The following is a 288,358-nucleotide window of genomic DNA, read 5'->3' as shown; positions in this document are numbered from 1 at the left end:
ACATTTAGGTGCGAAGTCAGTCATAGAACCAGCGTTCTATGAGTTCACCCAGGTCCACGTGGTGTCGCAGAATCTCGGGGTTGACTGTGAAACTGAAGGACGTGTCAATGACGGAGTATCTTCTTGATCTATATGGGCAGGTGAGGAGACAGGCACTTTCAATTCGGAAGATACTCTGTCAAGACAGGCGACCTGAGCACAGGAGAGCACCAGGCCTCCGGAGCGGATCTAGGATAGAAGGGTCATCGTTCTCAGCGCCCACTCCTCAGGGCACTTCAACTCCGGTGGTTCTTCAAAAACAGACTTGCTTTTGTCAGTTGAGCTGTGAGTGGAAGCAGGGCCCCCAAACTTGCAGTGTACTTTGATCTGACAAAAACAAATTTTTGAAGCCAGAGTTCGCACTGACTGGAACCGGAAGAGAACTTGTCCAGTGAGAAACTGTAATTTTGGGCAGAGAGGAAACAGACCCGATACCAAAGTAATCCATCTTATATTTTATTCAACTTAGACTTTGGTTTAGATGCATACTTTTAGATACAAAGTTTTCTTCGTACACTTTTGGAGGGAGCAGAGGTGAGAGCAGCCGACTGGTCTCTCCAAGAGGAGCAGCGATGATCTGTGCGGCTATGATCCAGACAGCTGGGCTCTCCGCGCCCCTTCAACCAGCGATGGTGTTCGACCCGGGCGGCGGCTGTCTGTGGAGGAGGCGCCGCGAGCAGAGCACCACACCGACGGACTGTTGAATCTCCAAAATCTCTGGTGGAGTGACAGAGGTTCTGGAATGGATGAGCCTGTCCACGGAGCTCATAAAGACCACAATGATTTCTGCAAGCGCTATGAGCTGGTTGCCGATAGTGTAGACACCATTCCACTGCGTGATGGTGGGATGGTCACTCCTCAGGGGAGAAGTCGAGCTCCAGGGGCGAGGGCATCGCGCATCGCAAATCGGGCATGACTTCTGAGTGAGAGGGAACACAGCGCTGCAAATCCAAACCCTCCACCTGGCAGTAAGCTCTGTACCTGATCACGTGCGGTGCGAGTGCCAGTGGAGTGTCAGAACTGCGACGGGAATAGTCCAGATTTCTTCCAGATGTGGGCAGACAACATGCGGTAGCGCCACGTGTGTAGTCTCGCCAACCACCGCCAGTGGGCCGTCAGTGAAGTGGGATGATTCTTGAGCAGGAGGTGGAGAGAGAGCTCAACTTCGATACGACGGCCGGCGGATGCCATGAGGCACAGGTGAAGATCAAGCGGGAACTTGCCTGACTCCACCACACGGAACTCAGCCAAGTCTGGGAACACAGTCTACAGATCCACCTCATAGCAGTGCCTGGCTCTCGTCAAACTCATCCCATGGCTTGGAAGCAAGCGCCCTATTCGTAGAGGTTTAGTGTTGATCACACTAGAAAGAGTGTTATTCCTATTGCTGTAAGTGAAAATTTCATGTTCTCAGTCACCCCTCTAACTGCGGTCCTCCTCCATCAGACATGACCGCTGGAACTCTGAGTTCACTCAGGTCCACATGGTGTGGCAGAACCTGGGGGTTGACTGTGAAACTGAAGGGCGTGTCAAAGACCGTGTATTTTTTCGATCCATATGGGCTGGTGAGGAGACAGGCGCTTTCAATTCGGAAGATACTCTGTCAAGACAGGCGCCCTGAGCACAGGAGCGGACCCGGCCTCCCGGGAGGGCCTAGAATGAAAGGCTCGTCGGTGCTCAGCGCCCACTCCTCTGGGCACTTCAAGTCCCGCTGGTTCTTCAAAAACAGACTCGCTTTTGTCAGTTGAGCCGTCAGAGGAATTCGGTTCCCCAATCTTGCAGTGTACCTTGATCTGACGCTGCAATTCTCCTAAGATGAAGACCCGAGGGACCGGCCCAATCATCCTCAGAAAGAGATGACTCTGTAGATGACGATGTCGTGCTTGCCTCTGAGAGGTTTGGAGGGCTGCAAAGAACAGAATTGCAGACAGACATCGCAGACAGACATCGCAGACAGACATCGCAGACAGACATCGCATCAGACATCGCGTGAAGGAGCTGAGAACAGAGCAGGTCTGGCACGCAGCGCCTACTGTGAGATCCTCTGAAGAGGTGGCTTTCGTGGTCCTGTGGCGACCCCTGCTGGAAACTGGCGAGTCTGAGGAATAAGAAAAGTTAATGGCAGAATTGAAACTCTCCTGACTTTTGGCTGCAACCGGGATCTGTAGAGAGACGGGAAAGTGATATTTGATGCCTATGCTTCCTATTGTGGCTAATCTGAGGAAAACCACCAAGCTCCAGAAACTTCCCCAGGTACAGTTCTGACGTCAGGGATAACGTGGCAGATAGACCATTACTTTACTGCTCTGTCTCATGAGACGATGTCAAACAAAAACACATTTTTTAAGCCGGAGTTCGGACTGACTGGAACCGGAAGAGATCTTGGCGGGTGATGATCCTTAATTTTAGGCAGAGAAGAAGCGGACCCGATACCAAAGTAATGAATCTTATTTTTTTACAAGTTAGACTTTGGTTTAGATGTATGCTTTTAGATACAAAGCATACAGCAGAGGTGAGAGCAGCCGACTGGTCTCTCCAAGAGAAGCAGCGATGATCAGCGCGGCTATTATACGGTGTTCCCCCCGGGCGGCTGTGTGTGGAGGAGGCGCCGCGAGCAGAGCACCATGCCGACGGACTGTTGAATCTCTGGTGGACTGAGAGAGGTTCTGCGATGGATGAGCCTGTCCACGGAGCTCATAAGGAGTGCGATGATGTTCTCAAGCGCTATGAGCCGGTTGCCGACGGCTGAGACACCATTCTACTGCGCGATGGTGGCTCTGTCACGCTGGGTGTGATGGTCACTCCTCATGTGGGATGTCAAGCTCCAGGGGCGAGGGAATCGCACATTACGGCTGAGTGAGAGCGAGCGTCGTGCCGCAAAATCCAAACCCTCAGTGGAGTGTCAGAACTGCGCCGGGAATAGTCCGGAATGAATTGGACGAGCAGTTGATGTTTACCCAACAGACGGCAGTCCACACTCATTTGGGATTATATACTTTGAGTGTTGCGGGTACTTTAGCATTTCGAATAGTGAACTGCACTTCGGGGGGCAAAAGACTGCCTGCCAGCCTTGAAGTAGCCATGCTTTGAGGGGACGCCCCAGGATCAGAGGTCCGCTCATAATTTCTGCCCCGTGTTAAAGGAATGTTTGGGAGGGAGGCAGGCTCCAGGGACAGCTGGACACAAACATATTCCAGGAATATTACACCAGCCTTTCTACTTCACTGGAAGTGCCAGGGCACTCCACAAAATCTGATTGTGAAATTAAAGAGGCGTGAGTGAGTGACTCTGTAATTGTGAAATTACAGCCGGCGCATCTGGCACATCAAGAGAAGAAGAGGTGCGGAGCGGCTCATCTGAACCACGGAAACTTCATGCAGGACTGAAGTCTCATCGCAGTCAGGGGAGAACGATTGCCGCGCTTCCTGGCAAACCGATCCACTCAAATATTTGTGAAAGTGCTGCACCCCAAAAATGACTGCTAAGCCCTCTTTATCCAACTGTGAATAGTTTTTTTCTGCTGCTGTGGGTGTGCGCGAGGCATAACCCACAGGCTTTTCTGCTCCCCCTTCCAGCCTGTGTGCCAAGACTGCCCCCACCCCATAAGGTGAGGTATCATATGACAGCAGTAAGTTTTTGTTCATCATAATGAACCAACACTTGACTGCTTTGTAGTAACTTCTTTGCCTGCTTAAAAGCCTCTTCTTGCTCAACCTCCCACCTCCGTTTGTCATCTTTCCTCAGTAACTTGTGTAATGGAGCCGGCACAGTAGACAAGTTCGGCAAGTTATAAAAGTTTAGCAGACCTAGAAAAGCTTTAACCCTCGTATTATGCTTAGGGTCAATTTGACCGATATCCGTTTTTGTGTTCATAAAAGTAGTGGTTATCCTGACTTTTTCTTCATAAAATTTTGTGACTTTTCCTCATCAAGGGTAATGAACAGGTGTGTAAAATCTGGACACTTTGATGTCAAGTGGCATGTCTGTACAGAGCTTGTATACAAAGATGATGTTGCGGGTCATTTTGACCCGGATTCTTTAATGTGGGTAAGTGGCTGTTCAGATCCAAAATAAACATGTCTCTTTGATATACCTATTTAGACTGCCCAGCTATGTGTATTTTGATTGATTTGATTGTCTGAATAGCCATTCAGACCCAGCTGTGTGTAGAGGGATAACTTTCTCTCCCTTGTTCTTGTCAGTGTTCTCATGTAGTCTCTTTGACAAACCAAAAATGAGCTACAGAAGGTTTACAGTACATGCCCAACAAGCCCGCCAAGTATGGTATCAAAATATGGGTGGCCTGTGATGCAAAATCTAGCTATGCCTGTAATATGAAAGTATACGCTGGAAAGCTACCTGGAAGAGCACCCGAGAACAATCAGGGGATGCGTGTAGTGATGGACATGAGTGAAGGGCTTACATTCTATCTCCTTGGAGATGAACTTCAGAAGAGAAAGCTGGACAGCGGGAACAGTCAGAAGAAAGAAGCCAGACCTTCCCAAGGAAATTCTGAAGGTGCAGGGCAGACCTCTGCATTGCTCAATATTTGCTTTCAGTGACAAGGCAACAGTTGTTTCATACTGCCCAAAGAGAAACAAGAATGTTCTTGTAATGAGCACAATGCACAGAGATGCATCTCTAAGCACAAGAGAAGACATGCAGCCACACATGATCCTGGACTGAAACTGCACCAAAAAAGGAGTTGACAAAGTCACAGCAACATACAGCTGCCAGCGCAAGACTGCCCATTGGCCCTTGGTGATTTTCTGCAACATCGTTGTTGTGTCTGCTTACAATGCCTATGTCCCGTCACTCCCAAGCTGCAGAGTCAAGCCAGGCCACCTCGATGCCCAGCAACTGCTGCTGTCATTGACAAAGGTCAAGCTCACATCACCCTACCAATCTGCCAAGGATGCATTGGATACAGGTGTGAAGAAACGGAAAAGATGCGAGATCTGACAGTAAAACAAGTACCTGTTTTGTGAAATGCAAGAATTGCATCTACAAAACACACAGTTACAGTCTGTCCATCATGTGGAGAGCATTGAACATATTGAACATTGAAAAATGGGTCAAGTTAAATGAAAATAAAAGTGTTTGTGAGGAGGGAAAAACTGAAATTGCTCTTAAATATAGGGTTGAAATTGAAAATGTGTTCTATGTCTGTTTTACAAATTTTTATATAATCTAAAATGAAGATGTTTTGAAGATTGAAGATTGGTTCAATCTGTTTTTTTGACTGTTTTGAGTGGATTTACACAGTGTGTGTCAAAATGACCCCCAACATAATCAATGTAATTTTTTTTCATCATAATACGAGGGTTAAGTTCACTTACAGACCGTGGCACCAGAGCCTCCTGGACTGCTTTGACCTTCGCTGGCATTGGATGCAGGCCTGTCCTGTCCACCTGATGACCCAAGAATGTTACTTTGTTTTCCATGGACTGACGCTTTCTCCGTTACAACTTCAGGCCTTTATCCTCCAACCTCTGCAGCACTTCGTTGAGTGTTTGCAGATGAGAGCTGTCATCTCTTCCTCTCAATAAAATTTCATGTAAATACACTGCCACATTTAACATACCTTGAAGTACATTCTCCATGGTGCGTTGGAAAATAGCAGGACTGGAGTTTACTCCAAAAGGCAGACGTGTATATGTTAAAAGACCTTTGTGAGTGTTGACACTCACAAAATTCCTTGATTCCTTTTCAAGGACTATTTGCTGATATGCTTGGCTCATATCGAGTTTTGTGAACTTCTGTCCCCCTGCAGGCTTGCCATCATATCCTCCATTCTTGGAATCGGATACTGTTCGGTCGTGGAGACTTTGTTCACTGTTAATTTATAATCTCCACAAATCCTCACACCACCATCAGGTTTGAACACATTGCACAATAGGTGCTGCCCATTCAGAGAACATCACAGGTTCCAATATTCTTTCCTCTGCTAGTCTCTGAAGTTCGATTTCCACTTTTCTTTTAATGGCAAATGGAACCGACCTGGGTTTGTAAAATAAGGGCGTGGCATCCTGAGCCACATGAATCTTGGCTGTGGCCCTTAATGACCCTAACTCTTCTTTGAATACCTTCTCATGTCGGGAGAGAACCTCTTGCAGGGAACTGTCCACCTCATCTGTTTTGTGGACAAACTGCCCCTCTATCTGGAATGCTTTCATCCTGCCTCTGCCCAGAAGACTTGCTCCTGAACCTTTCACCAACCTTTCAACAATGACAGGCAGCCATTTGATCTGATCATTGTGTTCAACCTTGACCTTAATTGCCCCCACCACTGGAACCTGATGACCTCCATATGTTTTTAACTTTATCTTGCAGTCCACAAGTTTAGTGTTAGTTCTGTTTTGTCAACCATCTGTTGAGCCATAATAGTGTAACTGCAGCCGGTGTCTACCTCAAAAACCACCTTCTTTCCATTTACCCTCAACGGCTCTACTCTAGGAATGTCCAGTTCCTCACTGCTGCATCTTCTTTTATCTGTCACTGTAAACATCTCTTCATTTTCACTGTCATCCTTCTCCTGCATGAAATTTGTTCGACGGCGTTGTACCTTTCCCCCTTTTTCTTGTTTGTTTTGTCTCCCTCACCTCTGTCATACTTTTACGTACTGTCTTTAAGTGATCCACTTTTCCACAGTTATGACATTTGACCTCAGCAAACCGGCAATCACTGGCCAAGTGAGTCTCTCCACCACATCTATAGCACCTTCTCGACTCCATGGACACTACTGCCCTCGTCTCTTCCACTTTGTTGACCGGTGATGATCCACTTCCTTGGAGTGAGTCCTTCACACCTCGTGGGTTCATCAAGTCTCTATCTGCAGCTTCCATCGCTAAGGCCACTTTGAACGCTCTGTCAAATGTCAGTCCATCCTGCGACAGCAGCTTCCTCTGTATCCTGTCGTCGTTGAACCCACACACCAAGCGGTCTCTCAGCATCACAGTCAGTGTCTCACCATAGTTACAATCATGAGCCAGTTCCTCAACTCCGCCACGTAGTCACAAACGGTCTCTTCAGTCCTTCTATTCTTCTTCCATCGTTGCATAATCTCACTCGGTTTCAGATGGAAATGATTCCTCAAAAGGATGACCAGTTCAGCATACGAACGATCCCCTGGTTTTTCCGGTCTCAACAGGTTCCTCAAATGCTCCGCATATGCCTGGGCCCCGACACTGCTGAGCAACACTGCGCGCTGTATATCCTCATCTTCAATGACGTTTGCAATAAAAAAATGTTCCAAAATTTCACAATAGTCCTCCCATGAATGCGAACTAGCTTCGAAAGGCGTCACTGTACCCACAGTAGCCGCCATGATTATCGCTATGATGAACAAACTACACAAAAACGTTGCCGTCAGTTACCACAGTGACCGGTTTGCAAAAAGTCTCGTTCTTTATCCTCGTCGCTAACAGTGATGGCCGAAACTGAAAGGACTCACAGGAGGTATCAACACAGCAGGTTTTATTCACGATTCCAACTTCCAACAAACCGGATGGTGACACGGCAACATAACAAGAGCGCCCCCAAGTTGTGACCCCAAATAATCCCATGACACATCACAACACGTCCATTGAAGAACTTCTTCTCCGGTTTGCTGTGCAGTCTGAATATGAGGCCTGAGGCATTCTGAGGACTCATGCGCTGACTCCTCCGAGAGGCGCACTGGACCCTGGAGCAGAGGATGGTCCGATGTTGGCAGTCAGCTGCACCTGGGTCACCTCATCCCCCGGACAGAGTTGTCTTGAGAGCACAAAAAGGCCAAACTGTTGGCCATCGCTCTGATCTGTGCAGCTCCCTTCCCCCCATGCAGGTCCGGTAGTAGAGGGGAGCCGTCGTACGATCTCCGGACACTGAGAGGGTTCCGTCCCAGCCAGGTTTTGGCCGAACCCCGGCATCAGCGTGGCTCTCATTACGTCGGTGATGGACGTTGCACTTTCTTCTTACCCCTCAAATGCGCCGCCGGAGCCGATGCACCTGGCACATCAAGCGAGGGAGCTTGAGAAATGAAGATGAGCGGAGTGCCTCATCTGGACCACGGAAACTTCAGCAGAGACTGACGTCTCATCGCAGTCATGGGAGAACGATTGCCGCACGCCGTGACGCACCGGTATTTCATAGCTCGTGATGCCGACATCCTCCTATTTAAGGGAGCAACGCCGTTTAGCTTCAGCCAAGCACAGAGGCATGTCGGACTTGATCGGGTAAACTGGATGGTCGCCATCTGCCTGTAAATTGTTACCGGTCACATGCGCCGCCGGAATATAGGCACGATTCACACTCTCATCCCACCCCGTTGAAGTAAGATGGAGAGAGAAGTGTTGTGATGGCTTTACAAATCACTCCCAATGTTTCAAAAGAAACTAGCCTCATAACTGTGCTGGATTTGAGATCGTAGAACAACCTATATGCTTATTAACGTTGTCTTTGTTTGGATGAACCGAAGGAGACAAGTGATCAAAACACTAAAGCACAGCATGGCACAAAAAGTGCAAGAAGCAACGCAGTCCTTGGCAACTCCGGGGCCAGGAGGCGATGAGTTAATCTCGTCCATCCTGCAGTGACTGGAATCCGAGTGTAGCCAGGATGAAGGGGGAGCTCAGGTGAGCAATCCGGAACCCATCCGGAACTCTGAATCACCCAAGAGGTCATCTTGACCACAAAGCTTAACCGCCAGCCTTGCAACATGGCCTGACCTGAGAACCATGGGCCGTCCAGACCGGAAGTCTGACTGGCACAGCTGGCTCTTTTGCCAGACTGCTGTCAATGAGATGCACGTTTTGCTGCACTGAACCGTCTGCAATGTCACCGGCGATGTTGCTTCGGTATGACGGACGGAGGTGAGGCCAGAGTCCTGTCGATATCTCGGATGGGCCATCTTATGATAGTCCCTACGCCACCAGCCTGTCTGTCCAGCCTGATTGAATGAATGGGTTGTGAAGATGTAGCATTAACAACCCCTCATACGTAGAGTGTAATTTTACACTCAAGGTGGCAGGAGCTGCCGCCTCGCCTTTACCACCGTAAGCTGAAATAGAGGGTGGCGTTAACAACCCCTCATATATAGAGTGAAACTTACACTCTGAATCAGCAGGAACTGCGTTGCCCTCTTTTAGCCACGATACGGCTGAAATAGAATGTGGCATTAACAATCCTCCATACCTGGAGAGAAATCATTTACTGAGCAGCTGCAGTGAGGGTTTTAGTCTCAGCTGAGCAAGAAAGAGGGAGTTTATTCACAAATGAATAGACAGTTATGCAGGAATCCGGTGGATCTTGGTACGCTGCACACCCCACAGCAATGTAATGAAGCAGATACTGGTGTCCCAGAGCCAGTGCTGTCAATGAGGGACTATTCGTCGAAGGGTTCGGCTGCTCCTGAAGACAGAACGACATGAGGGAAGGAGGATGGAGACACATTAGACAAATAGTGGTGAGCAAAAGTCGAGATTGATGACCAAGAAGCTGCCTGGCAGATTTCTGCCAGAGATACTCTCTTGAAAGCAGCCACAGATGTTGCCAGGTCATTTTTCATGATGGCAATTCTAAGCCAATGCGACAACCTGTGAGGGGACAGCGCCTGCCCCATCTTACCATCTGCGACAGCCACCCACAGACTGTCCGTCTTTTATGTAGGGTGGGACTCGACCCAATTAAGATTTTAGCTCTCTCACCGGACACATTTTGTGTAAATGCTCATGCTCCTCGTCTGAATGGGGAGGAGGGCATAAAACCTTTCTTGAAAAGGAGCTGACCTGTGAAGAAGAAGAGAGTCATTTAGGTGCGATGGCAGGGTTGGGTCTAAGTGACACCGCCGAGTCATTGTCACCAAAAGAGATGCAATCAGGGCAGATGGAAAAAGAACTCAGCTCTCCCACTCTCTTTGGTGAAGCTAAGGCTATAAGATGAGCTGCCTTGTAAGCTGCTAGCTCCAGGGAGGCCTCATCGAGTGGCTCGAAAGGAGAGTGAATTGAGTACCAGCGGCAGGACCCAGTAGAGACATAAATGTCTTGAGGTTGGTCTAAGCCTTTTCACTCCTCTCATGAAACGGCTCACTCGACGATGCTCGCCAAAGGGGTGGCCGTCCAGACCATTGTGTAGCATGGAATGGGCTGCTACATAAACCCGTAATGTGGTGCAGCTCCGATCTTCGTTAACCAGATGCTGGAGAAAAGAGAGGATTAGAGAAACAGGCGCCGATTCTGGGAAGGCTGACTGGGTTCCACACCATTGGGGAAAAAATGTGCAATTAGCATTGTATGCTCTGAGGGTTGGCAGAGCTTAAACGTTCTGAAGAGTCAATTGGACATCAGGAGGCAAGTGACTAATTCTTAACCCTGGAGAAGCCAAACCGTGAGGGGTCGTCCTATTATTGGCGGAGACCTCAGGGTTTCTGATGCTTGCAGAAGCGCTGACCTCGATGGAGAGAACTCCCAGGGGCCTTTGATCCCCATCTGACACATGTCCGGATACCAGCTGGAGCTGGGGCTGTTTAGATTAAGGCAATGAGGAGGAAAGGCATACAGGAATCCTTCTGGCCACCTTGGATGAGCCAGGGCGTCCACTCCCAGTGGAGGGTCATCGGATCTACGGAAAGAGAACCAGCGAGGACATTTGTAGTTCTCTCTGCTCGCAAAGAGATCAGCCACTGGGTGGCCGAAAAACTCCAAGATCATATTTGCCGTCTCCTGAGATAAACTCCATTCAACTGGCAGTGGTCTCCGAGATAATCCATCTGCTGCCACATTGTCTCCACCTGGAACATGCAGAGTCCTCAATGAGGCTAATTCTACATCAGCCCAGAGAAAAAATCTTTCTTGCTAGGTTGTGTAACACAGACGACCTCACGCCACCCTGGTGGTTGATATAGGCCACTGTGGTGGAGCTGTCTGATCTCACCATAACGTGGTTCCCACTTAGATGGAGAGAAAGAGCCACCAACACTTTAAAAACTGCGAACAGTTCCAGCAGGTTAGTGGAACGACTTTTGGAACTGCTCCAGATCCCAATGACGCATGTTGATCATGGTGGCCTACCCAGCCTGACAGAGATGCATCTGTAAATACTTTTAAAGAAGTGTTTTGACAATGCAAGGATAAAGTGCGATGGAGGTTTGAAGCAGAGTTCCTAAACCTCACAATTGTCAGAGCTCGTGGAGACACTTTCACCAACCGTCTCTGATCCCGGACAGGTTGAAGATTGAGCGGTCGGAACCCTGACTGCAGACTACGCATGTTCAGGAGACCCTGGCGGACGACGGAGTGGGCTGCTGACATCATGCCCAGGAGCCTCATAATCCATAAGGCTGGAACCACACGTTTTCAGAGTTATCAACGTTTTTATTTTTGTCGGACTGAAAACCACATTTTCTTGGGCTGAATACACTTTTTCTGCTCTATTCAGTCACTGCTTTGGGGGGACACAGAACATTAAAATTTCACCTGCAACTACAGGAAAAACACTCTTTGTTGTATGTTCAACACTTAATCTACCTTTCTGAACTGTATTTCAAGGGGTTATCAACTTTTTTTCTTTTTCCTGCTCTGAATCTGAGCTTCTCTCGGGCTGAAAACGCGTTTTCTGCACTGTTCACTTACTGCTCGGGGATGCCTCAGAACATGAAAATTCCACCTGAAACTATAGGAAAAAGGGGCGGGGTGAGCCCAGCTGTCCGGATCATAGACGTGCTGATCATCGCTGCTCCTCCTGGAGAGACCAGTCGGCTGCTCTCACCTCTGCTCCCTCCAAAAGCGTAAGAAGAAAACTTTGTATCTAAAAGTATGCATCTAAACCAAAGTCTAAATTGAATAAAAAATAAGAGCCATTACTTTGGAATCGGGTCTGTTTCTTCTCTGCCCAAAATTAGGGTTTATTACCTGCCAAGTTATCTTCCGGTTACAGTTAGTGCGAATTTGAGTGGCAGCTCTCCGGCTTCAAAAATGTGTTTTTGTACATACAGCTCTCTAGTGCCTTGCACCTTGGCCAAGTGCGTGGAGGTGGGGCTCGAACCACTAAGGAGACATGGTCTGCGGATTCTGACGTACTTGGACTACTGGTTGATTCTCACCAGGTCCAAACAAGAGTCATGAGCGCACACCGGCTTGGTGTTGGAGCACATTGTGTTATTGAGGTTCAGAGTAAACCTCCTGATAAGCGCGCTTATTCTCAGTCAGAGCACGACCTTTCTGGGGGTCATGCTGGACTCAGTCTCGGGTCAGGCCCGCCTTCCACCGGCCAGCGTTCTCCCCATCACACAGCACACATTGTTTGTTTTGAAGGCCGCCAAAAGGAGTTACAAATGTCCATGCGCGCGGTGATTGTGGCGTTGCGGAGAGGCAAAACTCAAGTGCTGATGGCTGTCGGAACTGATACCCAGCCTGCTGTGTGGCTCGACCGAAACCTGGGGGATACTGGAGGGACGAGACCGACAGCTGCTCATCCCGTTGCCACGGACGCTTCAGGCAGGACTTACATCAGAGGTGTCAAATGGATGTCGAGATAACACAGGTTTCATCCAGAGCTTGCTATGTTCTCCTATGTGGGAAGCTCACTATCCAGCTTATTCTATATGGATCAAAAGGATTCTGAAGGTGGGTTATCCTCTCCAATTCAGCCAGTGCCAACCTCAGTTTAATGGCATTCTGAGAATGCGTCAGATCCGGCAAAAAATGTCTTCAGAACGAGGTCAGTGTTTGATTGAGGCATGATTGAGTCAGTTACTCCTCAAAAGTCTCCTGAAGTGCATGCGTCATGGAGACTGGCTGACGTCCATCGACCTCACGGACGCTTATTGTCACGTGCCAATTTGGCCTGCTCATAAGCGATATCTCCACTTCGCATTGGACGGCCGACTTTTTCAGTTCCGGAGGCTCCCGTTTGGCTACTCTCTGGCTCAGAGAACCTTCTTTAAGATGGTCGACACAGCTCTACAGTCCTTGAGGGCAAGGGGCCTCAGGATCTTGTCTTACCTAGACGACTGGTTAATGCTCGCCAGATCGAGGGAAGAGTCGTTAGCTCACACCAGAATGGTGTTGGACCACGAAAGCCACCTTGGCTTTCCGGTGAACCAAGAAAAGAGTCAACTCCAGCCATCTCAGCTTACAGCTTTTCTTGGTGTACTTCTGAACTCTCATGAAGAGTGCGCTCGCTTGACAGACGAGAAGATACTTTCTATTTCAAATCTGTCAGCCCAGGTTCTGGCGGTTCGTCTATGTGTGGTCCCAGCCTAATGGAATATGACGCTCCTGGGCATGATGTCAGCAGCCCACTCCGTCATACGCCTGGGTCTCCTGAACATGCGAAGTCGGCAGTCATGGTTCAGCCGGCTCAATCTTCATCCTGTTTGGGATCAGAGACGGTTGGTGAAAGTGTATCCAAGAGCTTTGAGAGATGTGACTCTGCTTCAAACCTCCATCGCACTTGGATTGTAAGAACTCTTCTTTCTGGAGCAGTTCCGAAGGTCGTCACATTAACGTACTGGAACTGTTGGCAGTTTTTGGCCCTTTCTCTCCATCTTAGTGGGAACCACGTTATGGTGAGATCAGACAGCTCCACCACAGTGGCCAATTTCAACCGCCAGGGTGGCGTGAGGTCGTCTACGTTACACAACCTAGCCAGAAAGATTTTTTCCCTGAGCTGCTACATTTAGCCTCATTGAGGGCTCTGCATGTGCCAGGTGGAGACAATGTGGCACCAGATGGATTATCTCGGAGACCACTGCCAGATGAATGGAGTTTATCTCAGGAGATGTCAAATATGATCTGGGAGTTTTTCGGCCACCCAGTGGCTGATGTCTTTGCGAGCAGAGAGAACTTCAAATGTCCTCTCTGGTTCTCTCCCCGTAGATCCGACGACCCTCCACAGGGAGTGGACGCCCTGGCTCATCCAAGGTGGCCAGAAGGCCTCCTGTATGCCTTTCCTCCTCATTGCCTTCTTCATTTTCTTATGAGGAGAATTCAACTGTAGAGAGTGAGAATGATTCTCGTAGCTCCAGACAGCCCCAGCTCCAGCTGGTATCCGGAGATGTGTCAGATGCAGATCTTTTTCGATCAGCCCTGATTGCATCTCTTTTGGTGACGATGACTCGGCGGTATCACTTACACCCAACCCTGCCTTCGCACCTAAATGTCTCTCTTCTTCTTCGCAGGTCAGCTCCTTTTCAGTAATGGCTTTCTGCACTCCTCCACATTCAGACGAAGAGCATGAGCGTTTACTCAAAATATGTCCGGTCAGAGAGCTAAAAGCTTAACTGGATCGAGTCCCACCCTTCAGAAAGTCCGACACTCTGTGGGTGGCTCTCCCTGGTGGAAAGAAGCGGCAGGCACTGTCCCCTCAAAGGTTGTAAAATTGGCTTAGAATTTCCATCATGAAAGCCTATGAGACAGCGGGAAAACAGGCACCGGAATCCCTGAGAGCACAGTCGACGAGATGCCTGGAAACATCTGTTGCTGCTTTCAAGGACTTCTTAAAGAAAACTGCCAGGCAGCTTCTTGGTCATCAATCTCTACTTTTGCTTACCACTATTTGTCTGTTGTGTCTGCATCCTCCTTCCCTCTTGTCTTTCTGTCTTCAGGAGCAGCCAAACCCTGCGACCAGTAGGCCCACAGCACTCGCTCTGGGACACCGGTATCTGCTTCATTACAGTGCAGTGGAGTGTGCAGCGTCTCAATATCCACCAGATTCCTGCATAACTGTCTATTCATTTGTGAATAAACTCCCTCTTCCTTGCTCAGCTCAGACTAGAACCCTGACTGTTGCTGCTCAGTAAATGATTTCTCTCCAGGAATGGAGGATTGTTAATGCCACATTCTATTTCAGCCATATAGTGGCTAAAAGAGGGCAACACAGTTCCTGCTGATCCAGAGTGTAAGTTACACTCCATATATGAGGGGTTGTTAATGCCACCTTCTATTTCAGCTTACGGTGGCAAAGTTGAGGCGGCAGTCCTGCCACCTGCGGTGTAAAATTACACTCTATGTATGAAGGGATGTTAATGCTACATCTTCACAACCCATTCATTCATTCATTCAGGCTGGATAGACCCCAGGTGTGGCGGTGGCCTCGGAACTGTCATAGGCCGGTCAAGTTTGAGGCCCTGGCCATCCGAGATATCGACAGGAGTCTGGGCACTCCTCCATCAGTCATACCAAAGCAACATCGCCGGTGACAATGCAGGCGGTTCAGTGCAGCCAAACGTGCATCTCATTGATGGCAGTCTGGCAAAGGAGCCAGCTGTGCCAGTCAGACGTCCGGTATGGACGGCCCATGGTTCTCACGTCAGGCCACGTTGCAAGGCTGGCGGTTAAGCTTTGTGGTCAAGATGACCTCATGGCTGATTCAGAGTTCCGGATGGGTTTCAGATTGCTCACCTGTGCTCCCCCTTAATCCTGGCTACACTCGGATTACGGTCACTGCAGGATGGAGAAGTTGAACACATCGCCCCCTGGCCCCAGAGTGGCCAAGGACTGCATTGCTTCTTGCACTGTTTGTGTCAAGCTCTGCTTTTGTGTCTGGATCACTTGTCTCCTTCGGTTCATTCAAAGACAACGTTAATATGCATATTGTTAGATTGTTCTACTATCTCAAATCCAGCACAGTTATGCAATTATATTCCGGCGGCGCATGTGACCGGAAAGAAGAAAGTGCCACCTCCATCACCGACGTAATGAGAGCCACGCTGATGCCGGGGTTCGGCCAGGCTGGGATGGAGCCCTCTCAGTGTCCGGAGATCGCAAGGCGGCTCGCCTCTACTTCCGGACCTGCATGGGGGGAAGGGCGGAAGGGAGGTGCACAGATCAGAGCAATGGCCAACAGTTTGGCCTATTTGTGCACTCAAGACAACTCTGTCCGGGGGATGAGGTGACCCAGGTGCAGCTGACTGCCAACATCAGACCATCCTGTGCTCCAGGGTCCAGTGCGGCTCTCGGAAGAGACAGCGCATGAGGCCTCAAAATGCCTGAGGCTTCATATTCAGCCTGCACAGCAAACCGGAAAAGAAGTTCTTCAATGGACGTTTTGTTATGTGTCATGGGATTATTTGGGATCACAAATTTGGGGCGCTCTTTTTATGTTGCCGTGTCATCATTTGGTTTGTTGAAAGTTGGAACCGTGAATAAAACCTGCTGTGTTGATACCTCCTGTAAGTTTTCCTTTCAGCTTTGGCTATCATAGGGCATGTCTCTTCAACCCACTTGGGAGAACGAATCAAATGTCTGGACCATCATTGAGCAGTGTCGCCAGGTTCGCGGACAGGCCCCTAGGCTACCAGGCCGGAGGAGAGGTTGAGGCCAAGGCGCTGGAAGGAGCGAATTCAATACGAATAATAATAAAAAAAACGCAAATGCGATGCTTCAAGCAATGCTTTTATTTCAAACAAGTTTTCCACACAAACAGAAATTTCCTCCGGTCTGCCGACTGCCCCGGGAAAAGCTGCTGTCAAAGATCCCGATGTCCTCCGGTCTCACGCTGAGTCTCCTCCGGTTAAATCCACTCCTGCGGTGATGTGACAAGTCTCTCCCCTGACTGCGACCAGACCTCAGTCCTGCCTGAAGTTTCCGTGGTCCATATCCAAATTATGAGCGGACCTCCAATCCTGGGGCGTCCCCTCAAAGCATGGCTACTTCAAGGCTAGCAGGCAGTCCCCTGCCCCCCCTAAGTGCAGTTCACTATTTGAAATGCTAAAGCACCCGCAACACTCAAAGCATATAATGCCAAATGGATGTGGACTGCCGTCTGTTGGGTAAACATCCACTGCTAGTCCAATTCAATCCGGACTATTCCCGGCGCATTTCTGACACTCCACTGGCACTAGGACCGCACGTGGTCAGGTACGGAGCTTAATTGGTGGAGGGTTTGGAGTTATGGGCCAGCGTTCCCTCTCACTCAGCCGTCATGCACGATGCTCGATGCCCTCGCCCCTGGAGCTTGACCTCCCCCCTGAGGAGTGACCATCCCACCCGGCACTGACAGAGCCACCATCGCGCAGTAGAATGGTGAATGGTGTCCGCAAACAGCTCATAGCGCTTGAGAACATCATCGCGCTCTTTATGAGCTCCGTGGACTCCACCAGAGATTTTGGAGACACAACAGTCGCCGCCTGGGGGGAACACCGTATAATTGCCGGGCTGATCATCGCCGCTCCTCTCGGAGAGACCAGTCGACTGCTCTCACCTCTGCCCCCTCCAAAAGCGTAGGAAGAACTTTTTATCTACAAGTATGCATCTAAACCAAAGTCTAACTTGAAAAATAATAAGATGCATTTCTTTGGTATCGGGTCTGTCTCTTCTCTGCCCAAAATTAGGGTTTATCAGCCGCCATGTTCTCTTCCGGTTCCAGTGAGTCCAAACTCCGGCTTCTAAACTTTGTTTTTGTTTGACATCGTCTCAGGAGACCAAGCAGAATAGTAACGGTCTCTCTGCCTCTTTATCCCTGATGCCAGAACTGTCCCTGGGGAAGTTTCTGGAGCCAAGAAGTTATGTCTTTCCCCAGATTCACCATAATAAGAAGCACAGGCGTCAAATAACTCTTTCCCGTCTCACAACAGATCCCGGTTCCAGCCAAAAGTCAGGGAAGTTTCAATTCAGCTATTGACTCTTCTTATTGCTCAGACACGCCAGTTTCCAGCAGGGGTCGCCACAGGACCGTGAAAGCCACCACTTCAGAGGATCACTCAGTAGGTGCCACTTGCCAGACCTGCTCTGTTCTCAGCTCCCTCGTGCGATGTCTGATGTGATGTCTGTCTGTTATTCTGTTCTCTGCAGCCCTCCAATCCTCTCAGAGGCAAGCAGGACATCGTCATCTACAGAGTCATCTCTTTCTGAGGATGATTGGGCCAGTCCCTCGGGTCTCCATCTTAGGAGAATTGCAGTGTCAGATCAAGGTACACTGCAAGTTTGGGGAACCGAATTCCTCTGACGGCTCAGATGACAAAAGCGAGTCTGTTTTTGACAAACCAGACTTGAAGTCACCAGAGGAGAGGGCGCAGAGCACCAACGACCCTTTCGTCCTTGACCCGCCCTGGAGGCCAGATCCGCTCCTGTGCTCAGGGCGCCTGTCTCCTCACCTCCACATATGGATTGAGAAAATAAACGGTCATTGACACGCCCTTCAGCTTCACAGTCAACCCCCAGGTTCTGCGTCACCACATGGACCTGAGTGAACTCAGAGAACGAGCGGTCATGTCTGATGGAGGAGGACCGCGATCTCCTGTCAAAGGAAATAATCGAGCTACTGCCAAAGCGATCCTCCTACACTGGGTTTTACTCCGGGTTCTTTCTGGAACCCAAGAAGACAGGAGAGAGGAGACCTGTTGTGGATCTCAGTCTCCTCAACCAATTCATGATCAGACAGCGGTTCCGGACTACCAGCAGATTCCTGGAGTGAATCATAGTGTGAGAGTGTATGACCTCCATAGATCTTGCAGACGTCTACTTCCACAACACGGTCTCCAGTGTCTAGGGCCTCGTTTTTTCGCTAAGTGCATGGAGGAGTGGCTCGAACTACGAAGGAGAGAGAGTCTGCCGATTATGACGTACTTGGACTGCTGGTTGATTCTAGCCAGAGTCCAAACGGGAGTCATGAGCGCACACCAGCTTAGCAGAAGGGGTCTTTCTAGTAGCTGCAGAACAAATTCAATTGCAAATTCAATTTTTATGTTTGTTGGTCTGAAAGCTACAGGTCCCTCGGGCTGAAAACCCATTTTCTGCACTGTTCACTCACTGCTCAGCGAAGCCTCAGAACTTGAAAATTTCACCTGCAACTATAGCGAAAAAACTATTTAGAGTATATTCAACAGTAAACCTCTGCAAATAGGGCGCTGCGACTGGCCTACAAGCAGTCGAACCGTTCCACATTTTCTTCTTCCAAGCCATGGGATGAGTTTGACGAGTGCCAGGCGCTGCTATGAGTTGGATCTGTAGACTGTGTTCCCAGACTTGGTTGAGTTCCGTATGGTGGAGTCAGGTTCCTGCTTGATCTTCTCCTGCGCCTCATGTCATCCGCCAGTTGACTTCGATACGACGCTCTCTCTCCACCAGAAGCTCAAAAATCATCCCTCTTCACTAACGGCCAGCTGGCGTTGGATGGCGAGACCACATACAGATCACGACCGCATGTTGTCTGCCCACAACTGGAAGAAATCTGGACTATTCCCGGCGCGGTTCTGACACTCCACTGGCACTTGGACCGCACTTGGTCAGGTACGGAGCTTACTGCCACGTGGAGGGTTTGGATTGGCAGTGCGGTGTTCCGGCTCACTCAGTCGTCATGCACAATGCCTGATGCGTTCGCCCCGGGATCTCGACCTCTCCTCTGAGGAATGACCATCCCAACCACCTCTGACAGAGCCACCATAGCGCAGAGGAATGGTGTTTACGCCGTCGGCAACCAGCTCATAGCGCTTGAGAACATCATCGCTCTCTTTATGAGCTCCGTGGACCGGCTCATCCATCGCAGAACCTCTCTCACTCTCCCAGAAATTTTGGAGTTTCAACAGTCCGTCAGCCTGGTGCTCTGCTCGTGGCGCCTACTCCACACACAGCCGCTGCCCATGGGGGAACACCGTCGCTGTTCGAAGGGGCAGGGTGACCCTAGCAATCCAAATCATAGCCGTGCTGATCATCGTTACACCTCTTGGAGAGACCAGTCGGCTGCTCTCACCTCTGCTCACTCTAAAAGCTTAGGAAGAAAACGTTGTATCAAGAACTTTGCATCTGTAACAGGTCTGAATACTGTGACCTTGTCTACAGTTAAAAAGTGGTGTCTCAATGTGGTTAGTAGAACGCCGTCTGAAACAAACTGCGGACAGAGTCACACAAGGCTTCCACATGTGTCGATGGTGAGAAAAGTAATCCAAGGGATTCTTTTTTTTTCATTGTGGTAACCCAGACCACAATTAGATGTCTTTCTGACACCATCTGATCACTCACAAACATGTCACTTTGTCATACGACAAGTGTTAGACATCATGAACGACATGCATAATTGCTTTTCATCTGAATGTATAATTCTGCCATTAAACCTTTTGGCTAGTGTTGAGAAATAATAAAACCTTACTTTTTACCAAACACCGTTATTCACCACAAGCAAACTGAACTCCACACAACTCAATCACCCGTGCCATGTCAACGTCGGTTGTCAGTATTAGCTTACAAGCGCCACATCCACACAGAGCGAACTCAACGCACGAAGGAAAAACAGTATACTTAAAAATTGAGTCACCATCCTCACACTCAAGACCCCAAATCAGTCAATCCGATGTGGAACAAACATTATAAAACAATGGATTTGACTAACCTGAAACTAAATGTAGACAGATTCACACGAGGCTTCCACATTTGGCGATGGGAAGAAAAGTAATGAAAAAAAGTGTCACTTCCTATTTACCCACACATCTTCAATGCCCAACCTCTGCCCTATCCTGCTCTCTACTGACCTAATTATATACCTGCCGGTTAATGAACTCCATGCTGAACAATTAAATGACATCTAACACACAATCTGTGACCATACATAAGTGGGCGTCACACTAGAAAGGCTCTTTTTCCTATAGTTGTATGTGATATTTTCATGTTCAGAGGCTATTCCGATCAGTGAGTGAACAGTGCAGAAAATGCCTTTTCAGCCCGTCAAAAGCTGGGTTTCAGACCACAAAAAAAAAGTTAACCACCAGAAATACCGTTCAGAAATGTAGGTTTAGTGTTGAATATACAAAAAAGAGTGTTTATCCTATTGTTGCAGATGAAATTTTCATGTTGTGAGGAATCCCAGAGCAGTGAGTGAAGAGAGGAGAAAAAGTGTATTCAGGCCGAGAGAAGCTGAGTTTCTGACCAAGAAAAAAAAAAAAAAGTTGATAACCCCCTGAAATACAGTTCCGAAAAGTAGGTTTAGTGTTTATTATACAAGAAAGAGTGTTTCTCCTATAGTTGCATGAGAAATTTTCCTGTTGACAGGCATCCCAGAGCAGTGAATAAACAGTGCATAAAATGCATTTTAAGCCAAAGGAAAGGTAGTTTACAGACCGACAAAAATAAAATTATTGACAACCCTCTAAAAACACTTCAGACAGCTTAGATTTGTTCTGTAACTACTAGAAAACCCCTTTCTGCTATAGTGGAATGTGAAAATGTCATATTCTGAAGCGTCCCTGAGAAGTTGTGGCAGAATGCAGAAAACGGGTTTTCAGCCTGAGATAAGGTGGGTCTCGGAACGCCAAACATAAAAATGTTGATAACTTTCGAAAAGCACTTCAGACAGCTTAGATTTGTGCTGCAACTGCTAGAATGACCCTTTCTGCTATAGTGGGAGGTCCAAAGCTTCCCTGAGAAGTTATGGCACAATGCACAAAACGCGTTTTAAGCCTGAGATAAGGAGGGTTTCGGAACACCAAACATAAAAATGTTGATAGCTTTCGAAAAACACTTCAGACAGCTTAGATTTGATGTGCAACTACTGGAAAGACCCTTTCTGCTATAATGGTAGGTGAAAATTTCATGTTCTGAAGCTTCCCTGAGAAGTTATGGCACAACGCACAAAACACTTTTTCAGCCTGAGATAAGGTGCGTTTCGGAACGCCAAACATAAAAATGTTGATAGCTTTGGTAAAACACTTCAGACAGCTTAGATTTGATGTGCAATTTATAGAAAGACCCTTTCTGCTATAGTGGGAGGTGAAATTTTCATGTTCTGAAGCTTCCCTGCAAAGTTATGGCACAATGCAGAAAACGCGTTTTCAGAGTGAGAAAAGGTGGGTTCCGGAACGCCAAACATAAAAATGTTGATAACTTTGGAAAAACAATTCAGACAGCTTAGATTTGATGTGAAACTACTAGAGAGACCCTTTCTGCTATAGTGGGTGGTGATAATTTCATGTTCTGAAGCTTCCCTGCAAAGTTATGGCACAATGCCTAAAACACGTTTTCAGCCTGAGATAAGGTCGATTCCGGAACGCCAAACATAAAAATGTTGATAACTTTGGAAAAACACTTCAGACAGCTTAGATTTGATGTGCAACTACGAGAAAGACCCTTTCTGCGATAGTGGGATGTGAAAATTTCATGTTCTGAAGCTTCCCTGCAAAGTTATGGCAAAATGCAGAAAACGCGTTTTCAGCCTGAGATAAGGTGGGTTCCGGAACGCCTAACACAAAAATATTGATAAGTTTGGAAAAACACTTCAGACAGCTTAGATTTGATGTGCAACTACTAGAAACACCCTTTCTGTTATAGTGGGTGGTGATAATTTAATGTACTGAAGCTTCCCTGCAAAAATATGGCACAATGCAGAATTCGCATTTTCAGACTGAGATAAGGTCGATTCCAGAACGCCAAAAATAAAAAAAGTTGATAACTTAGGAAAAACACTTCAGACAGCTTAGATTTGATGTGCAACTACTAGAAAGACCCTTTCTGCGATAGTGAGAGGTGAAATTTTCATGTTCTGAAGCTTCCCTGCAAAGTTATGGCACAATGCAGAAAACGCGTTTTCAGCCTGAGATAAGGTCGATTCCGGAACGCCAAACATAAAAATGTTGATAACTTTTGGAAAACACTTCAGACAGCTTAGATTTTATGTGCAACTACTAGAAACACGCTTTCTGCTATAGTGGGAGGTGAAAATTTCATGTTCTGAAGCTTCCCTGCAAAGTTATGGCACAATGCAGGAAACGCGTTTTCAGCCTGAGATAAGGTGGGTTCCGGAACGCCAAACATAAAAATGTTGATAACTTTTGGAAAACACTTCAGACAGCTTAGATTTTATGTGCAACTACTAGAAACACGCTTTCTGCTATAGTGGGAGGTGAAAATTTCATGTTCTGAAGCTTCCCTGCAAAGTTATGGCACAATGCAGAATTCGCGTTTTCAGCCTGAGATAATGTCGATTCCGGAACGCCAAACATAAAAATGTTGATAACTTTTGGAAAACACTTCAGACAGCTTAGATTTGATGTGCAATTTCTAGAAAGACCATTTCTGCTATAGTGGGAGGTGAAAATTTCATGTTCTGAAGCTTCCCTGCAAAGTTATGGCACAGTGCAGAAAACGCGTTTTCAGCGTGAGATAAGGTGGGTTCCGGAACGCCAAACATAAAAATGTTGATAACTTTGGAAAAGCAATTCAGACAGCTTAGATTTGATGTGCAACTACTAGAAAGACCCTTTCTGCTATAGTGGGTGGTGATAATTTCATGTTCTGAAGCTTCCCTGCAAAGTTATGGCACAATGTGTAAAACACGTTTTCAGCCTGAGATAAGGTCGATTCCAGAACGCCAAACATAAAAATGTTGATAACTTTGGAAAAACACTTCAGACAGCTTAGATTTGATGTGCAACTACTAGAAAGACCCTTTCTGCTATAGTGGGATGTGAAAATTTCATGTTCTGAAGCTTCCCTGCAAAGTTATGGCACAACGCAGAAAACGCATTTTAAAACTGAGATAAGGTGGGTTCTTGAAAGCCAAAAATAATAAAAGTTGATAACTTTGAAAAAACACTTCAGACAGCTTAGATTTGATGTGCAACTACTAGAAAGACCCTTTCTGCGATAGTGGGAGGTGAAAATTTCATGTTCTGAAGCTTCCCTGCAAAGTTATGGCACAATGCAGAAAACGCGTTTTCAGCGTGAGATAAGGTGGGTTCCCGGAATGTCAAACATAAAAATGTTAATAACTTTGGAAAAACAATTCAGACAGCTTAGATTTGATGTGCAACTACTAGAAAGACCCTTTCTGCTATAGTGGGTGGTGATAATTTCATGTTCTGAAGCTTCCCTGCAAAGTTATGGCACAATGCGTAAAACACGTTTTCAGCCTGAGATAAGGTCGATTCCGGAACGCCAAACATAAAAATGTTGATAACTTTGGAAAAACACTTCAGACAGCTTAGATTTGATGTGCAACTACTAGAAAGACCCTTTCTGCGATAGTGAGAGGTGAAATTTTCATGTTCTGAAGCTTCCCTGCAAAGTTATGGCACAATGCAGAAAACGCGTTTTCAGCCTGAGATAAGGTGGGTTCCGGAACGCCAAACATAAAAATGTTGATAACTTTTGGAAAACACTTCAGACAGCTTAGATTTTATGTGCAACTACTAGAAACACGCTTTCTGCTATAGTGGGAGGTGAAAATTTCATGTTCTGAAGCTTCCCTGCAAAGTTATGGCACAATGCAGAATTCGCGTTTTCAGCCTGAGATAATGTCGATTCCGGAACGCCAAACATAAAAATGTTGATAACTTTTGGAAAACACTTCAGACAGCTTAGATTTGATGTGCAATTTCTAGAAAGACCATTTCTGCTATAGTGGGAGGTGAAAATTTCATGTTCTGAAGCTTCCCTGCAAAGTTATGGCACAGTGCAGAAAACGCGTTTTCAGCGTGAGATAAGGTGGGTTCCGGAACGCCAAACATAAAAATGTTGATAACTTTGGAAAAGCAATTCAGACAGCTTAGATTTGATGTGCAACTACTAGAAAGACCCTTTCTGCTATAGTGGGTGGTGATAATTTCATGTTCTGAAGCTTCCCTGCAAAGTTATGGCACAATGTGTAAAACACGTTTTCAGCCTGAGATAAGGTCGATTCCAGAACGCCAAACATAAAAATGTTGATAACTTTGGAAAAACACTTCAGACAGCTTAGATTTGATGTGCAACTACTAGAAAGACCCTTTCTGCTATAGTGGGATGTGAAAATTTCATGTTCTGAAGCTTCCCTGCAAAGTTATGGCACAACGCAGAAAACGCATTTTAAAACTGAGATAAGGTGGGTTCTTGAACGCCAAACATAAAAATGTTGATAACTTTCGAAAAACACTTCAGACAGCTTAGATTTGATGTGCAACTACTACAAAGACCCTTTCTGCTATAGTGGGAGGTGAAAATTTCATGTTCTGAAGCTTCCCTGCAAAGTCATGGCACAACGCAGAAAACGCGTTTTCAGCCTGAGATAAGGTCGATTCCGGAACACCAAACATAAAAAAGTTGACAACTTTGGAAAAACACTTCAGACAGCTTACGTTTGATGTGCAACTACTAGAAAGACCCTTTCTGCTATAGTGGGAGGTGAAAATTTCATGATCTGAAGCTTCCCTGCAAAGTCATGGCACAATGCTGAAAATGCGTTTTCAGCCTGAGATAAGGTGGGTTCCGGAACGCCAAACATAAAAATGTTGATAACTTTGGAAAAACAATTCAGACAGCTTAGATTTGATGTGCAACTACTAGAAAGACCCGTTCTGCTATAGTGGGTGGTGATAATTTCATGTTCTGAAGCTTACCTGCAAAGTTATGGCACAATGCAGAAAACGCGTTTTCAGCCTGAGATAAGGTCGATTCCAGAACGCCCAACATAAAAATGTTGATGACTTTGGAAAAACACTTCAGACAGCTTAGATTTGATGTGCAACTACTAGAAAGACCCTTTCTGCGATAGTGAGAGGTGAAATTTTCATGTTCTGAAGCTTCCCTGCAAAGTTATGGCACAATGCAGAAAATGCGTTTTCAGCCTGAGATAAGGTGGGTTCCGGAACGCCAAACATAAAAATGTTGATAACTTTTGGAAAACACTTCAGACAGCTTAGATTTTATGTGCAACTACTAGAAACACGCTTTCTGCTATAGTGGGAGGTGAAAATTTCATGTTCTGAAGCTTCCCTGCAAAGTTATGGCACAATGCAGAATTCGCGTTTTCAGCCTGAGATAATGTCGATTCCGGAACGCCAAACATAAAAATGTTGATAACTTTTGGAAAACACTTCAGACAGCTTAGATTTGATGTGCAATTTCTAGAAAGACCATTTCTGCTATAGTGGGAGGTGAAAATTTCATGTTCTGAAGCTTCCCTGCAAAGTTATGGCACAGTGCAGAAAACGCGTTTTCAGCGTGAGATAAGGTGGGTTCCGGAACGCCAAACATAAAAATGTTGATAACTTTGGAAAAGCAATTCAGACAGCTTAGATTTGATGTGCAACTACTAGAAAGACCCTTTCTGCTATAGTGGGTGGTGATAATTTCATGTTCTGAAGCTTCCCTGCAAAGTTATGGCACAATGTGTAAAACACGTTTTCAGCCTGAGATAAGGTCGATTCCAGAACGCCAAACATAAAAATGTTGATAACTTTGGAAAAACACTTCAGACAGCTTAGATTTGATGTGCAACTACTAGAAAGACCCTTTCTGCTATAGTGGGATGTGAAAATTTCATGTTCTGAAGCTTCCCTGCAAAGTTATGGCACAACGCAGAAAACGCATTTTAAAACTGAGATAAGGTGGGTTCTTGAACGCCAAACATAAAAATGTTGATAACTTTCGAAAAACACTTCAGACAGCTTAGATTTGATGTGCAACTACTACAAAGACCCTTTCTGCTATAGTGGGAGGTGAAAATTTCATGTTCTGAAGCTTCCCTGCAAAGTCATGGCACAACGCAGAAAACGCGTTTTCAGCCTGAGATAAGGTCGATTCCGGAACACCAAACATAAAAAAGTTGACAACTTTGGAAAAACACTTCAGACAGCTTACGTTTGATGTGCAACTACTAGAAAGACCCTTTCTGCTATAGTGGGAGGTGAAAATTTCATGATCTGAAGCTTCCCTGCAAAGTCATGGCACAATGCTGAAAATGCGTTTTCAGCCTGAGATAAGGTGGGTTCCGGAACGCCAAACATAAAAATGTTGATAACTTTGGAAAAACAATTCAGACAGCTTAGATTTGATGTGCAACTACTAGAAAGACCCGTTCTGCCATAGTGGGAGGTGAAAATTCCATGTTCTGAAGCTTCCCTGCAAAGTTATGGCACAATGCAGAAAACACGTTTTCAGCCTGAGATAAGGTGGGTTCCGGAATGCCAAACATAAAAATGTTGATAACTTTCGAAAAACACTTCAGACAGCTTAGATATCATGTGCAACTACAAGAAAGACCCTTTCTGCTATAGTGGGAGGTGAAAATTTCATGTTCTGAAGCTTCCCTGCAAAGTCATGGCACAATGCAGAAAACGTGCTTTCATCGTGCGATAAGGTGGGTTCCGGAACGCCAAACATAAAAATGTTAATAACTTTGGAAAAACAATTCAGACAGCTTAGATTTGATGTGCAACTACGAGAAAGACCCTTTCTACTAGAGCAGCAGGTGAAAATTTCAAGTTCTGAGGCCTCCCTGCAAAGCTATGGCACAATGCAGAAAACAGGTTTTCAGACTGAGATAAGGTGAGTTCCAGAACGCCAAACATAAAAATGTTGATAACTTTGCAAAAACATTTCAGACAACTTAGATTTGATCTGCAACTACTAGAAAGACCCTTTCTGCCATAGTGGGAGGTGAAAATTCCATGTTCTGAAGCTTCCCTGCAAAGTTATGGCACAATGCAGAAAACACGTTTTCAGCCTGAGATAAGGTGGGTTCCGGAATGCCAAACATAAAAATGTTGATAACTTTCGAAAAACACTTCAGACAGCTTAGATATCATGTGCAACTACAAGAAAGACCCTTTTTGCTATAGTGGGAGGTGAAATTTTCATGTTCTGAAGCTTCCCTGCAAAGTTATGGCACAATGCAGAAAATGCGTTTTCAGCCTGAGATAAGGTGGGTTCCGGAACGCCAAACATAAAAATGTTGATAACTTTCGAAAAACACTTCAGACAGCTTAGATTTGATGTGCAACTACTAGAAACACCCTTTCTGCTATAGTGGGAGGTGAAAATTTCATGTTCTGAAGCTTCCCTGCAAAGTCATGGCACAATGCAGAATTCGGGTTTTCAGCCTGAGATAATGTCGATTCCGGAACGCCAAACATAAAAATGTTGATAACTTTTGGAAAACACTTCAGACAGCTTAGATTTGATGTGCAACTACTAGAAACACGCTTTCTGCTATAGTGGGAGGTGAAAATTTCATGTTCTGAAGCTTCCCTGCAAAGTTATGGCACAATGCAGAATTCGCGTTTTCAGCCTGAGATAATGTCGATTCCGGAACGCCAAACATAAAAATGTTGATAACTTTTGGAAAACACTTCAGACAGCTTAGATTTGATGTGCAATTTCTAGAAAGACCATTTCTGCTATAGTGGGAGCTGAAAATTTCATGTTCTGAAGCTTCCCTGCAAAGTTATGGCACAGTGCAGAAAACGCGTTTTCAGCGTGAGATAAGGTGGGTTCCGGAACGCCAAACATAAAAATGTTGATAACTTTGGAAAAGCAATTCAGACAGCTTAGATTTGATGTGCAACTACTAGAAAGACCCTTTCTGCTATAGTGGGTGGTGATAATTTCATGTTCTGAAGCTTCCCTGCAAAGTTATGGCACAATGTGTAAAACACGTTTTCAGCCTGAGATAAGGTCGATTCCAGAACGCCAAACATAAAAATGTTGATAACTTTGGAAAAACACTTCAGACAGCTTAGATTTGATGTGCAACTACTAGAAAGACCCTTTCTGCTATAGTGGGATGTGAAAATTTCATGTTCTGAAGCTTCCCTGCAAAGTTATGGCACAACGCAGAAAACGCATTTTAAAACTGAGATAAGGTGGGTTCTTGAAAGCCAAAAATAATAAAAGTTGATAACTTTGAAAAAACACTTCAGACAGCTTAGATTTGATGTGCAACTACTAGAAAGACCCTTTCTGCGATAGTGGGAGGTGAAAATTTCATGTTCTGAAGCTTCCCTGCAAAGTTATGGCACAATGCAGAAAACGCGTTTTCAGCGTGAGATAAGGTCGATTCCGGAACACCAAACATAAAAAAGTTGACAACTTTGGAAAAACACTTCAGACAGCTTACGTTTGATGTGCAACTACTAGAAAGACCCTTTCTGCTATAGTGGGAGGTGAAAATTTCATGATCTGAAGCTTCCCTGCAAAGTCATGGCACAATGCTGAAAATGCGTTTTCAGCCTGAGATAAGGTGGGTTCCGGAACGCCAAACATAAAAATGTTGATAACTTTGGAAAAACAATTCAGACAGCTTAGATTTGATGTGCAACTACTAGAAAGACCCGTTCTGCCATAGTGGGAGGTGAAAATTCCATGTTCTGAAGCTTCCCTGCAAAGTTATGGCACAATGCAGAAAACACGTTTTCAGCCTGAGATAAGGTGGGTTCCGGAATGCCAAACATAAAAATGTTGATAACTTTCGAAAAACACTTCAGACAGCTTAGATATCATGTGCAACTACAAGAAAGACCCTTTCTGCTATAGTGGGAGGTGAAAATTTCATGTTCTGAAGCTTCCCTGCAAAGTCATGGCACAATGCAGAAAACGTGCTTTCATCGTGCGATAAGGTGGGTTCCGGAACGCCAAACATAAAAATGTTAATAACTTTGGAAAAACAATTCAGACAGCTTAGATTTGATGTGCAACTACGAGAAAGACCCTTTCTACTAGAGCAGCAGGTGAAAATTTCAAGTTCTGAGGCTTCCCTGCAAAGCTATGGCACAATGCAGAAAACAGGTTTTCAGACTGAGATAAGGTGAGTTCCAGAACGCCAAACATAAAAATGTTGATAACTTTGCAAAAACATTTCAGACAACTTAGATTTGATCTGCAACTACTAGAAAGACCCTTTCTGCCATAGTGGGAGGTGAAAATTCCATGTTCTGAAGCTTCCCTGCAAAGTTATGGCACAATGCAGAAAACACGTTTTCAGCCTGAGATAAGGTGGGTTCCGGAATGCCAAACATAAAAATGTTGATAACTTTCGAAAAACACTTCAGACAGCTTAGATATCATGTGCAACTACAAGAAAGACCCTTTTTGCTATAGTGGGAGGTGAAATTTTCATGTTCTGAAGCTTCCCTGCAAAGTTATGGCACAATGCAGAAAATGCGTTTTCAGCCTGAGATAAGGTGGGTTCCGGAACGCCAAACATAAAAATGTTGATAACTTTCGAAAAACACTTCAGACAGCTTAGATTTGATGTGCAACTACTAGAAACACCCTTTCTGCTATAGTGGGAGGTGAAAATTTCATGTTCTGAAGCTTCCCTGCAAAGTCATGGCACAATGCAGAATTCGGGTTTTCAGCCTGAGATAATGTCGATTCCGGAACGCCAAACATAAAAATGTTGATAACTTTTGGAAAACACTTCAGACAGCTTAGATTTGATGTGCAACTACTAGAAACACGCTTTCTGCTATAGTGGGAGGTGAAAATTTCATGTTCTGAAGCTTCCCTGCAAAGTTATGGCACAATGCAGAATTCGCGTTTTCAGCCTGAGATAATGTCGATTCCGGAACGCCAAACATAAAAATGTTGATAACTTTTGGAAAACACTTCAGACAGCTTAGATTTGATGTGCAATTTCTAGAAAGACCATTTCTGCTATAGTGGGAGCTGAAAATTTCATGTTCTGAAGCTTCCCTGCAAAGTTATGGCACAGTGCAGAAAACGCGTTTTCAGCGTGAGATAAGGTGGGTTCCGGAACGCCAAACATAAAAATGTTGATAACTTTGGAAAAGCAATTCAGACAGCTTAGATTTGATGTGCAACTACTAGAAAGACCCTTTCTGCTATAGTGGGTGGTGATAATTTCATGTTCTGAAGCTTCCCTGCAAAGTTATGGCACAATGTGTAAAACACGTTTTCAGCCTGAGATAAGGTCGATTCCAGAACGCCAAACATAAAAATGTTGATAACTTTGGAAAAACACTTCAGACAGCTTAGATTTGATGTGCAACTACTAGAAAGACCCTTTCTGCTATAGTGGGATGTGAAAATTTCATGTTCTGAAGCTTCCCTGCAAAGTTATGGCACAACGCAGAAAACGCATTTTAAAACTGAGATAAGGTGGGTTCTTGAAAGCCAAAAATAATAAAAGTTGATAACTTTGAAAAAACACTTCAGACAGCTTAGATTTGATGTGCAACTACTAGAAAGACCCTTTCTGCGATAGTGGGAGGTGAAAATTTCATGTTCTGAAGCTTCCCTGCAAAGTTATGGCACAATGCAGAAAACGCGTTTTCAGCGTGAGATAAGGTGGGTTCCCGGAATGTCAAACATAAAAATGTTAATAACTTTGGAAAAACAATTCAGACAGCTTAGATTTGATGTGCAACTACTAGAAAGACCCTTTCTGCTATAGTGGGTGGTGATAATTTCATGTCCTGAAGCTTCCCTGCAAAGTTATGGCACAATGCGTAAAACACGTTTTCAGCCTGAGATAAGGTCGATTCCGGAACGCCAAACATAAAAATGTTGATAACTTTGGAAAAACACTTCAGACAGCTTAGATTTGATGTGCAACTACTAGAAAGACCCTTTCTGCGATAGTGGGAGGTGAAAATTTCATGTTCTGAAGCTTCCCTGCAAAGTTATGGCACAATGCAGAAAACGCGTTTTCAGCGTGAGATAAGGTGGGTTCCCGGAATGTCAAACATAAAAATGTTAATAACTTTGGAAAAACAATTCAGACAGCTTAGATTTGATGTGCAACTACTAGAAAGACCCTTTCTGCTATAGTGGGTGGTGATAATTTCATGTCCTGAAGCTTCCCTGCAAAGTTATGGCACAATGCGTAAAACACGTTTTCAGCCTGAGATAAGGTCGATTCCGGAACGCCAAACATAAAAATGTTGATAACTTTGGAAAAACACTTCAGACAGCTTAGATTTGATGTGCAACTACTAGAAAGGCCCTTTCTGCGATAGTGAGAGGTGAAATTTTCATGTTCTGAAGCTTCCCTGCAAAGTTATGGCACAATGCAGAAAACGCGTTTTCAGCCTGAGATAAGGTGGGTTCCGGAACGCCAAATATAAAAATGTTGATAACTTTTGGAAAACACTTCAGACAGCTTAGATTTTATGTGCAACTACTAGAAACACGCTTTCTGCTATAGTGGGAGGTGAAAATTTCATGTTCTGAAGCTTCCCTGCAAAGTTATGGCACAATGCAGAATTCGCGTTTTCAGCCTGAGATAATGTCGATTCCGGAACGCCAAACATAAAAATGTTGATAACTTTTGGAAAACACTTCAGACAGCTTAGATTTGATGTGCAATTTCTAGAAAGACCATTTCTGCTATAGTGGGAGGTGAAAATTTCATGTTCTGAAGCTTCCCTGCAAAGTTATGGCACAGTGCAGAAAACGCGTTTTCAGCGTGAGATAAGGTGGGTTCCGGAACGCCAAACATAAAAATGTTGATAACTTTGGAAAAGCAATTCAGACAGCTTAGATTTGATGTGCAACTACTAGAAACACCCTTTCTGCTATAGTGGGTGGTGATAATTTCATGTTCTGAAGCTTCCCTGCAAAGTTATGGCACAATGTGTAAAACACGTTTTCAGCCTGAGATAAGGTCGATTCCAGAACGCCAAACATAAAAATGTTGATAACTTTGGAAAAACACTTCAGACAGCTTAGATTTGATGTGCAACTACTAGAAAGACCCTTTCTGCTATAGTGGGATGTGAAAATTTCATGTTCTGAAGCTTCCCTGCAAAGTTATGTCACAACGCAGAAAACGCATTTTAAAACTGAGATAAGGTGGGTTCTTGAACGCCAAACATAAAAATGTTGATAACTTTCGAAAAACACTTCAGACAGCTTAGATTTGATGTGCAACTACTACAAAGACCCTTTCTGCTATAGTGGGAGGTGAAAATTTCATGTTCTGAAGCTTCCCTGCAAAGTCATGGCACAACGCAGAAAACGCGTTTTCAGCCTGAGATAAGGTCGATTCCGGAACACCAAACATAAAAAAGTTGACGACTTTGGAAAAACACTTCAGACAGCTTACGTTTGATGTGCAACTACTAGAAAGACCCTTTCTGCTATAGTGGGAGGTGAAAATTTCATGTTCTGAAGCTTCCCTGCAAAGTCATGGCACAATGCTGAAAATGCGTTTTCAGCCTGAGATAAGGTGGGTTCCGGAACGCCAAACATAAAAATGTTGATAACTTTGGAAAAACAATTCAGACAGCTTAGATTTGATGTGCAACTACTAGAAAGACCCGTTCTGCTATAGTGGGTGGTGATAATTTCATGTTCTGAAGCTTACCTGCAAAGTTATGGCACAATGCAGAAAACGCGTTTTCAGCCTGAGATAAGGTCGATTCCAGAACGCCCAACATAAAAATGTTGATGACTTTGGAAAAACACTTCAGACAACTTAGATTTGATGTGCAACTACTAGAAAGACCCTTTCTGTTATTTTGGGATGTGAAATTTTCATGTTCTGAAGCTTCCCTGCAAAGTTATGGCACAATGCAGAAAACGTGCTTTCATCGTGCGATAAGGTGGGTTCCGGAACGCCAAACATAAAAATGTTAATAACTTTGGAAAAACAATTCAGACAGCTTAGATTTGATGTGCAACTACGAGAAAGACCCTTTCTACTAGAGCAGCAGGTGAAAATTTCAAGTTCTGAGGCTTCCCTGCAAAGCTATGGCACAATGCAGAAAACAGGTTTTCAGACTGAGATAAGGTGAGTTCCAGAACGCCAAACATAAAAATGTTGATAACTTTGCAAAAACATTTCAGACAACTTAGATTTGATCTGCAACTACTAGAAAGACCCTTTCTGCCATAGTGGGAGGTGAAAATTCCATGTTCTGAAGCTTCCCTGCAAAGTTATGGCACAATGCAGAAAACACGTTTTCAGCCTGAGATAAGGTGGGTTCCGGAATGCCAAACATAAAAATGTTGATAACTTTCGAAAAACACTTCAGACAGCTTAGATATCATGTGCAACTACAAGAAAGACCCTTTCTGCTATAGTGGGAGGTGAAATTTTCATGTTCTGAAGCTTCCCTGCAAAGTTATGGCACAATGCAGAAAATGCGTTTTCAGCCTGAGATAAGGTGGGTTCCGGAACGCCAAACATAAAAATGTTGATAACTTTCGAAAAACACTTCAGACAGCTTAGATTTGATGTGCAACTACTAGAAACACCCTTTCTGCTATAGTGGGAGGTGAAAATTTCATGTTCTGAAGCTTCCCTGCAAAGTCATGGCACAATGCAGAATTCGCGTTTTCAGCCTGAGATAATGTCGATTCCGGAACGCCAAACATAAAAATGTTGATAACTTTTGGAAAACACTTCAGACAGCTTAGATTTGATGTGCAATTTCTAGAAAGACCATTTCTGCTATAGTGGGAGGTGAAAATTTCATGTTCTGAAGCTTCCCTGCAAAGTTATGGCACAGTGCAGAAAACGCGTTTTCAGCGTGAGATAAGGTGGGTTCCGGAACGCCAAACATAAAAATGTTGATAACTTTGGAAAAGCAATTCAGACAGCTTAGATTTGATGTGCAACTACTTGAAAGACCCTTTCTGCTATAGTGGGTGGTGATAATTTCATGTTCTGAAGCTTCCCTGCAAAGTTATGGCACAATGTGTAAAACACGTTTTCAGCCTGAGATAAGGTCGATTCCAGAACGCCAAACATAAAAATGTTGATAACTTTGGAAAAACACTTCAGACAGCTTAGATTTGATGTGCAACTACTAGAAAGACCCTTTCTGCTATAGTGGGATGTGAAAATTTCATGTTCTGAAGCTTCCCTGCAAAGTTATGGCACAACGCAGAAAACGCATTTTAAAACTGAGATAAGGTGGGTTCTTGAAAGCCAAAAATAATAAAAGTTGATAACTTTGAAAAAACACTTCAGACAGCTTAGATTTGATGTGCAACTACTAGAAAGACCCTTTCTGCGATAGTGGGAGGTGAAAATTTCATGTTCTGAAGCTTCCCTGCAAAGTTATGGCACAATGCAGAAAACGCGTTTTCAGCGTGAGATAAGGTGGGTTCCGGAATGTCAAACATAAAAATGTTAATAACTTTGGAAAAACAATTCAGACAGCTTAGATTTGATGTGCAACTACTAGAAAGACCCTTTCTGCTATAGTGGGTGGTGATAATTTCATGTTCTGAAGCTTCCCTGCAAAGTTATGGCACAATGCGTAAAACACGTTTTCAGCCTGAGATAAGGTCGATTCCGGAACGCCAAACATAAAAATGTTGATAACTTTGGAAAAACACTTCAGACAGCTTAGATTTGATGTGCAACTACTAGAAAGACCCTTTCTGCGATAGTGAGAGGTGAAATTTTCATGTTCTGAAGCTTCCCTGCAAAGTTATGGCACAATGCAGAAAACGCGTTTTCAGCCTGAGATAAGGTGGGTTCCGGAACGCCAAACATAAAAATGTTGATAACTTTTGGAAAACACTTCAGACAGCTTAGATTTTATGTGCAACTACTAGAAACACGCTTTCTGCTATAGTGGGAGGTGAAAATTTCATTTTCTGAAGCCTCCCTGCAAAGTTATGGCACAATGCAGAATTCGCGTTTTCAGCCTGAGATAATGTCGATTCCGGAACGCCAAACATAAAAATGTTGATAACTTTTGGAAAACACTTCAGACAGCTTAGATTTGATGTGCAATTTCTAGAAAGACCATTTCTGCTATAGTGGGAGGTGAAAATTTCATGTTCTGAAGCTTCCCTGCAAAGTTATGGCACAGTGCAGAAAACGCGTTTTCAGCGTGAGATAAGGTGGGTTCCGGAACGCCAAACATAAAAATGTTGATAACTTTGGAAAAGCAATTCAGACAGCTTAGATTTGATGTGCAACTACTAGAAAGACCCTTTCTGCTATAGTGGGTGGTGATAATTTCATGTTCTGAAGCTTCCCTGCAAAGTTATGGCACAATGTGTAAAACACGTTTTCAGCCTGAGATAAGGTCGATTCCAGAACGCCAAACATAAAAATGTTGATAACTTTGGAAAAACACTTCAGACAGCTTAGATTTGATGTGCAACTACTAGAAAGACCCTTTCTGCTATAGCGGGATGTGAAAATTTCATGTTCTGAAGCTTCCCTGCAAAGTTATGGCACAACGCAGAAAACGCATTTTAAAACTGAGATAAGGTGGGTTCTTGAACGCCAAACATAAAAATGTTGATAACTTTCGAAAAACACTTCAGACAGCTTAGATTTGATGTGCAACTACTACAAAGACCCTTTCTGCTATAGTGGGAGGTGAAAATTTCATGTTCTGAAGCTTCCCTGCAAAGTCATGGCACAACGCAGAAAACGCGTTTTCAGCCTGAGATAAGGTCGATTCCGGAACACCAAACATAAAAAAGTTGACAACTTTGGAAAAACACTTCAGACAGCTTACGTTTGATGTGCAACTACTAGAAAGACCCTTTCTGCTATAGTGGGAGGTGAAAATTTCATGTTCTGAAGCTTCCCTGCAAAGTCATGGCACAATGCTGAAAATGCGTTTTCAGCCTGAGATAAGGTGGGTTCCGGAACGCCAAACATAAAAATGTTGATAACTTTGGAAAAACAATTCAGACAGCTTAGATTTGATGTGCAACTACTAGAAAGACCCGTTCTGCTATAGTGGGTGGTGATAATTTCATGTTCTGAAGCTTACCTGCAAAGTTATGGCACAATGCAGAAAACGCGTTTTCAGCCTGAGATAAGGTCGATTCCAGAACGCCCAACATAAAAATGTTGATGACTTTGGAAAAACACTTCAGACAACTTAGATTTGATGTGCAACTACTAGAAAGACCCTTTCTGTTATTGTGGGATGTGAAATTTTCATGTTCTGAAGCTTCCCTGCAAAGTTATGGCACAATGCAGAAAACACGTTTTCAGCCTGAGATAAGGAGGGTTCCGGTACGCCAAACATAAAAATGTTGATAACTTTGGGAAAACACTTCAGACATCTTAGATTTGATGTGCAATTTCTAGAATGACCCTTTCTGCTATAGTGGGTGGTGATAATTTCATGTTCTGAAGCTTCCCTCCGAAGTTATGGCACAATGCAGAATTCGCGTTTTCAGCCTGAGATAAGGTCGATTCCAGAACGCCAAACATAAAAATGATGATAACTTTGGAAAAACAATTCAGACAGCTTAGATTTGATGTGAAACTACCAGAAAGACACTTTCTGCTATAGTGGGATGTGAAATTTTCATGTTCTGAAGCTTCCCTGCAAAGTTATGGCACAATGCAGAAAACGTGCTTTCATCGTGCGATAAGGTGGGTTCCGGAACGCCAAACATAAAAATGTTAATAACTTTGGAAAAACAATTCAGACAGCTTAGATTTGATGTGCAACTACGAGAAAGACCCTTTCTACTAGAGCAGCAGGTGAAAATTTCAAGTTCTGAGGCTTCCCTGCAAAGCTATGGCACAATGCAGAAAACAGGTTTTCAGACTGAGATAAGGTGAGTTCCAGAACGCCAAACATAAAAATGTTGATAACTTTGCAAAAACATTTCAGACAACTTAGATTTGATCTGCAACTACTAGAAAGACCCTTTCTGCCATAGTGGGAGGTGAAAATTCCATGTTCTGAAGCTTCCCTGCAAAGTTATGGCACAACGCAGAAAACACGTTTTCAGCGTGAGATAAGGTGGGTTCCGGAATGCCAAACATAAAAATGTTGATAACTTTCGAAAAACACTTCAGACAGCTTAGATATCATGTGCAACTACAAGAAAGACCCTTTCTGCTATAGTGGGAGGTGAAATTTTCATGTTCTGAAGCTTCCCTGCAAAGTTATGGCACAATGCAGAAAATGCGTTTTCAGCCTGAGATAAGGTGGGTTCCGGAACGCCAAACATAAAAATGTTGATAACTTTCGAAAAACACTTCAGACAGCTTAGATTTGATGTGCAACTACTAGAAACACCCTTTCTGCTATAGTGGGAGGTGAAAATTTCATGTTCTGAAGGTTCCCTGCAAAGTCATGGCACAATGCAGAATTCGCGTTTTCAGCGTGAGATAAGGTGGGTTCCGGAACGCCAAACATAAAAATGTTGATAACTTTGGAAAAGCAATTCAGACAGCTTAGATTTGATGTGCAACTACTAGAAAGACCCGTTCTGCTATAGTGGGTGGTGATAATTTCATGTTCTGAAGCTTACCTGCAAAGTTATGGCACAATGCAGAAAACGCGTTTTCAGCCTGAGATAAGGTCGATTCCAGAACGCCCAACATAAAAATGTTGATGACTTTGGAAAAACACTTCAGACAACTTAGATTTGATGTGCAACTACTAGAAAGACCCTTTCTGTTATTGTGGGATGTGAAATTTTCATGTTCTGAAGCTTCCCTGCAAAGTTATGGCACAATGCAGAAAACACGTTTTCAGCCTGAGATAAGGAGGGTTCCGGTACGCCAAACATAAAAATGTTGATAACTTTGGGAAAACACTTCAGACATCTTAGATTTGATGTGCAATTTCTAGAATGACCCTTTCTGCTATAGTGGGTGGTGATAATTTCATGTTCTGAAGCTTCCCTCCGAAGTTATGGCACAATGCAGAATTCGCGTTTTCAGCCTGAGATAAGGTCGATTCCAGAACGCCAAACATAAAAATGATGATAACTTTGGAAAAACACTTCAGACAGCTTAGATTTGATGTGCAACTACTAGAAACACCCTTTCTGCTATAGTGGGAGGTGAAAATTTCATGTTCTGAAGGTTCCCTGCAAAGTCATGGCACAATGCAGAATTCGCGTTTTCAGCGTGAGATAAGGTGGGTTCCGGAACGCCAAACATAAAAATGTTGATAACTTTGGAAAAGCAATTCAGACAGCTTAGATTTGATGTGCAACTACTAGAAAGACCCGTTCTGCTATAGTGGGTGGTGATAATTTCATGTTCTGAAGCTTACCTGCAAAGTTATGGCACAATGCAGAAAACGCGTTTTCAGCCTGAGATAAGGTCGATTCCAGAACGCCCAACATAAAAATGTTGATGACTTTGGAAAAACACTTCAGACAACTTAGATTTGATGTGCAACTACTAGAAAGACCCTTTCTGTTATTGTGGGATGTGAAATTTTCATGTTCTGAAGCTTCCCTGCAAAGTTATGGCACAATGCAGAAACCACGTTTTCAGCCTGAGATAAGGAGGGTTCCGGTACGCCAAACATAAAAATGTTGATAACTTTGGGAAAACACTTCAGACATCTTAGATTTGATGTGCAATTTCTAGAATGACCCTTTCTGCTATAGTGGGTGGTGATAATTTCATGTTCTGAAGCTTCCCTCCGAAGTTATGGCACAATGCAGAATTCGCGTTTTCAGCCTGAGATAAGGTCGATTCCAGAACGCCAAACATAAAAATGATGATAACTTTGGAAAAACAATTCAGACAGCTTAGATTTGATGTGAAACTACCAGAAAGACACTTTCTGCTATAGTGGGATGTGAAATTTTCATGTTCTGAAGCTTCCCTGCAAAGTTATGGCACAATGCAGAAAACGTGCTTTCATCGTGCGATAAGGTGGGTTCCGGAACGCCAAACATAAAAATGTTAATAACTTTGGAAAAACAATTCAGACAGCTTAGATTTGATGTGCAACTACGAGAAAGACCCTTTCGACTAGAGCAGCAGGTGAAAATTTCAAGTTCTGAGGCTTCCCTGCAAAGCTATGGCACAATGCAGAAAACAGGTTTTCAGACTGAGATAAGGTGAGTTCCAGAACGCCAAACATAAAAATGTTGATAACTTTGCAAAAACATTTCAGACAACTTAGATTTGATCTGCAACTACTAGAAAGACCCTTTCTGCCATAGTGGGAGGTGAAAATTCCATGTTCTGAAGCTTCCCTGCAAAGTTATGGCACAACGCAGAAAACACGTTTTCAGCGTGAGATAAGGTGGGTTCCGGAATGCCAAACATAAAAATGTTGATAACTTTCGAAAAACACTTCAGACAGCTTAGATATCATGTGCAACTACAAGAAAGACCCTTTCTGCTATAGTGGGAGGTGAAATTTTCATGTTCTGAAGCTTCCCTGCAAAGTTATGGCACAATGCAGAAAATGCGTTTTCAGCCTGAGATAAGGTGGGTTCCGGAACGCCAAACATAAAAATGTTGATAACTTTCGAAAAACACTTCAGACAGCTTAGATTTGATGTGCAACTACTAGAAACACCCTTTCTGCTATAGTGGGAGGTGAAAATTTCATGTTCTGAAGGTTCCCTGCAAAGTCATGGCACAATGCAGAATTCGCGTTTTCAGCGTGAGATAAGGTGGGTTCCGGAACGCCAAACATAAAAATGTTGATAACTTTGGAAAAGCAATTCAGACAGCTTAGATTTGATGTGCAACTACTAGAAAGACCCTTTCTGCTATAGTGGGTGGTGATAATTTCATGTTCTGAAGCTTCCCTGCAAAGTTATGGCACAATGCAGAAAACGTGCTTTCATCGTGCGATAAGGTGGGTTCCGGAACGCCAAACATAAAAATGTTGATAACTTTGGAAAAACACTTCAGACAGCTTAGATTTGATCTGCAACTACTAGAAAGACCCTTTCTGCCATAGTGGGAGGTGAAAATTTCAAGTTCTGAGGCTTCCCTGCAAAGCTATGGCACAATGCAGAAAACAGGTTTTCAGACTGAGATAAGGTGAGTTCCAGAACGCCAAACATAAAAATGTTGATAACTTTGCAAAAACATTTCAGACAACTTAGATTTGATCTGCAACTACTAGAAAGACCCTTTCTGCCATAGTGGGAGGTGAAAATTCCATGTTCTGAAGCTTCCCTGCAAAGTTATGGCACAATGCAGAAAACACGTTTTCAGCCTGAGATAAGGTGGGTTCCGGAATGCCAAACATAAAAATGTTGATAACTTTCGAAAAACACTTCAGACAGCTTAGATATCATGTGCAACTACAAGAAAGACCCTTTCTGCTATAGTGGGAGGTGAAATTTTCATGTTCTGAAGCTTCCCTGCAAAGTTATGGCACAATGCAGAAAATGCGTTTTCAGCCTGAGATAAGGTGGGTTCCGGAACGCCAAACATAAAAATGTTGATAACTTTCGAAAAACACTTCAGACAGCTTAGATTTGATGTGCAACTACTAGAAACACCCTTTCTGCTATAGTGGGAGGTGAAAATTTCATGTTCTGAAGGTTCCCTGCAAAGTCATGGCACAATGCAGAATTCGCGTTTTCAGCGTGAGATAAGGTGGGTTCCGGAACGCCAAACATAAAAATGTTGATAACTTTGGAAAAGCAATTCAGACAGCTTAGATTTGATGTGCAACTACTAGAAAGACCCTTTCTGCTATAGTGGGTGGTGATAATTTCATGTTCTGAAGCTTCCCTGCAAAGTTATGGCACAATGTGTAAAACACGTTTTCAGCCTGAGATAAGGTCGATTCCAGAACGCCAAACATAAAAATGTTGATAACTTTGGAAAAACACTTCAGACAGCTTAGATTTGATGTGCAACTACTAGAAAGACCCTTTCTGCTATAGTGGGATGTGAAAATTTCATGTTCTGAAGCTTCCCTGCAAAGTTATGGCACAACGCAGAAAACGCATTTTAAAACTGAGATAAGGTGGGTTCTTGAACGCCAAACATAAAAATGTTGATAACTTTCGAAAAACACTTCAGACAGCTTAGATTTGATGTGCAACTACTACAAAGACCCTTTCTGCTATAGTGGGAGGTGAAAATTTCATGTTCTGAAGCTTCCCTGCAAAGTCATGGCACAACGCAGAAAACGCGTTTTCAGCCTGAGATAAGGTCGATTCCGGAACACCAAACATAAAAAAGTTGACAACTTTGGAAAAACACTTCAGACAGCTTACGTTTGATGTGCAACTACTAGAAAGACCCTTTCTGCTATAGTGGGAGGTGAAAATGTCATGTTCTGAAGCTTCCCTGCAAAGTCATGGCACAATGCTGAAAATGCGTTTTCAGCCTGAGATAAGGTGGGTTCCGGAACGCCAAACATAAAAATGTTGATAACTTTGGAAAAACAATTCAGACAGCTTAGATTTGATGTGCAACTACTAGAAAGACCCGTTCTGCTATAGTGGGTGGTGATAATTTCATGTTCTGAAGCTTACCTGCAAAGTTATGGCACAATGCAGAAAACGCGTTTTCAGCCTGAGATAAGGTCGATTTCAGAACGCCCAACATAAAAATGTTGATGACTTTGGAAAAACACTTCAGACAACTTAGATTTGATGTGCAACTACTAGAAAGACCCTTTCTGTTATTGTGGGATGTGAAATTTTCATGTTCTGAAGCTTCCCTGCAAAGTTATGGCACAATGCAGAAAACACGTTTTCAGCCTGAGATAAGGAGGGTTCCGGTACGCCAAACATAAAAATGTTGATAACTTTGGGAAAACACTTCAGACATCTTAGATTTGATGTGCAATTTCTAGAATGACCCTTTCTGCTATAGTGGGTGGTGATAATTTCATGTTCTGAAGCTTCCCTCCGAAGTTATGGCACAATGCAGAATTCGCGTTTTCAGCCTGAGATAAGGTCGATTCCAGAACGCCAAACATAAAAATGATGATAACTTTGGAAAAACAATTCAGACAGCTTAGATTTGATGTGAAACTACCAGAAAGACACTTTCTGCTATAGTGGGATGTGAAATTTTCATGTTCTGAAGCTTCCCTGCAAAGTTATGGCACAATGCAGAAAACGTGCTTTCATCGTGCGATAAGGTGGGTTCCGGAACGCCAAACATAAAAATGTTAATAACTTTGGAAAAACAATTCAGACAGCTTAGATTTGATGTGCAACTACGAGAAAGACCCTTTCTACTAGAGCAGCAGGTGAAAATTTCAAGTTCTGAGGCTTCCCTGCAAAGCTATGGCACAATGCAGAAAACAGGTTTTCAGACTGAGATAAGGTGAGTTCCAGAACGCCAAACATAAAAATGTTGATAACTTTGCAAAAACATTTCAGACAACTTAGATTTGATCTGCAACTACTAGAAAGACCCTTTCTGCCATAGTGGGAGGTGAAAATTCCATGTTCTGAAGCTTCCCTGCAAAGTTATGGCACAATGCAGAAAACACGTTTTCAGCCTGAGATAAGGTGGGTTCCGGAATGCCAAACATAAAAATGTTGATAACTTTCGAAAAACACTTCAGACAGCTTAGATATCATGTGCAACTACTAGAAAGACCCTTTCTGCTATAGTGGGAGGTGAAATTTTCATGTTCTGAAGCTTCCCTGCAAAGTTATGGCACAATGCAGAAAATGCGTTTTCAGCCTGAGATAAGGTGGGTTCCGGAACGCCAAACATAAAAATGTTGATAACTTTCGAAAAACACTTCAGACAGCTTAGATTTGATGTGCAACTACTAGAAACACCCTTTCTGCTATAGTGGGAGGTGAAAATTTCATGTTCTGAAGCTTCCCTGCAAAGTTATGGCACAATGCAGAAAACGCGTTTTCAGCCTGAGATGAGGTGGGTTCCGGAACACCAAACATAAAAATGTTGATAACTTTCGAAAAACACTTCAGACAGCTTAGATTTGATGTGCAACTACTAGAAAGACTCTTTCTGCTATAGTGGGAAGTGAAAATTTCATGTTCTGAAGCTTCCCTGCGAAGTTATGGCAAAATGCAGAAAACGCGTTTTCAGGCTGAGATCAGGTGGGTTCCGGAACGCCAAACATAAAAATGTTGATAACTTTCGAAAAACACTTCAGACAGCTTAGACTTGATGGGCAACAACGAGAAAGACCCTTTCTGCTATAGTGGGAACTGAAAATTTCATGTTCTGAAGCTTCCATGCAAAGTTATGGCACAATGCAGAAAAAGCGTTTTCAGCCTGAGAAAAGGTCGATTCCGGAACGCCAAGCATAAAAATGTTGATAACTTTGGAAAAACACTTCAGACAGCTTAGATGTGTTGTATAACTACTGGAAAGATCCTTTCTGCTATAGTGGGAAGTGAAAATTTCATGTTCTGAAGCTTCCCTGCAAAGTTATGGCACAATGCAGAAAACGCGTTTTCAGCCTGAGATCAGGTGGGTTCAGGAACGCCAAAAATAAAAATGTTGATAACTTTGGAAAAGCACTTCAGACAGCTTACATTTCATGTGCAACTACTAGAAAGACCCTTTCTGACATAGTGGGTGGTGAAAATTCGATGTTCTGAAGCTTCCCTGCAAATTATGGCACAATGCAGAAAACACGTTTTCAGCCTGCGATAAGGTGGGTTCCGGAACGCCAACCATAAAAATGTTGATAACTTTGGAAAAACACTTCAGACAGCTTAGATTTGATGTGCAACTACTAGAAAGACCCTTTCTGCTATAGTGGGATGTGAAAATTTCATGTTCTGAAGCTTCCCTTAGAAGTTATGGCACAAGGCAGAAAACTAGTTTTCAGCCTGAGATAACGTGGGTTCCGCAACACCAAAAATAAAAATGTTGATAACTTTGGAAAAACGTTTCAGACAGCTTAGATTTCATGTGCAACTGCTAGAAAGACCCTTTCTGCTATAGTGGGTGGTGATAATTTCATGTTCTGAAGCTTCCCTGCAAAGTTATGGCACAATGCAGAAAACGCGTTTTTAGCCTGAGATAAGGTCGATTCCGGAACGCCAAACATAAAAATGTTGATAACTTTGGAAAAACACTTCCGACAGCTTAGATTTGATGTGCAACTACTAGAAAGACCATTTCTGCTATAGCGGCAGCTGAAAATTTCATGTTCTGAAGCTTCCCTGCAAAGTTATGGCAGAATGGAGAAAACGCACGCGTTTTCAGCCTGAAATAAGGTGGGTTCCAGAACGCCAAACATAAAATTGTTGATAACTTTGGAAAAACACTTCAGGCAGCTTAGATTTGATGTGCAAGTACTAGAAAGACCCTTTCTGCTATAGTGTGAGGTTAAAATTTCATGTTCGGAAGCTTTGATGCAAAGTTATGGTACAATGCGTAAAACGCGTTTTCAGCCTGATATAAGGTCGATTCCGGAACGCCAAACAAAAAAATGTTGATAACTTTCGAAAAACAGTTCAGACAGCTTAGATTTGATGTGCAACTACTAGAAAGACCCTTTCTGCTATTGTGGGAGGTCAAAATTTTATGTTCTCAAGCTTACCTGCAAAGTTATGGCACAATGCAGAAAACGATTTTTCATCCTGAGATAAGGTCGATTCCGGAACGCTAAACATAACAATGTTGATATCTTTTGAAAAACACTTCAACCAGCTTAGATTTGTTGCGCAACTACTAAAAAGACCCTTTCTGCTATAGTGGGAGGTTAAAATTTCATGTTCGGAAGCTTTCATGCAAAGTTATGGTACAATGCATAAAACGCGTTTTCAGCCTGAGATAAGGTCGATTCCGGAACGCCAAACATAAAAATGTTGATAACTGTCGAAAAACAGTTCAGACAGCTTAGATTTGATGTGCAACTATTAGAAAGACCCTTTCTGCTATAGTGGGAGGTCAAAATTTCATGTTCTGAAGCTTACCTGCAAAGTTATGGCACAATGCAGTAAACGATTTTTGGAAAAACACTTCAGACAGCTTAGATTTGTTGTGCAAGTACTAAAAAGAACCTTTCTGTTATAGTGGGAGGTGAACATTTCATGTTCTGAGGCTTCCCTGCAAAGTTATGGCACAATGCAGAAAACGTGTTTTCAGCCAGAGATAAGATTGGTTCCGGAACGCCAAACATAAAAATGTTGATAACTTTGGAAAAACACTTCAGACAGCTTAGATTTGATATGCAACTACCAGAAAGACCCTTTCTGCTATAGTGGGAGGTCAAAATTATATGTTCTGAAGCTTCCCAGCAAAGTTATGGGACAATGCAGATAACGATTTTTCATCCTGAGATAAGGTTGGTTCCGGAACGCCAAACGTAAAAATGTTGATAACTTTGGAAATACACTTCAGACAGCTTAGATTTGGTGTGCAACTACTAAAAAGACCCTTTCTGCTATTGTGGGAGGTGCAAATTTCATGTTCGGAAGCATCCATGCAAAGTTGTGGCACAATGGAGAAAACACGTTTTCAGCCTGAGATAAAGTTGATTCCGGAACGCCAAACATAAAAATGTTGATAACTTTGGAAAAACACTTCAGACAGCTTAAATTTGATGTGCAACTACTAGAAAGACCCTTTCTGCTATAGTGGGAGGTGAACATTTCATGTTCTGAAGCTTCCCTGTAAAGTTATGGCACAATGCGTAAAACGCGTTTTGAGCCTGAGATAAGGTCGATTCCGGAACGCCAAACATAAAAATGTTGATAACTTTTGAAAAACATTTCAGACAGCTTAGATTTGATGTGCAACTACTAGAAAGACCCTTTCTGCTATTGTGGGAGGTGAAAATTTCATGTTCTGAAGCTTCCCTGAAAAGTTATGGCACAATGCGTAAAACGCGTTTTCAGCCTGAGATAAGGTCGATTCCGGAACGCCAAACATAAAAATGTTGATAACTTTGGAAAAACACTTCAGACAGCTTAGATTTGATGTGCAACTACTAGAAAGACCATTTCTGCTATAGTAGGAGGTGAAAATGTCATGTTCTGAAGCTTCTCTGCAAAGTTATGGCACAATGCAGAAAACGCATTTTGAGCCTGAGATAAGGTCGATTCCCGAACGCCAAACATAAAAATGTTGATCACTTTCGAAAAACACTTCAGACTGCTTAGATTTGATGCGCAACTACTAAAAAGTCCCTTTCTGCTATAGTGGGAGGTTAAAATTTCATGTTCGGAAGCTTTCATGCAAAGTTATGGCACAATGCAGACAATGAGTTTTCGGCCTGAGATAAGTCGATTCCGGAACGCCAAACATAAAAATGTTGATAGCTTTGGAAAAACACTTCAGACAGCTTAGATTTGATGTGCAACTACTAGAAAGACCCTTTCTGCGATAGTGGGACGTGAAAATTTCATGTTCGGAAGCATCCATGCGAAGTTATGGCACAATGCAGAAAACGCGTTTTCAGCCAGAGATAAGGTCGATTCCGGAACGCCAAACATAAAAATGATGATAACTTTTGAAAAACACTTCAGACAACTTAGATTTGATGTGCAACTGCTAGAAACACCATTTCTGTTGTAGTGGGAGGTGAAAATTTCATGTTCTGAAGCTTCTCTGCAAAGTTATGGCACAAGGCAGAAAACGTGTTTTCAGCCTGAGATGAGGTCGATTCCGGAACGCCAAACATAAAAATGTTGATAACTTTGGAAAAACACGTCAGACAGCTTAGATTTGATGTGCAACTACTCGAAAGACCCTTTCTGCTATAGTGGCAGGTGAAAATTTCATGTTCTGAAGCTTCCCTGCAGAGTTATGGCACAATGCGTAAAACGCGTTTTGAGACTGAGATAAGGTCGATTCCGGAACGCCAAACATAACAATGTTGATAACTTTGGAAAAACACTTCAGACAGCTAAGATTTGATGTGCACCTACTAGAAAGACCCTTTCTGCTATAGTGGGAGGTGAAAATTTCATGTTCTGAAGCTTCCCTGTAAAGTTATGGCACAATGCGTAAAACGCGTTTTGAGCCTGAGATAAGGTCGATTCCGGAACGCCAAACATAAAAATGTTGATAACTTTTGAAAAACATTTCAGACAGCTTAGATTTGATGTGCAACTACTAGAAAGACCCTTTCTGCTATTGTGGGAGGTGAAAATTTCATGTTCTGAAGCTTCCCTGTAAAGTTATGGCACAATGCGTAAAACGCTTTTTCAGCCTGAGATAAGGTCGATTCCGGAACGCCAAACATAAAAATGTTGATAACTTTGGAAAAACACTTCAGACAGCTTAGATTTGATGTGCAACTACTAGAAAGACCATTTCTGCTATAGTAGGAGGTGAAAATGTCATGTTCTGAAGCTTCTCTGCAAAGTTATGGCACAATGCAGAAAACGCATTTTGAGCCTGAGATAAGGTCGATTCCCGAACGCCAAACATAAAAATGTTGATCACTTTCGAAAAACACTTCAGACTGCTTAGATTTGATGCGCAACTACTAAAAAGTCCCTTTCTGCTATAGTGGGAGGTTAAAATTTCATGTTCGGAAGCTTTCATGCAAAGTTATGGCACAATGCAGACAATGAGTTTTCGGCCTGAGATTAGTCGATTCCGGAACGCCAAACATAAAAATGTTGATAGCTTTGGAAAAACACTTCAGACAGCTTAGATTTGATGTGCAACTACTAGAAAGACCCTTTCTGCGATAGTGGGACGTGAAAATTTCATGTTCGGAAGCATCCATGCGAAGTTATGGCACAATGCAGAAAACGCGTTTTCAGCCAGAGATAAGGTCGATTCCGGAACGCCAAACATAAAAATGATGATAACTTTTGAAAAACACTTCAGACAACTTAGATTTGATGTGCAACTGCTAGAAACACCATTTCTGTTGTAGTGGGAGGTGAAAATTTCATGTTCTGAAGCTTCTCTGCAAAGTTATGGCACAAGGCAGAAAACGTGTTTTCAGCCTGAGATGAGGTCGATTCCGGAACGCCAAACATAAAAATGTTGATAACTTTAGAAAAACACGTCAGACAGCTTAGATTTGATGTGCACCTACTAGAAAGACCCTTTCTGCTATAGTGGGAGGTGAACATTTCATGTTCTGAAGCTTCCCTGCAAAGTTATGGCACAATGCGTAAAACGCGTTTTCAGCCTGAGATAAGGTTGATTCCGGAACGCCAAACATGAAAATGTTGATAACTTTGGAAAAACACATCAGACAGCTTAGATTTGATGTGCAACTACTAGAAAGACCATTTCTGCTATTGTGGGAGGTGAAAATTTCATGTTCTGAAGCTTCCCTGAAAAGTTATGGCACAATGCACAAAAACGCTTTTCAGCCTGAGATAAGGTGGGTTTCGGAACGCCAAACATAAAAATGTTCATTACTTTGGAAAAACACTTCAGACAGCTTAGATTTGATGTGCAACTACAAGAAAGACCCTTTCTGCTATAGTGGGAGGTGAAAATTTCATGTTCTGAAGCTTTATGTAAAGTTATGGCACAATGCGTAAAACGCGTTTTCAGCCTGAGATAAGGTCGATTCCGGAACGCCAAACATAAAAATGTACATTACTTTGGAAAAACACTTCTGACAGCTTAGATTTGATGTGCAACTACTATAAAGACATTTTCTGCTACAGTGGAAGTTTAAAATTTCATGTACTGAAGCTTCCTTGCAAAGTTTTGGCACAATGCAGAAAACGCATTTTGAGCCTGATATAAGGTGGGTTCAGGAACGACAAACTTAAAAATGTTGATAACTTTGGAAAAACACCAGAAAACTTAGATTTGATGTGCAACGACTAGAAAGACCCTTTCTGCTTTAGTGCTATGTGACAATTTCATGTTCTGAAGCTTCCCTGAGAAGTTATGGCACAATGCAGAAAACGCGTTTTCAGCCTGAGATACGGTAAAAATGTTGATAACTTTGGAAAAACACTTCAGACAGCTTAGATTTGATGTGCAACTACTAGAAAGACACTTTCTGATATAGTGGGATGTGAAAATTCGATGTACTGAAGCTTCCCTGCAAAATTATGGCACAATGCAGAAAACGCATTTTTAGCCTGAGATAAGGTCGATTCCGGAACGTCAAACATAAAAATGTAGATAACTTTGGAAAAACACTCCGGACAGCTTAGATTAGATGTGCAACTACTAGAAAGACCCTTTCTGCAATAGTGGTGGGGCGAAAATGTCATGTTCTGAAGCTTCCCTGCAAAGTTATGCCAGAATGCTTAAAATGCGTTTTCAGTCTGAGATAAGGTGGGTTCCGGAACGCCAAACATGAAAATGTTGATAACTTTGGAAAAACATTTCAGACAGCTTAGATTTGATCTGCAACTACTAGAAACACTCTTTCTGCTATAGTGGGAGGTGAAAATTCCATGTTCTGAAGCGTCATGCAAAGTTATGGCACAATGCGTAAAACGCGTTTTCAGCCTTAGATAAGGTCGATTCCGGAACGCCAAACATAAAAATGTTGATAACTTTGTAAAAACACTTCAGACAGCTTAGATTTGATGTGCAACTACTAGAAAGACCCTTTCTGCTATAGTGGGAGGTTAAAATTTCATGTTCTGAAGCTTCCCTGAAAAGTTATGGCACAATGCACAAAAACGCTTTTCAGCCTGAGATAAGGTGAGTTTCGGAACGCCAAACATAAAAGTGTTGATAACTTTGGAAAAACACTTCAGACAGCTTAGATTTGATGTGCAACTACTAGAAAGACACTTTCTGATATGGTGGGTGGTGAAAATTCGATGTTCTGAAGCTTCCCTGAAAAGTTATGGCACAATGCGTAAAACGCGTTTTCAGCCTGAGATAAGGTCGATTCCGTAAAGCCAAAAATAAAAAATGTTTATAACTTTGGAAAAACAATTCAGACAGCTTAGATTTGGTGTGCAACTACTAGAAACACCCTTTCTGCTATAATGGGATGTAAAAATTTCATGTTCTGAAGCTTCCCTGCAAAGTTATAGCACAATGCAGAAAAGGCGTTTTCAGTCTGAGATAAGGTGGGTTCCGGAACGCCAAACATAAAAATGTTGATGACTTTGGAAAAACACTTCAGACAGCTTATATTGTTGTACAACTACTAGAAAGACCCTTTCTGCTATTGTGGGAGGTGAAAATTTCATGTTCTGAAGCTTCCCTGCAAAGTTATGACACAATGCGTAAAACGCGTTTTCAGCCTGAGATAAGGTGGTTCCCGGAACGCCAAACATAAATATCTTTATATCTTTGGAAAAACACTTCAGACAGCTTAGATTTGATGTGGAACTACTAGAAAGACCCTTTCTGTTATAGTGGGATGTGAAAATTTCATGTTCTGAAGCTTCCCAGCAAATTTATGGCGCAATGCAGAAAACGCGTTTTCAGCCAGAGATAAGGTCGATTCCGGAACGCCAAACATAAAAATGTTGATAACTTTGTAAAAACACTTCAGACAGCTTAGATTTGATGTTCAACTACTAGAAAGACCTTTTCTGCTATAGTGGAAGTTTAAAATTTCATGTTCAGAAGCTTCCCTGCAAAGTTATGGCAGAATGCGTAAAAACGCTTTTCAGCCTGAGATAAGGTGGGTTTCGGAACGCCAAACATAAAAGTGTTAATAACTTTGGAAAAACACTTCAGACAGCTTAGATTTGATGTGCAACTACGAGAAAGACCCTTTCTGCTATAGTGGGAGGTTAAAATTTCATGTTCTGAAGCTTCCCTGAAAAGTTATGGCACTATGCACAAAAACGCTTTTCAGCCTGAGATAAGGTGAGTTTCGGAACGCCAAACATAAAATTGTTGATAACTTTGGAAAAACACTTCAGACAGCTTAGATTTGATGTGCAACTACTAGAAAGACACTTTCTGATATGGTGGGTGGTGAAAATTCGATGTTCTGAAGCTTCCCTGAAAAGTTATGGCGCAATGCGTAAAACGCGTTTTCAGCCTGAAATAAGGTCGATTCCGGAACGCCAAACATAAAATTGTTAATAACTTTGGAAAAACACTTCAGACAGATTAGATTAGATGTGTAACTACTAGAGAGACCCTTTCTGCTATAGTGGGAGGTAAAAATTTCATCTTCTGACGCTTCCCTGCAAAGTCATGGCACAATGCAGAAAACGCATTTTCAGCCTGAGATAAGGTCGATACCGGAACGCCAAAGATAAAAATGTAGGTAACTTTGGAAAAACACTGCAGACAGCTTAGATTAGATGTGCAACTACGAGAAAGACCCTTTCTGCTATAGTGGGAGGTGAAAATTTTATGTTCTGAAGCTTGCCTGCAAAGTTATGGCACAATACGTAAAACGAGTTTTCAGCCTGAGATAAGGTTGATTCCGTAAAGCCAAAAATAAAAAATGTTTATAACTTTGGAAAAACAATTCAGACAGCTTAGATTTGGTGTGCAACTACTAGAAAGACCCTTTCTGCTTTAATGGGAGGTGAAAATTTCATGTTCTGAAGCTTCCCTGCAAAGTCTTAGCACAATGCAGAAAAGGCGTTATCAGTCAGACATAAGGTGGGTTCCGGAACGCCAAACATAAAAATGTTGATAACTTTGGAAAATCACTTCAGACAGCCTAGATTTGATGCGCAACTACTATAAAGACCCTTTCTGATATAGTGGGTGGTGAAAATTCCATGTTCTGAAGCTTCCCTGCAAAGTTATGGCACAATGCAGAAAACACGTTTTCAGCCTGCGATAAGGTGGGTTCCGGAACGCCAACCATAAAAATGTTGATAACTTTGGAAAAACACTTCAGACAGCTTAGATTTGATGTGCAACTACTAGAAAGACCCTTTCTGCTATAGTGGGATGTGAAAATTTCATGTTCTGAAACTTCCCTTAGAAGTTATGGCACAAGGCAGAAAACTAGTTTTCAGCCTGAGATAACGTGGGTTCCGCAACACCAAAAATAAAAATGTTGATAACTTTGGAAAAACGTTTCAGACAGCTTAGATTTCATGTGCAACTGCTAGAAAGACCCTTTCTGCTATAGTGGGAGGTGAACATTTCATGTTCTGAAGCTTCCCTGCAAAGTTATCGCACAATGCAGAAAACACCTTTTCAGCCTGAGATTAGGTTGATTCCCGAACGATAAATAAAAAAATGTTCATAACTTTGGAAAAACATTTCAGACAGCTCACATTTGATGTGCAATTTCTAGAAAGACCTTTTCTGCTATAGTGGGAGGTGAACATTTCATGTTCTGAAGCTTCCCTGAAAAGTTATGGCACAATGCGTAAAACGCGTTTTCAGCCTGAGATAAGGTCGATTCCGGAACGCCAAACATAAAAATGTTGATAACTTTGGAAAAACACTTCAGATAGCTTAGATTTGATGTGCAACTACTAGAAAGAACCTTTCTGCTATAGTGGGATGTGAACATTTCATGTTCTGAAGCTTCCCTGCAAAGTTATTGCACAATGTGTATAACGCGTTTTCAGCCTAAGATAAGGTCGATTCCGGATCGCCAAACATAAAAATGTTGATAACTTTGGAAAAACACATCAGACAGCTTAGATTTGATCTGCAACTACTAAAATGACCCTTTCTGCTATAGTGGGAGGTGAACATTTCATGTTCTGAAGCTTCCCTGCAAAGTTATGGCACAATGCAGACAACTCGTTTTCAGCCTGAGATAAGGTCGATTCTGGAACGCCAAACATAAAAATGTTGATAACTTTCGAAAAACACTTCAGACAGCTTAGATTTGATGTGCAACTACTAGAAAGACCCTTTCTGCTATAGTGGGAGGTGAACATTTCATGTTCTGAAGCTTCCCTGCAAAGTTATGGCACAATGCAGACAACTCGTTTTCAGCCTGAGATAAGATCGATTCTGGAATGCCAAACATAAAAATGTTGATAAGTTTCGAAAACCACTTCAGACAGCTTAGATTTGATGTGCAACTACTAGAAAGACCGTTTCTGCTATAGTGGGAGGTCGAAATTTCATGTTCTGAAGCTTCCCTGAGAAGTTATGGGACAATGCAGAAAATGATTTTTCAGCCTGAGACAAGGTGGGTTCCGAAACGCCAAACATAAAAATGTTGATAACTTTGGAAAAACACTTCAGACAGCTTAGATTTGATGTGCAACTACTACAAAAACCCTTTGTGCTATAGTGGGAGGTGAAAATTTCATTTTCTGAAGCTTCCCTGCAAAGTTATGGCACAAAGCGTAAAAAGCGTTTTCAGCCTGAGATAAGGTCGATTCCGGAACGCCAAACATAAAAATGTTGATAACTTTGGAAAAACACTTCAGACAGCTTAGATTTGATGTGCAACTCCGAGAAAGACCCTTTCTGCTATCGTGGGAGGTGAAAAATTCATGTTCTAAAGGTTCCCTGCAAAGTTATGGCACAATGCGTAAAACGCGTTTTCAGCCTGAGATAAGGTTGATTCCGGAACGGCATACATAAAAATGTTGATAACTTTCGAAAAACACTTCAGACAGCTTAGATTTGATGTGCAACTACTAGAAAGACCCTTTCTGCTATAGTGGGAGGTGAACATTTCATGTTCTGAGGCTTCCCTGAGAAGTTATGGCACAATGCAGAAAACGCGTTTTCAGCCTGAGATAAGGTGGGTTCCGGAACGCCAAGCGTAAAAATGTTGATAACTTTGGAACAACACTTCAGACAGCTTAGATTTGATGTGCAACTACTAGAAAGATCCTTTCTGCTTTAGTGGGAGGTGAAAATTTCATTTTCTGAAGCTTCCCTGCAAAGTTATGGCACAATGCGTAAAACGCGTTTTCAGCCTGAGATAAGGTCGATTCTGGAACGCCAAACATAAAAATGTTGATAAAGACCCTTTCTGCTATAGTCGGAGGTCAAAATTTCATGTTGTAAAGCTTCCCTGGAAAGTTATGGGACAATGCAGAAAACGCGTTTTCAGCCTGAGATAAGGTGGGTTCCGATACGCCAAACGTAAAAATGTTGATCACTTTGGAGAAACACTTCAGACAGCTTAGATTTGATGTGCAAGTACTAGAAAGACCCTTTCTGTTATAGTGGGAGGTGAAAATTTCATGTTCTGAAGCTTCGCTGCAAAGTTATCGCACAATGCGTAAAACGTGTTTTCAGCCTGAGATAAGGTCGATTCTGGAACGCCAAACATAAAAATGTTGATAACTTTTGAAAAACACTTCAGACAGCTTAGATATCATGTGTAACTACTAGAAAGACCCTTTCTACTATACTGGGAGGTGAAAATTTCATGTTCTGAAGTTTCGCTGCAAAGTTATGGCACAATGCAGAAAATGCATTTTGTGCCAGAGATAAGGTCGATTCCGGAACGCCAAACATAAAAATGTTGTTAACTTTCGAAAAACGCTTCAGACATCTTAGATTTGATGTGCAACTACTAGAAAGACCCTTTCTGCTATAGTGGGAGGTCAAAATTTCATGTTCTGAAGCTTCCCATGGAAAGTTATGGGACAATGCAGAAAACGATTTTTCATCCTGAGATAAGGTCGATTACGGAACGCGAAACATAAAAATGTTCATATCTTTCGAAAAACACTTCAGACAGCTTAGATTTGATGTGCAACTACTGGAAAGACCCTTTCTGCTATAGTGGGAGGTGAAAATTTCATGTTCTGAAGCTTCCCTGCAAAGTTATGGGACAATACAGAAAACGATTTTTCATCCTGAGATGAAGTCGATTCCGGAACGCCAAACGTAAAAATGTTGATAACTTTCGAAAAACACTTCAGACAGCTTAGATTTGATGTGCAACTACTAGAAAGACTCTTTCTGCTATAGTGGGACGTGAAAATTTCATGTTCTGAAGCTTCCCAGCAAAGTTATGGCACAATGCCGAAAACGCGTTTTCAGCCTGAGATAAGGTGGGTTCCGGAACGCCAAACATAAAAATGTTGATAACTTTCGAAAAACACTTCAGACAGCTTAGATTTGATGTGCAACTACTAGAAAGACCCTTTCTGCTATAGTGGGAGGTGAACATTTCATGTTCTGAGGCTTCCCTGAGAAGTTATGGCACAATGCAGAAAACGCGTTTTCAGCCTGAGATAAGGTGGGTTCCGGAACGCCAAGCGTAAAAATGTTGATAACTTTGGAACAACACTTCAGACAGCTTAGATTTGATGTGCAACTACTAGAAAGATCCTTTCTGCTTTAGTGGGAGGTGAAAATTTCATTTTCTGAAGCTTCCCTTCAAAGTTATGGCACAATGCGTAAAACGCCTTTTCAGCCTGAGATAAGGTCGATTCTGGAACGCCAAACATAAAAATGTTGATAAAGACCCTTTCTGCTATAGTCGGAGGTCAAAATTTCATGTTGTAAAGCTTCCCTGGAAAGTTATGGGACAATGCAGAAAACGCGTTTTCAGCCTGAGATAAAGTCGATTCCGGAACGCCAAACGTAAAAATGTTGATTACTTTGGAACAACACTTCTGACAGCTTAGATTTAATGTGCAAGTACGAGAAAGACCCTTTCTGCTATAGTGGGAGGTGAAAATTTCATTTTCTGAAGCTTTCCTGCAAAGTTATGGCACAATGCGTAAAACGCGTTTTCAGCCTGAGATAAGGTCGATTCCGGAACGCCAAACATAAAAATGTTGATAACTTTCGAAAAACACTTCAGACAGCTTACATTTGATGTGCAACTACTAGAAAGACCCTTTCTGCTATAGTGGGAGGTGACAATTTCATGTTCTGAAGCTTCCCTGCAAAGTTATGGGACAATGCAGAAAACGATTTTTCATCCTGAGATAAAGTCGATTCCGGAACGCCAAACGTAAAAATGTTGATAACTTTCGAAAAACACTTCAGACAGCTTAGATTTGATGTGAAACTACTAGAAAGACCCTTTCTGCTATAGTGGGAGGTGAAAATTTCATGTTCTGAAGCTTCCATGCAAAGTTATGGCACAATGCAGACAACTCGTTTTCAGCCTGAGATAAGATCGATTCTGGAATGCCAAACATAAAAATGTTGATAACTTTCGAAAAACACTTCAGACAGCTTAGATTTGATGTGCAACTGCTAGAAAGACCCTTTCTGCTATAGTGGGAGGTGAACATTTCATGTTCTGAAGCGTCCCTGCAAAGTTATGGGACAATGCAGAAAACGCGTTTTCAGCCTGAGATGAGGTTGATTTCAGAATGCCAAACATAAAAATGTTGAGAACTTTGAAAAAACACTTCAGACAGCTAAGATTTGATGTGCAACTTCTAGACAGACCCTTTCTGCTGTAGTGGGAGGTGAAAATTTCATTTTCTGAAGCTTCCCTGCAAAGTTATGGCACAATGCAGAAAACGTGTTTTCAGTCTGAGATAAGGTGGGTTCCAGAACGCCAAACATAAAAATGTTGATAACTTTGGAAAAACACTTCAGACAGCTTAGATTTGATTTGCAACTACCAGAAAGACCCTATCTGCTATAGTGGGAGGCGAACATTTCATGTTCTGAAGCTTCCCTGCAAAGTTATGGCACAATGCGTAAAACGCGTTTTCAGCCTGAGATAAGGTTGATTCCGGAACGCCAAACATAAGAATGTTGATAACTTTGGAAAAACACTTCAGACAGCTTAGATTTGATGTGCAACTACTAGAAAGACCCTTTCTGCTATAGTGGGATGTTAAAATTTCATGTTCTTAAGCTTCCCTGCAAAGTTATGGCAAAATATGTAAAACGCGTTTTCAGACTGAGATAAGGTGGGTTCCGGAACGCCAAACATAAAAATGTTGATAACTTTGGAAAAACACTTCAGACAGCTTATATTTGATGTGCAACTACTAGAAAGACCCTCTCTACTATAGTGGGAGGTGAACATTTCATGTTCTGAAGCTTCCCTGAGAAGTTATGGCACAATGCAGAAAACGCGTTTTCAGCCTGAGATTAGGTGGTTTCCGAAACACCAAACGTAAAAATGTTGATAACTTTCGAAAAGCACTTCAGACAGCTTAGATTTGATGTGTAACTACTAGAAAGACCCTTTTGGCTATTGTGGGAGGTGAAAATTTTATGTCCTGAAGATTACCTGCAAAGTTATACCACAATGCAGAAAACGCGTGTTCAGCCTGAGATAAGGTGGGTTCCGGAACACCAAACGTAAAAATGTTGATAACTTTGGAAAAACATTTCAGACAGCTTAGATTTGATGTGCAACTACTAGAAAGACCCTTTCTGCTATAGTGGGAGGTGAATATTTCATGTTCTGAAGCTTCCCTGCAAAGTTATGGCACAATGCCGAAAACGCGTTTTCAGCCTGAGATAAGGTCGATTCCGGAACGCCAAACATAAAAATGTTGATAACTTTCGAAAAGCACTTCAGACAGCTTAGATTTGATGTGCAACTACTAGAAAGACCCTTTCTGCTATAGTGGGACGTGAAAATTTCATGTTCTGAAGCTTCCCTGCAAAATTATGGCACAATGCAGAAAACGTGTTTTCAGCCTGAGATATGGTGGGTTCCGGAACGCCAAACAAAAAAATGTTGATAACTTTGGAAAAACACTTCAGACAGCTTAGATTTGATGTGAAACTACTAGAAAGACCCTTTCTGCTATAGTGGGAGGTGAAAATTTCATGTTCTGAAGCTTCCATGCAAAGTTATGGCACAATGCAGACAACTCGTTTTCAGCCTGAGATAAGATCGATTCTGGAATGCCAAACATAAAAATGTTGATAACTTTCGAAAAACACTTCAGACAGCTTAGATTTGATGTGCAACTGCTAGAAAGACCCTTTCTGCTGTAGTGGGAGGTGAACATTTCATGTTCTGAAGCTTCCCTGCAAAGTTATCGCACAATGCAGAAAACACCTTTTCAGCCTGAGATTAGGTTGATTCCCGAACGATAAATAAAAAAATGTTCATAACTTTGGAAAAACATTTCAGACAGCTCACATTTGATGTGCAATTTCTAGAAAGACCTTTTCTGCTATAGTGGGAGGTGAACATTTCATGTTCTGAAGCTTCCCTGAAAAGTTATGGCACAATGCGTAAAACGCGTTTTCAGCCTGAGATAAGGTCAATTCCGGAACGCCAAACATAAAAATGTTGATAACTTTGGAAAAACACTTCAGATAGCTTAGATTTGATGTGCAACTACTAGAAAGAACCTTTCTGCTATAGTGGGATGTGAATATTTCATGTTCTGAAGCTTCCCTGCAAAGTTATTGCACAATGTGTATAACGCGTTTTCAGCCTAAGATAAGGTCGATTCCGGATCGCCAAACATAAAAATGTTGATAACTTTGGAAAAACACATCAGACAGCTTAGATTTGATCTGCAACTACTAAAAAGACCCTTTCTGCTATAGTGGGAGGTGAACATTTCATGTTCTGAAGCTTCCCTGCAAAGTTATGGCACAATGCAGACAACTCGTTTTCAGCCTGAGACAAGGTCGATTCTGGAACGCCAAACATAAAAATGTTGATAACTTTCGAAAAACACTTCAGACAGCTTAGATTTGATGTGCAACTACTAGAAAGACCCTTTCTGCTATAGTGGGAGGTGAACATTTCATGTTCTGAAGCTTCCCTGCAAAGTTATGGCACAATGCAGACAACTCGTTTTCAGCCTGAGATAAGATCGATTCTGGAATGCCAAACATAAAAATGTTGATAACTTTCGAAAAACACTTCAGACAGCTTAGATTTGATGTGCAACTGCTAGAAAGACCCTTTCTGCTATAGTGGGAGGTGAACATTTCATGTTCTGAAGCTTCCCTGCAAATTTATGGGACAATGCAGAAAACGCGTTTTCAGCCTGAGATAACGTCGATTCAGGAACACCAAACATAAAAATGTTGAAAACTTTCGAAAAACACTTCACACAGCTTAGATTTGATGTGCAACTACTTGAAAGACCCTTTCTGCTACAGTGGGAGGTTAAAATTTCATGTTCTGAAGCTTCCCTGCAAAGTTATGGCACAATGCAGAAAACGCCTTTTCGGCCTGAGATAAGGGGGGTTCCGGAACGCCAAACATAAAAATGTTGATAACTTTCGAAAAACACTACAGACAGCTTAGATTTGATGTGCAACTACTAGAAAGACCCTTTTTGCTATAGTGGGAGGTGAACATTTCATGTTCTGAAGCTTCCCTGAAAAGTTATGGGACAATGCTGAAAACGATTTTTCATCCTGAGATAAGGTCGATTCCGAAACGCCAAACATAAAAATGTTGATAACTTTCGAAAAACGCTTCAGACAGCTTAGATTTGATATGCAACTACGAGAAAGACCCTTACTGCTATAGTGGGACGTGAAAATTTCATGTTCTGAAGCTTCCCAGCAAAGTTATGGCAAAATATGTAAAACGCGTTTTCAGACTGAGATAAGGTGGGTTCCGGAACGCCAAACATAAAAATGTTGATAACTTTAGAAAAACACTTCAAGACAGCTTAGATTTGATGTGCAACTACTAGAATGACCTTTTCTGCCATAGTGGGAGGTTAAAATTTCATGTTCTGAAGCTTCCCTGCAAAGTTATGGCACAATGCAGAAAACGCGTTTTCAGCCGGAGATAAGGTCGATTCCGAAACGCCAAACATAAAAATGTTGATATGTCTGGAAAAACACTTTCGACAGCTTAGATTTGATGTGCAACTACTAGAAAGACCCTTTCTGCTATAGTGGGAGGTTGAAATTTCATTTTCTGAAGCTTCCCTGCAAAGTTATGGCACAATGCGTTAAACGCGTTTTCAGCCTGAGATGAGGTTGATTTCAGAATGCCAAACATAAAAATGTTGAGAACTTTGAAAAAACACTTCAGACAGCTAAGATTTGATGTGCAACTGCTAGATAGACCCATTCTGCTATAGTGGGACGTTAAAATTTCATGTTCTGAAGCTTCCCTGCAAAGTTATGGCACAATGCAGAAAACGCGTTTTCAGCCGGAGATAAGGTCGATTCCGAAACGCCAAACATAAAAATGTTGATATGTTTGGAAAAACACTTTCGACAACTTAGATTTGATGTGCAACTACTAGAAATACCCTTTCTGCTGTAGTGGGAGGAGAAAATTTCATGTTCTGAAGTCTCCCTGCAAAGATATGGCACAATGCAGAAAACGCGTTTTCAGCTTGAGATAAGGTGGGTTCCAGAACGACAAACATAAAAATGTTGATAACTTTGGAAAAACACTTCAGACAGCTTAGATTTGATGTGCTAATACTAGAAAGACCCTATCTGCTATAGTGGGAGGCGAACATTTCATGTTCTGAAGCTTCCCTGAAAAGTTATGGCACAATGCAGAAAACGCGTTTTCAGCTTGAGATAAGGTGGGTTCCAGAACGCCAAACATAAAAATGTTGATAACTTTGGAAAAACACTTCAGACAACTTAGATTTGATGTGCAAATACTAGAAAGACCCTATCTGCTATAGTGGGAGGCGAACATTTCATATTCAGAACCTTCCCTGAAAAGTTGTGGCACAATGCAGAAAACGCGTTTTCAGCCTGAGATAAGGTTGATTCCGGAACGCCAAACATAAGAATGTTGATAACTTTGGAAAAACACTTCAGACAGCTTAGATTTGATGTGCAACTACTAGAAAGACCATTTCTGCTATAGTGGAATGTTAAAATTTCATGTTCTTAAGCTTCCCTGCAAAGTTATGGCAAAATATGTAAAACGCGTTTTCAGCCTGAGATAAGGTGGGTTCCGGAACGCCAAACATAAAAATGTTGATAACTTTCGAAAAGCACTTCAGACAGCTTAGATTTGATGTGCAACTACTAGAAAGACCCTTTCTGCTATAGTGGGACGTGAAAATTTCATGTTCTGAAGCTTCCCTGCAAAATTATGGCACAATGCAGAAAACCTGTTTTCAGCCTGAGATATGGTGGGTTCCGGAACGCCAAACAAAAAAATGTTGATAACTTTGGAAAAACACTTCAGACAGCTTAGATTTGATGTGCAACTACTAGAAAGACCATTTCTGCTATAGTGGAATGTTAAAATTTCATGTTCTTAAGCTTCCCTGCAAAGTTATGGCAAAATATGTAAAACGCGTTTTCAGCCTGAGATAAGGTGGGTTCCGGAACGCCAAACATAAAAATGTTGATAACTTTCGAAAAGCACTTCAGACAGCTTAGATTTGATGTGCAACTACTAGAAAGACCCTTTCTGCTATAGTGGGACGTGAAAATTTCATGTTCTGAAGCTTCCCTGCAAAGTTATGGCACAATGCAGAAAACGTGTTTTCAGCCTGAGATAAGGTGGGTTCCAGAACGCCAAACATAAAAATGTTGATAACTTTGGAAAAACACTTCAGACAGCTTAGATTTGATGTGCAACTACCAGATAGACCCTATCTGCTATAGTGGGAGGCGAACATTTCATGTTCTGAAGCTTCCCTGCAAAGTTATGGCACAATGCGTAAAACGCGTTTTCAGCCTGAGATAAGGTTGATTCCGGAACGCCAAACATAAGAATGTTGATAACTTTGGAAAAACACTTCAGACAGCTTAGATTTGATGTGCAACTACTAGAAAGACCATTTCTGCTATAGTGGAATGTTAAAATTTCATGTTCTTAAGCTTCCCTGCAAAGTTATGGCAAAATATGTAAAACGCGTTTTCAGCCTGAGATAAGGTGGGTTCCGGAACGCCAAACATAAAAATGTTGATAACTTTCGAAAAGCACTTCAGACAGCTTAGATTTGATGTGCAACTACTAGAAAGACCCTTTCTGCTATAGTGGGACGTGAAAATTTCATGTTCTGAAGCTTCCCTGCAAAATTATGGCACAATGCAGAAAACCTGTTTTCAGCCTGAGATATGGTGGGTTCCGGAACGCCAAACAAAAAAATGTTGATAACTTTGGAAAAACACTTCAGACAGCTTAGATTTGATGTGAAACTACTAGAAAGACCCTTTCTGCTATAGTGGGAGGTGAAAATTTCATGTTCTGAAGCTTCCATGCAAAGTTATTGCACAATGCACACAACTCGTTTTCAGCCTGAGATAAGATCGATTCTGGAATGCCAAACATAAAAATGTTGATAACTTTCGAAAAACACTTCAGACAGCTTAGATTTGATGTGCAACTGCTAGAAAGACCCTTTCTGCTATAGTGGGAGGTGAACATTTCATGTTCTGAAGCTTCCCTGCAAAGTTATCGCACAATGCAGAAAACACCTTTTCAGCCTGAGATAAGGTTGATTCCCGAACGATAAATAAAAAAATGTTCATAACTTTGGAAAAACATTTCAGACAGCTCACATTTGATGTGCAATTTCTAGAAAGACCTTTTCTGCTATAGTGGGAGGTGAACATTTCATGTTCTGAAGCTTCCCTGAAAAGTTATGGCACAATGCGTAAAACGCGTTTTCAGCCTGAGATAAGGTCGATTCCGGAACGCCAAACATAAAAATGTTGATAACTTTGGAAAAACACTTCAGATAGCTTAGATTTGATGTGCAACTACTAGAAAGACCCTTTCTGCTATAGTGGGATGTGAACATTTCATGTTCTGAAGCTTCCCTGCAAAGTTATTGCACAATGTGTAAAACGCGTTTTCAGCCTAAGATAAGGTCGATTCCGCAACGCCAAACATAAAAATGTTGATAACTTTGGAAAAACACATCAGACAGCTTAGATTTGATCTGCAACTACTAAAAAGACCCTTTCTGCTATAGTGGGAGGAGAACATTTCATGTTCGGAAGCTTCCCTGCAAAGTTATGGCACAATGCAGACAATGCGTTTTCAGCCTGAGATAAGGTCGATTCTGGAACGCCAAACATAAAAATGTTGATAACTTTCGAAAAACACTTCAGACAGCTTAGATTTGATGTGCAACTACTAGAAAGACCCTTTCTGCTATAGTGGGAGGTGAACATTTCATGTTCTGAAGCTTCCCTGCAAAGTTATGGCACAATGCAGAAAACGCGTTTTCAGCTTGAGATAAGGTCGATTCCGGAACGCCAAACATAAAAATGTTGACAACCTTGGAAAAAAACTTCAGACAGATTAGATTTGATGTGCAACTACTAGAAAGACCCTTTCGGCTATTGTGGGAGGTGAAAATTTTATGTCCTGAAGATTCCCTGCAAAGTTATAGCACAATGCAGAAAACGCGTGTTCAGCCTGAGATAAGGTGGGTTCCGGAACACCAAACGTAAAAATGTTGATAACTTTGGAAAAACATTTCAGACCGCTTAGATTTGATGTGCAACTACTAGAAAGACCCTTTCTGCTATAGTGGGAGGTGAATATTTCATGTTCTGAAGCTTACCTGCAAAGTTATGGCACAATGCCGAAAACGCGTTTTCAGCCTGAGATAAGGTGGGTTCCGGAACGCCAAACATAAAAATGTTGATAACTTTCGAAAAGCACTTCAGACAGCTTAGATTTGATGTGCAACTACTAGAAAGACCCTTTCTGCTATAGTGGGACGTGAAAATTTCATGTTCTGAAGCTTCCCTGCAAAGTTATGGCACAATGCAGAAAACCTGTTTTCAGCCGGAGATATGGTGGGTTCCGGAACGCCAAACAAAAAAATGTTGATAACTTTGGAAAAACACTTCAGACAGCTTAGATTTGATGTGCAACTACTAGAAAGACCCTTTCTGCTATAGTGGGACGGGAAAATTTCATGTTCTGAAGCTTCCCTGCAAAGTTATGGCACAATGCAGAAAACCTGTTTTCAGCCTGAGATATGGTGGGTTCCGGAACGCCAAACAAAAAAATGTTGATAACTTTGGAAAAACACTTCAGACAGCTTAGATTTGATGTGCAACTACTGGAAAGACCCTTTCTGCTATAGTGGGAGGCTAAAATTTCATGTTCTGAAGCTTCCATGCAAAGTTATGGCACAATGCAGACAACTCGTTTTCAGCCTGAGATAAGATCGATTCTGGAATGCCAAACATAAAAATGTTGATAACTTTCGAAAAACACTTCAGACAGCTTAGATTTGATGTGCAACTGCTAGAAAGACCCTTTCTGCTATAGTGGGAGGTGAACATTTCATGTTCTGAAGCTTCCCTGCAAAGTTATGGGACAATGCAGAAAACGCGTTTTCAGCCTGAGATAACGTCGATTCAGGAACACCAAACATAAAAATGTTGAAAACTTTCGAATAACACTTCACACAGCTTAGATTTGATATGCAACTACTAGAAAGACCCTTTCTGCTATAGTGGGACGTGAAAATTTCATGTTCTGAAGCTTCCCTGCAAAGTTATGGCAAAATATGTAAAATGCGTTTTCAGACTGAGATAAGGTGGATTCCGGAACGCCAAACATAAAAATGTTGATAACTTTAGAAAAACACTTCAAGACAGCTTAGATTTGATGTGCAACTACTAGAATGACCTTTTCTGCCATAGTGGGAGGTTAAAATTTCATGTTCAGAAGCTTCCCTGCAAAGTTATGGCACAATGCAGAAATCGCGTTTTCAGCCGGAGATAAGGGCGATTCCGAAACGCCAAACATAAAAATGTTGATATGTTTGGAAAAACACTTTCGACAGCTTAGATTTGATGTGCAACTACTAGAAAGACCCTTTCTGCTATAGTGGGAAGTTAAAATTTCATTTTCTGAAGCTTCCCTGCAAAGTTATGGCACAATGTGTTAAACGCGTTTTCAGCCTGAGATGAGGTTGATTTCAGAATGCCAAACATAAAAATGTTGAGAACTTTGGAAAAACACTTCAGACAGCTAAGATTTGATGTGCAACTACTAGAAAGACCCATTCTGCTATAGTGGGAGGTTAAAATTTCATGTTCTGAAGCTTCCCTGCAAAGTTATGGCACAATGCAGAAAACGCGTTTTCAGCCTGAGATAAGGTCGATTCCGGAACGCCAAACATAAAAATGTTGATAACTTTGGAAAAACACTTCAGACAGCTTAGATTTGATGTGCATCTACTAGAAAGACCCTTTCTGCTATAGTCGGAGGTGAAATTTTCATGTTCTGAAGCTTCCCTGCAAAGTTATGGCACAATGCATAAAACGCGTTTTCGGCCTGAGATAAGGTCGATTCAGGAACACCAAACATAAAAATGTTGAAAACTTTCGAAAAACACTTCAGACAGCTTAGATTTGATGTGCATCTACTAGAAAGACCCTTTCTGCTCTAGTGGGAGGTGAAAATTTCATGTTCTGAAGCTTCCCTGAGAAGTTTTGGCACAATGAAGAAAACGCGTTTTCAGCCTGAGATAAGGTGGGTACCAGAACGCCAAACATAAAAATGTTGATAACTTTGGAAATACACTTCAGACAGCTTAGATTTGATGTGCAACTACTAGAAATACCCTTTCTGCTGTAGTGGGAGGAGAAAATTTCATGTTCTGAACCTTCCCTGAAAAGTTGTGGCACAATGCAGAAAACGCGTTTTCAGCCTGAGATTAGGTGGGTTCCAGAACGCCAAACATAAAAATGTTGAGAACCTTGGAAAAAAACTTCAGACAGCTTAGATTTGATGTGCAAATACTAGAAAGACCATTTCTGCTATAGTGGGATGTTAAAATTTCATGTTCTTAAGCTTCCCTGCAAAGTTATGGCAAAATATGTAAAACGCGTTTTCAGACTGAGATAAGGTGGGTTCCGGAACGCCAAACATAAAAATGTTGATAACTTTAGAAAAACACTTCAAGACAGCTTAGATTTTATGTGCAACTACTAGAATGACCTTTTCTGCTATAATGGGAGGTTAAAATTTCATGTTCTGAAGCTTCCCTGCAAAGTTATGGCACAATGCAGAAAACACGTTTTCAGCCGGAGATATGGTCGATTCCGAAACGCCTAACATAAAAATGTTGATAACTTTGGAAAAACACTTTCGACAGCTTAGATTTGATGTGCAACTACTAGAAAGACCCTTTCTACTATAGTGGGAGGTTAAAATTTCATTTTCTGAAGCTTCCCTGCAAAGTTTTGGCACAGTGCAGAAAACGCGTTTTCAGCCTGAGATAAGGTCGATTCCGGAACGCCAAACATAAAAATGTTGATAACTTTGGAAAAACACTTCAGACAGCTTAGATTTGATGTGCATCTACTAGAAAGACCCTTTCTGCTATAGTGGGAGGTGAAATTTTCATGTTCTGGAGCTTCCCTGCAAAGTTATGGCACAATGCAGAAAACGCGTTTTCGGCCTGAGATAAGGTCGATTCAGGAACACCAAACATAAAAATGTTGAAAACTTTCGAAAAACACTTCAGACAGCTTAGATTTGATGTGCATCTACTCGAAAGACCCTTTCTGCTATAGTGGGAGGTGAAATTTTCATGTTCTGAAGCTTCCCTGCAAAGTTATGGCACAATGCAGAAAACGCGTTTTCGGCCTGAGATAAGGTCGATTCAGGAACACCAAACATAAAAATGTTGAAAACTTTCGAAAAACACTTCAGACAGCTTAGATTTGATGTGCAACTACTAGAAAGACCATTTCTGCTATAGTGGGATGTTAAAATTTCATGTTCTTAAGCTTCCCTGCAAAGTTATGGCAAAATATGTAAAACGCGTTTTCGGCCTGAGATAAAGTCGATTCAGGAACACCAAACATAAAAATGTTGAAAACTTTCGAAAAACACTTCAGACAGCTTAGATTTGATGTGCATCTATGAGAAAGACCCTTTCTGCTCTAGTGGGAGGTGAAAATTTCATGTTCTGAAGCTTCCCTGCAAAGTTATGGCACAATGAAGAAAACGCGTTTTCAGCTTGACATAAGGTGGGTTCCAGAACGCCAAACATAAAAATGTTGATAACTTTGGAAAAACACTTCAGACAGCTTAAATTTGATGTGCAAATACTAGAAAGACCCTATCTGCTATAGTGGGAGGCGAACATTTCATGTTCTGAAGCTTCCCTGAATAGTTATGGCACAATGAAGAAAACGCGTTTTCAGCTTGAGATAAGGTGGGTTCCAGAACGCCAAACGTAAAAATGTTGATAACTTTGGAAAAACACTTCAGACAGCTTAGGTTTGATGTGCAAATACTAGAAAGACCCTATCTGCTATAGTGGGAGGCGAACATTTCACATTCTGAACCTTCCCTGAAAAGTTATGGCACAATGCAGAAAACGCGTTTTCAGCCTGAGATAAGGTCGATTCCGAAACGCCAAACATAAGAATGTTGATAACTTTGGAAAAACACTTCAGACAACTTAGATTTGATGTGCAACTACTAGAAATACCCTTTCTGCTATAGTGGGATGTTAAAATTTCATGTTCTGAAGCTTCCCTCAAAGTTATGGCAAAATATGTAAAACGCGTTTTCAGTCTGAAATATGGTGGGTTCCGGAACGCCAAACATAAGAATGTTGATAACTTTGGAAAAACACTTCAGGCAACTTAGATTTGATGTGCAACTACTAGAAATACCCTTTCTGCTATAGTGGGAGGAGAAAATTTCATGTTCTGAAGTCTCCCTGCAAAGTTATAGCACAATGCAGAAAACGCGTTTTCAGCCTGAGATAAGGTGGGTTCCAGAACGCCAAACATAAAAATGTTGATAACTTTGGAAAAACACTTCAGACAGCTTAGATTTGCTCTGCAACTACTAGAAAGACCCTTTCTGCTGTAGTGGGAGGTGAAAATTTCATGTTCTGAAGCTTCCCTGAAAAGTTATGGCACAATGCAGAAAACGTGTTTTCAGCCTGAGATAAGGTGGGTTCCAGAACGCCAAACATAAAAATGTTGATAACTTTGGAAAAACACTTCAGACAGCTTAGATTTGATGTGCAACTACTAGAAAGACCCTATCTGCTATAGTGGGAGGCGAACATTTCATGTTCTGAAGCTTCCCTGCAAAGTTATGGCACAATGCGTAAAACGCGTTTTCAGCCTGAGATAAGGTGGGTTCCGGAACGCCAAACATAAAAATGTTGATAACTTTAGAAAAACACATCAAGACAGCTTAGATTTGATGTGCAACTACTAGAATGACCTTGTCTGCTATAATGGAAGGTTAAAATTTCATGTTATGAAGCTTCCCTGCAAAGTTATGGCACAATGCAGAAAACACGTTTTCAGCCGGAGATAAGGTCGATTCCGAAACGCCAAACATAAAAATGTTGATAACTTTGGAAAAACACTTTCGACAGCTTAGATTTGATGTGCAACTACTAGAAAGACCCTTTCTGCTATAGTGGGAGGTTAAAATTTCATTTTCTGAAGCTTCCCTGCAAAGTTATGGCACAATGCGTGAAACGCGTTTTCAGCCTGAGATGAGGTTGATTTCAGAACGCCAAACATAAAAATGTTGAGAACTTTAGAAAAACACTTCAGACAGCTAAGATTTGATGTGCAACTACGAGAAAGACCCTTTCTGCTATAGTGGGATGTGAAAATTTCATGTTCTGAAGCTTCCCTGCAAAGTTATGGCACAATGCAGAAAACCTGTTTTCAGCCTGAGATAAGGTGGGTTCCGGAACACCAAACATAAAAATGTTGATAACTTTGGAAAAACACTTCAGACAGCTTAGATATGATGTGCAACTACTAGAAAGACCCTTTCGGCTATTGTGGGAGGTGAAAATGTCATGTTCTGAAGCTTCCCTGCAAAGTTATGGCACAATGCGTAAAACGCGTTTTCAGCCTGACATAAGGTCGATTCCGGAATGCCAAACAAAAAAATGTTGATAACTTTGGAAAAACACTTCAGACAGCTTAGATTTGATGTGCAACTACTGGAAAGACCCTTTCTGCTACAGTGGGAGATGAACATTTCATGTTCTGAAGCTTCCCTGCAAAGTTATGGGACAATGCAGAAAACGATTTTTCATCCTGTTATAAGGTCGATTCCGGAACGCCAAACATAAAAATGTTGATAACTTTCGAAAAACGCTTCAGACAGCTTAGATTTGATATGCAACTACTAGAACGACCCTTTCTGCTATAGTGGGACGTGAAAATTTCATGTTCAGAAGCTTCCCTGCAAAGTTATGGCAAAATATGTAAAACACGTTTTCAGACAGAGATAAGGTGGGTTCCGGAACGCCAAACATAAAAATGTTGATAACTTCAGAAAAACACTTCAAGACAGCTTAGATTTGATGTGCAACTACTAGAATGACCTTTTCTGCCATAGTGGGAGGTTAAAATTTCATGTTCTGAAGCTTCCCTGCAAAGTTATGGCACAATGCAGAAAACGCGTTTTCAGCCTGAGATAAGGTCGATTCCGGAACGCCAAACATAAAAATGTTGATAACTTTCGAAAAACACTTCAGACAGCTTAGATTTGATGTGCAACTGCGAGAAAGACCCATTCTGCTCTAGTGGGAGGTGAAAATTTCATGTTCTGAAGCTTCCCTGCAAAGTTATGGCACAATGAAGAAAACGCGTTTTCAGCCTGAGATAAGGTGGGTACCAGAACGCCACACATAAAAATGTTGATAACTTTGGAAAAACACTTCAGACAGCTTAGATTTGATATGCAACTACTAGAACGACCCTTTCTGCTATAGTGGGATGTTAAAATTTCATGTTCTGAAGCTTCCCTCAAAGTTATGGCAAAATATGTAAAACGCGTTTTCAGGCTGAAATAAGGTGGGTTCCGGAACGCCAAACATAAGAATGTTGATAACTTTGGAAAAACACTTCAGACAACTTAGATTTGATGTGCAACTACTAGAAATACCCTTTCTGCTATAGTGGGAGGAGAAAATTTCATGTTCTGAAGTCTACCTGCAAAGTTATGGCACAATGCAGAAAACGCGTTTTCAGCCTGAGATAAGGTGGGTTCCAGAACGCCAAACATAAAAATGTTGATAACTTTGGAAAAACACTTCAGACAGCTTAGATTTGTTCTGCAACTACTAGAAAGACCCTTTCTGCTGTAGTGGGAGGTGAAAATTTCATGTTCTGAAGCTTCCCTGCAAAGTGATGGCACAATGCAGAAAACGTGTTTTCAGCCTGAGATAAGGTGGGTTCCAGAACGCCAAACATAAAAATGTTGATAACTTTGGGAAAACACTTCAGACAGCTTAGATTTGATGTGCAACTACTAGAAAGACCCTGTCTGCTATAGTGGGAGGCGAACATTTTATGTTCTGAAGCTTCCCTGCACAGTTATGGCACAATGCGTAAAACGCGTTTTCAGCCTGAGATAAGGTTGATTCCGGAACGCCAAACATAAGAATGTCGATAACTTTGGAAAAACACTTCAGACAGCTTAGATTTGATGTGCAACTACTAGAAAGACCCTGTCTGCTATAGTGGGAGGCGAACATTTTATGTTCTGAAGCTTCCCTGCACAGTTATGGCACAATGCGTAAAACGCGTTTTCAGCCTGAGATAAGGTGGGTTCCGCAACGCCAAACATAAAAATGTTGATAACTTTAGAAAAACACTTCAAGACAGCTTAGATTTGATGTGCAACTACTAGAATGACCTTTTCTGCTATAATGGGAGTTTAAAATTTCATGTTCTGAAGCTTCCCTGCAAAGTTATGGCACAATGCGTTAAACGCGTTTTCAGCCTGAGATGAGGTTGATTTTAGAACGCCAAACATAAAAATGTTGATAACTTTGGAAAAACACTTCAGACAGCTTAGATTTGATGTGCAACTACTAGAAAGACCATTTCTGCTATAGTGGGATGTTAAAATTTCATGTTCTTAAGCTTCCCTGCAAAGTTATGGCAAAATATGTAAAACGTGTTTTCAGACTGAGATAAGGTGGGTTCCGGAACGCCAAAAATAAAAATGTTGATAACTTTAGAAAAACACTTCAAGACAGCTTAGATTTGATGTGCAACTACTAGAATGACCTTTTCTGCTATAATGGGAGGTTAAAATTTCATGATCTGAAGCTTCCCTGCAAAGTTATGGCACAATGCAGAAAACGCGTTTTAAGCTGGAGATAAGGTCGATTCCGAAACGCCAAACATAAAAATGTTGATAACTTTGGAAAAACACTTCAGACAGCTTAGATTTGATGTGCAACTACTAGAAATACCCTTTCTGCTATAGTGGGAGGAGAAAATTTCATGTTCTGAAGTCTCCCTATAAAGTTATGGCACAATGCAGAAAACGCGTTTTCATCCTGAGATAAGGTGGGTTCCAGAACGCCAAACATAAAAATGTTGATAACTTTGCAAAAACACTTCAGACATCTTGGATTTGTTCTGCAACTACTAGAAAGACCCTTTCTGCTGTAGTGGGAGGTGAAAATTTCATGTTCTGAAGCTTTCCTGCAAAGTTATGGCACAATGCGTAAAACGCGTTTTCAGCTTGAGATAAGGTTGATTCCGGATCGCCAAACATAAGAATGTTGATAACTTTGGAAAAACACTTCAGACAGCTTAGATTTGATGTGCAATTACTAGAAAGACCCTTTCTGCTATAGTGGGATGTCAAAATTTCATGTTCTGAAGCTTCCCTGCAAAGTTATGGCAAAATATGTAAAAGGCATTTTCAGCCTGAGATAAGGTTGTTTCTGGAACGCCAAACATAAGCTTCCCTGCAAAGTTATGGCACAATGCAGAAAACGCGTTTTCAGCCTGAGATTAGGTGGGTTCCAGAACGCCAAACATAAAAATGTTGATAACTTTGGAAAAACACTTCAGACAGCTTAGATTTGATGTGCAACTACTAGAAAGACCCTTTCTGCTATAGTTGGAGGTGAAAATTTCATGTTCTGAAGTTTCCCTGCAAAGTTATGGCACAATGCAGAAAACACGTGTTCAGTCTGAGATAAGGTTGATTCCGGAACGCCAAACATAAGAATGTTGATAACTTTGGAAAAACACTTCAGACAACTTAAATTTTATGTGCAACTACTAGAAAGACCCTTTCTGCTATAGTGGGATGTTAAAAATTCATCTTCTGAAGCTTCCCTGCAAAGTTACGGCAACATATGTAAAACGCGTTTTCAGGCTGAGATAAGGTGGGTTCCTGAACGCCACACATAAAAATGTTGATAACTTTGGAAAAACACTTCAGACAGCTTAGATTTGATGTGCAACTACTAGAAAGACACTTTCTGCTATAGTGGGAGGTGAAAATTTCATGTTCTGAAGCTTCCCTGCAAAGTTATGGCACAATGCAGAAAACGCGTTTTCAGCCTGAGATAAGGTGGGTTCCAGAACGCCAAACATAAAAATGTTGATAACTTAGGAAAAACACTTCAGACAGCTTAGATTTGATGTGCAACTCCTCGAAAGACCCTATCTGCTATAATGGGAGGCGAACATTTCATGTTCTGAAGCATCCCTGCAAAGTTATGCAACAATGCAGGAAACGCGTTTTCAGCCAGAGATTAGGTGGGTTCCAGAACGCCAATCATAAAAATGTTGATAACTTTGGAAAATCACTTCAGACAACTTAGATTTGATGTGCAACTACTAGAAAGACCCGTTTAGCTACAGTGGGAGGTGAAAATTTCATGTTCTGAAGCTTCCCTGCAAAGTTATGCCACAATGCAGGAAATGCGTTTTCAGCCTGAGATAAGGTCGATTCCGAAACGCCAAACATAAAAATATTGATAACTTTGGAAAAACACTTCAGACAGCTTAGATTTGATGTGCAACTACTAGAAAGACCCTTTCTGCTATAGTGGGAGGTGAAAATGTCATGTTCTGAAGCTTCCCTGCAAAGTTATGGCACAATGCAGAAAACGCGTTTTCAGCCTGAGATAAGGTCGATTCCGGAATGCCAAACATAAAAATTTTGATAAATTTGGAAAAACACTTCAGACAGCTTAGATTTGATGTGCAACTACTAGAAAGACCCATTCTGCTATAGTGGGAGTTGAAAATTTCATGTTCTGAAACTTCCCTGCAAAGTTATGGCACATTGCAGAAAACGCATTTTCAGCCTGAGATAAGGTCGATTCAGGAACGCCAAACTTAAAAATGTTGAAAACTTTCAAAAAACACTTCAGACAGCTAAGATTTAATGTGCAAGTACGAGAAAGACCCTTTGTGCTATAATGGGAATTGAAAATTTCATGTTCTGAAGCTTTCCTCCAAAGTTATGCCACAATGCAGAAAACGCGCTCACAGCCTGAGATAAGGTGGGTTCCGGAACGCCAAACATAAAAATGTTGATAACTTTGGAAAAACACTTCAGACAGCTTAGATTTGATGTGCAACTACTAGAAAAACCCTTTCTGCTGTAGTGGGAGGTGAAAATTTGATGTTCTCAACCTTCCCGGCAAAGTTATGAAACAATGTGTAGAAGGCGTTTTCAGCCTGAGATAAGGTCGATTCCGGAACGCCAAACATAAAAATGTTAATAACTTTGGAAAAACACATCAGTCAGCTTAGATTTGATGTGCAACTACTCGAAAGACCCTTTCTGCTACAGTGGGAGGTGAAAATTTCATGTTCTGAAGCATCCCTGCAAAGTTATGCCACAATGCAGGAAACGCGTTTTCAGCCTGAGATAAGGTCGATTCCGGAAAGCCAAACATAAAAATATTGATAACTTTGGAAAAACACTTCAGACAGCTTAGATTTGATGTTCAACTACTAGAAAGACCCTTTCTGCTATAGTGGGAGTTGAAAATTTCATGTTCTGAAGCTTTCCTGCAAAGTTATGGCACAATGCGTAAAACGCGTTTTCAGCCTGAGATAAGGTGGGTTCCGGAACGCCAAACATGAAAATGTTGATAACTTTCGAAAAACACTTCAGACAGCTTAGATTTGATGTGCAACTACTAGAAAGACCCTTTCTGCTATAGTGGGAGGTAAAAATTTCATTTTCTGAAGCTTCCCTGCAAAGTTATGGCACAATGCAGAAAACGCGTTTTCAGCCTGAGATTAGGTGGGTTCCAGAACGCCAAACATAAAAATGTTGATAACTTTCGAAAAACACTTCAGACAGCTTAGATTTGATGTGCAACTACTAGAAAGAACCTTTCTGCTATAGTTGGACGTGAAAATTTCATGTTCTGAAGTTTCCCTGCAAAGTTATGGCACAATGCAGAAAACACGTTTTCAGTCTGCGATAAGGTTGATTCCGGAACGCCAAACATAAAAATATTGATAACTTTGGAAAAACACTTCAGACAGCTTAGATTTGATGTGAAACTACTAGAAAGACCCTTTCTGCTATAGTGGGAGTAGAAAATTTCATGTTCTGAAGCTTTCCTGCAAAGTTATGGCACAATGCGTAAAACGCGTTTTCAGCCTCAGATAAGGTTGATTCCGGAACGCCAAACATAAGAATGTTGATAACTTTCGAAAAACACTTCAGACAGCTTAGATTTGATGTGCAACTACTAGAAAGACCCTTTCTGCTATAGTGGGAGGTAAAAATTTCATTTTCTGAAGCTTCCCTGCAAAGTTATGGCACAATGCAGAAAACGCGTTTTCAGCCTGAGATTAGGTGGGTTCCCGAACGCCAAACATAAAAATGTTGATAACTTTCGAAAAACACTTCAGACAGCTTAGATTTGATGTGCAACTACTAGAAAGAACCTTTCTGCTATAGTTGGACGTGAAAATTTCATGTTCTGAAGTTTCCCTGCAAAGTTATGGCACAATGCAGAAAACACGTTTTCAGTCTGCGATAAGGTTGATTCCGGAACGCCAAACATAAAAATATTGATAACTTTGGAAAAACACTTCAGACAGCTTAGATTTGATGTGAAACTACTAGAAAGACCCTTTCTGCTATAGTGGGAGTTGAAAATTTCATGTTCTGAAGCTTTCCTGCAAAGTTATGGCACAATGCGTTAAACGCGTTTTCAGCCTCAGATAAGGTTGATTCCGGAACGCCAAACATAAGAATGTTGATAACTTTGGAAAAACACTTCAGACAGCTTAGATTTGATATGCAACTACTAGAAAGACACTTTCTGCTATAGTGGGAGGTGAAAATTTCATGTTCTGAAGCTTCCCTGCAAAGTTATGGCACAATGCAGAAAACGCGTTTCCAGCCTGAGATAAGGTGGGTTCCAGAACGCCAAACATAAAAATGTTGATAACTTTGGAAAAACACTTCAGACAGCTTAGATTTGATGTGCAACTCCTCGAAAGACCGTATCTGCTATAGTGGGAGGCGAACATTTCATGTTCTGAAGCATCCCTGCAAAGTTTTGCAACAATGCAGGAAACGCGTTTTCATCCGGAGATAAGTTCGCTTCCGAAACGCCAAAAATAAAAATGTTGATAACTTTGGAAAAACACTTTCGACAGCTTAGATTTGATGTGCAACTACTAGAAAGACCCTTTCTGCAATAGTGGGAGGTTAAAATTTCATGTTCTGAAGCTTTCCTGCAAAGTTATGGCACAGTACGTAAAACGCGTTTTCAGCCTGAGATAAGATTGATTTCAGAACGCCATACATAAAAATGTTCAGAACTTTGGAAAAACACTTCAGACTGCTAAGATTTGATGTGCAACTACTAGAAATACCCTTTCTGCTATAGTGGGAGGAGAAAATTTCATGTTCTGAAGTCTCCCTGCAAAGTTACGGCACAATGCAGAAAACGCGTTTTCAGCCTGAGATAAGGTGGGTTCCAGAACGACAAACATAAAAATGTTGATAACTTTGGAAAAACACTTCAGACAGCTTAGATTTGATGTGCAACTACTAGAAAGACCCTTTCTGCTATAGTGGGATGTAAAAATTTCATGTTCTGAAGCTTCCCTCCAAAGTTATGGCAAAATTTGTAAAACGCGTTTTCAGGCTGAGATAAGGTGGGTTCCGGAACGCCAAACATAAAAATGTTGATAACTTCAGAAAAACACTTCAAGACAGCTTAGATTTGATGTACAACTACTAGAATGACCCTTTCTGCTATAGCGGGAGGTTAAAACTTCATGTTCTCAAGCTTCACTGCAAAGTTATGGCACAATGCAGAAAACGCATTTTCAGCCGGAGATAAGGTCGATTCTGGAATGCCAAACATAAAAATGTTGATAACTTTGGAAAAAAAAACATTTCAGACAGCTTAGATTTGATGTGCAACTACTCGAAAGACCCTTTCTGCTATCGTGGGAGGTGAAAATTTCAGATTCTGAAGCTTCCCTGCAAAGTTATGGCACAATGCAGAAAACGAGTTTTCAGCATCACATAAGGTCGATTCCGGAACGGCAAACATAAAAATGTTGATAACTTCGGAAAAACACTTCAGACAGCTTAGATTTGATGTGCAACTACTATAAAGACCCTTTCTGCTATAGTGGGAGGTGAAAATTTCTTGTTCTGAAGCTTCCCTGCAAAGTTATGGCACAATGCAGAAAATGCGTTTTCAGCCTCACATAAGGTCGATTCTGGTACGCCAAACATAAAAATGTTGATAACTTTGGAAAAACACTTCAGACAGCTTAGATTTGATGTGCAACTACTAGAGAGACCCTTTCTGCTATAGTGGGAGGTGAACATTTCATGTTCTGAAGCTTCCCTGCAAAGTTATGGCAGAATGCGTAAAACGCGTTTTCAGCCTGAGATAAGGTTGATTCCGGAACGCCAAACAAAAAAATGTTGATAACTTTGGAAAAACACTTCAGACAGCTTCGATTTGATGTGCAACTACTAGAAAGACCCTTTCTGCTATAGTGGGAGGTGAAAATTTCATGTTCTGAAGCTTCCCTGCAAAGTTGTGGCACAATGCAGAAAACGCATTTTCAGCCTGAGAAAAGGTGGGTTCCGGAACGCCAAACATAAAAATGTTGATAACTTTGGAAAAACACTTCAGACAGCTTAGATTTGATGTGCAACTACTAGAGAGACCCTTTCTGCTATAGTGGGAGGTGAACATTTCATGTTCTGAAGCTTCCCTGCAAAGTTATGGCACAATACAGAAAACGCGTTTTCAGCCTGAGATAAGGTTGATTCCGGAACGCCAAACATAAAAATGTTGATAACTTTGGAAAAACACTTCAAACAGCTTGGATTTGATGTGCAACTACTAGAAAGACCCTTTCTGCTATAGTGGGATGTTGAAATGTCATGTTCTGAAGCTTCCCTGCAAAGTTATGGCACAATGCAGAAAACGCGTTTTCAGCATGAGACAAGGTCAATTACGGAACGCCAAACATAAAAATATGATAACTTTGAAAAAACACTTCAGACAGCTTAGATTTGATGTGCAACTACTAGAAAGACCCTTTCTGCTATAGTGGGAGGTGAAAATTTCATGTTCTGAAGTTTCCCTGGAAAGTTATGGCACAATGCAGAAAACGCGTTTTCAGCCAGAGATAAGGTCGATTCTGGAATGCCAAACATAAAAATGTTGATAACTTTGGAAAAACACTTCAGACAGCTTAGATTTGACGTGCAACTACTAGAAAGACCCTTTCTGCTGTAGTGGGAGTTGAAAATTTCATGTTTTGAAGCTTCCCTGCAAAGTTATGGCACAATGCAGAAAACGTGTTTTCAGCCTGAGATAAGGTCGATTAAGGAAAGCCAAATATAAAAATGTTGAAAACTATCGAAAAACACTTCAGACAGCTTAGATTTGATGTGCAAGTAGGAGAAAAACCCTTTCTGCTTTAGTGGGAATTGAAAATTTCATGTTCTGAAGCTTTCCTGCAAAGTTATGGCGCAATGCGTAAAACGCGTTTTCAGCCTGAGATAAGGTTGATTCAGGAACGCCAAACATAAAAATGTTTATAACTTTGGAAAAACACTTCAGACAGCTTAGATTTTATGTGCAACTACTAGAAAGACCCTTTCTGCTATAGTGGCATATGAAAATCTCGTGTTCTGAAGATTCCCTGCAAAGTTATGGCAGAATGCGTAAATCGCGTATTCAGCTTCAGATAAGATCGATTCCGGCACGCCAAACATAAAAATGTTGATAACTTTGAAAAAACACTTCAGACAGCTTAGATTTGATGTGCAACTACTAGAAAGACCCTTTCTGCTATAGTGGGAGGTGAAAATTTAATATTCTGCAGCTTTCCTGCAAAGTGATGGCACAATGCTGAAAACGCGTTTTCAGCCTGAGATAAGGTTGATTCCGAAACGCCAAACATAAGAATGTTGATAACTTTGGAAAAACACTTCAGACAGCTTAGATTTGATGTGCAACTATTAGAAAAACCCTTTCAGCTATAGTGGGAGGTGAACATTTCATGTTCTGAAGCTTCCCTGAGAAGTTATGGCACAATGCGTAAAACGCGTTTTCAGCCTGAGATAAGGTCGATTCCGGAAAGCCAAACATAAAAATGTTGATAAGTTTAGAAAAACACTTCAGACAGCTTAGATTTGATGTGCAACTACTGGAAAAAGCCTTTCTGCTATAGTGGGAGTTGAAAATTTCATGTTCTGAAGCTTCCCTGCAAAGTTATGACACAATGCGTCAAACGCGTTTTCAGCCTGAGACAAGGTTGATTCCGGAACGCCAAACATTAAAATGTTTATAACATTGGAAATACACTTCAGACAGCTTAGATTTGATGTGCAACTACTAGAAAGACCCTTACTGCTATAGTGGGATGTGAAAATGTCATGTTCCGAAGCTTCCCTGCAAAGTTATGGCGCAATGCGTAAAACGCGTTTTCAGCCTGAGATAAGGTTGATTCAGGAACGCCAAACATAAAAATGTTTATAACTTTGGAAAAACACTTCAGACAGCTTAGATTTTATGTGCAACTACTAGAAAGACCCTTTCTGCTATAGTGGGAGGTGAAAATGTCAAGTTCTGAAGCTTCCCTGCAAAGTTATGGCACAATGCAGAAAAGGCGATTTCAATAAGGTGCGATCCGGAACGCTTAACATAAAAATGTTGATAACTTTGGAAAAACACTTCAGACAGCTTAGATTTGATGTGCAACTACTAGAAAGACCCCTTCTGCTATAGTGGGAGTTGAAAATTTCATGTTTTGAAGCTTCCCAGCAAAGTTATGGCACATTGCAGAAAACGTGTTTTCAGCCTGAGATAAGATCAATTCAGGAACGCCAAACATAAAAATGTTGAAAACTTTCAAAAAACACTTCAGACAGCTTAGATTTGATGTGCAACTACTAGAAAGACCCTTTCTGCTATAGTGGGAGGTGAAAATTTTATGTTCTCAACCTTCCCGGCAAAGTTATGAAACAATGTGTAAAAGGCGTTTTCAGCCTGAGATAAGGTGGGTTCCGGAACGCCAAACATAAGCTTCCCTACAAAGTTATGGCACAATGCAGAAAACGCGTTTTCAGCCTGAGATAAGGTGGGTTCCGGAACGCCAAACATAAAAATGTATATAACTTTGGAAAAACACTTCAGACAGCATAGATTTGATGTGCAACTCCTCGAAAGACCCTTTCTGCTATAGTGGGAGTTGAAAATTTCATGTTCTGAAGCTTTCCTGCAAAGTTATAGCACAATGCGTAAAACGCGTTTTCAGCCTCAGATAAGGTTGATTCCGGAACGCCAAACATAAGAATGTTGATAACTTTGGAAAAACACTTCAGACAGCTTAGATTTGATGTGCAAATTCTAGAAAAACCCTTTCTGCTATAGTTGGAGGTGAAATTTTCATGTTCTGAAGTTTCCCTGCAAAGTTATGGCACAATGCAGAAAACACGTTTTCAGTCTGAGATAAGCTTGATTCCGGAACGCCAAACATAAGAAAGTTGATAACTTTGGAAAAACACTTCAGACAACTTAGATTTTATGTGCAACTACTAGAAAGACCCTTTCTGCTATAGTGGGATGTTAAAATTTCATCTTCTGAAGCTTCCCTGCAAAGTTATGGCAAAATATCTAAAACGCGTTTTCAGGCTGAGATAAGGTGGGTTCCAGAACGCCAAACATAAAAATGTTGATAACTTTGGAAAAACACTTCAGACAGCTTAGATTTGATGTGCAACTCCTCGAAAGACCCTATCTGCTATAGTGGGAGGCGAACATTTCATGTTCTGAAGCATCCCTGCAAAGTTATGCAACAATGCAGGAAACGCGTTTTCAGCCAGAGATTAGGTGGGTTCCAGCACGCCAAACTTAAAAATGTTGATAACTTTGGAAAATCACTTCAGACAGCTTAGATTTGATGTGCAACTTCTAGAAAGACCCTTTTAGCTACAGTGGGAGGTGAAAATTTCATGTTCTGAAGCTTCCCTGCAAAGTTATGGCACATTGCAGAAAACGCGTTTTCAGCCTGAAATAAGTTAGATTCAGGAACGCCAAACACAAAAATGTTGAAAACTTTCAAAAAACACTTCAGACAGTTTAGATTTGAAGTGCAAGTACGAGAAAGACCCTTTCTGCTATAATGGGAATTGAAAATTTCATGTTCTGAAGCTTTCCTCCAAAGTTATGGCACAATGCAGAAAACGCGCTCACAGCCTGAGATAAGGTGGGTTCCGTAACGCCAAACATAAAAATGTTGATAACTTTGGAAAAACACTTCAGACAGCTAAGATTTGATGTGTAAATACTAGAAAGACCCTTTCTGCTATAGTGGGAGGTGAAAACTTCATGTTCTGAAGCTTCCCTGCAAAGCTATGACACAATTCCGAAAACGCGTTTTCAGCCTGAGATAAGGTCGATTCCGGAACGAAAAACATAAAAATGTTGATAACTTCGGAAAAACACATCAGACAGCTTAGATTTCATTTGCAACTACGACAAAGACTCTTTCTGCTATAGTGGTTTGTGAAAATTCGATGTTCGGACGCTTCCCGGCAAAGTTATGGAACAGTGCGTTAAACGCATTTTCAGCCTGAGATAAGGTCGATTCCGGAACGCCAAACATAAAAATGTTGTTAACTTTGGAAAAACACGTCAGACAGCTTAGATTTGACTTGCAACTACTAGAAAGACCCTTTCTGCTATAGTGGGAGGTGAAAATTTCATGTTCTGAAGCTTCCCTGCAAAGTTATGGCACAATGCAGAAAACGCGTTTTCAGCCTGAGATTAGGTCGATTCCGGAACGCCAAACATAAAAATGTTGATAACTTTCGAAAAACACTTCAGACAGCTTAGATTTGAAGTGTAACTACTAGAAAGACCCTTTCTGCTATAGTGGGAGGTGAAAATTTCATGTTCTGATGCTTCCCTGCAAAGTTATGGCACAATGCAGAAAACGCATTTTCAGCCTGATATAAGGTGGGTTCAGGAAGGAGAAACATCAAAATGTTGATAACTTTGGAAAACCACTTCAGACAGCTTAGATTTGATGTGCAACTACTAGAAAGACAATTTCTGCTATAGTGGTAGGTGAAACTTTCGAGTTCTGAAGCTTTCCTTCAAAGTTATGCCACAATGCAGGAAACGCGTTTTCAGCCTGAGAGAAGGTCGATTCCGGAACGCCAAACATAAAAATATTGATAACTTTGGAAAAACTCTTTAGACAGCTTAAATTTGATGTGCAACTACTAGAAAGAGCCTTTCTGCTATAGTGGGAGTTGAAAATTTCATGTTCTGAAGCTTTCCTGCAAAGTTATGGCACAATGCAGAAAACGCGTTTTCAGCCTGAGATAAGGTGGGTTCCAGAACGCCAAACATAAAAATGTTGATAACTTTGGAAAAACAATTCAAACAGCTTCGATTTGATGTGCAACTACTCGAAAGACCCTTTCTGCTATCGTGGGAGGTGAAAATTTCATGTTCTGAAGCTTCCCTGCAAAGTTATGTCACAATGCAGAAAACGGGTTTTCAGCCTAACATAAGGTCAATTCCGGAACGCCAAACATAAAAATGTTAATAACTTCGGGAAAACACTTCAGACAGCTTAGATTTGATGTGCAAGTACTAGAAAGACCATTTCTGCTATAGTGGGAGGTGAAAATTTCATGTTCTGAAGCTTTCCTGCAAAGTTATGGCACAATGCGTAAAACGCGTTTTCAGCCTGAGATAAGGTTGATTCCGGAACGCCAAACATAAAAATGTTGATAACTTTGGAAAAACACTTCAAACAGCTTAGATTTGATGTGCAACTACTAGAAAGACCCTTTCTGATATAGTGGGTGGTAAATATTCGATGATCTGAAGCTTCGCACGAAAGTTATGGCACAATGCGTAAAACGCGTTTTCAGCCTGTGATAAGGTCGATTCCGGAACGCCAAACATAAAAATGTTCATAATTCTGGAAAAACACTTCAGACAGCTTAGATTTGATGTGCAACTACTAGACAGACCATTTCTGCCATTGTGGGAGGTGAAAATTCGATGTTCTGAAGCTTCCCTGCTAAGTTATGCGACAATGCAGGAAACGCGTTTTCAGCCTGAGATAAGGTCGATTCCGGAACGCCAAACATAAAAATGTTGATAACTTTGGAAAAACACTTCGTACTGCTTAGATTTGATGTGCAACTACTAGAAAGACCCTTTCTGCTATAGTGGGAGGTTAAAATTTCATGTTCTGAAGCTTCCCTGCAAAGTTATGTCACAATGCAGAAAACGCGTTTTCAGCCTCACATAAGGTCAATTCCGGAACGCCAAACATAAAAATGTTCATAACTTCGGAAAAACACTTCAGACAGCTAGGATTTGATGTACAAGTACTAGAAAGACCCTTTCTGCTATAGTGTGAGGTGAAAATATCATGTTCTGAAGCTTTCCTGCAAAGTTATGGCACAATGCGCAAAACGCGTTTTCAGCCAGAGATAAGGTCGATTCCGGAACGCCAAACATAAAAAGGTTCATAATTCTGGAAAAACACTTCAGACAGCTTAGATTTGATTTGCAACTAACAGAGAGACCCGTTATGCTATAGTGGGAGGTGAAAATGTCATGTTCTGTAGCTTCCCTGCAAAGTTATGGCACAATTCAGAAAACGCGTTTTCAGCCTGAGAAAAGGTCGATTCAGGAACACCAAACATAAAACTGTTGAAAACTTTCGAAAAACACTTCAGACAGCTTAGATTTGATTTGCAACTACGAGAAAGACCATTTCTGCTATAGTGGGAGGTGAAATTTTCATGTTCTGAAGCTTCGCTGCAAAGTTCTGGCACAATGCGTAAAACTCGTTTTCAGCCTGAGATGAGGTTGATTTCAGAACGACAAACATAAAAATGTTGCCAACTTTGGAAAAACACTTCAGACAGCTTAGATTTGATGTGCAACTACTAGAAGGACCATTTCTGCTATAGTGGGAGGTGTAAATTTCATGTTCTGAAGATTCCCTGCAAAGTTATGGCAGAATGCGTAAATCGTGTTTTCAGCCTGAGATAAGGTCGATTCCTGAACGCCAAACATAAAAATGTTGATAACTTTGGAAAAACACTTCAGACAGCTTAGATTTGATGTGCAACTACTAGAAAGACCCTTTCTGCTATAGTGGGAGGTGAAAATTTCATGTTCTGACGCTATACTGCAAAGTTATGGCACAATGCAGAAAATGCGTTTTCAGCCTGAGATAAGGTCGATTCCGGAATGCCAAACGTAAAAATGTTGATAACTTTGGAAAAACACTTCAGACAGCTTAGATTTGATGTGCAACTACTAGAAAGACCCATTCTGCTATAGTGGGAGTTGAAAATTTCATGTTCAGAAGCTTCCCTGCAAAGTTATGGCACATTGCAGAAAACGCGTTTTCAGCCTGAAATAAGTTAGATTCCGGAACGCCAAACACAAAAATGTTGAAAACTTTCAAAAAACACTTCAGACAGTTTAGATTTGAAGTGCAAGTACGAGAAAGACCCTTTCTGCTATAATGGGAATTGAAAATTTCATGTTCTGAAGCTTTCCTCCAAAGTTATGGCACAATGCAGAAAACGCGCTCACAGCCTGAGATAAGGTGGGTTCCGTAACGCCAAACATAAAAATGTTGATAACTTTGGAAAAACACTTCAGACAGCTAAGATTTGATGTGTAAATACTAGAAAGACCCTTTCTGCTATAGTGGGAGGTGAAAACTTCATGTTCTGAAGCTTCCCTGCAAAGCTATGACACAATTCCGAAAACGCGTTTTCAGCCTGAGATAAGGTCGATTCCGGAACGAAAAACATAAAAATGTTGATAACTTCGGAAAAACACATCAGACAGCTTAGATTTCATTTGCAACTACGAGAAAGACCCTTTCTGCTATAGTGGGAGGTGAAAATTTGATATTCTGAAGCTTCCCTGCAAAGTTATGGCACAATGCAGAAAACGCGTTTTCAGCCTGAAAAAAGGTGGGTTCCGGAACGCCAAACTTAAAAATGTTGATAACTTTGGAAAACCACTTCAGACAGCTTAGATTTGATGTGCAACTACTAGAAAGACAATTTCTGCTATAGTGGTAGGTGAAACTTTCGAGTTCTGAAGCTTTCCTTCAAAGTTATGGCACAATGCCGAAAACGCGTTTTCAGCCTGAGATAAGATGTTTTCCGGAACGCCAAAAATAAAAATGTTGATAACTTTTGAAAAACACATCAGACAGCTAATATTTGATGTGCAACTACTTGAAAGACCCTTTCTGCTATAGTGGGAGGTGAAACGTTCATGTTCTGAAGATTTCCTTCAAAGTTATGGCACAATGCAGAAAATGCGTTTTCAGCCTGAGATAAGGTGGGTTCCGGAACGCCAAACATAAAAATGTTGATAACTTTGGAGAAACACTTGAGACAGCTTGGATTTGATGTGCAACTACTACAAGGACCCTGTCTGCTATAGTGGGAGGTGAAAATTTCATGTTCTGAAGATTCCCATCAAAGTTATGGCACAATACAGAAAACGCGTTTACAGCCTGAGATAATGTGGGTTTCGGAACGCCAAACATAAAAATCTTGATAACTTTGGAAGAACACTTCAGAGAGCTTACATTTGATGTGTAACTACTGGAAAGACCCTTACTGCTATAGTGGGAGGTGAAACTTTCATGTTCTGAAGCTTTCCTTCAAAGTTATGGCACAATGCAAAAAACGCGTTTTCAGCCTGAGACAAGGTGGGTTCCGGAACGCCAAACATAAAAATGTTGATAACTTTCGAAAAACACTTCAGACAGCTTAGATTTGATGTGCAACTACTACAAAGACCCTGTCTGTCATAGTGGGAGTTGAAAATTTCATGTTCTGAAGCTTCCCTGCAAAGTTATGGCACAATGCAGAAAACGCGTTTTCAGCCTGAGATAAGGTGGGTTCCGGAACGCCAAACATAAAAATGTTGATAACTTTGGAAAAAACATTTCAGACAGCTTAGATTTGATGTGCAACTACTAGAAAGACCCTTTCTGCTACAGTGGGAGGTTAATATTTCATGTTCTGAAGCTTCCCTGCAAAGTTATGGCACAATGCAGAAAACACGTTTTCAGCCTGAGATAAGGTGGGTTCCGGAACGTCAAACTTAAAAATGTTGATAACTTTGGAAAAACACTTCAGACAGCTTAGATTTGATGTGCAACTACTAGAAAGACCCATTCTGCTACAGTGGGAGGTTAAAATTTCATGTTCTGAAGCGTCCCTGCAAAGTTATGGCACAATGCGGAAAACACGTTTTCAGCCCGAGATAAGGTCGTTTCCGGAACGTCAAACATAAAAATGTTGATAGCTTTCGAAAAACACTTCAGACAACTTAGATTTGATGTGCAATTACTAGATAGACCCTGTCTGTTATAGTGGGAGGTGAAAATGTCATGTTCTGAAGCTTCCCTGCAAAGTTATGGCACAAAGCAGAAAACACGTTTTTAGCCTGAGATGATGTGGGTTCCAGAACGGCAAACATAAAAATGTTGATAACTTTGGAAAAACATTTCAGACAGCTTAGATTTGATCTGCAACTACTAGAAAGACCCTTTCTGCGATAGTGGGAGGTGAAAATTTCATGTTCTGAAGCTTTATGCAAAGTTATGGCACAATGCGTAAAACGTGTTTTCAGCCTGAGATAAGGTCGATTCCGGAACGCCAAACATGAAAATGTTGATAACTTTGGAAAAACACTTCAGACAGCTTAGACTTGATGAGCAACTCTTAGAAAGACCCTTTCTGCTATAGTGGAAGTTTAAAATTTCATGTTCTGAAGCTTCCTTGCAAAGTTATGGCACAATGCGGAAAAAAAGGTTTTCAGCCCGAGATAAAGTCGGTTCCGGAACGCCAAACATAAAAATGTTGATAACTTTGGAAAAACACTTCAGACAGCTTAGATTTGATGTGCAACTACTAGAAAGACCCTTTCTGCTACAGTGGGAGGTGAAAATTTCATGTTCTGAAGCTTTCCTGCAAAGTTATGGCACAATGCGTAAAATGCGTTTTCAGCCTGAGATAAGGTCGATTCCGGAACGCCAAACATAAAAAGGTTCATAATTCTGGAAAAACACTTCAGACAGCTTAGATTTGATGTGCAACTACTAGAAAGACTCTTTCTGCTATCGTGGGAGGTGAAAATTTCATGTTCTGAAGCTTCCCTGCAAAGTTATGTCACAATGCAGAAAACGCGTTTTCAGCCTCACATAAGGTCAATTCCGGAACGCCAAACATAAAAATGTTAATAACTTCGGAAAAACACTTCAGACAGCTTAGATTTGATGTGCAACTACTAGAAAGACCCTTTCTGCTATAGTGGGAGGTGAAATCTTTTTGTTCTGAAGCTTCCCTGCAAAGTTATGGCACAATGCAGAAAACGCGTTTTCAGCCTCACATAAGTTCGATTCCGGAACGCCAAACATAAAAATGTTGATAACTTCCGAAAAACACTTCAGACAGCTAAGATTTGATGTGCAACTACTCGAGAGACCCTTTATGCTATAGTGGAAGGTGAAAATTTCATATTCTGAAAATTCCCGGCAAAGTTATGGCACAATGAAGAAAACGCGAATTCAGCCCGAGATAAGATCGATTCCGGAACACCAAACATAAAAATGTTGATAACTTTTGAAAAACACTTCAGACAGCTTAGATTTGATGTGCAACTACAAGAAAGACCCTTTCTGCTATAGTGGGTAGTGAAAATTTCATGTTCTGAAGCTTCCCTGCAAAGTTATGGCAACATGCGTAAAACACGTTTTCAGCCTGAGATAAGGTCGATTTCAGAACGGCAAAACATAAAAATGTTGCTAACTTTGGAAAAACACTTCAGACAGCTTAGATTTGATGTGCAACTACTAGAAAGACCCTTTCTGCTATAGTGGGAGGAGAAAATTTCATGTTCTGAAGTTTCCCTGCAAAGGTATGGCACAATGCAGAAAAGGCGTTTTCAATAAGGTGTGTTCCGGAACGCCAAACATAAAAATGTTGATAACTTTCGAAAAACACTTCAGACAGCTTAGATTTGTTGTGCAACTACTCGAAAGACCCTTTCTGCTATAGTGGGAGGTGAAAATTTCATATTCTGCAGCTTTCCTGCAAAGTGATGGCACAATGCAGAAAACGCGTTTTGAGCCTGAGATAAGGTTGATTACGGAACGCCAAACATAAAAATGTTGATAACTTTGGAAAAACTCTTTAGACAGCTTAGATTTGATGTGCAACTACTTGAGAGACCCTTTATGCTATAGTGGAAGGTGAAAATTTCATGTTCTGAAAATTCCCTGCAAAGTTATGGCACAATGAAGAAAACACGTATTCAACCTGAGATAAGATGGGACCCGGAACGCCAAACATAAAAATGTTGAAAACTTTCGAAAAACACTTCAGACAGCTTAGATTTGATGTGCAACTATAGGAAAGACCCTTTCTGCTATAGTGGGTAGTGAAAATTTCATGTTCTGTGGCATCCCTGCAAAGTTATGGCACAATGCAAAAAACACGTTTTCAGACTGAGATAAGGTCGATTTCAGAACGGCAAACATAAAAATGTTGATAACTTTGGAAAAACTCTTTAGACAGCTTAGATTTGATGTGCAACTACTAGAAAGACCCTTTCTGCTATAGTGGGAGTTGAAATTTTCATGTTCAGAAGCTTTCCTGCAAAGTTATGGCACAATGCGTAAAACGCGTTTTCAGCCTGAGATAAGGTTGATTCCGGAACACCAAACATGAAAGTGTTGATAACTTTGGAAAAACAATTCAAACAGCTTCGATTTGATGTTCAACTACTAGAAAGACCCTTTCTGCTATAGTGGGAGGTTAAAATTTCATGTTCTGAAGCTTCCCTGCAAAGTTATGTCACAATACAGAAAACGCGTTTTCAGCCTCACATAAGGTCAATTCCGGAACGCCAAACGTAAAAATGTTGATAACTTCGGAAAGACACTTCAGACAGCTTAGATTTGATGTACAAGTACTAGAAAGACCCTTTCTGCTACAGTGGGAGGTGAAAATTTCATGTTCTGAAGCTTTCCTGCAAAGTTATGGCACAATGCGTAAAATGCGTTTTCAGCCTGAGATAAGGTCGATTCCGGAACGCCAAACATAAAAAGGTTCATAATTCTGGAAAAACACTTCAGACAGCTTAGATTTGATGTGCAACTACTAGAAAGACCATTTCTGCCATTGTGGAAGTGAAAATTCGATGTTCTGAAGCTTCCCTGCAAAGTTATGGCAGAATGCGTAAATCGTGTTTTCAGCCTGAGATAAGGTCGATTCCTGAACGCCAAACATAAAAATGTTGATAACTTTGGAAAAACACTTCAGACAGCTTAGATTTGATGTGCAACTACTAGAAAGACCCTTTCTGCTATAGTGGGAGGTGAAAATTTCATGTTCTGACGCAATACTGCAAAGTTATGGCACAATGCAGAAAATGCGTTTTCAGCCTGAGATAAGGTCGATTCCGGAATGCCAAACGTAAAAATGTTGATAACTTTGGAAAAACACTTCAGACAGCTTAGATTTGATGTGCAACTACTAGAAAGACCCATTCTGCTATAGTGGGAGTTGAAAATTTCATGTTCAGAAGCTTCCCTGCAAAGTTATGGCACATTGCAGAAAACGCGTTTTCAGCCTGAAATAAGTTAGATTCAGGAACGCCAAACACAAAAATGTTGAAAACTTTCAAAAAACACTTCAGACAGTTTAGATTTGAAGTGCAAGTACGAGAAAGACCCTTTCTGCTATAATGGGAATTGAAAATTTCATGTTCTGAAGCTTTCCTCCAAAGTTATGCCACAATGCAGAAAACGCGTTTTCAGCCTCACATAAGGTCAATTCCGGAACGCCAAACATAAAAATGTTAATAACTTCGGAAAAACACTTCAGACCACTTAGATTTGATGTGCAACTACTAGAAAGACCCTTTCTGCTATAGTGGGAGGTGAAATTTTTTTGTTCTGAAGCTTCCCTGCAAAGTTATGGCACAATGCAGAAAACGCGTTTTCAGCCTCACATAAGGTCGATTCCGGAACGCCAAACATAAAAATGTTGATAACTTCCGAAAAACACTTCAGACAGCTAAGATTTGATGTGCAACTACTCGAGAGACCCTTTATGCTATAGTGGAAGGTGAAAATTTCATGTTCTGAAAATTCCCGGCAAAGTTATGGCACAATGAAGAAAACGCGTATTCAGCCCGAGATAAGATCGATTCCGGAACGCCAAACACAAAAATGTTGATAACTTTGGAAAAACACTTCAGACAGCTTAGATTTGATGAGCAACTACAAGAAAGACCCTTTCTGCTATAGTGGGTAGTGAAAATTTCATGTTCTGAAGCTTCCCTGCAAAGTTATGGCACAGTGCGTAAAACACGTTTTCAGCCTGAGAGAAGGTCGATTTCAGAACGGCAAACATAAAAATGTTGCTAACTTTGGAAAAACACTTCAGACAGCTTAGATTTGATGTGCAACTACTAGAAAGACCCTTTCTGCTATAGTGGGAGGAGAAAATTTCATGCTCTGAAGTTTCCCTGCAAAGTTATGGCACAATGCAGAAAAGGCGTTTTCAATAAGGTGTGTTCCGGAACGCCAAACATAAAAATGTTTGTAACTTTCGAAAAACACTTCAGACAGCTTAGATTTGTTGTGCAACTACTCGAAAGACCCTTTCTGCTATAATGGGAGGTGAAAATTTCATATTCTGCAGCTTTCCTGCAAAGTGATGGCACAATGCAGAAAACGCGTTTTGAGCCTGAGATAAGGTTGATTACGGAACGCCAAACATAAAAATGTTGATAACTTTGGAAAAACTCCTTAGACAGCTTAGATTTGATGTGCAACTACTTGAGAGACCCTTTATTCTATAGTGGAAGGTGAAAATTTCATGTTCTGAAAATTCCCTGCAAAGTTATGGCACAATGAAGAAAACACGTATTCAACCTGAGATAAGATGGGTTCCGGAACGCCAAACATAAAAATGTTGAAAACTTTCGACAAACACTTCAGACAGCTTAGATTTGATGTGCAACTATAAGAAAGACCCTTTCTGCTATAGTGGGTAGTGAAAATTTCATGTTCTGTGGCATCCCTGCAAAGTTATGGCACAATGCAAAAAACACGTTTTCAGACTGAGATAAGGTCGATTTCAGAACGGCAAACATAAAAATGTTGATAACTTTGGAAAAACTCTTTAGACAGCTTAGATTTGATGTGCAACTACTAGAAAGACCCTTTCTGCTATAGTGGGAGTTGAAATTTTCATGTTCAGAAGCTTTCCTGCAAAGTTATGGCACAATGCGTAAAACGCGTTTTCAGCCTGAGATAAGGTTGATTCCGGAACACCAAACATGAAAGTGTTGATAACTTTGGAAAAACAATTCAAACAGCTTAGATTTGATGTTCAACTACTAGAAAGACCCTTTCTGCTATAGTGGGAGGTAAAAATTTCATGTTCTGAAGCTTCCCTGCAAAGTTATGTCACAATACAGAAATCGCGTTTTCAGCCTCACATAAGGTCAATTCCGGAACGCCAAACGTAAAAATGTTGATAACTTCGGAAAGACACTTCAGACAGCTTAGATTTGATGTACAAGTACTAGAAAGACCCTTTCTGCTACAGTGGGAGGTGAAAATTTCATGTTCTGAAGCTTTCCTGCAAAGTTATGGCACAATGCGTAAAATGCGTTTTCAGCCTGAGATAAGGTCGATTCCGGAACGCCAAACATAAAAAGGTTCATAATTCTGGAAAAACACTTCAGACAGCTTAGATTTGATGTGCAACTACTAGAAAGACCATTTCTGCCATTGTGGAAGTGAAAATTCGATGTTCTGAAGCTTCCCTGCAAAGTTATGCCACCATGCAGGAAACGCGTTTTCAGCCTGAGATAAGGTCGATTCCGGAACGCCAAACATAAAAATATTGATAACTTTGGAAAAACTCTTTAGACAGCTTAGATTTGATGTGCAACTACTAGAAAGACCCTTTCTGCTATCGTGGGAGGTGAAAATTTCATTTTCTGAAGCTTCCCTGCAAAGTTATGTCACAATGCAGAAAACGCGTTTTCAGCCTCACATAAGGTCAATTCCGGAACGCCAAACATGAAAATGTTAATAACTTCGGAAAAACACTTCAGACAGCTTAGATTTGATGTGCAACTACTAGAAAGACCCTTTCTGCTATAGTGGGAGGTGAAATTTTTTTGTTCTGAAGCTTCCCTGCAAAGTTATGGCACAATGCTGAAAACGCGTTTTCAGCCTCACATAAGGTCGATTCCGGAACGCCAAACATAAAAATGTTGATAACTTCCGAAAAACACTTCAGACAGCTTAGATTTGATGTGCAACTACTCGAGAGACCCTTTATGCTATAGTGGAAGGTGAAAATTTCATGTTCTGAAAATTCCCTGCAAAGTTACGGCACAATGAAGAAATCGCGTATTCAGCCCGAGATAAGAACGATTCCGGAACGCCAAACATAAAAATGTTGATAACTTTTGAAAAACACTTCAGACAGCTTAGATTTGATGTGCAACTACAAGAAAGACCCTTTCTGCTATAGTGGGAGGTGAAAATTTCATATTCTGCAGCTTTCCTGCAACGTGATGGCACAATGCAGAGAACGCGTTTTGAGCCTGAGATAAGGTTGATTCCGGAACACCAAACATGAAAGTGTTGATAACTTTGGAAAAACAATTCAAACAGCTTCGATTTGATGTGCAACTACTAGAAAGACCCTTTCTGCTATAGTGGGAGGTTAAAATTTCATATTCTGAAGCTTCCCTGCGAAGTTATGTCACAATACAGAAAACGCGTTTTCAGCCAAACATAAGGTCAATTCCGGAACGCCAAACGTAAAAATGTTGATAACTTCGGAAAAACACTTCAGACAGCTTAGATTTGATGTACAAGTACTAGAAAGACCCTTTCTGCTATAGTGGGAGGTGGAAATTTCATGTTCTGAAGCTTTCCTGCAAAGTTATGCCACAATGCAGGATACGCGTTTTCAGCCCGAGATAAGGTCGATTCCGGAACGCCAAACACAAAAATATTGATATCTTTGGAAAAACTCTTTAGACAGCTTAGATTTGATGTGCAACTACTAGAAAGACCCTTTCTGCTATCGTGGGAGGTGAAAATTTCATGTTCTGAAGCTTCCCTGCAAAGTTATTTCACAATGCAGAAAACGCGTTTTCAGAATCACATAAGGTCAATTCCGGAACGCCAAACATAAAAATGTTAATAACTTCGGAAAAACACTTCAGACAGCTTAGATTTGATGTGCAACTACTAGAAAGACCCTTTCTGATGTAGTGGGAGGTGAAATTTTTTTGTTCTGAAGCTTCCCTGCAAAGTTATGGCACAATGCAGAAAACGCATTTTCAGCGTCACATAAGGTCGATTCCGGAACGCCAAAAATAAAAATGTTGATAACTTCCGAAAAACACTTCAGACAGCTTCGATTTGATGTGCAACTACTCGAGAGACCCTTTATGCTATAGTGGAAGGTGAAAATGTCATGTTCTGAATATTCCCTGCAAAGTTATGGCACAATGAAGAAAACGCGTATTCAGCCCGAGATAAGATCGATTCCGGAACGCCAAACATAAAAATGTTGATAACTTTTGAAAAACACTTCAGACAGCTTAGATTTGATGTGCAACTACAAGAAAGACCCTTTCTGCTATAGTGGGTAGTGAAAATTTCATGTTCTGAAGCTTCCATGCAAAGTTATGGCACAATGCGTAAAACACGTTTTCAGCCTGAGATAAGGTCGATTTCAGAACGGCAAACATAAAAATGTTGCTAACTTTGGAAAAACGCTTCAGACAGCTTAGATTTGATGTGCAACTACTAGAAAGACCCTTTCAGCTATAGTGGGAGGTGAAAATTTCATGTTCTGAAGTTTCCCTGCAAAGTGATGGCACAATGCAGAGAACGCGTTTTGAGCCTGAGATAAGGTTGATTACGGAACGCCAAACATAAGACTGTTGATAACTTTGGAAAAACACTTCAGACAGGTTAGATTTGATGTGCAACTACTAGAAGGACTCTTTCTGCTATGGTGGCAGGTTAAAATTTCATGTTCTGAAGCTTTCCTCCAAAGGTATGGCACAATGCAGAAATCGCGCTTACAGAGTGAGATAAGGTGGGTTTCGGAACGCCAAACATAAAAATGTTGATAACTTTGGAAAAACACTTCAGACAGCTTATATTTGACGTGCAACTACTAGAAAGACCCTTCTGCTATAGTGGGAGTTGAAAATTTCATGTTCTGAAGCTTCACTGCAAAGTTATGGCTCAATGCAGAAAACGCGATTTCAGCCTGAGATAAGGTCGATTCTGGAATGCCAAACATAAAAACGTTGATAACTTTGGAAAAACACTTCAGACAGCTTATATTTGACGTGCAACTACAAGAAAGACCCTTTCTGCTATCGTGGGAGTTGAAAATTTAATGTTCTGAAGCTCCCCTGCAAAGTTATGGCACAATGCAGAAAACGAGTTTTCAGCCTGAGATAAGGTGGGTTCCGGAACGCCAAACAAAAAAATATGATAACTTTGGGAAAACACTTCAGACAGCTTAGATTTGATGTGCAACTACTCGAAGGACCCTTTCTGCTATAGTGGGAGGTGAAAATTTCATGTTCTGAAGCATCCCTGCAAAGTTATGGCACAATGCAGAAAACGCGTTTTCGGCCTGAGATAAGGTCGATTCAGGAACACCAAACATAAAAATGTTGAAAACTTTCGAAAAACACTTCAGACAGCTTAGATTTGATGTGCAACTACGAGAAAGACCCTTTCTGCCATAGTGGGAGTTGAAAATATCATGTTCTGAAGCTTCCCTGCAAAGTTATGGCACAATGCGTAAAACGCGTTTTCAGGCTGAGATGAGGTTGATTTCAGAACCCCAAACATAAAAATGTTGATAACTCAGGAAAAACTCTACAGACAGCTTAGATTTGATGTGCAACTACTAGAAAGACCCTTTCTGCTACAGTGGGAGGTGAAAATTTCATGTTCTGAAGCTTCCCTACAAAGTTATGCCACAATGCAGGAAACGCGTTTTCAGCCTGAAATAAGGTCGATTCCGGAACGCCAAACATAAAAATATTGATAACTTTGGAAAAACACTTCAGACAGCTCAGATTTGATGTGCAACTACTAGAAAGACCCTTTCTGCTATAGTGGGAGGTGAAAATTTCATGTTCTGAAGCTTCACTGCAAAGTTATGCCACAATGCAGGAAACGTGTTTTCAGCCTGAGATAAGGTCGATTCAGGAACGCCAAACATAAAAATATTGATAACTTTGGAAAAACACTTCAGACAGCTAAGATTTCATGTGCAACTACTAGAAAGACCCTATCTGCTATAGTGGGAGGCGAATATTTCTTGTTCTGAAGCTTCCCGGCAAAGTTATGGCACAATGCGTAAAACGCGTTTTCAGCCTGAGGTGAGGTTGATTTCACAACCCCAAACATAAAAATGTTGATAACTCAGGAAAAACTCTACAGACAGCTTAGATTTGATGTGCAACTACTAGAAAGACCCTTTCTGCTACAGTGGGAGGTGAAAATGTCATGTTCTGAAGCTTCACTGCAAAGTTATGCCACAATGCAGGAAACGTGTTTTCAGCCTGAGATAAGGTCGATTCAGGAACGCCAAACATAAAAATATTGATAACTTTGGAAAAACACTTCAGACAGCTTAGATTTGATGTGCAACTACTAGAAAGACCATTTCTGCTACAGTGGGAGTTGAAAATTACATGTTCTGAAGCTTCCCTGCAAAGTTATGGCACAATGCGTAAAACGCGTTTTCAGCCTGAGATGAGGTTGATTTCAGAACCCCAAACATAAAAATGTTGATAACTCAGGAAAAACTCTACAGACAGCTTAGATTTGATGTGCAACTACTAGAAAGTCCCTTTCTGCTATAGTGGGAGGAGAAAATTTCATGTTCTGAAGTCTCCCTGCAAAGTTATGGCACTATCCAGAAAACGCGTTTTCAGCCTGAGATAAGGTGGGTTCCAGAACGCCAAACATAAAAATGTTGATAACTTTGGAAAAACACTTCAGACAGCTTAGATTTGTTGTGCAACTACTAGAAAGACCCTTTCTGCTATAGTGGGATTTGAAAATTTCATGTTCAGAAGCTTCCCCGCAAAGTTATGGCAAAATGCGTAAATCGCGTTTTCAGCCTGAGATAAGGTCCATTCCGGAACACCAAACATAAAAATGTTGATAACTTTGGAAAAACACTTCAAACAGCTTAGATTTTACGTGCAACCATTAGAAAAACCGTTTCTGGTATAGTGGGAGGAGAAAATTTCATGTTCTGAAGTCTCCCTGCAAAGTTATGGCACAATGCAGAAAACGCGTTTTCAGCCTGAGATGAGGTTGATTTCAGAACCCCAAACATAAAAATGTTGATAACTCAGGAAAAACTCTACAGACAGCTTAGATTTGATGTGGAACTACGAGAAAGACCCTTTCTGCTACAGTGGGAGGTGAAAATTTCATGTTCTGAAGCTTCCCTACAAAGTTATGCCACAATGCAGGAAACGCGTTTTCAGCCTGAAATAAGGTCGATTCCGGAACGCCAAACATAAAAATATTGATAACTTTGGAAAAACACTTCAGACAGCTTAGATTTGATGTGCAACTACTAGAAAGACCCTTTCTGCTACAGTGGGAGTTGAAAATTTCATGTTCTGAAGCTTTCCTGCAAAGTTATGGCACAATGCGTAAAACGCGTTTTCAGCCTGAGATAAGGTTGATTCCGGAACGCCAAACATAAGAATGTTGATAACTTTGGAAAAACACTACAGACAAGTTAGATTTGATGTGCAACTACTTGAAATACCCTTTCTGCTATTGTGGGAGGAGAAAATTTCATGTTCTGAAGCTTCCCTGCAAAGTTATGGCACAATGCGTAAAACGCGTTTTCAGCCTGAGATGAGGTTGATTTCAGAACCCCAAACATAAAAATGTTGATAACTCAGGAAAAACTCTACAGACAGCTTAGATTTGATGTGCAACTACTAGAAAGTCCCTTTCTGCTATAGTGGGAGGAGAAAATTTCATGTTCTGAAGTCTCCCTGCAAAGTTATGGCACTATCCAGAAAACGCGTTTTCAGCCTGAGATAAGGTGGGTTTCAGAACGCCAAACATAAAAATGTTGATAACTTTGGAAAAACATTTCAGACAGCTTAGATTTGTTGAGCAACTACTAGAAAGACCCTTTCTGCTATAGTGGGTGGTGATAATTTCATGTTCTGAAGCTTCCCTGCAAAGTTATGGCACAATGCAGAAAACGTGTTTTCAGCCTGAGATAAGGTCGATTCAGGAACGCCAAACATAAAAATATTGATAACTTTGGAAAAACACTTCAGACAGCTTAGATTTGATGTGCAACTACTAGAAAGACCATTTCTGCTACAGTGGGAGTTGAAAATTACATGTTCTGAAGCTTCCCTGCAAAGTTATGGCACAATGCGTAAAACGCGTTTTCAGCCTGAGATGAGGTTGATTTCAGAACCCCAAACATAAAAATGTTGATAACTCAGGAAAAACTCTACAGACAGCTTAGATTTGATGTGCAACTACTAGAAAGTCCCTTTCTGCTATAGTGGGAGGAGAAAATTTCATGTTCTGAAGTCTCCCTGCAAAGTTATGGCACTATCCAGAAAACGCGTTTTCAGCCTGAGATAAGGTGGGTTCCAGAACGCCAAACATAAAAATGTTGATAACTTTGGAAAAACACTTCAGACAGCTTAGATTTGTTGTGCAACTACTAGAAAGACCCTTTCTGCTATAGTGGGATTTGAAAATTTCATGTTCAGAAGCTTCCCCGCAAAGTTATGGCAAAATGCGTAAATCGCGTTTTCAGCCTGAGATAAGGTCCATTCCGGAACACCAAACATAAAAATGTTGATAACTTTGGAAAAACACTTCAAACAGCTTAGATTTTGCGTGCAACCATTAGAAAAACCGTTTCTGGTATAGTGGGAGGAGAAAATTTCATGTTCTGAAGTCTCCCTGCAAAGTTATGGCACAATGCAGAAAACGCGTTTTCAGCCTGAGATAAGGAGGGTTCCGGTACGCCAAACATAAAAATGTTGATAACTCAGGAAAAACTCTACAGACAGCTTAGATTTGATGTGCAACTACTAGAAAGACCTTTTCTGCTATAATGTTAGGTGAACATTTGATGTTCTGAATCTTCCCTGAAAAGTTATGGCACAATGCGTAAAACGCGTTTTCAGCCTGAGATAAGGTCGATTCCGGAACGCCAAACATAAAAATGTTGATAACTTTCGAAAAACACTTCAGACAGCTTAGATTTGATGTGCAACTACTAGAAAGACCCTTTCTGCTATAGTGGGAGGTGAACATTTCATGTTCGGAAGCTTCCATGCCAAGTTATGGCACAAAGCGTAAAAAGCATTTTCAGACTGAGATAAGGTCGATTCCGGAACGACAAACATAAAAATGTTGATAACTTTCGAAAAACACTTCAGACAGCTTAGATTTGATGTGCAACTACTAGAAAGACCCTTTCTGCTATAGTGTTAGGTCAAAATTTCATGTTCTGAAGCTTCCCTGGAAAGTTATGGGACAATGCAGAAAACAATTTTTCATCCTGAGATACGGTCGATTCTGTAACGCCAAACATTAAAATGTTGATAACTTTCGAAAAACACTTCAGACAGCTTAGATTTGATGTGCAACTACTAGAAAGACCCTTTCTGCCTTAGTGGGAGGTGAACATTTCATGTTCTGAAGCTTCCCTGCAAAGTTATGGCACAATGCAGACAACGCGTTTTCAGCTTGAGATAAGGTGGGTTCCGGAACGCCAAACATAAAAATGTTGATAACTTTCGATAAACACTTCAGGCAGCTTAGATTTGATGTGCAACTACTAGAAAGACCCTTTCTGCTATAGTGGGAGGTGAAAATTTCATGTTCTAAAGGTTCCCTGCAAAGTTATGGCACAATGCGTAAAACGCGTTTTCAGCCTAAGATAAGGTCGATTCCGGAACGCCAAACATAAAAATGTTGATAACTTTGGAAAAACACTTCACACAGCTTAGATTTGATGCGCAACTACTAGAAAGAACCTTTCTGCTATAGTGGGAGGTCAAAATTTCATGTTCTGAAGCTTCCATGCAAAGTTATGGCACAATGCAGACAACGCATTTTCATCCAGAGATAAGGTCGATTCCGGAATGCCAAACAAAAAAATGTTGATAACTTTCGAAAAACACTTCAGACAGCTTAGATTTGCTGTGCAACTACTAGAAAGACCCTTTCTGCTATAGTAGGAGGTGAACATTTCAATTTCTGAAGCTTCCCTGAGAAGTTATGGCACAATGCAGAAAACGCGTTTTCAGCCTGAGACAAGGTGGTTTCCGAACGCCAAACGTAAAAATGTTGATAACTTTGGAACAACACTTCAGACAGCTTAGATTTAATGTGCAACTACTAGAAAGACCCTTTCTGCTATAGTGGGAGGTGAAAATTTCATTTTCTGAACCTTCCCTGCAAAGTTATGGCACAATGCGTGAAACGCGTTTTCAGCCTGAGATAAGGTCGATTCCAGAACGCCAAACATAAAAATGTTGATAACTTTGGAAAAACACTTCAGACAGCTTACATTTGATGTGCAACTACTAGAAAGACCCTTTCTGCTATAGTGGGAGGTGAACATTTCATGTTCGGAAGCTTCCATGCCAAGTTATGGCACAAAGCGTAAAAAGCATTTTCAGCCTGAGATAAGGTCGATTCCGGAACGACAAACATAAAAATGTTGATAACTTTCGAAAAACACTTCAGACAGCTTAGATTTGATGTGCAACTACTAGAAAGACCCTTTCTGCTATAGTGTTAGGTCAAAATTTCATGTTCTGAAGCTTCCCTGGAAAGTTATGGGACAAAGCAGAAAACAATTTTTCATCCTGAGATACGGTCGATTCTGTAACGCCAAACATTAAAATGTTGATAACTTTCGAAAAACACTTCAGACAGCTTAGATTTGATGTGCAACTACTAGAAAGACCCTTTCTGCCTTAGTGGGAGGTGAACATTTCATGTTCTGAAGCTTCCCTGCAAAGTTATGGCACAATGCAGAAAACGCGTTTTCAGCTTGAGATAAGGTGGGTTCCGGAACGCCAAACATAAAAATGTTGATAACTTTGGAAAAACACTTCACACAGCTTAGATTTGATGCGCAACTACTAGAAAGAACCTTTCTGCTATAGTGGGAGGTCAAAATTTTATGTTCTGAAGCTTCCCTGGAAAGTTATGGGACAATGCAGAAAATGCATTTTCATCCAGAGATAAGGTAGATTCCAGAACGCCACACATAAAAATGTTGATAACTTTCAAAAAACACCTCAGACAGCTTAGATTTGATGTGCAACTACTAGAAAGACCCTTTCTGCTATACTGGAAGGTTAAAATTTCATGTTCTGAGGCTTCCCTGCAAAGTTATGGCACGATGCAGAAAACCCGTTTTCAACCTGAGATAAGGTGGGTTCCGGAACGCCACACATAAAAATGTTGATAACTTTGGAAAAACACTTCAGACAGCTTAGATTTGATGTGCAACTACTAGAAAGACCCTTTCTGCTACAGTGGGAGGTGAACATTTCATGTTCTGAAGCTTCCCTGAGAAGTTATGGCACAATGCAGAAAACGCGTTTTCAGCCTGAGATAAGGTCGATTCCGGAACGCCATACATAAAAATGTTGATAACTTTGGAAAAACACATCAGACAGCTTAGATTTGATGTGCAACTACTAGAAAGACCCTTTCTGCTATAGTGGGAGGTGAAAATTTCATTTTCTGAACCTTCCCTGCAAAGTTATGGCACAATGCGTGAAACGCGTTTTCAGCCTGAGATAAGGTCGATTCCAGAACGCCAAACATAAAAATGTTGATAACTTTGGAAAAACACTTCAGACAGCTTACATTTGATGTGCAACTACTAGAAAGACCCTTTCTGCTATAGTGGGAGGTGAACATTTCATGTTCTGAAGCTTCCCTACAAAGTTATGGCACAATGCGTAAAACGCGTTTTCAGCCTAAGATAAGGTCGATTCCGGAACACCAAACATAAAAATGTTGATAACTTTGGAAAAACACATCAGACAGCTTAGATTTGATGTGCAACTACTAGAAAGACCCTTTCTGCTACAGTGGGAGGTGAAAATGTCATGTTCTGAAGCTTCACTGCAAAGTTATGCCACAATGCAGGAAACGTGTTTTCAGCCTGAGATAAGGTCGATTCAGGAACGCCAAACATAAAAATATTGATAACTTTGGAAAAACACTTCAGACAGCTTAGATTTGATGTGCAACTACTAGAAAGACCATTTCTGCTACAGTGGGAGTTGAAAATTACATGTTCTGAAGCTTCCCTGCAAAGTTATGGCACAATGCGTAAAACGCGTTTTCAGCCTGAGATGAGGTTGATTTCAGAACCCCAAACATAAAAATGTTGATAACTCAGGAAAAACTCTACAGACAGCTTAGATTTGATGTGCAACTACTAGAAAGTCCCTTTCTGCTATAGTGGGAGGAGAAAATTTCATGTTCTGAAGTCTCCCTGCAAAGTTATGGCACTATCCAGAAAACGCGTTTTCAGCCTGAGATAAGGTGGGTTCCAGAACGCCAAACATAAAAATGTTGATAACTTTGGAAAAACACTTCAGACAGCTTAGATTTGTTGTGCAACTACTAGAAAGACCCTTTCTGCTATAGTGGGATTTGAAAATTTCATGTTCAGAAGCTTCCCCGCAAAGTTATGGCAAAATGCGTAAATCGCGTTTTCAGCCTGAGATAAGGTCCATTCCGGAACACCAAACATAAAAATGTTGATAACTTTGGAAAAACACTTCAAACAGCTTAGATTTTACGTGCAACCATTAGAAAAACCGTTTCTGGTATAGTGGGAGGAGAAATTTTCATTTTCTGAAGTCTCCCTGCAAAGTTATGGCACAATGCAGAAAACGCGTTTTCAGCCTGAGATGAGGTTGATTTCAGAACCCCAAACATAAAAATGTTGATAACTCAGGAAAAACTCTACAGACAGCTTAGATTTGATGTGGAACTACGAGAAAGACCCTTTCTGCTACAGTGGGAGGTGAAAATTTCATGTTCTGAAGCTTCCCTACAACGTTATGCCACAATGCAGGAAACGCGTTTTCAGCCTGAAATAAGGTCGATTCCGGAACGCCAAACATAAAAATATTGATAACTTTGGAAAAACACTTCAGACAGCTTAGATTTGATGTGCAACTACTAGAAAGACCCTTTCTGCTACAGTGGGAGTTGAAAATTTCATGTTCTGAAGCTTTCCTGCAAAGTTATGGCACAATGCGTAAAACGCGTTTTCAGCCTGAGATAAGGTTGATTCCGGAACGCCAAACATAAGAATGTTGATAACTTTGGAAAAACACTACAGACAAGTTAGATTTGATGTGCAACTACTTGAAATACCCTTTCTGCTATTGTGGGAGGAGAAAATTTCATGTTCTGAAGCTTCCCTGCAAAGTTATGGCACAATGCGTAAAACGCGTTTTCAGCCTGAGATGAGGTTGATTTCAGAACCCCAAACATAAAAATGTTGATAACTCAGGAAAAACTCTACAGACAGCTTAGATTTGATGTGCAACTACTAGAAAGTCCCTTTCTGCTATAGTGGGAGGAGAAAATTTCATGTTCTGAAGTCTCCCTGCAAAGTTATGGCACTATCCAGAAAACGCGTTTTCAGCCTGAGATAAGGTGGGTTTCAGAACGCCAAACATAAAAATGTTGATAACTTTGGAAAAACATTTCAGACAGCTTAGATTTGTTGAGCAACTACTAGAAAGACCCTTTCTGCTATAGTGGGATTTGAAAATTTCATGTTCAGAAGCTTCCCCGCAAAGTTATGGCAAAATGCGTAAATCGCGTTTTCAGCCTGAGATAAGGTCCATTCCGGAACACCAAACATAAAAATGTTGATAACTTTGGAAAAACACTTCAAACAGCTTAGATTTTGCGTGCAACCATTAGAAAAACCGTTTCTGGTATAGTGGGAGGAGAAAATTTCATGTTCTGAAGTCTCCCTGCAAAGTTATGGCACAATGCAGAAAACGCGTTTTCAGCCTGAGATAAGGAGGGTTCCGGTACGCCAAACATAAAAATGTTGATAACTCAGGAAAAACTCTACAGACAGCTAAGATTTGATGTGCAACTACTAGAAAGACCTTTTCTGCTATAATGTTAGGTGAACATTTGATGTTCTGAATCTTCCCTGAAAAGTTATGGCACAATGCGTTAAACGCGTTTTCAGCCTGAGATAAGGTCGATTCCGGAACGCCAAACATAAAAATGTTGATAACTTTCGAAAAACACTTCAGACAGCTTAGATTTGATGTGCAACTACTAGAAAGACCCTTTCTGCTATAGTGGGAGGTGAACATTTCATGTTCGGAAGCTTCCATGCCAAGTTATGGCACAAAGCGTAAAAAGCATTTTCAGACTGAGATAAGGTCGATTCCGGAACGACAAACATAAAAATGTTGATAACTTTCGAAAAACACTTCAGACAGCTTAGATTTGATGTGCAACTACTAGAAAGACCCTTTCTGCTATAGTGTTAGGTCAAAATTTCATGTTCTGAAGCTTCCCTGGAAAGTTATGGGACAATGCAGAAAACAATTTTTCATCCTGAGATACGGTCGATTCTGTAACGCCAAACATTAAAATGTTGATAACTTTCGAAAAACACTTCAGACAGCTTAGATTTGATGTGCAACTACTAGAAAGACCCTTTCTGCTATAGTGGGAGGTGAAAATTTCATGTTCTAAAGGTTCCCTGCAAAGTTATGGCACAATGCGTAAAACGCGTTTTCAGCCTAAGATAAGGTCGATTCCGGAACGCCAAACATAAAAATGTTGATAACTTTGGAAAAACACTTCACACAGCTTAGATTTGATGCGCAACTACTAGAAAGAACCTTTCTGCTATAGTGGGAGGTCAAAATTTCATGTTCTGAAGCTTCCATGCAAAGTTATGGCACAATGCAGACAACGCATTTTCATCCTGAGATAAGGTCGATTCCGGAATGCCAAACAAAAAAATGTTGATAACTTTCGAAAAACACTTCAGACAGCTTAGATTTGCTGTGCAACTACTAGAAAGACCCTTTCTGCTATAGTAGGAGGTGAACATTTCAATTTCTGAAGCTTCCCTGAGAAGTTATGGCACAATGCAGAAAACGCGTTTTCAGCCTGAGACAAGGTGGTTTCCGAACGCCAAACGTAAAAATGTTGATAACTTTGGAACAACACTTCAGACAGCTTAGATTTAATGTGCAACTACTAGAAAGACCCTTTCTGCTATAGTGGGAGGTCAAAATTTCATTTTCTGAACCTTCCCTGCAAAGTTATGGCACATTGCGTGAAACGCGTTTTCAGCCTGAGATAAGATCGATTCCAGAACGCCAAACATAAAAATGTTGATAACTTTGGAAAAACACTTCAGACAGCTTACATTTGATGTGCAACTACTAGAAAGACCCTTTCTGCTATAGTGGGAGGTGAACATTTCATGTTCGGAAGCTTCCATGCCAAGTTATGGCACAAAGCGTAAAAAGCATTTTCAGCCTGAGATAAGGTCGATTCCGGAACGACAAACATAAAAATGTTGATAACTTTCGAAAAACACTTCAGACAGCTTAGATTTGATGTGCAACTACTAGAAAGACCCTTTCTGCTATAGTGTTAGGTCAAAATTTCATGTTCTGAAGCTTCCCTGGAAAGTTATGGGACAATGCAGAAAACAATTTTTCATCCTGAGATACGGTCGATTCTGTAACGCCAAACATTAAAATGTTGATAACTTTCGAAAAACACTTCAGACAGCTTAGATTTGATGTGCAACTACTAGAAAGACCCTTTCTGCCTTAGTGGGAGGTGAACATTTCATGTTCTGAAGCTTCCCTGCAAAGTTATGGCACAATGCAGACAACGCGTTTTCAGCTTGAGATAAGGTGGGTTCCGGAACGCCAAACATAAAAATGTTGATAACTTTGGAAAAACACTTCACACAGCTTAGATTTGATGCGCAACTACTAGAAAGAACCTTTCTGCTATAGTGGGAGGTCAAAATTTTATGTTCTGAAGCTTCCCTGGAAAGTTATGGGACAATGCAGAAAATGCATTTTCATCCAGAGATAAGGTAGATTCCAGAACGCCACACATAAAAATGTTGATAACTTTCAAAAAACACCTCAGACAGCTTAGATTTGATGTGCAACTACTAGAAAGACCCTTTCTGCTATACTGGAAGGTTAAAATTTCATGTTCTGAGGCTTCCCTGCAAAGTTATGGCACAATGCAGAAAACCCGTTTTCAACCTGAGATAAGGTGGGTTCCGGAACGCCACACATAAAAATGTTGATAACTTTGGAAAAACACTTCAGACAGCTTAGATTTGATGTGCAACTACTAGAAAGACCCTTTCTGCTACAGTGGGAGGTGAACATTTCATGTTCTGAAGCTTCCCTGAGAAGTTATGGCACAATGCAGAAAACGCGTTTTCAGCCTGAGATAAGGTCGATTCCGGAACGCCATACATAAAAATGTTGATAACTTTGGAAAAACACATCAGACAGCTTAGATTTGATGTGCAACTACTAGAAAGACCCTTTCTGCTATAGTGGGAGGTGAAAATTTCATTTTCTGAACCTTCCCTGCAAAGTTATGGCACAATGCGTGAAACGCGTTTTCAGCCTGAGATAAGGTCGATTCCAGAACGCCAAACATAAAAATGTTGATAACTTTGGAAAAACACTTCAGACAGCTTACATTTGATGTGCAACTACTAGAAAGACCCTTTCTGCTATAGTGGGAGGTGAACATTTCATGTTCTGAAGCTTCCCTACAAAGTTATGGCACAATGCGTAAAACGCGTTTTCAGCCTAAGATAAGGTCGATTCCGGAACACCAAACATAAAAATGTTGATAACTTTGGAAAAACACATCAGACAGCTTAGATTTGATGTGCAACTACTAGAAAGACCCTTTCTGCTGTAGTGGGAGGTGAAAATTTCATGTTCTGAAGCTTCCCTGCAAAGTTATGGCACAATGCCGAAAACGCGTTTTCAGCCTGAGATAAGGTGGGTTCCGGAACGCCAAACATAAAAATGTTGATAATTTTGGAAAAACACTTCAGACAGCTTAGATTTGATGTGCAACTACTAGAAAGACCCTTTCTGCTATAGTGGGAGGTGAAAATTTCATTTTCTGAACCTTCCCTGCAAAGTTATGGCACAATGCAGACAACGTGTTTTCAGCCTGAGATAAGGTCGATTCTGAAACGCCAAACGTAAAAATGTTGATAACTTTGGAAAAATATTTCAGACAGCTTAGATTTGATGTGCAACTACTAGAAAGACCCTTTCTGCTGTAGTGGGAGGTGAAAATTTCATGTTCTGAAGATTCCCTGCAAAGTTATAGCACAATGCAGGAAACGCGTTTTCAGCCTGAGATAAGGTCGATTCTGGAACACCAAACATAAAAATGTTGAAAACTTTCGAAAAACACTTCAGACAGCTTAGATTTGATGTGCAACTACTAGAAAGACCCTTTCTGCTATAGTGGGAGGTGAACATTTCTTGTTCTGAAGCTTCCCTGAGAAGTTATGGCACAATGCAGAAAACGCGTTTTCAGCCTGAGACAAGGTGGTTTCCGAAACGCCAAACGTAAAAATGTTGATAACTTTGGAACAACACTTCAGACAGCTTAGATTTAATGTGCAACTACTAGAAATGCCCTTTCTGCTATAGTGGGAGGTGAACATTTCATTTTCTGAACCTTCCCTGCAAAGTTATGGCACAATGCGTAAAACACGTTTTCAACCTAAGATAAGGTCGATTCCGGAACGCCAAACATAAAAATGTTGATAACTTTAGAAAAACACATCAGACAGCTTAGATTTGATCTGCAAATACTAGAAAGAGCCTTTCTGCTATAGTGGGAGGTTAAATTTTCATGTTCGGAAGCTTCCATGCAAAGTTATGGCACAATGCAGACAACGCGTTTTCAGCCTGAGATAAGGTCGATTCTGAAACGCCAAACAAAAAAACGTTGATAACTTTGGAAAAACACATCAGACAGCTTAGATTTGATGTGCAACTACTAGAAAGACCCTTTCTGCTATAGTGGGAGGTGAAAATTTCATTTTCTGAACCTTCCCTGCAAAGTTATGGCACAATGCGTGAAACGCGTTTTCAGCCTGAGATAAGGTCGATTCCAGAACGCCAAACATAAAAATGTTGATAACTTTGGAAAAACACTTCAGACAGCTTACATTTGATGTGCAACTACTAGAAAGACCCTTTCTGCTATAGTGGGAGGTGAACATTTCATGTTCTGAAGCTTCCCTACAAAGTTATGGCACAATGCGTAAAACGCGTTTTCAGCCTAAGATAAGGTCGATTCCGGAACACCAAACATAAAAATGTTGATAACTTTGGAAAAACACATCAGACAGCTTAGATTTGATGTGCAACTACTAGAAAGACCCTTTCTGCTGTAGTGGGAGGTGAAAATTTCATGTTCTGAAGCTTCCCTGCAAAGTTATGGCACAATGCCGAAAACGCGTTTTCAGCCTGAGATAAGGTGGGTTCCGGAACGCCAAACATAAAAATGTTGATAATTTTGGAAAAACACTTCAGACAGCTTAGATTTGATGTGCAACTACTAGAAAGACCCTTTCTGCTATAGTGGGAGGTGAAAATTTCATTTTCTGAACCTTCCCTGCAAAGTTATGGCACAATGCAGACAACGTGTTTTCAGCCTGAGATAAGGTCGATTCTGAAACGCCAAACGTAAAAATGTTGATAACTTTGGAAAAATATTTCAGACAGCTTAGATTTGATGTGCAACTACTAGAAAGACCCTTTCTGCTGTAGTGGGAGGTGAAAATTTCATGTTCTGAAGATTCCCTGCAAAGTTATAGCACAATGCAGGAAACGCGTTTTCAGCCTGAGATAAGGTCGATTCTGGAACACCAAACATAAAAATGTTGAAAACTTTCGAAAAACACTTCAGACAGCTTAGATTTGATGTGCAACTACTAGAAAGACCCTTTCTGCTATAGTGGGAGGTGAACATTTCTTGTTCTGAAGCTTCCCTGAGAAGTTATGGCACAATGCAGAAAACGCGTTTTCAGCCTGAGACAAGGTGGTTTCCGAAACGCCAAACGTAAAAATGTTGATAACTTTGGAACAACACTTCAGACAGCTTAGATTTAATGTGCAACTACTAGAAATGCCCTTTCTGCTATAGTGGGAGGTGAACATTTCATTTTCTGAACCTTCCCTGCAAAGTTATGGCACAATGCGTAAAACACGTTTTCAACCTAAGATAAGGTCGATTCCGGAACGCCAAACATAAAAATGTTGATAACTTTAGAAAAACACATCAGACAGCTTAGATTTGATCTGCAAATACTAGAAAGACCCTTTCTGATATAGTGGATGGTGAAAATTCAAAGTCCTGAAGCTTCCCTGCAAAGTTATGGCACAATACGTAAAACGCGTTTTCAGCCTGAGATAAGGTCGATTCCGGAACGCCAAACATAAAAATGTTCATAACTTTGGAAAAACACTTCAGACAGCTTAGATTTGATGTGCAACTACTAGAAAGACCTTTTCTGCTATAATGTTAGGTGAACATTTGATGTTCTGAATCTTCCCTGAAAAGTTATGGCACAATGCGTAAAACGCGTTTTCAGCCAGAGATAAGGTCGATTCCGGAACGCCAAACATAAAAATGTTGATAACTTTGGAAAAACACTTCAGACAGCTTAGATTTGATGTGCAACTACTAGAAAGACCCTTTCTGCTATAGTGGGAGGTGAACATTTCATGTTCGGAAGCTTCCATGCCAAGTTATGGCACAAAGCGTAAAAAGCATTTTCAGCCTGAGATAAGGTCGATTCCGGAACGACAAACATAAAAATGTTGATAACTTTCGAAAAACACTTCAGACAGCTTAGATTTGATGTGCAACTACTAGAAAGACCCTTTCTGCTATAGTGGGAGGTGAAAATTTCATGTTCTAAAGGTTCCCTGCAAAGTTATGGCACAATGCGTAAAACGCGTTTTCAGCCTAAGATAAGGTCGATTCCGGAACGCCAAACATAAAAATGTTGATAACTTTGGAAAAACACTTCAGACAGCTTAGATTTGATGCGCAACTACTAGAAAGAACCTTTCTGCTATAGTGGGAGGTCAAAATTTCATGTTCTGAAGCTTCCCTGGAAAGTTATGGGACAATGCAGAATATGCATTTTCATCCAGAGATAAGGTAGATTCCAGAACGCCACACATAAAAATGTTGATAACTTTCAAAAAACACTTCAGACAGCTTAGATTTGATGTGCAACTACTAGAAAGACCCTTTCTGCTATACTGGGAGGTTAAAATTTCATGTTCTGAGGCTTCCCTGCAAAGTTATGGCACAATGCAGAAAACCCGTTTTCAACCTGAGATAAGGTGGGTTCCGGTACGCCACACATAAAAATGTTGATAACTTTGGAAAAACACTTCAGACAGCTTAGATTTGATGTGCAACTACTAGAAAGACCCTTTCTGCTACAGTGGGAGGTGAACATTTCATGTTCTGAAGCTTCCCTGAGAAGTTATGGCACAATGCAGAAAACGCGTTTTCAGCCTGAGATAAGGTCGATTCCGGAACGCCATACATAAAAATGTTGATAACTTTGGAAAAACACATCAGACAGCTTAGATTTGATGTGCAACTACTAGAAAGACCCTTTCTGCTATAGTGGGAGGTGAAAATTTCATGTTCTGAACTTTCCCTGAGAAGCTATGGCACAATGCAGAAAAAGCGCTTTCAGCCTGAGATAAGGTGGGTTCCGGAACGCCAATCGTAAAAATGTTGATTACTTTGGAACAACACTTCAGACAGCTTAGATTTGATGTGCAACTACTGGAAAGACCCTTTCTGCTATTGTGGGAGGTCAAAATTTCATGTTCTAAAGGTTCCCTGCAAAGTTATGGCACAATGCGTAAAACGCGTTTTCAGATTGAGATAAGGTCGATTCAGGAACGCCAAACATAAAAATGTTGATAACTTTGGAAAAACACTTCAGACAGCTTAGATTTGATGTGCAACTACTAGAAAGACCCTTTCTGCTATAGTGGGAGGTGAAAATTTCATGTTCTGAAGATTCCCTGCAAAGTTATAGCACAATGCAGGAAACGCGTTTTCAGCCTGAGATAAGGTCGATTCAGGAACACCAAACATAAAAATGTTGAAAACTTTCGAAAAACACTTCAGACAGCTTAGATTTGATGTGCAACTACTAGAAAGACCCTTTCTGCTATAGTGGGAGGTGAACATTTCATGTTCTGAAGCTTCCCTGAGAAGTTATGGCACAATGCAGAAAACGCGTTTTCAGCCTGAGACAAGGTGGTTTCCGAAACGCCAAACGTAAAAATGTTGATAACTTTGGAACAACACCTCAGACAGCTTAGATTTAATGTGCAACTACTAGAAATGCCCTTTCTGCTATAGTGGGAGGTGAACATTTCATTTTCTGAACCTTCCCTGCAAAGTTATGGCACAATGCGTAAAACACGTTTTCAACCTAAGATAAGGTCGATTCCGGAACGCCAAACATAAAAATGTTGATAACTTTAGAAAAACACATCAGACAGCTTAGATTTGATCTGCAAATACTAGAAAGAGCCTTTCTGCTATAGTGGGAGGTTAAATTTTCATGTTCGGAAGCTTCCATGCAAAGTTATGGCACAATGCAGACAACGCGTTTTCAGCCTGAGATAAGGTCGATTCTGAAACGCCAAACAAAAAAACGTTGATAACTTTGGAAAAACACTTCAGACAGCTTAGATTTGATGTGAAACTACTAGAAAGACCCTTTCTGCTATTGTGGGAGGTGACAATTTCATGTTCTGAAGCTTCCCTGCAAAGTTATGGCACAATGCAGAAAACGCGTTTTCAGCCTGAGATAAGGTCGATTCAGGAACGCCAAACGTAAAAATGTTGATAAATCTGGAAAAACATTTCAGACAGCTTAGATTTGATGTGCAACTACTAGAAAGAGCCTTTCTGCTATAGTGGGAGGTTAAAATTTCATGTTCGGAAGCTTCCATGCAAAGTTATGGCACAATGCAGACAACGCGTTTTCAGCCTGACATAAGGTCGATTCCGGAACGCCAAACATAAAAATGTTGATAACTTTGGAAAAACACTTCAGACAGCTTAGATTTGAGGTGCAACTACTAGAAAGACCCTTTCTGATATAGTGGATGGTGAAAATTCAAGGTCCTGAAGCTTCCCTGCAAAGTTATGGCACAATACGTAAAACGCGTTTTCAGCCTGAGATAAGGTCGATTCCGGAACGCCAAACATAAAAATGTTCATAACTTTGGAAAAACACTTCAGACAGCTTAGATTTGATGTGCAACTACTAGAAAGACCTTTTCTGCTATAATGTTAGGTGAACATTTGATGTCCTGAATCTTCCCTGAAAAGTTATGGCACAATGCGTAAAACGCGTTTTCAGCCAGAGATAAGGTCGATTCCGGAACGCCAAACATAAAAATGTTGATAACTTTGGAAAAACACTTCAGACAGCTTAGATTTGATGTGCAACTACTAGAAAGACCCTTTCTGCTATAGTGGGAGGTGAACATTTCATGTTCGGAAGCTTCCATGCCAAGTTATGGCACAAAGCGTAAAAAGCATTTTCAGCCTGAGATAAGGTCGATTCCGGAACGACAAACATAAGAATGTTGATAACTTTCGAAAAACACTTCAGACAGCTTAGATTTGATGTGCAACTACTAGAAAGACCCTTTCTGCTATAGTGTTAGGTCAAAATTTCATGTTCTGAAGCTTCCCTGGAAAGTTATGGGACAATGCAGAAAACAATTTTTCATCCTGAGATACGGTCGATTCTGTAACGCCAAACATTAAAATGTTGATAACTTTCGAAAAACACTTCAGACAGCTTAGATTTGATGTGCAACTACTAGAAAGACCCTTTCTGCCTTAGTGGGAGGTGAACATTTCATGTTCTGAAGCTTCCCTGAAAAGTTATGGCACAATGCAGACAACGCGTTTTCAGCTTGAGATAAGGTGGGTTCCGGAACGCCAAACATAAAAATGTTGATAACTTTCGAAAAACACTTCAGGCAGCTTAGATTTGATGTGCAACTACTAGAAAGACCCTTTCTGCTATAGTGGGAGGTGAAAATTTCATGTTCTAAAGGTTCCCTGCAAAGTTATGGCACAATGCGTAAAACGCGTTTTCAGCCTAAGATAAGGTCGATTCCGGAACGCCAAACATAAAAATGTTGATAACTTTGGAAAAACACTTCAGACAGCTTAGATTTGATGCGCAACTACTAGAAAGAACCTTTCTGCTATAGTGGGTGGTCAAAATTTCATGTTCTGAAGCTTCCCTGGAAAGTTATGGGACAATGCAGAATATGCATTTTCATCCAGAGATAAGGTAGATTCCAGAACGCCACACATAAAAATGTTGATAACTTTCAAAAAACACTTCAGACAGCTTAGATTTGATGTGCAACTACTAGAAAGACCCTTACTGCTATACTGGGAGGTTAAAATTTCATGTTCTGAGGCTTCCCTGCAAAGTTATGGCACAATGCAGAAAACCCGTTTTGAACCTGAGATAAGGTGGGTTCCGGAACGCCACACATAAAAATGTTGATAACTTTGGAAAAACACTTCAGACAGCTTAGTTTTGATGTGCAACTACTAGAAAGACCCTTTCTGCTGCAGTGGGAGGTGAACATTTCATGTTCTGAAGCTTCCCTGAGAAGTTATGGCACAATGCAGAAAACGCGTTTTCAGCCTGAGATAAGGTCGATTCCGGAACGCCATACATAAAAATGTTGACAACTTTGGAAAAACACATCAGACAGCTTAGATTTGATGTGCAACTACTAGAAAGACCCTTTCTGCTATAGTGGGAGGTGAAAATTTCATGTTCTGAACTTTCCCTGAGAAGCTATGGCACAATGCAGAAAAAGCGCTTTCAGCCTGAGATAAGGTGGGTTCCGGAACGCCAATCGTAAAAATGTTGATTACTTTGGAACAACACTTCAGACAGCTTAGATTTGATGTGCAACTACTGGAAAGACCCTTTCTGCTATTGTGGGAGGTCAAAATTTCATGTTCTAAAGGTTCCCTGCAAAGTTATGGCACAATGCGTAAAACGCGTTTTCAGATTGAGATAAGGTCGATTCAGGAACGCCAAACATAAAAATGTTGATAACTTTGGAAAAACACTTCAGACAGCTTAGATTTGATGTGCAACTACTAGAAAGACCCTTTCTGCTATAGTGGGAGGTCAAAATTTCATGTTCTGAAGCTTCCATGCAAAGTTATGGCACAATGCAGACAACGCATTTTCATCCTGAGATAAGGTCGATTCCGGAATGCCAAACAAAAAAATGTTGATAACTTTCGAAAAACACTTCAGACAGCTTAGATTTGCTGTGCAACTACTAGAAAGACCCTTTCTGCTATAGTGGGAGGTCAAAATTTGATGTTCTGAAGCTTCCTTGCAAAGTTATGGCACAATGCAGAAAATGCGTTTTCAGACTGAGATAATGTCGATTCTGGAACGCCAAACATAAAAATGTTGATAACGTTCGAAAAACACTTCAGACAGCTGAGATTTGACGTCCAACTACTAGAAAGACCCTTTCTGCTATAGTGGGAGGTTAAAATTTCATGTTCGGAAGCTTCCATGCAAAGTTATGTCACAATGCAGACAAGGCATTTTCATCCTGAGATAAGGTAGATTCCGGAACGCCACACATAAAAATGTTGATAACTTTCGAAAAACACTTCAGACATCTTAGATTTGATGTTCAACTACTAGAAGGACCCTTTCTGCTATAGTGGGAGGTTAAAATTTCATGTTCTGAATCTTCCCTGCAAAGTAATGGCACAATGCAGAAAACGCGTTTTCAGCCTGACATAAGGTGGGTTCCGGAACGCCAAACGTAAAAATGTTGATAACTTTGGAACAACACTTCAGACAGCTTAGATTTGATGTGCAACTACTAGAAAGACCCTTTCTGCTATAGTGGGAGGTGAACATTTCATGTTCTGAAGCTTCCCTGAGAAGTTATGGCACAATGCAGAAAACGCGTTTTCAGCCTGAGATAAGGTGGTTTCCAAATCGCCAAAGGTAAAAATGTTGATTACTTTGGAACAACACTTCTGACAGCTTAGATTTAATGTGCAACTACTAGAAAGACCCTTTCTGCTATAGTGGGAGGTCAAAATTTCATGTTCTGAAGCTTCCCATGGAAAGTTATGGGACAATTCAGAAAACGATTTTTCATCCTCAGATAAGGTCGATTACAGAACGCGAAACATAAAAATGTTCATAACTTTCGAAAAACACTTCAGACAGCTTAGATTTGATGTGCAACTACTAGAAAGACCCTTTCTGGTATAGTGGGATGTGGAAATTTCATGTGCTGAAGCTTCCCTGCAAAGTTATGCCACAATGCAGAAAACGCGTTTTCAGCTTGTGATAAGATGGGTTCCAGAACGCCAAACATAAAAATGTTGATAACTTTCGAATAACATTTTAGACAGCTTCGATTTGATGTTCAAATACTAGAAAGACCCTTTCTGCTATAGTGGGAGGTTAAAATTTCATGTTCGAAAGTTTCCATGCAAAGTTATGGCACAATGCCGAAAACGCATTTTCAGTCTGAGATAAGGTCGATTCCGGGACGCCAAACATAAAAATGTTGATAACTTTCGAAAAACACTTCAGACAGCTTAGATTTGATGTGCATCTACTAGAAAGAACCATTCTGCTATAGTGGGACCTGAAAATTTCATGTTCTGAAGTTTCCCTGCAAAGTTATGGCACAATGCAGAAAACGCTTTTTCAGCTTGTGATAACGTGGGTTCCGGAACGCCAAACATAAAAATGTTGATAACTTTCGAAAAACACTTCAGACAGCTTAGATTTGATGTGCAAATACTAGAAAGACCCTTTCTGCTATAGTGGGACGTGAAAATTTCATGTTCTGAAGCTTCCATGCAAAGTTATGGCACAATGCAGACAACGCGTTTTCATCTTGAGATAAGGTCGATTCTGGAACGCCAAACGTAAAAATGTTGATAAATTTGGAAAAACATTTCAGACAGCTTAGATTTGATGTGCAACTACTAGAAAGACCCTTTCTGCTGTAGTGGGAGGTGAAAATTTCATGTTCTGAAGATTCCTTGCAAAGTTATGGCACAATGCAGGAAACGCGTTTTCAGCCTGAGATAAGGTCGATTCAGGAACACCAAACATAAAAATGTTGAAAACTTTCGAAAAACACATCAGACAGCTTAGATTTGAGGTGCAACTACTAGAAAGACCCTTTCTGGTATAGTGGGAGGTGAAAATTTCATGTTCGGAAGCTTCCCTGCAAAGTTATGGGACAATGCAGAAAACGATTTTTCATCCTGAGATAAGGTCGATTCCGGAACGCCAAACATAAAAATGTTGATAACTTTCGAAAAACACTTCAGACAGCTTAGATTTCATGTGCAACTACTAGAAAGACCCTTTCTGCTATAGTGGGAGCTGAAAATTTCATGTTCTGAAGCTTCCCTGCAAAGTTATGGCACAATGCAGAAAACGCGTTTTCAGCCTGAGATAAGGTGGGTTCCGGAACGCCAAACATAAAAATGTTGATAACTTTCGAAAAACACTTCAGACAGCTTAGATTTCATGTGCAACTACTAGAAAGACCCTTTCTGGTATAGTGGGAGGTGAAAATTTCATGTTCGGAAGCTTCCCTGCAAAGTTATGGGACAATGCAGAAAACGATTTTTCATCCTGAGATAAGGTCGATTCCGGAACGCCAAACATAAAAATGTTGATAACTTTCGAAAAACACTTCAGACAGCTTAGATTTCATGTGCAACTACTAGAAAGACCCTTTCTGCTATAGTGGGAGCTGAAAATTTCATGTTCTGAAGCTTCCCTGCAAAGTTATGGCACAATGCAGAAAACGCGTTTTCAGCCTGAGATAAGGTGGGTTCCGGAACGCCAAACATAAAAATGTTGATAACTTTCGAAAAACACTTCAGACAGCTTAGATTTCATGTGCAACTACTAGAAAGACCCTTTCTGGTATAGTGGGAGGTGAAAATTTCATGTTCGGAAGCTTCCCTGCAAAGTTATGGGACAATGCAGAAAACGATTTTTCATCCTGAGATAAGGTCGATTCCGGAACGCCAAACATAAAAATGTTGATAACTTTCGAAAAACACTTCAGACAGCTTAGATTTGAAGTGCAACTACTAGAAAGACGCTTTCTGCTATAGTGGGAGGTGAAAATTTCATGTTCTGAAGCTTCCCTGCAAAGTTATGGCACAATGCCGAAAACGCGTTTTCAGCCTGAGATAAGGTGGGTTCCGGAACGCCAAACATAAAAATGTTGATAATTTTGGAAAAACACTTCAGACAGCTTAGATTTAATGTGCAACTACTAGAAATACCCTTTCTGCTATAGTGGGACGTGAAAATTTCATTTTCTGAACCTTCCCTGCAAAGTTATGGCACAATGCGTGAATCGCGTTTTCAGCCTGAGATAAGGTCGATTCCGGAACGCCAAACATAAAAATGTTGATAACTTTGGAAAAACACTTCAGACAGCTTACATTTGATGTGCAACTACTAGAAAGACCCTTTCTGCTATAGTGGGAGGTGAACATTTCATGTTCTGAAGCTTCCCTGCAAAGTTATGGCACAATGCGTAAAACGCGTTTTCAGCCTAAGATAAGGTCGATTCCGGAACGCCAAACATAAAAATGTTGATAACTTTGGAAAAACACATCAGACAGCTTAGATTTGATCTGCAACTACTAGAAAGACCCTTTCTGCTATATTGGGAAGTTAAATTTTCATGTTCAGAAGCTTCCATGCAAAGTTATGGCACAATGCAGACAACGCGTTTTCAGCCTGAGATAAGGTCGATTCTGGAACGCCAAACGTAAAAATGTTGATAAATTTGGAAAAACATTTCAGACAGCTTAGATTTGATGTGCAACTACTAGAAAGACCCTTTCTGCTGTAGTGGGAGGTGAAAATTTCATGTTCTGAAGATTCCTTGCAAAGTTATGGCACAATGCAGGAAACGCGTTTTCAGCCTGAGATAAGGTCGATTCAGGAACACCAAACATAAAAATGTTGAAAACTTTCGAAAAACACATCAGACAGCTTAGATTTGAGGTGCAATTAATAGAAAGACCCTTTCTGGTATAGTGGGAGGTGAAAATTTCATGTTCGGAACTTCCCTGCAAAGTTATGGGACAATGCAGAAAACGATTTTTCATCCTGACGTAAGGTCGATTCCGGAACGCCAAACATAAAAATGTTGATAACTTTCGAAAAACACATCAGACAGCTTAGATTTGAGGTGCATCTACTAGAAAGACCCTTTCTGGTATAGTGGGAGGTGAAAATTTCATGTTCGGAAGCTTCCCTGCAAAGTTATGGGACAATGCAGAAAACGATTTTTCATCCTGAGATAAGGTCGATTCCGGAACGCCAAACATAAAAATGTTGATAACTTTCGAAAAACACTTCAGACAGCTTAGATTTCATGTGCAACTACTAGAAAGACCCTTTCTGCTATAGTGGGAGCTGAAAATTTCATGTTCTGAAGCTTCCCTGCAAAGTTATGGCACAATGCAGAAAACGCGTTTTCAGCCTGAGATAAGGTGGGTTCCGGAACGCCAAACATAAAAATGTTGATAAGTTTCGAAAAACACTTCAGACAGCTTAGATTTCATGTGCAACTACTAGAAAGACCCTTTCTGGTATAGTGGGAGGTGAAAATTTCATGTTCTGAAGCTTCCCTGCAAAGTTATGGGACAATGCAGAAAACGCGTTTTCAGCCTGAGATAAGGTGGGTTCCGGAACGCTGTTGTATACACTGGAAGTTCGAAAATATTATAATCAAAACCTGCCAAATAATATTTGATATTGTTTCTGTTTTTTATCATTAATGGACCTGCTAAATAATATTTGATATTGTTTTTGATTTTTTATCATTAATTGTTTAATGTTTCAAACTTTAGTGAACCTGTATGCGTTTGATCATGCGCGTTTGAACTCACGAACAGCTGTGTGCTTGGATCTGAGAATGACCTTGAAGGCGCGCTCATTTGAAGCGGCCATCTTGAACTTAGTTTGAACCTGTGCGCACGTGCTGACAAAATGGAGTGGATGTACTGACCTAATATGGTGAACCGGGCATCAGTGACGTAAAAAATGATGTAAGTGCTGACGCAATTGACACTAATATGATCTATCACCGAACATGTATCCTTTTGAGGGAGGAACTTCAAAAGGCCACCTGGAGAAAAAACAAGATAAGTTATAGATATGACTAATTGGCTTGGCGTGAGAAAACGGATGTCGGTATGTCTTCAAAGCCGTGTGTCGCTATATAAGCGCTCGGAGATGTGACCCTGAGTTCTTGCTCTTTTTGGATCTTCGCCCGCGTTTGTCCGCCGTAAGTTTTTATCTTATCTTGGGACGGTGCTCTTGCTGTTTGCTCTCGGACCATTTGATTTTAACTCATCTTTTATTTCTCTCTTACTATTTTTTAATTAATCCTTTTTATTGAAGTAATTTTGATTATATGATTTAAGTATTTTTAATTATACGGTTTTTGAAGTGTTTTTGATTATATGGTTTTGAAGTATTCTTAATTATACGGTTTTTGAAGTAATTTTGATTATATGGTTTTGAAGTATTCTTAATTATACGATTTTTGAAGTGTTTTTGATTATATGGTTTTGAAGTATTTTTAATTATACGGTTATTGAAGTATTTTTGATTATATGGTTTTGAAGTATTTTTAATTATACGGTCTTTGAAGTATTTTTTGATTATATGGTTTTTGAAGTATATGTACTAGTACCAGCGTCTGGCGGTACTTTTGATATTGTTGGGTATCAGCGTCTGGCAATACCCTTGAGTTTATGGATTTTATTATTTTTGGTTGACTTTGCTGTTTTTACTATTCTTTTATTAATTTTTTGAAGAAACATTTTTGTGACAAAAAACAAAATAAAATTGAGTACGAATTAAGTACTGAAAAGGCACAACGGCGTGGATCCCTGACTACTAAAGAATCAACTGGCTCCTACCTACTACCATCAATTGGGTTATAGGTGAGTTACTGTTTGATTTCCTCCTGTTGCACATTTAATGAGTGTCTCACATGGCAGCATTATTCCATCCTGAATTATTGTGTCAATGATTAGGTGGTAGTTTTAGGCATTTATGGGGAAAATGTTATTTGAAAGGAATGGATTTAGGATCCGATCATGAGTCCCTAAACGAAGTTAAGTAAAGAGACTACGGTAAGGTAGCATTGTAAGGTCAAGAACCTGTTTCTTAACAGGTCGGGCTAATTAAATAACCCGCTCAGTGAAGCGCCGACACTACTCACTAATATAATAAGGTATAGTTGATATGCTTATTATAGATTTAGAACCGTGTCCGCAACAAGAGGCTGACTGAGTTGACCAACCGAGGGGCCCTTTACCAGAGAGGCAAAGGGAGGTAGTGTGCTTGGAACTAGGGACGGCTTATGTTATAGCTAATCGCCTTGTACACAAGACCTTGAAAACCTAAACCCGACGACATGGCGCCCGAACAGGGACATGATTGAAAAACGTACAATCTATTTGTGAGTAACTGGACCACAGATTAAAATTCTGGCGGGAAAAGTTCGGTAGTGAATAGATGGATCCTACAATCTCTGAGTTTTGAATCAAAGAGAAAGATTCAGGCTCTATCACTCGACAACGTACGATTGTGTTGATTCTACAATTTACCGAAAGACTGTCCCTTGGGACTGATCACCCCAAGCAGGATAGTTAAAGTATTAAGGTAATTGTAGTACAACTATATAATATAGCTGGAATACAGAAGTACAGCAAAAAGTCCCGTGAGGCCTTATAACGGGCACCCCATGGTAAAGAGTCCGCTAAGGACAACCGGGGAACTGCAGCAGGAAGCAGCGGCATAGTTCGGGAAACTGTTCATAGCCGGTAAAGTGAATTCCTTAAAAATAATTTGACTGAGATTGAAAAATGGAAATGAGCAAAGAGGTTGTGCCAAAAAGTGGTGGAGCTCTTAAGAGAAGAGCTTCCATAGCTGAGTCTGAGGTTGTGACTGCTCCCCCTGATATGTGGGTGCTGAGGTCTTTCCTGATAATCGATACACGATTAGAAAACCAGGAATTTTGGGACATCTTGCCACCCGGCTCGTATACGCTTCTGAACCCACGAAGATGTCCGAGACCAACCGATGGTGCGGGGGTGGCTCGTTGGGTGAAAGAAAAATTTGGTGAACAAGTCGAGAAGTTTGATCAAGAATACTCTGAGAACTGGGACCCAGGCGAGGCACGTCCTTTGGACACAGGGGAGTCGAAGTTACAAACGATATCAATGGCTCATTACTCGCCATATGACGACAAGAACCACGAAGGCTCCTTTCGGATGCTTTCAGAAACTTATTACAACTCCTTGAGCCATGCTAAAACGGAAGCTGTCATAATTCCTGTCTTCGGAACCGGGGTGTTTAATTACCCCCTCGAGAAGGCAGTGCAAACTTGTCTTGAACATGCTCAACATTGGGTGAACTATAACTTTGAATCCGCCCGAATGGTGATCCTCTTGGCCTCCGAAGCTGGGCTACGGCAGGAAATTATCAAACAACTGGTAGAGAGGAATAAGGTGTATCCGGTGAAAGTTCAGGATTATGCAGCGACTCACGGTTGTCCGCTTGACGCAACCTTGGTTGATGGTTTAATGAAGAAGCCCAAAGTGAGCAAGTTGTATAAGGAGTCTACCCATGACCATGACGCAGGGAGTAATACTGAAAGTTTTGCAAGTCAATACCAGCTCTACCCAAGCCCTGCTAGGCCGGGGATTTATCCCCGAGGTGAACTCCAAAATGTTCAATCGATGTACCAAGCAACTGGTACACTGCCCCTGACAAATAAGGGACCACTGGACACTGCGTTACAAGAGATAGTCAAACTTCCGACTGCGCCACCCGCCTATGAAGCTGACCCAGCTCTTAGGGACCATAGCTATGCCACGCCAGCGAGGGTCCGCTTTTTTGATTCGTCAGAAAATGACCCCGATGATGGAGAATCCCTGAGCCTGAGTGAAACTGACAGAGGAGTCATTGCAAGAAGTTTAGAGAGGATGTCAGAGCAACTTAGTGCAATAACACGGCAAATAGGAAGCCAACAAGATCAGCTCGACAGGAGTTTGAGTCAGGGAGGATTAGGATGCACTCTAGGTTCCCAGGGAAATCGCCCGCATGCTATACAACCACTCAATCCCTCTAATGGCTCCATAGGGGCCTTGGATCTCAACGCCTCGGAAAACCCTGATGTCAGAGACCTAGGATCGAGTGAGCCGGCCTTGGGTGAAATCCCAGTCATTAGAATGGATAATGGATCCATGTTTGTCATTTTACACACTTCAACGGCCAAATATAAGCCAACTGGGGACAATGTAGTAATCCCCATAAGGAAGTGGAATGGACTGGAGGAAGTGAAGGCATTCACTCCGTGGAGAAAGAAAATTGGTAAAAGGGACTTCAATCACCGTCTCTCACTTTTGGGAGAAGAGGTTCGTGATCGAAATTACCGAGCTCTGGAACAGGTCCATCAGTTAGATTTTACTGAGTGCGAGGACTCCCCCGTAGCCGCCGTTTATGTGACGCCACTGGTGCATTCGCGTTCTGTAGAAGGGCAGATACACGCTGGAGCCAGTAAAATTGCTCGGCTTGAGTTGTCTAAGGTGACCCTTGACCTTAATCCCCCCGAATCATTGGGAGTCCTCACAAATGCACAGCTAGCACGGTGGGTGACCGCCACCTATGCAACGCTGACCTCATTAGGTTACTTTGAGACAGTTACGTGTCTGATAGGGGACCGACAACTAGCAAAGACACTATACGACACAGTGTTACTTTTGAAGCAGGATAAATTTACAAAGTATTTGGAAAATTCCCCTCAGCTACAACGTGGCCTGGAGGATGAGGAGCACAGAGAGCCAGAGGAACCTCGGGTCCCCTTTCGACCCTCCTCTGCGTCTACACCACGTCCCCCAACCCCCCTACCTAGATCTCCGCGGGTTGAACAATCACCTTCACCCCCCACTGACCGTCAACCCACCCGAATGGTACAAGCAAGAAATTCTAGAGGGCGAAAGATAACGTGGGGAGAATATGATGCCACCAAATGGCCGTGCGACCCCGATGAGGAAGGATTAAGAGAACGCCCTACGGCTCATGCTTATGATCCAGTTGTACACCAGCAACCTCCGGAGCCAGATTGGAACAAAGAAATAATCACACCTCAATGGTTTCCTCATGATAGGAAGGAAAGGGCCCGGAGAATGCGATCTCCCTCCTCTGAGGAAATAGGTGGATGGCAGGGAGTGTCTAGGTCCTTTAAACAAGCATATCTTGCACGTGGATATGATGCTCATCGCAATTCCTTAACAGATATCTACTCCCACATGCCCAGGGCCACCCGCTTGCCGACAGACTCATGGGAGAGACGGTCTCCATGCCCCTCAGATTCCGACGACCAGAGTGACGATGACTCCGGCAGTGATAGTGACCCGACTCTGGGTCCGCAGCCAGACCCCCCAACTCCTTCAAGACAGGGTAGCAGGATGGCCTCCACAGGAAGGATAGGACGACAGCGTACTCAGCTGGCGGTCTCAATCCTTGCAGGGGGCCCCCCACCAGAGCCCAGACAAAACACTGACGTTAGAGTGTCAAATAAAATTACTGTAGCAGACCTGTGTAAGGCACTCCCGAAAAGGAAAGATAAGGAGTCCAACTGCGAATACGTTAGAAGGTTGAATAAGGAATTGTCTCCATCTCAAATGGCTGACCCGGTTATTAGTAAATACGTCTCCAAAGGGAACGGGCTAGACTTGGTTCAAGGTCAGACATTAATGGATTTGCTGACCTCTGATATGGCTACTCTGCTCACAAGCCAAGTGGAGGCAACCATTCGAGATCTGGTTGATAAAGTGAATAAAGGAGAGATGTCCCTTCTGCAAGCTTATTCCATACTGGCAGATGAAGGGGCTGATGAGTCACAGGTCAAACATTTCCTGGTACAGATTAACTGCCCTGATCAGGCCAAATTGGTTCTGGAGTTCCTCCAAGCGAAGGGACTGGATGCAAAAACTGAGGTTATCTCCCGCCACAGCTCTGTGATGGCTGTCAGAAGAGCCCTCAGAAAAGAAAAAGAGAGACCTGATGTTCCCGAGGCTCGACCGTCAAAAAACGAGCAGAGGGGGAAGTCTCTTCCCCCTTTCGGAAAAGTAACGGCAAAACCCCAATACGGCCCGGCTCGCACTCAATCTACCTTTCCACCGAGAAAGGATCGAAATCAGCAAGACATCAGGCCCAATGGACAGGGTGGGGCCAAGCGCCCTCCATTCAACAAGAACGTGAATGGCTCAGCCTCGGATGCCCCCAGACAGCCTCATTGGAGGCAGGATCGTGCCGACAATCGATCCCAAGCAAAAGGCCAGGATCATCCCCGTTCAAAACCCGTGTCCGAGGAAGAATGGAAGGCGATGACCCAAGAGCAGAGGGAGGCAGTAATACTTGCAGCGGCCCGACGAAACCAGGATATGGGAAGAGATCTGACCGCAGCCCAGAGGAGAGTGCTAGAAAAGCACGAGCCCAAAACCCAACAATGAGGCCCTATAAAGTGCAGATTTGGGTTAAAAATCAAAAAAGAGATTGTTACTATGACACTGGAACAGACATATCCATATTACCAAAGGAGTGGTTAGATGAAGAACTCGATCAGAAGGTGCTAGTAAAATTGGCTAATGGAGATGTTACTATGTTGGCTCTAGGAAGATTTAATGGTAAAATGGTGGCAATAGGGCCGAACCCTTTATTGTCTCCAAATGACTCAGAATGGATTATAGACGCCCCTTCCTCAAATTGGATGAGAGAGGTTAACAGGATCACGGCCATAGAAAAATTAGTGTGTACTTCACACATAAAGGACAAGGCGCGCCTAGAGAAGATCCTTTATTCTGCCGAAGTGGCCCGATTTAAAAATGATGTAGGATTAATGAAAACTGAACCATATGTCATCAGGGGTGGCCTCCCAGGTAAACAGAAGCAGTACCCATTAGGTAAATATGAAGATCAATTGCTAGCAGTGTTTAAAGAATTGGAACAACTAGGGGTCATTGAGAAAATTAAAGAACCACCCTGCTTAATGCCAGTACAAGCAGTACCAAAAAAGGATGGTACTGTCAGACCTGTCCATAACCTAAAAATGTTAAATGACGTGACAGTGAAAGACACTAGACAAATCATCAATCCCCGACAGACCATGTTAAAAATACGCCCGGGAGAATATAACTCCAGTATTGACCTTGCAAATGGATTCTGGTCCGTACCACTGGCTGAGGAAAGCAGGCCGAAAACCTGTTTTATGATTAAAGGACAAGGCTACATGTGGACTAGGCTTCCCCAAGGATTTGTGAATTCCCCTAACGCATTTCAGGAACGTATGGAGAAACTGTTGCAAGACTTGCCAGTCACGTGTTATATAGATGACATATTCATCTCCACGGAGACAGAAGAAGAACATCTCGAGCTTTTGGAAGAAGTAATCCGGAGACTGAAAGACCATGGAATGAAAATTGGAATCGCCAAATGTGAGATAGGTGTACCTCAAGTCAAATATCTGGGTGTCCTAGTCACTAAGCATGCGATAACTTCCACTGACGACTATCTCCAAAATCTGCACCCTACTACGCTTAAAGAGCTAGAGAAATGTTTAGGAAAATTGGGGTGGCTACGAAGTATGATCCCTTATTATTCCACCTTAGCGAGACCTGTCGAGATGATCAAAAATAAGGTCAGGACATTTGACAAACGATCCCTAAAGTTAATAGAACATGATAGAATGCTAACGCCAGAAGAAATTGAAACCTGGAACTGCCTTATACAACAAATTCTCACCGATGGGGTGAAACTCGCTCCGTACCGAGATGGACAAAATATCTCTGTAAAAGTGTTAGAGGAAAAGGAAAATGGTGGATGCGCGGCAGTCTACGAGGAAAGCAGTGACACACCAATTTGTTACGTATCCGTCAGGTATTCACCCACTGAGAGTCGATTTGCCCCAGCAGAAAGAGAACTCAGGTTGTTATGGAAAGTTTACACGGAACTGGCTTCCAACTTAGGCCAGGTCTATGTAAAATGTACAGTACAGAATGACCTCACTAAAGAAATGGTCAAAGATACGGTGGAATTCGCTAAAGCTTATGCCTCTAGATGGGGAAAGTGGAAGCAGATGCTCTTGGATCCGAATTGGTCATTTATAATGGCCAAGTCTAAGCAGCAGCCAAAAAACCCTGCAATATTCCAACCGGATTATACAGGAATATACACCCTCTTTACTGATGGAAGTAAAACTGCACAAGACCCCGAGGGATATTGGGGTTTTGTGCTTTATAAACGAGATAAACCTCTGTATAAAGAAAAAGGAAGAATGGGCAAGACAGCACAGGAGGCCGAGTTACAGGCAGTTGTCAGCGGACTGCAATATGTAAAGAAGAAGGGAATAAAATCCTTACGAATTGTGACTGACAGTTGGTATGTGTCGGAAGGACTGAAAGATAACCTTAAATACTGGCAGCAGCGAGACTTCCAGAATTACAAAGGAAAAGAGTTGGAACATCGTGACCTATGGATAGTGGTGAACCAATTGCTACAACACATAAAACTTTGGGTGACCCATGTCAATAGTCACACAGGAATCCAGGATTTTGATCACATGGGAAATGACGTGGTTGACAAACTAGTGCAGACTAGGGCGGTTGTGGTAGGCACTTTAATTTTTCCTGATAAATGGAAGAATGACCAAGGGAAGCTTGTCATTCCTCAGGATGAAAGGCTGGATTATGTCCGGCATATTCATCGTGCTTTGTTACATGTCGGAAATGAGAGAACGCGAAGATGGATGGTTGATAACGGGATTGAGGCCGGTCCTCTCAAAGACACCATATCTCTAGTTAGACATGACTGCGAGATATGCATGGAGAAGGGATTGTTACCTCCTATTGCTTATCAGGAAGGAAAAATTGCTGAAGAGTTCCCAGGCATTTCCGCGTCTATGGATGTAGGGGTCCTGGGGAGTCACTATGGCATATATAAAAAATTCCTGGTGATAGCTGACAATGGGGGAGGACACACACGAGTCTACCCCATTAAGAAAGAAACCACAAAGACAGCTAAAGAGTGTGTAATGTCATTTATTCAGGGGAATCCAGTCAAAACCCTCAGATCGGATAATGCCGCCATGTTTACTTCCAAGCACTTTCGTTCATGGTTGGAGCGGGAAGGGATACGACATGTCTTATCCATCCCGCATCAATCCAACACTAACGGAGTCGCGGAACGTGCAGTGCGCGCGGCAAAATCACAAATACTACTGTATAAGCACAGATGGCACTTACCTGAAAACCTCTTTGCCATTAACCAACAACTCAGTCTCCCCAAGTTACGGGGCTCTACCCCTGCCCACTCTCACGAGCCCTCTGTATCGTTACAGGTGGGAAGTGAGGTGTGGATACTCGCCACCGGAAAATCTACCACAATAGTAAAAGTCGAAGGGAACGTACTTACGGGTAAAGATGGCCACAGGTACCACCCCAAGCAACTACGACTTAAGTATAAAAATCAGGATGGAAGCTGACCGAGACCATGTGCCAGGTTGGGTTCAGGGGGTTGGGGAGGACTATGTGAAGATGCTCCCCGACCGAGTCTTCCCAAATAATGGCCTTTTGGTCATGGCCTGGGATGGTGTTAATCATTCCTGGAAAAAAGGGATTGTTATGCCCTATACTCACCCCACCACCAGTGTTAGTTGGTCTAACTATGAGCCTGGTGACTGTGTCCTATGTGCTGCGCCTGTTTTTGCCCTAATTTGGTCTGGAGATGCTAAGTACAAGCAAGAGCACCGTCCTAAGCGAGCCGCCTAGTGGGCCACTTTTGGTAAGCACAACTGGCACTGTATTATGAAGACCCCAACACGAAGAGGCATAGTGTGACTGTGCGGTATGAACCGCCTCAGCTTGGCTCTCGCCATACGACCATTTTGCTGTCATACATGTGCATCAGACCTCATGCTCACTCTCAAGGGGCCAACATGTATTTGGAAAAAGCCGGGGAGTTGAAGCTGCTGCTGGCGGAGAAGGAGCAGGCCTCTGGGTCGGTGCACTGCTTCAGCAAAGACGACGGGGCTCTGTTTGTGGAGGCTGTTCCCCAGACCGACATCAGCCGGAGGATCACTGCTTTCCAGTATGAGCTGATCCCCAGTCAGGGTCCTGGCGTGCACATGTACACACGCCTGCACTCAGGTCCAGATATGAAGACCAAGGTATCGGCTACAAAAGTACCTGAGGGGGAAGCGAATAAGGAAAACCTCAGGATTAAATTTATGACCTTAATATGGGTGTTCGGCACCATCATAATAATATATGAATCACTTAATTTTAAAATTACCTACTTCTCCAACAGAAAAGATTGGTGTCAGAAAAGCTACCACAGGGATAACTGGCTTGTGGCGGCCAAGCTAACAGAGGGACTTGCATGGATGGAGTCAACACTTACAACTGTCAGTGCCCTCCAGAGTGGACTGGCCAACACTGTACAGAGGATGTGGATGAGTGCCGCCTTCAGCCAAATACTTGTCAAAATGGAGAAAGGTTGAAACAACCACTATAATAACAGAAAAATACATCCTAATCAGTGCCAAGGCATTGGTTTATGACATCACTGAAGGATTGACTAAATGGCAAAATGATACAATGTTACAGAACGATACACTGAGCTCCATGGCTTATTACCCACGATTACATTAAACACCCAAAAGTGTTTGAACACTGCACGGATCCAGGAGATAGTGTTTGGACTATCTTCTGGATGATGCTGACATGGGCATACATTGGAGGAGATGCACTGACGCTCCGCCTACATCAACAGGGGACTCAAGGTAACGCCTCCACCCGCAAGCACCTGCAAAGAGCAGCGCAGCAAATATCTCACGTTTAGTCGCGCTGAACATGGCAAGCAACCAGACGAACACCACCGGGTATCACCCCGAGAGTCCTCCCCAGGTAGGGGCAGATTTTATTGATCTTGCAATACTGTCCATTTTACAAGTAATATTTGTTCCTCCATTACATAAGCAAAAAACTTGTCTGGGATGCATCCTCGGATTAATAGTAGGGTGCATTCGCTTTTTCGTTAGAAAAGCATCCCCTTTACATGCCTCGTTCAGCCTCATTGGATGCGCGGGTTTAAATTTAAGCCCTCAGAGACCATGGCGTTGGCCGACCGCGGTCACCATAGTATATGTACTGGACAGTCTGTACACCGAATTGGCCCTTTTGTTTTGCATAGGTTCTCAGTGTACCTATTGCATTATAGCAGGAACGGCGATATATTTCATACTCATAGGTTTATTGCTGACATTAATTTGGTCAACCCTGGGGAGGTATAAAAAGGCAGCACTTAATCTTACTGCGCAATGGATAATTCTGATGATATGGATTCTGTTCAAAAAGTTAGCTGGAGGAACTTCTTTGTATGTCTCTGTGTTTTATATAGGTTACCTGATGGGGACTTGTTACCCCATAAAGATATGGAAAACTTCGAACAGCATAAGGCTGTTTGGGATGGCGTCTACTCTTCGTAGACCTTCTCAGAATTGACATTTTGTAATGTTTCTACAGGGCTCAATTGTGATTACGGACGGGAACAACAAAGCAGATCAATGGGATCCATGGCACACGCAAAAAACGAGAGTCCTGTATGCCCTAGATGTGATCATGGAGCCCCTTGATCCCGGAACCAAAGTCCGCCCTGTAGACAGAGGAAGACATAGGATTTTTAGTTGGGGACCCTCCACCAAAATGGTTGAATATTGGAGGGGTGAGCCCCGCATGAAATTTACAGCAAAGGTGTCACGCGGTGTACTTACCCAAGATCACAAAAAGCAGGTCCAAAAATTGTGGATACCGCATGAAATCAAAGCAAAGGATCGGGTTGTGTGGTCATTCGAAAAGGAGACCCCGTTCATTCTCCAGGCATGGCCACGTTTTGTGGTAATGTGCCGGGAGAACGAGCCATTGAACCATTGGCTCCCAGTTGTTTGTGCTGAACTCTGGGAGTTTACGTTCCCCGGGGATGATAAGCTGCCCCCGTTGACCACGTACGCCATTAGGGCGTACCATTGTAAAATAGGACCTGGGCAGACATCCTGGATTGAACGCGGAGCATTCCATCCCCCGTATATGATGGAGGGAATGGTGCTGAAAACCGAACAGGTGGGAGAAATATACAACGAAGACTTGGGAAATGTTAGCCCAGCCAGACCTTGGGGGCCAGGAAACATTCAGCCAGGCTACCAACCTCCCGGAAAGCAGATTTACCTCTGCGACACAAACTTACTGATGGTGACTCAATGGCAGAAAGATGTTGTGAGTGTGTATGAGGACTGGGAGGAGTGCGTCGACAGGGAGCATGATGAATTGTGGCATGGGGGGTTTGGTACACAACATTACCAAGGAGGATATTGTCCTAGTGGTTACTATGAGTGGATCGAAAGGTTGTTGAAAGGCAGATCAGTGGTGCCCACGGCACATGGATGGCATATGCAAAGACCAGTCACTTGGGAAAAATTCGCCCGACTGGTGATGAGTGGAGCTAAGGAGGAAGCAATGGCGGTGTTGGAGGGGAATCGCGACTGGAAGCGCCCTGCCATGCTCCAACAGTACAAACGGCAACGCGGGAGGCCCGCCCCCCGGAGACCAAACCCGGCGAGACGTTGGGCAAGGAGAGCCGCGACATCCAGTAGCACAGAGGTGGCCTCTGGAGGGAGAAGCAATCTCCTGTCCAATGACGAGGCACCTGCTAGCTCGGAGTCGGTAGCTACTCCAGCCCCAAGGGCACCCAAGTGTCGGAGGGCCTCCGTGTCTGTACCGATGTACCCTGAGCCAGCGCGGTCCTCTCCCGAACCACTGCCGAATGCCCCACCACCTTCAGAAAGTAGTGCAGTTGAGGACAGCCAGGAAGAACAGCCAAATCAACAGGGAGATGCCAGCGCAGCAAATTGTGCTTATTGTAAGGGAGAATTAGTAGCCCTTAAAGATCCACTCCTTTGTAAGCACGATGGCCATATCCTGGGAAGTTGCCACCTGTGTGGGTTAAACATGAGGGACATCAGCTTTGTCTTCCCTGATGTTGGACAGTTCGTAGCAGGCCCCGTTAATGGCTCTCACACGGGGACAGATGGCCCTGTGGAGATGAACCCCGGAAGCATGCTAAACCCTGTACCCCCGGCATCACCAAGACGCCAGACACCTTCTCCTCAAACTGAAGACTCCAGTGATCTGAGCCCCACATCTTCTCAATCTGCAAGCCACTCGACTCCAGCCCCACGAAATGAATATTCACCCACCACTCCCCAATATGAGGTTCCAGCTCCCCCAGCGTCTGTGGATGGTGATGGAGAACCTAATGACTACACTGCCCCTTTGACGTCCAGCCCTGCGTCGCCTGGTGTGCCAAGATCGGCATCTGCGCTGATGTGGATCTGCTACTACGTGAACATGCTGAGAGAATTGGATGATCTCGAGTCCCTGATGAGACAACAAAATGATGACGACGAAGGAATCGGACCACTGGACTTTGACGAACTGGACAAATGGTGAAGGACGATATTTTCGGAGGGGGATGTTGTATACACTGGAAGTTCGAAAATATTATAATCAAAACCTGCCAAATAATATTTGATATTGTTTCTGTTTTTTATCATTAATGGACCTGCTAAATAATATTTGATATTGTTTTTGATTTTTTATCATTAATTGTTTAATGTTTCAAACTTTAGTGAACCTGTATGCGTTTGATCATGCGCGTTTGAACTCACGAACAGCTGTGTGCTTGGATCTGAGAATGACCTTGAAGGCGCGCTCATTTGAAGCGGCCATCTTGAACTTAGTTTGAACCTGTGCGCACGTGCTGACAAAATGGAGTGGATGTACTGACCTAATATGGTGAACCGGGCATCAGTGACGTAAAAAATGATGTAAGTGCTGACGCAATTGACACTAATATGATCTATCACCGAACATGTATCCTTTTGAGGGAGGAACTTCAAAAGGCCACCTGGAGAAAAAACAAGATAAGTTATAGATATGACTAATTGGCTTGGCGTGAGAAAACGGATGTCGGTATGTCTTCAAAGCCGTGTGTCGCTATATAAGCGCTCGGAGATGTGACCCTGAGTTCTTGCTCTTTTTGGATCTTCGCCCGCGTTTGTCCGCCGTAAGTTTTTATCTTATCTTGGGACGGTGCTCTTGCTGTTTGCTCTCGGACCATTTGATTTTAACTCATCTTTTATTTCTCTCTTACTATTTTTTAATTAATCCTTTTTATTGAAGTAATTTTGATTATATGATTTAAGTATTTTTAATTATACGGTTTTTGAAGTGTTTTTGATTATATGGTTTTGAAGTATTCTTAATTATACGGTTTTTGAAGTAATTTTGATTATATGGTTTTGAAGTATTCTTAATTATACGATTTTTGAAGTGTTTTTGATTATATGGTTTTGAAGTATTTTTAATTATACGGTTATTGAAGTATTTTTGATTATATGGTTTTGAAGTATTTTTAATTATACGGTCTTTGAAGTATTTTTTGATTATATGGTTTTTGAAGTATATGTACTAGTACCAGCGTCTGGCGGTACTTTTGATATTGTTGGGTATCAGCGTCTGGCAATACCCTTGAGTTTATGGATTTTATTATTTTTGGTTGACTTTGCTGTTTTTACTATTCTTTTATTAATTTTTTGAAGAAACATTTTTGTGACAAAAAACAAAATAAAATTGAGTACGAATTAAGTACTGAAAAGGCACAACGGCGTGGATCCCTGACTACTAAAGAATCAACTGGCTCCTACCTACTACCATCAATTGGGTTATAGGTGAGTTACTGTTTGATTTCCTCCTGTTGCACATTTAATGAGTGTCTCACATGGCAGCATTATTCCATCCTGAATTATTGTGTCAATGATTAGGTGGTAGTTTTAGGCATTTATGGGGAAAATGTTATTTGAAAGGAATGGATTTAGGATCCGATCATGAGTCCCTAAACGAAGTTAAGTAAAGAGACTACGGTAAGGTAGCATTGTAAGGTCAAGAACCTGTTTCTTAACAGGTCGGGCTAATTAAATAACCCGCTCAGTGAAGCGCCGACACTACTCACTAATATAATAAGGTATAGTTGATATGCTTATTATAGATTTAGAACCGTGTCCGCAACAAGAGGCTGACTGAGTTGACCAACCGAGGGGCCCTTTACCAGAGAGGCAAAGGGAGGTAGTGTGCTTGGAACTAGGGACGGCTTATGTTATAGCTAATCGCCTTGTACACAAGACCTTGAAAACCTAAACCCGACGACAAACGCCAAACATAAAAATGTTGATAATTTTGGAAAAACACTTCAGACAGTTTAGATTTGATGTGCAACTACTAGAAAGACCCGTTCTGCTATAGTAGGAGGTGAACATTTCATGTTCTGAAGCTTCCCTGAGAAGTTATGGCTCAATGCAGAAAACGCGTTTTCAGCCTGAGACTAGGTGGTTTCCGAAACGCCAAACGTAAAAATGTTGATAACTTTGGAACAACACTTCAGACAGCTTAGATTTAATGTGCAACTACTAGAAATACCCTTTCTGCTATAGTGGGAGGTGAAAATTTCATTTTCTGAACCTTCCCTGCAAAGTTATGGCACAATGCAGGAAACGCGTTTTCAGCCTGAGATAAGGTCGATTCAGGAACACCAAACATAAAAATGTTGAAAACTTTCGAAAAACACATCAGACAGCTTAGATTTGAGGTGCAACTACTAGAAAGACCCTTTCTGGTATAGTGGGAGGTGAAAATTTCATGTTCGGAAGCTTCCCTGCAAAGTTATGGGACAATGCAGAAAACGATTTTTCATCCTGAGATAAGGTCGATTCCGGAACGCCAAACATAAAAATGTTGATAACTTTCGAAAAACACTTCAGACAGCTTAGATTTCATGTGCAACTACTAGAAAGACCCTTTCTGGTATAGTGGGAGGTGAAAATTTCATGTTCGGAAGCTTCCCTGCAAAGTTATGGGATAATGCAGAAAACGATTTTTCATCCTGAGATAAGGTCGATTCCGGAACGCCAAACATAAAAATGTTGATAACTTTCGAAAAACACTTCAGACAGCTTAGATTTCATGTGCAACTACTAGAAAGACCCTTTCTGCTATAGTGGGAGCTGAAAATTTCATGTTCTGAAGCTTCCCTGCAAAGTTATGGCACAATGCAGAAAACGCGTTTTCAGCCTGAGATAAGGTGGGTTCCGGAACGCCAAACATAAAAATGTTGATAACTTTGGAAGAACACTTCAGACAGCTTAGATTTGAAGAGCAACTACTAGAAAGACGCTTTCTGCTATAGTGGGAGGTGAAAATTTCATGTTCTGAAGCTTCCCTGCAAAGTTATGGCACAATGCCGAAAACGCGTTTTCAGCCTGAGATAAGGTGGGTTCCGGAACGCCAAACATAAAAATGTTGATAATTTTGGAAAAACACTTCAGACAGCTTAGATTTGATGTGCAACTACTAGAAAGACCCTTTCTGCTATAGTAGGAGGTGAACATTTCATGTTCTGAAGCTTCCCTGAGAAGTTATGGCACAATGCAGAAAACGCGTTTTCAGCCTGAGACAAGGTGGTTTCCGAAACGCCAAACGTAAAAATGTTGATAACTTTGGAACAACACTTCAGATAGCTTAGATTTAATGTGCAACTACTAGAAATACCCTTTCTGCTATAGTGGGAGGTGAAAATTTCATTTTCTGAACCTTCCCTGCAAAGTTATGGCACAATGCGTGAATCGCGTTTTCAGCCTGAGATAAGGTCGATTCCGGAACGCCAAACATAAAAATGTTGATAACTTTGGAAAAACACTTCAGACAGCTTACATTTGATGTGCAACTACTAGAAAGACCCTTTCTGCTATAGTGGGAGGTGAACATTTCATGTTCTGAAGCTTCCCTGCAAAGTTATGGCACAATGCGTAAAACGCGTTTTCAGCCTAAGATAAGCTCGATTCCGGAACGCCAAACATAAAAATGTTGATAACTTTGGAAAAACACATCAGACAGCTTAGATTTGATCTGCAACTACTAGAAAGACCCTTTCTGCTATATTGGGAAGTTAAATTTTCATGTTCAGAAGCTTCCATGCAAAGTTATGGCACAATGCAGACAACGCGTTTTCAGCCTGAGATAAGGTCGATTCTGAAACGCCAAACGTAAAAATGTTGATAACTTTGGAAAAACATTTCAGACAGCTTAGATTTGATGTGCAACTACTAGAAAGACCCTTTCTCCTGTAGTGGGAGGTGAAAATTTCATTTTCTGAAGCTTCCCTGCAAAGTTATGGCACAATGCCGAAAACGCGTTTTCAGCCTGAGATAAGGTGGGTTCCGGAACGCCAAACATAAAAATGTTGATAATTTTGGAAAAACACTTCAGACAGCTTAGATTTGATGTGCAACTACTAGAAAGACCCTTTCTGCTATAGTGGGAGGTGAACATTTCATGTTCTGAAGCTTCCCTGAGAAGTTATGGCACAATGCAGAAAACGCGTTTTCAGCCTGAGACAAGGTGGTTTCCGAAACGCCAAACGTAAAAATGTTGATAACTTTGGAACAACACTTCAGACAGCTTAGATTTAATGTGCAACTACTAGAAATACCCTTTCTGCTATAGTGGGAGGTGAAAAATTCATTTTCTGAACCTTCCCTGCAAATTTATGGCACAATGCAGACAACGCGTTTTCAGCCTGAGATAAGGTCGATTCTGAAACGCCAAACGTAAGAATGTTGATAACTTTGGAAAAACATTTCAGACAGCTTAGATTTGATGTGCAACTACTAGAAAGACCCTTTCTGCTGTAGTGGGAGGTGAAAATTTCATGTTCTGAAGATTCCCTGCAAAGTTATGGCACAATGCAGGAAACGCGTTTTCAGCCTGAGATAAGGTCGATTCAGGAGCACCAAACATAAAAATGTTGAAAACTTTCGAGAAACACTTCAGACAGCTTAGATTTGATGTGCAACTACTAGAAAGACCCTTTCTGCTATAGTCGGAGGCGAACATTTCATGTTCTGAAGCTTCCCTGAGAAGTTATGGCACAATGCAGAAAACGCGTTTTCAGCCTGAGACAAGGTGGTTTCCGAAACGCCAAACGTAAAAATGTTGATAACTTTGGAACAACACTTCAGACAGCTTAGATTTAATGTGCAACTACTAGAAAGACCCTTTCTGCTATAGTGGGAGGTGAACATTTCATGTTCTGAAGCTTCCCTGCAAAGTTATGGCACAATGCGTAAAACACATTTTCAGCCTAAGATAAGGTCGATTCCGGAACGCCAACCATAAAAATGTTGATAACTTTGGAAAAACACATCAGACAGCTTAGATTTGATCTGCAACTACTAGAAAGACCCTTTCTGCTATAGTGGGAGGTGAACATTTCATGTTCTGAAGCTTCCCTGCAAAGTTATGGCACAATACGTAAAACGCGTTTTCAGCCTAAGATAAGGTCGATTCCGGAACGCCAAACATAAAAATGTTGATAACTTTGGAAAAACACATCAGACAGCTTAGATTTGATCTGCAACTACTAGAAAGACCCTTTCTGCTATATTGGGAAGTTAAATTTTCATGTTCAGAAGCTTCCATGCAAAGTTATGGCACAATGCAGACAACGCGTTTTCAGCCTGAGATAAGGTCGATTCTGAAACGCCAAACGTAAAAATGTTGATAACTTTGGAAAAACATTTCAGACAGCTTAGATTTGATGTGCAACTACTAGAAAGACCCTTTCTCCTGTAGTGGGAGGTGAAAATTTCATTTTCTGAAGCTTCCCTGCAAAGTTATGGCACAATGCCGAAAACGCGTTTTCAGCCTGAGATAAGGTGGGTTCCGGAACGCCAAACATAAAAATGTTGATAATTTTGGAAAAACACTTCAGACAGCTTAGATTTGATGTGCAACTACTAGAAAGACCCTTTCTGCTATAGTGGGAGGTGAACATTTCATGTTCTGAAGCTTCCCTGAGAAGTTATGGCACAATGCAGAAAACGCGTTTTCAGCCTGAGACAAGGTGGTTTCCGAAACGCCAAACGTAAAAATGTTGATAACTTTGGAACAACACTTCAGACAGCTTAGATTTAATGTGCAACTACTAGAAATACCCTTTCTGCTATAGTGGGAGGTGAAAAATTCATTTTCTGAACCTTCCCTGCAAATTTATGGCACAATGCAGACAACGCGTTTTCAGCCTGAGATAAGGTCGATTCTGAAACGCCAAACGTAAAAATGTTGATAACTTTGGAAAAAGATTTCAGACAGCTTAGATTTGATGTGCAACTACTAGAAAGACCCTTTCTGCTGTAGTGGGAGGTGAAAATTTCATGTTCTGAAGATTCCCTGCAAAGTTATGGCACAATGCAGGAAACGCGTTTTCAGCCTGAGATAAGGTCGATTCAGGAGCACCAAACATAAAAATGTTGAAAACTTTCGAGAAACACTTCAGACAGCTTAGATTTGATGTGCAACTACTAGAAAGACCCTTTCTGCTATAGTCGGAGGCGAACATTTCATGTTCTGAAGCTTCCCTGAGAAGTTATGGCACAATGCAGAAAACGCGTTTTCAGCCTGAGACAAGGTGGTTTCCGAAACGCCAAACGTAAAAATGTTGATAACTTTGGAACAACACTTCAGACAGCTTAGATTTAATGTGCAACTACTAGAAAGACCCTTTCTGCTATAGTGGGAGGTGAACATTTCATGTTCTGAAGCTTCCCTGCAAAGTTATGGCACAATGCGTAAAACACATTTTCAGCCTAAGATAAGGTCGATTCCGGAACGCCAACCATAAAAATGTTGATAACTTTGGAAAAACACATCAGACAGCTTAGATTTGATCTGCAACTACTAGAAAGACCCTTTCTGCTATAGTGGGAGGTTAAATTTTCATGTTCGGAAGCTTCCATGCAAAGTTATGGCACAATGCAGACAACGCGTTTTCAGCCTGAGATAAGGTCGATTCTGGAACGCCAAACGTAAAAATGTTGATAACTTTGGAAAAACATTTCAGAGAGCTTAGATTTGATGTGCAACTACTAGAAAGACCCTTTCTGCTGTAGTGGGATGTGAAAATTTCATGTTCTGAAGATTCCTTGCAAAGTTGTGGCACAATGCAGGAAACACATTTTCAGCCTGAGATAAGGTCGATTCAGGAACACCAAACATAAAAATGTTGAAAACTTTCGAAAAACACATCAGACAGCTTAGATTTTAGGTGCAACTACTAGAAAGACCCTTTCTGGTATAGTGGGAGGTGGAAATTTCATGTTCTGAAGCTTCCCTGCAAAGTTATGGGACAATGCAGAAAACGATTTTTCATCCTGAGATAAGGTCGATTCCGGAACGCCAAACATAAAAATGTTGATAACTTTCGAAAAACACTTCAGACAGCTTAGATTTCATGTGCAACTACTGGAAAGACCCTTTCTGCTATGGTGGGATGTGAAAATTTCATGTTCTGAAGCTTCCCTGAGAAGTTATGGCACAATGCAGAAAACGCGTTTTCAGCATGAGACAAGGTGGTTTCCGAAACGCCAAACGTAAAAATGTTGATAACTTTGCAACAACACTTCAGACAGCTTAGATTTAATGTGCAACTACTAGGAATACCCTTTCTGCTATAGTGGGAGGTGAAAATTTCATTTTCTGAACCTTCCCTGCAAAGTTATGGCACAATGCGTGAAACGCGTTTTCAGCCTGAGATAAGGTCGATTCCGGAACGCCAAACATAAAAATGTTGATAACTTTGGAAAAACACTTCAGACAGCTTACATTTGATGTGCAACTACTAGAAAGACCCTTTCTGCTATAGTGGGAGGTCAAAATTTGATGTTCTGAAGCTTCCTTGCAAAGTTATGGCACAATGCACAAAATGCGTTTTCAGACTGAGATAAGGTCGATTCCGGAACGCCAAACATAAAAATGTTGATAACTTTGGAACAACACTTCAGACAGCTTAGATTTGATGTGCAACTACTAGAAAGACCCTTTCTTCTGTAGTGGGAGGTGAAAATTTCATGTTCTGAAGATTCCCTGCAAAGTTATAGCACAATGCAGGAAACGCGTTTTCAGCCTGAGATAAGGTCGATTCAGGAACACCAAACATAAAAATGTTGAAAACTTTCGAAAAACTCTTCAGACAGCTTAGATTTGATGTGCAACTACTAGAAAGACCCTTTCTGCTATAGTGGGAGGTGAACATTTCATGTTCTGAAGCTTCGCTGAGAAGTTATGGCACAATGCAGAAAACGCGTTTTCAGCCTGAGACAAGGTGGTTTCCGATACGCCAAACGTAAAAATGTTGATAACTTTGGAACAACACTTCAGACAGCTTAGATTTAATGTGCAACTACTAGAAATACCCTTTCTGCTATAGTGCGAGGTGAACATTTCATTTTCTGAACCTTCCCTGCAAAGTTATGGCACAATGCGTAAAACACGTTTTCAGCCTAAGATAAGGTCGATTCCGGAACGCCAAACATAAAAATGTTGATAACTTTGGAAAAACACATCAGACAGCTTAGATTTGATCTGCAACTACTAGAAAGACCCTTTCTGCTATAGTGGGAGGTTAAATTTTCATGTTCGGAAGCTTCCATGCAAAGTTATGGCACCATGCAGACAACGCGTTTTTAGCCTGAGATAAGGTCGATTCAGGAACGCCAAACGTAAAAATGTTGATAAATTTGGAAAAAACATTTCAGATAGCTTAGCTTTGATGTGCAACTACTAGAAAGAGCCTTTCTGCTATAGTGGGAGGTTAAAATTTCATGTTCGGAAGCTTCCATGCAAAGTTATGGCACAATGCAGACAACGCGTTTTCAGCCTGACATAAGGTCGATTCCGGAACGCCAAACATAAAAATGTTGATAACTTTGGAAAAACACTTCAGACAGCTTAGATTTGAGGTGCAACTACTAGAAAGACCCTTTCTGATATAGTGGATGGTGAAAATTCAAGGTCCTGAAGCTTCCCTGCAAAGTTATGGCACAATACGTAAAACGCGTTTTCAGCCTGACATAAGGTCGATTCCGGAACGCCAAACATAAAAATGTTGATAACTTTGGAAAAACACTTCAGACAGCTTAGATTTGAGGTGCAACTACTAGAAAGACCCTTTCTGATATAGTGGATGGTGAAAATTCAAGGTCCTGAAGCTTCCCTGCAAAGTTATGGCACAATACGTAAAACGCGTTTTCAGCCTGAGATAAGGTCGATTCCGGAACGCCAAACATAAAAATGTTCATAACTTTGGAAAAACACTTCAGACAGCTTAGATTTGATGTGCAACTACTAGAAAGACCTTTTCTGCTCTAATGTTAGGTGAACATTTGACGTTCTGAAGCTTCCCTGAAAAGTTATGGCACAATGCGTAAAACGCGTTTTCAGCCAGAGATAAGGTCGATTCCGGAACGCCAAACATAAAAATGTTGATAACTTTGGAAAAACACTTCAGACAGCTTAGATTTGATGTGCAACTACTAGAAAGACCCTTTCTGCTATAGTGGGAGGTGAACATTTCATGTTCGGAAGCTTCCATGCCAAGTTATGGCACAAAGCGTAAAAAGCATTTTCAGCCTGAGATAAGGTCGATTCCGGAACGACAAACATAAAAATGTTGATAACTTTCGAAAAACACTTCAGACAGCTTAGATTTGATGTGCAACTACTAGAAAGACCCTTTCTGCTATAGTGTTAGGTCAAAATTTCATGTTCTGAAGCTTCCCTGGAAAGTTATGGGACAATGCAGAAAACAATTTTTCATCCTGAGATACGGTCGATTCTGTAACGCCAAACATTAAAATGTTGATAACTTTCGAAAAACAATTCAGACAGCTTAGATTTGATGATCAAATACTAGAAAGACTCTTTCTGCTATAGTGGGAGGTTAAAATTTCATGTTCGAAAGCTTCCATGGAAAGTTATGGCACAATGCCGAAAACGCATTTTCAGTCTGAGATAAGGTCGATTCCGGGACGCCAAACATAAAAATGTTGATAACTTTCGAAAAACACTTCAGACAGCTTAGATTTGATGTGCATCTACTAGAAAGACCCATTCTGCTATAGTGGGACCTGAAAATTTCATGTTCTGAAGCTTCCCTGCAAAGTTATGGCACAATGCAGAAAACGCGTTTTCAGCTTGTGATAACGTGGGTTCCGGAACGCCAAACATAAAAATGTTGATAACTTTCGAAAAACACTTCAGAGAGCTTAGATTTGATGTGCAACTACTAGAAAGACCTTTTCTGCTCTAATGTTAGGTGAACATTTGACGTTCTGAAGCTTCCCTGAAAAGTTATGGCACAATGCGTAAAACGCGTTTTCAGCCAGAGATAAGGTCGATTCCGGAACGCCAAACATAAAAATGTTGATAACTTTGGAAAAACACTTCAGACAGCTTAGATTTGATGTGCAACTACTAGAAAGACCCTTTCTGCTATAGTGGGAGGTGAACATTTCATGTTCGGAAGCTTCCATGCCAAGTTATGGCACAAAGCGTAAAAAGCATTTTCAGCCTGAGATAAGGTCGATTCCGGAACGACAAACATAAAAATGTTGATAACTTTCGAAAAACACTTCAGACAGCTTAGATTTGATGTGCAACTACTAGAAAGACCCTTTCTGCTATAGTGTTAGGTCAAAATTTCTTGTTCTGAAGCTTCCCTGGAAAGTTATGGGACAATGCAGAAAACAATTTTTCATCCTGAGATACGGTCGATTCTGTAACGCCAAACATTAAAATGTTGATAACTTTCGAAAAACAATTCAGACAGCTTAGATTTGATGATCAAATACTAGAAAGACCCTTTCTGCTATAGTGGGAGGTTAAAATTTCATGTTCGAAAGCTTCCATGGAAAGTTATGGCACAATGCCGAAAACGCATTTTCAGTCTGAGATAAGGTCGATTCCGGGACGCCAAACATAAAAATGTTGATAACTTTCGAAAAACACTTCAGACAGCTTAGATTTGATGTGCATCTACTAGAAAGACCCATTCTGCTATAGTGGGAGGTGAAAATTTCATGTTCTGAAGCTTCCCTGCAAAGTTATGGCACAATGCAGAAAACGCGTTTTCAGCTTGTGATAACGTGGGTTCCGGAACGCCAAACATAAAAATGTTGATAACTTTCGAAAAACACTTCAGAGAGCTTAGATTTGATGTGCAAATACTAGAAAGACCCTTTCTGCTATAGTGGGACGTGAAAATTTCATGTTCTGAAGCTTCCATGCAAAGTTATGGCACAATGCAGATAACGCGTTTTCAGCCTGAGATAAGGTCGATTCTGGAACGCCAAACGTAGAAATGTTGATAAATTTGGAAAAACATTTCAGACAGCTTAGATTTGATGAGCAACTACTAGAAAGACCCTTTCTGCTGTAGTGGGAGGTGAAAATTTCATGTTCTGAAGATTCCTTGCAAAGTTATGGCACAATGCAGGAAACGCGTTTTCAGCCTGAGATAAGGTGGGTTCCGGAACGGCAAACATAAAAATGTTGATAACTTTGGAAAAACACTTCAGACAGCTTAGATTTGAAGTGCAACTACTAGAAAGACGCTTTCTGCTATAGTGGGAGGTGAAAATTTCATGTTCTGAAGATTCCCTGCAAAGTTATGGCACAATGCCGAAAACGCGTTTTCAGCTTGAGATAAGGTGGGTTCCGGAACGCCAAACATAAAAATGTTAATAATTTTGGAAAAACACTTCAGACAGCTTAGATTTGATGTGCAACTACTAGAAAGACCCTTTCTGCTATAGTAGGAGGTGAACATTTCATGTTCTGAAGCTTCCCTGAGAAGTTATGGCACAATGCAGAAAACGCGTTTTCAGCCTGAGACAAGGTGGTTTCCGAAACGCCAAACGTAATAATGTTGATAACTTTGGAACAACACTTCAGATAGCTTAGATTTAATGTGCAACTACTAGAAATACCCTTTCTGCTATAGTGGGAGGTGAAAATGTCATTTTCTGAACCTTCCCTGCAAAGTTATGGCACAATGCGTGAAACGCGTTTTCAGCCTGAGATAAGGTCGATTCCGGAACGCCAAACATAAAAATGTTGATAACTTTGGAAAAACACTTCAGACAGCTTACATTTGATGTGCAACTACTAGAAAGACCCTTTCTGCTATAGTGGGAGGTGAACATTTCATGTTCTGAAGCTTCCCTGCAAAGTTATGGCACAATGCGTAAAACGCGTTTTCAGCCTAAGATAAGGTCGATTCCGGAACGCCAAACATAAAAATGTTGATAACTTTGGACAAACACATCAGACAGCTTAGATTTGATCTGCAACTACTAGAAAGACCCTTTCTGCTATATTGGGAGGTTAAATTTTCATGTTCGGAAGCTTCCATGCAAAGTTATGGCACCATGCAGACAACGCGTTTTTAGCCTGAGATAAGGTCGATTCAGGAACGCCAAACGTAAAAATGTTGATAAATTTGGAAAAAACATTTCAGATAGCTTAGATTTGATGTGCAACTACTAGAAAGACCCTTTCTGCTATAGTGGGAGGTGAACATTACATGTTCTGAAGCTTCCCTGAGAAGTTATGGCACAATGCAGAAAACGCGTTTTCAGCCTGAGACAAGGTGGTTTCCGAAACGCCAAACGTAAAAATGTTGATAACTTTGGAACAACACTTCAGACAGCTTAGATTTAATGTGCAACTACTAGAAATACCCTTTCTGCTATAGTGGGAGGTGAAAATTTCATGTTCTGAAGATTCCCTGCAAAGTTATGGCACAATGCAGGAAACGCGTTTTCAGCCTGAGATATGGTCGATTCCGGAACGCCAAACATAAAAATGTTGATAACTTTGGAAAAACACTTCAGACAGCTTAGATTTGATGCGCAACTACTAGAAAGAACCTTTCTGCTATAGTGGGAGGTCAAAATTTCATGTTCTGAAGCTTCCTTGGAAAGTTATGGGACAATGCAGAAAATGCATTTTCATCCAGAGATAAGGTAGATTCCAGAACGCCACACTTAAAATGTTGATAACTTTCAAAAAACACTTCAGACAGCTTAGATTTGATGTGCAACAACTAGAAAGACCCTTTCTGCTATACTGGGAGGTTAAAATTTCATGTTCTGAAGCTTCCCTGCAAAGTTATGGCACAATGCAGAAAACGCGTTTTCAACCTGAGATAAGGTGGGTTCCGGAACGCCAAACATAAAAATGTTGATAACTTTGGACAAACACATCAGACAGCTTAGATTTGATCTGCAACTACTAGAAAGACCCTTTCTGCTATAGTGAGACGTGAAAATTTCATGTTCTGAAGCTTCCATGCAAAGTTATGGCACAATGCAGACAACGCGTTTTCAGCCTGAGATAAGGTCGATTCTGGAACGCCAAACGTAAAAATGTTGATAAATTTGGAAAAACATTTCAGACAGCTTAGATTTGATGTGCAACTACTAGAAAGACGCTTTCTGCTGTAGTGGGAGGTGAAAATTTCATGTTCTGAAGATTCCTTGCAAAGTTATGGCACAATGCAGGAAACGCGTTTTCAGCCTGAGATAAGGTGGGTTCCGGAACGCCAAACATAAAAATGTTGATAACTTTGGAAAAACATTTCAGACAGCTTAGATTTGATGTGCAACTACTAGAAAGACCCTTTCTGCTGTAGTGGGAGGTGAAAATTTCATTTTCTGAACCTTCCCTGCAAAGTTATGGCACAATGCCGAAAACGCGTTTTCAGCCTGAGATAAGGTGGGTTCCGGAACGCCAAACATAAAAATGTTGATAATTTTGGAAAAACACTTCAGACAGCTTAGATTTGATGTGCAACTACTAGAAAGACCCTTTCTGCTATAGTGGGAGGTGAACATTTCATGTTCTGAAGCTTCCCTGAGAAGTTATGGCACAATGCAGAAAACGCGTTTTCAGCCTGAGACAAGGTGGTTTCCGAAACGCCAAACGTAAAAATGTTGATAACTTTGGAACAACACTTCAGACAGCTTAGATTTAATGTGCAACTACTAGAAATACCCTTTCTGCTATAGTTGGAGGTGAAAAATTCATTTTCTGAACCTTCCCTGCAAATTTATGGCACAATGCAGACAACGCGTTTTCTGCCTGAGATAAAGTCGATTCTGAAACGTCAAACGTAAAAATGTTGATAACTTTGGAAAAACATTTCAGATAGCTTAGATTTGATGTGCAACTACTAGAAAGACCCTTTCTGCTGTAGTGGGAGGTGAAAATTTCATGTTCTGAAGATTCCCTGCAAAGTTATGGCACAATGCAGGAAACGCGTTTTCAGCCTGAGATATGGTCGATTCTGGAACGCCAAACATAAAAATGTTGATAACTTTGGAAAAACACTTCAGACAGCTTAGATTTGATGCGCAACTACTAGAAAGAACCTTTCTGCTATAGTGGGAGGTCAAAATTTCATGTTCTGAAGCTTCCCTGGAAAGTTATGGGACAATGCAGAAAATGCATTTTCATCCAGAGATAAGGTAGATTCCAGAACGCCACACTTAAAATGTTGATAACTTTCAAAAAACACTTCAGACAGCTTAGATTTGATGTGCAACAACTAGAAAGACCCTTTCTGCTATACTGGGAGGTTAAAATTTCATGTTCTGAAGCTTCCCTGCAAAGTTATGGCACAATGCAGAAAACGCGTTTTCAACCTGAGATAAGGTGGGTTCCGGAACGCCAAACATAAAAATGTTGATAACTTTGGAAAAACACTTCAGACAGCTTAGATTTGATGTGCAAATACTAGAAAGACCCTTTCTGCTATAGTGAGACGTGAAAATTTCATGTTCTGAAGCTTCCATGCAAAGTTATGGCACAATGCAGACAACGCGTTTTCAGCCTGAGATAAGGTCGATTCTGGAACGCCAAACGTAAAAATGTTGATAAATTTGGAAAAACATTTCAGACAGCTTAGATTTGATGTGCAACTACTAGAAAGACCCTTTCTGCTGTAGTGGGAGGTGAAAATTTCATTTTCTGAACCTTCCCTGCAAAGTTATGGCACAATGCCGAAAACGCGTTTTCAGCCTGAGATAAGGTGGGTTCCGGAACGCCAAACATAAAAATGTTGATAATTTTGGAAAAACACTTCAGACAGCTTAGATTTGATGTGCAACTACTAGAAAGACCCTTTCTGCTATAGTGGGAGGTGAACATTTCATGTTCTGAAGCTTCCCTGAGAAGTTATGGCACAATGCAGAAAACGCGTTTTCAGCCTGAGACAAGGTGGTTTCCGAAACGCCAAACGTAAAAATGTTGATAACTTTGGAACAACACTTCAGACAGCTTAGATTTAATGTGCAACTACTAGAAATACCCTTTCTGCTATAGTTGGAGGTGAAAAATTCATTTTCTGAACCTTCCCTGCAAATTTATGGCACAATGCAGACAACGCGTTTTCTGCCTGAGATAAAGTCGATTCTGAAACGCCAAACCTAAAAATGTTGATAACTTTGGAAAAACATTTCAGATAGCTTAGATTTGATGTGCAACTACTAGAAAGACCCTTTCTGCTGTAGTGGGAGGTGAAAATTTCATGTTCTGAAGATTCCCTGCAAAGTTATGGCACAATGCAGGAAACGCGTTTTCAGCCTGAGATATGGTCGATTCCGGAACGCCAAACATAAAAATGTTGATAACTTTGGAAAAACACTTCAGACAGCTTAGATTTGATGCGCAACTACTAGAAAGAACCTTTCTGCTATAGTGGGAGGTCAAAATTTCATGTTCTGAAGCTTCCCTGGAAAGTTATGGGACAATGCAGAAAATGCATTTTCATCCAGAGATAAGGTAGATTCCAGAACGCCACACATAAAAATGTTGATAACTTTCAAAAAACACTTCAGACAGCTTAGATTTGATGTGCAAATACTAGAAAGACCCTTTCTGCTATAGTGGGACGTGAAAATTTCATGTTCTGAAGCTTCCATGCAAAGTTATGGCACAATGCAGACAACGCGTTTTCAGCCTGAGATAAGGTCGATTCTGGAACGCCAAACGTAAAAATGTTGATAAATTTGGAAAAACATTTCAGACAGCTTAGATTTGATGTGCAACTACTAGAAAGACCCTTTCTGCTGTAGTGGGAGGTGAAAATTTCATGTTCTGAAGATTCCTTGCAAAGTTATGGCACAATGCAGGAAACGCGTTTTCAGCCTGAGATAAGGTGGGTTCCGGAACGCCAAACATAAAAATGTTGATAACTTTGGAAAAACATTTCAGACAGCTTAGATTTGATGTGCAACTACTAGAAAGACCCTTTCTGCTGTAGTGGGAGGTGAAAATTTCATTTTCTGAAGCTTCCCTGCAAAGTTATGGCACAATGCCGAAAACACGTTTTCAGCCTGAGATAAGGTGGGTTCCGGAACGCCAAACATAAAAATGTTGATAACTTTGGAACAACACTTCAGACAGCTTACATTTAATGTGCAACTACTAGAAATACCCTTTCTGCTATAGTGGGAGGTGAAAAATTCATTTTCTGAACCTTCCCTGCAAATTTATGGCACAATGCAGACAACGCGTTTTCAGCCTGAGATAAAGTCGATTCTGAAACGCCAAACGTAAAAATGTTGATAACTTTGGAAAAACATTTCAGATAGCTTAGATTTGATGTGCAACTACTAGAAAGACCCTTTCTGCTGTAGTGGGAGGTGAAAATTTCATGTTCTGAAGATTCCCTGCAAAGTTATGGCACAATGCAGGAAACGCGTTTTCAGCCTGAGATAAGGTCGATTCCGGAACGCCAAACATAAAAATGTTGATAACTTTGGAAAAACACTTCAGACAGCTTAGATTTGATGCGCAACTACTAGAAAGAACCTTTCTGCTATAGTGGGAGGTCAAAATTTCATGTTCTGAAGCTTCCCTGGAAAGTTATGGGACAATGCAAAAAATGCATTTTCATCCAGAGATAAGGTAGATTCCAGAACGCCACACATAAAAATGTTGATAACTTTCAAAAAACACTTCAGACAACTTAGATTTGATGTGCAACTACTAGAAAGACCCTTTCTGCTTTACTGGGAGGTTAAAATTTCATGTTCTGAAGCTTCCCTGCAAAGTTATGGCACAATGCAGAAAACGCGTTTTCAACCTGAGATACGGTGGGTTCCGGAACGCCAAACATAAAAATGTTGATAACTTTGGAAAAACACTTCAGACAGCTTAGATTTGATGTGCAAATACTAGAAAGACCCTTTCTGCTATAGTGGGACGTGAAAATTTCATGTTCTGAAGCTTCCATGCAAAGTTATGGCACAATGCAGACAACGCGTTTTCAGCCTGAGATAAGGTCGATTCTGGAACGCCAAACGTAAAAATTTTGATAAATTTGGAAAAACATTTCAGACAGCTTAGATTTGATGTGCAACTACTAGAAAGACCCTTTCTGCTGTAGTGGGAGGTGAAAATTTCATGTTCTGAAGATTCCTTGCAAAGTTATGGCACAATGCAGGAAACGCGTTTTCAGCCTGAGATAAGGTGGGTTCCGGAACGCCAAACATAAAAATGTTGATAACTTTGTAAAAACACTTCAGACAGCTTAGATTTGAAGTGCAACTACTAGAAAGACGCTTTCTGCTATAGTGGGAGGTGAAAATTTCATGTTCTGAAGATTCCCTGCAAAGTTATGGCACAATGCCGAAAACGCGTTTTCAGCCTGAGATAAGGTGGGTTCCGGAACGCCAAACATAAAAATGTTGATAATTTTGGAAAAACACTTCAGACAGCTTAGATTTGATGTGCAACTACTAGAAAGACCCTTTCTGCTTTACTGGGAGGTTAAAATTTCATGTTCTGAAGCTTCCCTGAGAAGTTATGGCACAATGCAGAAAACGCGTTTTCAGCCTGAGACAAGGTGGTTTCCAAAACGCCAAACGTAAAAATGTTGATAACTTTGGAACAACACTTCAGATAGCTTAGATTTAATGTGCAACTACTAGAAATACCCTTTCTGCTATAGTGGGAGGTGAAAATGTCATTTTCTGAACCTTCCCTGCAAAGTTATGGCACAATGCGTGAAACGCGTTTTCAGCCTGAGATAAGGTCGATTCCGGAACGCCAAACATAAAAATGTTGATAACTTTGGAAAAACACTTCAGACAGCTTACATTTGATGTGCAACTACTAGAAAGACCCTTTCTGCTATAGTGGGAGGTGAACATTTCATGTTCTGAAGCTTCCCTGCAAAGTTATGGCACAATGCGTAAAACGCGTTTTCAGCCTAAGATAAGGTCGATTCCGGAACGCCAAACATAAAAATGTTGATAACTTTGGACAAACACATCAGACAGCTTAGATTTGATCTGCAACTACTAGAAAGACCCTTTCTGCTATATAGGGAGGTTAAATTTTCATGTTCAGAAGCTTCCATGCAAAGTTATGGCACAATGCAGACAACGCGTTTTCAGCCTGAGACAAGGTGGGTTCCGGAACGCCAAACATAAAAATGTTGATAACTTTGGAAAAACATTTCAGACAGCTTAGATTTGATGTGCAACTACTAGAAAGACCCTTTCTGCTGTAGTGGGAGGTGAAAATTTCATTTTCTGAAGCTTCCCTGCAAAGTTATGGCACAATGCCGAAAACGCGTTTTCAGCCTGAGATAAGGTGGGTTCCGGAACGCCAAACATAAAAATGTTGATAATTTTGGAAAAACACTTCAGACAGCTTAGATTTGATGTGCAACTACTAGAAAGACCCTTTCTGCTGTAGTGGGAGGTGAACATTTCATGTTCTGAAGCTTCCCTGAGAAGTTATGGCACAATGCAGAAAACGCGTTTTCAGCCTGAGACAAGGTGGTTTCCCAAACGCCAAACGTAAAAATGTTGATAACTTTGGAACAACACTTCAGACAGCTTAGATTTAATGTGCAACTACTAGAAATACCCTTTCTGCTATAGTGGGAGGTGAAAAATTCATTTTCTGAACCTTCCCTGCAAATTTATGGCACAATGCAGACAACGCGTTTTCAGCCTGAGATAAAGTCGATTCTGAAACGCCAAACGTAAAAATGTTGATAACTTTGGAAAAACATTTCAGATAGCTTAGATTTGATGTGCAACTACTAGAAAGACCCTTTCTGCTGTAGTGGGAGGTGAAAATTTCATGTTCTGAAGATTCCCTGCAAAGTTATGGCACAATGCAGGAAACGCGTTTTCAGCCTGAGATAAGGTCGATTCAGGAACACCAAACATAAAAATGTTGAAAACTTTCGAGAAACACTTCAGACAGCTTAGATTTGATGTGCAACTACTAGAAAGACCCTTTCTGCTATAGTGGGAGGTGAACATTTCATGTTCTGAAGCTTCCCTGAGAAGTTATGGCACAATGCAGAAAACGCGTTTTCAGCCTGAGACAAGGTGGTTTCCAAAACGCCAAACGTAAAAATGTTGATAACTTTGAAACAACACTTCAGACAGCTTAGATTTAATGTGCAACTACTAGAAATACCCTTTCTGCTATAGTGGGAGGTGAACATTTCATGTTCTGAAGCTTCCCTGCAAAGTTATGGCACAATGCAGAAAAAGGGTTTTCAGCTTGAGATAAGGTGGGTTCCGGAACGCCAAAAACATAAAAATGTTGATAACTTTGGAAAAACACTTCAGACAGCTTACATTTGATGTGCAACTACTAGAAAGACCCTTTCTGCTATAGTGGGAGGTTAAATTTTCATGTTCGGAAGCTTCCATGCAAAGTTATGGCACAATGCAGATAACGCGTTTTCAGCCTGAGATAAGGTCGATTCCGGAACGCCAAACATAAAAATGTTCATAACTTTGGAAAAACACTTCAGACAGCTTAGATTTGATGTGCAACTACTAGAAATACCCTTTCTGCTATAGTGGGAGGTGAAAATTTCATTTTCTGAACCTTCCCTGCAAAGTTATGGCACAATGCGTGAAACGCGTTTTCAGCCGGAGATAAGGTCGATTCCGGGACGCCAAACATAAAAATGTTGATAACTTTGGAAAAACACTTCAGACAGCTTACATTTGATGTGCAACTACTAGAAAGACCCTTTCTGCTATAGTGGGAGGTGAACATTTCATGTTCTGAAGATTCCCTGCAAAGTTATGGCACAATGCGTAAAACGCGTTTTCAGCCTAAGATAAGGTCGATTCCGGAACGCCAAACATAAAAATGTTGATAACTTTGGAAAAACACATCAGACAGCTTAGATTTGATGTGCAACTACTAGAAAGACCCTTTCTGCTGTAGTGGAAGGTGAAAATTTCATGCTCTGAAGCTTCCCTGGAAAGTTATGGTACAATGCGTAAAACGCGTTTTCAGCCTGAGATAAGGTTGATTCCGGAACGCCACACATAAGAATGTTGATAACTTTGGAAAAACACTTCAGACAGGTTAGATTTGATGTGCAACTACTAGAAGGACCCTTTCTGCTATAGTGGGAGGTGAAAATTTCATGTTCTGAAGTTTCCCTGCAAAGTTATGGCACAATGCAGAAAACGCGTTTTCAGCCAGAGATAAGGTCGATTCTGGAATGCCAAACATAAAAATGTTGATAACTTTGGAAAAACACTTCAGACAGCTTAGATTTGATCGGCAACTGCTAGAAAGACCCTTTCTGCTATAGTGGGAGGTGAAAATTTCATGTTCTGAAGCATCCCTGCAAAGTTATGCCACAATGCAGGAAACGCGTTTTCAGTCTGAGATAGGGTTGTTTCCGGAAAGCCAAACATAAGAATGTTGATAACTTAGTAAAAACACTTCAGACAACTTATATTTGATGTGCAACTATTGGAAATACCCTTTCTGCTATAGTGGGAGGAAAAAATTTTATGTTCTGATGTCTCCCTGCAAAGTTACGGCACAATGCAGAAAGCGCGTTTTCAGCCTCCGATAAGGTGGGTTCCAGAATGCCAAACATAAAAATGTTGATAACTTTGGAAAAACACTTCAGACAGCTTAGATTTGATGTGCAACTACTAGAAAGACCCTTTCTGCTACAGTGGGAGGTGAAAATTTCATGTTCTGAAGCTTTCCTGCAAAGTTATGGCACAATGCGTAAAACGCGTTTTCAGCCTGAGATAAGGTTGATTCCGGAACGCCAAACATAAGAATGTTGATAATTTTGGAAAAACACTTCAGACAGCTGAGATTTGATGTGCAACTACTAGAAAGACCCTTTCTGCTATAGTGGGAGGTAAAAATTTCATGTTCTGAAGCTTTCCTGCAAAGTTATGGCAAATTGTGTAAAACGCGTTTTCAGCCTGAGATAAGGTTGTTTCTGGAACGCCAAACATAAGAATGTTGATAACTTTGGAAAAACACTTCAAACAGCTTAGATTTGACGTGCAACTATTAGAAAAACCCTTTCTGCTATAGTGGGAGGTGAAAATTTCACGTTCTGAGGCTTCCCTGCAAAGTTATGGCACAATGCAGAAAACGCGTTTTCAGCCTGAGATAAGGTCGATTCCGGAAAGCCAAACATAAAAATGTTGATAACTTTGGAAAAACACTTCAGACAGCTTAGATTTGATGTGCAACTACTGGAAAAAGCGTTTCTGCTATAGTGGGAGTTGAAAATTTCATTTTCTGAAGCTTCCCTGCAAAGTTATGGCACAATGCTGAAAACGCGTTTTCAGCATGAGACAAGGTCAATTACGGAACGCCAAACATAAAAATACGATAACTTTGAAAAAACACTTCAGACAGCTTAGATTTGATGTGCAACTACTAGAAAGACCCTTTCTGCTATAGTGGGAGGTGAAAATTTCATGTTCTGAAGTTTCCCTGCAAAGTTATGGCACAATGCAGAAAACGCGTTTTCAGCCAGAGATAAGGTCGATTCTGGAATGCCAAACATAAAAATGTTGATAACTTTGGAAAAACACTTCAGACAGGTTAGATTTGATGTGCAACTACTAGAGAGACCCTTTCTGCTATAGTGGGAGGTGAAAAATTTTTGTTCTGAAGCTTCCCTGCAAAGTTATGGCACAATGCAGAAAACGCGTTTTCAGCCTCACATAAGGTCGATTCCGGAACGCCAAACATGAAAATGTTGATAACTTAGTAAAAACACTTCAGACAGCTTAGATTTGATGTGCAACTACTAGAAAGACCCTTTCTGCTATAGTGGGAGGTGAAATTTTCATGTTCTGAAGCTTTCTTGCAAAGTTATGGCACAATGCGTAAAATGCGTTTTCAGCCTGAGATAAGGTCGATTCAGGAACACCAAACATAAAAATGTTGAAAACTTTCGAAAAACACTTCAGACAGCTTAGATTTGATGTGCAACTACGAGAAAGACCCTTTCTGCTATAGTGGGAGGTGAAAATTCCATGTTCTGAAGCTTCGCCGCAAAGTTCTGGCACAATGCGTGAAACTCGTTTTCAGCCTGAGATGAGGTTGATTTCAGAACGGCAAACATAAAAATGTTGTTAACTTTGGAAAAACACTTCAGACAGCTTAGATTTGATGTGCAACTACTAGAAAGACCCTTTCTGCTACAGTGGGAGGTGAAAATTTCATGTTCTGAAGCTTCCCTGCAAAGTTGTGGCACAATGCAGAAAACGCATTTTCAGCCTGAGATGAGGTTGATTTCAGAACGCCAAACATAAAAATGTTAATAACTTTGGATAAACACTTCAAACAGCTCAGATTTGATGTGCAACTACTAGAAGAACCCTTTCTGCTATAGTGGCAGGTTAAAATTTCATGTTCTGAAGCTTCCCTGCAAAGTTATATCACAATGCAGAAAACGCGTTTTCAGCCAGAGATAAGGTCGATTCTGGAATGCCAAACATAAAAATGTAGATAACTTTGGAAAAACACTTCAGACAGCTTAGATTTGACGTGCAACTACAAGAAAGACCCTTTCTGCTATAGTGGGAGTTGAAAATTTAATGTTTTGAAGCTTCCCTGCAAAGTTATGGCACAATGCAGATAACGAGTTTTCAGCCTGAGATAAGGTGGGTTCCGGAACGCCAAATAAAAAAATATGATAACTTTGGGAAAACACTTCAGACAGCTTAGATTTGATGTCAGACTACTAGAAAGACCCTTTCTGCTATAGTGGGATATGAAAATTTCATGTTCTGAAGCTTCCCTGCAAAGTTATGGCAGAATGCGTAAATCGTGTTTTCAGCCTGAGATAAGGTCGATTCCGGAACGCCAAACATAAAAATATTGATAACTTTGGAAAAACACTTCAGACAGCTTAGATTTGATGTGCAACTACTGGAAAGACCCTTTCTGCTATAGTGGGAGTTGAAAATTTCATGTTCTGAAGCTTTCCTGCAAAGTCATGGCACAATGCGTAAATCGTGTTTTCAGCCTGAGATAAGGTCGATTCCGGAACGCCAAACATAAAAGTGTTGATAACTTTGGAAAAACACTTCAAACAGCTTTGATTTGATGTGCACCTACTAGAAAGACCCTTTCTGCTATAGTGGGAGTTGAAAATTTCATGTTCTGAAGCTTTCCTGCAAAGTTATGGCACAATGCGTAAAACGCGTTTTCAGCCTGAGATAAGGTTGATTCCGGAACGCCAAACATAAAAATGTTGATAACTCAGGAAAAACTCTACAGACAGCTTAGATTTGATGTGCAACTACTAGAAAGACCCTTTCTGCTACAGTGGGAGGTGAAAATTTCATGTTCTGAAGCTTCACTGCAAAGTTATGCCACAATGCAGGAAACGCGTTTTCAGCCTGAGATAAGGTCGATTCCGGAACGCCAAACATAAAAATATTGATAACTTTGGAAAAACACTTCAGACAGCTTAGATTTGATGTGCAACTACTAGAAAGACCCTTTCTGCTATCGTGGGAGGAGAAAATTTCATGTTCTGAAGCTTCACTGCAAAGTTATGCCACAATGCAGGAAACGCGTTTTCAGCCTGAGATAAGGTCGATTCCGGAACGCCAAACATAAAAGTGTTGATAACTTTGGAAAAACACTTCAGAAAGCTTCGATTTGATTTGCACCTACTAGAAAGACCCTTTCTGCTATAGTGGGAGGTGAAAATTTCATGTTCTGGAGCTTACCTACAAAGTTTTGGCACAATGCAGAAAACGCGTTTTCAGCCTGAGATAAGGTTGATTCAGGAACGCCAAACATAAAAGTGTTGATAACTTTGGAAAAACACTTCAGACAGCTTTGATTTGATGTGCAACCACTGGAAAGACCCTTTCTGCAATAGTGGCAGGTTAAAATTTCATGTTCTGAAGCATCCCTCCAAAGTTATGGCACGATGCAGAAAACGCGTTTACAGCCTGAGATAAGGTCGATTCCGGAAAGCCAAACATAAAAATGTTGATAACTTTGGAAAAACACTTCAGACAGCTTAGATTTGATGTGCAACTACTAGAAAGACCCTTTCTGCTATCGTGGAAGGAGAAAATTTCATGTTCTGAAGCTTCACTGCAAAGTTATGCCACAATGCAGGAAACGCGTTTTCAGCCTGAGATAAGGTCGATTCCGGAACGCCAAACATAAAAGTGTTGATAACTTTGGAAAAACACTTCAGAAAGCTTCGATTTGATGTGCACCTACTAGAAAGACCCTTTCTGCTATAGTGGGAGGTGAAAATTTCATGTTCTGGAGCTTACCTACAAAGTTTTGGCACAATGCAGAAAACGCGTTTTCAGCCTGAGATAAGGTCGATTCCGGAACGCCAAACATAAAAGTGTTGATAACTTTGAAAAGACACTTCAGACAGCTTAGATTTGATGTGCAACTACTAGAAAGACCTTTTCTGCTATAGCGCAAGTTTAAAATTTCATGTTCTGAAGCTTCCCTGCAAAGTTATGGCACAATGCAGAAAACACGTCTTCAGCCTGAGATAAGATAGATTCTGGTACGCCAAACATAAAAGTGTTGATAACTTTGGAAAAACACTTCATACTGCTTAGATTTGATGTGCAACTACTAGAAAGACCGTTTCTGCTATAGTGGGAGGTGAAAATTCGATGTTCTGAAGTTTCCCTGCAAAGTTATGGCACCATGCGTAAAACGCGTTTTCAGCCTGAGATAAGGTTGATTCAGGAACGCCAAACATAAAAGTGTTGATAACTTTGGAAAAACACTTCAGACAGCTTAGATTTGATGTGCAACTACTAGAAAGACCCTTTCTGCTACAGTGGGAGGTGAAAATTTCATGTTCTGAAGCTTCCCTGCAAAGTTATGCCACAATGCAAGAAACGCGTTTTCAGCCTGAGATAAGGTCGATTCCGGAACGCCAAACATAAAAATATTGATAACTTTGGAAAAACACTTCAGACAGCTTTGATTTGATGTGCAACCACTGGAAAGACCCTTTCTGCTATAGTGGGAGTAGAAAATTTCATGTTCTGAAGCTTTCCAGCAAAGTTATGGCACAATGCGTAAAACGCGTTTTCAGCCTGAGATAAGGTTGATTCCGGAACGCAAAACATAAGAATGTTGATAACTTTGGAAAAACAATTTCGACAGCTTAGATTTGATGTGCAACTACTAGAAAGACCCTTTCTGCTATAGTGGGATGTTAAAATTTCATGTTCTGAAGTCTCCCTGCAAAGTTATGGCACTATCCAGAAAACGCGTTTTTAGCTTGAGATAAGGTGGGTTCCAGAACGCCAAACATAAAAATGTTGACAACTTTGGAAAAACAATTTCGACAGCTTAGATTTGATGTGCAACTACTAGAATGACCCTTTCTGCTATAGTGGGAAGTTAAAATTTCATGTTCTGAAGCTTCGCTGCAAAGTTATGGCACAATGCGTAAAACTCGTTTTCAGCCTGAGATGAGGTTGATTTCAGAACGCCAAACATAAAAATGTTGATAACTTTGGAAAAACACTTCAAACAGATTAGATTTGATGTGCAACTACTAGAAAGACCCTTTCTGCTATAGTGGGAGGTGAAAATTCATGTTCTGAAGCTTTCCTGCAAAGTTATGGCAGAATGCGTAAATCGTGTTTTCAGCCTGAGATAAGGTCCATTCCGGAACGCCAAACATAAAAATGTTGATAACTTTCAAAAAACACTTCAAACAGCTTAGATTTGATGTGGAACTACTAGAAAGACCCTTTCTGATATAGTGGGAGGTGAAAATTTCTTGTTCTGAAGCTTCCCTGCAAAGTTATGGCACAATGCAGAAAACGCGTTTTCAGCCTGACATAAGGTTGATTTCAGAACGCCAAACATAAAAATGTTGATAACTTTCGAAAAACACTTCAAACAGCTTAGATTTGATGTGCAACTACTAGGAAGACCCTTTCTGCTATAGTGGGAGGTGAAAATTTCATGTTCTGAAGTTTCCCTGCAAAGTTATGGCACAATGCAGAAAATGCGTTTTCAATAAGGTGCGATCCGGAACGCCAAACATAAAAATGTTGATAACTTTCGAAAAGCACTTCAGACAGCTTAGATTTGTTGTGCAACTACTAGAAAGACCCTTTCTGCTACAGTGGGAGGTGAAAATTTCATATTCTGCAGCTTTCCTGCAAAGTGATGACACCATGCAGAAAACGCGTTTTCAGCCTGAGATAAGGTTGATTCCGGAACGCCACACATAAGAATGTTGATAACTTTGGAAAAAGACTTCAGACAGGTTAGATTTGATGTGCAACTACTATAAGGACCCTTTCTGCAATAGTGGCAGGTTAAAATTTCATGTTCTGAAGCATCCCTCCAAAGTTATGGCACAATGCAGAAAACGCGTTTACAGCCTGAGATAAGGTCGATTCCGGAACGCCAAACATAAAAGTGTTGATAACTTTGGAAAAACACTTCAGACAGCTTAGATTTGATGTGCAACTACTAGAAAGACCCTTTCTGCTATCGTGGGAAGAGAAAATTTCATGTTCTGAAGCTTCACTGCAAAGTTATGCCACAATGCAGGAAACGCGTTTTCAGCCTGAGATAAGGTCGATTCCGGAACGCCAAACATAAAAGTGTTGATAACTTTGGAAAAACACTTCAGACAGCTTAGATTTGATGTGCAACTACTAGAAAGACCCTTTCTGCTATAGTGGGAAGTTAAAATTTCATGTTCTGAGGCTTCGCTGCAAAGTTATGGCACAATGCGTAAAACTCGTTTTCAGCCTGAGATGAGGTTGATTTCAGAACGCCAAACATAAAAATGTTGATAACTTTCGAAAAGCACTTCAGACAGCTTAGATTTGTTGTGCAACTACTAGAAAGACCCTTTCTGCTATAGTGGGAGGTGAAAATTTCATATTCTGCAGCTTTCCTGCAAAGTGGTGACACCATGCAGAAAACGCGTTTTCAGCCTGAGATAAGGTTGATTCCGGAACGCCACACATAAGAATGTTGATAACTTTGGAAAAAGACTTCAGACAGGTTAGATTTGATGTGCAACTACTAGAAGGACCCTTTCTGCAATAGTGGCAGGTTAAAATTTCATGTTCTGAAGCATCCCTCCAAAGTTATGGCACAATGCAGAAAACGCGTTTACAGCCTGAGATAAGGTCGATTCCGGAAAGCCAAACATAAAAATGTTGATAACTTTGGAAAAACACTTCAGACAGCTTAGATTTGATGTGCAACTGCTGGAAAGAGCCTATCTGCTATAGTGGAAGTTGAAAATTTCATGTTCTGAAGCTTCCCTGCAAAGTTATGGCACATTGCAGAAAACGCGTTTACAGCCTGAGATAAGGTGGGTTCCGGAACGCCAAACATAAAAATGTTGAAAACTTTCGAAAAACACTTCAGACAGCTTAGATTTGATGTGCAACTCCGAGAAAGACCCTTTCTGCTATAGTGGAAGTTTAAAATTTCATGGTCTGAAGCTTCCTTGCAAAGTTATGGCACAATGCCGAAAACGCGTTTTCAGCCTGAGATAAGGTCGATTCCGGAACGCCAAACATAAAAGTGTTGATAACTTTGAAAAGACACTTCAGACAGATTAGATTTGATGTGCAACTACTAGAAAGACCTTTTCTGCTATAGCGCAAGTTTAAAATTTCATGTTCTGAAGCTTCCCTGCAAAGTTATGGCACAATGCAGAAAACACGTCTTCAGCCTGAGATAAGATAGATTCTGGTACGCCAAACATAAAAGTGTTGATAACTTTGGAAAAACACTTCATACTGCTTAGATTTGATGTGCAACTACTAGAAAGACCGTTTCTGCTATAGTGGGAGGTGAAAATTCGATGTTCTGAAGCTTCCCTGCAAAGTTATGGCACCATGCGTAAAACACGTTTTCAGCCTGAGATAAGGTCGATTCCGGAACGCCAAACATAAAAATATTGATAACTTTGGAAAAACTCTTTAGACAGCTTAGATTTGATGTGCAACTACTCGAAAGACCCTTTCTGCTATAGTGGGAGTTGAAAATTTCATGTTCTGAAGCTTTCCTGCAAAGTTATGGCACAATGCGTAAAACGCGTTTTCAGCCTGAGATAAGGTTGATTCCGGAACACCAAACATGAAAGTGTTGATAACTTTGGAAAAACTCTTTAGACAGCTTAGATTTGATGTGCAACTACTAGAAAGACCGTTTCTGCTATAATGGGAATTGAAAATTTCATGTTCTGAAGCTTTCCTCCAAAGTTATGCCACAATGCAGAAAACGCGCTCACAGCCTGAGATAAGGTGGGTTCCGGAACGCCAAACATAAAAATGTTGATAACTTTGGAAGAACACTTCAGACACCTTAGATTTGATGTGCAACTACTAGAAAAACCCTTTCTACTATAGTGGGAGGTGAAAATTTGATGTTCTGAAGCTTCTCTGCAAAGTTATGAAACAATGTGTAAAAGGCGTTTTCAGCCTGAGATAAGGTCGATTCCGGAACGCCAAACATGAAAATGTTGATAACTTTGGAAAAACACTTCAGACAGCTTAGATTTGATGTGCAACAACAAGACAGACCCTTTCTGCAATAGTGGGAGGTTAAAATTTCATATTCTGAAGTTTCCTGCAAAGTTATGGCACAATGCAGAAAACGCGTTTTCAGCTTGAGATAAGGTGGGTTCCCGAACGCCAAACATAAAAATGTTGAAAAGTTTGGAAAAACACTTCAGACAGCTTAGATTTGATGTGCAACTACTAGAAAGACCGTTTCTGCTTTAGTGGGAGGTGAAAATTCGATGTTCTGAAGTTTCCCTGCAAAGTTATGGCACCATGTGTAAAACGCGTTTTCAGCCTGAGATAAGGTCGATTCCGGAACGCCAAAAATAAAAATATTGATAACTTTGGAAAAACTCTTTAGACAGCTTAGATTTGATGTGCAACTACTAGAAAGACCCTTTCTGCTATAGTGGGAGTTGAAAATTTCATGTTCTGAACCTTTCCTGCAAAGTCATGGCACAATGTGTAAAACGCGTTTTCAGCCTGAGATAAGGTTGATTCCGGAAAACCAAACATAAAAGTGTTGATAACTTTGGAAAAACAATTCAGACAGCTTATATTTGATGTCCAACTACTAGAAAGACCTTTTCTGCTTTAGCGCAAGTTTAAAATTTCATTTTCTGAAGCTTCCCTGCAAAGTTATGGCACAAAGCGTAAAAAGCGTTTTCAGCCTGAGATAAGGTCGATTCCGGAACGCCAAACATAAAAATGTTGATAACTTTGGAAAAACACTTCAGACAGCTTAGATTTGATGTGCAACTACTTGAAGGACCCTTTCTGCTATAGTGGGAGGTTAAAATTTCATGTTCTGAAGCTTCCCTGCAAAGTTATGGCACAATGCGTAAAACGCGTTTTCAGCCTGAGATAAGGTTGATTCCGGAACGCCATGCATAACAATGTTGATAACTTTGGAAAAACACATCAGACAGCTTAGATTTGATGTGCAACTACTTGAAGGACCCTTTCTGCTGTAGTGGGAGGTGAACATTTCATGTTCTGAAGCTTCCCTGCAAAGTTATGGCACAATGCGTAAAACGCGTTTTCAGCCTGAGATAAGGTTGATTCCGGAACGCCATACATAACAATGTTGATAACTTTGGAAAAACACATCAGACAGCTTAGATTTGATGTGCAACTACTAGAAAGACCATTTCTGCTATAGTGGTAGGTTAAAATTTCATGTTCGGAAGCTTCCCTGCAAAGTTATGGCACAATGCGTAAAACGCGTTTTCAGCCTGCGATAAGGTCGATTCTGGAACGCCAAACATAAAAATGTTGATAACTTTGGAAAAACACCTCAGACAGCTTAGATTTGATGTGCAACTACTAGAAAGACCCTTTCTGCTATAGTGGGAGGTGAACATTTCATTTTCTGAAGCTTCCCTGCAAAGTTATGGCACAATGCAGACAAGGCGTTTTCAGCCTGAGATAAGGTCGATTCTGGAACGCCAAACAGACAAATGTTGATAACTTTCCAAAAACACTTCAGACAGCTTAGATTTGATGTGCAACTACTAGAAAGACCCTTTCTGCTATAGTGGGAGGTGAAATTTTCATGTTCTGAAGCTTCCTTACAAAGTTATGGCACAATGCAGAAAATGCGTTTTCAGCCTGAGATAATGTTGATTCCGGAACGCCAAACGTAAAAATGTTGATAACTTTGGAAAAACACTTCAGACAGCTTAGATTTGATGTGCAACTACGAGAAAGACCCTTTCTGCTATAGTGGGAGGTGAAATTTTCATTTTCTGAAGCTTCCCTGCAAAGTTATGGCTCAAAGCGTAAAAAGCGTTTTCAGCCTGTGATAAGGTCGATTCCGGAACGCCAAACATAAAAATGTTGATAACTTTGGAAAAACACTTCAGACAGCTTAGATTTGATGTGCAACTACGAGAAAGACCCTTTCTGCAATAGTGGGAGGTGAACATTTCATGTTCGGAAGCTTCCCTGCAAAGTTATGGCACGATGCGTAAAACGCGTTTTCAGCCTGAGATAAGGTCGATTCCGGAACGCCATACATAACAATGTTGATAACTTTGGAAAAACACATCAGACAGCTTAGATTTGATGTGCAACTACTAGAAAGACCCTTTCTGCTATAGTGGGAGGTCAAATTTTCATGTTCTGAAGCTTCCCTGGAAAGTTATGGGACAATGCAGAAAACGATTTTTCATCCTGAGATAAGGTGGGTTCTGAAACGCCAAACGTAAAAATGTTGATCACTTTGGAACAACACTTCAGACAGCTTAGATTTGATGTGCAAGTACTAGAAAGACCCTTTCTGTTATAGTGGGAGGTGAAAATTTCATGTTCTGAAGCTTCCCTGCAAAGTTATGGCACAATGCGTAAAACGTGTTTTCAGCCTGAGATAAGGTCGATTCAGGAGCACCAAACATAAAAATGTTGATAACTTTGGAAAAACACTTCAGACAGCTTAGATCTGATGTGCAACTACTAGAAAGACCCTTTCTGCTATCGTGGGAGGTGAACATTTCATGTTCTGAAGCTTCCCTGAGATGTTATGGCACAATGCAGAAAATGCGTTTTCAGCCTGAGATAAGGTTGATTCCGGAACGCCAAACATAAAAATGTTGATAACTTTGGAAAAACCCTTCAAACAGCTTAGATTTGATGTGCAACTACTAGAAAAACCCTTTCTGCGATAGGGGGGAGGTGAAAATTTCATTTTCTGAAGCTTCCCTGCAAAGTTATGGCACAAAGCGTAAAAAGCGTTTTCAGCCTGAGATAAGGTCGATTCCGGAACGCCAAACAGAAAAATGTTGATAACTTTGGAAAAACACTTCAGACAGCTTAGATTTGATGTGCAACTACTAGAAAGACCCTTTCTGCTATAGTGGGAGGTGAACATTTCATTTTCTGAAGCTTCCCCGCAAAGTTATGGCACAATGCCGACAAGGTGTTTTCAGCCTGAGATAAGGTGGGTTCTGAAACGCCAAACGTAAAAATGTTGATCACTTTGGAAAAACACTTCAGACAGCTTAGATTTGATGTGCAACTACTAGAAAGACCCTTTCTGCTATAGTGGGAGGTGAACATTTCATGTTCTGAAGCTTCCCTGAGAAGTTATGGCACAATGCAGAAAACGCGTTTTCAGCATGAGATAAGGTCGATTCTGGAACGCCAAACATCAAAATGTTGATAACTTTCGAAAAACACTTCAGACAGCTTAGATTTGATGTGCAGCTACTAGAAAGACCGTTTCTGCTATAGTGGGAGGTGAACATTTCATGTTCTGAAGCTTCCCTGAGAAGTTATGGCACAATGCAGAAAACGCGTTTTCAGCCTGAGATAAGGTCGATTCCGGAACGCCAAACATAAAAATGTTGATAACTATGGAAAAACACTTAAGAATGCTTAGATTTGATGTGCAACTACTAGAAAGACCCTTTCTGCTATCGTGGGAGGTGAACATTTCATGTTCTGAAGCTTCCCTGAGAAGTTATGGCACAATGTGTAAAACGCGTTTTCAGGCTGAGATAAGGTCAATTCCGGAACGCCAAACATAAAAATGTTAATAACTTTCGGAAAACATTTCAGACAGCTTGGATTTGATGTGCAACTACTAGAAAGACCCTTTCTGCTACAGTGGGAGGTTAAAATTTCATGTTCTGAAGCTTCCCTGCAAAGTTATGGCACAATGCAGAGAACGCGTTTTCAGCCTGAGATAAGGAGGGTTCCGGAACGCCAAACATAAAAATGTTGATAGCTTTCGAAAAACACTTTAGACAACTTAGACTTGATGTGCAACTACTATAAAGACCCTGTCTATTATAGTGGGAGTTCAAACTTTCATGTTCTGAAGCTTCCCTGCAAAGTTAAGGAACAACGCAGAAAACGCGTTTTCAGCCTGAGGTAAGGTGGGTTCCGGAACGCCAAACATAAATATGTTGATAACTTTAGAAAAACACTTCAGACAGCTTAGATTTGATGTGCAACTACTAGAAAGACCCTTTCTGCTACAGTGGGAGGTTAAAATTTCATGTTCTGAAGCTTCCCTGCAAAGTTATGGCACAATGCACAAAACACGTTTTCAGCCTGAGATAAGGAGGGTTCCGGAGCGCCAAACGTAAAAATGTTGATAACTTTGGAACAACAATTCAGACAGTTTAGATTTGATGTGTAACTATTATAAAGATCCTTTCTGCTATAGTGGGAGGTGAAAATTTCATTTTCTGAAGCTTCCCTGCAAAGTTATGGCACAATGCGTAAAACGCGTTTTCAGCCTGAGATAAGGTCGATTCCGGAACGCCAAACATAAAAATGTTGATAATTTTCGAAAAGCACTTCAGACAGCTTAGATTTGATGTGCAACTACTAGAAAGACCCTTTCTGCTATAGTGGGAGGTCAAAATTTCATGTTCTGAAGCTTCCCTGGAAAGTTATGGGACAATGCAGAAAGCAATTTTTCAACCTGACATAAGGTCGATTCCGGGACGCCAAACATAAAAATGTTGATAACTTTCGAAAAACACTTCAGACAGCTTAGATTTGATGTGAAACTACTAGAAAAACCCTTTCTGCTATAGTGGGAGGTGAAAATTTCATTTACTGAATCTTCCCTGAGAATTAATGGCACATGCACAAAACGCGTTTTCAGCCTGAGATAAGGTGGGTTCCGGAACGCCAAACGTAAAAATGTTGAGAACTTTGGAACAACACTTCAGACAGCTTAGATTTGATGTGCAACTACTAGAAAGACCCTTTCTGCTATAGTGGGAGTTGAACATTTCATGTTCTGAAGCTTCCCTGAGAAGTTATGGCACAATGCAGAAAACGCGTTTTCAGCATGAGATAAGGTCGATTCTGGAACGCCAAACATAAAAATGTTGATAACTTTCGAAAAACACTTCAGACAGCTTAGATTTGATGTGCAGCTACTAGAAAGACCGTTTCTGCTATAGTGGGAGGTGAACATTTCATGTTCTGAAGCTTCCCTGAGAAGTTATGGCACAATGCAGAAAACGCGTTTTCAGCCTGAGATAAGGTCTATTCCGGAACGCCAAACATAAAAATGTTGATAACTATGGAAAAACACTTAAGAATGCTTAGATTTGATGTGCAACTACTAGAAAGACCCTTTCTGCTATCGTGGGAGGTGAACATTTCATGTTCTGAAGCTTCCCTGAGAAGTTATGGCACAATGTGTAAAACGCGTTTTCAGCCTGAGGTAAGGTGGGTTCCGGAACGCCAAACATAAATATGTTGATAACTTTAGAAAAACACTTCAGACAGCTTAGATTTGATGTGCAACTACTAGAAAGACCCTTTCTGCTACAGTGGGAGGTTAAAATTTCATGTTCTGAAGCTTCCCTGCAAAGTTATGGCACAATGCACAAAACACGTTTTCAGCCTGAGATAAGGAGGGTTCCGGAGCGCCAAACGTAAAAATGTTGATAACTTTGGAACAACAATTCAGACAGTTTAGATTTGATGTGTAACTATTAGAAAGATCCTTTCTGCTATAGTGGGAGGTGAAAATTTCATTTTCTGAAGCTTCCCTGCAAAGTTATGGCACAATGCGTAAAACGCGTTTTCAGCCTGAGATAAGGTCGATTCCGGAACGCCAAACATAAAAATGTTGATAATTTTCGAAAAGCACTTCAGACAGCTTAGATTTGATGTGCAACTACTAGAAAGACCCTTTCTGCTATAGTGGGAGGTCAAAATTTCATGTTCTGAAGCTTCCCTGCAAAGTAATGGCACAATGCAGAAAACGCGTATTCAGCCTGAGATAAGGTGGGTTCCGGAACGCCAAACATAAAAATGTTGATAACTTTCGAAAAACACTTCAGACAGCTTAGATTTGATGTGCAACTACTAGAAAAACCCTTTCTGCTATAGTGGGAGGTGAAAATTTCATTTTCTGGAACTTCCCTGCAAAGTTATGGCACAATGCGTAAAACGCGTCTTCAGCCTGAGATAAGGTTGATTCCGGAACGCCAAACATAAAAATGTTGATAACTTTGGAAAAACATTTCAGATAGCTTAGATTTGATGTGCAACTACTCGAAAGACCCTTTCTGCAATAGAGGGAAGTTAAAATTTCATGTTCTGAAGCTTCCCTAAAAAGTTATGGCACAATGCAGAAAATGCGTTTTCAGCCTGAGATAAGGTCGATTCCAGAACGCCAAACATAAAAATGTTGATAACTTTGGAAAAACACTGCAGACAGCTTAGATTTGATGTGCAACTACTAGAAAGACCCTTTCTGCTATAGTGGGAGGTGAAAATTTCATTTTCTGAATCTTCCCTGAGAATTAATGGCTCAATGCACAAAACGCGTTTTCAGCCTGAGATAAGGTGGGTTCCGGAACGCCAAACGTAAAAATGTTGATAACTTTGGAACAACACTTCAGACAGCTTAGATTTCATGTCCAACTACTAGAAAGACTCTTTCTGCCATAGTGGGAGGTAAAAATTTCATGTTCTGAAGCTTCCCTGGAAAGTTATGGGACAATGCGTAAAACGCGTTTTCAGCCTGAGATAAGGTCGATTCCGGAACGCCAAACATAAAAATGTTGATAACTTTCGAAAAACACTTCAGACAGCTTAGATTTGATGTGCAACTGCTAGGAAAACCCCTTCTGCTATAGTTGGAGGTGAAAATTTCATTTTCTGGAACTTCCCTGCAAAGTTATGGCACAATGCGTAAAACGCGTCTTCAGCCTGAGATAAGGTCGATTCCGGAACGCCAAACATAAAAATGTTGATAACTTTGAAAAAACATTTCAGACAGCTTATATTTGATGTGCAACTACTAGAAAGACCCTTTCTGCTATAGTGGGAGGTGAAACTTTCATGTTCTGAAGCTTTCCTTCAAAGTTATGGGACAATGCAGAAAACGCATTTTCAGCCTGAGATAAGGTGGGTTCCGTAACGCCAAACATAAAAATGTTGATAACTTTCGAAAAACACTTCAGACTGATTAGATTTGATGTGCCACTATTAGAAAGACCCTATTTGTCATAGTGGGAGCTGAAAATTTTATGTTCTGATGCTTCCCTGCAAAGTTAAGGAACAATGCAGAAAAAGCGTTTTCAGCCTGAGATAAGGTGGGTTCCGGAACGCCAAACATAAAAATGTTGATAACTTGGAAAACCACTTCAGACAGCTTAGATTTGATGTGCAACTACTAGCCTTTCTGCTATAGTGGGAGGTGAAAATTTCATTTTCTGAAGCTTCCCTGCAAAGTTATGGCACAATGCGTAAAATGCGTTTTCAGCCTGAGATAAGGTCGATTCCGGAACGCCAAACATAAAAATGTTGATATTTTTCGAAAAGCACTTTAGACAGCTTAGATTTGATGTGCAACTACTAGAAAGACCCTTTCTGCTATAGTGGGAGGTCAAAATTTCATGTTCTGAAGCTTCCCTGGAAAATTATGGGACAATGCAGAAAACAATTTTTCAACCTGACATAAGGCCGATTCCGGGACCCCAAACATAAAAATGTTGATAACTTTCGAAAAACACTTCAGACAGCTTAGATGTGATGTGCAACTACTAGAAAACCCTTTCTGCTATAGTGGGAGGTGTAAATTTCATTTACTGAATCTTCCCTGAGAATTAATGGCACATGCACAAAACGCGTTTTCAGCCTGAGATAAGGTGGGTTCCGGAACGCCAAACGTAAAAATGTTGATAACTTTGGAACAACACTTCAGACAGCTTAGATTTGATGTGCAACTACTAGAAAGACCCTTTCTGCTATAGTGGGAGGTGAAAATTTCATGTTCTGAAGCTTCCCTGCAAAGTTATGGCACAATGCAGAAAACGCGTTTTCAGCCTGAGATAAGGTTGATTCTGGAACGCCAACCATAAAAATGTTGATAACTTTGGAAAAACATTTCAGACAGCTTAGATTTGATGTGCAACTACTCGAAAGACCCTTTCTGCAATAGTGGGAGGTTAAAATTTCATGTTCTGAAGCTTCCCTGCAAAGTTATGGCACAATGCAGAAAATGCGTTTTCAGCCTGAGATAAGGTCGATTCCAGAACGCCAAACATAAAAATGTTGATAACTTTGGAAAAACACTTCAGACAGCTTAGATTTGATGTGCAACTACTCGAAAGATCCTTTCTGCTATAGTGGGAGGTGAAAATTTCATTTTCTGAATATTCCCTGAGAATTAATGGCTCAATGCACAAAACGCGTTTTCAGCCTGAGATAAGGTGGGTTCCGGAACGCCAAACATAAAAATGTTGATAACTTCAGAAAAACACTTCAGACAGCTTAGATTTGATGTGCAACTACTAGAAAGAGCCTTTCTGCTACAGTGGGTGGTTAAAATTTCATGTTCTGAAGCTTCCCTGCAAAGTTGTGGCACAATGCAGAAAACGCGTTTTCAGCCTGAGATAAGGTGGGTTCCGGAACGCCAAACATAAAAATGTTGATAACTTTGGAAAAACACTTCAGACAGCTTAGATTTGATGTGCAACTACTAGAAAGACCCTTTATGCTATTGTGGGAGGTCAAAACTTCTTGTTCTGAAGATTCCCAGCAAAGTTATGGCATGAAGCAGAAAACGCGTTTTCAGCCTGAGATAAGGTGGGTTCCGGAACGCCAAACATAAAAATGTTGATAACTTTGGGAAAACACTTCAAACAGCTGAGATTTGATGTGTAACTACTAGAAAGACCCTTTCTGCTATTGTGGGAGGTGAAACTTTCATGATCTGAAGCTTCCCTGCAAAGTTATGGCACAATGCAGAAAACGCGTTTTCAGCCTGAGATAAGATTGATTCCAGAACGCCAAACATAAAAATGTTGATAACTTTCGAAAAACACTTCAGACAGCTTAGATTTGATGCGCAACTACTAGAAAGACCCTTTCTGCTATTGTGGGAGGTGAAACTTTCATGATCTGAAGCTTCCCTGCAAAGTTATGGCACAATGCAGAAAACGCGTTTTCAGCCTGAGATAAGGTTGATTCCGGAACGCCAAACATAAAAATGTTGATAACTTTGGAAAAACACATCAGACAGCTTAGATTTGATGTGCAACTACTAGAAAGACCCTTTCTGCTATAGTGGGAGGTGAACATTTCATGTTCTGAAGCTTCCCTGCAAAGTTATGGCACAATGCAGAAAACGCGTTTTCAGCCTGAGATAAGGTGGGTTCCGGAACGCCAAACACAAAAATGTTGATATCTTTCGAAAAACACTTCAGACAGCTTAGATTTGATGTGCAACTACTAGAAAGACCCTTTCTGCGATAGTGGGAGGTGAACATTTCATGTTCTGAAGCTTCCCTGAGAAGTTATGGCACAATGCAGAAAACACGTTTTCAGCCTGAGATAAGGTGGGTTCCGGAACGCCAAACGTAAAAATGTTGATAACTTTGGAACAACACTTCATACAGCTTAGATTTGATGTGCAACTACTCGAAAGACCCTTTCTGCTATAGTGGGAGGTGAACATTTCATGTTCCGAAGCTTCCCTGCAAAGTAATGGCACAATGCAGAAAACGCGTTTTCAGTTTGAGATAAGGTGTGTTCCGGAACGCCAAACATAAAAATGTTGATAATTTTCGAAAAACGCTTCAGACAGCTTAGATTTGATGTGCAACTACTAGAAAGACCCTTTCTGCTATAGTGGGAGGTCAAAATTTCATGTTCTGAAGCTTCCCTGTAAAGTTATTGGGCAATGCATGAAACGCGTTTTCAGCCTGACATAAGGTCGATTCCGGAACGCCAAACATAAAAATGTTGACAACTTTCCAAAAACACTTCAGACAGCTTAGATTTGATGTGCAACTACTAGAAAGACTGTTTCTGCTATAGTGGGAGGTGAAAATTTCATGTTCTGAAGCTTCCCTGCAAAGTTATGGCACAATGCAGAAATCGCGTTTTCAGCCTGACATAAGGTGGGTTCCGGAAAGCCAAACATAAAAATGTTGATAACTTTGGAAAAAACATTTCAGACAGCTTAGATTTGATGTGCAACTACTAGAAAGACCCTTTCTGCTATAGTGGGAGGTGAACATTTCATGTTCTGAAGCTTCCCTGCAAAGTTATGGCACAATGCAGAAAACGCGTTTTCAGCCTGAGATAAGGTGGGTTCCGGAACGCCAAACACAAAAATGTTGATATCTTTGGAAAAACACTTCAGACAGCTTAGATTTGATGTGCAACTACTAACCTTTCTGATATAGTGGGAGGTCAAAATTTCATGTTCTGAAGCTTCCCTGTAAAGTTATGGGGCAATGCGTGAAACGCGTTTTCAGCCTGACATAAGGTCGATTCCGGACGCCAAACATAAAAATGTTGATAACTTTCCAAAAACATTTCAGACAGCTTAGATTTGATGTGCAGCTACTAGAAAGTCTGTTTCTGCTATAGTGGGAGGTGAAAATTTCATGTTCTGAAGCTTCCCTGCAAAGTTATGGCACAATGCAGAAATCGCGTTTTCAGCCTGAGATAAGGTGGGTTCCGGAACGCCAAACATAAAAATGTTGATAACTTTGGAAAAAACATTTCAGACAGCTTAGATTTGATGTGCAACTACTAGAAAGACCCTTTCTGCTATAGTGGGAGGTGAAAATTTCATGTTCTGAAGCTTCCCTGAGAAGTTATGGCACATTGCAGAAAACACGTTTTCAGCCTGAGATAAGGTGGGTTCCGGAACGCCAAACGTAAAAATGTTGATAACTTTGGAACAACACTTCAGACAGCTTAGATTTGATGTGCAACTACTAGAAAGACCCTTTCTGCTATAGTGGGAGGTCAAAATTTCATGTTCTGAAGCTTCCCTGGAAAGTTATGGGACAATGCGTGAAACGCGTTTTCAGCCTGAGATAAGGTCAATTCCGGAACGCCAAACATAAAAATGTTGATAACTTTCCAAAAACACTTCAGACAGCTTAGATTTGATGTGCAACTACTAGAAAGACCCTTTCTGCTATAGTGGGAGGTCAAAATTTCATGTTCTGAAGCTTCCCTGGAAAGTTATGGGACAATGCGTGAAAGGCGTTTTCAGCCTGAGATAAGGTCGATTCCGGAACGCCAAACATAAAAATGTTGATAACTTTCCAAAAACACTTCAGACAGCTTAGATTTGATGTGCAACTACTAGAAAGACCCTTTCTGCTATAGTGGGAGGTGAAAATTTCATGTTCTGAAGATTCCCAGCAAAGTTATGGCATAAAGCAGAAAACGCGTTTTCAGCCAGAGATAAGGTGGGTTCAGGAACGCCAAACATAAAAATGTTGATAACTTTGGAAAAACACTTCAGACAGCTTAGATTTGATGTGCAACTACTAGAAAGACCCCTTCTGCTATAGTGGGAGGTGAACATTTCATGTTCTGAAGCTTCCCTGCAAAGTTATGGCACAATGCAGAAAACGCGTTTTCAGCCTGAGATAAGGTGGGTTCCGGAACGCCAAACGTAAAAATGTTGATAACTTTGGAACAACACTTCAGACAGCTTAGATTTGATGTGCAACTACTAGAAAGACCCTTTCTGCTATAGTGGGAGGTGAAAATTTCATGTTCTGAAACTTCCTTGCAAAGTTATGGCAAAATGCAGAAAACGCGTTTTCAGCCTGAGATAAGGTTGATTCCGGAACGCCAAACATAAAAATGTTGATAACTTTGGAAAAAAACTTCATACAGCTTAGATTTGATGTGCAACTACTAGAAAGACCCTTTCTGCTATATTGGGACGTGGAAATTTCATTTTCTGAAGCTTCCCTGCAAAGTTATGGCACAATGCGTAAAACGCGTTTTCAGCCTGAGATATGGTCGATTCCGGAACGCCATACATAAAAATGTTGTTAACTTTGGAAAAACACTTCAGACAGCTTAGATTTGATGTGCAACTACTCGAAAGACCCTTTCTGCTATAGTGGGAGGTGAACATTTCATGTTCCGAAGCTTCCCTGCAAAGTAATGGCACAATGCAGAAAACGCGTTTTCAGTTTGAGATAAGGTGTGTTCCGGAACGCCAAACATAAAAATGTTGATAATTTTCGAAAAACGCTTCAGACAGCTTAGATTTAATGTGCAACTACTAGAAAGACCCTTTCTGCTATAGTGGGATGTCAAAATTTCATGTTCTGAAGATTCCCAGCAAAGTTATGGCATAAAGCAGAAAACGCGTTTTCAGCCAGAGATAAGGTGGGTTCAGGAACGCCAAACATAAAAATGTTGATAACTTTGGAAAAACACTTCAGACAGTTTAGATTTGATGTGTAACTACTAAAAAGACTCTTTCTGCTATAGTGGGAGGTGAAACTTTCATGTTCTGAAGCTTTCCGTCAAAGTTATGGCACAATGCAGAAAACACGTTTTCAGCCTTAGACAAGGTGGGTTCTGGAACGCCAAACAGAAAAATGTTGATAACTTTGGAAAAACACTTCAGACAGCTTAGATTTGATGTGCAACTACTAGAAAGACCCTTTCTGCTACAGTGGGAGGTGAACATTTCATGTTCTGATGCCTCCCTGCAAAGTTATGGCACAATGCAGAAAACGCATTTTCAGCCTGAGATAAGGTGGGTTCCGGAACGCCAAACACAAAAATGTTGATATCTTTGGAAAAACACTTCAGACAGCTTAGATTTGATGTGCAACTACTAGAAAGACCCTTTCTGCGATAGTGGGAGGTGAACATTTCATGTTCTGATGCCTCCCTGCAAAGTTATGGCACAATGCAGAAAACGCATTTTCAGCCTGAGATAAGGTGGGTTCCGGAACGCCAAACTCAAAAATGTTGATATCTTTGGAAAAACACTTCAGACAGCTTAGATTTGATGTGCAACTACTAGAAAGACCCTTTCTGCGATAGTGGGAGGTGAACATTTCATGTTCTGAAGCTTCCCTGAGAAGTTATGGCACAATGCAGAAAACACGTTTTCAGCCTGAGATAAGGTGGGTTCCGGAACGCCAAACGTAAAAATGTTGATAACTTTGGAACAACACTTCAGACAGCTTAGATTTGATGTGCAACTACTAGAAAGACCCTTTCTGCGATAGTGGGAGGTGAAAATTTCATTTTCTGAACCTTCCCTGCAAAGTTATGGCACAATGCAGAAAACGCGTTTTCAGTTTGAGATAAGGTGTGTTCCGGAACGCCAAACATAAAAATGTTGATAATTTTCGAAAAACGCTTCAGACAGCTTAAATTTGATGTGCAACTACTAGAAAGACCCTTTCTGCTATAGTGGGAGGTCAAAATTTCATGTTCTGAAGCTTCCCTGGAAAGTTATGGGACAATGCGTGAAACGCGTTTTCAGCCTGAGATAAGGTCGATTCCGGAACGCCAAACATAAAAATGTTGATAACTTTCCAAAAACACTTCAGACAGCTTAGATTTGATGTGCAACTACTAGAAAGACCCTTTCTGCTATAGTGGGAGGTGAAAATTTCATGTTCTGAAGATTCCCAGCAAAGTTAAGGAACAATGCAGAAAACGCGTTTTCAGCCTGCGATAAGGTGGGTTCTGGAACGCCAAACTTAAAAATGTTGATAACTTTGGAAAAACACTTCAGACAGCTTAGATTTGATGTGCAACTACTGGAAAGACCCTTTCTGCTACAGTGGGAGGTTAAAATTTCATGTTCTGAAGATTCCCAGCAAAGTTATGGCATAAAGCAGAAAACGCGTTTTCAGCCAGAGATAAGGTGGGTTCAGGAACGCCAAACATAAAAATGTTGATAACTTTGGAAAAACACTTCAGACAGCCTAGATTTGATGTGTAACTACTAAAAAGACTCTTTCTGCTATAGTGGGAGGTGAAACTTTCATGTTCTGAAGCTTTCCGTCAAAGTTATGGCACAATGCAGAAAACGCGTTTTCAGCCTGAGACAAGGTGGGTTCCGGAACGCCAAACAGAAAAATGTTGATAACTTTCGAAAAACACTTCAGACAGATTAGATTTGATGTGCAACTATTAGAAAGACCTTGTTTGTCATAGTGGGAGCTGAAAATTTCATGTTCTGATGCTTCCCTGCAAAGTTAAGGAACATTGCAGAAAACGCGTTTTCAGCCTGCGATAATGTGGGTTCCGGAACGCCAAACTTAAAAATGTTGATAACTTTGGAAAAACACTTCAGACAGCTTAGATTTGATGTGCAACTACTAGAAAGACCCTTTCTGCTACAGTGGGAGGTGAAAATGTCTTGTTCTGAAGCTTCCTGCAAAGTTATGGCACAATGCAAAAAACGCGTTTTCAGCCTGAGATAAGGTGGGTTCCGGAACGCCAAACATAAAAATGTTGATAACTTTGGAAAAAACATTTCAGTCAGCTTAGATTTGATGAGCAACTACTAGAAACATCCTTTCTGCTATAGTGGGAAGTGAAAATTTCATGTTCTGAAATTTCCTTGCAAAGTTATGGGACAATGCAGAAAACGCGTTTTCAGCCTGAGATAAGGTTGGTTCCGGAACGCCAAACATAAAAATGTTGATAACTTTCGAAAAACACTTCAGACAGCTTAGATTTGATGTGCAACTACTACAAAGACCCTGTCTGTTGTAGTGGAAGGTGAAAATTTCATGTTCTGAAGCTTCCCTGCAAAGTTATCGCACAATGCCGAAAACGCGTTTTCAGCCTGAGATAAGGTGGATTCCGGAACGCCAAACATAAAAATGTTGATAACTTTGGAAAACCACTTCAGACAGCTTAGATTTGATGTGCAACTACTAGAAAGACCCTGTCTGTTATAGTGGGAGGTGAAAATTTCATGTTCTGAAGCTTCCCTGCAAAGTTATGGCACAATGCAGAAAACGCGTTTTCAGCCCGAGATAAGGTCGTTTCCGGAACGCCAAACATAAAAATGTTGATAGCTTTCGAGAAACACTTCAGACAACTTATGTTTGATGTGCAACTACTCGAAAGACCCTGTCTGTTATAGTGGGAGTTGAAAATTTCATGTTCTGAAGCTTCTCTGCAAAGTTAAGCAACAATGCAGAAAACGCGTTTTCAGCCTGAGATAAGGTGGATTCCGGAAAGCCAAACATAAAAATGTTGATAACTTTGGAAAACCACTTCAGACAGCTTAGATTTGATGTGCAACTACTAGAAAGACCCTGTCTGTTATAGTGGGAGGTGAAAATTTCATGTTCTGAAGCTTCCCTGCAAAGTTATGGCACAATGCAGAAAACGCGTTTTCAGCCCGAGATAAGGTCGTTTCCGGAACGCCAAACATAAAAATGTTGATAGCTTTCGAGAAACACTTCAGACAACTTATATTTGATGTGCAACTACTCGAAAGACCCTGTCTGTTATAGTGGGAGTTGAAAATTTCATGTTCTGAAGCTTCTCTGCAAAGTTAAGGAACAATGCAGAAAACGCGTTTTCAGCCTGAGATAAGGTGAGTTCCGGAACGCCAAACATAAAAATGTTGATAACTTTGGAAAAACACTTCAGACAGCTTAGATTTGAAGAGCAACTACTATAAAAACCCTTTCTGCTATAGTCGGAGGTGAAAATTTCATGTTCTGAACCTTCCCTGCTAAATTATGGCACAATGCAGAAAACACGTTTTCAGCCCGAGATAATGTCGTTTCCGGAACGCCAAACATAACAATGTTGATAACTTTGGAAAAACACCTCAGACAGCTTAGATTTGATGTGCAACTATTAGAAAGACCCTTTCTGCTATAGTGGGAGGTCAAAATTTCATGTTCTCAATCTTCCCTGGAAAGTTATGGGACAATGCAGAAAACGCGTTTTCAGCCTGAGACAAGGTGGGTTCCGAAACGCCAAACATAAAAATATTGATAACTTTGGAAAAACTCTTTAGACAGCTTAGATTTGATGTGCAACTACTAGAAAGACCCTTTCTGCTATAGTGGGAGGTTAAAACTTCATGTTCTGAAGCTTCCCTGCAAAGTTATGTCACAATGCAGAAAACGCGTTTTCAGCCTCACATAAGGTCAATTCCGGAACGCCAAACATAAAAATGTTCATAACTTCGGAAAAACACTTCAGACAGCTAGGATTTGATGTACAAGTGCTAGAAAGACCCTTTCTGCTATAGTGGGAGGTGAAAATTTCATGTTCTGAAGCTTCCCTGCAAAGTTATGGCACAATGCGTAAAACGTGTTTTCAGCCTGAGATAAGGTCGATTCTGGAACGCCAAACGTAAAAATGTTGATAACTTTGGAACAACACTTCAGACAGCTTAGATTTGATGTGCAACTACTGGAAAGACCCTTTCTGCTATGGTGTTAGGTCAAAATTTCATGTTCTGAAGCTTCCCTGGAAAGTTATGGGACAATGCAGAAAATAATTTTTCATCCTGAGATACGGTCGATTCTGTAACGCCAAACATTAAAATGTTGATAACTTTGGAAAAACACTTCAGACAGCTTAGATTTGAAGTGCAACTACTAGAAAGACCATTTCTGCCATAGTGGGAGGTGAAAATTTCATGTTCTGAAGCTTCCTTGCAAAGTTATGGCACAATGCACAAAATGCGTTTTCGGCCTGAGATAAGGTCGATTCAGGAACACCAAACAAAAAAATGTTGAAAACTTTCGAAAAACACTTCAGACAGCTTAGATTTGATGTGCAACGACTGGAAAGAACCTTTCTGCTACAGTGGGAGTGGAAAATTTCATGTTCTGAAACTTCCCTGCAAAGTTATGGCACATTGCAGAAAACGCGTTTTCAGCCTGAGATGAGGTTGATTTCAGAACGCCAAACATAAAAATGTTGATAACTCAGGAAAAACTCTACAGACAGCATAGATTTGATGTGCAACTACTAGAAAGACCCTTTCTGCTACAGTGGGAGGTGAAAATTTCATGTTCTGAAGTTTCCCTGCAAAGTTATGGCACAATGCAGAAAACACGTTTTCAGTCTGAGATAAGGTTGATTCCGGAACGCCAAACATAAAAATGTTGATAACTTTGGAAAAACACTTCAGACAGCTTAGATTTGATGTGCAACTACTAGAAAGACCCCATCCGCTATAGTGGTAGGTTAACATTTCATGTTCTGAAGCTTCCCTGAAAAGTTATGGCACAATGCAGAAAACGCGGTTTCAGCCTGAGATTAGGAGGGTTCCAGGACGCCAAACATAAAAATGTTGATAACTTTGGAGAAACACTTCAGACAGCTTAGATTTGATGTGCAACTACTAGAAAGACCCTTTCTGCTACAGTGGGAGGTGAAAATTTCATGTTCTGAAGCATCCCTGCAAAGTTATGCCACAATGCAGAAAACGCGTTTTCAGCCTGAGATAAGGTCGATTCCGGAAAACCAAACATAAAAATGTTGACAACTTTGGAAAAACACTTCAGACAGCTTAGATTTGATGTGCAACTACTAGAAAGAACCTTTCTGCTATAGTTGGAGGTGAAAATTTCATGATCTGAAGTGTCCCTCCAAAGTTATGGCACAATGCAGAAAACACGTTTTCAGCCTGAGATAAGGTGGGTTCCAGAACGCCAAACATAAAAATGTTGATAACTTTGGAAAAACACTTCAGACAGCTTAGATTTGATGTGCAACTACTAGAAAGACACTTTCTGCTATAGTGGGAGTTGAAAATGTCATGTTCTGAAGCTTTCCTGCAAAGTTAGGGCAAATTGCGTAAAACGCGTTTTCAACCTGAGATAAGGTTGTTTCTGGAACGCCAAGCATAAAAATGGTGTTAACTTTGGAAAAAAACCCTTCAAACAGCTTAGATTTGGTGTGCAACTACTAGAAAGACCCTTTCTGCTATAGTGGGAGGTGAAAATTTCATGTTCTTAAGCTTCCCTGCAAAGTGATGGCACAATGCAGAAAACGCTTTTACAGCCTGAGATAAGGTGGGTTCCGGAAAGCCAAACATAAAAATGTTGATAACTTTGGAAAAACACTTCAGACAGCTTAGATTTGATGTGCAACTACTGGAAAAAGCCTTTCTGCTATAGTGGGAGTTGAAAATTTCATGTTCTGAAGCTTCCCTGCAAAGTTATGGCAGAATGCAGAAAACGAGTTTTCAGCCTGAGATTAGGAGGGTTCCAGGACGCCAAACATAAAAATGTTGATAACTTTGGAGAAACACTTCAGACAGCTTAGATTTGATGTGCAACTACTAGAAAGACCCTTTCTGCTACAGTGGGAGGTGAAAATTTCATGTTCTGAAGCATCCCTGCAAAGTTATGGCACAATGCGTAAAACGCGTTTTCAGCCTGAGATGAGGTTGATTTCAGAACGCCAAACATAAAAATGTTGATAACTCAGGAAAAACTCTACAGACAGCATAGATTTGATGTGCAACTACTAGAAAGACCCTTTCTGCTACAGTGGGAGGTGAAAATTTCATGTTCTGAAGCATCCCTGCAAAGTTATGCCACAATGCAGGAAACGTGTTTTCAGCCTGAGATAAGGTCGATTCCGGAACGCCAAACATAAAAATATTGATAACTTTGGAAAAACACTTGAGACAGCTTAGATTTGATGTGCAACTACTAGAAAGACCCTTTCTGCTATAGTGGGAGTTGAAAATTTCATGTTCTGAAGTTTCCCTGCAAAGTTATGGCACAATGCAGAAAACACGTTTTCAGTCTGAGATAAGGTTGATTCCGGAACGCTAAACATAAAAATGTTGATAACTTTGGAAAAACACTTCAGACAGCTTAGATTTGATGTGCAACTACTAGAAAGACCCTATCCGCTTTAGTGGTACGTTAACATTTCATGTTCTGAAGCTTCCCTGAAAAGTTATGGCACAATGCAGAAAACGCGTTTTCAGCCTGAGATTAGGAGGGTTCCAGGACGCCAAACATAAAAATGTTGATAACTTAGGAGAAACACTTCAGACAGCTTTGATTTGATGTGCAACTACTAGAAAGACCCTTTCTGCTACAGTGGGAGGTGAAAATTTCATGTTCTGAAGCATCCCTGCAAAGTTATGCCACAATGCAGGAAACGCGTTTTCAGCCTGAGATAAGGTCGATTCCGGAAAACCAAACATAAAAATGTTGACAACTTCGGAAAAACACTTCAGACAGCTTAGATTTGATGTGCAACTACTAGAAAGAACCTTTCTGCTATAGTTGGAGGTGAAAATTTCATGATCTGAAGTTTCCCTCCAAAGTTATGGCACAATGCAGAAAACACGTTTTCAGCCCGAGATAAGGTGGGTTCCAGAACGCCAAACATAAAAATGTTGATAACTTTGGAAAAACACTTCAGACAGCTTAGATTTGATGTGCAACTACTAGAAAGACACTTTCTGCTATAGTGGAGGTGAAAATTTCATGTTCTGAAGCTTTCCTGCAAAGTGAGGGCAAATTGCGTAAAACGCGTTTTCAACCTGAGATAAGGTTGTTTCTGGAACGCCAAACATAAAAATGGTGTTAACTTTGGAAAAACACTTCAAACAGCTTAGATTTAGTGTGCAACTACTAGAAAGACCCTTTCTGCTATAGTGGGAGGTGAAAATTTCATGTTCTTAAGCTTCCCTGCAAAGTGATGGCACAATGCAGAAAACGCTTTTACAGCCTGAGATAAGGTGGGTTCCGGAAAGCCAAACATAAAAATGTTGATAACTTTGGAAAAACACTTCAGACAGCTTAGATTTGATGTGCAACTACTGGAAAAAGCCTTTCTGCTATAGTGGGAGTTGAAAATTTCATGTTCTGAAGCTTCCCTGCAAAGTTATGGCAGAATGCAGAAAACGAGTTTTCAGCATGAGACAAGGTCAATTACGGAACGCCAAACATAAAAATATGATAACTTTGAAAAAACACTTCAGACAGCTTAGATTTGATGTGCAGCTACTAGGAAGACCCTTTCTGCTATAGTGGGAGGTGAAAATTTCATGTTCTGAAGTTTCCCTGCAAAGTTATGGCACAATGCAGAAAACGCGTTTTCAGCGAGAGATAAGGTCGATTCTGGAATGCCAAACATAAAAATGTTGATAACTTTGGAAAAACACTTCAGACAGCTTAGATTTGACGTGCAACTACTAGAAAGACCCTTTCTGCTATAGTGGGAGGTGAAAATTTCATGTTCTGAGGCTTCCCTGCAAAGTTATGGCACAATGCTGAAAACGCGTTTTCAGCCAGAGATAAGGTCGATTCCGGAAAGCCAAACATAAAAATCTTGATAACTTTGGAGAAACACTTCAGACAGCTTAGATTTGATGTGCAACTACTGGAAAAAGCCTTTCTGCTATAGTGGGAGTTGAAAATTTCATGTTCTGAAGCTTCCCTCCAAAGTTATGGCACAATGCAGAAAACGCTTTTACAACCTGAGATAAGGTGGGTTCCGGAACGCCAAACATAAAAATGTTGATAACTTTGGAAAAACACTTCAAACAGCTTAGATTTGATGTGCAACTATTAGAAAAACCCTTTCTGCTATAGTGGGAGGTGAAAATTTCATGTTCTGAGGCTTCCCTGCAAAGCTATGGCACAATGCAGAAAACGCGTTTTCAGCCTGAGATAAGGTCGATTCAGGAAAGCCAAACATAAAAATATGATAACTTTGAAAAAACACTTCAGACAGCTTAGATTTGATGTACAACTACTAGAAAGACCCTTTCTGCTATAGTGGGAGGTGTAAATTTCATGTTCTGAAGTTTCCCTGCAAAGTTATGGCACAATGCAGAAAACGCGTTTTCAGCCTGAGATAAGGTCGATTCCGGAAAGCCAAACATAAAAATCTTGATAACTTTGGAGAAACACTTCAGACAGCTTAGATTTGATGTGCAACTACTGGAAAAAGCCTTTCTGCTATAGTGGGAGTTGAAAATTTCATGTTCTGAAGCTTCCCTGCAAAGTTATGGCACAATGCAGAAAACGCGTTTTCAGCATGAGACAAGGTCTATTACGGAACGCCAAACATAAAAATATGATAACTTTGAAAAAACACTTCAGACAGCTTAGATTTGACGTGCAACTACTAGAAAGACACTTTCTGCTGTAGTGGGAGTTGAAAATTCCATGTTCTGAAGCTTCCCTGCAAAGTTATGGCACAATGCAGAAAACGTGTTTTCAGCCTGAGATAAGGTCGATTCAGGAACGCCAAATATAAAAATGTTTAAAACTATCGAAAAACACTTCAGACAGCTTAGATTTGATGTGCAAGTAGGAGAAAAACCCTTTCTGCTTTAGTGGGAATTGAAAATTTCATGTTCTGAAGCTTTCCTGCAAAGTTATGGCACAATGCGTAAAACGCGTTTTCAGCCTGAGATAAGGTTGATTCCGGAACGCCAAACATAAAAATGTTGATAACTTCGGAAAAACTCATCAGTCAGCTTAGATTTGACGTGCAACTACGAGAAAGACCCTTTCTGCTATAGTGGGATGTGAAAATGTAATGTTCTGAAGCTTTATGCAAAGTTATGGCACAATGCGTAAAACGCGTTTTCAGCCTGAGATAAGGTCGATTCCGGAACGCCAAACATAAAAATGTTGATAACTTTCAAAAAACACTTCATACAGCTTAGATTTGATGTGCAAGCACGAGAAAGACCCTTTCTGCTATAATGGGAATTGAAAATTTCATGTTCTGAAGCTTTCCTCCAAAGTTATGCCACAATGCAGAAAACGCGTTTTCAGCCTGAGATAAGGTGGGTTCCGGAACGCCAAACATAAAAATTTTGATAACTTTGGAAGAACACTTCAGACAGCTTAGATTTGATGTGCAACTACTAGAAAGACCCTTTCTGCTATAGTGGGATTTGAAAATTTCATGTTCTGAAGCTTCCCTGCAAAGTTATGGGACAATGCGTAAAACACGTTTTCAGCCTGAGATAAGGTCGATTCCGGAACGCCAAACATAAAAATGTTGATAGCTTTGGAAAAACACTTCAGACAGCTTAGATTTGATGTGCAACTACTAGAAAGACCCTTTCTACTATAGTGGGAGGTGAAAATTTGATGTTCTGAAGCTTCCCTGCAAAGTTATGAAACAATGTGTAAAAGGCGTTTTCAGCCTGAGATAAGGTCGATTCTGGAACGCCAAACAAAAAAATGTTGATAACATTGGAAAAACACTTCAGACAGCTTAGATTTGATGTGCAACTATTAGAAAAACCCTATATGCTATTGTGGGAGGTGAAAATTTCATGTACTGATGCATCCCTGCAAAGTTATGGCACAATGTCGAAAAAGCGTTTTCAGCCTGAGATAAGGTTGATTCCGGAACGCCAAACATAAAAATGTTGATAACTTATGAAAGACACTTCAGACTGCTTAGATTTGATGTGCAACTACTAGAAAGACCCTTTCTGCTATAGTGGGAGGTGTAAATTTCATGTTCTGAAGCTTCCCTGCAAAGTTATGGCACAATGCAGAAAACGCGTTTTCGGCCTGAGATAAGGTCGATTCAGGAACACCAAACATAAAAATGTTGAAAACTTTCGAAAAACACTTCAGACAGCTTAGATTTGATGTGCAACTACGAGAAATACCCTTTCTGCTATAGTGGGAGGTGAAAACTTCATGTTCTGAAGCTTCACTGCAAAGTTATGGCTCAATGCAGAAAACGCGATTTCAGCCTGAGATAAGGTCGATTCTGGAATGCCAAACATAAAAATGTTGATAACTTTGGAAAAACACTTCAGACAGCTTAGATTTGACGTGCAACTACAAGAAAGACCCTTTCTGCTATAGTGGGAGTTGAAAATTTAATGTTCTGAAGCTTCCCTGCAACGTTATGGCACAATGCAGAAAACGAGTTTTCAGCCTGAGATAAGGTGGGTGCCGGAACGCCAAACAAAAAAATATGATAACTTTGGGAAAACACTTCAGACAGCTTAGATTTGATGTGCAACTACTCGAAAGACCCTTTCTGCTATAGTGGGAGGTGAAAATTTCATGTTCTGAAGCTTCCCTGCAAAGTTATGGCACAATGCAGAAAACGCGTTTTCGGCCTGAGATAAGGTCGATTCAGGAACACCAAACATAAAAATGTTGAAAACTTTCGAAAAACACTTCAGACAGCTTAGATTTGATGTGCAACTACGAGAAAGACCCTTTCTGCCATAGTGGCAGTTGAAAATATCATGTTCTGAAGCTTCCCTGCAAAGTTATGGCACAATGCGTAAAACGCGTTTTCAGCCTGAGATGAGGTTGATTTCAGAACCCCAAACATAAAAATGTTGATAACTCAGGAAAAACTCTACAGACAGCTTAGATTTGATGTGCAACTACTAGAAAGACCCTTTCTGCTACAGTGGGAGGTGAAAATTTCATGTTCTGAAGCTTCCCTACAAAGGTATGCCACAATGCAGGAAACGCGTTTTCAGCCTGAAATAAGGTCGATTCCGGAACGCCAAACATAAAAATATTGATAACTTTGGAAAAACACTTCAGACAGCTTTGATTTGATGTGCAACTACTAGAAAGACCCTTTCTGCTATAGTGGGAGTTGAAAATTTCATGTTCTGAAGCTTCCCTGCAAAGTTATGGCACAATGCAGAAAACGCGTTTTCAGCCTGTGATAAGGTGGGTTCCAGAACGCCAAACATAAAAATGTTGATAACTTTGGAAAAACACTTCAGACAGCTTAGATTTGATGTGCAACTACTGGAAAGACCCTATCTGCTATAGTGGGAGGCGAATATTTCTTGTTCTGAAGCTTCCCTGAAAAGTTATGGCACAATGCAGAAATCGCGTTTTCAGCCTGAGATAAGGTCGATTCCGGATCGCCAAACATAAAAATGTTGATAACTTTGGAAAAACACTTCAGACAGCTTAGATTTGAAGTGAGACTACTAGAAAGACCCTTTCTGCTATAGTGGGATATCAAAATTTCATGTTCTGATGCTTCCCTGCAAAGATATGGCACAATGCAGAAAACGCGTTTTCGGCCTGAGATAAGGTCGATTCAGGAACACCAAACATAAAAATGTTGAAAACTTTCGAAAAACACTTCAGACAGCTTAGATTTGATGTGCAACTACGAGAAATACCCTTTCTGCTATAGCGGGAGTTGAAAATATCATGTTCTGAAGCTTCCCGGCAAAGTTATGGCACAATGCGTAAAACGCGTTTTCAGCCTGAGGTGAGGTTGATTTCAGAACCCCAAACATAAAAATGTTGATGACTCAGGAAAAACTCTACAGACAGCTTAGATTTGATGTGCAACTACTAGAAAGACCCTTTCTGCTACAGTGGGAGGAGAAAATTTCATGTTCTGAAGCTTCACTGCAAAGTTATGCCACAATGCAGGAAACGCGTTTTCAGCCTGAGATAAGGTCGATTCCGGAACGCCAAACATAAAAATATTGATAACTTTGGAAAAACACTTCAGACAGCTTAGATTTGTTGTGCAACTACTAGAAAGACCCTATCTGCTATAGTGGGATTTGAAAATTTCATGTTCAGAAGCTTCCCTGCAAAGTTATGGCAGAATGCGTGAATCGCGTTTTCAGCCTGAGATAAGGTCGATTCTGGAACGCCAAACAAAAAAATGTTGATAACATTGGAAAAACACTTCAGACAGCTTAGATTTGATGTGCAACTATTAGAAAAACCCTATATGCTATTGTGGGAGGTGAAAATTTCATGTTCAGAAGCTTCCCTGCAAAGTTATGGCAGAATGCGTAAATCGCGTTTTCAGCCTGAGATAAGGTCCATTCCGGAACACCAAACATAAAAATGTTGATAACTTTGGAAAAACACTTCAAACAGCTTAGATTTTACGTGCAACCATTAGAAAAACCGTTTCTGGTATAGTGGGAAGAGAAAATTTCATGTTCTGAAGTCTCCCTGCAAAGTTATGGCACAATGCAGAAAACGCGTTTTCAGCCTGAGATGAGGTTGAATTCAGAACCCCAAACATGAAAATGTTGATAACTCAGGAAAAACTCTACAGACAGCTTAGATTTGATGTGCAACTACTAGAAAGACCCTTTCTGCTACAGTGGGAGGTGAAAATTTCATGTTCTGTAGCTTCCCTACAAAGTTATGCCATAATGCAGGAAACGCGTTTTCTGCCTGAAATAAGGTTGATTCCGGAACGCCAAACATAAAAATATTGATAACTTTGGAAAAACACTTCAGACAGCTTAGATTTGATGTGCAACTACTAGAAAGACCCTTTCTACTATAGTGGGAGGTGAAAATTTGATGTTCTGAAGCTTCCCTGCAAAGTTATGAAACAATGTGTAAAAGGCGTTTTCAGCCTGAGATAAGGTCGATTCTGGAACGCCAAACAAAAAAATGTTGATAACATTGGAAAAACACTTCAGACAGCTTAGATTTGATGTGCAACTATTAGAAAAACCCTATATGCTATTGTGGGAGGTGAAAATTTCATGTTCAGAAGATTCCCTGCAAAGTTATGGCAGAATGCGTAAATCGCGTTTTCAGCCTGAGATAAGGTCCATTCCGGAACACCAAACATAAAAATGTTGATAACTTTGGAAAAACACTTCAAACAGCTTAGATTTTACATGCAACCATTAGAAAAACCGTTTCTGGTATAGTGGGAGGAGAAAATTTCATGTTCTGAAGTCTCCCTGCAAAGTTATGGCACAATGCAGAAAACGCGTTTTCAGCCTGAGATGAGGTTGAATTCAGAACCCCAAACATAAAAATGTTGATAACTCAGGAAAAACTCTACAGACAGCTTAGATTTGATGTGCAACTACTAGAAAGACCCTTTCTGCTACAGTGGGAGGTGAAAATTTCATGTTCTGAAGCTTCCCTACAAAGTTATGCCATAATGCAGGAAACGCGTTTTCTGCCTGAAATAAGGTTGATTCCGGAACGCCAAACATAAAAATATTGATAACTTTGGAAAAACACTTCAGACAGCTTAGATTTGATGTGCAACTACTAGAAAGACCCTTTCTACAATAGTGGGAGGTGAAAATTTGATGTTCTGAAGCTTCCCTGCAAAGTTATGAAACAATGTGTAAAAGGCGTTTTCAGCCTGAGATAAGGTCGATTCTGGAACGCCAAACAAAAAAATGTTGATAACATTGGAAAAACACTTCAGACAGCTTAGATTTGATGTGCAACTATTAGAAAAACCCTATATGCTATTGTGGGAGGTGAAAATTTCATGTACTGATGCATCCCTGCAAAGTTATGGCACAATGTCGAAAAAGCGTTTTCAGCCTGAGATAAGGTTGATTCCGGAACGCCAAACATAAAAATGTTGATAACTTATGAAAGACACTTCAGACTGCTTAGATTTAATGTGCAACTACTAGAAAGACCCTTTCTGCTATAGTGGGAGGTGTAAATTTCATGTTCTGAAGCTTCCCTGCAAAGTTATGGCACAATGCAGAAAACACGTTTTCGGCCTGAGATAAGGTCGATTCAGGAACACCAAACATAAAAATGTTGAAAACTTTCGAAAAACACTTCAGACAGCTTAGATTTGATGTGCAACTACGAGAAATACCCCTTCTGCTATAGTGGGAGGTGAAAACTTCATGTTCTGAAGCTTCACTGCAAAGTTGTGGCTCAATGCAGAAAACGCGATTTCAGCCTGAGATAAGGTCGATTCTGGAATGCCAAACATAAAAATGTTGATAACTTTGGAAAAACACTTCAGACAGCTTAGATTTGACGTGCAACTACAAGAAAGACCCTTTCTGCTATAGTGGGAGTTGAAAATTTAATGTTCTGAAGCTTCCCTGCAACGTTATGGCACAATGCAGAAAACGAGTTTTCAGCCTGAGATAAGGTGGGTGCCGGAACGCCAAACAAAAAAATATGATAACTTTGGGAAAACACTTCAGACAGCTTAGATTTGATGTGCAACTACTCGAAAGACCCTTTCTGCTATAGTGGGAGGTGAAAATTTCATGTTCTGAAGCTTCCCTGCAAAGTTATGGCACAATGCAGAAAACGCGTTTTCGGCCTGAGATAAGGTCGATTCAGGAACACCAAACATAAAAATGTTGAAAACTTTCGAAAAACACTTCAGACAGCTTAGATTTGATGTGCAACTACTAGAAAGACCCTTTCTGCTATAGTGGGAGGTGAACATTTCATGTTCTGAAGCTTCCCTGAGAAGTTATGGCACAATGCAGACAACGCGTTTTCAGCCTGAGATAAGGTCGATTCTGAAACGCCAAACGTAAAAATGTTGATAACTTTGGAAAAACATTTCAGACAGCTTAGATTTGATGTGCAACTACTAGAAATACCCTTTCTGCTATAGTGGGAGGTGAACATTTCATTTTCTGAACCTTCCCTGCAAAGTTATGGCACAATGCGTAAAACACGTTTTCAGCCTAAGATAAGGTCGATTCCGGAACGCCAAACATAAAAATGTTGAAAACTTTCGAAAAACACTTCAGACAGCTTAGATTTGATGTGCAACTACTAGAAAGACCCTTTCTGCTACAGTGGGAGGTTAAAATTTCATGTTCTGAAGCTTCCCTGAGAAGTTATCGCACAATGCAGAAAACGCGTTTTCAGCCTGAGACAAGGTGGTTTCCGAAACGCCAAACGTAAAAATGTTGATAACTTTGGAACAACACTTCAGACAGCTTAGATTTGAGGTGCAACTACTAGAAAGACCCTTTCTGATATAGTGGATGGTGAAAATTCAAGGTCCTGAAGCTTCCCTGCAAAGTTATGGCACAATACGTAAAACGCGTTTTCAGCCTGAGATAAGGTCGATTCCGGAACGCCAAACATAAAAATGTTCAAAACTTTGGAAAAACACTTCAGACAGCTTAGATTTGATGTGCAACTACTAGAAAGACCTTTTCTGCGATAATGTTAGGTGAACATTTGATGTTCTGAAGCTTCCCTGAAAAGTTATGGCACAATGCGTAAAACGCGTTTTCAGCCAGAGATAAGGTCGATTCCGGAACGCCAAACATAAAAATGTTGATAACTTTGGAAAAACACTTCAGACAGCTTAGATTTGATGTGCAACTACTAGAAAGACCCTTTCTGCTTTATTGGGAGGTGAACATTTCATGTTCGGAAGCTTCCATGCCAAGTTATGGCACAAAGCCTAAAAAGCATTTTCAGCCTGAGATAAGGTCGATTCCGAAACGACAAACATAAAAATGTTGATAACTTTCGAAAAGCACTTCAGACAGCTTAGATTTGATGTGCAACTACTAGAAAGACCCTTTCTGCTATAGTGTTAGGTCAAAATTTCATGTTCTGAAGCTTCCCTGGAAAGTTATGGGACAATGCAGAAAACAATTTTTCATCCTGAGATACGGTCGATTCTGTAACGCCAAACATTAAAATGTTGATAACTTTCGAAAAACACTTCAGACAGCTTAGATTTGATGTGCAACTACTAGAAAGACCCTTTCTGCTATAGTGGGAGGTGAACATTTCATGTTCTGAAGCTTCCCTGCAAAGTTATGGCACAATGCAGACAACGCGTTTTCAGCTTGAGATAAGGTGGGTTCCGGAACGCCAAACATAAAAATGTTGATAACTTTCGAAAAACACTTCAGGCAGCTTAGATTTGATGTGCAACTACTAGAAAGACCCTTTCTGCTATAGTGGGAGGTGAAAATTTCATGTTCTAAAGGTTCCCTGCAAAGTTATGGCACAATGCGTAAAACGCGTTTTCAGACTGAGATAAGGTCGATTCCGGAACGCCAAACATAAAAATGTTGAAAACTTTCGAAAAACACTTCAGACAGCTTAGATTTGATGTGCAACTACTAGAAAGACCTTTTCTGCTACAGTGGGAGGTTAAAATTTCATGTTCTGAAGCTTCCCTGCAAAGTTATGGCACAATGCAGGAAACGCGTTTTCAGCATGAGATAAGGTCGATTCAGGAACACCAAACATAAAAATGTTGAAAACTTTCGAAAAACACATCAGACAGCTTAGATTTGAGGTGCAACTACTAGAAAGACCCTTTCTGCTATAGTAGGAGGTGAACATTTCACGTTCTGAAGCTTCCCTGCAAAGTTATGGGACAATGCAGAAAACGCGTTTTCAGCCTGAGACAAGGTCGATTCCGGAACGCCAAACATAAAAATGTTGATAACTTTCGAAAAACACTTCAGAGAGCTTAGATTTAATGTGCAACTACTAGAAAGACCCTTTCTGCTACAGTGGGAGGTGAAAATTTCATTTTCTGAACCTTCGCTGCAAAGTTATGCCACAATGCGTGAAACGCGTTTTCAGCCTGAGATAATGTCGATTCCGGAACGCTAAACATAAAAATGTTGATAACTTTGGAAAAACACTTCAGACAGCTTACATTTGATGTGCAACTACTAGAAAGACCCTTTCTGCTATAGTGGGAGGTGAACATTTCATGTTCTGAAGCTTCCCTGCAAAGTTATGGCACAATGCGTAAAACGCGTTTTCAGCCTAAGATAAGGTCGATTCCGGAACACCAAACATAAAAATGTTGATAACTTTGGAAAAACACATCAGACAGCTTAGATTTGATGTGCAACTACTATAAAGACCCTTTCTGCTGTAGTGGGAGGTGAAAATTTCATGTTCTGAAGCTTCCCTGCAAAGTTATGGCACAATGCCGAAAACGCGTTTTCAGCCTGAGATAAGGTGGGTTACGGAACGCCAAACATAAAAATGTTGATAATTTTGGAAAAACACTTCAGACAGCTTAGATTTGATGAGCAACTACCAGAAAGACCCTTTCTGCTATAGTGGGAGGTGAACATTTCATGTTCTGAAGCTTCCCTGAGAAGTTATGGCACAATGCAGAAAACGCGTTTTCAGCCTGAGACAAGGTGGTTTCCGAAACGCCAAACGTAAAAATGTTGATAACTTTGGAACAACACTTCAGACAGCTTAGATTTAATGTGCAACTACTAGAAATACCCTTTCTGCTATAGTGGGAGGTGAAAATTTCATTTTCTGAACCTTCCCTGCAAAGTTATGGCACAATGCAGACAACGCGTTTTCAGCCTGAGATAAGGTCGATTCTGAAACGCCAAACGTAAAAATGTTGATAACTTTGGAAAAACATTTCAGACAGCTTAGATTTGATGTGCAACTACTAGAAAGACCCTTTCTGCTGTAGTGGGAGGTGAAAATTTCATGTTCTGAAGATTCCCTGCAAAGTTATGGCACAATGCAGGAAACGCGTTTTCAGCCTGAGATAAGGTCGATTCAGGAACACCAAACATAAAAATGTTGAAAACTTTCGAAAAACACTTCAGACAGCTTAGATTTGATGTGCAACTACTAGAAAGACCCTTTCTGCTATAGTGGGAGGTGAACATTTCATGTTCTGAAGCTTCCCTGAGAAGTTATCGCACAATGCAGAAAACGCGTTTTCAGCCTGAGACAAGGTGGTTTCCGAAACGCCAAAAGTAAAAATGTTGATAACTTTGGAACAACACTTCAGACAGCTTAGATTTGAGGTGCAACTACTAGAAAGACCCTTTCTGATATAATGGATGGTGAAAATTCAAGGTCCTGAAGCTTCCCTGCAAAGTTATGGCACAATACGTAAAACGCGTTTTCAGCCTGAGATCAGGTCGATTCCGGAACGCCAAACATAAAAATGTTCAAAACTTTGGAAAAACACTTCAGACAGCTTAGATTTGATGTGCAACTACTAGAAAGACCTTTTCTGCGATAATGTTAGGTGAACATTTGATGTTCTGAAGCTTCCCTGAAAAGTTATGGCACAATGCGTAAAACGCGTTTTCAGCCAGAGATAAGGTCGATTCCGGAACGCCAAACATAAAAATGTTGATAACTTTGGAAAAACACTTCAGACAGCTTAGATTTGATGTGCAACTACTAGAAAGACCCTTTCTGCTTTATTGGGAGGTGAACATTTCATGTTCGGAAGCTTCCATGCCAAGTTATGGCACAAAGCCTAAAAAGCATTTTCAGCCTGAGATAAGGTCGATTCCGAAACGACAAACATAAAAATGTTGATAACTTTCGAAAAACACTTCAGACAGCTTAGATTTGATGTGCAACTACTAGAAAGACCCTTTCTGCTATAGTGTTAGGTCAAAATTTCATGTTCTGAAGCTTCCCTGGAAAGTTATGGGACAATGCAGAAAACAATTTTTCATCCTGAGATACGGTCGATTCTGTAACGCCAAACATTAAAATGTTGATAACTTTCGAAAAACACTTCAGACAGCTTAGATCTGATGTGCAACTACTAGAAAGACCCTTTCTGCTATAGTGGGAGGTGAACATTTCATGTTCTGAAGCTTCCCTGCAAAGTTATGGCACAATGCAGACAACGCGTTTTCAGCTTGAGATAAGGTGGGTTCCGGAACGCCAAACATAAAAATGTTGATAACTTTCGAAAAACACTTCAGGCAGCTTAGATTTGATGTGCAACTACTAGAAAGACCCTTTCTGCTATAGTGGGAGGTGAAAATTTCATGTTCTAAAGGTTCCCTGCAAAGTTATGGCACAATGCGTAAAACGCGTTTTCAGACTGAGATAAGGTCGATTCCGGAACGCCAAATATAAAAATGTTGATAACTTTGGAAAAACACTTCAGACAGCTTAGATTTGATGCGCAACTACTAGAAAGAACCTTTCTGCTATAGTGGGAGGTCAAAATTTCATGTTCTGAAGCTTCCCTGGAAAGTTATGGGACAATGCAGAAAATGCATTTTCATCCAGAGATAAGGTAGATTCCAGAACGCCACACATAAAAATGTTGATAACTTTCAAAAAACACTTCAGACAGCTTAGATTTGAAGTGCAACTACTAGAAAGACCCTTTTTGCTATACTGGGAGGTTAAAATTTCATGTTCTGAAGCTTCCCTGCAAAGTTATGGCACAATGCAGAAAACGCGTTTTCAACCTGAGATAAGGTGGGTTCCGGAACGCCAAACATAAAAATGTTGATAACTTTGGAAAAACACTTCAGACAGCTTAGATTTGATGTGCAACTACTAGAAAGACCCTTTCTGCTACAGTGGGAGGTGAACATTTCATGTTCTGAAGCTTCCCTGAGAAGTTATGGCACAATGCAGAAAACGCGTTTTCAGCCTGAGATAAGGTCGATTCCGGAACGCCATACATAAAAATGTTGATAACTTTGGAAAAACACATCAGACAGCTTAGATTTGATGTGCAACTACTAGAAAGACCCTTTCTGCTATAGTGGGAGGTGAAAATTTCATGTTCTGAACTTTCCCTGAGAAGCTATGGCACAATGCAGAAAAAGCGCTTTCAGCCTGAGATAAGGTGGGTTCCGGAACGCCAATCGTAAAAATGTTGATTACTTTGGAACAACACTTCAGACAGCTTAGATTTGATGTGCAACTACTGGAAAGACCCTTTCTGCTATTGTGGGAGGTCAAAATTTCATGTTCTAAAGGTTCCCTGCAAAGTTATGGCACAATGCGTAAAACGCGTTTTCAGATTGAGATAAGGTCGATTCAGGAACGCCAAACATAAAAATGTTGATAACTTTGGAAAAACACTTCAGACAGCTTAGATTTGATGTTCAACTACTAGAAAGACCCTTTCTGCTATAGTTGGAGGTTAAAATTTCATGTTCGGAAGCTTCCATGCAAAGTTATGTCACATTGCAGACAATGCGTTTTCAGCCTGAGATAAGGTCGATTCTGGAACGCCAAACATAAAAATGTTGATAAGGTTCGAAAAACACTTCAGACAGCTGAGATTTGACGTGCAACTACTAGAAACACCCTTTCTGCTATAGTGGGAGGTCAAAATTTCATGTTCTGAAGCTTCCCTGGAAAGTTATGGGACAATGCAGAAAATGCATTTTCATCCTGAGATAAGGTCGATTCCGGAATGCCAAACAAAAAAATGTTGATAACTTTCGAAAAACACTTCAGACAGCTTAGATTTGCTGTGCAACTACTAGAAAGACCCTTTCTGCTATAGTGGGAGGTCAAAATTTGATGTTCTGAAGCTTCCTTGCAAAGTTATGGCACAATGCAGAAAATGCGTTTTCAGACTGAGATAATGTCGATTCCGGATCGCCAAACATAAAAATGTTGATAACTTTGGAAAAACACTTCAGACAGTTTAGATTTGATGTGCAACTACTAGAAAGACCCTTTCTGCTATAGTTGGAGGTTAAAATTTCATGTTCGGAAGCTTCCATGCAAAGTTATGTCACAATGCAGACAATGCGTTTTCAGCCTGAGATAAGGTCGATTCTGGAACGCCAAACATAAAAATGTAGATAAGGTTCGAAAAACACTTCAGACAGCTGAGATTTGACGTGCAACTACTAGCCTTTCTGCTATAGTGGGACGTGAAAATTTCATGTTCTGAAGCTTCCCTGAGAAGTTATGGCACAATGCAGAAAACGCGTTTTCAGCCGGAGATAAGGTGGTTTCCAAATCGCCAAAGGTAAAAATGTTGATTACTTTGGAACAACACTTCTGACAGCTTAGATTTAATGTGCAACTACTAGAAAGACCCTTTCTGCTATAGTGGGAGGTGAAAATTTCAAGTTCGGAAGCTTCCCTGCAAAGTTATGGGACAATGCAGAAAACGATTTTTCATCCTGAGATAAGGTCGATTCCGGAACGCCAAACATAAAAATGTTGATAACTTTCGAAAAACACTTCAGACAGCTTAGATTTCATGTGCAACTACTAGAAAGACCCTTTCTGCTATAGTAGGAGGTGAACATTTCATGTTGTGAAGCTTCCCTGAGAAGTTATGGCACAATGCAGAAAACGCGTTTTCAGCCTGAGACAAGGTGGTTTCCGAAAGGCCAAACGTAAAAATGTTGATAACTTTGGAACAACACTACAGATAGCTTAGATTTAATGTGCAACTACTAGAAATACCCTTTCTGCTATAGTGGGAGGTGAAAATTTCATTTTCTGAACCTTCCCTGCAAAGTTATGGCACAATGCGTAAAACGCGTTTTCAGCCTGAGATAAGGTCGATTCCGGAACACCAAACATAAAAATGTTGATAACTTTGGAAAAACACTTCAGACAGCTTACATTTGATGTGCAACTACTAGAAAGGCACAATGCGTAAAACGCGTTTTCAGCCTAAGATAAGGTCGATTCCGGAACGCCAAAAATAAAAATGTTGATAACTTTGGAAAAACACATCAGACAACTTAGATTGGATCTGCAACTACTAGAAAGACCCTTTCTGCTGTAGTGGGAGGTGAAAATTTCATTTTCTGAAGCATCCCTGCAAAGTTATGGCACAATGCCGAAAACGCGTTTTCAGCCTGAGATAAGGTGGGTTCCGGAACGCCAAAAATAAAAATGTTGATAACTTTGGAAAAACACATCAGACAACTTAGATTGGATCTGCAACTACTAGAAAGACCCTTTCTGCTGTAGTGGGAGGTGAAAATTTCATTTTCTGAAGCTTCCCTGCAAAGTTATGGCACAATGCCGAAAACGCGTTTTCAGCCTGAGATAAGGTGGGTTCCGGAACGCCAAACATAAAAATGTTGATAATTTTGGAAAAACACTTCAGACAGCTTAGATTTGATGTGCAACTTCTAAAAAACCCTTTCTGCTATAGTGGGGGGTGAAAATTTCATTTTCTGAAGCTTCCCTGCAAAGTTATGGCACAAAGCATAAAAAGCGTTTTCAGCCTGAGATAAGGTAGATTCCGGAACGCCAAACATAAAAATGTTGATAACTTTGGAAAAACTCATCAGACAGCTTAGATTTGATGTGCAACTACTAGAAAGACACTTTCTGCAATAGTGGGAGGTTAAAATTTCATGTTCTGAAGCTTCCCTGCAAAGTTATGGCGCAATGCAGAAAATGCGTTTTCAGCCTGAGATAAGGTGGGTTCCGGAACGCCGAACATAAAAATGTTGATAACTTTGGAAAAACACTTCAGACGGCTTAGATTTGATGTGCAACTACTAGAAAGACCCATTCTGCTATAGTGGGAGGTGAAAATTTCATTTTCTGAAGCTTCCCTGTAAAGTTATGGCACAATGCGTAAAACACGTTTTCAGCCTGAGATAAGGTCGATTCCAGAACGCCAAGCATAAAAATGTTGATAACTTTGGAAAAACACTTTAGACTGCTTAGATTTGATGTGCAACTACTAGAAAGACCCTTTCAGCAATAGTGGGAGGTGAACATTTCATGTTCTGAAGCTTCCCTGAGAAGTTATGGCACAATGCAGAAAACGCGTTTTCAGCCTGAGATAAGGTGGGTTCCGAAACGCCAAACTTAAAAATGTTGATAACTTTGGAAAAACACTTCAGACAGCTTAGATTTGATGTGCAACTACTAGAAAGACCCATTCTGCTATAGTGGGAGGTGAAAATTTCATTTTCTGAATCTTCCCTGTGAATTAATGGCTCAATGCACAAAATGCGTTTTCAGCCTGAGATAAGGTGGGTTCCGGAACTCACCTTCACCACCTTCACCTTCTTCTGCCGCTTATCCGGGGTCGGGTCGCGGAGGCAGCATTCGGAGCAAGGAAGCCCAAACTTCCCGGTCCGCACAAACCTCCTCCAGCTCCTCCCGGGGGATCCCGAGGCGTTTCCAGGCCAGACCGGAGACATAATCTCTCCAGCGAGTCCTGGGTCTTCCCCGGGGTCTCCTCCCGGTAGGACATGCCCGGAACACCTCCCCAGGGAGGCGTCCAGGGGGCATCCGGATCAGATGCCCGAGCCACCTCAGCTGGTTCCTCTCGATGTGGAGGAGCAGCGGCTCCACCCCGAGCTCCTCCCGGATGACCGAACTCCTCACCCTATCTCTAAGGGTGCGCCCAGCCACCCTGCGGAGGAAACTCATCTCAGCCGCTTGTATCCGCGATCTCATCCTTTTGGTCACTACCCAAAGCTCGTGACCATAGGTGAGGGTGGGAACGTAGATCGATCGGTAAATCGAGAGCTTCGTCTTGTGACTCAGCTCTCTCTTCACCACGACGGTCCGATACAGCGACCGCATCACTGCCGCCGCTGCACCAACCCGTCTATCAATCTCACGCTCCCTTTTTCCCTCACTCGAGAACAAGACCCCGAGATACTTAAACTCCGCCACTTGAGGCAAGAACTCTCCACCAACCTGGAGAGAGCAAACCACCGTGTTCCGGCCGAGAACCATGGCCTCAGACTTGGAGGTGCTGATCCTCATCCCGGCCGCTTCACACTCGGCTGCAAACCGACCCAGCGCATGCTGAAGGTCCCGGTCCGATGAGGCCAGCAGAACAACATCGTCCGCAAATAGCAGAGATGAAATTCTGTGGTTCCCGAACCGGATCCCCTCCGCCCCCTGGCTACGCCTAGAAATTCTGTCCATAAAAGTGATGAACAGAACCGGTGACAAAGGGCAGCCCTGGCGGAGACCAACATGCACCGGGAACAGGTCTGATTTCCTGCCGGCAATGCGAACCATGCTCCTGCTCCGGTCATACAAGGAGCGGACAGCCCCAAGCAGAGGGTCCCGCACCCCATATTCCCGGAGCACCCCCCACAGGACATCGCGAGGGACACGGTCGAACGCCTTCTCCAAATCCACAAAGCACATGTGGACTGGTTGGGCGAACTCCCATGAACCCTCGAGCACCCGGTGGAGGGTATAGAGCTGGTCCAGTGTTCCACGACCGGGACGAAAACCACACTGTTCCTCCTGGATCCGAGGTTCGACTATTGGCCGAAGTCTCCTCTCTAGTACCCTGGAATAGACCTTTCCAGGGAGGCTGAGGAGTGTGATCCCCCTATAGTTGGAACACACCCTCCGGTCCCCTTTCTTAAACAGGGGGACCACCACCCCGGTCTGCCAATCCAGAGGCACTGTCCTCGACTGCCACGCGATGTTGCAGAGACGTGTCAGCCACGACAGCCCTACAACATCCAGGGATTTCAGATACTCCGGACGGATCTCATCCACTCCCGGGGCCCTACCACCGAGGAGCTTACGAACAACCTCGATGACTTCGGCCCGGGTGATGAGAGACATCCGAGTCCTCAGTCCCCGCTTCCTGAGTGGAAGACGTGACGACGGGATTGAGGAGACCCTCGAAGTATTCTTTCCACCGCCCGACAACATCACCAGTCGAGGTCAGCAGTCTCCCACCCTCGCTGTAAACAGCACTGGTGAGGCACTGCTTCCCCCTTCTGAGGCGACGGACGGTTTGCCAGAATTTCTTCGAGGCCGAGCAATAGTCCTCCTCCATGGCCTCTCCGAACTCCTCCCAGACCCGAGTTTTTGCCTCCAAGACTGCACGGGAAGCGGCACGCCTGGCCTGCCGGTACACGTCAGCTGCTTCAGGAGTCCCACAGGCCGTCAAGACCCGATAGGACTCCTTCTTCAGCCTGACGGCATCCCTTACTTTCGGTGTCCACCACCGGGTTCGGGGATTGCCGCCGCGACAGGCACCGGAGACCTAGCGACCACAACTGCGTGCAGCCGCACTGACAATGGAGGAGGAGAACATGGACCACTCAGACTCCATGTCACCTACCTCCCTCGGGATCTGGGAGAAACTCTCCCGAAGGTGGGAGTTAAAGACCCCACTGACAGTGGGTTCCGCCAGGCGTTCCCAGCAGACCCTCACAATACGTTTGGGCCTGCCCGGTCTGACCGGCTTCCTCCCCTGCCAGCGGATCGCAGTCACCACCAGGTGGTGATCGGTTGACAGCTCTGCCCCTCTCTTCACCCGAGTGTCCGAGACACGTGGCCGAAGGTCAGATGACACGATCACAAAGTCTATCATAGACCTCCGGCCAAGGGTGTCCTGGTGCCATGAGCACTTATGGACACCCTTGTGCTCAAACATGGTGTTCGTTATGGACAAACTGTGGGTGGCACAGAAGTCCAGTAATAGAACACCGCTCAGGTTCAGATCGGGTAGGCCGTTCTTCCCAATCACGCCCCTCCAGGTCTTGCTGTCATTGCCCACGTGGGCGTTGAAGTCTCCCAGTAGAACAATGGAGTCCCCGGTTGGGGCACTGTCGAGTACCCCTCCCACTGACTCCAAGAAAGCCGGGTAGTCTACACTGCTGTTCGGCCCGTAAGCCGCAACCGCTGTGAGACACCTGTCCCCAACCCGTAGGCGTAGGGACGCGACCCTCTCGTTCACCGGGGTAAACCCCAACACGAAGCTGCAGAGCTGCGGGGCTATGAGCAAGCCTACGCCAGCCCGCCGCCTCTCCCCGCGGACAACTCCAGAAAAGTAGAGGGTCCAGCCATTCTCAAGGAGTTGGGTTCCAGAGCCCAGGCTGTGCGTGGAGGAGAGCCCGACTATATCTACCCGGTACCTCTCAACCTCCTGCACAAGCTCAGGCTCTTTCCCCCCCAGCGAAGTGACATTCCATGTCCCAAGAGCCAGAGAATGTCCACACGAACCAGGTCGTCGGGCCCCCCGGCCTCGACTGCTACCTAGTTCTCTATGCACCCGACCCCCATGACTCCCTCTGTGGGTGGTGGGTCCGCAGGAGGGACGGCCCATGTCATTCGTTCGGGCTTGGCCCGGCCGGGCACCATGGGCAGAGGCACGGCCACCAGGCGCTCGCATTCGAGCCCCAACCCCAGGCCTGGCTCCAGGGTGGGGCCCCGGCTGCGCCATGCCGGGCGACGTCACGGTCCTCGATGTTTTTGGTTTTGTCATCGGGGCTTCTGAACTGCTCTTAGTCTGACCCGTCACCTAGGACCTGTTTGCCATGGGAGACCCTACCAGGAGCATAACGCCCCCGACAACATAGCTCCTAGGATCATTCAAGGTACACAAACTCCCCCACCACGATAAGGTTGCAGTTCCAGGGGGAGGGTTCCGGAACTCCAAACGTAAAAATGTTGATAACTTTGGAACAACACTTCAGACAGCTTAGATTTGATGTGCAACTACTAGAAAAACCCTTTCTGCTATAGTGGGAGGTGAAAATTTCATTTTCTGGAACTTCCCTGCAAAGTTATGGCACAATGCGTAAAACGCGTCTTCAGCCTGAGATAAGGTCGATTCCGGAACGCCAAACATAAAAATGTTGATAACTTTGGAAAAACATTTCAGACAGCTTATATTTGATGTGCAACTACTAGAAAGACCCTTTATGCTATAGTGGGAGGTGAAACTTCCATGTTCTGAAGCTTTCCTTCAAAGTTATGGGACAATGCAGAAAACACATTTTCAGCGTGAGATAAGGTGGGTTCCGGAACGCCAAACATAAAAATGTTGATAACTTTCGAAAAACACTTCAGACAGATTAGATTTGATGTGCAACTATTAGAAAGACCCTGTTTGTCATAGTGGGAGCTGAAAATTTTATGTTCTGATGCTTCCCTGCAAAGTTAAGGAACAATGTAGAAAACGCGTTTTCAGCCTGAGAGCCTTTCTGCTACAGTGGGTGGTTAAAATTTCTTTTTCTGAAGCTTCCCTGCAAAGTTATGGCACAATGCAGAAAACGCGTTTTCAGCCTGAGATAAGTTGGGTTCCGGAACGCCAAACATGAAAATGTTGATAACTTTGGAAAAAACATTTCAGACAGCTTAGATTTGATGTGCAACTACTAGAAAGACCCATTCTGCTATAGTGGGAGGTGAAAATTTCATGTTCCGAAGATTCCCAGCAAAGTTATGGCATAAAGCACAAAGCGCGTTTTCAGCCTGAGACAAGGTGGGTTCCGGAACGCCAAACATAAAAATGTTGATAACTTTCGAAAAACACTTCAGACAGATTAGATTTGATGTGCAACTATTAGAAGAACCCTGTTTGTCATAGTGGGAGCCGAAAATTTCATGTTCTGATGCTTCCCTGCAAAGTTATGGCACAATGCAGAAAACGTGTTTTCAGCCCGAGATAATGTGGGTTCCGGAGCGGCAAACGTAAAAATGTTGATAACTTTGGAAAAACACTTCAGACAGCTTAGATTTGATGTGCAACGAATTGAAAGACCCTTTCTGCTATAGTGGGAGGTTAAAATTTCATGTTCTGAAGCTTCCCTGCAAAATTATGGCACAATGCAGAAGACGCGTTTTCTGCCCGAGATAAGGTCGTTTCCGGAACGCCAACCTAAAAAATGTTGATAGCTTTCGAAAAACACTTCAGACAACTTAGATTTGATGTGCAACTACTAGAAAGACCCTGTCTGTTATAGTGGGAGGTGAAAATTTCATGTTCTGAAGCTTCGCTGCAAAGTTAAGGAACAATGCAGAAAACGCGTTTTCAGCCTGAGATAAGGTGGGTTCCGGAACACCAAACATAAAAATGTTGATGACTTTGGAAAACCACTTCAGACAGCTTAGATTTGATGTGCAACTACTAGAAAGACCCTGTCTGTTATAGTGGGAGTTGAAAATTTCATGTTCTGAAGCTTCCCTGCAAAGTTATGGCACAATGCAGAAAACACGTTTTCAGCCCGAGATAAGGTCGTTTCCGGAACGCTAACCTAAAAAATGTTGATAGCTATCGAAAAACACTTCAGACAACTTAGATTTGATGTGCAACTACTAGAAAGACCCTGTCTGTTATAGTGGGAGTTGAAAATTTCATGTTCTGTAGCTTCCCTGCAAAGTTAAGGAACAATGCAGAAAACGCGTTTTCAGCCTGAGATAAGGTGGGTTCCGGAACGCCAAACATAAAAATGTTTATAACTTTGGAAAAACACTTCAGACAGCTTAGATTTGATGTGCAACGACTTGAAAGACCCTTTCTGCTATAGTGGGAGGTTAAAATTTCATGTTCTGAAGCTTCCTTGCAAAGTTATGGCACAATGCAGAAGACGCGTTTTCAGCCCGAGATAAGGTCGTTTCCGGAACGCCAACCTAAAACATGTTGATAGCTTTCGAAAAACACTTCAGACAACTTAGATTTGATCTGCAACTACTAGAAAGACCCTGTCTGTTATAGTGGGAGTTGAAAATTTCATGGTCTCAAGCTTCCCTGCAAAGTTAAGGAACAATGCAGAAACCGCGTTTTCAGCCTGAGATAAGGTGGGTTCTGGAACGCCAAACATAAAAATGTTGATAACTTTGGAAAACCACTTCAGACAGCTTAGATTTGATGTGCAACGACTTGAAAGACCCTTTCTTATATAGTGGGAGGTTAAAATTTCATGTTCTGAAGCTTCCCTGCAAAGTTATGGCATAATGCAGAAAACGCGTTTTCAGCCCGAGATAAGGTCGTTTCCGGAACGCCAACCTAAAAAATTTTGATAGCTTTCGAAAAACACTTCAGACAACTTAGATTTGATGTGCAACTACTAGAAAGACCCTGTCTGTTATAGTGGGAGTTGAAAATTTCATGTTCTGAAGCTTCCCTGCAAAGTTAAGGAACAATGCAGAAACCGCGTTTTCAGCCTGAGATAAGGTGGGTTCCGGAACGCCAAACATAAAAATGTTGATAACTTTGGAAAAAAACTTCATACAGCTTAGATTTGATGTGCAACTACTAGAAAGACCCTTTCTGCTATAGTGGGAGGTGAAAATTGCATTTTCTGAAGCTTCCCTGCATAGTCATGGCACAATGCGTAAAACGCGTTTTCAGCCTGAGATAAGGTCGATTCCGGAACGCCATACATAAAAATGTTGATAACTTTGGAAAAACACATCAGACAGCTTAGATTTGATGTGCAACTACTAGAAAGACCCTTTCTGCTATAGGGGGAGGTGAACATTTCATGTTCTGAAGCTTCCCTGCAAAGTAATGACATAATGCAGAAAACGCGTTTTCAGCTTGAGATAAGGTGTGTTCCGGAACGCCAAACATAAAAATGTTGATAATTTTCAAAAAGCACTTCAGACAGCTTAGATTTGATGTGCAACTAATAGAAATACCCTTTCTGCTATTGAGGGAGGTCAAAATTTCATGTTCTGAAGCTTCCCTGGAAAGTTTTGGGATAATGCAGAAAACAATTTTTCAAACTGACATAAGGTCGATTCCGGGACGCCAAACATAAAAATGTTGATAACTTTGGAAAAACACTTCAGACAGCTTAGATTTGATGTGCAACTACTAGAAAAACCCTTTCTGCCATAGTGGGAGTTGAAAATTTCATTTTCTGGAACTTCCCTGCAAAGTTATGGCACAATGCGTAAAACGCGTCTTCAGCCTGAGATAAGGTTGATTCCGGAACGCCAAACATAAAAATGTTGATAACTTTGGAAAAACATTTCAGACAGGTTAGATTTGATGAGCAACTCCTAGAAAGACACTTTCTGCAAGAGGGGGAGGTTAAAATTTCATGTTCTGAAGCTTCCCTGCAAAGTTATGGCACAATGCAGAAAACGCGTTTTCAGCCTGAAATAAGGTCGATTCCAGAACGCCAAACATAAAAATGTTGATAACTTTGGAAAAACACTTCAGACAGCTTAGATGTGATGTGCAACTACTAGAAAGACCCTTTCTGCTATAGTGGGAGGTGAAAATTCCATTTTCTGAATCTTCCCTGAGAATTAATGGCTCAATGCACAAAATGCGTTTTCAGCCTGAGATAAGGTGGGTTCCGGAACGCCAAACATAAAAATGTTGATAACTTTCGAAAAACACTTCAGACAGATTAGATTTGATGTGCAACTATTAGAAAGACCCTGTTTGTCATAGTGGGAGCCGAAAATTTCATGTTCTGATGCTTCCCTGCAAAGTTAAGGAACAATGCAGAAAACGCGTTTTCAGCCTGAGATAAGGTGGGTTTCGGAACGCCAAACATAAAAATGTTGATAACTTTGGAAAAACACTTCAGACAGCTTAGATTTAATGTGCAACGACTAGAAAGACCCTTTCTGCTACAGTGGGAGGTTAAAATTTCATGTTCTGAAGCTTCCCTGCAAAGTTATGGCACAATGCAGAAAACACGTTTTCAGCCCGAGATAATGTGGGTTCCGGAGCGGCAAACGTAAAAATGTTGATAACTTTGGAAAAACACTTCAGACAGCTTAGATTTAATGTGCATCGACTAGAAAGACCCTTTCTGCTATAGTGAGAGGTGAAAATTTCATGTTCTGAAGCTTCCCTGCAAAGTTATGGCACAATGCAGAAAATGCGTTTTCAGCCCGAGATAAGGTCGTTTCCGGAACGCTAACCTAAAAAATGTTGATAGCTTTCGAAAAACACTTCAGACAACTTAGATTTGATGTGCAACTGCTAGAAAGACCCTTTCTGCTTAAGTGGGAGGTGAAAATTTCATGTTCTGAAGCGTCCCTGCAAAGTTATGCCACAATGCAGGAAACGCGTTTTCAGCCTGAGATAAGGTCGATTCCGGAAAGCCAAACATAAAAATGTTGACAACTTTGGAAAAACACTTCAGACAGCTTAGATTTTATGTGCAACTACTAGAAAGACCCTTTCTGCTATTGTGGGAGTGGAAAATTTCATGTTCTGAAGCTTTCCTGCAAAGTTATGGCACAATGCGTAAAACGCGTTTTCAGCCTGAGATAAGGTTGATTCCGGAACGCCAAACATAAGAATGTAGATAACTTTGGAAAAACATTTCAGACAGCTTAGATTTGATGTGCAACTACTAGAAAGACCCTTTCTGCTATAGTGCGAGGTTAAAATTTCATGTTCTGAAGTTTCCCTGCAAAGTTACGGCACAATGCAGAAAACGCGTTTTCAGCCTCCGATAAGGTGGGTCCAGAATGCCAAACATAAAAATGTTGATAACTTTGGAAAAACACTTCAGACAGCTTAGATTTGATGTGCAACTACTAGAAAGACCCTATCCGCTATAGTGGTAGGCGAACGTTTCATGTTCTGAAGCTTCCCTGAAAAGTTATGGCACAATGCAGAAAACGCGTTTTCGGCCTGAGATTAGGAGGGTTCCAGGACGCCAAACATAAAAATGTTCATAACTTTGGAAAAACACTTCAGACAGCTTAGATTTGATGTGCAACTACTAGAAAGACCCTTTCTGCTACAGTGGGAGGTGAAAATTTCATGTTCTGAAGCGTCCCTGCAAAGTTATGCCACAATGCAGGAAACGCGTTTTCAGCCTGAGATAAGGTCGATTCCGGAAAGCCAAACATAAAAATGTTGACAACTTTGGAAAAACACTTCAGACAGCTTAGATTTGATGTGCAACTACTAGAAAGACCCTTTCTGCTATTGTGGGAGTGGAAAATTTCATGTTCTGAAGCTTTCCTGGAAAGTTATGGCACAATGCGTAAAACGCGTTTTCAGCCTGAGATAAGGTTGATTCCGGAACGCCAAACATAAGAATGTAGATAACTTTGGAAAAACATTTCAGACAGCTTAGATTTGATGTGCAACTACTAGAAAGACCCTTTCTGCTATAGTGCGAGGTTAAAATTTCATGTTCTGAAGTTTCCCTGCAAAGTTACGGCACAATGCAGAAAACGCGTTTTCAGCCTCCGATAAGGTGGGTTCCAGAATGCCAAACATAAAAATGTTGATAACTTTGGAAAAACACTTCAGACAGCTTAGATTTGATGTGCAACTACTAGAAAGACCCTATCCGCTATAGTGGTAGGCGAACGTTTCATGTTCTGAAGCTTCCCTGAAAAGTTATGGCACAATGCAGAAAACGCGTTTTCAGCCTGAGATTAGGAGGGTTCCAGGACGCCAAACATAAAAATGTTCATAACTTTGGAAAAACACTTCAGACAGCTTAGATTTGATGTGCAACTACTAGAAAGACCCTTTCTGCTATAGTGGGAGGTGAAAATTTCATGTTCTGAAGCATCCCTGCAAAGTTATGCCACAATGCAGGAAACGCGTTTTCAGCCTGAGATAAGGTCGATTCCGGAAAGCCAAACATAAAAATGTTGACAACTTTGGAAAAACACTTCAGACAGCTTAGATTTGATGTGCAACTACTAGAAAGACCCTTTCAGCTATTGTGGGAGTTGAAAATTTCATGTTCTGAAGCTTTCCTGCAAAGTTATGGCACAATGCGTAAAACGCGTTTTCAGCCTGAGATAAGGTTGATTCCGGAACGCCAAACATAAGAATGTTGATAACTTTGGAAAAACACTTCAGACAGCTTAGATTTGATGTGCAACTACTAGAAAGACCCTTTCTGCTATAGTGGGAGGTAAAAATTTCATGTTCTGAAGCATTCCTGCAAAGTTATGGCAAATTGTGTAAAACGCGTTTTCAGCCTGAGATAAGTTTGATTCCGGAACGCCAAACATAAAAATGTTGATAACTTTGGAAAAACATTTCAGACAGGTTAGATTTGATGTGCAACTCCTAGAAAGACACTTTCTGCAAGAGGGGGAGGTTAAAATTTCATGTTCTGAAGCTTCCCTGCAAAGTTATGGCACAGTGCAGAAAACGCGTTTTCAGCATGAGACAAGGTCAATTACGGAACGCCAAACGTAAAAATATGATAACTTTGAAAAAACACTTCAGACAGCTTAGATTTGATGTGCAACTACTAGAAAGACCCTTTCTGCTATAGTGGGAGGTGAAAATTTCATGTTCTGCAGTTTCCCTGCAAAGTTATGGCACAATGCAGAAAACGTGTTTTCAGCCTCACATAAGGTCGATTCCGGAACGCCAAACATGAAAATGTTGATAACTTAGTAAAAACACTTCAGACAGCTTAGATTTGATGTGCAACTACTAGAAAGACCCTTTCTGCTATAGTGGGAGGTGAGATTTTCATGTTCTGAAGCTTTCCTGCAAAGTTATGGCACAATGCGTAAAATGCGTTTTCAGCCTGAGATAAGGTCGATTCAGGAACACCAAACATAAAAATGTTGAAAACTTTCGAAAAACACTTCAGACAGCTTAGATTTGATGTGCAACTACGAGAAAGACCTTTTCTGCTATAGTGGGAGGTGAAAATTTCATGTTCTGAAGCTTCGCCGCAAAGTTCTGGCACAATGCGTGAAACTCGTTTTCAGCCTGAGATGAGGTTGATTTCAGAACGGCAAACATAAAAATGTTGCTAACTTTGGAAAAACACTTCAGACAGCTTAGATTTGATGTGCAACGACTAGAAAGACAATTTCTGCTATAGTGGTAGATGAAAATATCATGTTCTGAAGCTTCCCTGCAAAGTTGTGGCACAATGCAGAAAACGCATTTTCAGCCTGAGATGAGGTTGATTTCAGAACGCCAAACATAAAAATGTTAATAACTTTGGATAAACACTTCAAACAGCTCAGATTTGATGTGCAACTACTAGAAAGACCCTTTCTGCTATAGTGGCAGGTTAAAATTTCATGTTCTGAAGCTTCCCTGCAAAGTTATATCACAATGCAGAAAACGCGTTTTCAGCCAGAGATAAGGTCGATTCTGGAATGCCAAACATAAAAATGTAGATAACTTTGGAAAAACACTTCAGACAGCTTAGATTTGACGTGCAACTACAAGAAAGACCCTTTCTGCTATAGTGGGAGTTGAAAATTTAATGTTCTGAAGCTTCCCTGCAAAGTTATGGCACAATGCAGAAAACGAGTTTTCAGCCTGAGATAAGGTCGATTCCGGAAAGCCAAACATAAAATTGTTGATAACTTTGGAAAAACACTTCAGACAGCTTAGATTTGATGTGCAACTACTGGAAAAAGCCTTTCTGCTATAGTGGGAGTTGAAAATTTCATGTTCTGAAGCTTCCCTGCAAAGTTATGGCACAATGCAGAAAACACGTTTTCAGCATGAGACAAGGTCAATTACGGAATGCCAAACATAAACATGTTGATAACTTTGGAAAAACACTTCCGACAGGTTAGATTTGATGTGCAACTACTAGAGAGACCCTTTCTGCTATAGTGGGAGGTGAAAAATTTTTGTTCTGAAGCTTCCCTGCAAAGTTATGGCACAATGCAGAAAACGCGTTTTCAGCCTCACATAAGGTCGATTCCGGAACGCCAAACATAAAAATGTAGATAACTTTGGGAAAACACTTCAGACAGCTTAGATTTGACGTGCAACTACAAGAAAGACCCTTTCTGCTATAGTGGGAGTTGAAATTTTCATGTTCTGTAGCTTTCCTGCAAAGTTATGGCACAATGCGTAAAATGCGTTTTCAGCCTGAGATAAGGTCGATTCAGGAACACCAAACATAAAAATGTTGAAACCTTTCGAAAAACACTTCAGACAGCTTAGATTTGATGTGCAACTACGAGAAAGACCCTTTCTGCTATAGTGGGAGTTGAAAATTTCATGTTCTGAAGCTTCGCCGCAAAGTTCTGGCACAATGCGTGAAACTCGTTTTCAGCCTGAGATGAGGTTGATTTCAGAACGGCAAACATAAAAATGTTGCTAACTTTGGAAAAACACTTCAGACAGCTTAGATTTGCTGTGCAACGACTAGAAAGACAATTTCTGCTATAGTGGTAGATGAAAATTTCATGTTCTGAAGTTTCCCTGCAAAGTTGTGGCACAATGCAGAAAACGCATTTTCAGCCTGAGATGAGGTTGATTTCAGAACGCCAAACATAAAAATGTTAATAACTTTGGATAAACACTTCAAACAGCTCAGATTTGATGTGCAACTACTAGAAAGACCCTTTCTGCTATAGTGGGAGGTGAAAATTTCATATTCTGCAGCTTTCCTGCAAAGTGATGGCACAATGCAGAGAACGCGTTTTGAGCCTGAGAGAAGGTTGATTACTGAACGCCAAACATAACACTGTTGATAACTTTGGAAAAACACTTCAGACAGGTTAGATTTGATGTGCAACTACTAGAAGGACCCTTTCTGCTATAGTGGCAGGTTAAAATTTCATGTTCTGAAGCTTCCCTGCAAAGTTATATCACAATGCAGAAAACGCGTTTTCAGCCAGAGATAAGGTCGATTCTGGAATGCCAAACATAAAAATGTAGATAACTTTGGAAAAACACTTCAGACAGCTTAGATTTGACGTGCAACTACAAGACCCTTTCTGCTATAGTGGGAGTTGAAAATTTAATGTTCTGAAGCTTCCCTGCAAAGTTATGGCACAATGCGTAAATCGTGTTTTCAGCCTGAGATAAGGTCGATTCCGGAACGCCAAACATAAAAGTGTTGATAACTTTGGAAAAACACTTCAGACAGCTTATATTTGATGTGCAACTACTCGAAAGACCCTTTCTGCTATAGTGGGAGTTGAAAATATCATGTTCTGAAGCTTCCCTGCAAAGTTATGGCACAATGCGTAAAACGCGTTTTCAGCCAGAGATGAGGTTGATTTCATAACCCCAAACATAAAAATGTTGATAACTCAGGAAAAACTCTACAGACAGATTAGATTTGATGTGCAACTACTAGAAAGACCATTTCTGCCATTGTGGGAGGTGAAAATTCGATGTTCTGAAGCTTCCCAGCAAAGTTATGCCACAATGCAGGAAACGCGTTTTCAGCCTGAGATAAGGTCGATTCCGGAACGCCAAACATTAAAATATTAATAACTTCGGAAAAACACTTCAGACAGCTTAGATTTGATGTGCAAGTGCAAGAAAGACCATTTCTGCAATAGTGGGAGGTGAAAATTTAATGTTCTGAAGCTTTATGCAAAGTTATGACACAATGCAGGAAACGAGTTTTCAGCCTGAGATAAGGTCGATTCCGGAACGCCAAACATAAAAACATTGATAACTTTGGAAAAACACTTCAGACAGCTTAGATTTGATGTGCAACTACTGGAAAGACCCTTTCTGCTATAGTGGGAGTTGAAAATTTCATGTTCTGAAGCTTTCCTGCAAAGTCATGGCACAATGCGTAAAACGCGTTTTCAGCCTGAGATAAGGTTGATTCCGGAACGCCAAACATAAAAATGTTGATAACTTTGGAAAAACACTTCAGACAGCTTAGATTTGATGTACAACTACTAGAAAGACCCTTTCTGCTATAGTGGGAGGTGAAAATTTCATGTTCTGAAGCTTCCCTGCAAAGTTATGGCACATTGCAGAAATCGCGTTTTCAGCCTGAGATAAGGTGGGTTCCAGAACGCCAAACATAAAAATGTTGATAACTTTGGAAAAACACTTCAGACAGCTTAGATTTGATGTGAGACTACTAGAAAGACCCTTTCTGCTATAGTGGGATATGAAAATTTCATGTTCTGAAGCTTCCCTGCAAAGTTATGGCGGAATGCGTAAATCGTGTTTTCAGCCTGAGATAAGGTCGATTCCGGAACGCCAAACATAAAAGTGTTGATAACTTTGGAAAAACACTTCAAACAGCTTTGATATGATGTGCACCTACTAGAAAGACCCTTTCTGCTATAGTGGGAGTTGAAAATTTCATGTTCTGAAGCTTCCCTGCAAAGTTATGGCACAGTGCAGAAAACGCGTTTTCAGCATGAGACAAGGTCAATTACGGAACGCCAAACATAAAAATATGATAACTTTGAAAAAACACTTCAGACAGGTTAGATTTGATGTGCAACTACTAGAGAGACCCTTTCTGCTATAGTGGGAGGTGAAAAATTTTTGTTCTGAAGCTTCCCTGCAAAGTTATGGCACAATGCAGAAAACGCGTTTTCAGCCTCACATAAGGTCGATTCCGGAACGCCAAACATAAAAATGTAGATAACTTTGGGAAAACACTTCAGACAGCTTAGATTTGACGTGCAACTACAAGAAAGACCCTTTCTGCTATAGTGGGAGTTGAAATTTTCATGTTCTGTAGCTTTCCTGCAAAGTTATGGCACAATGCGTAAAATGCGTTTTCAGCCTGAGATAAGGTCGATTCAGGAACACCAAACATAAAAATGTTGAAACCTTTCGAAAAACACTTCAGACAGCTTAGATTTGATGTGCAACTACGAGAAAGACCCTTTCTGCTATAGTGGGAGGTGAAAATTTCATGTTCTGAAGCTTCGCCGCAAAGTTCTGGCACAATGCGTGAAACTCGTTTTCAGCCTGAGATGAGGTTGATTTCAGAACGGCAAACATAAAAATGTTGCTAACTTTGGAAAAACACTTCAGACAGCTTAGATTTGCTGTGCAACGACTAGAAAGACAATTTCTGCTATAGTGGTAGATGAAAATTTCATGTTCTGAAGTTTCCCTGCAAAGTTGTGGCACAATGCAGAAAACGCATTTTCAGCCTGAGATGAGGTTGATTTCAGAACGCCAAACATAAAAATGTTAATAACTTTGGATAAACACTTCAAACAGCTCAGATTTGATGTGCAACTACTAGAAAGACCCTTTCTGCTATAGTGGGAGGTGAAAATTTCATATTCTGCAGCTTTCCTGCAAAGTGATGGCACAATGCAGAGAACGCGTTTTGAGCCTGAGAGAAGGTTGATTACTGAACGCCAAACATAACACTGTTGATAACTTTGGAAAAACACTTCAGACAGGTTAGATTTGATGTGCAACTACTAGAAGGACCCTTTCTGCTATAGTGGCAGGTTAAAATTTCATGTTCTGAAGCTTCCCTGCAAAGTTATATCACAATGCAGAAAACGCGTTTTCAGCCAGAGATAAGGTCGATTCTGGAATGCCAAACATAAAAATGTAGATAACTTTGGAAAAACACTTCAGACAGCTTAGATTTGACGTGCAACTACAAGACCCTTTCTGCTATAGTGGGAGTTGAAAATTTAATGTTCTGAAGCTTCCCTGCAAAGTTATGGCACAATGCGTAAATCGTGTTTTCAGCCTGAGATAAGGTCGATTCCGGAACGCCAAACATAAAAGTGTTGATAACTTTGGAAAAACACTTCAGACAGCTTATATTTGATGTGCAACTACTCGAAAGACCCTTTCTGCTATAGTGGGAGTTGAAAATATCATGTTCTGAAGCTTCCCTGCAAAGTTATGGCACAATGCGTAAAACGCGTTTTCAGCCAGAGATGAGGTTGATTTCATAACCCCAAACATAAAAATGTTGATAACTCAGGAAAAACTCTACAGACAGATTAGATTTGATGTGCAACTACTAGAAAGACCATTTCTGCCATTGTGGGAGGTGAAAATTCGATGTTCTGAAGCTTCCCAGCAAAGTTATGCCACAATGCAGGAAACGCGTTTTCAGCCTGAGATAAGGTCGATTCCGGAACGCCAAACATTAAAATATTAATAACTTCGGAAAAACACTTCAGACAGCTTAGATTTGATGTGCAAGTGCAAGAAAGACCATTTCTGCAATAGTGGGAGGTGAAAATGTAATGTTCTGAAGCTTTATGCAAAGTTATGACACAATGCAGGAAACGAGTTTTCAGCCTGAGATAAGGTCGATTCCGGAACGCCAAACATAAAAACATTGATAACTTTGGAAAAACACTTCAGACAGCTTAGATTTGATGTGCAACTACTGGAAAGACCCTTTCTGTTATAGTGGGAGTTGAAAATTTCATGTTCTGAAGCTTTCCTGCAAAGTCATGGCACAATGCGTAAAACGCGTTTTCAGCCTGAGATAAGGTTGATTCCGGAACGCCAAACATAAAAATGTTGATAACTTTGGAAAAACACTTCAGACAGCTTAGATTTGATGTACAACTACTAGAAAGACCCTTTCTGCTATAGTGGGAGGTGAAAATTTCATGTTCTGAAGCTTCCCTGCAAAGTTATGGCACATTGCAGAAATCGCGTTTTCAGCCTGAGATAAGGTGGGTTCCAGAACGCCAAACATAAAAATGTTGATAACTTTGGAAAAACACTTCAGACAGCTTAGATTTGATGTGAGACTACTAGAAAGACCCTTTCTGCTATAGTGGGATATGAAAATTTCATGTTCTGAAGCTTCTCTGCAAAGTTATGGCAGAATGCGTAAATCGTGTTTTCAGCCTGAGATAAGGTCGATTCCGGAACGCCAAACATAAAAGTGTTGATAACTTTGGAAAAACACTTCAAACAGCTTTGATTTGATGTGCACCTACTAGAAAGACCCTTTCTGCTATAGTGGGAGTTGAAAATTTCATGTTCTGAAGCTTCCCTGCAAAGTTATGGCACAGTGCAGAAAACGCGTTTTCAGCATGAGACAAGGTCAATTACGGAACGCCAAACATAAAAATATGATAACTTTGAAAAAACACTTCAGACAGCTTAGATTTGGTGTGAAACTACTAGAAAGACCCTTTCTGCTATAGTGGGAGGTGAAAATTTCATGTTCTGCAGTTTCCCTGCAAAGTTATGGCACAATGCAGAAAACGCGTTTTCAGCCTGAGATAAGGTCGATTCTGGAATGCCAAACATAAAAATGTTGATAACTTTGGAAAAACACTTCAGACAGGTTAGATTTGATGTGCAACTACTAGAGAGACCCTTTCTGCTATAGTGGGAGGTGAAAAATTTTTGTTCTGAAGCTTCCCTGCAAAGTTATGGCACAATGCAGAAAACGCGTTTTCAGCCTCACATAAGGTCGATTCCGGAACGCCAAACATGAAAATGTTGATAACTTAGTAAAAACACTTCAGACAGCTTAGATTTGATGTGCAACTACTAGAAAGACCCTTTCTGCTATAGTGGGAGGTGAAATTTTCATGTTCTGAAGCTTTCCTGCAAAGTTATGGCACAATGCGTAAAATGCGTTTTCAGCCTGAGATAAGGTCGATTCAGGAACACCAAACATAAAAATGTTGAAAACTTTCGAAAAACACTTCAGACATCTTAGATTTGATGTGCAACTACGAGAAAGACCCTTTCTGCTATAGTGGGAGGTGAAAATTTCATGTTCTGAAGCTTCGCCGCAAAGTTCTGGCACAATGCGTGAAACGCATTTTCAGCCTGAGATGAGGTTTATTTCAGAACGCCAAACATAAAAATGTTAATAACTTTGGATAAACACTTCAAACAGCTCAGATTTGATGTGCAACTACTAGAATGACCCTTTCTGCTATAGTGGGAGGTGAAAATTTCATATTCTGCAGCTTTCCTGCAAAGTGATGGCACAATGCAGAGAACGCGTTTTGAGCCTGAGAGAAGGTTGATTACTGAACGCCAAACATAAGACTGTTGATAACTTTGGAAAAACACTTCAGACAGGTTAGATTTGATGTGCAACTACTAGAAGGACCCTTTCTGCTATAGTGGCAGGTTAAAATTTCATGTTCTGAAGCTTCCCTGCAAAGTTATATCACAATGCAGAAAACGCGTTTTCAGCCAGAGATAAGGTCGATTCTGGAATGCCAAACATAAAAATGTAGATAACTTTGGAAAAACACTTCAGACAGCTTAGATTTGACGTGCAACTACAAGAAAGACCCTTTCTGCTATAGTGGGAGTTGAAAATTTAATGTTCTGAAGCTTCCCTGCAAAGTTATGGCACAATGCAGAAAACGCGTTTTCAGCCTGAGATAAGGTTGATTCCGGAACGCCAAACTTAAAAATGTTGATAACTTTGGAAAAACACTTCAAACAGCTCAGATTTGATGTGCAACTACTAGAAAGACCCTTTCTGCTATAGTGGGAAGTGAAAATTTCATATTCTGCAGCTGTCCTGCAAAGTTATGGCACAATGCAGAAAACGCGTTTTCAGCCTGAGATAAGGTGGGTTCCAAAACGCCAAACATAAAAATTTTGAGAACTTTCGAAAAACACTTCAGACAGCTTAAATTTGTTGTGCAACCACTAGAAAGACCCTTTCTGCTATAGTGGGAGGTGAAAATTTCATATTCTGAAGCATACCTCCAAAGGTATGGCACAATGCAGAAAACGCGCTTACAGAGTGAGATAAGGTGGGTTTCGGAACGCCAAACATAAAAATGTTGATAACTTTGGAAAAACACTTCAGACAGCTTATATTTGAAGTGCAACTACTAGAAAGACCCTTTCTGCTATAGTGGGAGTTGAAAATTTCATGTTCTGAAGCTTCCCTGCAAAGTTATATCACAATGCAGAAAACGCGTTTTCAGCCAGAGATAAGGTCGATTCAGGAATGCCAAACATAAAAATGTTGATAACTTTGGAAAAACACTTCAGACAGCTTAGATTTGACGTGCAACAAGGAGAAAGACCCTTTCTGCTAGATTGGGAGGTTAAAATTCCATGTTCTGAAGCTTCTCTGCAAAGTTATGGCACAATGCAGAAAACGCGTTTTCAGCCTGAGATAAGGTGGGTTTCGGAACGCCAAGCATCAAAATGTTGATAACTTTGGAAAAACACTTCACACAGCTTACATGTGATGTGCAACTACTAGAAAGACCATTTCTGCTATAGTGGGAGGTGTAAATTTCAAGTTCTGAAACTTCCCTGCAAAGTTATGGCACAATGCAGAAAACACGTATTCAGCATGAGACAAGGTCAATTCCGGAACGCCAAATACAAAAATATGATAAATTTTGAAAAACACTTCAGACAGCTTAGATTTGATGTGCAACTACTAGAAAGACCCTTTCTGCTACAGTGGGAGTTGAAAATTTCATGTTCTGAAGCTTCCGTGCAAAGTTATGGCACAATGCAGAAAAGGCGTTTTCAGCCTGAGATAAGGTTGATTCCGGAACGCCAAACATAAAAATGTTGATAACTTTGGAAAAACACTTCAAACAGCTTAGATTTGATGTGCAACTACTAGAAAGACCCTTTCTGCTATAGTGGGATGTGAAAATGTCATGTTCTGAAGCATCCCTGCAAAGTTATGGCACAAGGCAGAAAAAGCGTTTTCAGCCTGTGATAAGGTGGGTTCCAGAACGCAAATCAAAAAAATGTTGATAACTTTGGAAAAACACGTCAAACAGCTTAGATTTGATGTGCATCTACTAGAAAGACCCTTTCTGCTACAGTGGGATGTGAAAATGTCATGTTCTGAAGCTTCCCTGCAATGTTATGGCACAATGCAGGAAACGCGTTTTCTGCCTGAGATAAGGTGGGTTTCAGAACGCCAAGCATAAAAATATTGATAACTTTGGAAAAACACTTCAGACAGCTTAGATTTGATGTGCAACTACTAGAAAGACCCTTTCTGCTATAGTGGGAGTTGAAAATGTCATGTTCTGAAGCTTCCCCGCAAAGTTATGGCACATTGCAGAAAACGCGTTTTCAGCCTGAAATAAGGTCGATTGCGGAACGCCAAACATAGAAATATGATAACTTTGGAAAAACACTTCAGACAGCTTAGATTTGATGTGCAACTACTAGAAAGACCCTTTCTGCTATAGTGGGAGTTGAAAATGTCATGTTCTGAAGCTTCCCCGCAAAGTTATGGCACATTGCAGAAAACGCGTTTTCAGCCTGAAATAAGGTCGATTGCGGAACGCCAAACACAAAAATGTTGAAAACTTTCAAAAAACACTTCAGACAGTTTAGATTTGAAGTGCAAGTACGACAAAGACCCTTTCTGCTATAATGGGAATTGAAAATTTCATGTTCTGAAGCTTTCCTCCAAAGTTATGGCACAATGCAGAAAACGCGCTCACAGCCTGAGATAAGGTGGGTTCCGGAACGCCAAACATAAAAATGTTGATAACTTTGGAAAAACACCTCAAACAGCTTAGATTTGATGTGCAACTACTGGAAAGACCCTTTCTGCTATAGTGGGATGTGAAAATGTCATGTTCTGAAGCTTCCATGCAAAGTTATGGCACAAGGCAGAAAAAGCGTTTTCAGCCTGTGATAAGGTGGGTTCCGGAACGCAAAACAAAAAAATTTTGATGACTTTCGAAAAACCCATCAGACAGCTTAGATTTGATGTGCAACTACTAGAAAGACCCTTTCTGCTATAGTGGGAGGTGAAAATTTCATGTTCTGAAACTTCCCTGCAAAGTTATGGCACAATGCAGAAAACACGTTTTCAGCATGAGACAAGGTCAATTCCGGAACGCCAAACGTAAAAATGTTGATAACTTTGGAACAACACTTCAGACAGCTTAGATTTGATGTGCAACTACTACAAAGACTGTTTCTGCTTTAGAGGAAGTTCAAAATTTCATGTTCTGAAGCTTCCCTGCAAAGTTATGGCACAATGCAAAAAACGCGTTTTCAGCCTGAGATAAGGTGGGTTCCAGAACGCCAAACATAAAAATGTTGATAGCTTTCGAAAAACACTTCAGACAGCTTAGATTTGATGTGCAACTACTAGAAAAACCCTTTCTGCTATAGTGGGAGGTGAAACTTTCATGTTGTGAAGCTTTCCTTCAAAGTTATGGGACAATGAAGAAAACACATTTTCAGCCTGAGATAAGGTGGGTTCCGGAACGCCAAACATAAAAATGTTGATAACTTTCGAAAAACACTTCAGACAGATTAGATTTGATGTGCAACTATTAGAAAGACCCTGTTTGTCATAGTGGGAGCTGAAAATTTTATGTTCTGATGCTTCCCTGCAAAGTTAAGGAACTATGTAGAAAACGCGTTTTCAGCCTGAGATAAGGTGGGTTCCGGAACGCCAAACATTAAACTGTTGATAACTTTGGTAAAACAATTCAGACAGCATAGATTTGATGTGAAACTACTAGAAAGAGCCTTTCTGCTACAGTGGGTGGTTAAAATTTCATTTTCTGAAGCTTCCCTGCAAAGTTATGGCACAATGCAGAAAACGCGTTTTCAGCCTGAGATAAGGTGGGATCCGGAACGCCAAACATAAAAATGTTGATAACTTTGGAACAACACTTCAGACAGCTTAGATTTGATGTGCAACTAATAGAAAGACCCTTTTTGCCATAGTGGGAGGTCAAAATTTCATGTTCTGAAGCTTCCCTGCAAAGTTATATCACAATGCAGAAAACGCGTTTTCAGCCAGAGATAAGGTCGATTCTGGAATGCCAAACATAAAAATGTAGATAACTTTGGAAAAACACTTCAGACAGCTTAGATTTGACGTGCAACTACAAGAAAGACCCTTTCTGCTATAGTGGGAGTTGAAAATTTAATGTTCTGAAGCTTCCCTGCAAAGTTATGGCACAATGCAGAAAACGCGTTTTCAGCCTGAGATAAGGTTGATTCCGGAACGCCAAACTTAAAAATGTTGATAACTTTGGAAAAACACTTCAAACAGCTCAGATTTGATGTGCAACTACTAGAAAGACCCTTTCTGCTATAGTGGGAAGTGAAAATTTCATATTCTGCAGCTGTCCTGCAAAGTTATGGCACAATGCAGAAAACGCGTTTTCAGCCTGAGATAAGGTGGGTTCCAAAACGCCAAACATAAAAATTTTGAGAACTTTCGAAAAACACTTCAGACAGCTTAAATTTGTTGTGCAACCACTAGAAAGACCCTTTCTGCTATAGTGGGAGGTGAAAATTTCATATTCTGAAGCATACCTCCAAAGGTATGGCACAATGCAGAAAACGCGCTTACAGAGTGAGATAAGGTGGGTTTCGGAACGCCAAACATAAAAATGTTGATAACTTTGGAAAAACACTTCAGACAGCTTATATTTGAAGTGCAACTACTAGAAAGACCCTTTCTGCTATAGTGGGAGTTGAAAATTTCATGTTCTGAAGCTTCCCTGCAAAGTTATATCACAATGCAGAAAACGCGTTTTCAGCCAGAGATAAGGTCGATTCAGGAATGCCAAACATAAAAATGTTGATAACTTTGGAAAAACACTTCAGACAGCTTAGATTTGACGTGCAACAAGGAGAAAGACCCTTTCTGCTAGATTGGGAGGTTAAAATTCCATGTTCTGAAGCTTCTCTGCAAAGTTATGGCACAATGCAGAAAACGCGTTTTCAGCCTGAGATAAGGTGGGTTTCGGAACGCCAAGCATCAAAATGTTGATAACTTTGGAAAAACACTTCACACAGCTTACATGTGATGTGCAACTACTAGAAAGACCATTTCTGCTATAGTGGGAGGTGTAAATTTCAAGTTCTGAAACTTCCCTGCAAAGTTATGGCACAATGCAGAAAACACGTATTCAGCATGAGACAAGGTCAATTCCGGAACGCCAAATACAAAAATATGATAAATTTTGAAAAACACTTCAGACAGCTTAGATTTGATGTGCAACTACTAGAAAGACCCTTTCTGCTACAGTGGGAGTTGAAAATTTCATGTTCTGAAGCTTCCGTGCAAAGTTATGGCACAATGCAGAAAAGGCGTTTTCAGCCTGAGATAAGGTTGATTCCGGAACGCCAAACATAAAAATGTTGATAACTTTGGAAAAACACTTCAAACAGCTTAGATTTGATGTGCAACTACTAGAAAGACCCTTTCTGCTATAGTGGGATGTGAAAATGTCATGTTCTGAAGCATCCCTGCAAAGTTATGGCACAAGGCAGAAAAAGCGTTTTCAGCCTGTGATAAGGTGGGTTCCAGAACGCAAATCAAAAAAATGTTGATAACTTTGGAAAAACACGTCAAACAGCTTAGATTTGATGTGCATCTACTAGAAAGACCCTTTCTGCTACAGTGGGATGTGAAAATGTCATGTTCTGAAGCTTCCCTGCAATGTTATGGCACAATGCAGGAAACGCGTTTTCTGCCTGAGATAAGGTGGGTTTCAGAACGCCAAGCATAAAAATATTGATAACTTTGGAAAAACACTTCAGACAGCTTAGATTTGATGTGCAACTACTAGAAAGACCCTTTCTGCTATAGTGGGAGTTGAAAATGTCATGTTCTGAAGCTTCCCCGCAAAGTTATGGCACATTGCAGAAAACGCGTTTTCAGCCTGAAATAAGGTCGATTGCGGAACGCCAAACATAGAAATATGATAACTTTGGAAAAACACTTCAGACAGCTTAGATTTGATGTGCAACTACTAGAAAGACCCTTTCTGCTATAGTGGGAGTTGAAAATGTCATGTTCTGAAGCTTCCCCGCAAAGTTATGGCACATTGCAGAAAACGCGTTTTCAGCCTGAAATAAGGTCGATTGCGGAACGCCAAACACAAAAATGTTGAAAACTTTCAAAAAACACTTCAGACAGTTTAGATTTGAAGTGCAAGTACGACAAAGACCCTTTCTGCTATAATGGGAATTGAAAATTTCATGTTCTGAAGCTTTCCTCCAAAGTTATGGCACAATGCAGAAAACGCGCTCACAGCCTGAGATAAGGTGGGTTCCGGAACGCCAAACATAAAAATGTTGATAACTTTGGAAAAACACCTCAAACAGCTTAGATTTGATGTGCAACTACTGGAAAGACCCTTTCTGCTATAGTGGGATGTGAAAATGTCATGTTCTGAAGCTTCCATGCAAAGTTATGGCACAAGGCAGAAAAAGCGTTTTCAGCCTGTGATAAGGTGGGTTCCGGAACGCAAAACAAAAAAATTTTGATGACTTTCGAAAAACCCATCAGACAGCTTAGATTTGATGTGCAACTACTAGAAAGACCCTTTCTGCTATAGTGGGAGGTGAAAATTTCATGTTCTGAAACTTCCCTGCAAAGTTATGGCACAATGCAGAAAACACGTTTTCAGCATGAGACAAGGTCAATTCCGGAACGCCAAACGTAAAAATGTTGATAACTTTGGAACAACACTTCAGACAGCTTAGATTTGATGTGCAACTACTACAAAGACTGTTTCTGCTTTAGAGGAAGTTCAAAATTTCATGTTCTGAAGCTTCCCTGCAAAGTTATGGCACAATGCAAAAAACGCGTTTTCAGCCTGAGATAAGGTGGGTTCCAGAACGCCAAACATAAAAATGTTGATAGCTTTCGAAAAACACTTCAGACAGCTTAGATTTGATGTGCAACTACTAGAAAAACCCTTTCTGCTATAGTGGGAGGTGAAACTTTCATGTTGTGAAGCTTTCCTTCAAAGTTATGGGACAATGAAGAAAACACATTTTCAGCCTGAGATAAGGTGGGTTCCGGAACGCCAAACATAAAAATGTTGATAACTTTCGAAAAACACTTCAGACAGATTAGATTTGATGTGCAACTATTAGAAAGACCCTGTTTGTCATAGTGGGAGCTGAAAATTTTATGTTCTGATGCTTCCCTGCAAAGTTAAGGAACTATGTAGAAAACGCGTTTTCAGCCTGAGATAAGGTGGGTTCCGGAACGCCAAACATTAAACTGTTGATAACTTTGGTAAAACAATTCAGACAGCATAGATTTGATGTGAAACTACTAGAAAGAGCCTTTCTGCTACAGTGGGTGGTTAAAATTTCATTTTCTGAAGCTTCCCTGCAAAGTTATGGCACAATGCAGAAAACGCGTTTTCAGCCTGAGATAAGGTGGGATCCGGAACGCCAAACATAAAAATGTTGATAACTTTGGAACAACACTTCAGACAGCTTAGATTTGATGTGCAACTAATAGAAAGACCCTTTTTGCCATAGTGGGAGGTCAAAATTTCATGTTCTGAAGCTTCCCTGGAAAGTTATGGGACAATGCGTAAAACACGTTTTCAGCCTGAGATAAGGTCGATTCCGGAACGCCAAACATAAAAATGTTGATAACTTACGAAAAACACTTCAGACAGATTATATTTGATGTGCAACTATTAGAAAGAACTTGTTTGTCATAGTGGGAGCTGAAAATTTAATGTTCTGATGCTTCGCTGCAAAGTTAAGGAACAATGCAGAAAACGCGTTTTCAGCCTGAGATAAGGTGGGTTTCGGAACGCCAAACATAAAAATGTTTATAACTTTGGAAAAACACTTCAGACAGCTTAGATATGATGTGCAACTACTAGAAAGACCCTTTCTGCTATAGTGGGTGGTTAAAATTTCATGTTCTGAAGCTTCCCTGCAAAGTTGTGGCACAATGCAGAAAACGCGTTTACAGCCTGAGACAAGGTGGGTTCCGGAACGCCAAACATAAAAATGTTGATAACTTTCGAAAAAGACTTCAGACAGCTCAGATTTGATGTGCAACGACCACAAAGTCCCTGTCTGTTATAGTGGGAGTTGAAAATTTCATGTTCTGAAGCTTCCCTGCAAAGTTATGGCACAAAGCAGAAAACGCGTTTTCAGCCTGAGATAAGGTGGGTTCCGGAACGCTGTTGTATACACTGGAAGTTCGAAAATATTATAATCAAAACCTGCTAAATAATATTTGATATTGTTTCTGTTTTTATCATTAATGGACCTGCTAAATAATATTTGATATTGTTTCTGATTTTTTTTATCATTAATTGTTTAATGTTTCGAACTTTAGTGAACCTGTATGCTTTTGATCATGCGCGTTTGAACTCACGAACAGCTGTGTGCTTGGATCTGAGAATGAACTTGAAGGCGCGGTCATTTGAAGTCATGACAAAGTGGCCATCTTGAACTTAGTTTGAACCTGTGCGCACGTGCTGACAAAATGGAGTGGATGTACTGACCTAATATGGTGAACCGGGCATCAGTGACGTAAAAAATGATGTAAGTGCTGACGCAATTGACACTAATATGATCTATCACCGAACATGTATCCTTTTGAGGGAAGGACTTCAAAAGGCCACCTGGAGAAAAACAAGATAAGTTATAGATATGACTAATTGGCTTGGCGTGAGAAAACGGATGTCGGTATGTCTTCAAAGCCGTGTGTGGCTATATAAGCGCTCGGAGATGTGACCCTGGCTTCTTGCTCTTTTTGGATCTTCGCCCGCGTCTGTCCGCTGTAAGTTTTTATCTTATCTTGGGACGGTGCTCTTGCTGTTTGCTCTCGGACCATTTGATTTTAACTCATCTTTTATTTCTCTTTTACTATTTTTGAATTAATCCTTTTTATTGAAGTGTTTTGATTATATGGTTTTGAAGTATTCTTAATTATACGGTTTTTGAAGTGTTTTTGATTATATGGTTTTTGAAGTATATGTACTAGTACCAGCGTCTGGCGGTACTTTTGATATTGTTGGGTATCAGCGTCTGGCAATACCCTTGAGTTTATGGATTTTATTATTTTTGGTTGACTTTGCTGTTTTTACTATTCTTTTATTAATTTTTTGAAGAAACATTTTTGCGACAAAAAACAAAATAAAATTGAGTACGAATTAAGTACTGAAAAGGCACAACGGCGTTGATCCCTGACCACTAAAGAATCAACTGGCTCCTACCTACTACCATCAATTGGGTTATAGGTGAGTTATTGTTTGATTTCCTCCTGTTGCACATTTAATGAGTGTCTCACATGGTAGCATTATTCCATCCTGAATTATTGCGTCAATGATTAGGTGGTAGTTTTAGGCATTTATGGGGAAAGTGTTATTTGAAAGGAATGGATTTAGGATCCGATCATGAGTCCCTAAACGAAGTTAAGTAAAGAGACTACGGTAAGAGGTGTAGCATTGTAAGGTCAAGAACCTGTTTCTTAACAGGTCGGGCTAATTAAATAACCCGCTCAGTGAAGCGCCGACACTACTCACTAATATAATAAGGTATAGTTGATATGCTTATTATAGTTTTAGAACCGTGTCCGCAACAAGAGGCTGACTGAGTTGACCAACCGAGGGGCCCTTTACCAGAGAGGCAAAGGGAGGTAGTGTGCTTGGAACTAGGGACGGCTTATGTTATAGCTAATCGCCTTGTACACAAGACCTTGAAAACCTAAACCCGACGACATGGCGCCCGAACAGGGACATGATTGAAAAACGTACAATCTATTTGTGAGTAACTGGACCACAGATTAAAATTCTGGCGGGAAAAGTTCGGTAGTGAATAGATGGATCCTACAATCTCTGAGTTTTGAATCAAAGAGAAAGATTCAGGCTCTATCACTCGACAACGTACGATCGTGTTGACTCTACAATCTACCGAAAGACTGTCCCTTGGGACTGATCACCCCGAGCAGGATAGTTAAAGTATTAAGGTAATTGTAGTACAACTATATAATATAGCTGGAATACAGAAGTACAGCAAAAAGTCCTGTGAGGCCTTATAACGGGCACCCCATGGTAAGGAGTCCGCTAAGGACAACTGGGGAACTGCAGCAGGAAGCAGCGGCATAGTTCGGGAAACTGTTCATAGCCGGTAAAGTGAATTCCTTAAAAATAATTTGACTGAGATTGAAAAATGGAAATGAGCAAAGAGGTTGTGCCAAAAAGTGGTGGAGCTCTTACGAGAAGAGCTTCCATGGATAATGCCGCCGTGTGCACTTCCAAGCACTTTCGTTCATGGTTGGAGCAGGAAGGGATACGACATGTCTTATCCATCCCGCATCAATCCAACACTAACGGAGTCCGCGGAACGTGCAGTACGCGCGGCAAAATCACAAATACTACTGTATAAGCACAGATGGCACTTACCTGAAAACCTCTTTGCCATTAACCAACAACTCAGTCTCCCCAAGTTACGGGGTTCTACCCCTGCCCACTCTCACAAGCCCTCTGTATCGTTATAGGTGGGAAGTGAGTTGTGGATACTCGCCACCGGAAAATCTACCACTATAGTAAAAGTCGAAGGGAACGTACTTACGGGTAAAGATGGCCACAGGTACCACCCCAAGAAACTACGACTTAAGTATAAAAATCAGGATGGAAGCTGACCGAGACCATGTGCCAGGTTGGGTTCAGGGGGTTGGGGAGGACTATGTGAAGATGCTCCCCGACCGAGTCTTCCCAAATAATGGCCTTTTGGTCATGGCCTGGGATGGTGTTAATCATTCCTGGAAAAAAGGGATTGTTATGCCCTATACTCACCCCACCACCAGTGCTAGATGGTCTAACTATGAGCCTGGTGACTGTGTCCTTTGTGCTGCGCCCGTTTTTGCCCTAATTTGGTCTGGAGATGCAAAGTACAAGCATGAGCACCGTCCTAAGCGAGCGGAAGTGGGCGCTGAACACTTGATGTGCGGGATTGAATTAATGGGGTCTGCCCCCTTCACGTTTTGCAAATGCTGCTGGGACTCGTGGGGATGTCGATATCAAATACTACGCAAAGACACCCATTGTGGGCCATGCACCTGTGGCCGACGTAACGGGGTTTGGAATGTGTGCGATACTGGCACCCCCTGGCAGATAAACCCAGCACAGTTCTTGGCGCTGCGGTATCGTTTCCACTCAAACGATCACCTTCCTCAGCCACCGTTTGCTTTACGGGCCAGTGTCATAGATTCTTGGAACTGTCCCATTCTGATATACCAGACTGTGATGACTATTGGCTATGACAAATTGTCATCTAAACAGGAAAAGAAACTTTCAGTCATCCCCAGGGATACCACCATGAAGTGGGAAGACTTTCTCCCTTGGAAGTGGGAGGATGGCTTGCGTTTGTCTGGAGATGGGAGCCTATCCTTGCCAGGCTATAGCCAGAGAGATTGGGAATCCACCTCCATGGGAAGGTGGTGGACCGAGCAAATATGGCCACAAGATAGAGTGGCAAAGGGGAAAATATTCTGCCCAGACGTGTACAACTACCCGCATTTAACCAACAATAAGAGGATTTTTACAACTTCTGGAACCTTGCCCAGGCATGCTAAGGAGGTACAGGAAGCCAGGGTCTCCACTATTGAACGTAACCTTATTCTTGTTACTGAATGCGGCCCACGTGTAGTGTCTGGGACCGCCCATGTCCTTATCTTGTTCACTGGCTTCATATGGTGCCCGTTGGGGGTCTTCATAGAAGTTGACACAAAGGACTTGATGATACTGACTAATGTCTCGATCCCGGTCAGACCTGTAGCAAGGACAAAGGTGACTGGATGGTGGTCAGCCTGGCTGAGGAGGAGAGCTAAGCTCAGCCGTACTGGATTTACTGAAGCTGTCTTGGATCATGAGATGCCAGGCAGCACGTTTTTCCAGCAGCACCTAGGACCATGCCTGGGAGGTGCGATTGGTCCAGAGGGGGAGAGGAATAATCCCAAGAACAGTTCGGCTATTATGAACCAATCAGGAGAGATCAAAAAGACGGCGTCGCAAGAACTAATGCCACCACCCTCTTCTCACCCACAGGATCTTGATAGTCCTGGGTCAGAAGACGAGGAGGTGCCTAAAGTACGCGATAAAGGCAAGCGACCAGCTAGTGGTAAGCAATCGCGAATAGCCCTCCTTCTCAAAAGAAGAAAGGGAAAGAAGGAATAATGAATTTATGGGATAAATTCTGGTATTGGAGAGCTAGGCGCTGGTGGCAGTTTAAGGCGAGACAACAATTGGCATATAAAGATCAGGCCAAGGATATACAGCACCAGACACCAACTACAATTTCCAGGAAACAAATGAAACGCGACAAAATGATCAAGGAATGGGAGAAAACCACTAGGATGTCTCCCTTGAGTCTTTTTATAATTGGAATGCTACTATTTATATTAATATTAGTAATAGCCTCATGGTCAAATATAGTCTATGAACATATGACCTATACTAGCAGTGTCACCCGACGTTGGAAATTGAAAACAGTACGTTGTAGAAACTGCACCGTCTTGACCCCGGATACGAAAGAAATATCTTTGCCAATCGCAACAGATAAAAATGGCACTCAATTTGATCAAGCTCTGTGGATAAAACAAGCAATTGTCTACCTAAATATCCATGGAGCTATAAGTGGCACTTGTGAGTATGAGAAACCAAAACTTGATAGTCAGGAAGTGAAGAGTCAGGTGACCGCCAAGACACTTAAACGGAGACGTCGCCGAAGCGCGGAAAGCCCTGTGGACAAAACTGCCGCACGTCCCACTTGGACAGCTGCTGCTATGTCAATTACCCCCAGTCTGATCAATCAAACGGGAAATATTAATGTGATCGAAAACCATATGGCCAGTAGCATGACTACACCTGAACCTGGAAAAGATACCAGGAATAATGGCACGACAGGAATAGATACTCAGACTACTTTATCTGCCAGAAATAATGAAGGGAATCTCGGTGCAGCAATGACTGAAAAGAAGACAGTCATGGCCGCATCTCCTATAGATTCCATAATCATGTATACCCCAACAATGGCCCCTGATCAAATGGAGACTAACATAATCTCAACATCTGATGGCAAAACACTTGACGTAAATACGATGGCCCCAATGTTCACATCGGAGCCCGCAGATCCTCACAAGGAAGGCATGGGAGAATGTGATATCCCATTTAAAAGTGTTAACGTGTTAAATTGTGATGAAGGACTCATGGACTGGCTTCTCCAGGCATCTCAGGCAGCGTATGAGAGGCTGTGTGAATATAAGGCCCAGTGTAAACGGAAGAATCAAACCCTATGCGAATACGACACCTGGAAAGATATAGTAACTCATTATGGACCTACCTCCAAGGAATTTGTAACAGTAAAAGTAAAGTTAATCAATCATGAAGAGATGAGACTTTCTGGATGGTCCTTCAATATCAACTCTGATAAAACCTGTTATTATAAAGTTTTTGCCCAACAAACGAGACGGGGCTGGTCGACGGGAGAAGATAGATATTATATGATGAAAACATGCCAGAAAATAAATACCACCCATGTGTGGAATGCCCCGCTTATTAGAAGGGTTGAACAATCTATCTATAATAATAGAACATGGGAAGAAGAGCTGTGGACAACCACAGAAGCATATGGAAATGAAGAATGGGATAAAAGTAATCAAATAGGACAACTCCTGTTAGATATAGCCCCCCTACCTTTTTCAGCTAACTCTGATCCCGACGTGTTAAACACTGATTCGGCTGACCCTGTTTCTAGAAGAGTTAGAAGAGAGCTGGAGTACACATGTTCTAAAGAAATGTTCCAAAAGGTAGAGACAAAAACCATGCTAGTGTTACTTGAATCCATTCTTAACACTGTAACCACAGCGAATTCAGCTAAAAGTGAAGGAGAGAAGGAACAACAAGTTAAGTTTTTTCTCTCCATACCAGAAGAGACACAATTCGACAATTGTCTTTATTTGATGACAAATGGTTCTAAACCATGGTCGGATGGCAAGTCTCCCCCGGACACCCATTTCGGGGAAGAGGAGGTTTATCCTAGGTGTCAACCAGGGAAAAATTGCAGAAACAAAGGGCCCAAGAGTGATGAGTATGACACTAGCCCACGAGACACTGGCTTACGTAATGTTTATTGGAGGTGGCATCTGTTGACCACCATGAGTGAACAACATAGGGACAAGATTAATGGATCGGGAAAAGAGTACATTGCAGATCAGCATCCAGATAGTAAATTCTGGAAAATTTGGTTGAAATACCCTGTGGTACAGAGAAGAGTCATGTGGTACAAATTAAGGGCATTGCAAGAAGATGGTATATTATGCCATAATAAACAGTTTAATGGTAAAGGAATGGAAGAAGGAAATGACTGTCACAAAGAACCATGTGAGTGCCGAAGGGACCAAATAGGCCTCGCGATCCCTATGATGACGCAGCAACCTTGGAAAAACTGGGTCAGAAATAATCAGTCAGTTTGGTGGACTGAAGCTAAGAGATGTTTATCTCACAAGCTTGGTATAAACATAACTCATGTCAAATACGCATATCAGCTCATTAATGAGAAGCCTAACAATACAGAGAATAGGATATTTTATCCTATGAGAGGAAAAGACTGGGCAGAGGCGATGGAGTATTGTACATCGGACCTACCAGTTAATTTATCCTGCCCAAGCGGCCAACCAACAGGTCAACAACTGAATAGTCATAAACACATTATTCTTCCCACATGTCTGAACGATAAAGCTAAAAATGATCCGACGGTTTTCTTTAGGGCATGGGAATGGTCACAGTTGGCTGGTCTTATTTTGGGACAAGGATTAGGGTGGAATTCGTTTGACACAGAAAGTTTAGAAATGCTGATATGGCCACACCTAGTATCGTACGATGAATTACAAACTTCTAGCGATGGAGGAAAAAATACCACTGTGATACATAGGTTCCTTGTAAACCCAGGATTGCCAGATTCCGTGAATCCACTCAACACATTAAGAGGAAAGGTTAGAAACTATGAAGTAAAAGTACAGACTGAGCAAGGAGAATGGGGATATGATTCAGTATACCAGGAGAATATTACTGAATGGAATAAACCATCTACGGAGGGACTCCAAAATGATGACCAAAGAACGTGGTACGCCGCTCTTAAAGAAGCAACGTTATTGTTTAACCCAAGCCAATTATGGGGCGACATTACTCAAATAAAAGGAGGTAAAAGAACCCCGGGAATGGCCCTTCGGGATCAATTAGCTAATTATCAAAATTTTTTAAAAAGGAAAGAAGTCTCCTGGAATGACTCCAATGGGGAAGTATCTATACGAGCCTGGCCTCATCTCGCAATGGAACCACTTCTCGTAGAGGCCTCGCCAAAAGATAGTGGACAGAAAAAGGGAAAAGTTGAAGATATATCTACAAGGTACACAGTTACGTTTCTGTTGCCCGATCATCTGAAGACAGTCAAACAATATTTTAAACAACACCCGGAATGGCGCCACGTAAGAACAATGCAGTCATCATTCCCGTTTGTCCATACTACTCTAATGACTACGGAAAGATTTCTGATAGCAGGGCTAGACCTCTTTCAGGTCAATAACACAAGACAAACACAGAGTCAGGTGTTTGATAAAACTGAATTTAAGAAGACTTGGTTCCCCATTATAAGTAGTGTTCAATATCCACAACTTAGATGGCAACCCCAAGACCCCGAGCATTTTAGTTTAAACGTTACAGGATACCAAGGGTGTTTCCGAGCACCTAACCTGAAGCCTAAGGCAGTTTATAGTCACGACTCTAATCCATGTGACCCACATCAGTGGGGTTATATCCCGTGCAATAGTTCTGAATGTTTTAATGGGTCCCAAGTAGCCAAACAACTAAAAAGAGAGCATGAATCCTATTTTACTTCTAGGTGGGGAACACACGGTATATTGTTGAATAATAGGGAAAAAATGTGTGGACGGCTTGGGATACATGTAGCCATACCACACTGGCCGAAAGTGGCTGCTCCGATTGGGCTTTTAGAAAGTATAAATCCAGGGTTCCTCATGTATAATCGATATGAAACATATCGAGATCAACTATGTAACAAAGACAGAGTGTATGCAAAATCACAGACACATGTTTTTGAATTGGATGATATTATCCTATCAAAGATGACATACAGTAATTCATCTCCCTGGTACATTCCAAAAGGAGAGAGAAGCTGCGTATATGAGGAATATAGTGCCCCTGAGATCAATATAACCAAGGACCCATATGCCTGTGAGAAATTAAACGATTATTGGCATGTTGTACGTGACTTTCGGAAGAAAGTACCGACGGCAGGATGGCTAGGATTTTTTGGAATGATGTCGGAAGCTATGATGTATGGAATAGGACAGGGAGTTGTAGATACAGCGGCAGCTGTGTGGGAAATTATCGAATTTATATGGTGGTACCTAAAATGGATACTGCTTGTATTAGCGATCCTCGTAGCTCTCGCCGTAATCTCTAAAGTAGTCACTTTATGTCGGTGCCTTAATAGTATATGCTGCTATCCGTGCCGTGCAGTCCAAAGACGAAAAGGAAGACAAGAGAAAGAGTTCTTGAGAAAGGCTCTTCGAGATGTCAAAGAAGAAATAAAGAAAAAGAAGCAAGAAAAGTGGAAAAAAGTCAATGGACAAGGGGTATAGCTAGGTTTGGGTTAGGCATCCCACTTATGTATTAAGGTACTGGACACGAAAGTGCCTGAGGGGGAAGTAAATAAGGAAAATCTTAGGATGAAAATCAAAATTTTAACCTGAGTGTTAGGCATCATTTTAATAATATTAATATTACTTAACTTCAAAGTTACCCAGTTCTCCTAAAGAGAGGACTGGTGTTGAAGGATGGACAGTACACCGTGTAAAATCATAGTTACTTAGAGTTCTCTTAAAACTCTCAGAGGGTGAAGAGAGAGAGAGATCAAAAGTTACCACTGTAATAACAGAAAATTACATCTTAATCAGTACCAAAGTATTAGTTTACGATATCAATTCAGGATTGATTAAAATGAGAACTGAATGACACAAATTCACAGAGCAATGTACTACGCTTCATGGCTTTTACCCACAATTATATTAAAATGCCCATAAAGTGTTTAAACACAGCACGGAACCAGACAATAGTTTGGACTCTCTTCTGGATGACATGAGCGTGTATTGGAGCAGATGCACTGACGTTCCGTCTACGTCAACAGGAGACTCAAGGTAATGCCTCCATCCGCAAGCACATAAAAAGAGCTGCGCAGCAAGTATCTCACGTTTAGTCGCACTGAACATGGCAAGCAACCAGACGAACACCACCGGGTATCACCCAGAGAGTCCTCCCCAGGCAGGGACAGATTTTATTGATCTTGCGATGCTGTCCATTTTGCAAGTAATATTTGTTCCTCCATTGCATAAACAAAAGACGTGCCTTGGGTGCATCCTCGGGTTAATAGTAGGGTGCATTCGTTTTTTCGTTAGAAAAGCATCCCCTTTACATGCCTCGTTCAGCCTCATTGGATGCGCGGGTTTAAATTTAAGCCCTCAGAGACCATGGCTTTGGCCGACCGCGGTCACCATAGTATACGTACTGGACAGTCTGTACACCGAATTGACCCTTTTGTTTTGCATAGGTTCTCAGTGTACCTATTGCATTATAGCAGGAACGGCGATATATTTCATACTCATAGGTTTATTGCTGACATTAATTTGGTCAACCCTGGGGAGGTATAAAAGGGCAGCACTTAATCTTACTGCGCAATGGATAATTCTGATGATATGGATTCTGTTCAAAAAGTTAGCTGGAGGAACTTCTTTGTATGTCTCTGTGTTTTATATAGGTTACCTGATGGGGACTTGTTACCCCATAAAGATATGGAAAACTTCGAACAGCATAAGGCTGTTTGGGATGGCGTCTACTGTTCGTAGACCTTCTCAGAATTGACATTTTGTAATGTTTCTACAGGGCTCAATTGTGATTACGGACGGGAACAACAAAGCAGATCAATGGGATCCATGGCACACGCAAAAAACGAGAGTCCTGTATGCCCTAGATGTGATCATGGAGCCCCTTGATCCCGGAACCAAAGTCCGCCCTGTAGACAGAGGAAGACATAGGATTTTTAGTTGGGGACCCTCCACCAAAATGGTTGAATATTGGAGGGGTGAGCCCCACATGAGATTTACAGCAAAGGTGTCACGCGGTGTACTTACCCAAGATCATAGAAAGAAGGTCCAAAAATTGTGGATACCGCATGAAATCAAAGCAAAGGATCGGGTTGTGTGGTCAATCGAAAAGGAGACCCCGTTCATTCTCCAGGCATGGCCACGTTTTGTGGTAATGTGCCGGGAGAACGAGCCATTGAACCATTGGCTCCCAGTTGTTTGTGCTGAACTCTGGGAGTTTACGTTCCCCGGGGATGATAAGCTGCCCCCGTTGACCACGTACGCCATTAGGGCGTACCATTGTAAAATAGGACCTGGGCAGACATCCTGGATTGAACGCGGAGCATTCCATCCCCCGTATATGATGGAGGGAATGGTGCTGAAAACCGAACAGGTGGGAGAAATATACAACGAAGACTTGGGAAATGTTAGCCCAGCCAGACCTTGGGGGCCAGGAAACATTCAGCCAGGCTACCAACCTCCCGGAAAGCAGATTTACCTCTATGACCCAAACTTACTGATGGTGACTCAATGGCAGAAAGATGTCGTGAGTGTGTATGAGGACTGGGAGGAGTGCGTCGTCAGGGAGCATGATGAATTGTGGCATGGGGGGTTTGGTACACAACATTACCAAGGAGGATATTGTCCTAGTGGTTACTATGAGTGGATCGAAAGGTTGTTGAAAGGCAGATCAGTGGTGCCCACGGCACTTGGTTGGCATATGCAAAGACCAGTCACTTGGGAGAAATTCGCCCGACTGGTGATGAGTGGAGCTAAGGAGGAAGCAATGGCGGTGTTGGAGGGGAATCGCGACTGGAGGCGTCCTGCCATGCTCCAACAGTACAAACGGCAACTCGGGAGGCCCGCCCCCCGGAGACCAAACCCGGCGAGACGTTGGGCAAGGAGAGCCGCGACATCCAGTAGCACAGAGGTGGCCTCTGGAGGGAGAAGCAATCTTCCGTCCAATGACGAGACACCTGCTAGCTCGGAGTCGGTAGCTACTCCAGCCCCAAGGGCACCCAAGTGTCGGAGGGCCTCCGTGTCTGTACCGATGTACCCTGAGCCAGCGCGGTCCTCTCCCGAACCACTGCCGAATGCCCCACCACCTTCAGAAAGTAGTGCAGTTGAGGACAGCCAGGAAGAACAGCCAAATCACCAAGGAGATGCCAGCGCAGCAAATTGTGCTTATTGTAAGGGAGAATTAGTAGCCCTTAAAGATCCACTCCTTTGTAAGCACGATGGCCATATCCTGGGAAGTTGCCACCTGTGTGGGTTAAACATGAGGGACACCAGCTTTGTCTTCCCTGATGTAGGACAGTTCGTAGCAGGCCCCGTTAATGGCTCTCACCCGGGGACAGATGGCCCTGTGGAGATGAACCCCGGAAGCATGCTAAACCCTGTACCCCCGGCATCACCAAGACGCCAGACACCTTCTCCTCAAACTGAAGACTCCAGTGATCTGTGCCCCACATCTTCTCAATCTGCAAGCCACTCGACTCCAGCCCCACGAAATGAATATTCACCCACCACTCCCCAATATGAGGTTCCAGGTCCCGCAGCGTCTGAGGATTGTGGTGGAGAACCTAATGACTACAATGCCCCTTTGACGTCCAGCCCTACGTCGCCTGGTGTGCCAAGATCGGCATCGGCACTGATGTGGATCTGCTACTACGTGAACATGATGAGAGAATTGGACGATCTCGAGTCCCTGATGAGACAACGAAATGATGACGACGAAGGAATCGGACCACTGGACTTTGACGAATTGGACAAATGGTGAAGGACGATATTTTCGGAGGGGGATGTTGTATACACTGGAAGTTCGAAAATATTATAATCAAAACCTGCTAAATAATATTTGATATTGTTTCTGTTTTTATCATTAATGGACCTGCTAAATAATATTTGATATTGTTTCTGATTTTTTTTATCATTAATTGTTTAATGTTTCGAACTTTAGTGAACCTGTATGCTTTTGATCATGCGCGTTTGAACTCACGAACAGCTGTGTGCTTGGATCTGAGAATGACCTTGAAGGCGCGCTCATTTGAAGTCATGACAAAGTGGCCATCTTGAACTTAGTTTGAACCTGTGCGTACGTGCTGACAAAATGGAGTGGATGTACTGACCTAATATGGTGAACCGGGCATCAGTGACGTAAAAAATGATGTAAGTGCTGACGCAATTGACACTAATATGATCTATCACCGAACATGTATCCTTTTGAGGGAAGGACTTCAAAAGGCCACCTGGAGAAAAACAAGATAAGTTATAGATATGACTAATTGGCTTGGCGTGAGAAAACGGATGTCGGTATGTCTTCAAAGCCGTGTGTGGCTATATAAGCGCTCGGAGATGTGACCCTGGCTTCTTGCTCTTTTTGGATCTTCGCCCGCGTCTGTCCGCTGTAAGTTTTTATCTTATCTTGGGACGGTGCTCTTGCTGTTTGCTCTCGGACCATTTGATTTTAACTCATCTTTTATTTCTCTTTTACTATTTTTGAATTAATCCTTTTTATTGAAGTGTTTTGATTATATGGTTTTGAAGTATTCTTAATTATACGGTTTTTGAAGTGTTTTTGATTATATGGTTTTTGAAGTATATGTACTAGTACCAGCGTCTGGCGGTACTTTTGATATTGTTGGGTATCAGCGTCTGGCAATACCCTTGAGTTTATGGATTTTATTATTTTTGGTTGACTTTGCTGTTTTTACTATTCTTTTATTAATTTTTTGAAGAAACATTTTTGTGACAAAAAACAAAATAAAATTGAGTACGAATTAAGTACTGAAAAGGCACAACGGCGTTGATCCCTGACTACTAAAGAATCAACTGGCTCCTACCTACTACCATCAATTGGGTTATAGGTGAGTTATTGTTTGATTTCCTCCTGTTGCACATTTAATGAGTGTCTCACATGGTAGCATTATTCCATCCTGAATTATTGTGTCAATGATTAGGTGGTAGTTTTAGGCATTTATGGGGAAAGTGTTATTTGAAAGGAATGGATTTAGGATCCGATCATGAGTCCCTAAACGAAGTTAAGTAAAGAGACTACGGTAAGAGGTGTAGCATTGTAAGGTCAAGAACCTGTTTCTTAACAGGTCGGGCTAATTAAATAACCCGCTCAGTGAAGCGCCGACACTACTCACTAATATAATAAGGTATAGTTGATATGCTTATAATAGTTTTAGAACCGTGTCCGCAACAAGAGGCTGACTGAGTTGACCAACCGAGGGGCCCTTTACCAGAGAGGCAAAGGGAGGTAGTGTGCTTGGAACTAGGGACGGCTTATGTTATAGCTAATCGCCTTGTACACAAGACCTTGAAAACCTAAACCCGACGACAAACGCCAAACACAAAAATGTTGATATCTTTGGAAAAACACTTCAGACAGCTTAGATTTGATGTGCAACTACTAGAAAGACCCTTTCTGCGATAGTGGGAGGTGAAAATTTCATGTTCTGAAGCTTCCCTGAGAAGTTATGGCACAATGCAGAAAACACGTTTTCAGCTTGAGATAAGGTGGGTTCCGGAACGCCAAACGTAAAAATGTTGATAACTTTGGAACAACACTTCAGACAGCTTAGATTTGATGTGCAACTACTACAAAGACCGTTTCTGCTTTAGAGGAAGTTCAAAATTTCATGTTCTGAAGCTTCCCTGCAAAGTTATGGCACAATGCAAAAAACGCGTTTTCAGCCTGAGATAAGGTGGGTTCCAGAACGCCAAACATAAAAATGTTGATAACTTTGGAAAAACATTTCAGACAGGTTAGTTTTGATGTGCAACTACTAGAAAGACACTTTCTGCAAGAGGAGGAGGTTAAAATTTCTTGTTCTGAAGCTTCCCTGCAAAGTTATGGCACAATGCAGAAAACGCGTTTTCAGCCTGAGATAAGGTCGATTCCAGAACGCCAAACATAAAAATGTTGATAACTTTGGAAAAACACTTCAGACAGCTAAGATTTGATGTGCAACTACTAGAAAGACCCTTTCTGCTATAGTGGGAGGTGAAAATTTCATTTTCTGAATCTTCCCTGAGAATTAATGGCTCAATGCACAAAATGCGTTTTCAGCCTGAGATAAGGTGGGTTCCGGAACGCCAAACGTAAAAATGTTGATAACTTTGGAACAACACTTCAGACAGCTTAGATTTGATGTGCAACTACTAGAAAGACTCTTTCTGACATAGTGGGAGGTAAACATTTCATGTTCTGAAGCTTCCCTGGAAAGTTATGGGACAATGCGTAAAACGCGTTTTCAGCCTGAGATAAGGTCGATTCCGGAACGCCAAACATAAAAATGTTGATAACTTTCGAAAAACACTTCAGACAGCTTAGATTTGATGTGCAACTACTAGAAAAACCCTTTCTGCTATAGTGGGAGGTGAAACTTTCATGTTGTGAAGCTTTCCTTCAAAGTTATGGGACAATGAAGAAAACACATTTTCAGCCTGAGATAAGGTGGGTTCCGGAACGCCAAACATAAAAATGTTGATAACTTTCGAAAAACACTTCAGACAGATTAGATTTGATGTGCAACTATTAGAAAGACCCTGTTTGTCATAGTGGGAGCTGAAAATTTTATGTTCTGATGCTTCCCTGCAAAGTTAAGGAACAATGTAGAAAACGCGTTTTCAGCCTGAGATAAGGTGGGTTCCGGAACGCCAAACATAAAACTGTTGATAACTTTGGTAAAACAATTCAGACAGCATAGATTTGATGTGAAACTACTAGAAAGAGCCTTTCTGCTACAGTGGGTGGTTAAAATTTCATTTTCTGAAGCTTCCCTGCAAAGTTATGGCACAATGCAGAAAACGCGTTTTCAGCCTGAGATAAGGTGGGTTGTGGAACGCCAAACATAAAAATGTTGATAACTTTCGAAAAACACTTCAGACAGATTAGATTTGATGTGCAACTATTAGAAAGAACCTGTTTGTCATAGTGGGAGCTGAAAATTTAATGTTCTGATGCTTCCCTGCAAAGTTTAGGAACAATGCAGAAAACGCGTTTTCAGCCTGAGATAAGGTGGGTTTCGGAACGCCAAACATAAAAATGTTTATAACTTTGGAAAAACACTTCAGACAGCTTAGATATGATGTGCAACTACTAGAAAGACCCTTTCTGCTTTAGTGGGTGGTTAAAATTTCATGTTCTGAAGCTTCCCTGCAAAGTTGTGGCACAATGCAGAAAACGCGTTTACAGCCTGGGACAAAGTGGGTTCCAGAACGCCAAACATAAAAATGTTGATAACTTTCGAAAAACACTTCAGACAGCTTAGATTTGATGTGCAACGACCACAAAGTCCCTGTCTGTTATAGTGGGAGTTGAAAATTTCATGTTCTGAAGCTTCCCTGCAAAGTTATGGCACAAAGCAGAAAACGCGTTTTCAGCCTGAGATAATGTGGGTTCCGGAACGCCAAACACAAAAATGTTGATATCTTTGGAAAAACACTTCAGACAGCTTAGATTTGATGTGCAACTACTAGAAAGACCCTTTCTGCGATAGTGGGAGGTGAAAATTTCATGTTCTGAAGCTTCCCTGAGAAGTTATGGCACAATGCAGAAAACACGTTTTCAGCCTGAGATAAGGTGGGTTCCGGAACGCCAAACGTAAAAATGTTGATAACTTTGGAACAACACTTCAGACAGCTTAGATTTGATGTGCAACTACTACAAAGACTGTTTCTGCTTTAGAGGAAGGTCAAAATTTCATGTTCTGAAGCTTCCCTGCAAAGTTATGGCACAATGCAAAAAACGCGTTTTCAGCCTGAGATAAGGTGGGTTCCAGAACGCCAAACATAAAAATGTTGATAACTTTCGAAAAACACTTGAGACAGCTTAGATTTGATGTGCAACTACTAGAAAAACCCTTTCTGCCATAGTGGGAGGTGAAAATTTCATTTTCTGGAACTTCCCTGCAAAGTTATGGCACAAATGCGTAAAACGCGTCTTCAGCCTGAGATAACGTTGATTCCGGAACGCCAAACATAAAAATGTTGATAACTTTGGAAAAACATTTCAGACAGGTTAGTTTTGATGTGCAATTACTAGAAAGACACTTTCTGCAAGAGGAGGAGGTTAAAATTTCTTGTTCTGAAACTTCCCTGCAAAGTTATGGCACAATGCAGAAAACGCGTTTTCAGCCTGAGATAAGGTCGATTCCAGAACGCCAAACATAAAAATGTTGATAACTTTGGAAAAACACTTCAGACAGCTTAGATTTGATGTGCAACTACTAGAAAGACCCTGTCTGTTATAGTGGGAGTTGAAAATTTCATGTTCTGTAGCTTCCCTGCAAAGTTAAGGAACAATGCAGAAAACGCGTTTTCAGCCTGAGATAAGGTGGGTTCCAGAACGCCAAACATAAAAATGTTTATAACTTTGGAAAAACACTTCAGACAGCTTAGATTTGATGTGCAACTACTAGAAAAACCCTTTCTGCCATAGTGGGAGGTGAAAATTTCCTTTTCTGGAACTTCCCTGCAAAGTTATGGCACAATGCGTAAAACGCGTCTTCAGCCTGAGATAAGGTTGATTCCGGAACGCCAAACATAAAAATGTTGATAACTTTGGAAAAACATTTCAGACAGGTTAGATTTGATGTGCAACTCCTAGAAAGACACTTTCTGCAAGAGGGGGAGGTTAAAATTTCATGTTCTGAAGCTTCCCTGCAAAGTTATGGCACAATGCAGAAAACGCGTTTTCAGCCTGAGATAAGGTCGATTCCAGAACGCCAAACATAAAAATGTTGATAACTTTGGAAAAACACTTCAGACAGCTTAGATGTGATGTGCAACTACTAGAAAGACCCTTTCTGCTATAGTGGGAGGTGAAAATTTCATTTTCTGAATCTTCCCTGAGAATTAATGGCTCAATGCACAAAATGCGTTTTCAGCCTGAGATAAGGTGGGTTCCGGAACGCCAAACATAAAAATGTTGATAACTTTGGAAAAACACTTCAGACAGCTTAGATTTAATGTGCAACGACTAGAAAGAACCTTTCAGCTACAGTGGGAGGTTAAAATTTCATGTTCTGAAGCTTCCCTGCAAAGTTATGGCACAATGCAGAAAACCCGTTTTCAGCCCGAGATAATGTGGGTTCCGGAGCGGCAAACGTAAAAATGTTGATAACTTTGGAAAAACACTTCAGACAGCTTAGATTTAATGTGCATCGACTAGAAAGACCCTTTCTGCTATAGTGGGAGGTGAAAATTTCATGTTCTGAAGCTTCCCTGCAAAGTTATGGCACAATGCAGAAAATGCGTTTTCAGCCCGAGATAAGGTCGTTTCCGGAACGCTAACCTAAAAAATGTTGATAGCTTTCGAAAAACACTTCAGACAACTTAGATTTGATGTGCAACTACTAGAAAGACCCTGTCTGTTATAGTGGGAGTTGAAAATTTCATGTTCTGTAGCTTCCCTGCAAAGTTATGGCACAATGCAAGAAACACGTTTGCAGACTGAGATAAGGTGGGTTCCAGAACGCCAAACATAAAAATGTTGATAACTTTGGAAAAACATTTCAGACAGCTTAGATTTGATCTGCAACTGCTAGTAAGACCCTTTCTGCTACAGTGGGAGGTGAAAATTTCATGTTCTGAAGCATCCCTGCAAAGTTATGGCACAATGCAGGAAACGCGTTTTCAGCCTGAGATAAGGTCGATTCCGGAAAGCCAAACATAAAAATGTTGACAACTTTGGAAAAACACTTCAGACAGCTTAGATTTGATGTGCAACTACTAGAAAGACCCTTTCTGCTATTGTGGGAGTTGAAAATTTCATGTTCTGAAGCTTTCCTGCAAAGTTATGGCACAATGCGTAAAACGCGTTTTCAGCCTGAGATAAGGTTGATTCCGGAACACCAAACATAAGAATGTTGATAACTTTGGAAAAACACTTCAGACAGCTTAGATTTGATGTGCAACTACTAGAAAGACCCTTTCTGCTATAGTGGGAGGTAAAAATTTCATGTTCTGAAGCTTTCCTGCAAAGTTATGGCAAATTGTGTAAAACGCGTTTTCAGCCTGAGATAAGGTTGTTTCTGGAACGCCAAACATAAGAATGTTGATAACTTTGGAAAAACACTTCAAACAGCTTAGATTTGATGTGCAACTATTAGAAAAACCCTTTCTGCTATAGTGGGAGGTGAAAATTTCATGTTCTGAGGCTTCCCTGCAAAGTTATGGCACAATGCAGAAAACGCGTTTTCAGCCTGAGATAAGGTCGATTCCGGAAAGCCAAACATAAAAATGTTGATAACTTTGGAAAAACACTTCAGACAGCTTAGATTTGATGTGCAACTACTGGAAAAAGCCTTTCTGCTATAGTGGGAGTTGAAAATTTCATGTTCTGAAGCTTCCCTGCAAAGTTATGGCACAATGCAGAAAACGCGTTTTCAGCATGAGACAAGGTCAATTACGGAACGCCAAATATAAAAATATGATAACTTTGAAAAAACACTTCAGACAGCTTAGATTTGATGTGCAACTACTAGAAAGACCCTTTCTGCTATAGTGGGAGGTGAAAACATCATGTTCTGAAGTTTCCCTGCAAAGTTATGGCACAATGCAGAAAACGCGTTTTCAGCCAGAGATAAGGTCGATTCTGGAATGCCAAACATAAAAATGTTGATAACTTTGGAAAAACACTTCAGACAGGTTAGATTTGATGTGCAACTACTAGAGAGACCCTTTCTGCTATAGTGGGAGGTGAAAAATTTTTGTTCTGAAGCTTCCCTGCAAAGTTATGGCACAATGCAGAAAACGCGTTTTCAGCCTCACATAAGTTCGATTCCGGAACGCCAAACATGAAAATGTTGATAACTTAGTAAAAACACTTCAGACAGCTTAGATTTGATGTGCAACTACTAGAAAGACCCTTTCTGCTATAGTGGGAGGTGAAATTTTCATGTTCTGAAGCTTTCCTGCAAAGTTATGGCACAATGCGTAAAATGCGTTTTCAGCCTGAGATAAGGTCGATTCAGGAACACCAAACATAAAAATGTTGAAAACTTTCGAAAAACACATCAGACAGCTTAGATTTCATGTGCAACTACGAGAAAGACCCTTTCTGCTATAGTGGGAGGTGAAAATTTCATGTTCTGAAGCTTCGCCGCAAAGTTCTGGCACAATGCGTGAAACTCGTTTTCAGCCTGAGATGAGGTTGATTTCAGAACGGCAAACATAAAAATGTTGCTAACTTTGGAAAAACACTTCAGACAGCTTAGATTTGATGTGCAACGACTAGAAAGACAATTTCTGCTATAGTGGTAGATGAAAATTTCATGTTCTGAAGCTTCCCTGCAAAGTTGTGGCACAATGCAGATAACGCATTTTCAGCCTGAGATGAGGTTGATTTCAGAACGCCAAACATAAAAATGTTAATAACTTTGGATAAACACTTCAAACAGCTCAGATTTGATGTGCAACTACTAGAAAGACCCTTTCTGCTATAGTGGGAGGTGAAAATTTCATATTCTGCAGCTTTCCTGCAAAGTGATGGCACAATGTAGAGAACGCGTTTTGAGCCTGAGAGAAGGTTGATTACTGAACGCCAAACATAAGACTGTTGATAACTTTGGAAAAACACTTCAGACAGGTTAGATTTGATGCGCAACTACTAGAAGGACCCTTTCTGCTATAGTGGCAGGTTAAAATTTCATGTTCTGAAGCTTCCCTGCAAAGTTATATCACAATGCAGAAAACGCGTTTTCAGCCAGAGATAAGGTCGATTCTGGAATGCCAAACATAAAAATGTAGATAACTTTGGAAAAACACTTCAGACAGCTTAGATTTGACGTGCAACTACAAGAAAGACCCTTTCTGCTATAGTGGGAGTTGAAAATTTAATGTTCTGAAGCTTCCCTGCAAAGTTATGGCACAATGCAGAAAACGAGTTTTCAGCCTGAGATAAGGTGGGTTCCGGAACGCCAAATAAAAAAATATGATAACTTTGGGAAAACACTTCAGACAGCTTAGATTTGATGTGAGACTACTAGAAAGACCCTTTCTGCTATAGTGGGATATGAAAATTTCATGTTCTCAAGCTTCCCTGCAAAGTTATGGCAGAATGCGTAAATCGTGTTTTCAGCCTGAGATAAGGTCGATTCCGGAACGCCAAACATAAAAGTGTTGATAACTTTGGAAAAACACTTCAGACAGCTTATATTTGATGTACAACTACTAGAAAGACCCTTTCTGCTATAGTGGGAGTTGAAAAGATCATGTTCTGAAGCTTCCCTGCAAAGTTATGGCACAATGCGTAAAACGCGTTTTCAGCCTGAGATGAGGTTGATTTCAGAACCCCAAACATAAAAATGTTGATAACTCAGGAAAAACTCTACAGACAGATTAGATTTGATGTGCAACTACTAGAATGACCATTTCTGCCATTGTGGGAGGTGAAAATTCGATGTTCTGAAGCTTCCCAGCAAAGTTATGCCACAATGCAGGAAACGCGTTTTCAGCCTGAGATAAGGTCGATTCCGGAACGCCAAACATTAAAATGTTAATAACTTCGGAAAAACACTTCAGACAGCTTAGATTTGATGTGCAAGTGCTAGAAAGACCATTTCTGCTATAGTGGGAGGTGAAAATTTAATGTTCTGAAGCCTTATGCAAAGTTATGGCACAATGCGTAAAACGCGTTTTCAGCCTGAGATAAGGTTGATTCCGGAACGCCAAACATAAAAATGTTGATAACTTTGGAAAAACACTTCAGACAGCTTAGATTTGATGTACAACTACTAGAAAGACCCTTTCTGCTATAGTGGGAGGTGAAAATTTCCTGTTCTGAAGCTTCCCTGCAAAGTTATGGCACAATGCAGAAAACGCGTTTTAAGCATGAGATAAGGTGGGTTCCAGAACGCCAAACATAAAAATGTTGATAACTTTGGAAAAACACTTCAGACAGCTTAGATTTGATGTGAGACTACTAGAAAGACCCTTTCTGCTATAGTGGGATATGAAAATTTCATGTTCTGAAGCTTCCCTGCAACGTTATGGCAGAATGCGTAAATCGTGTTTTCAGCCTGAGATAAGGTCGATTCCGTAACGCCAAACATAAAAGTGTTGATAACTTTGGAAAAACACTTCAAACAGCTTTGATTTGATGTGCACCTACTAGAAAGACCCTTTCTGCTATAGTGGGAGTTGAAAATTTCATGTTCTGAAGCTTTCCTGCAAAGTTATGGCACAATGCGTAAAACGCGTTTTCAGCCTGAGATAAGGTTGATTCCGGAGCGCCAAACATAAGAATGTTGATAACTCAGGAAAAACTCTACAGACAGCTTAGATTTGATGTGCAACTACTAGAAAGACCCTTTCTGCTACAGTGGGAGGTGAAAATTTCATGTTCTGAAGCTTCACTGCAAAGTTTTGCCACAATGCAGGAAACGCGTTTTCAGCCTGAGATAAGGTCGATTCCGGAACGCCAAACATAAAAGTGTTGATAACTTTGGAAAAACACTTCAGAAAGCTTCGATTTGATGTGCACCTACTAGAAAGACGCTTTCTGCTATAGTGGGAGGTGAAAATTTCATTTTCTGAATCTTCCCTGAGAATTAATGGCTCAATGCACAAAATGCGTTTTCAGCCTGAGATAAGGTGGGTTCCGGAACGCCAAACGTAAAAAAGTTGATAACTTTGGAACAACACTTCAGACAGCTTAGATTTGATGTGCAACTACTAGAAAGACTCTTTCTGACATAGTGGGAGGTAAACATTTCATGTTCTGAAGCTTCCCAGGAAAGTTATGGGACAATGCGTAAAACGCGTTTTCAGCCTGAGATAAGGTCGATTCCGGAACGCCAAACACAAAAATGTTGATAACTTTCGAAAAACACTTCAGACAACTTAGATTTGATGTGCAACTACTAGAAAAACCCTTTCTGCTATAGTGGGAGGTGAAACTTTCATGTTGTGAAGCTTTCCTTCAAAGTTATGGCACAATGAAGAAAACACATTTTCAGCCAAAGATAAGGTGGGTTCCGGAACGCCAAACATAAAAATGTTGATAACTTTCGAAAAACACTTCAGACAGATTAGATTTGATGTGCAACTATAAGAAAGACCCTGTTTGTCATAGTGGGAGCTGAAAATTTTATGTTCTGATGCTTCCCTTCAAAGTTAAGGAACAATGTAGAAAACGCGTTTTCAGCCTGAGATAAGGTGGGTTCCGGAACGCCAAACATAAAACTGTTGATAACTTTGGTAAAACAATTCAGACAGCATAGATTTGATGTGCAACTATTAGAAGGACCCTGTTTGTCACAGTGGGAGCCGAAAATTTCATGTTCTGATGCTTCCCTGCAAAGTTAAGGAACAATGCAGAAAACGCGTTTTCAGCCTGAGATAAGGTGGGTTCCGGAACGCCAAACTTAAAAATGTTGATAACTTTGGAAAAACACTTCAGACAGCTTAGATTTAATGTGCAACGACTAGAAAGATCCTTTTTGCTACAGTGGGAGGTTAAAATTTCATGTTCTGAAGCTTCCCTGCAAAGTTATGGCACAATGCAGAAAACGCGTTTTCAGCCCGAGATAATGTGGGTTCCGGAACGGCAAACGTAAAAATGTTGATAACTTTGGAAAAACACTTCAGACAGCTTAGATTTAATGTGCAACGACTAGAAAGACCCTTTCTGCTATTGTGGGAGGTGAAAATTTCATGTTCTGAACCTTCCCTGCAAAGTTATGGCACAATGCAGAAAATGCGTTTTCAGCCCGAGATAAGGTCGTTTCCGGAACGCTAACCTAAAAAATGTTGATAGCTTTGGGAAAACACTTCAGACAACTTAGATTTGATGTGCAACTACTAGAAAGACCCTGTCTGTTATAGTGGGAGTTGAAAATTTCATGTTCTGTAGCTTCCCTGCAAAGTTAAGGAACAATGCAGAAAACGCGTTTTCAGCCTGAGATAAGGTGGGTTCCAGAACGCCAAACATAAAAATGTTTATAACTTTGGAAAAACACTTCAGACAGCTTAGATTTGATGTGCAACTACTAGAAAAACCCTTTCTGCCATAGTGGGAGGTGAAAATTTCCTTTTCTGGAACTTCCCTGCAAAGTTATGGCACAATGCGTAAAACGCGTCTTCAGCCTGAGATAAGGTTGATTCCGGAACGCCAAACATAAAAATGTTGATAACTTTGGAAAAACATTTCAGACAGGTTAGATTTGATGTGCAACTCATAGAAAGACACTTTCTGCAAGAGGGGGAGGTTAAAATTTCATGTTCTGAAGCTTCCCTGCAAAGTTATGGCACAATGCAGAAAACGCGTTTTCAGCCTGAGATAAGGTCGATTCCAGAACGCCAAACATAAAAATGTTGATAACTTTGGAAAAACACTTCAGACAGCTTAGATGTGATGTGCAACTACTAGAAAGACCCTTTCTGCTATAGTGGGAGGTGAAAATTTCATTTTCTGAATCTTCCCTGAGAATTAATGGCTCAATGCACAAAATGCGTTTTCAGCCTGAGATAAGGTGGGTTCCGGAACGCCAAACATAAAAATGTTGATAACTTTGGAAAAACACTTCAGACAGCTTAGATTTAATGTGCAACGACTAGAAAGAACCTTTCAGCTACAGTGGGAGGTTAAAATTTCATGTTCTGAAGCTTCCCTGCAAAGTTATGGCACAATGCAGAAAACCCGTTTTCAGCCCGAGATAATGTGGGTTCCGGAGCGGCAAACGTAAAAATGTTGATAACTTTGGAAAAACACTTCAGACAGCTTAGATTTAATGTGCATCGACTAGAAAGACCCTTTCTGCTATAGTGGGAGGTGAAAATTTCATGTTCTGAAGCTTCCCTGCAAAGTTATGGCACAATGCAGAAAATGCGTTTTCAGCCCGAGATAAGGTCGTTTCCGGAACGCTAACCTAAAAAATGTTGATAGCTTTCGAAAAACACTTCAGACAACTTAGATTTGATGTGCAACTACTAGAAAGACCCTGTCTGTTATAGTGGGAGTTGAAAATTTCATGTTCTGTAGCTTCCCTGCAAAGTTATGGCACAATGCAAGAAACACGTTTGCAGACTGAGATAAGGTGGGTTCCAGAACGCCAAACATAAAAATGTTGATAACTTTGGAAAAACATTTCAGACAGCTTAGATTTGATCTGCAACTGCTAGTAAGACCCTTTCTGCTACAGTGGGAGGTGAAAATTTCATGTTCTGAAGCATCCCTGCAAAGTTATGCCACAATGCAGGAAACGCGTTTTCAGCCTGAGATAAGGTCGATTCCGGAAAGCCAAACATAAAAATGTTGACAACTTTGGAAAAACACTTCAGACAGCTTAGATTTGATGTGCAACTACTAGAAAGACCCTTTCTGCTATTGTGGGAGTTGAAAATTTCATGTTCTGAAGCTTTCCTGCAAAGTTATGGCACAATGCGTAAAACGCGTTTTCAGCCTGAGATAAGGTTGATTCCGGAACACCAAACATAAGAATGTTGATAACTTTGGAAAAACACTTCAGACAGCTTAGATTTGATGTGCAACTACTAGAAAGACCCTTTCTGCTATAGTGGGAGGTAAAAATTTCATGTTCTGAAGCTTTCCTGCAAAGTTATGGCAAATTGTGTAAAACGCGTTTTCAGCCTGAGATAAGGTTGTTTCTGGAACGCCAAACATAAGAATGTTGATAACTTTGGAAAAACACTTCAAACAGCTTAGATTTGATGTGCAACTATTAGAAAAACCCTTTCTGCTATAGTGGGAGGTGAAAATTTCATGTTCTGAGGCTTCCCTGCAAAGTTATGGCACAATGCAGAAAACGCGTTTTCAGCCTGAGATAAGGTCGATTCCGGAAAGCCAAACATAAAAATGTTGATAACTTTGGAAAAACACTTCAGACAGCTTAGATTTGATGTGCAACTACTGGAAAAAGCCTTTCTGCTATAGTGGGAGTTGAAAATTTCATGTTCTGAAGCTTCCCTGCAAAGTTATGGCACAATGCAGAAAACGCGTTTTCAGCATGAGACAAGGTCAATTACGGAACGCCAAATATAAAAATATGATAACTTTGAAAAAACACTTCAGACAGCTTAGATTTGATGTGCAACTACTAGAAAGACCCTTTCTGCTATAGTGGGAGGTGAAAACATCATGTTCTGAAGTTTCCCTGCAAAGTTATGGCACAATGCAGAAAACGCGTTTTCAGCCAGAGATAAGGTCGATTCTGGAATGCCAAACATAAAAATGTTGATAACTTTGGAAAAACACTTCAGACAGGTTAGATTTGATGTGCAACTACTAGAGAGACCCTTTCTGCTATAGTGGGAGGTGAAAAATTTTTGTTCTGAAGCTTCCCTGCAAAGTTATGGCACAATGCAGAAAACGCGTTTTCAGCCTCACATAAGTTCGATTCCGGAACGCCAAACATGAAAATGTTGATAACTTAGTAAAAACACTTCAGACAGCTTAGATTTGATGTGCAACTACTAGAAAGACCCTTTCTGCTATAGTGGGAGGTGAAATTTTCATGTTCTGAAGCTTTCCTGCAAAGTTATGGCACAATGCGTAAAATGCGTTTTCAGCCTGAGATAAGGTCGATTCAGGAACACCAAACATAAAAATGTTGAAAACTTTCGAAAAACACTTCAGACAGCTTAGATTTCATGTGCAACTACGAGAAAGACCCTTTCTGCTATAGTGGGAGGTGAAAATTTCATGTTCTGAAGCTTCGCCGCAAAGTTCTGGCACAATGCGTGAAACTCGTTTTCAGCCTGAGATGAGGTTGATTTCAGAACGGCAAACATAAAAATGTTAATAACTTTGGATAAACACTTCAAACAGCTCAGATTTGATGTGCAACTACTAGAAAGACCCTTTCTGCTATAGTGGGAGGTGAAAATTTCATATTCTGCAGCTTTCCTGCAAAGTGATGGCACAATGTAGAGAACGCGTTTTGAGCCTGAGAGAAGGTTGATGACTGAACGCCAAACATAAGACTGTTGATAACTTTGGAAAAACACTTCAGACAGGTTAGATTTGATGCGCAACTACTAGAAGGACCCTTTCTGCTATAGTGGCAGGTTAAAATTTCATGTTCTGAAGCTTCCCTGCAAAGTTATATCACAATGCAGAAAACGCGTTTTCAGCCAGAGATAAGGTCGATTCTGGAATGCCAAACATAAAAATGTAGATAACTTTGGAAAAACACTTCAGACAGCTTAGATTTGACGTGCAACTACAAGAAAGACCCTTTCTGCTATAGTGGGAGTTGAAAATTTAATGTTCTGAAGCTTCCCTGCAAAGTTATGGCACAATGCAGAAAACGAGTTTTCAGCCTGAGATAAGGTGGGTTCCGGAACGCCAAATAAAAAAATATGATAACTTTGGGAAAACACTTCAGACAGCTTAGATTTGATGTGAGACTACTAGAAAGACCCTTTCTGCTATAGTGGGATATGAAAATTTCATGTTCTCAAGCTTCCCTGCAAAGTTATGGCAGAATGCGTAAATCGTGTTTTCAGCCTGAGATAAGGTCGATTCCGGAACGCCAAACATAAAAGTGTTGATAACTTTGGAAAAACACTTCAGACAGCTTATATTTGATGTACAACTACTAGAAAGACCCTTTCTGCTATAGTGGGAGTTGAAAAGATCATGTTCTGAAGCTTCCCTGCAAAGTTATGGCACAATGCGTAAAACGCGTTTTCAGCCTGAGATGAGGTTGATTTCAGAACCCCAAACATAAAATTGTTGATAACTCAGGAAAAACTCTACAGACAGATTAGATTTGATGTGCAACTACTAGAATGACCATTTCTGCCATTGTGGGAGGTGAAAATTCGATGTTCTGAAGCTTCCCAGCAAAGTTATGCCACAATGCAGGAAACGCATTTTCAGCCTGAGATAAGGTCGATTCCGGAACGCCAAACATTAAAATGTTAATAACTTCGGAAAAACACTTCAGACAGCTTAGATTTGATGTGCAAGTGCTAGAAAGACCATTTCTGCTATAGTGGGAGGTGAAAATTTAATGTTCTGAAGCCTTATGCAAAGTTATGGCACAATGCGTAAAACGCGTTTTCAGCCTGAGATAAGGTTGATTCCGGAACGCCAAACATAAAAATGTTGATAACTTTGGAAAAACACTTCAGACAGCTTAGATTTGATGTACAACTACTAGAAAGACCCTTTCTGCTATAGTGGGAGGTGAAAATTTCCTGTTCTGAAGCTTCCCTGCAAAGTTATGGCACAATGCAGAAAACGCGTTTTAAGCATGAGATAAGGTGGGTTCCAGAACGCCAAACATAAAAATGTTGATAACTTTGGAAAAACACTTCAGACAGCTTAGATTTGACGTGAGACTACTAGAAAGACCCTTTCTGCTATAGTGGGATATGAAAATTTCATGTTCTGAAGCTTCCCTGCAACGTTATGGCAGAATGCGTAAATCGTGTTTTCAGGCTGAGATAAGGTCGATTCCGTAACGCCAAACATAAAAGTGTTGATAACTTTGGAAAAACACTTCAAACAGCTTTGATTTGATGTGCACCTACTAGAAAGACCCTTTCTGCTATAGTGGGAGTTGAAAATTTCATGTTCTGAAGCTTTCCTGCAAAGTTATGGCACAATGCGTAAAACGCGTTTTCAGCCTGAGATAAGGTTGATTCCGGAGCGCCAAACATAAGAATGTTGATAACTCAGGAAAAACTCTACAGACAGCTTAGATTTGATGTGCAACTACTAGAAAGACCCTTTCTGCTACAGTGGGAGGTGAAAATTTCATGTTCTGAAGCTTCACTGCAAAGTTTTGCCACAATGCAGGAAACGCGTTTTCAGCCTGAGATAAGGTCGATTCCGGAACGCCAAACATAAAAGTGTTGATAACTTTGGAAAAACACTTCAGAAAGCTTCGATTTGATGTGCACCTACTAGAAAGACGCTTTCTGCTATAGTGGGAGGTGAAAATTTCATGTTCTGGAGCTTACCTACAAAGTATTGGCACAATGCAGAAAACGCGTTTTCAGCCTGAGATAAGGTGGGTTCCAGAACGCCAAACATAAAAATGTTGATAACTTTGGAAAAACACTTCAGACAGCTTAGATTTGATGTGCAACTACGAGAAAGACCCTTTCTGCTATAGTTGGAGCTGAAAATTTCATGTTTTGAGGCTTCCCTGCAAAGTTATGGCACAATGCATATAACGCGTTTTCAGCCTGAGATAAGGTCGATTCCGGAACGCCAAACATAAAAGTGTTGATAACTTTGGAAAAACACTTCAGACAGCTTAGATTTGATGTGCAACTACTAGAAAGACCCTTTCTGCTATCGTGGGAGGAGAAAATTTCATGTTCTGAAGCTTCACTGCAAAGTTATGCCACAATGCAGGAAACGCGTTTTCAGCCTGAGATAAGGTCGATTCCGGAACGCCAAACATAAAAGTGTTGATAACTTTGGAAAAACACTTCAGAAAGCTTCGATTTGATGTGCACCTACTAGAAAGACCCTTTCTGCTATAGTGGGAGGTGAAAATTTCATGTTCTGGAGCTTACCTACAAAGTTTTGGCACAATGCAGAAAACGCGTTTTCAGCCTGAGATAAGGTGGGTTCCAGAACGCCAAACATAAAAATGTTGATAACTTTGGAAAAACACTTCAGACAGCTTAGATTTGATCTGCAACTACGAGAAAGACCCTTTCTGCTATAGTGGGAGCTGAAAATTTCATGTTTTGAGGCTTCCCTGCAAAGTTATGGCACAATGCATAAAACGCGTTTTCAGCCTGAGATAAGGTTGATTCAGGAACGCCAAACATAAAAATATTGATAACTTTGGAAAAACACTTCAGACAGCTTTGATTTGATGTGCAACCACTAGAAAGACCCTTTCTGCTATAGTGGGAGTAGAAAATTTCATGTTCTGAAGCTTTCCTGCAAAGTTATGGCACAATGCGTAAAACGCGTTTTCAGCCTGAGATAAGGTTGATTCCGGAACGCCAAACATAAGAATGTTGATAACTTTGGAAATACAATTTCGACAGCTTAGATTTGATGTGCAACTACTAGAAAGACCCTTTCTGCTATAGTGGGATGTTAAAATTTCATGTTCTGAAGTCTCCCTGCAAAGTTATGGCACTATCCAGAAAACGCGTTTTTAGCTTGAGATAAGGTGGGTTCCAGAACGCCAAACATAAAAATGTTGATAACTTAGGAAAAACAATTTCGACAGCTTAGATTTGATGTGCAACTGCTAGAAAGACCCTTTCTGCTATAGTGGGAATTTAAAATTTCATGTTCTGAAGCTTCGCTGCACAGTTATGGCACAATGCGTAAAACTCGTTTTCAGCCTGAGATGAGGTTGATTTCAGAACGCCAAACATAAAAATGTTGATAACTTTGGAAAAACACTTGAAACAGATTAGATTTGATGAGCAACTACTAGAAAGACCCTCTGTGCTATAGTGGGAGGTGAAAATTCATGTTCTGAAGCTTTCCTGCAAAGTTATGGCAGAATGCGTAAATCGTGTTTTCAGCCTGAGATAAGGTCCATTCCGGAACGCCAAACATAAAAATGTTGATAACTTTCGAAAAACACTTCAAACAGCTTAGATTTGATGTGCAACTACTAGAAAGACCCTTTCTGATATAGTGGGAGGTGAAAATTTCTTGTTCTGAAGCTTCCCTGCAAAGTTATGGCACAATGCAGAAAACGCGTTTTTAGCCTGAGATAAGGTCGATTCAGGAACACCAAACATAAAAATGTTGAAAACTTTCGAAAAACTCTTCAGACAGCTTAGATTTGATGTGCAACTTCGAGAAAGACCCTTTCTGCTATAGTGGGAGGTGAAAATTTCATGTTCTGAAGCTTCGCTGCAAAGTTATGGCACAATGCCTAAAACTCGTTTTCAGCCTGAGATGAGGTTGATTTCAGAACGCCAAACATAAAAATGTTGATAACTTTCGAAAAACCCTTCAAACAGCTTAGATTTGATGTGCAACTACTAGAAAGACCCTTTCTGCTACAGTGGGAGGTGAAAATTTCATGTTCTGGAGCTTACCTACAAAGTTTTGGCACAATGCAGAAAACGCGTTTTCAGCCTGAGATAAGGTGGGTTCCAGAACGCCAAACATAAAAATGTTGATAACTTTGGAAAAACACTTCAGACAGCTTAGATTTGATCTGCAACTACGAGAAAGACCCTTTCTGCTATAGTGGGAGCTGAAAATTTCATGTTTTGAGGCTTCCCTGCAAAGTTATGGCACAATGCATGAAACGCGTTTTCAGCCTGAGATAAGGTTGATTCAGGAACGCCAAACATAAAAGTGTTGATAACTTTGGAAAAACACTTCAGACAGCTTAGATTTGATGTGCAACTACTAGAAAGACCCTTTCTGCTACAGTGGGAGGTGAAAATTTCATGTTCTGAAGCTTCCCTGCAAAGTTATGCCACAATGCAAGAAACGCGTTTTCAGCCTGAGATAAGGTCGATTCCGGAACGCCAAACATAAAAATATTGATAACTTTGGAAAAACACTTCAGACAGCTTTGATTTGATGTGCAACCACTAGAAAGACCCTTTCTGCTATAGTGGGAGTAGAAAATTTCATGTTCTGAAGCTTTCCTGCAAAGTTATGGCACAATGCGTAAAACGCGTTTTCAGCCTGAGATAAGGTTGATTCCGGAACGCCAAACATAAGAATGTTGATAACTTTGGAAATACAATTTCGACAACTTAGATTTGATGTGCAACTACTAGAAAGACCCTTTCTGCTATAGTGGGATGTTAAAATTTCATGTTCTGAAGTCTCCCTGCAAAGTTATGGCACTATCCAGAAAACGCGTTTTTAGCTTGAGATAAGGTGGGTTCCAGAACGCCAAACATAAAAATGTTGATAACTTTGGAAAAACAATTTCGACAGCGTAGATTTGATGTGCAACTACTTGAAAGATCCTTTCTGCTATAGTGGGAAGTTAAAATTTCATGTTCTGAAGCTTCGCTGCAAAGTTGTGGCACAATGCGTAAAACTCGTTTTCAGCCTGAGATGAGGTTGATTTCAGAACGCCAAACATAAAAATGTTGATAACTTTGGAAAAACACTTCAAACAGATTAGATTTGATGTGCAACTACTAGAAAGACCCTTTCTGCTATAGTGGGAGGTGAAAATTCATGTTCTGAAGCTTTCCTGCAAAGTTATGGCAGAATGCGTAAATCGTGTTTTCAGCCTGAGATAAGGTCCATTCCGGAACGCCAAACATAAAAATGTTGATAACTTTGGAAAAACACTTCAGACAGCTTAGATTTGATGTGCAACTACTAGAAAGACCCTTTCTGCTACAGTGGGAGATGAAAATTTCATGTTCTGAAGCTTCCCTGCAAAGTTATGCCACAATGCAAGAAACGCGTTTTCAGCCTGAGATAAGGTCGATTCCGGAACGCCAAACATAAAAATATTGATAACTTTGGAAAAACACTTCAGACAGCTTTGATTTGATGTGCAACCACTAGAAAGACCCTTTCTGCTATAGTGGGAGTAGAAAATTTCATGTTCTGAAGCTTTCCTGCAAAGTTATGGCACAAAGCGTAAAACGCGTTTTCAGCCTGAGATAAGGTTGATTCCGGAACGCCAAACATAAGAATGTTGATAACTTTGGAAATACAATTTCGACAGCTTAGATTTGATGTGCAACTACTAGAAAGACCCTTTCTGCTATAGTGGGATGTTAAAATTTCATGTTCTGAAGTCTCCCTGCAAAGTTATGGCACAATCCAGAAAACGCGTTTTTAGCTTGAGATAAGGTGGGTTCCAGAACGCCAAACATAAAAATGTTGATAACTTTGGAAAAACAATTTCGACAGCTTAGATTTGATGTGCAACTACTAGAAAGACCCTTTCTGCTATAGTGGGAAGTTAAAATTTCATGTTCTGAAGCTTCGCTGCACAGTTATGGCACAATCCGTAAAACTCGTTTTCAGCCTGAGATGAGGTTGATTTCAGAACGCCAAACATAAAAATGTTGATAACTTTGGAAAAACACTTGAAACAGATTAGATTTGATGTGCAACTACTAGAAAGACCCTTTCTGCTATCGTGGGAGGAGAAAATTTCATGTTCTGAAGCTTCACTGCAAAGTTATGCCACAATGCAGGAAACGCGTTTTCAGCCTGAGATAAGGTCGATTCCGGAACGCCAAACATAAAAGTGTTGATAACTTTGGGAAAACACTTCAGAAAGCTTCGATTTGATGTGCACCTACTAGAAAGACCCTTTCTGCTATAGTGGGAGGTGAAAATTTCATGTTCTGGAGCTTACCTACAAAGTTTTGGCACAATGCAGAAAACGCGTTTTCAGCCTGAGATAAGGTGGGTTCCAGAACGCCAAACATAAAAATGTTGATAACTTTGGAAAAACACTTCAGACAGCTTAGATTTGATCTGCAACTACGAGAAAGACCCTTTCTGCTATAGTGGGAGCTGAAAATTTCATGTTTTGAGGCTTCCCTGCAAAGTTATGGCACAATGCATAAAACGCGTTTTCAGCCTGAGATAAGGTTGATTCAGGAACGCCAAACATAAAAGTGTTGATAACTTTGGAAAAACACTTCAGACAGCTTAGATTTGATGTGCAACTACTAGAAAGACCCTTTCTGCTACAGTGGGAGGTGAAAATTTCATATTCTGAAGCTTCCCTGCAAAGTTATGCCACAATGCAAGAAACGCGTTTTCAGCCTGAGATAAGGTCGATTCCGGAACGCCAAACATAAAAATATTGATAACTTTGGAAAAACACTTCAGACAGCTTTGATTTGATGTGCAACCACTAGAAAGACCCTTTCTGCTATAGTGGGAGTAGAAAATTTCATGTTCTGAAGCTTTCCTGCAAAGTTATGGCACAATGCGTAAAACGCGTTTTCAGCCTGAGATAAGGTTGATTCCGGAACGCCAAACATAAGAATGTTGATAACTTAGGAAATACAATTTCGACAGCTTAGATTTGATGTGCAACTACTAGAAAGACCCTTTCTGCTATAGTGGGATGTTAAAATTTCATGTTCTGAAGTCTCCCTGCAAAGTTATGGCACTATCCAGAAAACGCGTTTTTAGCTTGAGATAAGGTGGGTTCCAGAACGCCAAACATAAAAATGTTGAAAACTTAGGAAAAACAATTTCGACAGCTTAGATTTGATGTGCAACTGCTAGAAAGACCCTTTCTGCTATAGTGGGAATTTAAAATTTCATGTTCTGAAGCTTCGCTGCACAGTTATGGCACAATGCGTAAAACTCGTTTTCAGCCTGAGATGAGGTTGATTTCAGAACGCCAAACATAAAAATGTTGATAACTTTGGAAAAACACTTGAAACAGATTAGATTTGATGAGCAACTACTAGAAAGACCCTCTGTGCGATAGTGGGAGGTGAAAATTCATGTTCTGAAGCTTTCCTGCAAAGTTATGGCAGAATGCGTAAATCGTGTTTTCAGCCTGAGATAAGGTCCATTCCGGAACGCCAAACATAAAAATGTTGATAACTTTCGAAAAACACTTCAAACAGCTTAGATTTGATGTGCAACTACTAGAAAGACCCTTTCTGATATAGTGGGAGGTGAAAATTTCTTGTTCTGAAGCTTCCCTGCAAAGTTATGGCACAATGCAGAAAACGCGTTTTTAGCCTGAGATAAGGTCGATTCAGGAACACCAAACATAAAAATGTTGAAAACTTTCGAAAAACTCTTCAGACAGCTTAGATTTGATGTGCAACTTCGAGAAAGACCCTTTCTGCTATAGTGGGAGGTGAAAATTTCATGTTCTGAAGCTTCGCTGCAAAGTTATGGCACAATGCCTAAAACTCGTTTTCAGCCTGAGATGAGGTTGATTTCAGAACGCCAAACATAAAAATGTTGATAACTTTCGAAAAACACTTCAAACAGCTTAGATTTGATGTGCAACTACTAGAAAGACCCTTTCTGCTATAGTGGGAGGTGAAAATTTCATGTTCTGAAGTTTCCCTGCAAAGTTATGGCACAATGCAGAAAATGCGTTTTCAACAAGGTGCGATCCGGAACGCCAAACATAAAAATGTTGATAACTTTGGAAAAACAATTTCGACAGCTTAGATTTGATGTGCAACCACTAGAAAGACCATTTCTGCCATTGTCGAAGTGAAAATTCGATGTTCTGAAGCTTCCCTGCAAAGTTATGCCACAATGCAGGAAACGCGTTTTCAGCCTGAGATAAGGTCGATTCCGGAACGCCAAACATAAAAATGTTAATAACTTCGGAAAAACACTTCAGACAGCTTAGATTTGATGTGCAACTACTAGAAAGACCCTTTCTGCTTTAGTGGGAGGTGAAATTTTTTTGTTCTGAAGCTTCCCTGCAAAGTTATGGCACAATGCAGAAAACGCGTTTTCAGCCTGAGATAAGGTTGATTCCGGAACGCCAAACATAAAAATGTTGATAACTTTGGAAAAACACTTCAAACAGCTTAGATTTGATGTGCAACTACTAGAGAGACCCTTTATGCTATAGTGGGAGGAGAAAATTTCATGTTCTGAAGCTTCCCTGCAAAGTTATGGCACAATGCAGAAAACGCGTTTTCAGCCTGAGATAAGGTTGATTCCGGAACGCCAAACATAAAAATGTTGATAACTTTGGAAAAACACTTCAAACAGCTCAGATTTGATGTGCAACTACTAGAAAGACCCTTTCTGCTATAATGGGAAGTGAAAATTTCATATTCTGCAGCTGTCCTGCAAAGTTATGGCACAATGCAGAAAACGCGTTTTCAGCCTGAAATAAGGTGGGTTCCAAAACGCCAAACATAAAAATTTTGAGAACTTTCGAAAAACACTTCAGACAGCTTAAATTTGTTGTGCAACGACTAGAAAGACCCTTTCTGCTATAGTGGGAGGTGAAAATTTCATATTCTGAAGCTTTCCTCCAAAGGTATGGCACAATGCAGAAAACGCGCTTACAGAGTGAGATAAGGTGGGTTTCGGAACGCCAAACATAAAAATGTTGATAACTTTGGAAAAACACTTCAGACAGCTTATATTTGACGTGCAACTACTAGAAAGACCCTTTCTGCTGTAGTGGGAGTTGAAAATTTCATGTTCTGAAGCTTCCCTGCAAAGTTATGGCACAATGCGTAAAACGCGTTTTCAGCCTTAGATGAGGTTGATTTCAGAACGGCAAACATAAAAGTGTTGATAACTTTGGAAAAACACTTCAGACAGCTTCGATTTGATGTGCACCTACAAGAAAGGCCCTTTCTGCTATAGTGGGAGGTGAAATTTTCATGTTCTGAAGCTTCCCTGCAAAGTTATGGCACAATGCAGAAAACTCGTGTTCAGCCTCACATAAGGTCAATTCCGGAACGCCAAACATAAAAATGTTAATAACTTCGGAAAAACACTTCAGACAGCTTAGATTTGATGTGCAACTACTAGAAAGACCCTTTCTGCTACAGTGGGAGGTGAAAATTTAATGTTCTGAAGCTTCCCTGCAAAGTTATGGCACAATGCGTAAAACGCGTTTTCAGCCTGAGATGAGGTTGATTTCAGAACTCCAAACATAAAAATGTTGATAACTTTGGAAAAACACTTCAGACAGCTAAGATTTGATGTGCAACTATTAGAAAGACCCATTCTGCTATAGTGGGAGGTTAAAAATTCATGTTCTGAAGCTTCCCTGAAAAGTTATGGCACAATGCAGAAAACGCGTTTTCAGCCTGAGATAAGGTCGATTCCGGAGCGCCAAACATAAAAATGTTGATAACTTTGGAAAAACACTTCAGACAGCTTAGATTTGATATGAGACTACTAGAAAGACCCTTTCTGCTATAGTGGGATATGAAAATTTCATGTTCTGAAGCTTCCCTGCAAAGTTATGGCAGAATGCGTAAATCGTGTTTTCAGCCTGAGATGAGGTCGATTCCGGAACGCCAAACATAAAAGTGTTGATAACTTTGGAAAAACACTTCAAACAGCTTTGATTTGATGTGCAACTACTAGAAAGACCCTTTCTGCTATAGTGGGAGGTGAAATTTTCATGTTCTGAAGCTTCCCTGAAAAGTTATGGCAGAATGCGTCAATCGTGTTTTAAGCCTGAGATAAGGTCGATTCCGGAACGCCAAACATAAAAGTGTTGATAACTTTGGAAAAACACTTCAGACAGCTTAGATTTGATGTGCAACTGCGAAAAAGACCCTTTCTGCTGTAGTGGGAGGTGAAAATATCATGTTCTGAAGCTTCCCTACAAAGTTATGGCACAATGCGTAAAACGCGTTTTCAGCCTTACGGTACGTACAGACCAAACGCGACTTCCGCGAGCGACACGACTGATTTGCATAGAAAGTCAATGGGGTTGGGCGACTGACGGCGACCAGCGGCGACCAACATGGCAGCGACACGACTGGGGTGTGCAATGCTACAAGATTTGAGCTACATACGGCGACTCCGGCTACTCAAGACGACACAACTGGGGTTCAGCGACAGTCGCAGAAGTTCACCACCTGCGGAGCGTTGACCAATCAGAGACCAGATCCGCGAGTGACGTGTCCCGGCGGAGGAGAAGCAAATCGCTGCGGTTGTTTACAAGCAGACTTGTCGCCGTCCTGAGAGTGGCTCAAATCGTGTATTTTTTAATTTCCACCGGAACATAAATAGGAAGAATCTTGTCCGGAGGGAAGGTTCGCCACAACGGTGGCGTTCCTGGTGAGTTGAGACCTTTATTTACGTAAGTTTACTAAAGTTATGTTCACCTAAACGCAATGTCCACCGAGTTTACGAGGCGAATGCACCGCTGCGACGGTAGAAACTACGTATGTATGGCGACGAGATAAATAAGTACTGTTTCTGATTTAATTAAATTCAGATGAGACGTCCTGAAGGGTCTGTTTATATGAGGGGAGGACGGTGACCGAGGAGCGGAGTGGTCAGCGGCATCTACTGTAGTGCCGTGAAGTGACCGTTCTTCACCGTCCTCTCTCTTCTGGAGCCCTTCATCTCCAAGAGAGACCTCAGCCAACATGAGTGGAGAGGCAGCAGCTGCTGCAGCAGCAAGGTAGCAGGTAGGTTTGCACGTTCATTTAGTGGTGACATTCTGAATATTAGATTAATATATAAATATAAAAATGTATGTAGCTTTCTGTATTGCTTTTTTCTGTATAGCTTGTACAATAATGTAATCACGCTATGCTGTCATTAAGGAGAGGAGGAGGATGGATCCACTCATGATGTTGGTGATGATGATGAGGAGGATGGACCTCCCTCTGCCTCACCTGGTGCTGCTGCGTCTCCTCCACCTGCCACTGTCCCCTCCTCATCCACTGCTGCTCCTGATGTATGTAGAAATAGTATTTGCTAGTATTATTCTATTTTTTTAATTAAATGTTATTGTTCTACATCATTCAAGCACTGTCATAGTGACATGACTTGCTTTAGGTTAACTATTGCTGTCCTATACAGATTTTATTTATTCGTACTCATCACTATGGCATGTAATTGGACTCAACTTTCATTATGTGCAGGACACCGATGGAAGAGACCAACAGAGGAAGGGGTCCCCCGATGCTGAAGCTGAGCTCAAACATCTACTAATGTACTCCCTCCACAAACCCAGCTCAGAAGAAGGCACAGTTTTCAAGGTCCTCGTTCCTTCCAGGTTCCACATACATTTAAAATGTACATGTTACTTTACCAAGCAAAACAACAGCTGACTGAAACCATTTGGACCCTTCATTTATTTTCTTTGTAGCCACAGTTTCATTAAAGAACCGGATGCCGCCCCACTTCCTCCGCCTCTCTTGACCCTCGTCCCTCTGAGGAAGATCCTTCAAAACACACCTACGTAGTTCACTTCAAGTTTGACTGTGATTCTGTGTGTATTGAATGAGTATAAATGAATGGGGTTACTTTATTTTTGCAAATAAAGTGTTTGACAATGAACATTTCTTTTTGTGAAAAATGGATTCACAGAAAATAATAAAATCAAAAGCACTTTGCAAAATATCAACAAATTGAGTTGAACACAGCTTTGTTTTATTGCAGAGATGAAATATATATGCAAGAACTTCCTCTGGTCAGCTCCTGGAAGTAGACCGTCACACCAACACAGAAGCAGTTGGTGATGAGTCTCCTGTTACCGAAGATCTGCAAAATATAAACCATACATGGATATGTAAACATATATATGTTGGTGATAATTTAACAAAGTATATATCAACCATACAACAGTGCATCTAGGATAAATTGTTTCATCACAATGCATTTAACTGTTGCATTCATTGATTACCACAAAGTGGCGCTCACTGAAAAGACTTTAGTGTACAAATTATTGACGATGACAGATTATATATCTCCGAAAATTACTTCAAGCATACAGCAGATACGACCGCGGAGTTCATGAACTGATGACAGTTCAGAAAGACTTGGACACAAGTCGCCGTACATAACTACACATCGAGTTGCTTACCGAAGACAGACGTTCGCCAGAGGACAGACCGCGGCACTTGGTGTCCTGTATTCGGCCACTGATCCGGACCAACAGGTCGTCCAACTCGCGGCGGTTCCGCCTGAAGTACCGCACGAAGCGGCCGTATCCCGGTGACGCTGCTGGAGCAGGAAGTTAAATTCACCTGTGTGAGCGGCTCTGGCGAATGCTACGAAACGAGAGACGTCTCTTTTTCCATGTTTTCAATTAATAAGTAGCGATAGTTTGAGCACCGGCTCCGCCATCTTCAATCCACCGTCCACAACAACTTGAGACCACGCCCTCCGGCGACTGACCTACTTTCGATCCGGACAGGTGGCGACTAATGACGACTTGAGCAAGCTACCTGCTGCTGACGACTGGCGCTACAGCGACAGAAATGTCGCGTTCGGTGTGTACGTACCTTTAGATGAGGTTGATTTCAGAACGGCAAACATAAAAGTGTTGATAACTTTGGAAAAACACTTCAGACAGCTTCGATTTGATGTGCACCTACAAGAAAGGCCCCTTTTGCTATAGTGGGAGGTGAAATTTTCATGTTCTGAAGCTTCCCTGCAAAGTTATGGCACAATGCAGAAAACGCGTTTTCGTCGTCAGATAAGGTCGATTCCGGAACGCCAAACATCAAAATGTTGATAACTTTGGAAAAACACTTCAGACAGCTTAGATTTGATGTGCAACTACTCGAAAGACCCTTTCTGCTATCGTGGGAGGTGAAAATTTCATGTTCTGAAGCTTCCCTGCAAAGTTATGGCATAATGCAGAAAATGCGTTTTCAACCTGAGATGAGGTTGATTTCAGAACGCCAAACATAAAAATGTTGAGAACTTTGAAAAAACACTTCAGACAGCTAAGATTTGATGTGAGACTACTAGAAAGGCCCTTTCTGCTATAGTGGGGTATGAAAATTTCATGTTCTGAATCTTCCCTGCAAAGTTATGGCAGAATGCGTAAATCGTGTTTTCAGCCTGAGATAAGGTCGATTCCGGAACGCCAAACATAAAAATGTTAATAACTTCGGAAAAACACTTCAGACAGCTTAGATTTGATGTGCAAGTACTAGAAAGACCCTTTCTGGTATAGTGGGAGGTGAAAATTTCATGTTCTGGAGCTTACCTGCAAAGTTACGGCACAATGCAGAAAACGCGTTTTCGTCGTCAGATAAGGTCGATTCCGGAACGCCAAACATCAAAATGTTGATAACTTTGGAAAAACACTTCAGACAGCTTAGATTTGATGTGCAACTACTCGAAAGACCCTTTCTGCTATCGTGGGAGGTGAAAATTTCATGTTCTGAAGCTTCCCTGCAAAGTTATGGCACAATGCAGAAAACGCGTTTTCAGCCTGAGATAAGGTGGGTTCCAGAACGCCAAACATAAAAATGTTTATAACTTTGGAAAAACACTTCAGACAGCTTAGATTTGATGTGCAACTACTAGAAAGACCCTTTCTGCTACAGTGGGAGGTGAAAATTTCTTGTTCTGAAGCTTCCCTGCAAAGTTATTCCGCAATGCAGGAAACGCGTTTTCAGCCTGAGATAAGGTCGATTCCGGAACGCCAAACATAAGAATGTTGATAACTTTGGAAAAACACTTCAGACAGCTTAGATTTGATGTGCAACTACTAGAAAGACCCTTTCTGCTATAGTGGGAGGTGAAAATTTCATGTTCTGAAGCTTTCCTGCAAAGTTATGGCAAAATGCGTAAAACGCGTTTTTAGCCTGAGATGAGGTTGATTTCAGAACGCCAAACATAAAAATGTTGATAACTTTGGAAAAACACTTCAGACAGCTTAGATTTGATGTGCAACTACTAGAAAGACCCTTTCTGCTATAGTGGGAGGTGAACATTTCATGTTCTGAAGCTTCCCTGCAAAGTTATGGCACATTGCAGAAAACCTGTTTTCAGCATGAGATAAGGTGGTTTCCAGAACGCCAAACATAAAAATGTTGATAACTTTGGAAAAACACTTCAGACAGCTTAGATTTGATGTGAGACTACTAGAAAGGCCCTTTCTGCTATAGTGGGGTATGAAAATTTCATGTTCTGAATCTTCCCTGCAAAGTTATGGCAGAATGCGTAAATCGTGTTTTCAGCCTGAGATAAGGTCGATTCCGGAACACCAAACATAAAAATGTTGATAACTCTGGAAAAACACTTCAGACAGCTAAGATTTGATGTGCAACTACTAGAAAGACCCATTCTGCTATAGTGGGAGGTTAAAATTTCATGTTCTGAAGCTTCCCTGCAAAGTTATGGCACAATGCAGAAAACGCGTTTTCAGCTTGGGATAAGGTCAATTCCGGAACGCCAAACATAAAAATGTTAATAACTTCGGAAAAACACTTCAGACAGCTTAGATTTGATGTGCAAGTACTAGAAAGACCCTTTCTGGTATAGTGGGAGGTGAAAATTTCATGTTCTGGAGCTTACCTGCAAAGTTACGGCACAATGCAGAAACGCGTTTTCGTCGTCAGATAAGGTCGATTCCGGAACGCCAAACATCAAAATGTTGATAACTTTGGAAAAACACTTCAGACAGCTTAGATTTGATGTGCAACTACTCGAAAGACCCTTTCTGCTATAGTGGGAGTTGAAAATTTCATGTTCTGAAGCTTCCCTGCAAAGTTATGGCAAAATATGTAAAACGCGTTTTCAGGCTGAGATAAGGTGGGTTCCGGAACGCCAAACATAAAAATATTGATAACTTTGGAAAAACACTTCAGACAGCTTAGATTTGATGTGCAACTACTAGAAAGACGCATTCTGCTATAGTGGGAGGTTAAAATTTCATGTTCTGAAGCTTCCCTGCAAAGTTATGGAACAATGCAGAAAACGCATTTTCAGCCTGAGATAAGGTCGATTCCGGAACGCCAAACGTAAAAATGTTGATAACTTTGGAAAAACAGTTCAGACAGCTTAGATTTGATGTGCAACTACTAGAAAGACCCTTTCTGCTATAGTGGGATATGAAAATTTCATGTTCTGAAGCTTCCCTGCAAAGTTATGGCAGAATGCGTAAATCGTGTTTCCAGCCTGAGATAAGGTCGATTCCGGAACGCCAAACATAAAAGTGTTGATAACTTTGGAAAAACACTTCAGACAGCTTCGATTTGATGTGCACCTACTAGAAAGACCCTTTCTGCTATAGTGGGAGGTGAAAATTTCATGTTCTGAAGCTTTCCTGCAAAGTTATGGCACAATGCGTAAAACGCGTTTTCAGCCTGAGATAAGGTCGATTCCGGAACGCCAAACATGAAAATGTTCATAATTCAGGAAAAACACTTCAGACAGCTTAGATTTGATGTGCAACTACTAGAAAGACCATTTCTGCCATTGTGGGAGGTGAAAATTTCATGTTCTGAAGCTTCCCTGCAAAGTTATGGCACAATGCAGAAAACGCGTTTTAAGCCTCACATAAGGTCGATTCCGGAACGCCAAACATAAAAATGTTGATAACTTCCGAAAAACACTTCAGACAGCTTAGATTTGATGTGCAACTACTCGAGAGACCCTTTATGCTATAGTGGGAGGAGAAAATGTCATGATCTGAAGCTTCCCTGCAAAGTTATGGCACAATGCGTGAAATGCGTTTTCAGCCTGAGATAAGGTCGATTTAGGAACACCAAACATAAAAATGTTGAAAACTTTCGAAAAACACTTCAGACAGCTTAGATTTGATGTGCAACTACGAGAAAGACCCTTTCTACTATAGTGGGAGGTGAAAAATTTCATCTTCTGAAGCTTCGCTGCAAAGTTCTGGCACAATGCGTAAAACTCGTTTTCAGCCAGAGATGACGTTGATTTCAGAACGGCAAACATAAAAATGTTGCTAACTTTGGAAAAACACTTCAGACAGCTTAGATTTGATGTGCAACTACTAGAAAGACCCGTTCTGCTATAGTGGGAGGTTAAAATTTCATGTTCTGAAGCTTCCCTGCAAAGTTGTGGCACAATGCAGAAAACGCATTTTCAGCCTGACAAAAGGTGGGTTCCGGAACGCCAAACATAAAAATGTTGATAACTTTGGAAAAACACTTCAGACAGCTTAGATTTGATGTGCAACTACTAGAAAGACCCGTTCTGCTATAGTAGGATGTTTAAATGTCATGTTCTGAAGCTTCCCTGCAGAGTTATGGCACAATGCAGAAAACTCGTGTTCAGCATGAGACAAGGTCAATTCCGGAAAGCCAAACATAAAAATATGATAACTTTGAAAAATCACTTCAGACATTTTAGATTTGATGTGCAACTACTAGAAAGACCCTTTCTGCTAAAGTGGCAGGTGAAAATTTCATGTTCTGAAGCTTCCCTGCAAAGTTATATCACAATGCAGAAAACGCGTTTTCGGCCTGAGATAAGGTCGATTCAGGAACCCCAAACATAAAAATGTTGATAACTCAGGAAAAACTCTACAGACAGCTTAGATTTGATGTGCAACTACTAGAAAGACCCTTTCTGCTATAGTGGGAGGTGAAATTTTCATGTTCTGAAGCTTCCCTGCAAAGTTATGGCACAATGCAGAAAACGCGTTTTCAGCCTGAGATAAGGTGGGTTCCAGAATGCCAAACATAAAAATGTTGATAACTTTGGAAAAACACTTCAGACAGCTTAGATTTGATGTGCAACTACTAGAAAGACCCTTTCTGCTACAGTGGGAGGTGAAAATTTCATGTTCTGAAGCTTCCCTGCAAAGTTATGGCACAATGCAGAAAAGGCGTTTTCAATAAGGTGCGTTCCGGAACCCCAAACATAAAAATGTTGAAAACTTTCGAAAAACACTTCAGACAGGTTAGATTTGATGTGCAACTACTAGAAAGACCCTTTCTGCTAAAGTGGCAGGTGAAAATTTCATGTTCTGAAGCTTTCCTCCAAAGGAATGGCACAATGCAGAAAACGCGCTTACAGAGTGAGATAAGGTGGGTTTCGGAACGCCAAACATAAAAATGTTGATAACTTTGGAAAAACACCTCAGACAGGTTAGATTTGATGTGCAACTACTAGAAAGACCCTTTCTGCTAAAGTGGCAGGTTAAAATTTCATGTTCTGAAGCTTCCCTGCAAAGTTATATCACAATGCAGAAAACGCGTTTTCGGCCTGAGATAAGGTCGATTCAGGAACCCCAAACATAAAAATGTTGATAACTCAGGAAAAACTCTACAGACAGCTTAGATTTGATGTGCAACTACTAGAAAGACCCTTTCTGCTATAGTGGGAGGTGAAATTTTCATGTTCTGAAGCTTCCCTGCAAAGTTATGGCACAATGCAGAAAACGCGTTTTCAGCCTGAGATAAGGTGGGTTCCAGAATGCCAAACATAAAAATGTTGATAACTTTGGAAAAACACTTCAGACAGCTTAGATTTGATGTGCAACTACTAGAAAGACCCTTTCTGCTACAGTGGGAGGTGAAAATTTCATGTTCTGAAGCTTCCCTGCAAAGTTATGCCACAATGCAGGAAACGCGTTTTCAGCCTGAGATAAGGTCGATTCCGGAACGCCAAACATAAGAATGTTGATAACTTTGGAAAAACACTTCAGACAGCTTAGATTTGATGTGCAACTACTAGAAAGACCCTTTCTGCTACAGTGGGAGGTGAAAATTTCATGTTCTGAAGCTTTATGCAAAGTTATGGCACAATGCGTAAAACGCGTTTTCAGCCTGAGATAAGGTCGATTCCGGAACGCCAAACATGAAAATGTTCATAATTCTGGAAAAACACTTCAGACAGCTTAGATTTTATGTGCAACTACTAGAAAGACCATTTCTGCCATTGTGGAAGTGAAAATTCGATGTTCTGAAGCTTCCCTGCAAAGTTATGCCACAATGCAGGAAACGCGTTTTCAGCCTGAGATAAGGTCGATTCCGGAACGCCAAACATAAAAATATTGATAACTTTGAAAAAACTCTTTAGACAGCTTAGATTTGATGTGCAACTACGAGAAACACCCTTTCTGCTATAGTGGGAGGTGAAAATTTCATGTTCTGAAGCTTCGCTGCAAAGTTATGGCACAATGCGTAAAACTCGTTTTCAGCCTGAGATGACGTTGATTTCAGAACGCCAAACATAAAAATGTTGATAATTTTGGAAAAACACTTCAGACAGCTTAGATTTGATGTGCAACTACTAGAAAGACCCTTTCTACTACAGTGGGAGGTGAAAATTTCATGTTCTGAAGCTTCCCTGCATAGTTATGCCACAATGCAGAAAACGCGTTTTCAGCCTGAGATAAGGTCGATTCCGGAACGCCAAACATAAGAATGTTGATAACTTTGGAAAAACACTTCAGACAGCTTAGGTTTGATGTGCAACTACTAGAAAGACCCTTTCTGCTATAGTGGGAGGTGAAAATTTCATGTTCTGAAGCTTCCCTGCAAAGTTCTGTCACAATGCAGGAAACGCGTTTTCAGCCTGAGATAAGGTCGATTCCGGAACGCCAAACATAAAAATATTGATAACTTTGGAAAAACACTTCAGACAGCTTAGATTTGATGTGCAACTACTAGAAAGACCCTTTCTGCTATAGTGGGAGTTGAAAATTTCATGTTCTGAAGCTTTCCTGCAAAGTTATGGCACAATGCGTAAAACGCGTTTTCAGCCTGAGATAAGGTTGATTCCGGAACGCCAAACATAAAAGTGTTGATAACTTAGGAAAAACACTTCAAACAGCTTAGATTTGATGTGCAACTACTAGAAAGACCGTTTCTGCTATAGTGGGAGGTGAAATTTTCATGTTCTGAAGCTTTATGCAAAGTTATGGCACAATGCGTAAAACGCGTTTTCAGCCTGAGATAAGGTCGATTCCGGAACGCCAAACATGAAAATGTTCATAATTCTGGAAAAACACTTCAGACAGCTTAGATTTTATGTGCAACAACTAGAAAGACCATTTCTGCCATTGTGGAAGTGAAAATTCGATGTTCTGAAGCTTCCCTGCAAAGTTATGCCACAATGCAGGAAACGCGTTTTCAGCCTGAGATAAGGTCGATTCCGGAACGCCAAACATAAAAATATTGATAACTTTGAAAAAACTCTTTAGACAGCTTAGATTTGATGTGCAACTACGAGAAACACCCTTTCTGCTATAGTGGGAGGTGAAAATTTCATGTTCTGAAGCTTCGCTGCAAAGTTATGGCACAATGCGTAAAACTCGTTTTCAGCCTGAGATGACGTTGATTTCAGAACGCCAAACATAAAAATATTGATAACTTTGAAAAAACTCTTTAGACAGCTTAGATTTGATGTGCAACTACGAGAAACACCCTTTCTGCTATAGTGGGAGGTGAAAATTTCATGTTCTGAAGCTTCGCTGCAAAGTTATGGCACAATGCGTAAAACTCGTTTTCAGCCTGAGATGACGTTGATTTCAGAACGCCAAACATAAAAATCTTGATAACTTTGGAAAAACACTTCAGACAGCTTAGATTTGATGTGCAACCACTAGAAAGACCCTTTCTACTACAGTGGGAGGTTAAAATTTCATGTTCTGAAGCTTCCCTGCATAGTTATGCCACAATGCAGGAAACGCGTTTTCAGCCTCACATAAGGTCGATTCCGGAACGCCAAACATAAGAATGTTGATAACTTTGGAAAAACACTTCAGACAGCTTAGAATTGATGTGCAACTACTAGAAAGACCCTTTCTGCTATAGTGGGAAGTGAAAATTTCATGTTCTGAAGCTTCCCTGCAAAGTTATGTCACAATGCAGGAAACGCGTTTTCAGCCTGAGATAAGGTCGATTCCGGAACGCCAAACATAAAAATATTGATAACTTTGGAAAAACGCTTCAGACAGCTTAGATTTGATGTGCAACTACTAGAAAGACCCTTTCTGCTATAGTGGGAGTTGAAAATTTCATGTTCTGAAGCTTTCCTGCAAAGTTATGGCACAATGCGTAAAACGCGTTTTCAGCCTGAGATAAGGTTGATTCCGGAACGCCAAACATAAGAATGTTGATAACTTTGGAAAAACACTTCAGACAGCCTAGATTTGATGTGCAACTACTAGAAAGACCCTTTCTGCTATAGTGGGGTGTTAAAATTTCATGTTCTGAAGCTTATGGCAGAAGTTATGGCAGAATGCGTAAATCGTGTTTCCAGCCTGAGATAAGGTCGATTCCGGAACGCCAAACATAAAAATATTGATAACTTTGGAAAAACTCTTTAGACCGCTTAGATTTGATGTGCAACTACTAGAAAGAGCCTTTCTGCTACCGTGGGAGGTGAACATTTCATGTTCTGAAGCTTCCCTGCAAAGTTATGTCACAATGCAGGAAACGCGTTTTCAGCCTGAGATAAGGTCGATTCCGGAACGCCAAACATAAAAATATTGATAACTTTGGAAAAACGCTTCAGACAGCTTAGATTTGATGTGCAACTACTAGAAAGACCCTTTCTGCTATAGTGGGAGTTGAAAATTTCATGTTCTGAAGCTTTCCTGCAAAGTTATGGCACAATGCGTAAAACGCGTTTTCAGCCTGAGATAAGGTTGATTCCGGAACGCCAAACATAAGAATGTTGATAACTTTGGAAAAACACTTCAGACAGCCTAGATTTGATGTGCAACTACTAGAAAGACCCTTTCTGCTATAGTGGGAGCTGAAATTTTCATGTTCTGAAGCTTTCCTGCAAAGTTATGGCACAATACGTAAAATGCGTTTTCAGCCTGAGATAAGGTCGATTCAGGAACACCAAACATAAAAATGTTGAAAACTTTGGAAAAACACTTCAGACAGCTTAGATTTGATGTGCAACTACGAGAAAGACCCTTTCTGCTATAGTGGGAGGTGAAAATTTCATGTTCTGAAGCTTCGCTGCAAAGTTCTTGCACAATGCGTAAAACTCGTTTTTAGCCTGAGATGACGTTGATTTCAGAACGGCAAACATAAAAATGTTGCTAACTTTGGAAAAACACTTCAGACAGGTTAGATTTGATGTGCAACTACTAGAGAGACCCTTTATGCTAAAGTGGGAGGAGAAAATTTCATGTTCTGAAGCTTCCCTGCAAAGTTATGGCACAATGCAGAAAACGCGTTTTCAGCCTGAGATAAGGTTGATTCCGGAACGCCAAACATAAAAATGTTGATAACTTTGGAAAAACACTTCAAACAGCTCAGATTTAATGTGCAACTACTAGAAAGACCCTTTCTGCTATAGTGGGAGGTGAAAATTTCATATTCTGCAGCTTTCCTGCAAAGTGATGGCACAATGCAGAGAACGCGTTTTGAGCCTGAGATAAGGTTGATTACGGAACACCAAACATAAGAATGTTGATAACTTTGGAAAAACACTTCAGACAGGTTAGATTTGATGTGCAACTACGAGAAAGACCCTTTCTGCTATAGTGGGAGTTGAAAATATCATGTTCTGAAGCTTCCCTGCAAAGTTATGCCACAATGCAAGTAACGCGTTTTCAGCCTGAGATAAGGTCGATTCCGGAACGCCAAACATAAAAATATTGATAACTTTGGAAAAACACTTCAGACAGCTTAGATTTGATGTTCAACCACTAGAAAGACCCTTTCTGCTATAGTGGGAGTAGAAAATTTCATGTTCTGAAGCTTCCCTGCAAAGTTATGGCAGAATGCGTAAATCGTGTTTCCAGCCTGAGATAAGGTCGATTCCGGAACACCAAACATAAAAGTGTTGATAACTTTGGAAAAACACTTCAGACAGCTTAGATTTGATGTGCAACTACTAGAAAGACCCTTTCTGCTATAGTGGGAGGTGAAAATTTCATGTTCTGAAGCTATATGCAAAGTTATGGCACAATGCGTAAAACGCGTTTTCAGCCTGAGATAAGGTCGATTCCGGAACGCCAAACATGAAAATGTTCATAATTCTGGAAAAACACTTCAGACAGCTTAGATTTGATGTGCAACTACTAGAAAGACCCTTTCTACTACAGTGGGAGGTGAAAATTTCATGTTCTGAAGCTTCCCTGCATAGTTATGCCACAATGCAGGAAACGCGTTTTCAGCCTGAGATAAGGTCGATTCCGGAACGCCAAACATAAAAATATTGATAACTTTGGAAAAACACTTCAGACAGCTTAGATTTGATGTGCAACTACTAGAAAGACCCTTTCTGCTATAGTGGGAGTTGAAAATTTCATGTTCTGAAGCTTTCCTGCAAAGTTATGGCACAATGCGTAAAACGCGTTTTCAGCCTGAGATAAGGTTGATTCCGGAACGCCAAACATAAGAATGTTGATAACTTTGGAAAAACTCTTTAGACAGCTTAGATTTGATGTGCAACTACTAGAAAGAGCCTTTCTGCTATCGTGGGAGGTGAAAATTTCATGTTCTGAAGCTTCCCTGCAAAGTTATGTCACAATGCAGAAAACGCGTTTTCAGCCTCACATAAGGTCAATTCCGGAACGCCAAACATAAAAAATGTTAATAACTTCGGAAAAACACTTCAGACAGCTTAGATTTGATGTGCAACTACTCGAAAGACCCTTTCTGCTATAGTGGGAGGTGAAATTTTTTTGTTCTGAAGCTTCCCTGCAAAGTTATGGCACAATGCAGAAAACGCGTTTTCAGCCTCACATAAGGTCGATTCAGGAACACCAAACATAAAAATGTTGAAAACTTTGGAAAAACACTTCAGACAGCTTAGATTTGATGTGCAACTACGAGAAAGACCCTTTCTGCTATAGTGGGAGGTGAAAATTTCATGTTCTGAAGCTTCGCTGCAAAGTTATGGCACAATGCAGAAAACGCGTTTTCAGCCTCACATAAGGTCGATTCCGGAACGCCAAACATAAAAATGTTGATAACTTTGGAAAAACACTTCAGACAGGTTAGATTTGATGTGCAACTACTAGAGAGACCCTTTCTGCTATAGTGGGAGGTGAAAAATTTTTGTTCTGAAGCTTCCCTGCAAAGTTTTGGCACAATGCAGAAAACGCGTTTTCAGCCACACATAAGGTCGATTCCGGAACGCCAAACATAAAAATGTTGATAACTTCGGAAAAACACTTCAGACAGCTTAGATTTGATGTGCAACTACTAGAAAGACCCTTTCTGTTATAGTGGGAGGTGAAATTTTCATGTTCTGAAGCTTTCCTGCAAAGTTATGGCACAATGCGTAAAATGCGTTTTCAGCCTGAGATAAGGTCAATTCCGGAACGCCAAACATAAAAATGTTAATAACTTCGGAAAAACACTTCAGACAGCTTAGATTTGATGTGCAACTACTCGAAAGACCCTTTCTGCTATAGTGGGAGGTGAAATTTTTTTGTTCTGAAGCTTCCCTGCAAAGTTATGGCACAATGCAGAAAACTCGTTTTCAGCCTCACATAAGGTCGATTCCGGAACGCCAAACATAAAAATGTTGATAACTTTGGAAAAACACTTCAGACAGGTTAGATTTGATGTGCAACTACTAGAGAGACCCTTTCTGCTATAGTGGGAGGTGAAAAATTTTTGTTCTGAAGCTTCCCTGCAAAGTTATGGCACAATGCAGAAAACGCGTTTTCAGCCTCACATAAGGTCGATTCCGGAACGCCAAACATAAAAATGTTAATAACTTCGGAAAAACACTTCAGACAGCTTAGATTTGATGTGCAACTACTCGAAAGACCCTTTCTGCTATAGTGGGATGTGAAATTTTTTTGTTCAGAAGCTTCCCTGCAAAGTTATGGCACAATGCAGAAAACGCGTTTTCAGCCTCACATAAGGTCGATTCCGGAACGCCAAACATAAAAATGTTGATAACTTTGGAAAAACACTTCAGACGGGTTAGATTTGATGTGCAACTACTAGAGAGACCCTTTCTGCTATAGTGGGAGGTGAAAAATTTTTGTTCTGAAGCTTCCCTGCAAAGTTATGGCACAATGCAGAAAACGCGTTTTCAGCCTCACATAAGGTCGATTCCGGAACGCCAACCATAAAAATGTTGATAACTTCGGAAAAACACTTCAGACAGCTTAGATTTGATGTGCAACTACTAGAAAGACCCTTTCTGCTATAGTGGGAGGTGAAATTTTTATGTTCTGAAGCTTTCCTGCAAAGTTATGGCACAATGCGTAAAACTCGTTTTCAGCCTGAGATGACGTTGATTTCAGAACGGCAAACATAAAAATGTTGCTAACTTTGGAAAAACACTTCAGACAGCTTAGATTTGATGTGCAACTACTCGAAAGACCCTTTCTGCTATAGTGGGAGGTGAAATTTTTTTGTTCTGAAGCTTCCCTGCAAAGTTATGGCACAATGCAGAAAACGCGTTTTCAGCCTCATATAAGGTCGATTCCGGAACGCCAAACATAAAAATGTTGATAACTTTGGAAAAACACTTCAGACAGGTTAGATTTGATGTGCAACTACTAGAGAGAACCTTTCTGCTATAGTGGGAGGTGAAAAATTTTTGTTCTGAAGCTTCCCTGCAAAGTTATGGCACAATGCAGAAAACGCGTTTTCAGCCTCACATAAGGTCGATTCCGGAACGCCAAACATAAAAATGTTGATAACTTCGGAAAAACACTTCAGACAGCTTAGATTTGATGTGCAACTACTAGAAAGACCCTTTCTGCGATAGTGGGTGGTGAAAATTCGATGTTCTGAAGCTTCCCTGCAAAGTTATGGCACAATGCGTAAAACGCGTTTTTAGCCTGAGAAAAGGTTGATTCCGGAACGCCAAACATAAAAATGTTGATAACTTTGGAAAAACACTTCAGACAGCTTAGATTTGATGTGCAACTACTAGAAAGAGCCTTTCTGCTATCGTGGGAGGTGAAAATTTCATGTTCTGAAGCTTCCCTGCAAAGTTATGTCACAATGCAGAAAACGCGTTTTCAGCCTCACATAAGGTCAATTCCGGAACTCCAAACATAAAAAATGTTAATAACTTCGGAAAAACACTTCAGACAGCTTAGATTTGATGTGCAACTACTCGAAAGACCCTTTCTGCCATAGTGGGAGGTGAAATTTTTTTGTTCTGAAGCTTCCCTGCAAAGTTATGGCACAATGCAGAAAACGCGTTTTCAGCCTCACATAAGGTCGATTCAGGAACACCAAACATAAAAATGTTGAAAACTTTGGAAAAACACTTCAGACAGCTTAGATTTGATGTGCAACTACGAGAAAGACCCTTTCTGCTATAGTGGGAGGTGAAAATTTCATGTTCTGAAGCTTCGCTGCAAAGTTATGGCACAATGCAGAAAACGCGTTTTCAGCCTCACATAAGGTCGATTCCGGAACGCCAAACATAAAAATGTTGATAACTTTGGAAAAACACTTCAGACAGGTTAGATTTGATGTGCAACTACTAGAGAGACCCTTTCTGCTATAGTGGGAGGTGAAAAATTTTTGTTCTGAAGCTTCCCTGCAAAGTTTTGGCACAATGCAGAAAACGCGTTTTCAGCCACACATAAGGTCGATTCCGGAACGCCAAACATAAAAATGTTGATAACTTCGGAAAAACACTTCAGACAGCTTAGATTTGATGTGCAACTACTAGAAAGACCCTTTCTGTTATAGTGGGAGGTGAAATTTTCATGTTCTGAAGCTTTCCTGCAAAGTTATGGCACAATGCGTAAAATGCGTTTTCAGCCTGAGATAAGGTCAATTCCGGAACGCCAAACATAAAAATGTTAATAACTTCGGAAAAACACTTCAGACAGCTTAGATTTGATGTGCAACTACTCGAAAGACCCTTTCTGCTATAGTGGGAGGTGAAATTTTTTTGTTCTGAAGCTTCCCTGCAAAGTTATGGCACAATGCAGAAAACTCGTTTTCAGCCTCACATAAGGTCGATTCCGGAACGCCAAACATAAAAATGTTGATAACTTTGGAAAAACACTTCAGACAGGTTAGATTTGATGTGCAACTACTAGAGAGACCCTTTCTGCTATAGTGGGAGGTGAAAAATTTTTGTTCTGAAGCTTCCCTGCAAAGTTATGGCACAATGCAGAAAACGCGTTTTCAGCCTCACATAAGGTCGATTCCGGAACGCCAAAAATAAAAATGTTAATAACTTCGGAAAAAAACTTCAGACAGCTTAGATTTGATGTGCAACTACTAGAAAGACCCTTTCTGCTATAGTGGGAGGTGAAATTTTCATGTTCTGAAGCTTTCCTGCAAAGTTATGGCACAATGCGTAAAACTCGTTTTCAGCCTGAGATGACGTTGATTTCAGAACGGCAAACATAAAAATGTTGCTAACTTTGGAAAAACACTTCAGACAGCTTAGATTTGATGTGCAACTACTAGAAAGACCCCTTCTGCTTTAGTGGGAGGTTAAAATTTCATGTTCTGAAGCTTCCCTGCAAAGTTGTGGCACAATGCAGAAAACGCATTTTCAGCCTGACAAAAGGTGGGTTCCGGAACGCCAAACATAAAAATGTTGATAACTTTGGAAAAACACTTCAGACAGGTTAGATTTGATGTGCAACTACTAGAGAGACCCTTTATGCTATAGTGGGAGGAGAAAATTTCATGTTCTGAAGCTTCCCTGCAAAGTTATGGCACAATGCAGAAAACGCGTTTTCAGCCTGAGATAAGGTTGATTCCGGAACGCCAAACATAAAAATGTTGATAACTTTGGAAAAACACTTCAAACAGCTCAGATTTGATGTGCAACTACTAGAAAGACCCTTTCTGCTATAGTGGGAGTTGAAAATTTCATGTTCTGAAGCTTTCCTGCAAAGTTATGGCACACTGCGTAAAACGCGTTTTCAGCCTGAGATCAGGTTGATTCCGGAACGCCAAACATAAGAATGTTGATAACTTTGGAAAAACACTTCAGACAGCTTAGATTTGATGTGCAACTGCTAGAAAGACCCTTTCTGCTATAGTGGGGTGTTAAAATTTCATGTTCTGAAGCTTATGGCAGAAGTTATGGCAGAATGCGTAAATCTTGTTTCCAGCCTGAGATAAGGTCGATTCCGGAACGCCAAACATAAAAATTTTGATAACTTTGGAAAAACTCTTTAGACAGCTTAGATTTGATGTGCAACTACTAGAAAGAGCCTTTCTGCTACCGTGGGAGGTGAACATTTCATGTTCTGAAGCTTGCCAGCAAAGTTATGTCACAATGCAGAAAACGCGTTTTCAGCCTCACATAAGGTCAATTCCGGAACGCCAAACATAAAAAATGTTAATAACTTCGGAAAAACACTTCAGACAGCTTAGATTTGATGTGCAACTACTCGAAAGACCCTTTCTGCTATAGTGGGATGTGAAATTTTTTTGTTCTGAAGCTTCCCTGCAAAGTTATGGCACAATGCAGAAAACGCGTTTTCAGCCTCACATAAGGTCGATTCCGGAACGCCAAACATAAAAATGTTGATAACTTTGGAAAAACACTTCAGACGGGTTAGATTTGATGTGCAACTACTAGAGAGACCCTTTCTGCTATAGTGGGAGGTGAAAAATTTTTGTTCTGAAGCTTCCCTGCAAAGTTATGGCACAATGCAGAAAACGCGTTTTCAGCCTCACATAAGGTCGATTCCGGAACGCCAACCATAAAAATGTTGATAACTTCGGAAAAACACTTCAGACAGCTTAGATTTGATGTGCAACTACTAGAAAGACCCTTTCTGCTATAGTGGGAGGTGAAATTTTTATGTTCTGAAGCTTTCCTGCAAAGTTATGGCACAATGCGTAAAACTCGTTTTCAGCCTGAGATGACGTTGATTTCAGAACGGCAAACATAAAAATGTTGCTAACTTTGGAAAAACACTTCAGACAGCTTAGATTTGATGTGCAACTACTCGAAAGACCCTTTCTGCTATAGTGGGAGGTGAAATTTTTTTGTTCTGAAGCTTCCCTGCAAAGTTATGGCACAATGCAGAAAACGCGTTTTCAGCCTCACATAAGGTCGATTCCGGAACGCCAAACATAAAAATGTTGATAACTTTGGAAAAACACTTCAGACAGGTTAGATTTGATGTGCAACTACTAGAGAGAACCTTTCTGCTATAGTGGGAGGTGAAAAATTTTTGTTCTGAAGCTTCCCTGCAAAGTTATGGCACAATGCAGAAAACGCGTTTTCAGCCTCACATAAGGTCGATTCCGGAACGCCAAACATAAAAATGTTGATAACTTCGGAAAAACACTTCAGACAGCTTAGATTTGATGTGCAACTACTAGAAAGACCCTTTCTGCGATAGTGGGTGGTGAAAATTCGATGTTCTGAAGCTTCCCTGCAAAGTTATGGCACAATGCGTAAAACGCGTTTTTAGCCTGAGAAAAGGTTGATTCCGGAACGCCAAACATAAAAATGTTGATAACTTTGGAAAAACACTTCAGACAGCTTAGATTTGATGTGCAACTACTAGAAAGAGCCTTTCTGCTATCGTGGGAGGTGAAAATTTCATGTTCTGAAGCTTCCCTGCAAAGTTATGTCATAATGCAGAAAACGCGTTTTCAGCCTCACATAAGGTCAATTCCGGAACTCCAAACATAAAAAATGTTAATAACTTCGGAAAAACACTTCAGACAGCTTAGATTTGATGTGCAACTACTCGAAAGACCCTTTCTGCTATAGTGGGAGGTGAAATTTTTTTGTTCTGAAGCTTCCCTGCAAAGTTATGGCACAATGCAGAAAACGCGTTTTCAGCCTCACATAAGGTCGATTCAGGAACACCAAACATAAAAATGTTGAAAACTTTGGAAAAACACTTCAGACAGCTTAGATTTGATGTGCAACTACGAGAAAGACCCTTTCTGCTATAGTGGGAGGTGAAAAATTTTTGTTCTGAAGCTTCCCTGCAAAGTTATGGTACAATGCAGAAAACGCGTTTTCAGCCTCACATAAGGTCGATTCCGGAACGCCAACCATAAAAATGTTGATAACTTCGGAAAAACACTTCAGACAGCTTAGATTTGATGTGCAACTACTAGAAAGACCCTTTCTGCTATAGTGGGAGGTGAAATTTTTATGTTCTGAAGCTTTCCTGCAAAGTTATGGCACAATGCGTAAAACTCGTTTTCAGCCTGAGATGACGTTGATTTCAGAACGGCAAACATAAAAATGTTGCTAACTTTGGAAAAACACTTCAGACAGCTTAGATTTGATGTGCAACTACTCGAAAGACCCTTTCTGCTATAGTGGGAGGTGAAATTTTTTTGTTCTGAAGCTTCCCTGCAAAGTTATGGCACAATGCAGAAAACGCGTTTTCAGCCTCACATAAGGTCGATTCCGGAACGCCAAACATAAAAATGTTGATAACTTTGGAAAAACACTTCAGACAGGTTAGATTTGATGTGCAACTACTAGAGAGAACCTTTCTGCTATAGTGGGAGGTGAAAAATTTTTGTTCTGAAGCTTCCCTGCAAAGTTATGGCACAATGCAGAAAACGCGTTTTCAGCCTCACATAAGGTCGATTCCGGAACGCCAAACATAAAAATGTTGATAACTTCGGAAAAACACTTCAGACAGCTTAGATTTGATGTGCAACTACTAGAAAGACCCTTTCTGCGATAGTGGGTGGTGAAAATTCGATGTTCTGAAGCTTCCCTGCAAAGTTATGGCACAATGCGTAAAACGCGTTTTTAGCCTGAGAAAAGGTTGATTCCGGAACGCCAAACATAAAAATGTTGATAACTTTGGAAAAACACTTCAGACAGCTTAGATTTGATGTGCAACTACTAGAAAGAGCCTTTCTGCTATCGTGGGAGGTGAAAATTTCACGTTCTGAAGCTTCCCTGCAAAGTTATGTCACAATGCAGAAAACGCGTTTTCAGCCTCACATAAGGTCAATTCCGGAACGCCAAACATAAAAAATGTTAATAACTTCGGAAAAACACTTCAGACAGCTTAGATTTGATGTGCAACTACTCGAAAGACCCTTTCTGCTATAGTGGGAGGTGAAATTTTTTTGTTCTGAAGCTTCCCTGCAAAGTTATGGCACAATGCAGAAAACGCGTTTTCAGCCTCACATAAGGTCGATTCAGGAACACCAAACATAAAAATGTTGAAAACTTTGGAAAAACACTTCAGACAGCTTAGATTTGATGTGCAACTACGAGAAAGACCCTTTCTGCTATAGTGGGAGGTGAAAATTTCATGTTCTGAAGCTTCGCTGCAAAGTTATGGCACAATGCAGAAAACGCGTTTTCAGCCTCACATAAGGTCGATTCCGGAACGCCAAACATAAAAATGTTGATAACTTTGGAAAAACACTTCAGACAGGTTAGATTTGATGTGCAACTACTAGAGAGACCCTTTCTGCTATAGTGGGAGGTGAAAAATTTTTGTTCTGAAGCTTCCCTGCAAAGTTTTGGCACAATGCAGAAAACGCGTTTTCAGCCACACATAAGGTCGATTCCGGAACGCCAAACATAAAAATGTTGATAACTTCGGAAAAACACTTCAGACAGCTTAGATTTGATGTGCAACTACTAGAAAGACCCTTTCTGTTATAGTGGGAGGTGAAATTTTCATGTTCTGAAGCTTTCCTGCAAAGTTATGGCACAATGCGTAAAATGCGTTTTCAGCCTGAGATAAGGTCAATTCCGGAACGCCAAACATAAAAATGTTAATAACTTCGGAAAAACACTTCAGACAGCTTAGATTTGATGTGCAACTACTCGAAAGACCCTTTCTGCTATAGTGGGAGGTGAAATTTTTTTGTTCTGAAGCTTCCCTGCAAAGTTATGGCACAATGCAGAAAACTCGTTTTCAGCCTCACATAAGGTCGATTCCGGAACGCCAAACATAAAAATGTTGATAACTTTGGAAAAACACTTCAGACAGCTTAGATTTGATGTGCAACTACTAGAAAGACCCTTTCTGCTATAGTGGGAGGTGAAATTTTCATGTTCTGAAGCTTTCCTGCAAAGTTATGGCACAATGCGTAAAACTCGTTTTCAGCCTGAGATGACGTTGATTTCAGAACGGCAAACATAAAAATGTTGCTAACTTTGGAAAAACACTTCAGACAGCTTAGATTTGATGTGCAACTACTAGAAAGACCCGTTCTGCTTTAGTGGGAGGTTAAAATTTCATGTTCTGAAGCTTCCCTGCAAAGTTGTGGCACAATGCAGAAAACGCATTTTCAGCCTGACAAAAGGTGGGTTCCGGAACGCCAAACATAAAAATGTTGATAACTTTGGAAAAACACTTCAGACAGGTTAGATTTGATGTGCAACTACTAGAGAGACCCTTTATGCTATAGTGGGAGGAGAAAATTTCATGTTCTGAAGCTTCCCTGCAAAGTTATGGCACAATGCAGAAAACGCGTTTTCAGCCTGAGATAAGGTTGATTCCGGAACGCCAAACATAAAAATGTTGATAACTTTGGAAAAACACTTCAAACAGCTCAGATTTGATGTGCAACTACTAGAAAGACCCTTTCTGCTATAGTGGGAGTTGAAAATTTCATGTTCTGAAGCTTTCCTGCAAAGTTATGGCACACTGCGTAAAACGCGTTTTCAGCCTGAGATCAGGTTGATTCCGGAACGCCAAACATAAGAATGTTGATAACTTTGGAAAAACTCTTCAGACAGCTTAGATTTGATGTGCAACTGCTAGAAAGACCCTTTCTGCTATAGTGGGGTGTTAAAATTTCATGTTCTGAAGCTTATGGCAGAAGTTATGGCAGAATGCGTAAATCTTGTTTCCAGCCTGAGATAAGGTCGATTCCGGAACGCCAAACATAAAAATTTTGATAACTTTGGAAAAACTCTTTAGACAGCTTAGATTTGATGTGCAACTACTAGAAAGAGCCTTTCTGCTACCGTGGGAGGTGAACATTTCATGTTCTGAAGCTTGCCAGCAAAGTTATGTCACAATGCAGAAAACGCGTTTTCAGCCTCACATAAGGTCAATTCCGGAACGCCAAACATAAAAAATGTTAATAACTTCGGAAAAACACTTCAGACAGCTTAGATTTGATGTGCAACTACTCGAAAGACCCTTTCTGCTATAGTGGGATGTGAAATTTTTTTGTTCTGAAGCTTCCCTGCAAAGTTATGGCACAATGCAGAAAACGCGTTTTCAGCCTCACATAAGGTCGATTCCGGAACGCCAAACATAAAAATGTTGATAACTTTGGAAAAACACTTCAGACGGGTTAGATTTGATGTGCAACTACTAGAGAGACCCTTTCTGCTATAGTGGGAGGTGAAAAATTTTTGTTCTGAAGCTTCCCTGCAAAGTTATGGCACAATGCAGAAAACGCGTTTTCAGCCTCACATAAGGTCGATTCCGGAACGCCAACCATAAAAATGTTGATAACTTCGGAAAAACACTTCAGACAGCTTAGATTTGATGTGCAACTACTAGAAAGACCCTTTCTGCTATAGTGGGAGGTGAAATTTTTATGTTCTGAAGCTTTCCTGCAAAGTTATGGCACAATGCGTAAAACTCGTTTTCAGCCTGAGATGACGTTGATTTCAGAACGGCAAACATAAAAATGTTGCTAACTTTGGAAAAACACTTCAGACAGCTTAGATTTGATGTGCAACTACTCGAAAGACCCTTTCTGCTATAGTGGGAGGTGAAATTTTTTTGTTCTGAAGCTTCCCTGCAAAGTTATGGCACAATGCAGAAAACGCGTTTTCAGCCTCACATAAGGTCGATTCCGGAACGCCAAACATAAAAATGTTGATAACTTTGGAAAAACACTTCAGACAGGTTAGATTTGATGTGCAACTACTAGAGAGAACCTTTCTGCTATAGTGGGAGGTGAAAAATTTTTGTTCTGAAGCTTCCCTGCAAAGTTATGGCACAATGCAGAAAACGCGTTTTCAGCCTCACATAAGGTCGATTCCGGAACGCCAAACATAAAAATGTTGATAACTTCGGAAAAACACTTCAGACAGCTTAGATTTGAAGTGCAACTACTAGAAAGACCCTTTCTGCTATAGTGGGAGGTGAAATTTTCATGTTCTGAAGCTTTCCTGCAAAGTTATGGCACAATGCGTAACATGCGTTTTCAGCCTGAGATAAGGTCAATTCCGGAACGCCAAACATAAAAATGTTAATAACTTCGGAAAAACACTTCAGACAGCTTAGATTTGATGTGCAACTACTCGAAAGACCCTTTCTGCTATAGTGGGAGGTGAAATTTTTTTGTTCTGAAGCTTCCCTGCAAAGTTATGGGACAATGCAGAAAACGCGTTTTCAGCCTCACATAAGGTCGATTCCGGAACGCCAAACATAAAAATGTTGATAACTTTGGAAAAACACTTCAGACAGGTTAGATTTGATGTGCAACTACTAGAGAGACCCTTTCTGCTATGGTGGGAGGTGAAAAATTTTTGTTCTGAAGCTTCCCTGCAAAGTTATGGCACAATGCAGAAAACGCATTTTCAGCCTCACATAAGGTCGATTCCGGAACGCCAAACATAAAAATGTTGATAACTTCGGAAAAACACTTCAGACAGCTTAGATTTGATGTGCAACTATTAGAAAGACCCTTTCTGCTATAGTGGGAGGTGAAATTTTCATGTTCTGAAGCTTTCCTGCAAAGTTATGGCACAATGCGTAAAATGCGTTTTCAGCCTGAGATAAGGTCAATTCCGGAACGCCAAACATAAAAATGTTAATAACTTCGGAAAAACACTTCAGACAGCTTAGATTTGATGTGCAACTACTCGAAAGACCCTTTCTGCTATAGTGGGAGGTGAAATTTTTTTGTTCTGAAGCGTCCCTGCAAAGTTATGGCACAATGCAGAAAACGCGTTTTCAACCTCACATAAGGTCGATTCCGGAACGCCAAACATAAAAATGTTGATAACTTTGGACAAACACTTCAGACAGGTTAGATTTGATGTGCAACTACTAGAGAGACCCTTTCTGCTATAGTGGGAGGTGAAAAATTTTTGTTCTGAAGCTTCCCTGCAAAGTTATGGCACAATGCAGAAAACGCGTTTTCAGCCTCACATAAGGTCGATTCCGGAACGCCAAACATAAAAATGTTGATAACTTCGGAAAAACACTTCAGACAGCTTAGATTTGATGTGCAACTACTAGAAAGACCCTTTCTGCTATAGTGGGAGGTGAAATTTTCATGTTCTGAAGCTTTCCTGCAAAGTTATGGCACAATACGTAAAATGCGTTTTCAGCCTGAGATAAGGTCGATTCAGGAACACCAAACATAAAAATGTTGAAAACTTTGGAAAAACACTTCAGACAGCTTAGATTTGATGTGCAACTACGGGAACGACCCTTTCTGCTATAGTGGGAGGTGAAAATTTCATGTTCTGAAGCTTCGCTGCAAAGTTCTTGCACAATGCGTAAAACTCGTTTTCAGCCTGAGATGACGTTGATTTCAGAACGGCAAACATAAAAATGTTGCTAACTTTGGAAAAACACTTCAGACAGCTTAGATTTGATGTGCAACTACTAGAAAGACCCGTTCTGCTATAGTGGGAGGTTAAAATTTCATGTTCTGAAGCTTCCCTGCAAAGTTGTGGCACAATGCAGAAAACGCATTTTCAGCCAGACAAAAGGTGGGTTCCGGAACGCCAAACATAAAAATGTTGATTACTTTGGAAAAACACTTCAGACAGGTTAGATTTGATGTGCAACTACTAGAGAGACCCTTTATGCTATAGTGGGAGGAGAAAATTTCATGTTCTGAAGCTTCCCTGCAAAGTTATGGCACAATGCAGAAAACGCGTTTTCAGCCTGAGATAAGGTTGATTCCGGAACGCCAAACATAAAAATGTTGATAACTTTGGAAAAACACTTCAAACAGCTCAGATTTAATGTGCAACTACTAGAAAGACCCTTTCTGCTATAGTGGGAGGTGAAAATTTCTTATTCTGCAGCTTTCCTGCAAAGTGATGGCACAATGCAGAGAACGCGTTTTGAGCCTGAGATAAGGTTGATTACGGAACACCAAACATAAGAATGTTGATAACTTTGGAAAAACACTTCAGACAGGTTAGATTTGATGTGGAACTACTAGAAAGACCCTTTCTGCTATAGTGGCAGGTTAAAATTTCATGTTCTGAAGCTTCCCTGCAAAGTTATATCACAATGCAGCAAACGCGTTTTCAGCCGGAGATAAGGTCGATTCAGGAACACCAAACATAAAAATGTTGAAAACTTTCGAAAAACACTTCAGACAGCTTAGATTTGATGTGCAACTACGAGAAAGGCCCTTTCTGCTATAGTGGGAGTTGAAAATATCATGTTCTGAAGCTTCCCTGCAAAGTTATGCCACAATGCAGATAACGCGTTTTCAGCCTGAGATAAGGTCGATTCCGGAACGCCAAACATAAAAATATTGATAACTTTGGAAAAACACTTCAGACAGCTTAGATTTGATGTGCAACCACTAGAAAGACCCTTTCTGCTATAGTGGGAGTAGAAAATTTCATGTTCTGAAGCTTCCCTGCAAAGTTATGGCAGAATGCGTAAATCGTGTTTCCAGCCTGAGATAAGGTCGATTCCGGAACACCAAACATAAAAGTGTTGATAACTTTGGAAAAACACTTCAGACAGCTTAGATTTGATGTGCAACTACTACAAAGACCCTTTCTGCTATAGTGGGAGGTGAAAATTTCATGTTCTGAAGCTATATGCAAAGTTATGGCACAATGCGTAAAACGCGTTTTCAGCCTGAGATAAGGTCGATTCCGGAACGCCAAACATGAAAATGTTCATAATTCTGGAAAAACACTTCAGACAGCTTAGATTTTATGTGCAACTACTAGAAAGACCATTTCTGCCATTGTGGAAGTGGAAATTCGATGTTCTGAAGCTTCCCTGCAAAGTTATGCCACAATGCAGGAAACGCGTTTTCAGCCTGAGATAAGGTCGATTCCGGAACGCCAAACATAAAAATATTGATAACTTTGAAAAAACTCTTTAGACAGCTTAGATTTGATGTGCAACTACGAGAAACACCCTTTCTGCTATAGTGGGAGGTGAAAATTTCATGTTCTGAAGCTTCGCTGCAAAGTTATGGCACAATGCGTAAAACTCGTTTTCAGCCTGAGATGACGTTGATTTCAGAACGCCAAACATAAAAATGTTGATAACTTTGGAAAAACACTTCAGACAGCTTAGATTTGATGTGCAACTACTAGAAAGACCCTTTCTACTACAGTGGGAGGTGAAAAGTTCATGTTCTGAAGCTTCCCTGCATAGTTATGCCACAATGCAGGAAACGCGTTTTCAGCCTGAGATAAGGTCGATTCTGGAACGCCAAACATAAGAATGTTGATAACTTTGGAAAAACACTTCAGACAGCTTAGATTTGATGTGCAACTACTAGAAAGACCCTTTCTGCTATAGTGGGAGGTGAAAATTTCATGTTCTGAAGCTTCCCTGCAAAGTTATGTCACAATGCAGGAAACGCGTTTTCAGCCTGAGATAAGGTCGATTCCGGAACCCCAAACATAAAAATATTGATAACTTTGGAAAAACACTTCAGACAGCTTAGATTTGATGTGCAACTACTAGAAAGACCCTTTCTGCTATAGTGGGAGTTGAAAATTTCATGTTCTGAAGCTTTCCTGCAAAGTTATGGCACAATGCGTAAAACGCGTTTTCAGCCTGAGATAAGGTTGATTCCGGAACGCCAAACATAAGAATGTTGATAACTTTGGAAAAACACTTCAGACAGCCTAGATTTGATGTGCAACTACTAGAAAGACCCTTTCTGCTATAGTGGGGTGTTAAAATTTCATGTTCTGAAGCTTCCCTGCAAAGTTATGGCAAAATATGTAAAACGCGTTTTCAGGCTGAGATAAGGTGGGTTCCGGAACGCCAAACATAAAAATATTGATAACTTTGGAAAAACTCTTTAGACAGCTTAGATTTGATGTGCAACTACTAGAAAGAGCCTCTCTGCTATCGTGGGAGGTGAAAATTTCATGTTCTGAAGCTTCCCTGCAAAGTTATGTCACAATGCAGAAAACGCGTTTTCAGCCTCACATAAGGTCAATTCCGGAACGCCAAACATAAAAAATGTTAATAACTTCGGAAAAACACTTCAGACAGCTTAGATTTGATGTGCAACTACTCGAAAGACCCTTTCTGCTATAGTGGGATGTGAAATTTTTTTGTTCTGAAGCTTCCCTGCAAAGTTATGGCACAATGCAGAAAACGCGTTTTCAGCCTCACATAAGGTCGATTCCGGAACGCCAAACATAAAAATGTTGATAACTTTGGAAAAACACTTCACACAGGTTAGATTTGATGTGCAACTACTAGAGAGACCCTTTCTGCTATAGTGGGAGGTGAAATTTTTTTGTTCTGAAGCTTCCCTGCAAAGTTATGGCACAATGCAGAAAACGCGTTTTCAGCCTCACATAAGGTCGATTCCGGAACGCCAACCATAAAAATGTTGATAACTTCGGAAAAACACTTCAGACAGCTTAGATTTGATGTGCAACTACTAGAAAGACCCTTTCTGCTATAGTGGGAGGTGAAATTTTCATGTTCTGAAGCTTTCCTGCAAAGTTATGGCACAATGCGTAAAACTCGTTTTCAGCCTGAGATGACGTTGATTTCACAACGGCAAACATAAAAATGTTGCTAACTTTGGAAAAACACTTCAGACAGCTTAGATTTGATGTGCAACTACTCGAAAGACCCTTTCTGCTATAGTGGGAGGTGAAATTTTTTTGTTCTGAAGCTTCCCTGCAAAGTTATGGGACAATGCAGAAAACGCGTTTTCAGCCTCACATAAGGTCGATTCCGGAACGCCAAACATAAAAATGTTGATAACTTTGGAAAAACACTTCAGACAGGTTAGATTTGATGTGCAACTACTAGAGAGACCCTTTCTGCTATAGTGGGAGGTGAAAAATGTTTGTTCTGAAGCTTCCCTGCAAAGTTATGGCACAATGCAGAAAACGCGTTTTCAGCCTCACATGAGGTCGATTCCGGAACGCCAAACATAAAAATGTTGATAACTTCGGAAAAACACTTCAGACAGCTTAGATTAGATGTGCAACTACTAGAAAGACCCTTTCTGCTATAGTGGGAGGTGAAATTTTCATGTTCTGAAGCTTTCCTGCAAAGTTATGGCACAATACGTAAAATGCGTTTTCAGCCTGAGATAAGGTCGATTCAGGAACACCAAACATAAAAATGTTGAAAACTTTGGAAAAACACTTCAGACAGCTTAGATTTGATGTGCAACTACGAGAAAGACCCTTTCTGCTATAGTGGGAGGTGAAAATTTCATGTTCTGAAGCTTCGCTGCAAAGTTCTGGCACAATGCGTAAAACTCGTTTTCAGCCTGAGATGACGTTGATTTCAGAACGGCAAACATAAAAATGTTGCTAACTTTGGAAAAACACTCAGACAGCTTAGATTTGATGTGCAACTACTAGAAAGACCCGTTCTGCTATAGTGGGAGGTTAAAATTTCATGTTCTGAAGCTTCCCTGCAAAGTTGTGGCACAATGCAGAAAACGCATTTTCAGCCTGACAAAAGGTGGGTTCCGGAACGCCAAACATAAAAATGTTGATAACTTTGGAAAAACACTTCAGACAGGTTAGATTTGATGTGCAACTACTAGAGAGACCCTTTATGCTATAGTGGGAGGAGAAAATTTCATGTTCTGAAGCTTCCCTGCAAAGTTATGGCACAATGCAGAAAACTCGTTTTCAGCCTGAGATAAGGTTGATTCCGGAACGCCAAACATAAAAATGTTGATAACTTTGGAAAAACACTTCAAACAGCTCGGATTTGATGTGGAACTACGAGAAAGACCCTTTCTGCTATTGTGGCAGGTTAAAATTTCATGTTCTGAAGCTTCCCTGCAAAGTCATATCACAATGCAGAAAACGCGTTTTCAGCCGGAGATAAGGTCGATTCAGGAACACCAAACATAAAAATGTTGAAAACTTTCGAAAAACACTTCAGACAGCTTAGATTTGATGTGCAACTACGAGAAAGACCCTTTCTGCTATAGTGGGAGTTGAAAATATCATGTTCTGAAGCTTCCCTGCAAAGTTATGCCACAATGAAAGTAACGCGTTTTCAGCCTGAGATAAGGTCGATTCTGGAACGCCAAACATAAAAATATTGATAACTTTGGAAAAACACTTCAGACAGCTTAGATTTGATGTGCAACCACTAGAAAGACCCTTTCTGCTATAGTGGGAGTAGAAAATTTCATGTTCTGAAGCTTTCCTGCAAAGTTATGGCACAATGCGTAAAACGCGTTTTCAGCCTGAGATAAGGTTGATTCCGGAACGCCAAATATAAGAATGTTGATAACTTTGGAAAAATACTTCAGACAGCTTAGATTTGATGTGCAACTACTAGAAAGACCCTTTCTGCTATAGTGGGATGTTAAAATTTCATGTTCTAAAGTCTCCCTGCAAAGATATGGCACAATGCGTAAAACGCGTTTTCAGCATGAGATGAGGTTTATTTCAGAACGCCAAACATAAAAATGTTGAGAACTTTGGAAAAACACTTCAGACAGCTTAGATTTGATGTGCAACTACTAGATAGACCCTTTCTGCTATAGTGGGAAGTTAAAATTTCATGTTCTGAAGCTTCCCTGCAAAGTTATGGCACAATGCGTAAAACGCGTTTTCAGCCTGAGATGAGGTTGATTTCAGAACGCCAAACTTAAAAATGTTGAGAAGTTTGGAAAAACACATCAGACAGCTAAGATTTGATGTGCAACAACTAGAAAGACGCATTCTGCTATAGTGAGAGGTGAACATTTCATGTTCTGAAGCTTCCCTGCAAAGTTATGGCAGAATGCGTAAATCGTGTTTTCAGCCTGAGATAAGGTCGATTCCGGAACGGCAAACATAAAAGTTTTGATAACTTTGGAAAAACACTTCAGACAGCTTCGATTTGATGTGCAACTACTAGAAAGACCCTTTCTGCTATAGTGGGAAATGAACATTTCATGATCTGAAGGTTCCCTGCAAAGTTATGGCACAATGCAGAAAACGCGTTTTCAGCCTGAGAAAAGGTCGATTCAGGAACACCAAACATAAAAATGTTGAAAACTTTCGAAAAACACTTCAGACAGCTTAGATTTGATGTGCAACTACGAGAAAGACCCTTTCTGCTATAGTGGGAGGTGAAAATATCATGTTGTGAAGCTTCCCTGCAAAGTTATGGCACAATGCGTAAAACGCGTTTTCAGCCTGAGATGAGGTTGATTTCAGAACGCCAAACATGAAAATGTTGATAACTCAGGAAAAACTCTACAGACAGCTTAGAATTCATGTGCAACTACTAGAAAGACCCTTTCTGCTATAGTGGGACGTGAAAATTTCATATTCTGAAGCTTCCCTGAAAAGTTTTGGCACAATACAGAAAACACGTTTTCTTCCTGAGATGAGGTCGATTCCAGAACGCCAAACAGAAAAAAGTAGATAACTTTGGAAAAACATATCAGACAGCTTAGATTTGATCTGCAACTACTAGAAAGACCCTTTCTACTATAATGGGAGGTGAAAAATTCATGTTCTGAGGCTTCCCTGCAAAGTTATGGCACAATCCAGAAAAGTCGTTTTCAGACTGAGATATGATGGGTTCCAGAACGCCAAACATAAAAATGTTGATAACTTTGAAAAACGCTTCAGACAGCTTAGTTTTGATGTTCAACTACAAGACAGACTCTTTCTGCAATATTGGGAGGTGAAAATTTCATATTCTGATGCTTCCCTGCAAAGTTATGGCACAAAGCAGAAAACTCGTTTTCAGGCAGTGATAAGGTTGATTCCGGAACGCCAAACACAAAAATGTTCATAACTTTGGAAAAACATTTCAGACAGCTCAGATTTGATGTGCAACTACTAGAAAGACCCTTTCTGCTATTGTGGGAGGTGAAAATTTTATGTTCTGAAGCTTCCCTGCAAAGTTATGGCACAATGCAGAAAACTTGTCTTCAGCATGAGTCAAGGTCAATTCCGGAAAGCCAAACATAAAAATATGATAACTTTGAAAAAACACTTCAGACAGCTTAGATTTGATGTGCAACTACTAGAAAGACCCTTTCTGCTATAGTGGGAGGTGAAAATTTCATGTTCTGAAGCTTCCCTGCAAAGTCATGGCACAATGCAGAAAAGGCGTTTTCAATAAGGTGGGTTCCGGAACGCCAAACATAAAAATGTTGATAACTTTGGAAAAACACTTCAAAAAGCTTAGATTTGATGTGCAACTACTAGAAAGACCCTTTCTGCTATAGTGGGAGGTGAAAATTTCATGTTCTGAAGATTCCCTGCAAAGTTATGGCACAATGCAGAAAACGCGATTTCAGCCTGAGATAAGGTCGACTCTGGAATGCCAAACATAAAAATGTTAATTACTTTGGAAAAACACTTCAAACAGCTTAGATTTGATGTGCAACTACTAGAAAGACCCTTTCTGCTATAGTGGGAGGTGAAAATTTCATGTTCTGAAGATTCCCTGCAAAGTTATGGCACAATGCAGAAAACGCGTATTCTGCATGAGATAAGGTCGATTCCGTAATGCCAAACATAAAAATGTTTATAACTTTGGAAAAACACTTCAGACAGCTTAGATTTGATGTGCAACTACTAGAAAGACCCTTTCTGCTATAGTGGGATATGAAAATTTCATGTTCTGAAGCTTCCCTGCAAAGTTATGGCACAATGCAGAAAACTCGTCTTCAGCATGAGTCAAGGTCAATTCCGGAAAGCCAAACATAAAAATATGATAACTTTGAAAAAACACTTCAGACAGCTTAGATTTGATGTGCAACTACTAGAAAGACCCTTTCTGCTATAGTGGGAGGTGAAAATTTCATGTTCTGAAGTTTCCCTGCAAAGTTATGGCACAATGCAGAAAAGGCGTTTTCAATATGGTGCGATCCGGAACGCTAAACATAAGACTGTTGATAACTTTGGAAAAACACTTCAGACAGGTTAGATTTGATGTGCAACTACTAGAAGGACCCTTTCTGCGATCGTGGCAGGTTAAAATTTCATGTTCTGAAGCTTCCCTCCAAAGTTATGGCACAATGCAGAAAACGCGGTTACAGAGTGAGATAAGGTGGGTTTCGGAACGCCAAACATAAAAATGTTGATAACTTTGGAAAAACACTTCAGACAGCTTAGATTTGATGTGCAACTACTAGAAAGACCCTTTCTGCTATAGTGGGAGGTGAACATTTCATGTTCTGAAGCTTCCCTGCAAAGTTATGGCACTATGCAGAAAACGCGTTTTCAGCTTGAGAAAAGGTGGGTTCCGGAACGCCAAACATAAAAATGTTGATAACTTTGGAAAATCACTTCAGACAGCTTAGATTTGATGTGCAACTACGAGAAAGACCCTTTCTGTTATAGTGGGAGGTGAACATTTCATGTTCTGAAGCTTCCCTGAGAAGTTATGGCACAATGCAGAAAACGCGTTTTCAGCCTGAGATAAGGTCGATTCCGGAACGCCAAACATAAAAATGTTGATAACTTTCGAAAAACACTTCAGACAGCTTAGATTTGATGTGAAACTACTAGAAAGACCCTTTCTGCTATAGTGGGAGGTGAAAATTTCATGTTCTGAAGCTTCCCATGGAAAGTTATGGGACAATGCAGGAAACGATTTTTCATCCTGAGATAAGGTCGATTACGGAACGCGAAACATAAAAATGTTCATAACTTTCGAAAAACGCTTCAGACAGCTTAGATTTGATGTGCAACTACTAGAAAGACCCTTTCTGCTATAGTGGGAGGTGAAAATTTCATGTTCTGAAGCTTCCCTGCAAAGTTATGGGACAATGCAGAAAACGCGTTTTCAGCCTGAGATAAGGTGGTTTCCAAAACGCCAAACGTAAAAATGTTGATTACTTTGGAACAACACTTCTGACAGCTTACATTTAATGTGCAACTACTAGAAAGACCCTTTCTGCTATAGTGGGAGGTGAAAATTTCATTTTCTGAAGCTTCCCTGCAAAGTTATGGCACAATGCGTAAAACGCGTTTTCAGCCTGATATAAGGTCGATTCCGGAACGCCAAACATAAAAATGTTGATAACTTTCGAAAAACACTTCAGACAGCTTAGATTTGATGTGCAACTACTAGAAAGACCCTTTCTGCTATAGTGGGAGGTCAAAATTCCATGTTCTGAA

The sequence above is a fragment of the Synchiropus splendidus genome, chromosome 9, assembly GCF_027744825.2.
Source record: "Synchiropus splendidus isolate RoL2022-P1 chromosome 9, RoL_Sspl_1.0, whole genome shotgun sequence".
NCBI classification, from domain to species: domain Eukaryota; kingdom Metazoa; phylum Chordata; class Actinopteri; order Syngnathiformes; family Callionymidae; genus Synchiropus; species Synchiropus splendidus.
Note: the sequence above shows the minus strand (reverse complement) of the source record.